Source organism: Phocoena phocoena, chromosome 6 (assembly GCF_963924675.1).
Source record: "Phocoena phocoena chromosome 6, mPhoPho1.1, whole genome shotgun sequence".
NCBI lineage: Eukaryota > Metazoa > Chordata > Mammalia > Artiodactyla > Phocoenidae > Phocoena > Phocoena phocoena.
In genome coordinates, this window is record NC_089224.1 from 93867632 (window position 1) to 94103943 (window position 236312).

The 236312-nt window shown below is 42.0% G+C and overlaps 1 protein-coding gene across 1 annotated transcript; it reads right to left on the minus strand.

The window, feature by feature from the left end:
- Positions 1-106030: 106030 nt before the first annotated feature.
- On the minus strand, positions 106031-220305 carry SUSD1 (sushi domain containing 1). The gene is made up of 16 exons (XM_065879932.1): positions 220200-220305; positions 217394-217549; positions 206337-206489; positions 205523-205702; positions 192492-192671; positions 182650-182747; positions 181845-182031; positions 173726-173835; positions 169608-169800; positions 144309-144400; positions 142952-143138; positions 132395-132491; positions 127721-127979; positions 120607-120646; positions 107931-108024; positions 106031-106136 (listed from the first exon to the last, which is right to left on the minus strand). The coding sequence occupies exons 1-16, from the start codon at positions 220249-220251 to the stop codon at positions 106031-106033; spliced, it is 2184 nt and encodes a 727-aa protein (XP_065736004.1). The 5' UTR covers positions 220252-220305.
- Between the last annotated feature and the right edge of the window lie 16007 nt (positions 220306-236312).

Here is a 236312-nt window from a genome sequence, read left to right on the forward strand (position 1 = left end):
TTTTTCACTGAGCCAATTTCATTTAATTGTCTAATGAGTATATACATGGTTTAAATTGCAGTGTATCTGTAAATGTGTGTATACTGAGTGTACACAGTATATACAAGCTTTCTCTGGGCCAAACTGTTTCATTCAGTTTTTCCGTTTTCTTTTTTTTTTTTTGCCTTATGATGAATTTGTTTGAAGGGCATTTTCTTCTTGAACAAAGGCTTTGATGCATATTCCTTTCTACGTGAAACGGGGGTAGTATTGTTCCCTGAGGAAAGTTGCATAGCGAAAACCAGTCTAGTTGTGACCCACTCTGTTTATTTTTTTAAGTCAGTATCATGCAAGCTGAATTTTGCTGACCGTGTTTGTAATTTGTTGGTTTGTTTAACGAAGTTTGGTTGATGCCGTCCTTTGCACTGCTGAAGTGAAATCTTGCTTATTCCTTAGCTTTTTGCTGATCTCGGTATGGGCAGTGTAACAAAACCCAAATGGCTGGACAGACTTCTTGTGTTTGTAAATATAAAAAATGACTGTTCTGTATATGTGTGTTTTTAATGTGGTAGTGGAGTATTTCCTTCCAGTGAAGCTTCACTTAACCAGACAGAGTGACTCTTTGTTTAGCAAGTTTAGAGCAATGATAAAATGGCAAGAAATAATATAAATGTTATTATAATGATGAAGAAGGCATCACAGCAGAACTGTAGGAGTCCAAATTTAATAGACTGTCTAAAAAAAAAGCACCAAGTGTCTAGAATATACCATGTTTATTATTTAAAATCATTGTCTTAAGTTTTTTGTTCAAAAAATAAAAATTTGAATACAATCAAAACATTAGCAATAATGTATTTTTGTTTCTTGTCTTTTATATTTTTATAAATAATCTAACGTGTTCCACCATTCACAGCAGAATTATTTGAAGAATTCTTTAGTGTTGATTTTGAAATCTTCCCTCTACCCGTGCTACAGGTGAGATGTATTACTTAAAAGTCAGGCTTTTCTGTATCGGTTGCATGTTAGAATCACCAGTAGAACTTAAAAAAAAATACAGATGCCTGGGTCCTGCCTGCAGAGTCTGGTTTAATTATTCTGGGTGGAGCCTGAGCACTGCTCTTTGCTCTGTACAAGCAGATTTGAGAAGCTGTGGCCCATTATAACATTTAGAAAAGACTCAGTAGTCCTTTAGTCCCCTCTCTCCTGCGCTTACAACCTGAACTCAGCCTTTGAGATCTTACCACCCCAATGGCGAGGAAAGGCAGATCCAAGGAAAAGAAAGGAATGGCTTTGCTGCAGGACATCTAACAGAGAAACAGACTACGTGTCATCCCACACACTGTCCAGGGTCAGGCTCCTCCCAAGCTCAGAGGCACCCCCAGGCCTGTTTTACCACCAGCCCGTGAGAGAAGAATGCTCTTGAGAGCCCGTCCCAGGGGAGAAAGACTCTAGAAGGGGTTTGGCTGTGGCCTGCCAGGGGCCCCACTCCTAGCACCTTGACCCAGTAAACAAGCTCACTCCTCCTGGTTTGTAAAGTATGCTTCTAACACTAACGTTTAAGAAACGATCAACGAAAAGTTGGTGTAAGTCTTTTAGAGTTTTATAGCTAGGCAAACTTTGAAAAGCCCTTGCCCTTATTTTAGAGTAAAAAGCTGAGACAGCCACTGTGAAAGCTGTGGTCACAGAAGGTAGGTGGACAGTTGTCGGCTGAGCTGGGAGTAGCCCCTGCGTCTCTCAGGTCCCAGCATCATCAGTCACTCCACTAGATCCTGTTGTTTAAAATTCTGCCTACGACAGCTTTAAAACTCAGTATATAAACCTTAAAATTTTTTTTTAAATCCATAATTTCAATAACCATCTATATTCCAACTCTTACATTGTTTTAGAGAACCAGATTCAAACCTGCCAAACAAGAATAATTATAAAGCTAGTTTAAGGTAAATGCTTTACATATATTATTTAAGATAAGATAGATAAGATAGATAAGATTAGTACATACCACAAGACTTAATGTTCATGAAAATAGTTAAGACATTTCCTTCTCATGTTTAGTAGGATATAGCGTTTGGATTATTTATTCATTTCAAGTTACAGTTTATGACTACACCAACTTCTTTTTGTTGGAAAGGAAACAAACATTGCAAAATGGTGAGCAGTTATCCCTGCAGAGCTGCAAGGAATGCATTTGATTAATTTGCCTTAAAAATACTAATATCTGGGGGCTTCCCTGGTGGCGCAGTGGTTGAGAGTTCGCCTGCCGATGCAGGGGATGCGGGTTCATGCCGCGGTCCGGGAAGATCCCACGTGCCGCGGAGCGGCTGGGCCCGTGAGCCATGGCCGCTGAGCCTGCCCGTCCAGAGCCTGTGCTCCGCAACGGGAGAGGCCATAACAGTGAGGGGCCCGCGTACTGCAAAAAAAACACAAAAAACAAAAAACCTAATATATGCAAGATACCTTACAATCACTATCTCCACATTTTCTAAAAACAAAAATGTATAACTTTAACAGTTTCCTAAGCAGCTACTTGCCTAAGAACCAAAATATGCTAAACACTTTACACGACCCCTGACCTGTCCTGGGAGAGATTGGCAGAGACTGTGGGTAGTGTCATGTGCTTTGCTGTTTAGTCGATTCATCATTAAGACATCTGTGCTAACAGCATGGACTTGTAATTAAACAATTTAAGGATATCATTTCTTTATACCAGGACTGGAAGTATCTGTTCTGCCCCCGCTGCTGCCTCCACACCTCTCATTGCCACCTTGTTTCCACTGTTTTCTTACCCTTGTCATCAGCCCTGGAACCTCTGTCATCTTCCCTCATGGCTGACCAACACCAGGCCAGTGGAAGGAACATAGGCAGGATATTAGAGAATTATGCAGACCATTGACAGGCTGCTCTGGAGCACAGAAAAGAGTAGGCTTGGAAGTGGAGACTTGGGAGTCCTTTCCATAGACGTGATGGTTGAAGACAACGAATGTGATAACCAAAGATAGAGCGTCAATGGACGAGAATCTTGGGGACCTATTTAGACATACAATGGGAGAAAAGCATCCAGGGAAAGAGGCTGCCAATGTGGAGTCAGACAGCCTTCTGGTAGCTATGGGATTTAGGGCAGTTAATCTTTCTGAGCCTATGTTTATTAACCATGTGGAAATGGGGAGCTAATGCATATAAAGTGATGGTTAGCTCCTCTCCCCTTTCAAAGAAGTAGTGAAAGGAGTGCCACGGGTGCCTTAGAGAGGTTTCAAGAAGGAAATGGTCCAGGGGGGTCATGGACGAAAAGGAATGATGGCTGGTGAGTTCAGGAGCAGACATACTTCCTGCAGGGGCACCAATGTTGCTGGATTTCAGGCCATCGTGAATCGTCGCATAATGATAGGTGAAGTGTCAGCATGTGAGAACATAGCTTCTTTATGGTTGGTCTGTCTTGTTTTACATTATACTCTCTTCAGGGAAAGAGAAAAGGGTGGGATGTTCAGATAGAGCCAGAAATCGCTCCTGACCCTGAGAGTAACCATTGTGCCAAAAAAAGCTTTAAGAATGGCTGCTCTGGGAATTCCCTGGCAGTCCGGTGGTTAGGACTCCATGATTTCAGTACTGAGGGCCTGGGTTCAATCCCTGGTTGGGGAACTAAGGTCCTGCAAGCTGTGTGGCATGGCCACAAAAAACCCAAAAACAAAAAACATGGCTGTTCAGTAGAGTGGAAGGAGCAGAAATCAGATTATTGGGATTTAAGGAGCATGTGAGGAAGAAATGAAAGCTATGGGCACAGATATTTGGAAATTACAACAGTGAAGTATTGATACATGCCACAACACAACCTTGGAAACATCATGCTAAGTAAAAGAAGTCAGATACAAAAGGCTACATACTGTATGATTCCATTTGTATGCAATGTCCAGAGCAGGCAAATCCATGGGGACAGGAAGTAGATTAGTCGTTGCCAGAGGCTGGAGGATGGGAGGAAAGAGGACTCCTAACAGATTCAGGGTTTCTTTTTGGAATGATGGAAGTGTTTTGCAATTAGATGGTGGTGATTGTTGCACAACAACAAAACAAACAAAACAGCGCCTCTGAATTGTACATTTTAAAAGGCAAATCTTACGGTAAGGGAATTATATCTCAATTGTTTAAATAAAGAAAAAATAAAAGTCACTGTTAATGTATTCTTTCCTTCCAGTGTGCTGACACGTATTGTCGAAATGTTTCAAGAGAGGTTGTGTGTAAATGCTCGTTACTTGGCATCCTTGCTGGAACTCGGGATTGCCATTTTCTAAATCTTTTTAAACTTGACAGATGAAAATATTGTACCTCATCGTCTAATTTATAGATTTTTAAGTGACTGGTTACGATTGAGTATTCTTTATGTATGATTTTTAGCCACTGAAATTTCTTCCACTTCTTAACCTTATTTACCTGAGAGTCTTAAGGCTTTCCTATCGCTTATTACACACCTCTTTTCTTTTTAACCATATGAAACAATTTACATTGCCAACCAGAACACACGGCTAAAATCTTTGCCTTTTGGATATTTCCCCAAGGCAAGATGGGGTAGGCATGGAAATAATTGATTAACATTTGTGCAACTAGATGGCCCACGCAGGTGTCCAGATCAAAGATCAGTTTTCCCAAATGTTATTTCCCTCCCTCTTTTAGCACAGAACCCTTTTCAGTTCTGAAGTAACATTATTTTCAGAGTCTACATATATTTACATTTCTGAAATAAGGCTTACTTAAAGCTTTTGGATGTGAGCCATGGCCGCCGAGCCTGCGCATCCGGAGCCTGTGCTCCGCAACGGGAGAGGCCACAACAGTGAGAGGCCCGCGTACTGCAAAAAAAATTAAAAAAAAAAAAGCTTTTGGGTACTGTTTTTCCAATACATTTCTGAACTTTATTTGCTAGTATTTTATGAAATATTTTCTAGGCTGTAGAGTAAGTTTACGCTAACTACAAAGTCATTTGGCCTTTTTATTTTTCTTTTTTAATCTATGCTCTAGAAAAAAAATTTATTTATCTAGGAATTATCTGTTCCTTGCAAGCTTGAAAGAATTTATCCTTAAAACTTTAGGGGCCTGGCACTTCAATAACATTTTCCGTTTATTTCATTGATAATAGTCAGTTCATACTTTCTACATTTTTTTAGAAGTCAGTTTTAGTCAATTACACCATAGAGATGTACATAACATTTTCATAATTCTTTACAAACTATTTCTGGCCAAATATGCTGTTGTCCAGGAGGTTTGCGGCCCCTGTGCCAATTGAACTTGGGCCTCTGTGATCTGAGAGCTGAGTGGCAGGCAAGGCCATCATCCCTCCTGTGACAACAGTATCCTTTTAATATGAAGAAAAGCTGACTGACCTAGTTACTCTTCCTCTTAAAAAGCTTGAATGGCTTGGTGTGAGCTTCAGGATAAAGCTCAAGTTTTTCTCACGCAGAGGACATTTAAGTTAGGTCCCTGCCAATCCCTCCAGTCTTGTCCCTTGCCACTTGCCTAGCCCATTCATATAAACTCTCCTGGTAGTAAACTTCCTGTAGCTTCCCTGACATCTGCCCTTTCCTGCTCTGGGCCTTTGTTCTGCTCTGCTTCCTCATCAGGGTCCCGCAGCTCCTCTAACTAACCCCCCACCCTGACCTTGGGACTCAGAAGCCAACTCCTCCATGACTTATCTAACTATGGGTTAGGTACCGCCCCCCCTCCCCCACCCTGCGTCTGTGACTCCATAACCTCACCCCTCACTTAACACTCATTATTTTAATTGACCTTTCAGTTGTTTGTCTTCATCATTCGATTGGGAATGTCACAGCAAGGAGGGTCAGTAATATCCGACTTTGTGTCCCAAGCACCCAGGTTACGATCTGACACCAAAGTCCATTATATTGAAGGAATTAATGAACAAATAAGGATAAGTATGCTTTGATCATGAATCTTATGCCTATAGCTAATCACACAACAGTTAGGAATGCAGACTGTGGAGCCAGACTGCTTGCATCCACTTGTTGGCATCACCACTTGCTCCCTGTACCTCTCTGTGCCTCGGTGGACACCAGAGTTACCTCCTTTTCAGGTTGATCTGAGAATTAAAGGAGATAATACATATGCAGAGGCACATTCGCAATAAAAACTTTGTGTTAGTATCATAAGCATCTCCAGTGTTAGGCTGTGGTCGCCAAGTAAAAACGAAAGTTTCGCTACCCAGTCGACAAAGTAGCTCTTCTTTCCTTCAAGGCTCGAGGAAGAGAATTGTTCACAATCTAATGGAGAGGGTTGCATGAGCTTTTCTAGGACAACTGACCCTCAGCCCTTGATGGTTCAGAGTGAATATTCTAGCATTCAAGGAGAAAATCAATCTGATTAATTTGAATTATTATAAATAGTGCTAGTGTAGCCCATATAATACTGTCCAGAATGTTAGCACCAATGGACTGAGCTGCAAGGCATGGCAGGCAGTTACAAGACTTCAGGACACAGGCCTGCATTCCTCCGAGAATATCCATGAAATCCCAAGGCTGAGAGAACCTGGCGTTTACGGCAGGGCATTGCACATGCTCTGTGGAATGAGTTGCACCCACGACGTGGGCAACACTCAAGGAATTTTACCCAGCTGGAATGTTCCCAGCTATCATTCTTTTAATGGACAACTGGTTTTGTATAATTCAGAGGCAGTTTCCCAGGTGTTTGCTGACTTGGGGCACTCAGAGCAGTGAGTGTGGGGGACTAGAACTGGCCATCTGAAAGGGAATTTTCTTCCACAAGGCTTTATAGCTTCCATGGTTCCCAGACTGTAGTATGAATAAAAATTATTTAAAATGCCAACCACAGGGCCCTACTCCCCTGAGATGAAGTTGAGAACTCTCAGCCTGTATAAGCTCTCCTGAGATTCTGATGCGGGCACCTTCCAGCACACTTTGAGGAATATTTCAGCGGAGGTCTATCACTGGGGGATGCACTTTATGGAAGTCAAGGACAGTGGAGCAGTGGAGGGTGGTGGCCTTGGGCAGAGGAAGGTTGAGACTCTGCTCTTAGGACCTCATTTCGTCGATCTCTAGGTGAAGTGGCTGTGATATGTGGTTTATGATAAGAAACATATATTTGGTCTTCATCCCTACTCCTGGCACAAAGCTCCTAAAAACCCTTAACATTCCCTAAGGGATGAGAGCCACGAAGGTGTCTTTTGTTATGTGAATGAGGTGACTTTTGGACCACATCTAAGATGGGGACTGGTTGCCAGGAGAACCAACCCTGTGATTAGAGGGTTGGCACTTTTAGCTCCACCCCTCCCACCCCGACATCCGGGGTTGGGAGAGGGGCTGGAGGTTGAATCAATTACCAATAGACAATGATGTAATCAATCGTGTCTTTGTATTGAAGCCTCTATAAAAACCCGAAAGGACAGAGTTCGAAGACCTTCCTGGTGGATGAACACATGGAGATCTGGAGAGAATGGCAGGCCTGGAGAGGGCATGGAAGCTCCACACCCCTTCCCCATACCTTGCCCTATGCGTCTCTTCCATCTGCCTGTTCCTGAGTTACATCCTTTTCTAATAAGCTAGTAATCGAGTAAGTAAAATGTTTCTCTGAGTTCTAAGAGCTGTTCTAGCAAATTAACTGAACCCAAGGAGGGGGTCGTGAGAGCCTCCCATCTATAGCCAGTAGGTCAGAGGCACAGGTGACAACCTGGACTTACAATTGGTGTCTGAAGAGGGGGCTGGGCAGTATTATAGGACTGAGTCCTTAACCTGTGGGATCTGATGCTATCTCCAGGTAGATAGTATCAGAATTGAGTTGAATTTTTGGACACCTAGCTGGTGTCCCGAGCATTGCTGGGCAGTGTGGGAAGAAACCTTCCCCTCCACATGTTGGAATTGTGATCCGGAACCAGACTGTGGCCCAGTAGGAGTGTAGTCCGCAGAGGTTGCCAGGAGTCTGCAAGGTGGGCCATTCGAAACAGCAGATGTTGATTGGCAAACAAGGGGTCTGGTAACGAAAGAGATATAAACAAAGGAAAACTAGTTGAAAAGTTAACAAAGTTTTCCATTCAAACATCTTTTCCTGGGCTTTCCTGGTGGCGTAGTGGTTGACAGTCCACCTGCCGTTACAGGGGACGCAGGTTCGTGCCCGGGTCTGGGAAGATCCCACATGCCGCGGAGCGGCTGGGCCTGTGAGCCATGGCCGCTGAGCCTGCACGTCCAGAGCCTGTGCTCTGCAACGGGAAAGGCCACAATAGTGAGAGGCCCGCATACCACAAAAAACATCTTTTCCTTAGAAACTGCAGTATTTTTTTGTCTTTTTAAAAGATTAAAGTATAGTTGATTTACAATGCTGTGTTAATTACTGCTGTATAGCAAACTTACTCAGTTATACATGTATACACATTTTTTCATATTCTTTTCCATTATGATTTAATCAAAGGATATTGAATATAGTTCCCTGTGCTATACAGTAGGACCTCGTTGTTTATCCATTCTATATATACCAGTTTGCATATGCTAATCCCAAACTCCCAATTCATCCATCTCCCACACCCTCCCCCTTGGCAACCACCAGTCTATTCTCTATGTCCCTGATTCTGAGAAACTGCGATTTTGAACTTATCACCAGTGTAACCGGAATTTAAAATTTTTACTTTGTTTTCATGGACCAGCCCAGGGGGAAAAATGTGGTGGAGGAGTACCATTGCTGTATCTAATGAGGTTGAGCCAGAGCTGCCAAGGGAATGTAGGAAGCAGTCTCTGGCCTTCAGAGTCCCACTGATTTGGGCCAGAAGTGCTGCCCTTGCCCATCCTTAGGGAATTCTGGGAAAATGATAACCTGTGCAGTCACTCCTCATCTCAGTCCCTCCCATCTAGGACAAGTCAGGCATCAAATGAAGAGTCCAGACACAGCTAAGAGCTTATTGTTTGACACCTAGGGGTGAGGATCCAGATCTGGCTGCCTTACCTCCTCTTCCTTGCAGTAACCATCTCTGGGGAAAACGGAGGTGATTCCACTGATACCAGGAGCGCTAGAAAGGAGGTTTAGCTTTCTTACATCTGAGAACAATGACCTCTCCCCACAACCTAAATCCTAAACTGGAAAGTCCCAGTACTGCTGGCCCACGTTACAGTGGCAATCAGTCCACTCTGCTTGAGGGATTCCAGCAGCCGAGTTGCCAAATGATCAGGCAAATGGACTACAAACAAAGGGAACATGTCATTTTTAGGGAAGAGCCCAAACTGAATGGCCAGAAGACGTGGGCAATAGAGGCAGAATTCATGGGAGACACAGAAGCGAAATTCAATTAAAACATAATGAGGGAAAAACCATAATGAGAACTTTTAAGAAGACAGAATTAGAGCATAAAAAATGAAATTATGCAACTAAGGAGCACGATTTCTAAATTGAGAAATTCAGTGCAGAAATGAAAGAGAATGATAGTTTCTGAAAACTAAATTAGTATTTGGGGTGGGTGTAGGGGGTTGTCCCAATAACCCAAAGCAAAAGAAAACAAAGCATACTGACTACTAAGAAAAATGCACAAATACAACACATAGAGGACCAATTAGGCAGAGACTTAGTAGTCTAATAATAGGAGTTCCAGGAGAAAGGAGAAGATAGAAGAAAACTAAAGAAAGACTTGATTATTTACATTTAACGGACTCCCCTGGTCCCAGGTGGGTTTAATGAAAAGACACACTCACACAAAGAAGTATCTCGGTGAATGTTCTGAGCTTCAAGGATTAATTTAACCCTCATCAGCCAGAAAGAACAAGTTCTTGACAAAAAAGAGAGGCCATCAGCAATACTGGAGGCTCTTGAGAGACAAAGCTATGATATCTATAGGATATTTGGGGGGAAAATGGATTATGATCTGAAGATCTTATATCCAGTCAAATCATTATACGAGAGCAAAAAGAAGGCATTTTTTAACACACAGTGCCTTGGAAAATCTACACCCCTGTACTCTGAGGAAATTTGTCAAGAAAGTTCTCAAGAAAATAACCGCAAACAAAAACCTCTGCGTGGAAGATGACAAAAAATACAGGAAAATGGTGGTGATTAATGAACCTTGTATTAGTCATAATCTAAATGGGCAGTGCTAGTGTGACATGAAATAATAAGAATTTTTGAATAACATAAGACCTACTCTAGGGGAAATTTCAATAGCCTTAGCTAAAATTCTTTTCTCTCAAAACCTAGGAGTAGGGATGAGAAAGAAGAAAATGGAGAAGTAAAAATAGTTCAAAGTTTTATTTAGGCTTGTGAGTCTTGAAGGAGGGGGTGTAGTGCACAAAAAAACAACTTGAACTTGCCTCTTAGACACGAAAAGTCCTTTGTTCTTTTCTTATTTCTTTATTTTTGGCTGCGTTGGGTCTTTCTTGCTGTGCACGGGCTTTCTCTAGTTACAGCGAGTTGGGGTTACTCTTCCTTGTGGTGTGCAGGCTTCTCATTGCTGTGGCTTCTCTTGTTGCAGAGCATGGGCTCTAAGTGAGTGGGCTTCAGTAGTTGTGGCTCGCAGGCTCTAGAGCGCAGGCTCAGTAGTTGTGGCGCATGGGCTTAGTTGCCCCACAGCATGTGGGATCTTCCCGGACCAGGGCTTGACCCCGTGTCCCCTGCATTGGCAGACGGATTCTTCATTGTTGAGCCACCAGGGAAGTCCAAAAAGTCCTTTGTTCTTTCACCGAGGATTTCTTACTAGCAGTAGTATCTCTCTCTCTCTCTCTCTCTCTCTCTCTCTCTCTCTAACCTAGCTGTCTCCTTTCTTTACCTTCTCAGCGCCTCGTCTTTTTTTTTCTCCCTGCCCATATTCATCTCACTCTTCACACAGGCCAAATTAACTACAGATTTCAGACTTAGCTCCAGGCTCACCTGTGCACATCCAAAATCCATCAAGATGCTCAGCTGAGCAAAAGGAACAATTTCTCCTTTAGTGATGAAAAGGCCTAGCAGAAAATTTGTGATTACGGTTTTTCTGTTGACAGCATCCACCCTCATTAGAAGGCTGTGCATTTTTAAAGAACATTTCTCCCCATCTGCTCCAGAGTCCTGTAAGAAATTCAGTGTCAGCTTTCGGTGAAAAGCTGTAGGGTTGAGAATAGGGGTAAGGATGGAGGTGGGGACAATGAGATGAGGATGGAGAGGTCGGCAAGGATGCAGCCTGTGGAGCCTTGAGAGCCTAGTTAAAGAGTTTGGGCTTTATCCTGAAGGCAGAGTAGAGCCATTAAAGGTTTTGTGTGTTAGAAAGATATCCCTGGGACTTCCCTGGCGGTCCAGTGGTTAAGATTTCTCCTTCTCCTTCTCCTTCTCTACCCCAGGAGGTGTGGGTTTGATCCGTGGCTGGGGAGCTAGGATTCCACATGCCTTGCAGCCAAAAAGCCAAAACGTAGAACAGAAGCAATGTTTTAACAAATTCAATAAAGGCTTTAAAAATGGTCCGCATCAAAAAGAAAGAAAGATATCCCTGGCTGCTGTGTGGAGATGAATGAGCCTGTAGAGAGAATGAACTTGAAGGTAGAGAAGCCAGCAGGAAAGTTGTTGCTCTAATCCCAGTGAGGAATTCTGTTTATTTACAGAAATCCTATCTACCCCTGTGACCTAAGTGTGGGTGGAAACTTTTGTTTTTTTCCTTTTGTACAGGTCAGATGGGAATGTACCACTTGTAAGCTGCCTAGTTTCTACAATGAGAATCCATCTTTGTGTCATACCAACCCTAAGTCTGCCTTTATGAGGGTCTGAACCCCCGCTCCAAAGGTCCCAGGAGGCTGACATCCAAGACAAGTCCATGTCAGGATCACAGCCATTTCATCTGACTTCCCACCTTTACCTGACCTCTCCCGGACATCATTCTCCAATTGGTTCTGCGTATGACTGGCTGTAAGTGCTACTGGCTATATCTCCCCATCCAGTCTCCTACTCACTCTTGAATATGATGACCAACTTGGCATTCCCTGCTGCTTCCTAATATTCAAAGTTTGATTTTACAGCATGTTAAATTCAAACCTCCGTTAAATTCAGAGCTTCATCAGGTCTAGGGCAAAAGTTATGGCAGTGACTAGAAAGAAGTAGGTGCCAAGAATTGACCTGGGGAATTCATGTGACTCAGAGTATCCCAAATCCCCACTGAGCCTCTCTTGGCTGCAGGTCCAGCTCCTCCTTCCCCCAACTATCTGCCCCTTGCTCTCCCTTCCCCCTTCCCTCCCCTCCCCCTCCCCCTCCCCTTTCCCCTCCTCCTCCTCCTCCTCTCCTGTCTGGGAGCCCACAGAGATCTTGCTATAGGGATTTACCTTGCAAAAGGGAGCCAGTTCTCTCCATGCCCCATCCTTTTACCATCTCTGATTGTCTCCAGACTTACAATGAGAATTATAGCCTAGCCTGTGCCCAGGGACCCAGAACCCGGAATAAGGCTAAGATATAAAAAGACTTTAAGTCTTTCCTAATTTATCAGTAAAACCCTGGAGAATGTATGTGAGATTAAGGGCTTGGCCAAGGAAAGAGAGACATAAACAAAGATTAGGTTACATTTTTCGATCTGATATTTTTTCCAGAGATTGTTGGATGAAAATGGTAGCTCCAGCAGCTGGAGTGAGTCTAACTGTTTTTCCTCAGTTGGCAGACTTCAAACTGACTCAAAGATGGACAACACCAAATAAAGCCAAGAAGTCAGAAATTCCTGGATATAATAAAGAGGGATGAATAAAAAGACTTAGGAAGACAGGAATCTGGGAATGGATTTACCATGGGTGATTCAGCCCTCCTCGCAATAAAGATCAAGAATACATAGTCAGGGTTTCCCTGGTGGCGCAATGGTTGAGAGTCCGCCTGCCGATGCAGGGGACGTGCCCCGGTCCGGGAGGATCCCACATGCCGCGGAGCGGCTGGGCCCGTGAGCCGTGGCCGCTGGGCCTGCGCGTCCGGAGCCTGTGCTCTGCAACGGGAGAGGACACAACAGTGAGAGGCCGGCGTACCGCAAAAAAAAAAAAAAAAAAAAAAAAGAATATACAGTCATCCCTCAGTATCCAAGGGGGGATGGCTTCCAAGACGCCCCCACCCCCACCTCCCCAGGCCCTGTGGGTACCAAAATCTGCAGATGCTCAAATCCCTTATATAAAATGGCATAGTACAATCGGCCCTCTATATCCGTGGATGCAGAACCCATATATGGAGCCCCCTGTACTCATATCACCAAACCATTGAAAAATACTTTGGTTCAGAAGACCTAGAAACTTTGAAAAGCACATGTAGGCCAAGGATGCAGATGGGAGGAACTAGCTGTGCTGAAATTGTCTCCTTGATTCCGACAATGGTAATAGGATGAGGGCAGGACACTTAAGCAAGGCCAAACATCAGACTTAACACTCCGAGGCATGGTGTGTGTAATTATCGTAATTGGCAAAGGTGCTACTGTGGTAATCTGATTGGTCTGACTCTTTGACTGTAGCCAATTAACTAAACAGAAGATCCAGAAGTGAAACATAGGCAGCCAACCACAAGGTTTTACTTGATTTAGGAACCACTCCTCCACCTGCCACCCCTCCACCAAAAACAAACCAGTCTGGTGGAAAGAGACCTTACTTGGGCTGCTGCAATAGAGAATCCCACTTCCTCATTCAATTCCCAGGCCTGACTTATTTCAGAAACTCTGAGCCCCTTAAATGAAAGGAAGGTTGCATACCCCTGACAAAGGACTCTGATAACTTAACAGGTTTGTATGTGCCTCTTCCTCCTCCTCTTCTCCAAAAGACAACTATTGATCAGGGTAAATGTACACTTAGGGAAAGAAAATATCCCAACCTTTGGCTTTGAAATAATGGGAAACTAGAATGCCACTATGGATTACCAGTCAGTGGCAGCCTTACGGCGATCAGATTATAAATGCTTTAATTTTAATCTGCCTCACAATGGGCCCTTTGAGACCCCAAACTCATCTTATGGTGACCATATAGCTGGAATAAATAAATTCAGCCATTGGCATAGTTTCCAGATTTGTTTCCTAACCTCTGTCAAGAGGGCTATTACAGTAAGAAAAGCAAATGAAGCCTTCAAGCAGTACTGCCCCATAGAAATATAATGTGAGCCACAAATCTAATTTTAAATTTTCTAGTGGCCATATTTTTCAAAGAGAAGAAGAAACAGGTAAAATTAAGTTTAATAGGACATTTTATTTCACCTGATACATCCAAAATACTATCATTTCAACATATAATCCATATATAACTTATTAATGTACTTATTTTTGTACTAAGTCTTCAAAACAGGGTGCATATTTTGCACTTACGGAACATTTCATTACAGACTCACCACATTTCAAGTGCTCATGTGGTTAGTAGCTATGGTATTGGACAGCACAGCTTTAGAGCTTCCCCTCCCCACCGTGAGAACAAGCCCAAAAAAAGTCTCATTCCTGGAAGATTCTCAGAAATGCATGTACAGTCAAACTAGAAAGGAGCTGAGACTTGCAGGGGTTATGGTTCCTTTCATATCCCTTTTGAACATATCTGTTGTCTATGCAGTTGTCAGATAGATCTCGAAGAAATACAGAGGATTATTTTTTTATTGTGATTTTTAAAAAATTGAAGTATAGTTGATTTACAAAGTTGTGTTAGTTTTAGGTGCACAGCAAAGTGATTCAGTGATACATACATATACATCTGGTTTTTTCGGATTCTTTTCCCTTATAGGTTATTACAAAATATTGAGTATAGTTCCCTTGCTGGTTGCAGAGGATTTTTAAAGGCTTAATTAGGTAGTGACTCAGATTGTATGTGCTGTTTCAGATGTGGTCTCTTTGCTGGAGTAAATCAGCACAGTTCCTAACACCTGGTATGCAACTATGGATGCAGTACCTGTTCTGTTCATTCAAATAAGAAGAAAGCATTAGTTGCAATTTGCTTTCACCTGGCAGGCAGAGCCGTCCACCTCCACTGTTTTGCCTTGGGATTATGTCAACTCTGCATCTGTGCTGTGATTTAGTCCATGCTTGACTTTCTCCCTATTTCACAGGACGTGATGTCGGCTCATTCTGTTGATGACATCAAACTAAATAAGGCTTGGAGGCCAGGATGTAGCAGATGCTTTAGATACTTTAGGTAAGATACATTTGTGCCTAGGCGCTTCTCTGGTGGTCCAGTGGTTAAGAATCCGCCTGCCAATGCAGGGGACACGGGTTTGATCCCTGGTCCAGGAAGATCCCACATGCCTCAGAGAAACTAAGCCTGTGTGCCACAACTACTGAGCCTGCGCTCTAGTGTCCGCGAGCCACAACTACTGAGCCCACGTGCCACAACTACTGAAGCCCGCGCGCCTAGAGCCCATGCTACACAACAGAAGCCACCACAATAAGAAGCCTGCACACCGCAATGAAAAGTAGCCCCCACTCGCCACAACTAGAGAAAGCCCGGGCACAGCAATGAAGACCCAATGCAGCCAAAAATAAAAAAATAAATTATAAAAATAAATTATAAATTTTAAAAAAGGACACATCTGGGCCTAAAGTGAGAGATGTATCCCCTGAAAAGTTAGGGGGCTGCCACCTCATTAAAGTATAAATCCCTCATAAAGTTCAGGAGGTGCTGTATACCACAATTAAGCATGCTGTTGACCCCTTTACTGCTTTCAGGATTGAGCAGGACCCAGAGCAAGGAACATACTCCACAGCTGTTTTTAACACTCAGCACTTAGGATTCCTGCAGATCCAGTGGTGTTTGAGGTGTGTGTGTGTGTAGATATAGGATGCTATATGGCACCTGTAGTAGACCTCAACTGGAGAACCACAACAGAGTCCCCTGGGTTTTGGAGAAAAGCAAATATAGTTACTTGACACTTTGGCAAGTAACTATTTTCCTTTGGAGAAGCAGTCTTGGCTTGTTACTGGTACATGGTGATTGGATGCCTATCAGTGAACACCGAGTTCATACAATATGGACTGTCCACTGTGGACTGGAAGTTCTCTGATCCACCAAGCCGTAAGGCCAAGCATATTTAATAACACCCCATCAAAATGTCCTGAAGGCACAAATTACAAATTCAGATTACTCAAATTCTCAGTGTGCCCCTATTCGTCACACTGCCACCTCTTCCTTGACACAAACCTATGATCTCATGCAGAGTTTTTTATAACTAGTTGGCCTAATGCAGATGACTCTGTGATGTTCTGGCATCAGAAGGAAGTAGAATGCTAAGCCTTTTAGGCCCCCTTAAGGTTAGGCCTGAAAGACCATCCTTAAGTGAGAGAGAGAAATCCTCCAATAGGCAGAACTTTGCCTGTAAAGTAAGGTGGCCTCAGCATGGATCTATAGTGTAGATTCGTAGGGAACGTGCAATGTAGATTCATGGGAAATGGCTAATGGTTTGGTCAGATGTTCAAGAAGTTGGAATGACCAAAACATATTGATGGCAAAATGTTAATGGAAGAAGTTTGTTGAAGAACCTCACAAGATATGTGAGAGTGTGAGGCTGTGTCCCCTGTGAATACTCACCAAAAGCCTCCACTGCAGAGGAGGTCATGGTGGCAAGAATGAAGGTTTTGCACACCTCAAGAATGTGGATCCCCCTCATCAAGGCTGGCCTGGCTACTGCTATTACCGAATGCTCACTTACTAGCAGTAAAACCAAACCAAAGCCCCTGATGTGATGATATAACGCAGGGGGACCAGTAGGCTACCTGGTGGCAGGTTAATTTCATTGGACTCCTTCCATTACAGAGGCTAGTCCTCCCTGGAGAGACATTTTTTCTGGGTTTTAATTTGTCTTCCCTTCTCTCCATGCTTTTTCCAGGTATCACAGACTCTATCGGTTCTGACCAAGAAACTCATTTAATCATTTAAGAAGAAAATGGGCTGGTGTTCATGGGATTCATGTGTCTCACCATGTATCCCAGTCACCCAGAAGCAGCCAGCCTTAAAGACAAGTGAAATTGTTTATTGAAGACTCAGTTATGGCAAGGGCTAAAGACAAGACCTTGAGAATTTGGGCTGAAGTACATGCTCTGAATCTGTGGTGCTATTTCTTCTATAGCCCAAATACATAGGTTCTGTAGCCAAGGGTTAGAAATGGTGGCTGTAGCATCTTTCACTATTACATCTAATAACACACTTAGAAAAAAAATGTGATGCTAATTTTCACAACTAAAAACTCTGCTGGTTTAGAAGTCTTCATAAACAATCAAGAAATCTGTCCACCAGGGACACAAAAAGGATGCCACTGAAGTGAAAGCTGAAGCAGTTACTTGGCCATTTGGGGCTCCTTATATTACTTGAAGAACAAGGGGTTATGGTGTTGATGGGAGTGATGTATCCTGAGAATCAAGGAGAAATAGAGTTGCTGTTATAGAACGGAGGCAGGGAAGAGTACGTCTGAAGTCCAGGATATACCTTATACCTCCCAGTACTTCTCTGTCCAGTAAAATTTAAGTGAAAACTGCAAAAACCAAATACAGGCAAATAAAGATTTAGGTCACCATAGCATGTATAGAAGCAACCAGCCGACATGCTAACTGAGGGCAAAGGAGCATGGGGTAGATGATGGAGGAAAGAAGGCATATAAATACCAACTCTGACCATTTGACCAGTTGTGGTGAGGGGAGGATATAATGTGTACTTGTAATTTTTCCCTGATGTGTCAAAACTAATTATCCTTTTCCTTCTTTTCTACTCCCCTACTAATTTATATGGAGGGTGTGGTGACGGTGGCTATCTTTACAATATAATGCATAGGTTACAGGATATAAAGATAGAACCCAGATGGAACTAGAGTAAGAATATACATCACACAGAGATCCTGGGCTTGAAGCTGGATGCCCTAACTGATGAGAACTTGACTTGACTCCTTTTTTGGACAGAGGATAAGCCGGTTTTCATTTGAGGGATAGTTGCGTTATCTCAGGCAGGAAAGTTGTTATTGGTAAGCTTAAGAATACTAAAATGGTATATGCTTTGTTTGCTGGGCAAACAAAAGATTGACTATACTGTAGATATTTGTCACATTTTCTAGCTGCCCAGTAAATCTTTGAGCAGCCCTGGTATATTTTGGAAATTTACCACCTTCTAAGTCCCACTTAACGTTCCCAAGGTGAAAGCCCAAAAGACTCTCTTTCCCAGCTTTCCTGGCAACTGTGGCATAAAATGTTAAGTAACCCAGACTCCACCAATAAGGCTTATCCACGTAGACATAGATTTCAAAGTGCCCAACGTAAGGAAGCAGTACTGCATGTTTTTTTCTGTCGATAAAGTAACAAGTAACTTGACTCTCAGAGCCCTCAAGACTGAATTCTTGGTAAAGAGATGCCACAGATACTGGCAGCAGTCATGTTTGCAATAAAATCGAATTTCTCACACAGAAGTGGCAGCAGAGAAACCACAGTATTTGGTTAGTGCCCAGGGGAAACAACTTAGGTGATTTTCTCATAAAACCAGTTCTGTGGCATGGTTTCGGGTCCCTGGAAATGTGGAACTGTGGCTGATTCTCTTGGTCTGCAAACTGCCCAATATCCAGAGACAGTTTCTGTTGCTTGCAACTGGTGACTCTGCCTGATCCATATAGGGACCAGTTCCATTGAAAGGGTTGAAAGATACATGAAAAGAAGGAATGGAAGGAAAGTCTAGAAAGTGTGATTGTGGAATTGGTTCAGGTTTCTGACCAGGGAACTGACAATTACATTGGGAGAATTAAACTGGTAGCAGTAGGGAAGCTATATAAAGGAAAGACTTGAGACAAGTTCAGTTAAGGTCACGACAAGGCCAATGAAGAGACCTTCACTCTAGTCTGTGTTGGGACACTGAGGCTTAGACTAGATCAGGGGTCTAGATCCAGGATAGCAGAGATGGCTTGCAGTCTCATTCCTGGTTTGACTGTGGGCAAGGAACTTACATGGCTTTCTAATCACAATTTTTAATCTCTTAAAAGTCACTGCTCATCATTTTTTCTGGTATTTGAATGAAAGAATGATCAAACTCAAATCTGTCTAGATGTCACATGAGAGTATCTTCTCTGTGTGGATTGAAGGTTGTCTTTGACATTCCCTAACTTCCTTTGTTGTGAGGCCCTCAAAAGTTGCACTCATGCAGAACATGTTCCTTCTATAGGAAACATTTCTGAAGAGTAGTGTCTTACTCAGTGTTTGATGGAGAGAAGAGAAGTAACATTTGATGATCTAATCACATGCCAGACCCATGAGCCTATTTATTCCAAGAATCTTATGAGGTTGGCATGATTATATTCATTTTACAGATGATAAGAGTCACAAGTGGATTCCCCACTGTTTTCAGAATTCCCACCCGCCAGGCTAATCTATCCCGTTGGCCTGGCTGAGGTCCCTGTTCTTCTTTTGCTCTATATTAAGGGACTCATGGGAAACTTAGAAATGCTATAGTCATGGAGAGAACTACTGTGTCTTTTTCACCTCCTGCCTGGGACAACGGGGACCTAATAGGAAAAGCAGAGGGAGGAGGGGGGGGTAAGGAGAGTGTGCTCATCCTCGGGATTGATGGCAACCACTCCCATCTGCAGAGTTTACAAACATGGTTCCCGCTTGTTTCCTCTTGAATGAAATCTTCACAAGGACTCTCTGAGGTAGGCATTCCAAAGCCCATTTTAAAGATGGAGAAGCTGAGTCTCAGAAGTAGACTCACCTGCGTGCAGTTATGCAACTAGTAACCAGCCGAGCTGAAGTTTGAGTTCAAATCCTCTGACTCCAAAACCAGTGCATTTTTTCAATACATTAAGCCACAAAGGAAGATGAGGGAAGGAGCATCTTTCTGGATAGAGTCATGCACCTGGGACTCCCTGGTTGGAGGCCAGTATTCCTGCGGGATGTCCTTCTTTCCTCATGTTGCTTTGGGAGCCTTAAGGCAAATCACCATATCCTGTACTCAGAGCTGGTGTGGCATATGCTTTCTCAGCATCGAGGCCTAGGGATGGCAGCGTATTTGGAAAGAGGTAATGCTCATTACCCATACTCCTCCCTCCTAAGCCAGCTCCCAAAGCCACTGAGATTTAATCCTAGGCATTACACAGTCCAAGATCAAAATACTAGCTCTCTGGCTGATAAAGGAGACCATAGCTTCACCTCCGAGACTTCCTACTGTCTATCCCCTGCATTTTAGTCCTCCCTCTATGAGGGGCAGAACCTGAAGGAGCAGAGAACCTGCGTTTGCCGACAGTAGGCTGCTCCAAGAGAGGATTTCCACATTCTCACTCTTCTGGTTAATCCATCTTCCTCCCCGCAGGAAGCACAGAGGAGCTGGACATATCTGCCCGTACTTTCTCCTCTTCTCTGTGACAGTGTAAGGGAGGGGAGCACGCATTCGTCCCTCTCGGCACTGTGCCTCCTACATAGCAACATCCTGAGTCATGGATCTTCAGCTGATGCAATCATATAATCCCTTCTGATGAGGAGAGAGAGACAGTGGTCTTTGTCTTATCTAGAATAGTCAGTAAGTGAGGCAATCATATAGGAGGGAGGACTAGTAGCCTGGACGAGTAGGTGTGTTAGTTGGGGACCGATGGAAACACCAGTCAAGGAAGAACCTTAGAGATGATGTACAATAAATACCTGCATACCTGACAGGCCTGTCTGTCAAGGTCAGAAGGGAAGCAGTTACCGTCATATGGAAGCTGGGATGCAAACCCAGACTTTTAGTCAGGTCGTCCTAAAGAAGTCTAATGACTTCAGCCCCATACTCATGAGCCCCTTCTAAAGCTTTCTCGGTTTTAGGTCCCATGCTCACACTGGTGACTCCTCTAGCCTAGCCATCCCTGAATGGGCATCTGATGCAAGGGCGGCCAGGTTATATGCTACTCTCTAAACTGGGCAGTAGGCACTCCAGTGACCGATTGAATCAATGAGATTCTGTCTTTTGAGGATTTTTGAATATGAGACATTGGACATTGAACAGTTGAACGGAGGGGCAAAAGGCACAGAGAACAGGCAGCAAGAGGCATGCGCTGAAACCACGAGTGAGCAGAGGCTGTGAGGTCAGGTGGAGAATAAAGGGCATTTTTTAGGTAGGGCTGAGGACAGTAGAAGAAAAGATGGAAGAACCGGATTCAAATGATGGTGAAGCTCTAGGGTAGCAATCAGCTTCTCCTGCTGCTGAGGGAGGGGTAGAGATCACCCGGTTGTCAGACCCACGTAAGATCCTATACTACCCTCCAATTACCAAACTGTGTTCTGGGCCCTGAGGTGGCTAGCTATTGTGCTGTTTATAGATTCGCCAGAGATCTGGCTGTATGGTCAAGATACCACCCTTTCTTTTTCTTTTTTTTGTTTTTTTTTTTTTTGCGGTATGCGGGCCTCTCACTGTTGTGGCCTCTCCCGTTGCGGAGCACAGGTCCGGACGCGCAGGCTCAGCGGCCATGGCTCACGGGCCCAGCCGCTCCGTGGCACGTGGGATCTTCCCGGACCGGGGCACGAACCCGTGTCCCCTGCATCGGCAGGCGGACTCTCAACCACTGCGCCACCAGGTAAGCTGCCACCCTTTCTTAAAACGTATACTTCATAAACTACCAACACTCAGGGTAGTCTAGATGAACCCCTTTGTACTTTACAACCCAAAGGCGCTAACCCACTAGCTTTTATACTGGCAAAGGCACCTGTACAAACCATATAAATTAGTATTATAATTTTTGATCCAATAGTTTTATCCCCTCTGAGGTCTTCTGATTAACCCAGAACTCCCTGTGGTCACTTCTTCCATCTCAAATAATCAATGATACAGCTTTAGAAACCTTCAGGTATAGCCTCACCAGCTCCTTTTTTATTTCCTGACACTCTAAGCAGGGATTTCTTGGGCAGTCGTTGCATCCGTGTCTAGTGTCTGTCCTAAGGTCCTAACATGGCATGAGCAGTGAAAATGCTTAAATGCCCAGAGCATAAACTCCCTATTTACAGGAAGTGGAGCTGCTGGGTGGAAATGTTTGTGTTGGATGGAAGGAAGTAAGTTGAGTGGGGAGAGAGCAGGAATGCCCCCATATTAGCTCAGAAATATAACCTCTAGCTTCGCTCTGATTTGCCCCAACTGCTACGCTACTTCCTTACCCTCCTCACCCCTTTTTTGCACTCTGCCACTCTTCTCTCTTCTTCCATCCCCTTGATCCTGGGTGGTATGAGTAAACCCTTAGGAAGCATCTGCAAAATCCAGGTCTCCTTCTCCCAAAGAGTCTCTGGTGATAAAAAGATGAATTTTCACCATTAGGTGAAATTTAATTTTAAAATTTAATTGAAAATTTAATTTTAATTTTTAAAATTTTAATTAATTTTCTCACCTATAAAATTGGCAGTTTAAAAGCCCTTTTTATTTACAAAGGCACAGGAAAACAAGCACTCTCATAGACTGTTGGTGGAAGTATAAATTGGTACAATTTGGGGTATGAAAATTACAGATCACATGCCTTTTGACCTAATAGTTCCACTTCTAGGGATTTAGTCTATAGGTATACTCCTACATGTAGCAAACTTTATGTTGAATCTCTTTCTTTCAGGGAGTATCCATTAAGGATGGCTCTCATGAGGAAGAAGCAGTCTTTGGAATTCTCTGCAGTCATGATATGAGATGACCAGTGTTGTAGCCCACAGCCTGTCTGTATGGAGAATGGATATGGGCAAGGTGACATCTTCCTCCATCAAACCTTCCTCTGATTTCTCCAGTAGAATGACATAGACAGCACCTCACTGACCTCTCTTACAGATGGCAGTTGGAGAACTCAAACTATTCACCAATTCTTCTTTCTTTTTTTTTTTTAATTTTTATTGGAGTATAGTTGATTTACAATGTTGTGTTAGATTCAGGTGTACAGCAAAATGAATCGGTTATACATATACATACATCCACTCTTTTCTTAGATTCTTTTCCCATATGAGTCATTACAGAGTATTGAGTAGAGTTCCTTGTGCTATACAGCAGGTTCTTATTAGTTACAGATTTTATATATAGTAGTGTGTATATGTCGATCCCAATCTCCCAGTTTATCCCTCCCCCCTGTTAACCATAAGTTTATCTTCTACATCTGTGACTCTACTTCTGTTTTTTAACTAAGTTCATCTGTATCCTTTTTTTAGATTCCACATATAAGTGATATCATATGTTTTTCTGTGTCTGACTTACTTCACTCAGTATGACAATCTCTAGGTCCATCCATGTTGCTGCAAATGACGTTATTTCATTCTTTTTTATGGCTGAGTAATAGTCCATTGTATATATGTACAACATCCTCTTTATCCATTCCTCTGTTGATGGACGTTTGTGTTGCTTCCATGTCCTGGCTATTGTAAATAGTGCTGCAGTGGACACTGGGGTGCATGTATCTTTTTGAATTATGGTTTTCTCTGGGTATATGCCTAGGAGTGGGATTGCTGGATCGTGTGGTAGTTCTATTTTTAGTTTTTTAAGGAACTTCCATGCTGTTCTCCATAGTGGCTGCGCCAGTTTACATTCCCACCAACAGTGTAGGAGGGTTCCCTTTTCTCCACACCCTCTCCAGCATTTATTTGCCAGAGGAAGAGAGAACTGTGACCATGCAATAAGAGCTATTGGGCAAAGGGGGATTAGAAAGCAATATCTCAACTTACTATGGCTGTAGAGGCATTTAGTAATGGTGCACAGGAGATGCCAGAGCCTGTGCAAATGGAGAAGTCATTTTCAGTTCTGACATCAAGCAGGAAGGAACTGTTTTGTCCAGAGAGCATTTAAAACCCCTTCCTATCACCACAATCTGTAATGAATACAACAACTAGAAGAGAAGGATCCCAGCAGACTGCATCCTAAGAGTCCCTGGGTTAGAGATTCAGAGTGCCTCACTCAGCTATTGCCAGACTCAGCGTCATAGTACCTTCCAGAGAATTCCCTGGTGGTCCAGTGGTTAGGACTCCGTGCTGCCACTGCAGGGGGCACGGGTTTGATCCCTGGTCGGGGAACTAAGGTCCTACAAGCTGTGTGGCACAACCAAAAATAAAAACAAAAAGTCAAAAAACAAACCAAAACAACACAATACCTTCAGCTTGTGCAGAAAGATGATGTATAGCAAACAGATCCTATAGAAAGAGGCAGACATCCCAGTGCAGGGCACATGGTGTGAGATGGGGAAGCAGGCGCTGCCTACAAAGAATTAGACCCAAACTGCCCCTCTGCTTTAGAGTCATCCCTGGAATTGTCTGAAGAGCTGGGGGTCAGAACCCACCATGGGTTGTTACCCAGTGTATACCATAGTCCCCCTTCAGGCATTCTCACCATTTCATTTAGCCTTTATTCATAAAGTTCTGGGCTTGGTGACTTCCAAGGCAACATTAGAGCCTTCTGAAAAAATAAAGATAGGCACTGCTTTTTACGAATTTCATTCCCATCATTCCTGACACATATTACAACAGTTCTTCATTTAAGGGAACATGGTAATTGGGTGTCAAGAGCATTTCACTAGCTCTTTTATGTAAGACGAACCTTCCTCTGCTTTATTTCCTTATCTGCAGTGACAATTTTTACAATCCTGTGGTGAAATTACTGACTCGGAAAAAATTTGGGTAGGGGTAAGGGCGGGAACAAAATGATGATGGGGTTTAGACTGCCCGGATGGCAGGGAGATAATTCAGATGGAAAAACAGCAAGTCCAAAAACAAACTGTGCCTTTGAGAGCCTAAAAGGAAATGAGAGATGAGTCCCTGACTGTAACTTTAGCTGTGCTCATTGTGAGGATAGGTTTTTACCCTCTGATAATAAGTAGACTTTAATCCTAGATGTGAGTACATGTCAAGTGGGTGGCTCCAGAGAAATTCAAAGGAATTGCACAAAACAGCATCAGCCCACAGCCAAATTCTCGCTCTGAATTACTAGCAGGTAGGAATGGCAGTCTTGATATGGCTCATTAGGTAATAGAAAAGGCATTGATTCTTCCAAGTCAACAAACATTTTCCCAATGCTTCAAGAGCCAGCCAGGCCAGCTAATCCAGCAACGGAAAGGCGTGGCTATGGCATGTGGTGACACATGGTGCACACCCAAGCGCTACCGTGCCGATTACTTGTGTAATGGATGGATGAGTCAAAGATCACACTTCCTGGGCTTCCCTGGTGGTTCAGTGGTTAAGAATCTGCCTGCCAATGCCGGGGACATGGGTTCAAGCCCTGGTCCGGGAAGATCCCACATGCCACGGAGCAACTAAGCCTGTGTGCCACAACTACTGAGCCCGAGCTCTAGAGCCCACAAGCCACAACTACTGAGCCCATGTGCCACAATTACTGAAGCCCACACACCTAGACCCCGTGCTCTACAACAAGAGAAGCCGCCGCAATGAGAAGTCCGCCCACCGCAATGAAGAGTAACCCCCGCCTGCCACCACAACTAGAGAAAGCCCACGCGAGGCAACGAAGACCCAATGCAGCCAAAAATAAATTAAAAAAAAAAATCACACTTCCCAGTTTATCAGTTGCGTGATAGCTCCCAATGACTTGCTCCAGGCTGTCAGTGGCTCCAGGCAGGCAATCCTGGGGCTGACTTATGAGCCTACAGAGTCACCATCAAGACCTGGGTTTCAGTGTCTTAGGTGAAGAGACAGGATAAAGAGACTCCTGACTCACATCATTTAACCCAAAGAGGTAGATTCCATCAGGGACTGTGTTTCTGTGAGCATCTTCATTCTCTTCGGGGCATTATGAATTGATGTTGACAGCACAAGGGAAGGAGCGAAGTAAGACTCTGGCAACGTATAAAATCTTTCCTACAAGACATGGGCACCACTGGCCAGTCAACAGAACCCACAGCTATGGCTCCATGTTCTCTCCTGTGAACTTCCTTCCACAAGTCCCCTGACTGTAATATTGATATTGACACTGGTCACCCGGTTACCCAGTTAGTCCTAGAGAGGGTGAAGTGGTTAGCTTTCCTCCCAACCCCCAGTGGTCCAGGAAGAAACAAGGAGTCATATCATCCCAGATTTAAATACTGGTTAAGCTACATAGTAATTGGATGACTATGGACAAATAATTCATCTGAGTCTCAGTTTCTTCATCCGTAAGTTAAGGATAATAGTATCCACTTTGTAGGGAGGTTTTGAAGATTAAATTAAATCAGGTATACAGAGTATCTAACACAATGCCTAGCACAAAGAGAAGCTCTATAAATGATAGTTCCCACCTTTTGCGTTAGTGGATTTCAGAATTGGAAAAATATTAAAGGTCATCCAATAAAACTCTTCTGCTTTTCTGTTGCCAGAATCACCTATTGTACCTCCAAGACATGTGACCTTCCAGCTTCTGCTTTGAATCCATCCAAGAAGTTTCGAGGTTCTTGTTGAAACTGAGCTGAAATACAATCTCAGGGACCTCTGCTATGTGGAATAGCAACCCCTTGCCCACGTGCAGGAGTAGCGCTCTGGTTGTGTAGACATGCACCGTACAGCTCCGGGTGCTGCCGTTCACGTAGACTACAATGTAAATGGTGCCCCCTGGAGCTGAGCAGTGTGATGGCCCTGTCTCTGTAATAGGCATCCAAATATTTGGTGTCAACATTATATTCCTTTGAGTCTTTTCTTCTCCAATGAAAACCTCCAAATTCCTTCTACCACACCTCACGTAACAAGTTTTATATCTCCCATCACCCTAGTCACGCTTCTCTGAATGCTCAGCTATGTGGTGCCTGGATGTGGACACAGTGCTTTAGTCATCATACGACCAGTTTGGAGAATTGAGACTCACTCTTCACATCTCATGCTGCTAAGCTATATTTTCCCACCGCCACCCCATCATGTACATGCATGATAAGTTTTTTTTTTCTTTCTTTCTTTTTTTTTTTTGTGGTACGCGGGCCTCTCACTGTTGTGGCCTCTCCCGTTGCGGAGCACAGGCTCCGGACGCGTAGGCTCAGCGGCCATGGCTCACGAGCCCAGCCGCTCCACGGCATGCGGGATCTTCCCGGACCGGGGCGTGAACCCGTGTCCCCTGCATCGGCAGGCGGACTCCCAACCACTGCGCCACCAGGGAAGCCCGCATGATTAATTATTTTAGTTTTCACTTATTCCAACAACAGGACTTTATACTTGCCTCTGAAATTTCATCTCACTAGGTTCAGCTCATCCTTCCAGATGGCAAAGACTTCTCTTTTTTAAATTAAGAAATAGACATTTTTTATTGAAGTATAGTTGATTTACAATGTTGTGTGAATTTCTGCTGTACAGCAAAGTGATTCAGCTATACATATATATACATTCCTTTTTATATTCTTTCCCGTCATGGTTTATCACGGCATATTGACTATAGTTCCTTGTGCTATACAGTAGGAGCTTCTTGTTTATCCATGCTATATACAATACTTTGCATCTGCTAACCCCAAACTCCCAATCCGTCCCTCCCCCACACCTCCTCCCGCTAGGCAACCCCAAGTCAGTTCTGTGAGTCTGTTTCTATTTCATAGACAAGTTCATTTGTGGGTGAAGATTTCTTTGTATCGTACAACATATTCATTCTCTCCTGGTGGTACAAAGATTTCTCAAGACTCACAGGACAAAGGACAGAGATTTTTATTCCACTCTTAGAAAATTCTCTCCAACTTGACGTAGATTCTTTTTCCTTCCTTCCTCCCTCCCTCCCTCTCTCTCTCTTTCTCTTCCTTCCTTCCTTCTTTCCTTCCTTCCTTCCTTCCTTCCTTCCTTCCTTTCTTTCTTTCTTTCTTTCTTTTTCTTTCTTTCTCTTCACCTTTTGATACTTGTTGCACCGACAACCAGTTAAGACGTCTCTTTCTTTACCACAATCATACTATGGGACATGGTGCCAAGCTTCTTATTCAGGTTATTTATTGCTTCAGCCAACAGTTATGCAGCGCAAGCTTTGTCTTGGCATTGTGCTAGATACTTGCAGTACAGGCAATGTTGTGCTGGTAAATGTTTAACAACCAACAGCCCAGGGATTGGGCGGGGGGAAACACAGTTTGTAGTACTTGACGATTTCCATGGTGTGACTACTTCCAACATGGCAGATTCCAGACTATAAATGTGATGCCACTGAACATGTTATTGGGAAGAAATGTGCACAAGTAGCTCTTGTGAGCCAGCATGAGCCAACTCCAGCACACCACTGATGACGTACAGGTGAACCATACAAAACTCTGTGATGGAGGAAATAAGATTTGTCTGATACGTTTTGTCCTCAGTGAACCCATGTTGTTTCATAATTGTGATGAACTCTTCTAGATGCTTTGAAACATTCTTTTCCATACTTCTTTCAAAATTATTTCCAGAAGCAATGTTGAACTCATTCACCTACAGTCTAGAGAATCTATCTTCTCCCTTTTAAAAATTGCTACTTGGTTTTGTCCATTTCTAACTCTTTTACTAGCTGCCATAGATCCTCAAAGCTCTCCATGAGCAATTTGGAAATCTCATTCTTAAATTCTCTTAGTATCTTGGGGTGAATTCCATTCTGATCCAGGAGCCCAGAGCTCGTACTGCCTCTTCACTTATCTTGAGCTTTGAGTCCAAACAGTGTTGATTCTTCTCTTTTGAATCCAAAGATCTTTTTACTTGATGAGAATGATAGAGGGAAAATAAGGATAAGGATACTTTCTCCATTTTTCTATGGCAGATAGTCTTTGTTTACTGTGATAGTCAGGAAAAGCTCCCTCTCCGCCCCCCACCAAAGATGTCCACATTCTAATCCCTGGATCAGGGGGGATATGTTATGTTACATGTAAACATGTTATATTGTATGGCAAGGAGAAATTAAGGTTGCATGGGGAATTAAAGTTGTTAAACAGCAGGTCTTAAAATCCAAGACATTATCCTGGGTTATGCAGATGAGCCTAAAGTAATTACCAAGGTCCTTTACGTGTAGAAGAGAGAGGCGGAAAAGATTTAAGCATGCTATATTGATGGCTTTGAAGATGGAGGAAGGGACCACAAGCCAAGAAAGCAGGTGGCCCCGGAAGCTGAAAAAAGGCAAGGAAACAGACTCTCTTCTAGAGACTTCAGTAGGAAAATAGCCCTTCTGACAGATTTTATCCCAGTGAAACCCATTTCTGATTTCTGACCTCCAGAATAGTAAGATAATAACTTTGTATTTTTAAGCCACCAAGTTGGTGGTAATTTGTCACAGCATCCATAGGAAACTCATACAATAACCCATTCTAGACCTCCTTCTCCCTTGCCGTCTTCCCTTAGAGAGGCTAGAAATTCCAATACTTGCTATGTCCACTGTTCTGCGCTGTTCTAATCCATCAGCAAAAACATGATGGGGATTAGACACCACTTTCACCAATGTATGGTGTTCTAGAAACCCAGAGGACCTTGGCCACTGAAGACAGTGCTTTGACTATCAAGACATGCCCTCCAGGGCTTCCCTGGTGGCACAGTGGTTGAGAGTCCGCCTGCCGATGCAGGGGATACGGGTTCGTGCCCCGGTCCGGGAAGATCCCACATGCCGCGGAGCGGCTGGGCCCGTGAGCCATGGCCGCTGGGCCTGCGCGTCCGGAGCCTGTGCTCCGCAACGGGAGAGGCCACAGCAGTGAGAGGCCCGTGTACCACACACACACATGCACACACACACACACACACACACACAATGCCCTCTCACCAGAGCCTGATGGGGGATATAGTGCTACTCCTCTACAGTGTTATGCTCAGCTGTTGTCACATCCAATGTGGGAGCCCTCCAGCTACACAGCTCTATCTTTACATGACACGTGCACACACAGCCCCTTTTCTCAAGGTGTCTTCATATCACTGACTGCTACATCTGACAAGTTTCCAAACTTGGCCATCTCATCTACCTGGAACCACCTTTCCCTACAATGTCAGTGTCCCAGCCCCTGAGAGCAGAAGTCTCACCTCATCCCAGTTATTTCTTTCAGAGGGGGGAAAAAAACACACCCTACCTTATGACAGTAAAAGTGCATTTTTGCTTCCTAATCCCCTGAGGCGATGACCCCATTAGGGCATGGTCTCATGCTTCTCATAAACGTCACTTCACTTTTTGATTAGTATTGCTTGTCCACTCTTGCTTCCCTAACCGCTTCCTCTCCCCTAGCCCCCACCATGAAACCATCAGCAAAGCAAGTAAGGACTTTGCCACACACTCGGGTCTTACACGAATGAGAATTTCAGGAGAGGGTGGAGAGGGAGCCATATCTGGCCCTTTCCTTCCCTGCAGCTGGGTGGGCAGCCCACAGTTCTTTCCCACAACCATAGTACTCACTTCTTTCTCCACTTTTGTCCTTCTCTACATGCCCTCCATTGAGTCTCTAGCCTAAGGTAATCAATTTCCACACCAGCACAAATTACCCCTTGAGTAGCTCTGCTCCACTCCCTTCCATCTCTGTGTCCCATTCTTTGGTTTCATGCCTCAGAGTCTCTGGAACTGTATTCACTCAGTTGATTACTCATGCTGTGTACTCACGTACCCTCCGTTTATTACTCACTGATACATCCTAGGTGCTGTGGACAATCAAAGCTGCTTCATGTGACATGAGTCCTGCCTCATAGTCCACAGTCCAGTTGGGAGATTACCAGATGACTACGCGGTGAGGTAGGAGGTGATAGATGCTTTAAGAAAAGAATCGAGGAACTTGCCTGGTGGTCCAGTGGTTAAGACTCCATGCTTCCACTTCAGGGGGTACAGGTTCAATCCCTGGTCAGGGAACTAAGATCCCACATGCTCCGCAGCCAAAAAGGAAAAGAAAAAAAATCGAGAATTTGCAGTGGGAGCTCAGACATGGGCAGAGAGGTCACTCCCAATTTGAAGAGAGGCCTCAAAGAAGAGGGATTTCAAAGGTAGATCTGGAAAATGGGAGTGATTTAGAGATGTGGCATTTCAGGCAGGGGAGGCTATCACGTGAGCAAAGAGGTGTGATAAAGCTGGGCATATCCATGAAAAAGAATAAAGTTTAGCTTGGACAAAACATTGCGTAGTGGGTGGCAGAGTGGGAGATAAGACTAGAAATGTGGACGTGGCCAGACCTTGGAGAGTTGTAAAGTCAGCAAACAGGACTTGGCCTTTCAGTTGTAATCAATGAGAGTCTTGAAAGTCTGGTGAGTAAGAAGTCAAGTCACGTACTTTGTTTTTTGTTTTTTTTTAATTGGAGGATAGTTGATTAACGATGTTATGTTAGTTTCAGGTGTACAGCAAAGTGATTCAGTTATACATATACATGTATCTATTCTTTTTCAAATTCTTTTCCCATTTAGGTTATTATGGAATGTTGAGCAGAGTTCCCTGTGCTATACAGTAGGTCCTGGTTCGTTACCTATTTTAAATATAGCAGTGTGTACGTGTCAATCCCAAACTCCCAGTCTAGCTCTCCCCCACGCCCCCAGTAAAGCCAGGTACTTCGAAAAAAATCTATAATAACCACTACATTTTTTTAAAAAGAGAGAGAGAATGTTGGTGTTCTGTAATTTGACTAAGTTGTATAGGTTGCCATCTAAGTTCTGATAGCTCTCAATTTTTTTTTTTTTAACACAAGTTCTGAATTAGGGACTTCTCTGGTGATCCAGTGGTTAAGACTCCATGCTTCCACTGCAGGGAGCATGGGTTCAATCCCTGGTCAGGGAACTAAGATCCCATATGTCTTGTGATGTGGCCAAAGGAAAAAAAGAAAAGTTCTGAATTTAAAAGGGCCAAGTGAAGAAAGTGTCGCTTGGATTCTGAAAGTCCCTGCCTGTGCATACCCCAGAGATCAGGGCTGAAAACACAACCTTACCCAGATCCACCAGGCACTGGCCTCCTCTAAGCTGTGCAGTTGGAGAGGAGGAGGTGGCAATTTTCACATGCAACGAGGGCCGCAGTGAAAATGACCTTGAAATGACATTCAGGAATCCAGTTTTGTCACTGATTCACAGATACCTTCCCTTCTCCGAGCCTCAGTTTCCCATTCGAACCCTGAGGGAGTCCATCCAGGTGACCCCTGAGCATGGGAAGTTCAGTGACCTCTGCCCTGCTAGCTTCTACAGCGTCTCAGCCTCTCTGCCACGGTCCCCAGCATGGACTTGAAATAAATGCACTCTGCCCTTCTTCCTCATCCCTGGGACTTCTCTCGTCCTAAAATGCTGCACGCAGATGTCTGGGTTCAGGAAATATCAACTATAACCCCCTCTATTCTATTACCTTCCCAGTTAGTTTTGGGCATACATGGGAGAGAATGCAGATGGGAGTTATGCCGGCATGGGAAAACCTTGAAGCAAACCAACTACAACTCTTTCTCCAAGGAAGGCCTGCCATGGAGTACTGTTGAGAAAGTGGCTTTTAGAGAAAGCACAGCTTGGGAATTCCCTGGTAGTCCAGCGGTTAGGACTCCCGTGCTTTCACTGCCAAGGGCGAGGGTTCGATCCCTGGTCAGGAAACTAAGATCCGGCAAGCGGCCAGAAAACAAACAAATGAAAAGCATGGCTTACTCGCTTGTGTTAAGCTGAGAAGTGTCAGGTAGGCTGGGAATGACAGTCATCTTCTTTATGGAGTCTGGTCTAGGATGGGAAGTCGCATTAGAAAATGGCCCTTTAAGAAGGGCTTTACTCTTCACAGATTCTTTGGTCCCAATACCTCTAGTTGCAGGTGGGTCTGGGACATATCTAACTGGTTTGGAAATGCAGCTGTCAATCTTTAGGCATCAGCTGAGGGGCAGGACAGTGCTGAGAAGCCGGCAGTGGAGAGGGAGTAGAGGCAGAAGTAGGGATGGGGAGGGAAGAGGAGGTAGGCAGGGTCCTAAAACTCCCCAGGATCCTGCAGCCTAGCCTGGCTAGGAGTGGGTCACAGCCCTTGATCTTGCAGAGAAAACACCCCATCTTCCCTGGCAACAATATCTGTACTCTGGAGATAGGTGCCTTCTCAAACCTAAGCCAAATACTGGGCCGAAGGCCAGGGCTCATCTGTTGGTGGTCTTCCATACAGACCATTCACCAAAACGATGGCATGGGGCCGAGCCTGGCATGGCTAAGTTAGGGGGCCCTTGGAGGGTACCTAGGTGAAGCCCCCTCTCTACCAAGGGGGAAAATTAGGTCCAGAGACAGGAAGGGGTTTGTCAAAATCATTCATCTAGCAAGTAGCTGCACTAGAACTTGATGGCAAGCCTTCTTACACAAGGTGCAGTGATTAAGAAAACATCGGCTTTCGAGCCGGCCAACATGGGTTCAAATCCTGCCTCTACCTCAACTAGCTGAGAGATTTGACCAACTCTTAACCTCCTTCAGGCTCAGCTGCCCCATTTATAAAAATGGAGACTCTAACAGAATCTACCTCACAGGGTTGTTGCAATGCTTAAATGAAATAATAAATGAAATGCACTTAACAGAGCAGACTCACATATAGTAAGTACTCAGTCCATGTTAGGAGAAAAGAAACCCAGGTTCTTTCCTCAACCCCCTGCAGGAAACACCTCACACCCTCCATTTTTGCCCCCAGACCAAACTATACTAAGTAGATAATACTGAGTTTTTCCATAGCTGGTCGTAGGCACCACTCCTTTGGTTTTGCTCAAAGCACAGGTCAGGGAGAGAAAGAAGAAGAGGGTCTCACTCCATAAGCCCTACCCCCTTGCATGCTGGGTCTATTTACACTGGGGTTGCAAATGTAAGTATCAGCAGAGAACAGACAAGTATATAAACAAGTGAAGCAGGCCAGGTGAGAGGTATGACTAACTGGAGAGTACAATTTGATCCTGGAGCCATAAAACTGCCTTTGCTTGCACTTCCTGTGATATTGAGGGTTGATAGAAAAACAGCCACATGGGACCAGCCATATTTTGAATCATTAGAATGCTTGCGATGTCACCTTTGTGAGGACAGGTGGAAAATTCTTGACTGATACACCTATCAGTACTAGGTGGGTACCTCTTAACCAGTGATCTGGGCTTTTATCACCTTGACACAGTGAACTGTGTAAGCAACAAGATGTACTTGTGTGAGTTGCATTGTTGACAACTCAGAGGAAAACATGTGGCCATGTACAGAGACATGTTGGTCACTATGTGTTTTAGCTTTTTTCCTTTCTTTTATCCTACCTAATGTTTTAAAAATTCCTTACTTCCATTAAGGAAGAAATTGTATAGTTACAATTCCTTTATAGAACCACTCCTTCAGAAATAGTCTTAACAAAAGTTTGATAGATTCTCTTCCAGTTTTATGTTACTACCCACACGCTGTATTAATTTGCTAGGGCTGCCATAACAAAATACCACAGACTAGGTAACTTAAACAACAGAAATTTATTTTCTCACAATTCTGGAGGCCAGAAGTCTGAGATCAAGGTGTCAACAGGGTTAGTTTCTTCTGAGGCCTCTCTCCTTGGCTTGTAGATGGCCATCTTCTCCCTGTGTCTTCACATGGACTTCCCTGTGTGTGTCTGGGTCCTAAATTCCTCTTCCTATAAAGACACTAGTCAAATGGGATTAGAGTCCCACCATAAAGACTTGATTTAACCGTAATCACCTCTTTAAAGACCTTATCTCCAAATACAGTCACATCCTGAAATACTGGGGATTAGGCTTTAACATATTAATTGGGGGGCAAAGGCTGGGGGTGGGGAGTGGAATCCAACCCATAGTGGTATGTGTGTATGTGTGTGACATAACAATAATTTTTCTGTACAGTTCTGCAATTTGCTTCTCTCACTTAAAGTAGTTTCAACATGTTTTCAAGTCAGAAGCTATATATCTTCCTGAAGAGGCTGAGCTATTGAGTATTTTGCTTTTTCATCCCATATATAGAGCAAGGGAGAAGGGGGTTGAGAACCACCATGGAGCCGACAACCAACAGCTTCTGTCAAAAGGATATTCTGCCTCTTCACTGCCTCTCTTCCTTCTTCTTCTAACTGCTTTTATTTCTTTGTGTTTTTGTCTGAAGTTTACGTGATTTTCTGAAGCTCGTTCTTCACATCACATGTCAAGTCGGCTACTGCATAAATTATGCTGTTTGCTATGTCTGTGATAATGTGTTCGTTCTAACATGCTCTTTTGTCCTTGCTTTCTTTTCTTAGCTCTTCTAGCATCCTTGTTTTATCTCATTCAATTGATTTATTACCACATCTTTTATCTCATTTTTTTTTTTCCACAGAGGTCACATGCTCTTTCTTTTCTGTGAAAAGTACAAGGCAGGCGTTGTCTGAAAGCCCCTGCTGCTTCCTGGGACATTTTCTCCAAGTCTTCTGTTTGATTCTCAATCGTGGGTGTGGTTCCTCCTTTACTCCCCTCCTGTGTCTTTGGATCCCCTGTAGATTCTGGCTCTAGTTCTTAAAAATGGACAGTGATGTCCTATGTTCAGCCTTTCAATGGTGTGTGTGTGCGTGTGTGTGTGAGTGCCCACGTGCACACATACATGCAGGAGTCTTGAGGGGTTGGTGTTCGTGAATTTTGTCTCAACTCCCTTCCTCTGGAATCTGATCTTGTTGGGGCCCACATGGTCCTGTGGGCACGCCTTCAGCTTTCAGATTGTCCCCATCCCTTTGCAGGCTCAGTCAGGCCCCTTGCTCATTGCTTTGATGTAGCAGTCAAAGCTATTTTGGTGTCTTTAATTCCATGATTAGAAAAGATTTTCTTGCCTTCAGATTATATAAATGTTCATCTATATATTCTTCTAGAAAGTCCAAAGGGACTCCAAATTTATATTCTACCCCCCCATGGCTGGTCGACTTTTCCAATGTCATTTTTCTGTTATCCAAATCTTTCCTGTCTACAGAATATGCTGAAGTGTTTATATATATATATATATAGTGTTATAATACACCGAATAATGTATAGACATAGGACTTTTCTAGGCTTTTCTTTCAGTCTCATTAACATAGCTCTTCTAGCTATATCTATTTTCAGAACACTAATATAGATTCACAGTCATATTATATTATATTGCATTGTAGTATGTTATACTTAATTATTGAATAAATATAAAATTTTAGCTTTATGAATACAGGAAATCAAAAATTGGATAAGTTACATAACATTTTCCACTGCCCTTTCCTACCACTTAGACCCCCATGTGCTAGGTCTCATCAAAATGCTGACCTGATTGGAGCACAATGGATTTGCCCCAAACAAGAAAACCCAGAATTTTTTTCTCTTGCCTGTGGGGAAGGCTGCCTAGAGCAGGGCAAAGGAACCCATGCTGTGACTCAAGAGGTATAAATTTGTCCAAAGTTATCAAATTTTTATTTTAATGTAACAGAGGGGGAAAGTCTTATATAGATATTTTATTATTTTTTTATAGATCGTTATTGGAGTATAATTGCTTCACAATACTGTGTTAGTTTCTGTCGTACAGCAAAGTGAGTCAGCCGTATGCATACATATGTCCCCATATCCCCTCCCTCTTGCATCTCCCTCCCACCCTCCCCATCCCACCCCTCTAGGTGGTCGCAAAGCACAGAGCTAGTCTCCCTGTGCTATGCGGCTGCTTCCCACTGCTTACCTATTTTACGGTTGGTAGTGTATGTATTGCAGCACTATCTACAATAGATATTTTAAATCATCTTAACAAGTGGTCCCAAAATTTATCTTAGACATGAGCACTCTTTGTTTTAAAAAATATTTCAGAGTCCATTTAAATAGATAACGTTGCTTCTCAGGCCTGGTCCTGAAGTGTAAAGAGAGAGTTCCAAGGCTTTATAAGAACAAAAGAAATTATTTTAGACTTCTAAGAGGAGAGGACAGAAACAAGACAAGAACAGAGGAAAGTCAGAGGCTAGTGATACAGTAAAATCCCCAGGGGTGGGAGAGCTAAATGGACTTTTAAGAGGATACCTGATATTCAAAGCTGGGTTGTTAGTATTGTTTTGACGTAAGCTCCACCGTTTCTCCAAGTTCTCGGTGTCATCAGCTCCTCAAATGAAGAGCATGTGTGTAGGGGGAGGGGAGGGGAGGAAAGTAGCTGTGTTCATGTCTAGGTCTATGTGTTGTCGTGGGATGGTCTATAATCTAAACGGATTCAGCAGAAACATGGTCTTAGAGCAGAGGTAACCATGAGCAGGTTGGTTCCCCGAACACTTGCAAAAATTTGAAGAAAGTCATTGATTTCTACAAGTTATGAAATTGGGACTTTTTTTTGGCCGTGCCGCATGCAGGATCTTAGTTCCCCCAACCAGAGATTGAACCCGTGCCCCGTGCAGTGGAAGCACGGGGTCCTCACCACTGGACGGCCAGGAAATTCCCTGAAATGAGGATTTTTTTTTTTTTTTCGGTACGCGGGCCTCTCACTGTTGTGGCCTCTCCCGTTGCGGAGCACAGGCTCCGGACGCGCAGGCTCAGCGGCCATGGCTCATGGGCCCAGCCGCTCCGCGGCATGTGGGATCTTCCCGGACCGGGGCACGAACCCATGTCCCCTGCATCGGCAGGCGGACTCTCAACCACTGCGCCACCAGGGAAGCCCTGAAATGGGGATTTTAGATTGCAATAAATCCTGTGAGCGGGGTGACCCCAGCTGTCATCTTGCAGTTATCTAAAACTTCACTGACTTTATCTGTGTTTGTCTTTCAAAAGAACTGGCATCATTGATATCTTTGAAGAAATGAATCTCTATATTTCTCAATTTACCTCCCAGAAACTAGTGGGGAGAGAGAAGGAATAAACAAAATTTCAAAGTCGCTGTCAATTCTTTGAATGGCCCATTTTTAAGCAGAGCAAATTAGATATGATTAGGTTTTCTAATCTATAAAATGTGGCTAATCTTACTAGTTTTTTCACAGGATTGTCATGAAGATTAAACAACCAATCTACATAAAGTGCTTTAGAAGTGCCTGGCACATAGTCAATTCTATTTATATTTACTATTATGGTTATTAATATTACTGTCATTCTTATGCCTAGTAGGATAAGGGGAATTGAGCTGGGAGGGGGATTCTAAGAGAAAAGGACCCAGAACCTTCAGAAGTAGGGAGAGGATTGGGCCTGGGGAGTTGACTACATAACTCCCACCCCCGAATACCTCAAACGCTTGGACAAGTCGACCATATTTTTTAAATTCTTTTATTTTATTTATTTATTTTTAAAAGTGTGGGTAAGATAACAACCATAGGGCTTTATTTTATTATTTTAATTTTTCCTTTTTATTTTATTTTTGTATTTTTTATTTTTGGCTGTGCCATGGGACATGTGGGATCTTCCCTGACCAGGGATCGAACCTGTGCCCCTTTGCACTGGGAGCTCAGAGTCTTAACCACTGGACTGCCAGGGAAGTCCAACTATATATATTTTTAAAAAGCCTGTTGGAAGTCTTTTGCGGGCAGTTGCAGGGCAAAGAGTCATAGAACAGGAGCTGAGTTATGGAATAGAGAAGAGAGAGTGGCTCTAGGAGGTAGGATGCAAGTGCAAACAAGAGAGCTTAGGGAGCTGGAACTTGAACCCAGAGCCAGAAATAACCAGGAGTCAATAAACTTCCCAGGAATCTGTGGGAAAGGACATTAGACCTCCCACTGAATATGGGATTAAAGAACTCATACCAGTTGGAAAAACAACGCCACCACCCAGTAATGATCTCACCTGACCTAAGATCACATTAAAAATAGAATGTACAAGAAAGTTAGTAAGTTAAAAATATACCAGATGAGCACTTCTGATAAAAGGGGTAGCTTAAATGTACATTTACAAGATCCCTTCCAGCCTATACCCATTAAAATGATCAAAAATATCCAAATATAGAGAAGGCCCCAATCTCATACATACTAAGAAAATTAACTAGCTGTTGTCATTATCCTGCTTCTCCCCCATCTGTGACTAGGAAATTACAACCTAGGACATCACCTCTGCAAAAGATCCATGCCTAGATAAAGTGGTTTAAAGATGGTCTAAGAAGTGGGGTTTCTTGGGGTACTGGGGGTGCACACTGACATGGAGGGATTGAGCCTGCCCATACCACTCATCTGGAGAAGACAGTGACCAGGATTTCACTCCTCCCTGCAGACACGAGATCAACCAAGGTGGCCAACAGACACAAAGGAAGATGAAATCACAAGGAAAAAAAGAGAGAGAGAGAGAGACATCTGAGGAGGAAAAACACTATAAAATAAAAATGATAAACTGAAGAGCCAACATCAGAGCAGAATTAAGTGACCTGCAAAATAAATATTCAAATTAAGCATTATAGATGTCCTTGGAAATACAGAGGAGGAATTAGCAATGTGACGGCATAAAAAGATGAATAGATGTTATGAGGAAGAAGCAATGCCACTTGAGGAATAAGATGAGTAAATAACTTTAAGTTTCTTGCTGCCTAAGTAAATAATGACAAAACATATTAAAACCAAAAAGTGTGTCCACGACAACACATAACTAGAACTAGAGAATACCATTGGACTTCCCTGGTGGTGCAGTGGTTAAGACTCCACACTCCCAGTGCAGGGGGCCTGCCATTGACCCCTGGTCAGGGAACTATACCCCACATGCCACAACTAAGGAGCCCGTGAGTCGCAACTAAGGAGCCCGCCTGCTGCAAATAAGACCCAGCGCAACCAAATAATTAAATTATAAATAAATAAATAAAACTAGAGAATACCAGCCTGATGGGAGAGAAGGCTGGACCACAGGGATGTGGAATGTGCTAAGATATGTGACTTATTTGGGGAGAAGACAAGATAGTTTTAAAAGGTATAAAGAGACTGAAAATAAGGTGACAAGGAGAGACACATCAGATAATTAGAAGCAAAAGAAAGCTGGAGTAGCAGTTTAATTTTAGGCAAAATAGATTTTAAACTCTTCATCCACTCCCGCAAAAAATAGACTAAGGGAAAAAGAACAATGACGTCATAATTGTACAAGTACAGTAAACCAAAAAGACATAACAATTATGAAGCTATACACAACTAACTATTTAGCTGTAAAATATATAAAGCCACAACTGATGGAACTAGGGGAGAAACAGATAAAACCATTTTTGGAAGAAGTTTTAGCACTTCCTTCTCAGAAACTGCTAGAGCCACACAGATTTTTAAAATTAAGTACCAGTATGGAAGATTTAATAAGTATAGGATGGGCCTTTTTAAAACTGGGACTTACCAACATATTTTTCTTTCAACACATCTGAAGGAAGAGGCTCATTATGGCAATGATTCTCAAAAGCAGGAAGCATTGTTGTGAAAGAGACAATACAAACTCACAAAACTCAATAACGATGAAGGAAAATTAACTATAGAATCAGAAAAATGAAAACTTGGATAAACATTTTTAAGTCCGCTTGAAATGGGTGAAATTCTAGGACAGTTGACTCAACAAGAGTGAGTCTCTAATATAAACATGGGATAGCTATCTTCTTTTTTCAAGTACTAGACCCTGGCTAACTCAGGATTCATTTCCTTTAATTCTTTTTTTTTTTTTTTAATTTTTGAATTTTACCTTATTTATTTTTTTATACAGCAGGTTCTTATTAGTTATCCGTTTTATACATATTAGTGTATATATGTTAATCCCAATCTCCCAACTCATCACAGCACCACTTTCCCCCCTTGGTGTCCATACGTTTGTTCTCTACAAACGTATCTATCTGTGTCTCAATTTCTCCCCTGCAAACCGGTTCATCTTTACCATTTTTCTAGGTTCCACATATATGCGTTAATATACGATATTTGTTTTTCTCTTTCTGACTTACTTCACTCTGTAAATCATCTCCTTTAATTCTTTTTTTAACTTTTTATTATTTTTAATTTATTTATTATTTATTTTTGGCTGCGTTGGGTCTTAGTTGCTGCGCACAGCCTTTCTCTAGTTGTGGCGAATGGGGGCTACTCTTCGTTGCAGTGTGTGGGCTTCTACATTGCAGTGGCTTCTCTTGTGGAGCATGGGCTCTACGCACGCAGGCTTCAGTAGCTGTGGCACACGGGCTTAGTTGCTCCACAGCATGTGGGATCTTCCTGGACCAGGGATCAAACCCATGTCCCCTGCATTGGTAGGCAGATTCTTAACCACTGTGCCACCAGGAAAGCCCCTCTCCTTTAATTCTTAAAACTAATATTTAGTAAGTACCTACCTTATGCCAAGCACTTGTCCATGTAGAAACCCATTTCATCTTCCTTATGAGCTAGTTACCATTATTATCCCCATTGTACAGAAGAGGAAACAGTGGCCTGGAGAGATTAAGGAGCTTGCTCAAGGTTAATAAGCACTTATAATAAACTAAATATTAGAATATGAGAGGTGATGTTTTCACCATTATTTCTATTTTTTAAAATTAAAGAATTAGACTTAGGGAAGTTTAATGAATCTTCCCAAGGCCACAGAGATAGAGTGGAGCAGGTACTTGAATCTGGTTAGTCTCACTCTAAGAGCCTAAGCACGTGACCATTAATCAGCCTCTCAGAGATCAGGGGTAGCTCTCTATATACTCCTTGTGAAAGTGCCCCAGATACATCATTAGGTGGGGGTGGGCAAGGGGTGGGGGTGGGAGTGAGCTCCAAAAATAGTATATAAAATATTTCCTTTAAAAATATAACATACCTCTATATATACAATGGAATACTACTCAGCCATAAAAAAGAATGAAATAATGCCATTTGCAGCAACATGGATAGACCTAGAGATTATTGTACTAAATGAAGTAAGTCAGAAAGAAAAAGACAGATACCATCTGATATCACTTATGTGTGGAATCTAAAATATGACACAAATGAACTTATCTATGAAACAGAAACAGACTCACAGACATAGAGAACAGACTTGTGGTTGCCAAGGGAGAGGGGGTGTGGGGGAGGGGGAGGGATGGATTGGGAGTTTGGGATTAGCAGATGCAAACTATTATATATAGGATGGACTAACAACAAGGTCCTACTGTATAGCACAAGGAACTATATTTAGTATTCTGTAATAAACCATAATGGAAAAGAATATAAAAGAGAATGTGTATATATGTATAACTGAATCACTTTGCTGTACCGCAGAAATTAACATAGAATTGTAAATCAACTATATGTCAATAAAATAAATTTTCAAAAACTTACTTCCTATATACATATACACACATTATATTATATATAATACATATTATAATATATAATTATATTTATACACATTTCTATTTATGTTTGCATGTATATATTTATTTATATAATAATATTTATAATAGTATTATAAAATTATATAATTACATTATATAGAAGGAGACAGAGAGAGAGAGACTGAGATATATACAGCCTAAGAGCTTTGGAATCACACTGCATGTGCTGGATCCCATCTCTGCCATTTATAAACTGGGTAACCTCAGGTGAGCTATTTAATGGCTCCGTGCCTCAGTGTCCTTTTCTGTAAAATGGGGCTGACAGCAATACATAACTCATAGGGCTGTGGAGATGAAACAACTTGCTACACGGAAGTGTGGTTGACCAAGGGCAACTGCTTACTCAATATGAGTTACTTTAACAGTGCTATTTCTGGAGAATACTTCACTGTTATTATTTTTGTAATCAGGGTAAATTATGAAATATTAGGAATAGTAACCCTAATATAATTAAAACCATGTGAGACTGATGCAGAAATAAGTAGATTAATGAGCTAGAATAGAAGCTTCAGAAAAGTCCCGATTATACTGGAATATTATAGTGGAATATTAATAGATAATAAAAATGTGAAATCAGTGGAGAAAGTATAGGCTATTTCATCTAGTCATTTGGGGAAAATGCTTGGCTACTTTGGAGGGAAAAGTAAAGCTGAAGTCAACAGAGAATCTCTGTTCCTTCTGCAGATGTGCAGGGCTGTGGTTGGCATCACTTTAGACTAACTGAACTATCCTACTATCTGCAGTGGACTAGTGAGCTTGTTTCATTTAGTGCCACCTAAAGTTGCTTTTTCTTTTCTTTTTTCTGGGGTAGGGTATCTACCTGGGGTGGGAATTAGGTGACTAGAGTCCTGTTAGGACAGTGCTCTCAGCCCTGGCTGCAGCTTAAACTCACCTGGGGAACTTTTAAAACTCCATATCTGTGGGTTCCACCTCCCCAGATTCAACAAACCACAGATCAAAAATACGTGGAAAAAATAATTCCACACAATAGACCCCAAATAGACAAAGCAGTCTTGAGGGGAAAAAACAGAGCTGGAGGAATCAGACTCCTTGACTTCAGACTATACTACAAAGCTACAGTAATCAGACAATATGGTACTGGCACAAAAACAGACATATAGATCAATGGAACAGGATAGAAAGCCCAGAGATAAACCCATCCACCTATGGTCAACTAATCTATGACAAAGGAGGCAAGGATATACAATGGAGAAAAGACAGTCTCTTCAATAAGTGGTGCAGGGAAAACTGAACAGATACATGTAAAGGAATGAAATTAGAACACTTCTTAACACCATACACAAAAATAAACTCAAAATGGATTAGAGGGCTTCCCTGGTGGCGCAGTGGTTGAGAGTCCGCCTGCCGATGCAGGGGGCACGGGTTCGTGCCCCAGTCCGGGAAGATCCCACATGCCACAGAGCGGCTGGGCCCATGAGCCATGGCCGCTGAGCCTGCGCATCCGGAGCCTGTGCTCCGCAATGGGAGAGGCCACAGCAGTGAGAGGCCTGTGTACTGAAAAAAAAAAAAAAAAAAGGATTAGATACCTAAATGTAAGACCGGACACTATAAAACTCTTAGAGGAGAACATAGGAAGAACACTCTCTGACATAAATCACAGCAAGATCTTTTTTGACCCACCTCCTAGAGTAATGGAAATAAAAACAAAAATAAACAAATGGGACCTAATTAAACTTAAAAGCTTTTGCAAAGCAAAGGAAACTACAAACAAGACGAAAAGACAACCTTCAGAATGGGAGAAAATATTTGCAAAAGAATCTACGGACAGTGGATTAATCTCCAAAATACATAAACAGCTCATGCAGCTCAATATTAAAAAAACAAACAACCCAATCCAAAACTGGGCAGAAGACCTAAATAGACATTTCTCCAAAGAAGACATACAGATGGCCAAGAAGCACATGAAAAGCTGCTCAACATTACTAATTATTAGAGAAATACAAATCAAAACTACAATGAGGTATCACCTAACACCAGTTAGAAACAACAAATGCTGGAGAGGATGTGGAGTAAAGGGAACCCTCTTGCACTGTTGGTGGGAATGTAAATTGATATAGCCACTATGGAGAACAGTATGAAGGTCCCTTAAAAAACTAAAAATAGAGGGCTTCCCTGGTGGTGCAGTGGTTGAGAGTCCTCTTGCCGATGCAGGAGACACAGGTTCATGCCCCTGTCCGGGAAGATCCCACATGCCACGGAGCGGCTGGGCCCGTGAGCCGTGGCCACTGAGTCTGCGCATCCGGAGCCTGTGCTCCACAACGGGAGAGGCCACAACAGTGAGAGGCCCGCGTACCGCCAAAAATAAATAAATAAATAAATAAAAATAGAATTACCGTATGACCCAGCAATCCCGCTACAGGGCATATACCCAGAGAAAACTATAATTCAGAAAGACACATGCATCCCAATGTTCATTGCAGCACTACTTACAGTAGCCAGGTCATGGAAGCAACCTAAATATCCATCGACAGATGACTGGACAAAGAAGATATGGTACATATATACAATGGAATATTACTCAGCCATAAAAAAGAATGAAATTGGGTCATTTGTAGAGACATGGGTGGATCTAGAGACTGTCATACAGAGTGAAGTAAGTCAGAAAGAGAAAAACAGATATCGTACATTAACGCATATATGTGGAACTTAGAAAAATGGTACAGATGAACTGGTTTGCAGGGCAGGAATAAAGACACAGATGTAGAGAAAAAACGTAGGGACACCAAGGGGGGAAAGCAGTGGGTGGGTGGGGGGGCGGGTGGTGGTGGGATGAACTGGGAGATTGGGATTGACATGTATACACCAATACGTATAAAATAGATAACTAATAGAACCCGCTGTATAAAAAAATAAATAAAATAAAATTCAAAAAAAAGAAAATTCCAGCAGTTTCCAGAAAGCAAAACTTGAATTTGCTGGCAACTATTTACATAGTGTTTACATTGCATTTACAAATCTTTACGTAGAACTTACCTTAGGTATTATAAGCAATCTAGAGATGATTTAAAGTATACAAGAGGGTGTGCATAGGTTATATGCAAACACTATGCCACTTTATCTATGGGACTTGAGCATCCACGGAATTTGTTATTGGAGGAAGGTACTGGATCCAACCCCCTGTGGATACCAAGGGACAACTGTACTGATGCCCTGCCCTATCCCTGAGCATTGAAGTCATCATCTCTGGAATGGGACCCAGATGTCAGTATTTTTCAAATCCCCACCCCTGCCCCAGATGATTCCAATGTGCAGTCAGGATTAATAACTACTGCTTTGCGGGACATTATTTTGCCAAAACAATATATTAAGTGTTGATTTCTTAGGAATAAAACTCTTCACACAAGTTGTTTGTTAAGAGGTTAGATTTTCCCACATTCCTCCCCTTAGGGGACCATAGTTGGCAGGTACACTTTGCATTTAAATTTTCCTTCAGGAATGTTAATTGCTCAAACTGTCATAACAGAATGAATTTTTTATGTTTCCCTGGGACAAGTGAGGGAAGATTCTGTACAGCGTGGCTGAACTCTGACCTCTTTGATGGTCTCTCAAACCCAGCCAAGCAAGTGGCTCTGTTTACTTGCCAGACTTCCGTGCCACTAGGAACACAAGATTGAGTCAGTTCAGAGGAGCGCTGACAAATCACCAGGCCACCCTAGAGAGCCCGAGGTGATGAGGAAATCAAAAGTGACTCCAAAGTCAAAAAGTTCTGCCTGTATTTCCAGATCGCCTTGATTTCCAAGCAGCCAGCCACCAGCTTTCACCTCTGACTAAACATTTTGAGGACAAAGACTATTCTAGCTCAGAAAGGTTCTGGGAAGCTTTAAATAACCTTGCCTCTGGGGAGTACATTTCTTGGCCTTTTTCCCTTGGCAGCCATGTCCATCTTCTGGGTGTGGGAGAAGAAAGCCCTTTATCTTTTCCTAGTCAGTGCCTTTTTCTAGACCTACCTACATGCCCGGCCTCAGGCTGAAAGCCCTGTTAACAGCTGCTATGGGGAGAGGGGAGCTGCTTAAGGTTAGACCATTCAAGACAAGGTTGAGTGGAAGGTCAGCTGCCGAGTCACGCCTTTATGTATCCACGGCCTCTGGGGTGCCATTCTGTAATAAGCCCACAGAAATAGAAGGTATTGAGGCAGAAATGACAAAACATCTCAGGTCTTTCTTGAAACCCAAGAAGGCTATCCTTCAGAGGTTAGAGCAAGTCCCACGTGAGAATGGCCAGATTGAGGAGTTTAAGAAATTATTTGACTCTTTTTAAAAAAAATTAATTAGTTTATTTACTTTTTGGCTGCGTCAGGGTCTTAGTTGCAGCATGCGGGATCGTTCATTGCGGCGCCCAGGCTCTTCATTGCGGTGCGCAGGCTCCTCGCTAGCTTGGTGCTCAGGCTCCTCTGTGCACGTGTGGCGCGTGGCCTCCAGAGTGCGTGGGCTCAGTAGTTGTGGCTCAGCTTAGTTGTCCCGTGGCATGTGGGATCCTAGTTCCCCGACCAGGGATTGAACCTGCGTCCCCTGCATTGGAAGGCAGATTCTTAACCACAAGACCACCAGGGAAGTCCTTATTTGACTTCTTAATATGGACACACTCCTTGCTTTTAGTGCCCGTCACAGACTTCTGATCTCTGCATGAAATGGGAGCAACTTCTAGAAAACCAATACTGTGAAGACTAAGTGTTACACATAAAAGTGGAGTTGGCACAGGAAACATGAAAAGAAAAAGTAAGAAGATGCATTAAGGCCCCAGCCAGGACTAGGATTCTCTCTCCTGCAGACGGACCATCCCAGCGGCAGTGGAGTAAGAGTGAGCCCAGGGCTGCGCCAGCCAGATGTGCAGGAAAGGCAGCCTGCCATCCACTGAATGCTTCCCAGTTAATTCCTCAGCTTTATGTCGCACACCTCAACTTCCTTCCCCTTTAGAGATTTTCTGGGCCCCAAAGTGAGATCTTTATTATTCAGTAAAAGGACTGAAAGAGTATGAGTCTGGAAAAGAGAGAACCAGAGTTCTGGAATCACGTGACTGAGGACACTACTTTTTCCTTCTCTGAACCTCATTCCCATATTTTAAAAGAACAGAGGCTCGAGATTTTTCCATCCCATCTATGAACATTTACGGCACCCCACACCTCCCTCATCATGACAACTATATTGTAATTGCTTCATCAGTCTCTCCGACCAGAGTAAGAGCTCAGTATGGGAGGGGGCCATGTCTGTCTTATTCATCACTGTGTCCCCAGTATGGTGATATGCATATAGGTAGTCAAAAAATATATCTGTTAAGGGAGAGAGAGAGGAAGCAAGGGAGGGAGGGAGGAAGGGGGAGGAGGGTAAGTTATCTCAGTAGGCCACTGGGGGCCTACTTGCATAAAGGCTCCTAGGAGCCCTGAAATTTACTGCAAAGTAAGAGGCAAGAAAGCTGCTTCTCTCCAATCGCTACAAGAGAAAGTAAATGAGGCAAGAGGCAACTGGCAAAAATGAGATGTGGCCTAGATCTCCAACAGAAGGCTCTGTAAACCTGAAAAAGCAAAGCTACCTTGGGGACCACAATTTTATGACCACCCCAGGCTGGTCCTCCTGAGGGGTTGGCAGACTGGGGGAGGGAAGGGTTTTCTTCCAGTGGTATCAGAGAGGCCTGAGGTCTTGCAAGAGCCAGCAAATGAGGGTTTGTTAGAGCTTTGCAGTTTACACTTATTTTCTTATTCTCAGGAGAACTCTATAGAATAGGGAGGTCACCTGGGGCTTGGAGAAGAGTAGTGACAGTAGCATAGGGCTGGGCCCTGGTGGGACTGGCTGGAGGGGCCCCAGAATTTTCTCCCAACCTGGAGGGATCTGGAGGATACTCTGATGCATCCCCTCAACACATGTGCCCTCAGAGGAGTGGGGAAAGGGGAAGCTGGAGGACTGGGAATCTCAGGGCACCTGAGCATAATCTGGCAAACGCTTCTGAATATAATCTGGGCTCTTGAGTTTTCCAAAAACAGGAAAACTGAGAGAGATTTTTTATTAGATTGTTTTGCAATAACCCTAACCTCATGCTCAAATCACAGTGAGGCATTCGTCTTGTGAAAAATGGAAGGGGTGCCAAAAAACCTAGTCATCACAATAAATACTATATTAATGCAAAACTTTAAAAAAATCAAAATCGATGCTGCCCCCCGCCCCCAAATTCATGGTGAACAAAATATCAACATGTAAAATAAAGACGGGCTCTAATCCTGCATTTGCTTGACCCTGAGAGTGATGGCTTCGCTCACCCACCCTAGTCCTGGCTCTGACCAAACTCCATCCTATTTCAGGGCCTTTGCACTTGCTGCTCTCTCTGTCTGGAATATTCCTCCCAGAGCCTTGCATAGATTGCTCCTTCTCTTTATTTAGATTTTTGCTCTGATGTCTCATCTCTGCCTTCGCTATTTAAAATCATCCATCCCCTGCCCGCCCCCCGACAACCCCACTCAGTTACTCTCTATTCCATTATTTTTTCACTTTTTTCAGAGTTCTTATCCCTAAGAAATTATGTTATTTGTTTATGTATCTGCCGATGTCACTTCACTGCCTAACACGTAGCATATGCTCCAAAAAAAAAAAAAAATTAGCTGGTCAAAGTAAATGAATGAAGCACCCATCTATGAGATATCACACTAGGTGCTTGAAGTGTATGATCTCATTTAAGCCTCGAAATAATCCTCTGAGATAGATTTGATTACAGATGAGAAAAATGAGGCTTAGAGAGGTTAAGAGACATTTTCATTTTACAGGACAGAAAGGTCACATACCTAGTAAGTGAGTGAAAGCTAAAATCATCCAGAATCTTATTTCTTTTCAGCACCCCTCCTCCTCTCCCTCCACCCCTCTTTGGCTTCCTATTTCTCTCTTCCAAGGAAAGATTTAACTCTTTTATTCCCAAACTTACCTCTGCCTTCTTCACTGAACTGTTGTGAAAATGGTAAAGTCCCAACCCTTTCCTCTGTTGAAAGCACTGTCAGCCACCTACACAGGGTTGCAAGCCCAGGGAGGGCTCCAGTGCAATGTGTTCATGGACGGGGCTAATTTCCCCAGTCAGTCTGAGGTTGGGTCAGCTTCCTTCCTGCAAGTCCTGCCTGTAATCACGTAGGGTATAACCAAACTCACCATCCTCCTTCCAACGTCTTTACCCCAAACCACTTTTGTGAATTTGAGGTTACGAACTGTCATTCTGATCAATCAGGTTTGATGAGAAAGTAGCACCTCTGGGAAACAGATCATCTCTGTGTCAAGTTAATTTCGTCTTTGGCCTTGTATCAAAGGTGCGATATTTCTGGTTTCTCCATGGCGTGTGTGTGTGTGTGTGTGTGTGTGTGGGTGTGTGCGTAAACAAGTTTAGATACTGTAAAATTCACCAGCAATTTTACCAAGTTGTGTAACCAACAGCACAATCCAGTTTTAAACATTTCTATCACCCCAATAAGATCTCTCACGCCCATTTACAGTTAATCCCTAGGCAACCACTAACCTACTTTCTGTATCTATGGATTGGCCTTTCCTGGACATTTTGTATCGATGGAATCATTCAATAAGTGACTTTTGTGTCTGGTTTCTTTCACTTAACATAATGTCTTTGAGCTTCACGCCCGCTGTATTATGTATATATTTCGTTACTTTAATACTGAACAGTGTTTCAGATGTGTGGATTTGAATGGGACTCAATGAGCAGCTCCTGCCCATGGCTCCCTCCTCCAGGTCTCTTTCCTGGAGAGCAAGTCCAACACTGCTACTCACAGGGCTTCCCCCAGCTCTGAGTAAGCTTCCTCCAATTCTGTCTTCGTGGGAGGGCAAATCTGAGCCATCTCACCTTGCACTTGGACACAAGTTGCTCTAGACATGTCCTCAACCCAATGTTTTCTGGCAGCCCTGGGTCCGCCTTATTAAACTGAACGCTCTCTGCAGGTAGAAATTGGAGCCTCAGTTGCTTCTAGGGTGTCTCAGTCTTCTAAGAACAGTGCAGAGCAGAAAGCAAGTATTATTATTAGTTTCTGAAATTAATTTATTTATTTTGGTCGCTCTGTGTGGCATGCAGGACCTTAGTTCCCTACCAGGGATCCAACCCTCACCCCCTGCAGTGGAAGCACAGAACCACAGGACCAGGGAAGTCCCAGAAAGCAAGGATTTGATAGATGCATGTGAGGGATGCTTGTGGGTGAAGCAAGGATGCAGCGCGGACTGTGGATAATCCCTCTGCCCTTTCCATCCCTTCAGCCCCAGCTCCTGGCACTAGTGTGTGCTTTAACGCCGTAGCATTGAGCGAGGCCAGTGGGGCACACAGAGCAAGAGCTTGGCTGCGTCAGCTACCCTGAGGCCACGGGCCCAGATACCCAACAGTCAGTCCCACAGAATATACTGGAAAGAGCAAGGACTCCTTCCCATAGGCTCTGGCCCTGAGTGACCTTAGGAAATTTTCACTTCAGGAATGTAGGAAGAGTACCTACTGCACAAGCTTAAGGATGAAACAAGATATCCACGGCATAGGCAGGCCCGGAACACAGTAGCGCCCCTTCCACCCGCCCCCAATTCTTTCATCTTCTCCCCTCCTCTTGTGTGTTCTTACCTCTCCCTTTCCCCCCTCCCCGATTCAGCAGGTAATGGAACTGTGAGGCTGCTTTCGAGTTTTGGGAACAGTAGTACTCACACAATGCCTAAAAGTACTACCATTCCTGTGGGAGGATTTAACACGTTTGGGGAAGACGTTCTAAGGACTCTGAATTCAGTTTTGATATCGCCTATAAGTTGCAAGGCAGAGTGGCCGTCGGAGAGCTCTCAGATGTGTTTCATTTGCTTTGTATAATACAAGTCCCAGAGAGGCATTGCTTGTCTGTTTTAATTTTTGTATTTATTGTCAACATTTAACAGCTTAGAGATTTCCTACTTAAATCTGGATCGCTATCTTCTGTTGGAAAAAACACAGAAGATCTGGCCACTGGGTTTCATGCTTTGATGGGAAGCACCCTCCAAACGGCCTCAGCACCCATGCTTTTCCTTTTTCTTTCTCTTTTTCTTGCTCTGAGGACTGGGGTGGGTTTTTCTTCACACACACTCACTTGCGTTACCTGCCTGGCCTGAGGCACTGGAATCTGTGTCCTTTGGCAAGGTGATGCCCAAGGAGGGTCATCCCTGGAATATACAAAGGCTTAGTAAAGAGGTCAGTTGCTCAACGATGCTAGTTTTCCACTTGGGGCGAGGAGACTGTTACTCTGCCTTCATTTCATCTTTACGTCTGATAAAGTGTCATTTTCCTACATAGAGGTAGACGCTAGGAAGAGCTTGAAGGGGGACGGGATGGAGGAAGGATGGCTCACTTGGTCTTAACTTTTGCTGGGGTCTAGGAAGGGGAGGTGTGGTGAATTCCTTTCTACGCTTCAGAGCAGTTGTCCTGGCTGGCCCCACTTAACATGGGACCGCAGATATCAAGCGCTTAGTTTGGTGCCTGGCACAGACACAGGAAGCCCTTCCCACACTTGATGGCCAGTATCACTGTTGTTGTCGTGACCATCAAGAAACAGCCCATTTCCTGCCGCTCCACCAACTCCCAGCACCCCTGCCTTCCTCTAATCCTGACCCACTAGCAGCCCCCTCCCCTGTACTCTCCCTCCCGACCTCTCCCTAATTCCCGGACTCACTTTGCAGCCCTTAGACCTGACCCAGGCCACTACCCCTTTGGCTCAGACCTGTGGCTTCCCTCAGCCACCAGGACTAAACTAGCACAGCCACGGCCTCACTGCTTCTAGCTGCTCCAGCCCAGCAGCTCAGCCTGTCTAGTCCTGCCTCGGGCCTAAATGCAGGCTTTGAGAGCAGTGCCCCCAGTGAGCTTGTTCACAGGACCTGGACATCAGATTCACAACAACCCACCCCCACCCCCAACCCCCAGCTCCCAGGATTGGCTCAGGGGAGCCAGGAACAGCACGAGAGCAGAGGCAGGTCTGTGGCTGACTTGTTCACTGCCGAATCCTCCGTGCCTCGGCCACTCCCTGGTACACAGCAGGTGCTCAATACATACTCATTGAATGGATAAATGAATGAAGGAATCAACGAATGCAGATTGGGGACCAGAGTGGTAAAAAGGATCTGTTTTTTTGCTTTTGTTTTTTGCTCTGTATACCAAATTTTTTTTTATTTTAAAATTTATTTTTTTGAAGTATAGTTGATTTACAATGCTGTGTTCATTTCTGGTGTCCAGCAGAGTGGTCCAGTTATATGTATATATATTATTTTTCATGTTCTTTTCCGTTATGGTTTACTATAGGATACTGAAGAAAGTCCCCTGTGCTGTACAGTAGAACCTTGTTGTTTATCCATTCTATATATGATAGTTTGTATCTGTTAATCCCAAACTCCCACTCTGTTAATCCTATCCACTCCCCTCCTCTTTGGCAACCACAGGTCTGTTCTCTATGTCTGTGAATCTGTATCTGTCTCGTAGATAAGTTCATTTGTGTCATATTTTAGAATCCACATATAAGTGATATCATATGGTATCTGTCTCTCTCTTTCTGACTCACTTCACTTAGTATGATAATCTCTAGTTGCATCCATGTTGCTGCAAATGGCATTATTTTCTTCTTTTTTATGGCTGACTAGTATTCCATTGTATATATATGTACCACATCTTCTATATCCATTCATCTGTCGATGGATGTTTAGGTTGTTTTCATGTCTTGGCTATTGTAAATGGTACTGCTATGAGCATAGGGGTGCATGTATCTTTTTGAATTATAGAAAAGCGATCAGTTTTGTAACTCTCTTAGATGTGTTGGTTTTGTGATCTTACTGCTCTTTCATGTGGAGCAATACAGTCTTTAAAGGGAAGAGGGTCTATGTGCTGGCCTTCTGGAAGAGGAAGCTGGGGAGACTTCCCCCTACACTCAAGCTCTAAGTAAGGCACAGGGGGAGTGGTGGTGAAGTCTGATGGAGTTGGGAAGCAGGGAAGGGAGCACCCACAGCATAGGAAGGACGGGGAGCTTGGGCACCCGGCTAGGAATTGAGAAGCCACCAAGGGTCAAGCAGGAGGGAGGACTGCTGGGGTTTCCTCTTGTGGGCACCACTGGTGGAAGAGCCGCTCCACAGGTCATAACCCTGACTCCGTACTGACAAACATTAATGAAAACTCATTGCGGGGCTTCCCTGGTGGCACAGTGGTTGAGAATCCGCCTGCCGATGCGGGGGACACGGGTTCGTGCCCCAGTCCAGGAGGATCCCACATGCCGCGGAGCGGCTGGGCCTGTAAGCCATGGCCGCTGAGCCTGCGCGTCCGGAGCCTGTGCTCTGCAACGGGAGAGGCCACAACAGTGAGAGGCCCGCGTACTAGAAAGAAAAAAAAAAAAAACTCATTGGGATGGGAGAAACGGCTGTGGAAACCACTAAACATCTAGAGCAATCAGGTGAGAACCAGATAGATTCCTGCAGAGGGCGCAGCGAATGAGGTGGTAAGAAGAGAAGTAGCACTTGTCCAGGACTCTTCAGGCTGCAGAGTGGCTTCCCCCAAAGAGAGACAGTTGATGTGGGCCCACTAAGCAGCAGGCACCCACCGTGGGTCACACACAGGGGGAGCAGGAAGCAGAGGAGGGAGCCCCAATGGCCCTGCGAGCTGGCCTCCTACCCAGGGCTCTGGAGGAAGGCCTTTTATAAATGCTCCTTCCCGAACATTCCTCCTGAACCTGATTGCTCTGTTCTCACCTTCAGACCCCGGCTTCGTATCTCATTTCAATTCTCCACTTGACCCCTTAGATATTTAGGCTCTCCACATGCCCTCATGGGGGATTCAATCATTAGTGCTCTGTTTCCCCACACTGAACACACAGGGCCTTCCTGCTGACCCCCTTTCTCTGCTGGCTCCAGAAATCAGCCTGGGATAAAGGCACAGCACTCTCTCTAAAGCGAAGGTTTAATGGTTATCCTTCTTGGGCCCCGGGGTCCCTATTTTTCCCAAGCTGCAGCTCATGCTTGCCGTGACACCTCTGAATTGTGAGGTCTTTCTGTGGCCAGGCCTCACCCTGTCCTTTTCCTGGGCTCTGGTTGGTTGCATCTCCAACAATAACAAATCCTTCTTACTCAGATGAGGGGTAGAGCAGGGCCTACTTCAGGGCTGGGCTCCCCAGTCCCGGGATTCTGTGCCTACTCTTGAGGGAAAACCACCACACCCCTAAGGCTAACAACGCCTTCTAGTGGCAGTCTTGCACCTGCAGCCGAAGAGGGCACGGAGAGTAATAGCAAACTTTTTTTTTTTGGTGTTTGTAAGCACTATTTTGTGTATTTTACATATATTAGTAATTTAATAATCACATCAATCCATTGAGAGTGGCATTATTATTATCACTATTTCATAGATAAGGAAATAGGTACACAGAGAGATTAAGTAACTTGCCAAGGTCACAAAGCTAGTTAGGAACAGAGCCAGGCTCTGAGCCCAGGAAGTCTGGTTCCAAGGTTGGTGATTTAACCTCTATACTACACAGCTGCTCATAATAAAAGACAATACCCACCCACTCCACTAAAACCCTCAAACACAGAAATTCCCTTCCCCCTCCCTCAGAAATTCCTTTTATAGGCTCCATTACTCCCGAATGCTACGTATCCCTCTAAAGAGAGAAGCAAGGCTAATAGCTCAGCTGCCAGCTCAGACAAAAGCTAGTACCCAGAAACGCCAAGGGACCACCACAGAGCCTGAAGAGATGTCCAATTTCCAGCCAAGGGTCCCTGTATTCATAGGAGGGGCAATTTAAGGCTCTTCATGTTTCTCTCCCAAGACTCGTCCTGCAGGCTCAGCCCCAAGTGGGAGGAATGTGAAGGGCCTATGAGATGTTCAACTGACCCACATGTGGGGAAGCATGTGATCCCTGTCATTTGAGGATGCAACCCATGACAGTCTCGTGGGCGTTGTCCTCACTCTTGGCTTTCCTTTCACTTTTTCTGCCTGTGTTGCCTGGAGTCCTGCAAAGCTTCATTCTGACTAATATCCCCATGACAGGAGTTCTGGGAAAACACAGCCAACATTTATGAATCTCAAATCAAAGGAGGTATGAAGTCATATTCAAAGAAGCAGACTCCACATGCTAAAAGAACTTTTTAAAGGAAGCCCAATCTTTAACTTGCATCTCTATTGTATTAGAAGGGATTTAATTTATAATTCCCATCAAGATTTTGTGGGACTGAGCCTTTAAAAGTAAGACTGCCAAGACATAGAAAACAAACTTATGGTTACCAGAGGGGATAGTGGGTGGGGGGAGAGATAAATTAGGAGTTTGGGATTAACATATACACACTACTATATATAAAATAGGTAAACAACAAGGACCTACTCTATAGCACAGGGAACTATATTCAATATATTGTAATAACCTATAATGGAAAAGAATCTTAAAGAGAATATATATATGTATATATGTGTGTGTGTGCATGTGTGTACATATATATATAACTGAGGCTTCTCTGTCCAGCAGCAATGAATCCCTTATCTATACAAACTCAAGTCCCTTCACAATGGAAGACAGAGCAGAAGCGCTCACCTACACAGCACATGAAAAAGGCCCTGCTCAGAATAATGTCTCCCTGTCCCTTTGCAAACTTTACTACAGCCTTTCCACCTTCTGGAGTGGAGGCCAGAAACCCTCAGAATACTCAGGCAGTTCTGACCCTAAAATTGTTTCTGCCAACTTTTAGGATACTTGAGAGATGTCATTTCTAATCAGGCCTTTCAGCCTCAAGCACAAGAGAGGCAAACTCCAGCTGCCATCACCCATCTCCTATCCGCTTCTCACCCCCATCTTCTTCCTACATTGCCCCCTTAGTCCCTACCTCCTCCCGGTTGGACTTCAGTCTTCCTAAGGCTGTCTAGGAAGTCCTGAGGATCTCATGCTCAGCAAGAAGGATGCCATCCCAGTCTGAGGTTGGCTAGGCTCTCCAGCTCAGGGAGGGGATGACACAAGACCAGGAAGGAAGGCCTATCTGGCTCAAGCCTGCTTCCTCATTGCCACCAACTGTCCCCACATTGACCGTTGCCATTTGTCAGCTGCCAGTGGCACATGACTCTGAGGAAAAGAAATCCCTGGTTCACACCAAAACCACTGCACCTCATTTCCGGGTCACAGCTGAGTCACATTAAACCTGATGGCAAAATCCACCATGTCTCATACCCCTATTTTCATTTCTCCTTTTCCATTGCTGTTGGACAACCTGACCTATAAGATTTTTGCTTTGAAGAATGTATGATTATTTTCTTCCCGGCCAAATAGGAGGTGTTGTTAGTATTCCACGGGCAAAGGATTCCAATGAAAAAAGGCAAATGGAACACATATTTATCTCTCTTCATTAAAACCCTCCTAAAATGACAGTGAAAGGAACGTTCTTCAAAAGGCATAAACCAACAAAAACAAAGAGAATTGTGGAGGAAATAACAGTAGACTTAGAGTCAGTACTACTTTTTAAAAATTGTATAACCTTTTTTAAAAGTAATTAATTAATTTTTTATTGAGGTATAGGTGATTTACAATGTGTTAGTTTCAGATGTATAGCACAGTGATTCAGTATATATATATATATATATATATATACATATATATATTCTTTCTCAGATTACACTTTAGCAGCTGTCTTTGTTTTTCAATTTTTTAGAAATTAAAGTATAATTCATGTACAATGTTGTGTTAGTTTCAATTGTACAGAAAAGTGAGTCAATTATATATATTTTTTTCAGGTGCTTTTCCCTTATAGGTTATTACAAAATATTGAGTATAGTTCCCTATGCTATACAGTACTATTTTTTAAAATGGAAAGCAGACAGAAAAGATCAGAGACAACAGGAAGGTGGGGAGGCTGCAGAGGGAAGCCAAGAAGAAGCAAAATGATTCCTACCCAAGGAAGGCTTAGGGCTGGAGACGTTAGGACCTCTCTCAGCAGTACAAGAAGCCAGAGGACAGTTGAACAATGGCAGACAAAACTGTCACAAGTATTCTTTTTGTTAAAGGAAAAAGGTTTGTCTCCCTCATCTTAAGAAAAAAAAGAAAAGCATCATTCAATCAACCTCTGTCATTTTCAAGACTTATCCCCCTTTTTTTTCCTCTTCTGTAGTCAAATTGGTCTTAAATAGTGTCTGCACTCCCTGTCTCGTGTCCTTACCTCCCTCCCATTCCTGAAGGAACTGCAGTCTACTTTTCTCTCCTATCACTTCCCTAAGCTCCTCTTGCTAATCCATTGGGCACTTTGGGCCCATATAAGACTTAAATTCTCTTCAGCCTGTGACATTATTCACCTTTCTTTCTTTCTTGAGACCCTTTTCTGACCTTGGTTTCTGAATCTCCACTCGTCTGGCATCTGGCTTCTCCTTCTCCTTCATGACCTTCTTACCAAGCTCTTCCTTTTCCTCTCCCTGAAATGTTGGTTTCCTGGAGAGATTCTGTGTTGTTCTAGTCTCACCCTGCACACTGTACCAACTATTTATGTATCTATGGGAACTCTACAACGGTTTCTCGTTGATGAATTGAAATCAGCTGAATTCTTCATCTTCCCAACCATCTTCCATCTCCAAAAAAGGCATCATCACAAAATTCATAAACCTGGAGTTCCTATTATGCTTTTCCCTCTCCCTCACTGTTCTGGTTATCCATTGTTGCATAACAAATGACTCTCAAAGCACAGGGGCTAAAAACAGCAATTTATTTGACCATGATTTTGTGGGTCAGGAATTCATGAAGGGCTTGGCTATGAGCTATGTGGTATCACCTGGGATATCTGGGGTGGGTGATCTACTTTCAAGATGTCTTCTTCACTCACAGTGTGGGACACGTCAGTACTCCTCTAACTCTTTCTCTTCACATGCCACATCACCCTCCAGGGCCTCTCCAAGGCCTTGGGCTTCTCACAGCTTGTTCTCTGGGTAGTCACACTTCTTACCTGGAGGTTCTAAGAGACAGGAAGTGGAAGATACCAGGCTGGTTGAGCACTGGAAATGACACAGTGTTACTTCATGCATGTTCTACTGGTTAGAGGGACTAGTCTCAGGGCTCACCCAGAGTTAAGAGTGGGGAGAAAGCCTCCATCTCTTGATCTGGATGGGAAATATTATTGTAGCCATCTTTGGAAATACACTCTGCCATGTTCACCCACGCAATCAATCTCCAAGTCTTATCCATTCTACCTTCTAAATACCTCTCAAATGTATTTACCTCTCTACTTCTCCAGTGCTGTCACCTTCAGAAGGCTGCCTTTTTTCTCTCCTTGATGCTTGTCTTAGCTTCTTAACTGGCTTCTATGGTACTTCTAGAGCTCCTTCATTCTTTTTCTTTCTTTTTAAAATTTTATTTATTTATTTGACTCTGTTGGGTCTTAGTTGCGACACACAGGATCCTTGCTGCAGCATGTGGGCTCCTCTCTAATTGTGGCTCATGGGCTCTAGAGCACCCAGGCTCAGTTGTTGTGGCCCATGGGCTTAGTTACCCCCTGTGTGTGGGATCTTAGTTCCCCGACCAGGGATCGAACCCACGTCCCCTGCATTGGAAGGCAGATTCTTAACCACTGGACCACGAGGGAAGTCCCAAGCTCCTTCATTCTTGCTGTGACTAATAGAGTGATCCTTCTAAATGGCAAATCTAATTATGCCTTTCCCTGTACTTAAAACTTTTACATAGCTCCCATTGCATTTAAGAAAAATCTAACATAGTTTATTTATAAGTTCTTTCATGACCCTACCCCTACTTATATTTCTACCCTCAACTCAGAGGGTACAGTGCATTAGTCTATAGCTCTGCATATTTGGAAGCATTTTAAAATAGGTTTTTAATCTTACATAAAATTGCTTTTATACTTGTGTTAATGTTTCATCTGTGTCTTTGGGGGTAATTTAATATTTATTATGAATTTCTGGTGCATATAAAATAGTTATCACCCAAAAGGTGCTTAGAGGTGAAGGTAGTATTTCCAAAAGTACATGACTGTGATACATTTCTATCCTCATACTTTCAATCTGTTTTGGTTGTAACTTAAATGATTGTGTTACTCATAGATATTTTAAAATTTCAACACCTCCAAAACTCTTTGACTATGTTCATGGCTTCTGATGTTATAACAATAGCTATTTTTGAATGGCCTATTTTATAAAAATAAAATTTATTTATCAGACATTAAACATAAATAAACAACAGGCCTTTAAAATTAATATGGAAGTCTTTTAATAGGACAATTTCACTCATTTACATTTATTTTTATGACTGATAAATTTGGTTTCTCATCTCAAATTTTGTGTTTTGCATTCTTTCTTATGCTCTTTCTTTTCTTTGTTTTCTATCTTTGGATATTTAGCTTAAAGTTTTATGACAGAATTTTGATAGTGTTTTGGAAAATAAATCAATGTTTATAATTCTATTAGTATTTACATTTATTTCTCTGCATGATGAAAAAGTTTTTAAAGTTTTGACTAGCCCACATGTTTTTTTCCTCACTGTCCAATTTTGGTTACTGAGAACCTAGCATGTATAGGACACAGATGACACAATGATAGAGAAATAAAAATCTCTTCTCTCACAGACCCTACAGTTTAGCATAGAGATTATAATATAAAAACGTAAAATAGGCAAGTATAGGTTCTATACTCAGGTTATTGTCATACATGTTTAACCAAACAATCAATTCCAAGAATAATCTTTGGCTTTTGCAGTCACTGTGGAACTATGTGTCCTTATTGTATATGCTAAGTGATTTTCAGTGCTTGCATCATGTTCCCTTTCTTGAGTCCTTCTTTATTTCTCTCCTTGACTATAATACACCTTCCAAGTAGCTAGATAAAGGCATTCTTTCATGGGCCCTCCAAGAGCCAGCTAGCAAGGCAAAGGGACCTCAGTACTACACCAAATTGACACTTTCATGATTTTTCACTAGCAGGGGACCATGATACATGCAGCAAGACTGTGGATTAGAAAAGATGAAACTTCTTAGCAAAGTTTTAGAAAGTACTGATCAGTTTTGAAAGGGACATGTTTCTAAGACCTTAGGAAACTGAATTGCTTTTAGGAACAATTCTTCTTTTTGCATTGCTTATAGGAACAGTTAACAACTCAAGGTTCACTGCACCCATAAAGAGAGCTTAGAGCTAGCCATGCAAAAGTTGAGGCATACTTGGTAGTAGAAGCATGGAGAAGGCTGTCTCAGGAAACCAGAGAGGAACCGAAATGATGGACTCTGATCTCACAGAACCTAGATTGAGGTGGCAGCTGTTTCCTCTCTTGTACCAGATGTCTGGGGACTGACACAAGACTGTGGATTAAGGGATGAACTAGATACTTGCATACTGAGTGCTTTGTGAACAGCTATTTATTCTAAGCAAATGTAAGCAGGAAACTAACTCCCAAATTGTAGAACCCAGAGACTGGGGAAGGAAAAATCAATCTGAGAGTCAAGAAGTACGTGAAGAGATTCATGTCAGGGAACCAGCCCAAGTTCTATGCCAACGTTGGACACTCTTGCCTGTACGTCAAACACAGCTGTTTACTTTCTGGTTATGCAACGCATATTAGTGGCTTGTCTGACTCTGAGAACATTTGGCCTGCTTGCTCATGTGACTCAGCCTCTGGAAGGTGACGGAAGAAAGAAAAAGCTAGTGTGAGACAGACGGAAAACGAACCAATATTCAGGCCTACTCTCTTGACCCTTGAAAGGTCTGAAGAAGTTATTACCTACCACCAAACTCTTAACTTCTCAAATAAGAGATATTCTTGGAAAAAAAGAGTGGGGGATTTGGGACAGAGGATCATGTCCCAAACTCTTAGGGAAGTTGGGGGAACCACCTGGAAAAGAGGTAAATTTTCTGAAAGGAGACATGTGGACTAATGGTTTTGTGATATAACTTAGGATTTTTTCTGCCAGTATTTCACTCACCTCCCCTTCTGTTCCATTTTCCCCCATCAAACATAAAATACATATTCAGAAGTGATTTCCAGTCAAAAGTATTTCCTTTAGGTCTATATCTTTCTATCTACATATCTATGTAGTTTCATGTATATTTATAGCTTTACATATATGGTTGTAAAGTTATAAATTTCATTTAATGCATTCTATTAATTACTCATATATTTGTCCCATTTCTTAGGAGTTAAAAAACTCATCATTTTTGTATAGTATATAATAAAGAAACAATTTCAATTTTAAAATATTTTATTTTAGATCAATATCAGTATACTGTAAGCTCATTTTAAGGTACTCTGATAATTTTCATACTATATCAATATAAAGGCAAAACTCTACTTTTTCTTATCTAACAAATGGCACAGTCTAATTTTCTTTAAATTAATTATGTGAAAAACACTAATTTTAAACAAAAAATTTAAATGACATGTTATGTTGAGTTTGGTTTGGGGATAAAGCATATACTACAATGAAAAATGTAGGTTTTCACAAGGGTGCATGTGCCATCAAAAATAGAAAAAAAACCATTTTCATAACTGTTTGACATTTAAAAAATTTTTGAACATTAAAAACCCATGGTTGAGGGCTTCCCTGGTGGCGCAGTAGTTGAGAGTCTGCCTGCCAATGCAGGGGACGCGGGTTCGTGCCCCGGTCCGGGAAGATCCCACATGCCGCGGAGCGGCTGGGCCTGTGAGCCATGGCCGCTGAGCCTGCACGTCCGGAGGCTGTGCTCCACAACAGGAGAGGCCACAACAGTGAGAGGCCCGCGTACCACAAAAAAAAAAAAAAAAAAAAAACCCATGGTTGAGACTTACCTGGTGGCGCAGTGGTTAAGAATCTGCCTGCCAATGCAAGGGACACAGGTTTGAGCCCTGGTCTGGGAAGATCCCACATGCCGCAGAGCAACTAAGCCTGTGAGTCACAACTACTGAGCCTACGTGCCACAACTACTAAAGCCCACACAGCTAGAGTGCACCACAACGAAGCCCCCGCACCATAACGAAGAGTAGCCCCCACTTGCCGCAACTAGAGAAAGCCCATGCGCAGCAACAAAGACCCAACACAGCCATAAATAAATAAATAAATAAATAAATAAATAAATAAATAATCCATGGGTTTACTGTTTTAATTTTTGCATTTTATTTCTGGATAACAAGTTGAAAGAAAGTTCCAGGCAGCTAACTGGAAACTTTCTCTGAATATAAAACAATCTAGGTGTAGATACTCTTTATTCCCAATAAATAAAAAAGGTAAATGGGACATGAATGTCACTATTTTTTTTTTTTTATGTCTTAATTTTTCAAGTACAAGGGACTCTTTGTTATGTTATATGAGAATTTGGATTGGGTGAATACTACATGATAGGATGAAGATCAGTTTGAGGCAAATTTGCAGAATTATTATTTTATATGCTTCACTAGTTTGTGGCATATATTTCAATGTCAGGGCCTCTTATGCTTTACCTTTTCTTTTCTTTTGGCTGTATTGGGTCTTCGTTGCTGCGCATCGGCTTTCTCTAGTTGCGGCAAGCGCGGGCTACTCTTCGTTGCGGTGTGCAGTCTTCTCATTGAGGTGGCTTCTTTTCTTGCAGAGCACGGGCTCTAGGCATGCAGGCTTTGGTAGGTATGGCACGTGGGCTCGGTAGTTGTGGTTCACGGGCTCCAGAGTGCAGTCTCAGTTGTTGTGGTGCACGGGCTTAGTTGCTCTGAAGCATGTGGGATCTTCCTGGACCAAGGCTCCAACCTGTGTCCCCTGCATTGGCAGGCGGATTCTTAACTACTGTGCCACCAGGGAAGTCCCCACTTTGCCTTTAATCAGCAATCATTTGTGAGGATAAGTCAAATAATACAGGTGATAAATAATAAAAACAGCTGTTTAACCAAGTAATAAACCCTTTAGACAATCCACTCACCAGAGCATTCATCTGATTTCCACTAAACATTGTGAATGTTCACTCCATGTGCTCCTAAAAGCTCTCAAATGTTCCATATTGCAGGAAAGAATACAGATTTAAAAAATAAAAATCAAGCCAGAGGGGCTTCCCTGGTGGTGCAGTGGTTGAGAGTCCGCCTGCCAATGCAGGGGACACAGGTTCGTGCCCTGGTTTGGGAAGATCCCATATGCCACAGAGCGGCTGGGCCCGTGAGCCATGGCCACTGAGCCTGCGCGTCCGGAGCCTGTGCTCCGCAACGGGAGAGGCCACAACAGTGAGAGGCCCGCATACTGTGAAAATAAATAAATAAATAAAAATAAAGTGGAAATTTTGAAAAAAAAAAATCAAGCCAGATACCATTAGCCACAGAGAAGAATATCGATTAAAGAAATAGAAATTGAACAAGATGCCATTAGCCACCTTTAATGATATGAATCCCTGAAACAGATGACTTGGGAGATGTTAAAGTATTGATGTTCAAGACAGCAAGCCATCAGAACACAATTAAAAATTGCCCAACTTAGAACTTTAAAGCTGATCTTTTTTTCCTCACACATATATAAATGTTTCTGCAAATCATTATGTATGATGATTAGGGGGAAAGTCCCCATAAAATTCCTGGAGAGATGCAAACTTTCAAAATGCATATATAAATTTACCCAAACACATGGGAGTTGATTTGAATTTAAAATACAGTAATTAGAGACAGGGCAAACCTCCTTCTTTCACTGAGAAAGTAGCCTTCTGAATAATTAATTTGAACCCATGTATTGTTATTTGCATTGTGTTATTGAGCCTATTCTCAAACTGCTTTGTCTGCCCAAGCCTACAGAATATGTAAGAAAGGGAAACTGATAGAAGAAGGGCCAGCCCTGGACCATCCTCTGGAAACACACCCTCAATAGCTGATAGGCAATGGCCTAGAGCTGAGAAAGGGATGTGAGTTTTGTCACTGGGAGAAGGGATATTGACACATGTGTTTTTGCATCAGAGATATTTGTTCTTTCAACCTGTAAGGAAACCCATCCAAATTGTCTGTGCTCTAGGGCCCCAAACAGACGACTTAAGAAATAAATTTTGGCATAATATTTTTTTGTTTGTTTTTCTGTTTTCCTGTAACAAACCACAGTTTTAATACCCTTCCTCCCTCTGATGTGTTATATTTGTTCTTCCAGCACCTATCATAACTTACTTTAGCAGCAATGACATTGAGTGAAGTAACTTCCCAAGGTGCCCAAAGAAACCAGCCCCCAAACCAAATCCAACTGCTAACTCAGAATTCTTCTAGCAACAGTGTGCTGCCTCAATTCTCCTGAGGTGTGCGTGGCAGGACTGGTTCCACCACAGCCGTGAAGCAGGGGTGAGCTGCGGTTCTCAGAATTGCAGGTGTTCTGCCTTCAGACTAGTTCTTATAATCAAGTAAGTCACTTTGGCAAACTTAGTTGGAAACACCATTCATTCCTTCCAGGAGGAAAGAAAGAAAAAGGAAAGAAAGAAAGAAAGAAAGAAAGAAAGGAAAGAAAGAAAGAAAGAAAGAAAGAAAGAAAGAAAGAAAGAAAGAAAGGAAGGAAGGAAGGAAGGAAGGAAGAAAGGAAGAAAGAAAGAAAGAAGAAAGAAAGAAAGAGAAAGAAAGAAAGAAAGAAAGAAAAAAGAAAGAAAGAAAAAAAGAAAGAGAAAGAAAGAAAAGAAAGAAAGAATAAGAAAGAAAGACAGAAAGAAGAAAGAAGGAAGAAAGAAAGAAAGAGAAAGAAAGAAAAAGAAAGAGAGAGAGAAAGAAAGGAAGAAAGAAAGAAAAAGAAAGAAAGAGAAAGAAAAGAAAGAAAGAAAAGAAAGAAAGAAAGAAAAAGAAAGAAAGAGAAAGAAAGAAAAGAAAGAAAGAATAAGAAAGAAAGAAAGACAGAAAGAAGAAAGAAGGAAGAAAGAAAGAAAGAGAAAGAAAGAAAAAGAAAGAGAGAGAAAGAAAGGAAGAAAGAAAGAAGAAAAAAAGAAAGAAAGAAAGAAAAAGAAAGAAAGAGAAAGAAAGAAAAGAGAAAGAATAAGAAAGAAAGAAAGACAGAAAGAAGAAAGAAGGAAGAAAGAAAGAAAGAAAAAGAAAGAGAGAGAGAAAGAAGGAAGAAAGAAAGAAAGGAAGGGAGAAAGAAAGGAAGAAAGAAAGAAAGGATGGAAGGAAGGAAGAAAGAAAGAAAGGAAGGAAGGAAGGAAGGAAGAAAGAAAGAAAGAGAGAAAGAAAGAAAAGGAAGGAAGGAAGGAAGAAGGAAAGAATGAAAGAAAGAAAGAAGGAAGAAAGAGAAAGAAAGGAAGAGAGAAGGTGGGAGGATGGAAGGAAGGGAGAGAAAGAAAGGAAGGAAAAGAAAGAAAGAGGAAAAGAGAAAGGGAGGAAGGGAGAGAGGGAGGAAGAGAGAGAGGAAGGAAGGAGGGAAGAAAGGAGAAAAGAAAAAAGAAGAGGAAAAAAATAAGAGAAAGGCACCCTGGAGAGTGTTTGATGTTATTTCACATTGCCTTTTTAAAAGTCCTAAATTAGCCAGTGTCCCATTTCTTTCCCCACTTCAGCCCAGAACGTGGGAAGAAGCATTTCCTGAAGAAATGAGATTGCAGTGTTCCTGAGTCTCCAGAAAGCCCAGAACAAAGTCAGCATCAACTTAGGATGTCTCCTTCCCCCAGCTCGTTGTTCACACTCCCCACCATATGGACACAACTCAGAAGGACAACATCACTTCTGTTTCAGTTTCATAATGATAACAAGAATGGTCATCAATAAAACACTATCCAGGGACTTCCTTGGTGGTCCAGGGGCTAGGCCTCCAGGCCCTCACTGCCAAGGACCTGGGTTTGACCCCTGGTCAGGGAACTAAAATCCCACAAGCCGTGTGGTGTGGCCAGAAGACAAAACAAAACAAAACAAAAAACCCCAAAAAACAACAACACTATCCAAAGAAACTGGAACACTCATAGTCTGCTGATGGGAATGCAAAGTGATATAGGGTGTTTTTTAAAAAAGCCAAATGTATTAGGCTAACTGACAGAAGCCAGACATATAAGGCCACATATTGTATGATACCATATTTATGAAATTTCTGGAATAGGCAAGTCCATACATACAGAAAGTAGACAAGCAGTTCTCAGGGGATGGGCTGAGAGAGGAATTGGGACTGATGGCTAATAGGTAGGGGGCCTTTTTGGGGGGTGATGGAAATATTCTGGAATTAGGTAGTACAATGGTTGCACATTGTAGTAAATATTCTAAAAACCATGGAACTGTACACTTTAAAATGGTGACTTTTATGTTATATGAATTATCTCAATTAAATTAAAACTAAAGCACTGGGTCGCACACTCCAAAGAGTCTAAATTAAAGCAACAACTCTGTACGGATATATTCAACTACATAAAGAATACTTTTCTCGATTTGGAAAAAAAGGGAAAAGGAGAGGAATAGAAAGGCCAGACATAGCTGGGAAAAATTATCTATTGTTCTACCTGTATTTTTACAAACAAAAAATAAAGTCAAACAGAAACTTACCATAAATCTTACCATAGATTTCACTACTGAGAACCTACCCAAGAAAAATGAAAACATGTTCACAGCAATAATTACACGGGAATTACACTCACAGAAGCGTTACTCATAATAGCCTCAAACTGGTCCACCAACTGGTGAGTGGAAGAAAAAATGTGGTATATCCACATCATGGAATACTAGTCAGCAACAAAGGAATGAAATAATGATACACAAAATACTTCAAAAGCATTATGCTAAGTGAAAAAAAAGCCAGACACAAAAGACTGCCTAGTGTACGATTTCACTTGAGTGAATTTCACAGAAAAGGCAAATTTATAGACAGAAAACATATCGTTGGTTGCCTGGGGATGATAAGAAAGTTCTAAAACTGGACTGTGGTCAGGGCTGCACAGCTCTACAAACTTACTAAAAACTATTGAAGTGTATATTTACAGTTAGTGAAAGGTGGGAGGAGAGGGAGAGAGGAGGAAAAAAGGGAGGGAGGGAGGAAGGAAGGATGGAAGGAAGGAAGGAAGGAAGAAGGAAGGAGAAAGGAATGGAAGAGGAGGTAGGAAGAAGGGAAGGGAGAGGGAAGGAGGGAGAGAAGAAAAGAATGAAAACACAAATAAATATTTTTTAAAATCAAAAAAATATAAAATAATGTGACAGACATAGCACAAAGGTTTCAGATTAAGACACAGTTAAGGCAAAATACTTAGGAAATTTTAAAACATAGGCAAAGATACATCAAACAAATGCAAAAAGGTCTGGCAAGTAATGTACCCCATGGGGAAAACAGTCAATATATTGTAATATCTTTGTACAGTGACAGATGGTAACTAGACTTACGGTGGTGATCATTTTGTAATGTATAAAAATATTGAATCACGATGTTGTACACCTAAAACTAATATAATATTGTAAGTCAATTTTACTTCAATTAGAAAAAGAAGAAGAAGGCCCTGCAATACTTATAGAAGAAAGCAGAAAAGCGGAATCCAAGGCTTAAGTCTTCAACAAGACAAAGAGAATCATTTTATATGAATAAGAGGTAAAAGGTGAATGAAGATATATTAAAGTTTGTCATGTAATTTTCTAAATACACAATTGTAGCAGTATGTTTGTGACTTCCTATTGCTCTATCACCAAATGAACAAGAAATAAATTTATTGAAGTGTTGACTAATACGTATAATAAGCTTGGATTAGTAGACATATTGAAATGCATATAAAATCGTTTCTTTTTAAATGTCAAAGAAACAGTTGTACAGAGAAAGAGCCCAGCAAGGAAACCTCATTAATTTCTGAGTCCAGAACTTTTTGGGACCATATTCTCTGATCACAAAGCATTAAGTAGACATGAATAACAAAACGATGACACAAAGATAAGCTCTCTATGTAGGGAGGGAATATTTAGCTGCTTCTCCCCATGCCACATGCTTCTCTGTCCACCTGCTTCCTGCCTCACACTCTTCCCCCAAGTCAGGTGGCTTTACAGCATCTCTGCTCACTTCCTCATTCTCTTCCAGTTCTGTGTGCCTGGGGATCCCTGATGTCTAGGTGGCGATAATCAGGGCATCTCTCAGAGTCCAGCCAGCTCTTGCAGCCGGAGGCCTGAATATTTGGTCCCAAGATTTAGAGCAGGACCTCTGTTAGGCTTGACCCCCTTCTAGCTTCTCCAGAGCTTCTCTGAACATTACATGAACTGTCTCAGCTATTAATAAAAAGGTGCTTTGATTCCCATTTGATTAGTGTGTGTGATTTTGTTGTGGTGGTGGGTTTTTTTGTTTGTCTTTTTTTGGCCACACCTCGCGGCTTGCGGGATCTTAATTCCCCACCCAGGGATTGAACCTGGGGGTGGCAGTGGAGCATGGAGTCCCAACCACTGGATAACCAGCGAATTCCCTAGTATTTCTTATATACAGCTCTGCACAAACCTCTAAGGGGAAGTATAAATTGGCTGGGTGAAAATGATTTATGCATTTCTGCAATTTCAGATGTAGATAATATTGGCAAGTGTCATCAACACTCCATCTGGATTTTTAATATCCACCATTTGGAAACTAGAAAAGACTTCAGCACTCCCCAACATCAACTTACTGTTGCAAGCTATTTATAAAATAGAACTTATAAAAATAAATGGATGCTTCCATTTAATAATGCTTTTATTACTAAACAAAGAATAATGATAAAGGGTGAGCATTTAATGACAGGGATTTAAATAAAATCTGCCCCAAAGAAATCAAGAAGATCAAAAGAATAAAGATAAAGGCAGAAACTAATTAATTAGGAAACAAAATTGGATAGAACAGATAAGTAAATCCAAGAGCTGTTTCTTTGGGAAAACAAAAAACAATGAGACGAATCTCTGACAAATCTAGTTATTAAAAAAACACAACAAGGCAACACAAATAATTACATTTATCTGGAGTCTAAAAGGATTTAATTACTGATATGAAGATTTCGAAATCATTAATGAATACCATAAACTGCTGTGTCCTAATGAATATGAAGATATCACTGAAACAGACAATTCTCTCATCTGCCAAGCTCCTTTTCACCCATTGCACCCCCTGTGCACCCCAGAACTTCACTCCTCACTTCAGCAGCCCTGAAGCAGGAAAATTCCCTTAGAACAGGGCCACTGGTTTACAATTCAGGCTGGACAGCATTGACCCCTTTTTCTATCTAAAAATGCAAGAAGTTCAGTTTACACTGCAAACCTCAGGGCACAATGCCTGTTCCTTTCAAGTAACCTTGACTTTGTCTCTTTTCAAGCTAAACTGCAGCCCCACTTTTAGCCCGATCAGAAAGCCTAACTGAAAAATAAGCTTGGAAAACTTGGAGACCAGAGGGCACAGAGTCCAGGATTTGACCTGGAAAACACTGAACTAAAGAATTTGTTATAGGCTTCCCTGGTGACACAGTAGTTGAGAATCCACCTGTCAATGCAGGGGACACAGGTTCATAGCCCTGGTCCAGGAAGATCCCACATTACACGGAGCAACTAAGCCCGTGCGCCACAGCTACTGAGCCTGTGCTCTAGAGCCCGCGAGCCACCACTGCTGAGCCCATGTGTCACAACTACTGAAGCCCGCGTGCCTAGAGCCTGTGCTCTGCAACGAGAGAAGCCACCGCAATGAAAAACTCTCGCACCGCAACGAAGAGTAGCCCCGGTTCGCCACAGCTAGAGAAATCCCGTGTGCAGCAACGAAGACCCAACGTGGCCAAAAATAACTAAATTTATAAAAAACAATAAAAGACTTTGTTATAGGAGAAGGCAAATGGGGGTGGGGGTGAGGCAAGGATAACACATGTTCCATGGGGGAAAGTTAAACAATTTTGCATCAGACTTACCAGTTAAATTTCTGATCTAGTTTCACCTTTTCTAAGTTATATAACTTCCAACATCATCGTTTCTATAAATTGGAGACGATCACCACTTACAACATTTTTAGGAGGAAATAAGATAGCGTATGTGGAAGTATTTTACAAAGAGCAAAACTTGTTATGATGGTGGTGCAGGGAGATGTCCATTTGGCAATGAGATAGGACAACAGATGCCTGGAATCTGTTCTACAGCAGTCGTGACATTCACCTTTCATAAGCAACAGTCCTTCATCTGCAACAGTCTTCTTTGGTCTCTCCAGACTGGCCTGCAGCTGACAGTGCGCTGCTGTGGACTTGAAGACCTATCATTGTTAGAAGGTCCAGTTGTCCCAGCCAAGGAGGGGAGCATACCTCTAGGGCCCAGTAACCCCACAAGGATGTAAATAAGGGCAACACAACACCCTGATTCCTCCCCTCGAGCACCCACATTTCTTGATCACCAAGGCCCTTGGGCAAGAGGGCCTGCAAAGCTGGAGAACTGACCTTTACCTAGAAAACAAATATCTGAAAACCCTGTCAGGACTCAGACCCTGAGTGGGGAAGCATAGAGCAGCTCAGCCCAAGTGGGACTGGGGGCTTATTTATTTGTTTGTTCGTTGGAACTTGATGGAAACCTACTCCTCTGTCTCTCCTAGAAAATATTTAGTAAAATCAGCATTGATCATTAATGGATTGGATTCTTCTTTAAGGACAAGTGCAAAGAAGACTTGAGTCTGGTGTCATGAGAGCAAAATCAGAGGCTGCACTTGGAGATGGAAATTCCTGAAACAGACCATAGTACGATGTGGCTTAAGTTCATGATAAAGGTGCATTTCATATCACTGAAAGGATGGATTATTCTACAATTGATATGGTTAACCATTTGGGGAAAACTATAAACTGGGCAAATATTTAGGGGGAAATAATTGATCCTTGCTTTACATCAAAATGCATTCAGATAAAATATAGATTTAAATGTAAAAAAAAAATCATAGTAGCTTATACAGGCAAATATTCATATAATCTTGGCATATGCAAAGCCTTTAGAAGCATGGCACAAAAATCAGAAACCACAAAGGAAAAGAGTAATAAAGCTAACAGTTACATAAACATCGCTGTAAAGCAACAACAATAAAAACAATAACAAAGCATAAATAAAAGGCAAACATGAAACTGGGAAAATATTTGCAACACAAATATTTTTTCAAACACCAAATGTGGTTTGAAAAACATATATGTGTGCATATTATATTATATACAAAGATTTCTTACAAATTATAACCAAAAAATGAAAATTCCAACAGAAAAATGGATAAAGTACCTAAATAGATACTTTATAAATGAAGTTATACAAATGGTCATTAATTTGGGAGGAAAAAAATATTCAAGATTAGAGCTATCAAAGAAATGCAAATTAAAACAAGGATTATCATTTTGTTTACTACATTGACAAAGATACCAAATAATTTTAATGCCTAATGCCACTGTTCATATGAGGAAATTGCTCTTATTCATCAAAGATAAAAATATAAATTGACACACATTTTCTGAAGAAACTATACAGTATAAATTAAAAGTCTTTAAAAATCCATTTATTTTGTCCAGAAATGTGATTTTCAGGGATTTATCCTAAGAAAGGAGCAGAATTTTTTATTTTTATTTATTTATTTTTTTTCGGTACACGGGCCTCTCACTGTTGTGGCCTCTCCCATTGCAGAGCACAGGCTCTGGACACACAGGCTCAGTGGCCATGGCTCACGGGCCCAGCCGCTCCGCGGCATGTGGGATCTTCCCGGACCGGGGCACGAACCCGCGTCCCCTGCATCAGCAGGCGGACTCTCAACCACTGTGCCACCAGGGAAGCCCTGTTTATCTATTTTATACATAGTAGTTTGTATCTGCTAATCCCAAATGCCTAATTTATTCCTCTCCCACCCCCTTTCCCCTTTGGTAACCATAAGTTTGTTTTCTATGTCTGTGAGTCTGTTTCTATTTTGTAAATAAGTTCATTTGTATTATATTTTAGATTCCACATACAAGTGATATCATATGGTATTTGTCTTTGTCTGACCTACTTAGTATGATCGTCTCTAGGTCCATCCATGTTGCTGCAAATAACATTATTTCATTCTTTTTTATGGCTGAGTAGTATTAAAAATGGAGATAATTTTAACACCCAGTTTATAGGGCTTGTTGTGAAAATTAAATAAAATACACTGTGCAAAGTGCTCAATAATCATGGACTAATATTGCATTCTTCTTTCAACCACGTTGCATTATGCTTTCAAACTGACTTTCACTACCTTTGCGGCTAGAACTGATTTTTTTCTAATGATAGTGTTTCGTGTTTCAACATTCCTGCCTGTTAATCAGTCTCTTTCTCCAGTAAACAAAACAAGGATATGTGCTCAATCACAGTTATCTCAATGGGGAGAAACTTTGGAGCCCCCATCTTTGCTCGGGTCCATGTCATCACAGAGCCTGTGCTATAATGAGAGTTTGTAGGTTGCACAGGAATGTCACCAGAAATGCTCTTGGCAGGCTGCCAGGCGGTAATAGCCAGAAGATGGGGGCAGCCATATTCAGGGAGGGCAGGTCCAGACCAGCAGAATCCAGGACAGTGTGGGGAAAACAAAACAGTCATGCTCATCACTACTGCTACCTCCCTACACATGGGGACACCCAAAAGCGTTTGACTTCTCTCTCTACATCTTATGGTTGAAACTAATTTTCCCCCCTCTGGGTTTTTAAGTATCAGCTAAGGGATTAGAATACATTCTTTACCTGGAAGAATATGTAAGTTTGAAACAGAAACTTTTTATGTAGTCTTTTTAATTTCTCTGTATATAGAGACTATGGCTTTGGGGCCACCTCCATCCGCTAGATAGGGGATGCTTTGAAGGTGTAAGTGAAACCCAGAGTAAGAAGGAAATGTTGTGGTTAAACTTTACTTTTTGTTAGTAGAATAAATTTTAATATTCTCTATAAAGATCTTAATTTTTATAACATCCTCAGAGATGTTAGGGCAAATTATATTTTCCAAAGATGGCTGCACCAATGTATATCTCAACATACATGCTCTGATTATAGAAACTTGCAAATAACAAGTTTCAGCCAAAAGATACTGATTGCATCCCAGTAACTATTGACCTTTGAGTCATGACCCAAATTTCAGACCTTAACACTAAAAGCCATGTTATATCCTATTCTGCAATAGCATGATGTTAAAAGCCCAAGAGGTAAGAGTTAAATTTCCAGGGTTTGATTCTTGATTTACCACTAATTGTATGACCTTGGATGAGTGACTTAACCTTTCTGTGCCTCCATTTCTTTATTTGTAAAATGGGAATAATAATCGTTCTTAATTCATAGAGTTATTGCTAGTGAGTAAATACATGTAAATAATAAACTTAGAATAGTTCTGAAAACATATCATATGCTTAATATATGATACCTGATATTATTATTCTGGGTGTTCTAGTTTATGTGGCTGACATAGAAAGAAGGAAAGGAGGAGACAGAGAAATATTGTACCAATATGCAAGTACCAAGCTGACATTCTTCATTGCTCTGCTGGGCATTTCTTGGGCAACCATGTTGTAATATGTTATGGCAGGACTGAGGCTGCCCCTGGAGGGACGTGGCCTGACCCACATACCTTCTGGAAGCTGAGGTTTGCGATACATGTGGGTGGAGGGGAAGATGGAGAGGAGAGATAAGGACACTGTGAGGAAAGCTAACTCGAAGGAGAGAAAGGACCAAATTCAGGATATTAGCTGCACCAGAGACAAAGCACATATTTTATCATTTCTCCCAAGCCTGGGCCCCACCACTCCCAGTCGTGGTTCAAGAGGGGCAAGGCCTGCAGAGTAACTTGTGCCAGTGGGGACCCAGGCTGAGCATGCTGGGCCAGGAGTGAGCTTTGGAAGAGAAGAGGGGAAAGGCAGAATGTCCTTCAGAATCTTGCAGCCTCCCTGCTTCCCTCACTGAGGGAGAGGCTGGGGCTGCCTCCCTGCTGTGTCCACCTGAATCCCGCATTCTCAGTGACTTATCCCATCCTGTTCACTCTGAGCACCACAGCATATGGAGACAGTGTCATGGTCAAAGACTTCGTCTGGATTTAATGCTAAAACTGAAACACTTGAGAGGGGGGTTGGGGAAGGGAAAGAAATAGAATTTCTTGAGTGCCTACTAAAAGTCAGGAAAAGAGCTAGGTCCTTTTCCATTATTTCATGCAGCCCTCAAAAAGGATTCTGAAAAGGCATATGTATCCCCATGTTCATAGGAGCACAGGACATGGAAGCAACCTAAATGTCCATCGACAGATGAATGGATAAAGAAGATGTGGTACATGTATACAATGGAATACTACTCAGCCATAAAAAAGAATGAAATGATGCCATTTGCAACAACATGGATGGACCTAGAGATTATCATACTAAGTGAAGTAAGTCAGACAGAGAAAGACAAATACCATATGATATCCCTTACATGTGGAGTTTAAAATATGACAGAAATGAATCTATCTACAAAACAGAAACAGACTCACAGACACAGAGAACAGACTTGTGGTTGCCAAGTGGGAGAGAGGTGGGGGAAGGACTGGGAGTTTGGGATTAGCGGATGCAAACTATTATATATAGAATGGACAAAAAACAAGATCCTACTGTATACCACAGGGAACTATGTTCAATATCCTCTGATAAACCATAATGGAAAAGAATATGAAAAAGAATATATATATAATATGTATAACTGAATCACTTTGCTGTCCAGCAGAAATTAACCCAACATTGTAAATCAACTATACTTCGATAAAAGAAATTTTAAAAATAAATAAATAGAAAGGATTCTGAGTTCAATATTTTTATTTATTTCCAGGTAAAGTGGGAAACTGAGGTTTAGTATTAGAACTGGAATTTGAATCCAACACCAGTCCCAAGGCTCACGATCTTCCAAGTACACCATGTTGATCCCCCCAGTGAAAAATATTAATGTCAATCTCTATAAATCCAATCACTCCCTAACTGCAGGCTAGAAAAAGGAGAGAAAATAGTAGATGCCAAAGCAGGACTTGAGATTCACAATAACAGGATGTGCTGAGCACGGCAGAGTTATCTGGTTAGAATACCCGGCAGTCACCTGCTCTCCTCCTGATTGTTTACAAGTCAGGAAATGAAGAGGGGATGGCAAGTACGAGGGGGAAATTGACAAGCAAGCAAACTCTAGAAGTTTCACTGAGCAGTGACAGTTCTCTCAAATTTTGTTAACAGAGTAGATAAAAGTCAAGGTCACAGCCAAGATGAGTGTGTAGGCCATGTCTCCCGGTCTACACAGCCTGTAGGCACAGTAAGAGATATGCCATGATAGAAGCTGGCTCAGCAACCTTAGGCAGAACCACTGGGGCACCAGCAACTCCCTCCCCCAGCCAATTCCTCATTTTCTGACTCAGGGGACCCAATAGGCTCACAGGCTCAGAAGGATTTAATAGATTCTGGAGGTAGATATACTTGGTTCAAATCTTGGGTCCACTGTGTCCCTTCATAGGGTTGTTGTGAGAAATACAATAAGACAGTATCAGTAAAGGACCACCATGGGACAGTGTTCACTCACTTCACTTGTCAAGGGTATAATTCTAGACTTCTCCAAATGGTTACAGAGTCCTGCCAGCTCTTAAGGCCTTAAATAGTTCAAACCAGCTTCCTTCCCCAACCTCAGATCAGGCTACCAGAATGCTCCACTGAACCATCAGATCTGACTTCAGCATATAGTCACAGAAATATAGACTTGGAAGAAAAAAAGTGTATCTTTCAACTTTAGACCTATATCCTACTGTCATACTACACACCTGTGGTTCACTGTGAATTGATATGGTTAGAAATCCCCTAGCTGTCTTATAGCAGCTATACTAGCACATTCTATACGCTATCTTAGGGCAAGTTGTCGTTTTCAATCGTTTTGGTGGAAGAATCAGTTCCAGTGTACAGTTCCTTACCTACTTGTCACAGCTGCGCTTGAATTCATCCCTGGTCTAGGTGGTTTGGTTCAGCTAAAGTGGTTCTTCTTCTGGGGTCAATCCAAAATATATATTTTTTCTACTGTTAGTGACATTTAGTACATTCGTACTGTCGTGCAACCATCACCATTGTCTAGTGGTAGAACACTTTTATCACCCCAAAAGGAAATCTCATACCCGTTATGCCGTCACTCCCTGTCTCCCCTCCCCCTACACCCTGGCAGCCACCAATTTGCTTTCTGTCTCTACAGAATAGGATTTGCCTATTCTGGATATTTCATAGAAATGGAATCATACAGATAATATATCTTTAAGAGCTAAGGTTAGCCCATCTGGCTGAGAGGCCCCAGGCCAATCAAGGGTTCCCAGGCTCACCGGCCCCATCACAGTCTAGCCCACCTTGACTGCCCCCAGTGAGTGACTTTCTCAGATAAGGAAAGATATTTCACTGCGTTGCTTCTTCAGTGGTTCTATGGATTGAAACCCCAGTTTTTCTCTCTTCTCTGGGCCTCTGCTGACCCAACCTGACCTTCCACATCAAAGTCAACAGCTCAGATACTGCAGTGGGGCTGTTCTGCTGTAAGACGTGAGCTCTCTCGTGGTATTTAAAGCCAAAGAAGTGGATGCAATTTCTTGAGAAATGAGTTTAGGATGAGAAGTGGGTCTAAGACATAACCCTGAGGAACTCCAACCAAAGAAACTGGATGGAGTCGTTGTTGATAAAGGAGACTAAGAAAAAGTGGTCAGAGACGTAAGAGAAAAATCCAGGACTGTGAGATGTCACAGAGGTCAAAGGAAAGCATGTTTCAAGGAGACCGAAGGAGTCAACAGAGATCAAATCAACTGAGGACTGAATAAGCCAGCTTCACAAGAGCAGTGCTAATAGATGCCTCAGCTAGAAACCAGATCGCTGCGGGCTGCAGGTGGAACGGAGGTCAGGAGGTGGAGACAGCAAGGGTAATCAATATTCTCGAGAAGCTTTGCCATCATGGAGAGAAGAGAAAGTGAGTTGCAGCTAAAGGGGGAGCATGGGGTCTAAGGAGGGTTGTTTCAGGGCTTTTCCTTTGTTTGGGGGCATGAAAGAAAAGAGCATGTTTTCATGTTGATGGGAGTCTCCCAGAGAAGAGAAATTTAAGATGCAGTAGACAGGATAACCACATATTATGGCCCCTCAGAAGGCAAAGGACAGAGCCAGGACACAGAGCCTCCAAGAGCGGTTGTGCCCCAGCCGTGAGAGTCTGGAGAGAAGATCCAGACCCACAGTCTGTCAAACAGACCTAGAAGCAGGGAGATCCCTGGCCGTGACTATGGGGGAGCAGAAAACAGCAGGTAGAAGGCTCCTCCCAGGACTGGCCTGTCTTCCCATCAAAAGGACTTCCGAGTGTGGTCTTAGACAAGTAATTGGTGCAGAGCTAGTCTGGTTACTGTCAACCACGCCCTCAGGGACTCTCTCACAGCTGTCCTACAGGCAGACAAAGCCCCTCTGTGAGAGGCTCGAATTGTGTAAAGAGACAGTAAAGAGTGGAAAAGATGGATTAGAGAAGAAGCCAGAAAGCAGGATTCCCGTCTCCCAAACTTGGATTCCCACCCCGTCTGACAGAGGGGACATCCCTCGATGGAGTGCGCTCACAGAAGTGGACCATCTAAGCCTACAAAGGAGGCGATCAAAGGAAGTGTGTTGTCGAATACAAGTTCAGGTGCCCGGCGCACAGTAAGGCCAAACAAACCTAAAGTCAGAGTTTGGATCAGAGAAAAATTTATTGCAGGTGCCAAGCAAGGAAAACCGGTGGCTCGTGCTAAAAAAAAGCCTGAACTCTCCAATAGTTTTGGGGGAAGAGTTTTTATAGGCAGAATCTGGGGGGAGGTCTGCAGGGTGTGTGACCTTCCTCTGATTGGTTGGTGGGGAGGTAAGAGTGGTGTTCCAATAATCTCAGTCACCAGCCTTCTGGTTCCAGCCAGTCTGGTGTCCACGTGCTTGTACTCAGCCTAAAGTTACCATCCTTCACTTGGGTGGGGGCCTTAGTTCTTACAGAAGAACTCAGAGATGTGTATCAGATTGTTAGTATATAGACCCCTTGAGGAGAAACTGGGACCCTGCTTCATGCTGCACTATTGTTTTCTGTTTTGTTTTTTTGTTTGTTTGTTTGTTTTTAGATAACATCTTTATTGGAGTATAATTGCTTTACATGGTGTGTTAGTTTCTGCTGTATAACAAAGTGAATCAGCTATATGTATACATATATCCCCATATCCCCTCCCTCTTGCGTCTCCCTCCCACCCTCCCTATCCCACCCCTCTAGGTGGTCACAAAGCACCGAGCTGATCTCCCTGTGCTATGCGGCTGCTTCCCACTAGCTATCTATTTTACATTTGGTAGTGTACATATGTCAATGCCACTCTCTCACTTCGTCCCAGCTTCCCCTTCCCCTTCCCCACGTCCTCAAGTCCATTCTCTACGTCTGTGTCTTTATTCCTGTCCTGCCCCTAGGTTCATCAGAACTTTTTTTTTTTTGAAGATTCTATATGTATGTGTTAGCATACAGTATTTGTTTTTCTCCTTCTGACTTACTTCACTCTGTATGAAAGACTCGAGTTCCATCCACCTCACTACAAATAACTCAATTTTGTTTCTTTTTATGGCTAATATTCCATTGCCACATCTTCTTTATCCATTCATCTGTTGATGGACACTTAGGTTGCTTCCATGTCCTGGCTATTGTAAATAGTGTCAACAAACACATGAAAGGATGCTCAACACCACTAATTATTAGAGAAATGCAAATCAAAACCACAATGAGGTATCACCTCACACCAGTCAGCATGGCCATCATCAAAAAATCTACAAACAATAATTGCTGAAGAGGGTGTGGAGAAAAGGGAACCCTCTTGCACTGCTGCAAGAGAATGTAAATTGATACAGCCACTATGGAGAACAGTATGGAAGTTCCTTAAAAAACTACAAATAGAGCTACCATATGACCCAGCAATTGCACTATTGTTTCTTGACTGCCTTTCCTTTGTTTCTGCATTCCCTCACTCCTCTAATTAGTAGCTGTTTGAATCTGCCCTTTGGAACTCAGGGACGGTCTAGGAGGCTGAAAGCCTTTTTCCTACAAATAAGAAACGGGGGACACAGAAAGACTTTTGGACCCAGGAGGGCCCTGAGGGGTCCTGCTCTATTTCAATTCCCCCCTTTATTTTTTTGCGGTACGCGGGCCTCTCACTGTTGTGGCCTCTCCCGTTGCGGAGCACAGGCTCCAAACACGCAGGCTCAGCGGCCATGGCTCACGGGCCCAGCCACTCCGCGGCACGTGGGATCCTCCCGGACCGGGGCACGAACCCATGTCCCCTGCATCGGCAGGTGGACTCTCAATCACTGAGCCATCAGGGAAGCCCCCCACCCCTTTTTTTGATACTCCTCAATCTTGAGGGGAACAGGTGTTGCACAAGAAAGGTAATAACTTTTTGGATAGAGAGGTTCTCATAAACTCAGCAGAGGATCTCGGTTTTAGGGGGGCTCAGTTTTAAATGCACAGAGCATGTTTCGCAGGAGGAAGTACATACACTATCTCAGTTATTTAAAATAAATGAATATGGAGGGTTTTGAGTCATGAATTATCTTGTCTCTGAAGGATGTACATCCTGAGATTTCTTTGGCCTCTCCAGGAGAGTTGGCTCCGTTCCTAAGGAGATTACACGAAAGCCAGGGCCAAGCAGGAGCAGAGAGGGAATTTTTACATCTCCTCTGGTAAAGTCACCTTATCAGCTGTGGCCCTGGTGACTGGTTGCCTGAGGCTGGAGCATTCAGAAAGGGCTGAGGGGTGGCTGCACATCCGCCTGTAGCGTTTGTCAGCTCTGCTCATCCTCCTCTGCTGGGAGCCCCTCCAGGCCTCCTTCTTACCCTGGCATTTACAGTCTCACCTGGTCCAGTTCACACTCTCCCCTCCTCTCCTCTTGGGTGGTTCCACCACGGCTATGATCATGTGGTGGTGATGCAACTGTGAGGACCAAGGTGGGGGTCGGAGGGAATGCTGCTGCTTCTCAGGACTGGTCACAGCCCTCAGGAGAAAGAGGAAATGCTGGGGCAAAGTGCTCGTTTCCAAAGCCAGGGTCTCATCTTGCTCCCAGTGTGACTGCCACAAACAGTTTCAGCAATTTTGGGGGCCTCCTGTGCTCTAGGCTCTGGGTTGGACTGCAAAGGGTACTGGGGCAACTGATTCCTAAAAAGCACTTTCAAAGCACTATCTCATTTAGTTCTTACATCTCTAGGCACAGAGAGCATTAATGGAAGTTTTCAGATGATGAAACGGAGGCCCGTAGACGTTAATGATATGTTCGTGGTCACACAGCTAGCTTTGGAACCAGAATTTGAACTTGGTTGAGCCAATTCTTTTCCAGGATGGCTTAGCCGGCTTAGACTCAGTCCCTGAACTCAGGAAACTCACAAGAAATGTACACAAATTACCAGAATGTGATCATGTGTATCAGAGTCCAATGAGGATTTACAGGATGGAGAAATCACAACAAAACTTTAATTTGGGAGAAATGGTCCAGCTGTCTGAGGAAAAGCAATCAGGATATTTGAAAGTATGTTTGTTCTGAAAAATGTTATTAGGTGGACCTGCAAGCTGAATAAACAAAGTTAGACTTCCAGGGATGGAGAGGAAGGTGAACATTTAAGTTACGATCTGATGGTAGGATTTGCATGTGCAGAGATGGAAGAGACCTATGAGTGTTACTTCCAAAACAGGATCTGTGAAACAAAAGCCAGGAAGGCCTATGAGATAAGAATGAATTTGTAACACAAACCTGAACGTGCAAGAAAGATAATACTGTTTATCTACTTTACATAAAATTACTGTAGGGGTGACACTGAGCCCTATTGTATTCAGCTGTCGGGAAATTAAATTTCAGAGATTGAGAAGGTTCTCTTCCCTCCCCATGTCCCAGTTCCGTCCCCACTCCCAGAGCTAATGACCAGGAGTCATGAAGTGAAGCAAAACATTCAGGAGCATCTCTGGGCATAGGTGTGCCTCAGGGGCCAGCAACTTGTTCTGTGAAGGACCAGAGAGTAAATATTTCAGGTTTTGCAGGCCAGACAGGACTGTGTCACAACTACTCAACTTTGCCACTGTTGATGGAAAAGAGCCATAGACAATAGGTAAATGAATAAGCTTTGTTGTGTTCCAATAAGACTTTAATTATGGACACTGAAATTTGAATTTCATATCATTTTTATATGTCACAATATTCTTCTTCTTTTGATAGTTTTCAAATATTTAAAAATATAAAAAATGTTGGCCAACTTTGACCTATGGTGCAACCCCTTCTCTACATGGTTTCCACCAAGTTGCCTGTAGACCAAGCTTACACAGATCATTAAAGTTGGGTGACCCAGTTGCCCCATGGAAATCTTTGCCAGGGCCAAGAGCCTCGGTAGCCAGAGTCCGGAAGATCTTCCTATACTTAACATGGAAATGTCATCTTCCTGGGGTTCTACGGAGGATGGGCCACAGAGCCCATTACTTACAAAAACTGCAGACATCCATTTCTTCCCTTGGGGAAAAATCTTTGCTCTTTCACAGCCAGGAACTGTATCCTTCAAGCCACTCTTCCTAGCATTGTATGCTCAATCCTTCAGGACAAAGGAGAAAGTCAGGAAGGGAGGTGGCCTGCAGACTGCTTCTTCTTTAGGCCCTGCGGCAAGGGAGCACTGAGAGTTGGTCACCTGCTGGAATGCTGAGTAAGGTACAAAGGAAACAAAGATGAATACCTAAATAAATTATTCTGTCTAGGACCAGAGCTTTCTAGCCCAGGAGCAAGTTCAGGCCTCTACATTCCAAGCTTAAAAGATCAGGCTGTCCCTCCAGACCTTAGTGGGTACTGGTCTTAGGTGCCCTCAGAAAACCTCTGAAGGGAGGTCAGGATCCTGGTGACAAAGAGGAGAAGTATGTGATTTGGACTTCCCCAGGACACCAGGCTCCACTGAAGATGACTCAAGGTCTTGGCTTGGAAGCAACTTAGCAATCACTTTGAACCAAACACTGGTCCTACCAGCCGCCCACTTCAGGAAGTCCTAGGATATCTGTGGTACAAAGAACAAACACCATCCAATTTCCACTTTCCCCACAGAAGTTTTTGTTTCTACTTCGGGTGAATTGCTTAAGGTCTGTGGGACTTTAGCCATAATTCCAAGAAGGAGAGGTCACACGCCACTTTAGTTCTGAAATCGTCTCCAATCCCCCAGCCTAAAGTGGCCTCTTCCCTCCTGATTTCAAACACACATGTGTCCATGTCATCATCATCTCCTTGGCCTATCTCAGACCCCTGTGGTAGCAGAACTGGCTTCAAGCACAGTTCCTGCAGCCATCTGCTCCCCAGTAAGACATCCGGACTTACTGGAAAATAATGTTCTCTGCGCAAGGCAATTTGAGATAGGAAGGGTCATCTCAGAGGGTAGGGATCCGGTAGACATCCAAGTCCAGGAAATGCAAGCAGTTTGCTGGGAAATCACTCTTGTAAAGAGCCCACAGGAGGCAGGGGTCTACTGCTCAGACTTGAACGTCCTTGTGTCAAGTGCAAACCATCATCCAGGTTGATTTCTCGCTCCTTATCTGTACACCCATCAACCTTTGGCGATAAGCTCATTTTTTATGCTCACATACATCAAACAGGAAAGACTCAACCAGGCCTTATTAAATGGACGAATTAATGAAACTCACTCTCAGGAGCTGAGCCAATATTTGCCTAATTTCCCCCACAGCTCTAGAGAAAGGACATTTTATAATATAGCCCTGTTATAGAGCTGTATAAATTCCCCTGGCTTTACTTTTTTTTTTAACTTGACAAAATGATTCTTAAGTTCAAGATGGCTGCCACACATCTGCTTTCAAGGCAGGAAGAGGCAGAAAGGAGAGGCAACAGCCCTCCTTTCTGCTGTAAAATAAAAGCTTTCCCAGAAACTCCCCTCGTAGACCTCACTTCAGCCTAATTGGCTAGAACTGTATCCTCTGTCAAACTGGGGCAACAAAGGAGGTTGGGGGTGGAGGCCTTGAGTGTTCACTTCTCCAGCCTCTAACGAAGAGGCGATAGAGGATTTGGATGGGGATAGGAGAAGTCAACATGAAATTCTGCCACAAATCGCTAAACAATTTTGAAAAATTAAAGCACCGAAGGGGAAACTAGCTCTGTTGTCTACTAAAATATATTATAAAACCACAGGAATAAAATCAGAGTGGTACATACAAGATTTAACAGAACTACATAGAAAAGAAGGAATTAGCTCAAATCCTAGTATATGTAACAATTCAATATATGATTGTTTTATTAAAAATTTTTTCACCCCCTGAGCTGGATGATGAAATATGCTTGATGCTGAGCGAACTTTTGAGACTGAATCGGCCATAGCTATCGTTGGAGGGAAAAGTAACCCAGAAGAGGAGAACTCACCATCTACTGCACTGCTAGGCTAGACCCCGTCCTCCCTTTGAAACTGACAAAGCGTGAGCAGAGGATGCTGGCGCTAGCATCCAGGTGATGTTTGAAGATCCCGGAGTCTACGGCTTCAATCTCCCCTGCAATGAGGTTGAGCTTTCCAAGAAAACTGAAGTGGGAACTAAAAACAGTGGGGACTTCAGAGGAAGTGGGAAGAAGAGCTAAAGAGAGTTTAAGGAAAAGAGGGCTCTGAGTGGAACACTTTCTTTCTGAAGGTAGTGAGGACTTGCCCCTTAAGTTATGTTAGAGAAATGAGTGACCTGAGGAAAGTCTCAGTTACTGCTCCATGATAGTAAATTTACTCTTCATTAATAGATCTGTGAGTATCCCATTACAGGCCAGCATGTGTCTGGTCCGTGGGAGAACTCTGAGCAGAAAATTCTAGGCGAAGAGAGAGCAACAATTATTATGCCACTTTGTCAAGCTCTCTCTGGTAGGAATGATCTTTAAAGATCATCAATCCCCTTATCAATCCCCTTTTACATATGATGATGATAAAAATAATAATAGCAGCTAACATTTCATGAGCGTTTAGTATGTGCCAGCATTATGTAATTTAATCCTCAAAACCACCCCATGGAATTCAGAATTCTGCTGTTGTCAGCCTTTTTTTTTTTTTTTCCAGATTAGGAAGCTGAATGTGTTAAGTTAATCACCCAAGACCATCCAACTAGTAAGTGATGAACTCAGGATGCAAACCTTGGTGGAGAGACCCCAGACCTCATGCTCCTAACTCTCATCCTGCTTCCTTTGACAGAACCGCAGTTGGCAGTGAGAGATGAGATTGACAGCAGTAGAGATGGTTCCCCCTGGAATGAGAGATCATGAGGCCAAATATCCTAATTTCCTGCCTCCTTCCATCTCATAGGTTAATACAAAACACCCACTTGTATAAAAACAAGGTCCACTGCTACATTCAGGATCCACCCAGATTTACAGTGTTTCAAGTGCTCTGGCAAGAACAGGGAGCAGCAGATGTTTTCTAAATTCCTCATATTCAATAAGGAAAGCACATTTCCCTCCTTAAACCCCATCGTTGACAAACAGGGAATTGTAGCTTAATGACTGCTTCCGAAAATCTTAGCGGAAACCATAAGTAGAATTTAAAATGTGATCTATGACACCCAAAACCTAAAAGTGACACAGAATAGTAAAGAGATGGATGAAGAAATCGGACGCAAATGCCAACTAAATGCAAGTGGAGACTATAGTTGTTGTTGTTTTTTAATTAATTTGTTTTATTTGTTTATCTTTGGCTGTGTTGGGTCTTTGTTGCTGTGCACAGGCTTTCTCTAGTTGCGGCGAGTGGGGCCTTCTCTTCGTTGTTGTGCATGGGCTTCTCATTGCGGTGGCTTCTCTTGTTGTGGAGCACGGGCTCTAGAGCGCAGGCTTCAGTAGTTGTGGCTTGCAGGCTCTAGAGCGCAGGCTCAGTAGTTGTGGAGCATGGGCTCTGCTCTGCGGCATGTGGGATCTTCCCGGACCAGGGCTCGAACCCGTGTCCCCTGCATTGGCAGGTGGATTCTTAACCACTGCACCACCAGAGAAGCCCCTCACTTAATTTAAAGGCCACCTTTGTCCTATGTTAATTACTCACGAGTACTCAAGGTTATTTCTGGACTCAATTATGCTTCTCGGATCTATGTATAGATTCTTATGTCCAGTACATATTGTTTTTATTACCATTGCTTCAGAGAATTTTAAATGGTGTTAAATAATAGGTTAGGCAAAATGAAGAGTGAGAAGCTACTGGATTTGGACTTTGGTCCCAAAACCACTGATCACCTTTGTGAGTGCAGTTTCCATGGAGATATGGAGATTGAAGTTAGCTATGGTGGTGTCCAGGAAAGAATGGAAAGTATAGATATTACTCTTGAAGAATTTAGCAGTGGGAGGATGGAAGAAGGTGGTACGGTGGGTTGAGTGGAAAGCAGGAAAAAGGAAAATGTTTTAAAGCCCAGGGAAGATTTGCACGTTTGTGGCCCAGAATAAAGGAATCAGTGGAAAGAGCCTAACGGATGACTGAGGATCCACTTCTACCATAGAGTTATAAACATCCCTAAACTTCTTCCCAAAAGAACTAAAATAATGTGATTATCAGGAACTGGTGTTACTTAGTTTTAGGCTCTGTATAATGTATATTGCCATTAAGGTTGGCCGTGGTCTCAATTCAACATTAAGCCCTCCATTAAAAGACTGACTGACTGACTGAATGAATGAATACATAAATACAATAAAATAAAATCAGCTATATCCTCCCTATTGGTGAAAACAATGATAAAGTTAAGTACGAGTCTGAGGACCAACACTGGGGGAGGGAGCTGATGGAAGGAGGCATCACAGGGACTCTGCTTCCTGATAACCAAGGTAGTAGGAGTGGTTTTACCTAACATTCGTCTGTTCCCTTTTATTCTGTTCCAGACAGGATTGTGGCTAACCCTGCACCCTGGAGCTGCGGGCAGTGGTTTCCAAACTCAGCCGCACGGTTTAATTACCTGAGGCCCTTAAAAAATAAAATCTCAATGCCCAGGTGGCACTCCAGACCGATTAAATCAGTCACGTGAGACTTGTGTCAGTATTTCTTTAAAGCTTCCCAGATAACTCCAATGTTCAGTAAAGCTTGTGAACCACTAATCTGGGGCCTTGGAATCAGCTGACAATGTCATGCTGTTTCCTGAAACTGGGACATGTGAGCTTTGGCAAGGTCTAGTGTGAAGAAATATTAGAGACAGATGACCAAGACTGTGTCATGGGACAGAATATAGTCTCTGCAAGCCAGTGTACTTAGAATGTCCTTCAAAGAAAATGCTATTGATACCTTGAATGGGGGTGTTTTCCAAGGGGGGTTTAACATGCGCAGGAATCAGAGTGTTTGCATAATGGGGTGCTTTGGTCACTGTGCAGGGAAAAAAAAAGGTTTAAATATCACAGGAAATGAAAGAGAAGCTACTTCTGATATGGAGTTGAATGTGAGAATTTAATTACCAAGAACAAGAAAGGAGTCATTCATTTTGTAGTTTCCTAGGAAGCAAACTCATTTATTTTTCAACTCAGCAGCTAGAATGTTGTTTAAAACAGCTGCCAAGAGGCATTTAAAAATTAACTGTACAACAAATTGTTTTGAAACACAAGCACCTAGAAAAAACACATATTCACACCCACCTTAAAATCAGAGTTTCCAAAACTAAAATCATATTTACTGGGAAACAAAATGAGTCATATTGAAATTTGAAAAAATAGAACACTAAGGTGTCACCCTGACAGCTGAGAAACAAAAAGAAATGTTTGCTAGTGTTTGAATTTTATTTCCAGGGGTCAGTGTTTTTGTGATCTCTTAACTAGAGAACAGGAAATTGAGTTTCTCACCCAGAGAATCCTCTAATAATGAGAGATTTTTGCTTTTATGTAATTGTGTGCACACAAAGAATTTCCAAGCTTAAGATTTTTTTTTTTTAATTTTTGCCGCACCTGAGGCATGCAGGATCTTAGTCCCCTGACCAGGGATGGAACCCATGCCCCCTGCAGTGGAAGCACCGAGTCTTAACCACTGGACTGCTAGGGAAGTCCCCAAGTTTAAAAATTTGCAGTACAAAGATCTGGGTTAGAATTCCAACTCTGCTAGGTACTGGTAGGTGACCTTGGATAATGATTTAACTGCTTCTAAACCTCAGTTTTATCATCTTTAAAATAGGGATAATGATAATTATGACGATGATAACTTAGATACCCACAGCATATATTGTTCACAAAGTGCGTAACTCCAAGCCTAGCACAAGATAAGCATTTAATAGATGGTGAACATCCCTCTAGCTTTATCCTATTTATAAACTAAGAGACCCAGAGAAATACCCATCACTATCTGTTATGTAAAGCTCATATAGACACAGCTGAAATGTTTTGGCTTTAATAAAAGACACGTGGTGGGGCCACCGGGGTAGACAGGGCAGGAGGCTGAAGTTGCCAGCTGCCTGTCCTTTTTTTTTAAATTCATTTATTTATTGGTTGCATTTGGTCTTGGTTGCTGCATGTGGGCTTTCTCTAGTTACTGCGAGCGGGGACTATCCTTCCTTGCAGTGCACGGGATTTTCATTGCGGTGGCTTCTCTTGTTGTGGAGCATGGGCTCTAGGCACGTGGGCTTCGGTAGTTGTGGCACGTGGGCTCAGTAGTTGTGGCTCACAGGCTCTAGAGTGCAGGCTCAGTAGTTGTGGTGCACAGACTTCAGTAGTTGTGGCTTGCGGGCTTAGTTGCTCTGCAGCATATGGGATCTTCCCAGACCAGGGATCGAACCCATGTTTTCTGCATTGGCAGGCAGATTCTTAAGCACTGCGCCACCAGGGAAGTCCCCTGCCTGTCCTTTTAATGGAAATATTTACTAAACTAATCCCAAGACTCCAGTCCCTTGGGTATTCTGGGATTTGGGGCCAAGCGCAGTCAGGTGCTATCACGTGAGTAGATGAAGCGGCGAACTGGGCTCTGCCTCGGGGCTCATGGTGTGATACGAGAAATAACGCAGGTAAATTAATAAATAGGGTGATTTCAGAAAAAAAAAAAAAAAGCCATGTGGTTTCATTTAGACATGCAGTATTCTGAATCTTCACTCTGATTCCTCAGCTGGGACTACTCTCCTTCTGAAGTCCTGCTCCTGTCTCTTGGTTACCCTAGTGCCCTATATCCAGTGAAAACCTAAAAATACACTGAGTATAAACTATAGGTTTATTTTAAAAATTTCCAGATTCCCTTGGAGACATACCATCTCCCATCAGCATATCAGCTCATGCTTGCTTTCTCCTTAATCTCTACTGCCACCACCATTTCCATAATCCAAACTCCCTTGAACCTCGAATGCCCCATCTTCAGTGCCATCAGGTACTACCCTTTGGGACATTCATTATTTCAGTACTATTTTCACAGTCTTTCCTTCTGTCCCAGATTCCTCCATCAATTCATGGCCTTTCTAATAGTTTTTCACACTCCCAAATACGGGGACCCTCATCTTTACTTCATTTTATTATTTTTTTAAATTAATTTTCATTTTATATTGGAGTATAGTAGACTTACAACTTTATGTTAGTTTCAGGTGTACAGCAAAGTGATTCAGTTATACCTAGGACTTTATAAACACCTAAATCTCAAAATTTTCAAATATTGCTTCTCCTCCATTCTCTTTATTCTTTCTTCTGAAATTCTGATTATATGTATTTCAGACCTTCACATTCCACCTCCGTATCTCAATCCCTCTTTATATTTTACACATCTTTTTCTGTCTGCACTTTAGATTTGCCTTCCTGGTTTGCTAATTTTCTCTTCAGCTGTATTTAATATTCTGTTTAACCCATCTACTAAGAAAGGTTTTTCTAAAAATATTTATGTGATTCATTGCTAAAAATTCTATTTGATTAAAAAAAATTTTTTTTTCAGCTGCTAAAAAAGCCATATAGGGGCTTCCCTGATGGTGCAGTGGTTAAGAATCTGCCTGCCAATGCAAGGGACACAGGTTCGAGCCCTGGCCTGGGAAGATCCCACATGCCGTGGAGCAACGAAGCCCGTGCGCCACAACTACTGAGCCTGCGCGCCTAGAGCCCGTGTGCCACAACTACTGAAGCCCGCGCGCCTAGAGCCCATGCTCCACAACAAGAGAAGCCACCACAATGAGAAGCCCACGCGCAGCAACGAAGAGTAGCCCCCGCTCGCAGCAACCAGAGAAAAGCCCGCGCACAGCAAAGAAGACCCAGTGGAGCCAAACATAAAATAAGTAAATTTATTTTTTTAAAAAAATGATGGCAGAAGTACATGTTAGCCCCAAACCCTACACCAACACAAGCAGGAATGAAAATGAACCAAAAGCAAGGAAAAGTATTAATACTTTAAGTAGGCTGTAGCTGGGAGAGGCCTCAACACTATACACCCTGAAGAACACAGCCTTTATAATGCCGTTTGGAACAAACTGATTTGCATCACCTGACAGCAGTTTCTAGCTCGTGACCACAGTCTGGTGTTACTGACTGTAAGTGGAGTCAGTTCTGAAGGTTCCCACCAGCATGAGTCCTGAGGGCATGGATTAGCTGCTGGAAGAATAAGAAACACTCCCACTGGGGCCCATTGGCCCATTATTGATTACTAAGGGACCCAGTGTTGCAAGAGATACTTGCCTGCCAAGCACATCATTTTTTCTCTGTCATCATTTCCTATCAGATTGGGGCAGTGTCTAGAGGCAAGGACTACTTCACAATCCCAGGGAACATTGAATAATCCTACGCTGACACATTTGGAAAACTAGATGGGAAGAGATGCACAATTACTATCTACCTACATAGCGGAAGTAGCATATTTTAAATGTCCTCGGCCAGAGAAAGAAGGAATTCTTGCTAATTAACAAATACCAATGTACTGCTGCTTTGAATAGGTAACGCAGGAGAGAAAACCAGAGATATCAAAATTGATTTTTTTAAAGTTCTCAAATAAAGTATTGGGTTGACTAAAAGGTTCGTTCAGTTTTTTTCTGTAAAATGGTCTAACAGCAGTTAGCTGTCTTTAACTGCATTCAAAACAGTTTTGTTAGATTGTATCTGACAGCCGTCATATCAGCGTGCATTTAAAAAAAGACTTATCGAAATTGGTGAACTTTTGTGTAGCCATTTTAATACTGAAGATGGAAGAAAACAAGCAACATTCTCGGCATATTATGCTTTATTATTTCAAGAAAGGTAAAAACACAACCAAAACGCAAAAAAAAGATTTGTGCAGTGTATGGAGAAGGTGCTGTGACTGACGGAACACGTCAAAAGTGGTTTGCAAAGTTTTGCGCTGGAGATTTCTCGCTGGATGATGCTCCACAGTCAGGTAGACCAGTTGAAGTTGATAGCAATCAAATTGAGACATTAATTGAGAACGATCAACGTTATACCACGCGGGAGATAGCCGACATCCTCAAAATATCCAAATCAAGCGCTGAAAACCATTTGCTCCAGCTTGGTTTTTTTTCATCGCTTTGATGTTTGGGTGCCACATAAGCTAAGCAAAACAAACCTTCTTGACCTTATTTTCACGTGCGATTCTCTACTGAAATGTAACAAAAACGTTCCGTTTTAAAACAAATTATGATGGGCCAAGAAAAGTGGATACTGTACAATAATGTGGAAGGGAAAGACATTGCAGGGCAAGTGAAATAAACCACCACCAACCACACCAAAGGCCGGTCTTGATGCAAAGAAGGTGATGTTGTGTATATGGTGGGACTGGAAGGGAGTTCTCTATTATGAGCTCCTTCTGGAAAACCAAATGATTAATTCCAACAAGGACTGCTCACAACTGAAAGCAGCTACTCGATGAAAAGCGTCGGAATTAGTCAACAGAAAACACATAATCTTCCATCAGGATAATGCAAGACCCCATGTTTCTTTGATGACCAGGCAAAAACTGTTACAGCTTGGCTGGGAAGTTCTGATTCACCCGCTGTATTTACCAGACATTGCACCTTCGGATTTCCATTTAATTTGGTCTTTACAAAATTCTCTTAATGGAAAAAATCTCAATTCCGTGGAAGACTGTAAAAGACACGTGGAAGAGTTCTTTGCTCAAAAAGATAAAAAGCTTTGGGAAGATGGAATTATGAAGTTGCTTGAAAGATGGCAGAAGGTAGTGGAACTAAATGGTGAATACATTGTTCAATAAAGTTCTTGGTGAAAATGAAAAATGTGTCTTTTATTTTTACTTAAAAACCAAAGGCATTTTTGGGCCAGCCCAATATTAACAAATAGAATCTGGGGGCAGATTTAAATAACAATTTACCATGACTATGACTATGTATTACAAGAATGCAAAGGTGGCTAAATGTTTGAAAATTTATATTAACGTTGACCAAAGGGGGAAAAGCATATAATCCCATGGTAGATTTCAATAAAACATTCATAAAATGTAATGTCCATTCTTGATAAATGTTCTTTGTAAAATGGGATTAGGTGAATAATTTCCTTACTATCAAAACATATCTTATACCAAAAGCCAATATCAAACTTAGCGATTAAGGACTTATAATTTCTATAATATGACATTGCTTTTATGTGATAGACATTGCAATTAGACAAAAGAACAAAATAAGAGGTTTAACTATTGGAATGAAGAAGACAAAATTATCATCATTTGCAGATAATAGAAAGCCTAAGATTCAGCAGAAAATTACTGAAAATTAAAAGAGTAAAAGAGAGTTGAGAAGGTTTTGATGATATATTAATATTCAAAAATCAAAAGTCTTATAATGTATAAGAAATATAACCCAAATTTAATCCATTTTAAAAGTACAAAACATAAAATTATACAAATAAATTTGAATTATGTGAAAAAAAGATAAAATTACCAAGAAATAGAAGATAATATATGACTAAGTGAAAAGGCATCCCCTGTGAGTGCACAGAAATATTCTAATATAAATTCTTCCAAAATAATCTAGAAAATCCCTTTTCTGGTCAAAATCCCAACATGATATTTGCAGAAACAAGCATATTTCAAAGTATTGTATGAAAAATATGTGCTATCTCAAATCAGTGGTGATTGGGAAAAGATAATCACATAAATAATTGTGCTATTTTAACTGTCGTGAATAGTGTGAAAGAAAAATACAGGTTGGTGTGAAATGTTTTAAATAAAATGTAGGTTCTTGTTTCATTCATTACACAAAATAAATTCTAAATACAGCAAATGTTTTAAAGTAAAAACCAAAATAACTTAAGAACTAGGAGAGAGACTAGACGAATATTTTTATAATCGTGGGTGGAAAGTCTATCTGAGCATGTCATGACAGCCGGTGATCACAAACAAAAGATTAATAACCTCAACTATGTAACAGTGAAAACTTTCCAATGGCAAAAACAGACAAGAGCCCTATAAATAAAGTTGAAAGACAAAGGACAAATGTGGGAAAATATGTGCAATACAAATGACAGACAACTTGCTGCTACTCTGGTATGAAAAGAGTTGTGTAGTCATTGAGAAAACATCATTATTCCTCCCAAGGGAAAAAGTATTGGTTCTTCAGCTGATAGAATTTTTCTCCTGTCTCTACTGACCTGTTCCCACAGACTCTGAAGATGTAGGGAGAGGGATGACCAATGGCAGTTCCTGTCACTCACTCCTGTCAGGATCGTCCCAGCGCCCTTCACACACACACACACACACACACACACACACACACACACACACACCATGTGAACATCATACACACATACACCACACAATACAGACATGTGCACATACAACAGACAACACACATGCAGCCATGTACCATACACACACACCACACGAACATAGCATATACACATGCAATACACACGTGTGCACACATGACAACACACATGTGCACACAGGTACCATACACACCCCACTTGAACATACCATACACACATGCATCACACAATAACACATGTGTGCACACACGACAGGCAACATAAATATGCACACGTGTACAATACACACACACTCATGCCCTTTGGGCAATTTATTGAGGAATCACAACTGCCTGTTTGCAGTGTGTACCTTCCAGGAATACTGTTCAGCTGTCTCTAAGCTTTGCATTCTTTCTGGATCCAGAACATTGCCCTGGAATGTGGTTGTGGATGGGACATGTCCTGTCTGCCCCAGAGTGGATTCAGTGCCTAGAGGAACACCGCAGCCTTATTTCCCCATTCCAGTCACCAGAAAGGCTTTCCTCCCTCTGCAAAAGGGCTCCGCTTTTGTGAAACGAAGCCAGAATGGACAGTGAGCTGAAGTCCGGTCCTCCTCAGACTCTGCCATTAGGTGGTCTTAGTGTCCGATGGTTTTAGGAAACCCCCTTCTCTTCCCAGGTTTGGCAAGGTCTTCACGGGGGACTTGGGGAAGGGGGTCTCTGATCATGAGTGACTGCATAGGAAGCCAACATGGACCATAAACTGTCATATGACAACTTGTCCAGCCACGATGACAGAAATTCCCCAGAATGTATCTAATCGTGGGACAAGGTCCCTGTGGCAACAGTCACCTGTGGAGGTCACTTGTGGAGGTCCACATGACTTCAATTCTGTGGAGGCTCAATACTGCTGGAATCCCCCTTTGAAGATTGCCGTCAGAGCCTGAAGCACAATTTTTGGGGGTGTTCTGAGTCCATAAGTGAAATGTTTTTCAGATTGTATTCAATTTTTGGAAATAGGTAAAAGCCACTTGCCACATGTTCTAGTGTTTTTGTTTTTGTTTTTTGGCCATGCCAAGTGGCATGCGGGATCCCTACCAGAGATTGAACCCATGCCCCCTAGGCCTCCAGGGAAGTCCCCCCACATGTTCTAGCTTGTAAAAGAAATGTCCATAGAGAACAGATTTGTGGTTGCCAAGGGGGAGGGAGGGTGGAGGAGGGATGGAGTGGGAAGTTGGGGTTAGCAGATGCAAAATATTTTATATATACAATGGTAAACAACTAGGTCCTACTGTATAGCACAGGGAACTATATTCAATATCCTGTGATGAACCTTAATGGAAAAGAATATTAAAAAAGAATGTATAGGGCTTCCCTGGTGGAGCAGTGGTTAAGAATCTGCCTGCCAATGCAGGGGACACGGGTTCGAGCCCTAGTCCGGGAAGATCCCACATGCCGCAGAGCAACTAAGCCTGTGCGCTACAACTACTGAGCCTGTGCTCTAGAGCCCGCCAGCCACAACTACTGAAGCCCGTGCACCTAGAGCCCGTGCTCCACAACAATAGAAGCCACTGCAATGAGAAGCCCGCGCACCGCAACGAAGAGTCGCCCCCGCTCGCGGCAACTAGAGAAAGCCCCTGCGCAGCAACGGAGACCCAACGCAGCCAAAAATAAATAAAATAAATTAATTTTTTAAAAAAAAGAATGTATATGTAACTGAATCACTTTGCTGTACAGTAGAAATTAACACAACATTGCAAATCAACTATACTACAATAAAAAAATTAAAGAAATGTACAAATGGTTCAGTTTTAATGATACATGTTTTATATGCATATATAATGTTTTCACCGTATGTAGAGAAACAGAGACAGAAAACCGTGAGGTAATAAAACTGCTTGATGTTCTTTGGTAGCTCATAAACAAATTCTGAAGGCAATTCCCAAAGGGGATTTCTAAAGATTTTTCAAACACTAATAGCACCACTGGAATAAGTGTGTATTTAGTTTTTCAAAGTAACTACTTCGAAGAAGTATATTTAAATGAATATCTAGTATGTTTGGGGGAAAGAAGTCTCATTAGAGTCACAAATTGTGTAGCAGATGTTCTTTCTAAATGTTATTTTCAAAGGCTCAATAAGCATATCTTCCCCTTCCTATATGTACCTCCCTGCATCCCTCCAGCACCCAGCCAATCCAATGCACCATCAACTCCTTCATTTTTACTTTGGTAATGTCTCTCTTACGTTGGTCCATCCCTCTCGTGATCTTTGATGTCTCTTCATGAAACTTCCTGCCTTTGTTCATATTCTTATACCCCTCCCCCCTTCCATTACTGGAATTTCCCTTCTAGTCTTCTCTGCCTGATAAAACCCTCCTAATCCTTCAAGGTCCAGCTCAAACTCCACCTGAGTAACCTTTGCTACCCCCTTCCCTCTTCTTCTTCTTTGCACCCCTTCCCTCTTGTCTTTCTGCTTGTCATTCTGCTTGTAGTGTAGAAACTCCATCACTGAAGGCATTCAGTAAAATATTTGCTGGGTGTTGTGAAATGAAGGTTGGACTGATGTCTCAATCAGAGGGGAAATTCAGGGTCAAATGAAAGCAGATGACGTCAGCTTCTTTCAGCTGGGCAAGAGTCCAGTCTGCTCACAATGAATGCTAAACTAACAGGATGGGACTAGATTTCACACTTCCAGTCTCATTTCTTTGAAAGAGTACTGGGAAGTTTCCTGGCTATACTCCAGATAGAGGACACACATCAAATCCTCCTTAGGGTTTAAGAAAAACGCCTCAGACAGATATGATCCATTGGAAGCTATCAATTAGAGAAGAGTAGTATTAGGCAAGAAAAGAAAAAAGTGTTATCTGGGAATAGAAAGGTCGAAGACAGGCTGTGTGAGCTAGGATGGAAATCACACCTAGCCTTTGGACAGTGAACATTTTGATCAGCTGTCTGATGTCCACCTGGCTTCCTACTCCCATGTTATGTTCTTTGTTTCTTGCTTCATTTTTGCTGGTGCAAGAAAAATTCAAATATAGGTGTGACTTCCAGAGAAAAATAACAGTAGAACTTGTGAATTGTCTGATCATTCTTTTCCCCTTGCAAGAGGATCTTACAGTTTTTGTTATTGATGTGTAAGACTATTATACGGTAAGCCTATTAACTCATTTTTAATTATTTTAAACAGCTTTTATTCTTTTTTTAAACTAATTTTTATTGGAGTATGGTTGCTTTACAATGTTGTGTTAGTTTCTACTGTACAGCAAAGTGAATCAACTATACGTGTACATATATCCCCTCTTTGTTGGATTTCCTTCCCATTTAGGTCACCACAGAGCACTGAGTAGAATTCCCTGAGCTATACCATAGGTTCTCATTAGTTATCTATTTTATACATAGCATCAATAGTTTATATATATCAATCCCATTCTCCCAATTCATCCCACCCACCCCTTTCCCCCTTAGTATTCATACGTTTGTCCTCTACGTCTGTGTCTCTATTTCTGCTTTGCAAATAAGATCACCTATACCATTTTTCTAGATTCCACATATATGTGATAATATACGATATTTGTTTTTATCTTTCTGACTTACTTCACTAAATATGACAATCTCTAGGCCCATCCACGTCTCTACAAATAACCTAATTTCGTTCCTTGTTATGGCTGAGGAATATTCCATTGTATATATGTACCACATCTTCTTTATCCATTCCTCTGTTGATAGACATTTAGGTTGCTTTCATGTCCTGGCAATTGTTAATAGTGCTGCAATGAATACTGGGGTGCATGTGTCTTTTTGAATTATGGTTTTCTCAGGGTATATGCCCAGTAGTGGGATTGCTGAGTCATATGGTAGTTCTATTTTTAGTTTTTTAAGGAACTTCCATACTGTTCTCCATAGTGGCTGCATCAATTTACATTCCCACCAACAGTGCAAGAGGCTTCCCTTCGTTGTTCATCATATTTATTGCAAACAATGGTTCCCCAAATGGTTAGACATTGATTCCCACACTTCCCTAATAATCAGTCATTCCCCACTAATTTGAAATCGCTACCAAGCTCTATACTTAGCAGGAAGGACCACCAATAATGCACTTTGCCAAGTGACAGGCTCAAAAGGTGGGCTCTAGGGTGGACCTAGAGCAATTCCAAGCCAAATGGACAGTGACATTCAGCAAATTGGTAGTTAAAAAACCAAAAAGCCTGTGGTGATTCAGCAAGCTTACTCCTGAGAATAATAATAACTTAAAAATCTGCGTACTTTGGTCTTAGAGTACGTGGCATAAGTATTGAGTTCAGAGCATTTCCCAAACACAGTATAACTCAGGGTAACTTAAGCTATGATTTCTTTCACTGGGTGTCATATCTCATCCCCGTGTGCTATGGATTTTTTTTTTAAAGCTTTCTTTTCACTGTAAGTATTCAGTTTAAACTGAATACTTATAAATACTTATAAATCTTATAAACACAGATTTAAATGATTCTAGTGACCTATCACCACCCTCAGAGTGGGGGCTCCCGGGGGATCTCTTCAAAATTAGATAGGAATTCACTAAGATCAGAGAATTTCGGAGCTTCTCAGTTGAAATGCTTAAAAGTTCAGCATAGCTGGGCAGCCTCTCCTTCAGCCTCAAGTCTCAGGCTCTCATTCCACTCAGAAAGCATCGGTTCAAAATAAGTTGTTTTCCCTGTTGCTCAGTTCTAACAATTTCTTTTTCTTTCAGTTTACCAGAAATGCAGCATGGTGGGTGATGAAGCAAACAATTATGCAAAGCAGGAGTCATAGAGCAAAAAAAGGTAAGTCAGTTTGGAAACTTTATCAGAGTTCCAAAAATGCAGGCTAGTACACAGCAGCAGACTAGAAGTAGTCCAAACAATTTATCCTTGGGAAACTGGTGAAGGCCCAGGAGTTAAGGGCAATGACCTGGGTGACGAAGCTGACAACAGCTGGGCAGGCAATAAAGGGCGAGTTGGCAACTCACTTGCAGGCAGAGGCTGAGGATGATGTGTTGGCCAGCCAACCTTGGAAAGCTATGAGTGCAACGCAATCAGTACAGACCACAGTCCCAGGTCGAGTGTAGAATAAACACAAGTATCCCTCCAATGCACATAGGTAGCCCTCCGAGACACACAGGCAACTCCCCAAGTCTGTTCGGCACCGTGTGTCCCTCCAGGAAAGCAGACAGCCTCCTGCCGTCCAGAAGTAGGTCTCTGTTTCTTCTATCTCATCCAGTGACAAGCCTTGGTCTTTCCATGCCTGGCTCACAGTGAAACTCATGTGCCCTCCCAGCTGTATCTCCAGTGTAGGTTCCAGCTGTGTTCTAGCTCCAGCCCCATCCGAGTGATCTCTTTACAGAGGTCTGCAGGGGTCTGCAGCAGCAGCCTGCAGGTTGAGGGAGAGGAAGTCCGAGGAGTGGCTGCAGAGAGGAGGGGAAGTGGAGGAAAGGGGCTGACACCAGGGGTGTGTTACGGCTGGACACTGAGATGCAGTCTCACGAGGTCAGTATCGGGGCTGGTCCTTTTACCCTTGTGGAGTTCCTTCAGCCTCCATCTAATCCAGTGAGCTGTTCCAGATGCACAAGTTCAGACCAGATAACTATGTGTTAATTTTCTACAAGAAATCCAGTAAAAATGCTCATGAATGCTGATCACAGGCAGTCAAGTCAGACTCAGCTGTTTTGTGCCCTTGGCAGCAAGCTGCAGACAGGCTGGAGTCCTTGAGTCTGGCAGCCCCGTGCACCATCTCCCTTACAGGGCCACACGCAGTATGGACATTTATACTCTCTGACCAGGACCAAGACACTGTCCTCCTTGTTCAGTGCAAGAGATGCGCTGCCCATCTGCTGCCCCTTCCTAGGTCTTGTGCTAACAATTCCCCTTTCCTGGGCTCTGCCCCTCTTTGGCCAGAAAGCAGCATGGTGGAGAGCCTCATGGCTGTCCCTGACCATCCCAGCACAGCAAAGCATCAGTGTCTGCATCATCTGGTGTTCATCCCTGTGAGATCTCAATTCACAGTGATCATCCCAAGACAACCCAAGTTCCCTCTGGTTCTTGGAGCTGAGCCCTCTTTCAGGTTCTAAGGTTCACTCTTCACTGGAAGGCCCCTTGGACAGAAGGAATCATAACTTGTGGCAAGAACCGTACGTGCTTTACCCTCAGTCTCAGCCATTCTTGGCTGTACACAGCTACTGCCAAGTCCTTGGTTATGGAGGGTCTTGGGACTGGGAAGGACCTTTGTGCTCTCCAGCGCTGGTCCCTGGAACTCTCACCACCCTCTGGAAGCCTTGAACCTGGTCAATATTGCCTTACCCTGCCCAGCCCAGCCCACCAAGACTCAGGATGGCCCTTTATAGGGACTATAGGACAACTCACCCTACAGGCCATACACTAGGCTCACTAGAGTTCGGCAGAAATAGACTTTTGCAGGCCAAGTTCACAAATCCTGAATCCTGCTAACCCAAAGGCTAGGAGATGGGACACATGCCCATGGACCCAGGGAAATGGTGTTCTTTCCCTTCCCCAAATCTCTGTGCCTCACTCAAGGGAACGCATCCAGTCCAAGGGGAGACGGCAGTCTTCCAGACCCGGTTACCTTCCTGAAACCTCTGGCCATTGGTCACTTCCACCCCTGACAGCCTTGGCACCTCTCCACAGAGAAAATAGAAGTTTTCCTAGGCTTTTGCTATAAAGTTAAGTAGCCCTGTCAGAAGAACCTAGGAAAAATTGTGGTAGAATTTAAAGTCTATAATTGATTTTTTCTTTAGTAACTTACCGTAGGCAAAATTCTATGAGATGACCCTCATAACCTCTGCCACTTGGTGTCCACATCCTGTATAATTTTTTCCCCTTGAGTGTGACTTAGTTCTAACCAACAGAATATGGAAAAAGTGAAGGGCTTTTGCAGATGTAATTAAGGTTCCAAATTAGTTTATTTTTGGTTAGTTAAAGGTAGATTATCCTGGGTGGGCCTGACTTAGTCAGATGAAAGCCCTTTAAAAGAGGAACTGGGGACTTCCCTGGTGGTGCAGTGGTTGAGAGTCTGCCTGCCAATGCAGGGGACACGGGTTTGTGCCCTGGTCCGGGAAGATCCCACATGCCGCGGAGCGGCTGGGCCCGTGAGCCATGGCCACTAAGCCTGCACGTCCGGAGCCTGTGCTTTGCAACGGGAGAGGTCACAGAGGTGAGAGGCCCGCGTACGGCAAAAAAAATTTTTTAAAAGAGGAACTGGGCCCTCCCTGTATTCAGAGATTGTCCTTGCTGACTTGATGAGTTGGGCCATCTGTGTAGGAAGCCCACCTGGCAAACAACCACAAATGGCCCTCTAGGAGCTATGACTGGCATCTAGGACCTGAGGACAGCTTCCAGCTGACAGCCAGCAAAAAGTGGGGACCTTCAGCCATACGACCACAAGGAAATGGATTCTGTCAACAATATGAATAAGCATGGAAGGGGAATCTTCCCCAGTCAAGCTTCTTGATGAAGATGCAACCTAGCCAACACCTTCCTTGCAGACTTGTGATACCCTGGGCAGAGAAACCAACTAAACCAAACCTGGATTCCTGACCCATAAAAACTGGAGAATAATAAATGTGTACTAGTTTAAGCCATTACGTTTGTGGTAAGTTGTTACACAGCAATAAAAAAATAAAAAAGCATATATAGCCTTTGCTATAATTCTCTCTCAAATATTTCATCTTCTAGTTTCTAGTTGTCCCCCAAAATCACATTACCAAAGATTCACAAAAAAATTGTAAGAAATCTGAATCAGTACTGTGAAACAAGGAAGAATACATTCAACATTCAGAAACTTTGGGAAATTTTCAGAAGTTTTTCAAAAATATAAAGTTTAAGTTAACAGCTGGCAACAGAATTTTTAAGGAGGAAACTACTCTTGTTTAAAAAATTACTTTGGTAAATTACTTTGGTTAAGAAAAAGAAAGACATAGATGAGTTGTTCTGCATTTCAGGAATTTAGGGGATTTGATAAAGAATGAAGATGGGAAGGGGTGGGAAAGGAAGGAAACTTTGAAGAACAAAGATAACTAACATCCACTTTTAATTATTTGCGTATCTAAAATATAACACTCTCTCGTTATAGGCAGAAAAATGGCCACCAAAAATGTCCACGTATTAATCCCAGAGCCTGTGGATAAGTTATCTTCCATGGTAAAAGGAACTTTGTAGATGTGATAGTTAAGGATCTTGAGATGGGAGATTATCCTGGATTATCCAGGGAGGCCCACTGTAATCTCCTATAAATGAAGCGGGGGCAGGGGTGGACAGGAGAGTCAGAGTCAGAGAGAGATTCAAAGATGCCACACTGTTGGCTTTGAAGATGGAGGAAAGGCCACAGTCAAGGAATATAGGCAGCCTCTAAAAGCTAGAAACGGCAAACAAATGGATTCTCCCTCGAGCTTCCAGAAGGAACACAGCTCAGCCAACACTTTGACTTTAGCCCAGTGAGACTCACGGCAGACTTCCGACTTCCAGAACTGTAAAATGATAAATTTGTGTGGTTGAAAGCTACCAAGTGTGTGGCAACTTGTTACAGCATCAGTAGGAAACTAATACACTCTCCATTCACGTTATCTAAATGCCCCAAGTCCTTAGTGAAACTTTGGGTGGAAATCATGAAAAGGAGCTGAGTTCCACAGGTGAGTCGATGCAGGCGGGAACAGGGACCCCACGTAGGAGGATGAGATGATCCATCTGCTAAATTAATTCATAGGAAGCAGAAAGTAGGCCCTAGAGTTGATCATGGGAATATAACACATCCCCCTTTACCCCCTCATGGAATTTTCAGAAATCTTAAAAGACAGCACTGGATGCCCCACCAATTTTGTGATGGAAAATTAAACCAAACTTATCCAAATCTAAGTGTCTTGGGTTTAGAAGGAAACTAAGCAGTACCCATAATATTTTTATTTGACACATGTGTAATAGGATATTAAATGGAACACTTTCTTTTCCTTATGAAATTTTATTTTTATGTTTTTGAATAGTAATATAATTACATGTTTAAAAACAAAACAAAATAAGAAGATAAACACTTAAAAGGCTCACTCTCACCCTGTCCACCTCCACCCCATTCTTCCTTGCTCCATTTGTAACCATTTACATCAACTCATTGCTATCATTCCTGTGTTTCTTTATTTAAAATCGAATAAATATTCTCATTCCCTCTCTTTCTTACATAAAAGATAGCATATGATATATACTATTCTCCATCTTGTTTTCCTCATTAAAACAATACAGCTTGAAGATCTCCCCATTTCAATGCATAGAGTCCTTCCTCATTCCTTTTTTACAACTCAGGGTATTCCATTGTGTACATAGAAGTATCATAGTTCATGTAACTACTTTCCTCCTGAGAGGCATTTGGGTTGTTTCTAAGCTTTTGTTATCATAAGCCACGTCATAATGAATAACCCTGTTCATGTGTCATTTGGAACATGTGCAGGTGAATCCATAGGATAGGTCCCAGAGGTGGATTGCTGGGTTAAAGACCAAGGCAATGTAAATATTGCCAGATTTCCTTCCATAAAGGTTGTACCGTTCTGTACTCTCACTAACAACGTTTGAGTTCCTATTTCCCCACAGCCTCAAAAGAGACTGTGTTGTTAAATCTCTGGCTTTCTCATTGACGGGTGAGAAATGATACCTCACTAACTTGCACTTTTCTTAAAAGTAAGGTTGAGCATCTTTTCTTATGTTTGGGAGCCATTTGCATTTCTTTTTCTGTGAACTGTATTTTCCTATCATTTGGCCTCAAATTGGACCTTTTTGTTTCAACTAAAGCTCCAAAAAATTGAAAATAATAGGTTGCAAACACTCCCATATTCTAAAATAAAGATTTCCAAATGGTCTTGTGATCCTTAGCCCAATACCCAAGATATAAAGGGGTTTAAAATTGAAAAGGCCAAAAGAAAGTAGTTCTTTAGGGAAAGCTGTTGGCATTCTCTGCATTTTCTATCCCCCACCATGAGGGTAGGAGGTAAGGGGACCTTCCTTAGTCCAAGTCAGGAAAGAGGAGCTTCAAGGGGACGTCCACTCAGAGACTTTGTGTCCCCTAAATCTTCAGAGGACACAGAGGCCTGGTACCTGACTCCAAGGATAAGAAACCCAGGGGTCAAGAAGCTGAGGCTGTCAGGCCAGCATCAGGACAAAAAAGTGGGAACCACATTGGAATGTAGTAGAAGCTACACTTCCACTGATGGAGGCCAAAGGGTCTAATGGGTAAGAAAACTAAAGTCTGTGGCTGGAGTGATCTGTGATGGTGGGGCAATCCCTCATTTGCATGGCAAGGGTCTGTGAGTTTCCATGAGTCAAGTAGATACCCAGGGAAGTAACTGAGCTGGAGGAGCCATCTTGATGTGACTTTTCCCAAAAAAGGCAGATTGCCAGGGCGAGAGAACTCTAACAATGCCAGCAGTAAGGGCCTGTGGGATGCACTTTCAGGGGCAGGATCAAAGGTAGTGACATAAGAGTTCAGGATAACGAGATGTAAAATATCTAGACACACACAACCAAAAATAAGAATGAATAACCTTGTAAGTTGAAAATTAGAACATGCTAGACAGGAACACACACAAACATTAAATGGAGACACATACTGTGTTCTGGGATAAGAGCACTCTTTATTTAATACAACCCCAAGAAAAATATGAAGATTTTGGGGGGAACTTGACCAAATAATTCTTTAGTTTACGTATAATAAATATGTATACATGAATAAATATATAATAAAACCTGAGAATACTCTGAGAATTAACAGAAAAAGGGTGGTAACTTACTTTTAGTTGGTACTAAAAAAAAAAAACCCTATTTTAAACTTATAGCAGGTGGTACTGGCACAGAAATAAATCAGCAGAACAAAAGAGAAAGTTCAGAAATAGACTCTAGTATATGATTCAGTATACGAGTCAAATCACGAGGGGAAAAAAATAACAGTCAAGGAATATTCATAGAACAACTGGCTAAACCATTTAGCAAGAATAAAAAAGACCCCTCCCGACCTCATTCCTTATACTAAAATGTTTCAGATGGATTAAAGATTTAAATGTTTTTTTAACTGCTGAATTATAGTTATTACCTTGAGATTGGAAAGTCCTTCTAAGCATGGTACCAAAGGCAAAATACATAAGGAAAAAGACTGATACATTTGACTACACAAATTTAAAGTTTTTGCGCGGCAGTGCATGACACAAACAGGTCAAAAGGGAAATAATAAAGTAGAAAATTAGTTTACCACACGTGTGACAGCTAAAAGTAAAAATTACTATAATACAAAGAACTTTTTCAAATCAATATAAGACAAGCCAACTACTGAGAAAAAAGGCATATCACCACAACAGAATTACAAATGACCAGTCAACATGCAAATTAGTCAGAGAAATGCAAACAAAACATTGAAAGGTCATTTTTCACCTACCAGATTAATCAAGATTAAGAATATCAACGATGCCCAGGTATGTTGAGGCTTCCTGCTGGTGAGAGCATAAACTGGTATAAACTTTCTGAGATTCCTCTGACAATATGTAGTAAATCTACAATGTATATCGTTTTCATTCCAACAACTTCAAGTCTAGGAATTTAGCGTAAGTGATAACTGCATGCAATTATACAGACATATATAAGAATAGTAAACATCTGGAAATACTCTAAATGCACAATACTCAACAGTGTATTAGTTAAATAAATTATGGTACCAACTTTTAATGCCATCATGATTGACATGAAAAATGTGTCCAATGCACGTTACAAACCACATGCCTAGTTTGACCCCATTTTGGTAACCTTGAGTTATCCCAAAAAAGTATGGATATGGATACACACACACGTCCAGAATGATTCATTCATTCTCTCTCTTTCTGAAACAATGGACGTACACCTTTTTAAACTGACCTGCCTCACTGCATCACCTGCCCACAAACGGACACAGAAAAATCCACATGCACTTTCCTCTCCAAAATCAGGCACTTGAGTTTAACCAACGATGGCTGTGGGAGGCAAACGGTCCTTAAAACACCATTTGATTGACGTCTACTACCCACTGGTTTTCTCTCTGATGAAGGGAATGGAAAAATTAAAGGGTTAGGAAATCGGAATATGAGATTAGCCAAAAAAGGGAGCCTTGAGAATTCTTTTTTACCTCCTTTAAAATCAATTTAAATACTAACTTTATTCCAATCCACTATGGAATTTCAAGGTAATGACTTTGGCTGTGGTCTTAATCTTAAGGGCCCAGCTGCAATTTTAGGTCTGGGGCCATGGATGGACTATTACCTATTTCCCCTGGTTAACCTCCATCTATTTTGGTTGCTTGTGGCTGGCTCCTTCTAGAAGTGATGGGAGAAGGTATATCACGGTGAAAAGGTAAGTATAAAAAGACACAGGTGCTATAATAGTAAAAGCAATGCATATATATATATATATATATATATATATATATATATATATATAGTTCGGAAATATAAAGGCCTAGCTCTCCCAGGAACCCAAATGTCCTGTCAAGTCCCAGGAATGAGAACTGGACTTGCAGGCAGAATATCTGGCCCCACAATTGAAGTTATGTCTCTGTCTGAACCCATCTCTCCACTCTAAAATGGGAAAATGATAACTCCTAACCTTCCCACCACACAGAACTGCTGTGAGGATGGAATGAAAGAACATGTATAAACAAAAACTATGGTGGAGATAAATAAAAACTATGGGCACCAAAAAAAAAAAAAAATTCAGCCAGGGAACAATCTGCTCCATATCTGGGCAACCCTCTGTTTTGATTCCTAGTCTAGAAGGGAGCTCAAGACTGGATCTTGGCACTCGCCTCTACACACTGTCCCCAAGACAGTTAATAAGGAAAAGATCCTTCTTCCATCACTATCTGAGGATCCAGCTTTATTTAGTGGCACTCATAACCCAACTCTGAATGCTACCTGATCAGTCCTTCAACAGAAGGACTGCATGCTTCTAGGAAGACCCACTATTGGTCTCCTGAGATGCTCTCCCTGCCTTAACCAGGAATCCACTTGGGAAAAAAAGGGACGGTATTGCGGTTAAGCTACCAGGCGAATTCAGAGAACTTAAGGCTGCCTTCATTTGCATGAGAAAATGATCAGAAAAGAACTGCAGGAAAATGGCGCATCCTTCTTGCAAATGCTCAGCACCTACTTCTGTTAAGTATTAACACTGAGCAACTCTGTGCTATCGTTTGGAACATTTAGAGGAAGGGACAAAATCTATGTTTTTGTTATTTCAGTATTCTTTCATGAACTGCTTTTACATTTCTGCACTGTACCCAGAAGTACATTTTACTTCATATTTAGTCAGTTTTCTTAACGAGAAACTTTTGACACCAAGCAAATAGGACTTCTTCCTTTCGATGACAATTATGCTAAGTTCCCATGTGAACAAAGGTAGCTTCCTTAGCAGTTAATTCTAGAACTTGAAATTAGGGGACTACAGAAACATATGGTTTTTACAGAGCTGGTAAAAAATAATAATAAGGGGGAGAAACTCAGATTCTCTCTTTGGTTAGAGGAGGCTTGGAGGAAAATCCTTACTCATCAGAGACCCTACCTAATACTAACCAAATAATTTGTAAAGATTCCAAATTTAATTCAAGAGCTGTGAAAACTGTATGAGTTTGAATTGTTGCACATAAAAAATAAAATTCGGAAGCTATTTGTATTAGTCTATTGAGAGTTCTACTCTACAGTTCACCTGGATGAGAGCAGGAAGTGTTCTACATGTTGATCCTAAGTTGTAGTCTGAGACGACACCTCAGAGGACAAAGGACAATTATTCCTGATACTGCCCAGTACTGGCTGGGGCCAGGGCTGACAGCTGGCCTTGAAAACGCAAGCATCAGGGTGTCACTTCCCTCTCTCTGACTCTTCCCAGTTGAGAGGATATGCTTTGGGTCAGATCCCCCTGGGGAAGCAGCTTCATAGAGAGTTGCCACCTGTTCCTATCATTGCTCATGTCTCCTCATCTGCCTACAAGCCCAGGCTGCTCAGATGTGTCCCTCACTGGTGCCCAGTGAGCCGGTGGAGAACACACCAGCCCACCATGTGGGAAAGACTGCCCCTTTTCCTCAGGACTGTGGTGTCGCCCAATACTAGGACCACGTTCATATATGCTTCACCCCGAGTTGGGCAATATCACTGCCCCCCCACCCCTCCCCATGCTTTCTAGTCTCTAGGCCTGGAGAGGGAGGGAGAAGGCATAGGAGGACACCACCATCACTTAGAGAAGACACAAGCCTCCATCCTTCTTCTCCCTTCGTTCCTTGCTGAGCCTTGGAGTTACATTGTTGGTTAGGGAGGAAAGTTCAAGAACACTGATTCAGGCTTTAAAAGTCAAATCGAATCCACTCCATCTGTAAATTCAGCATATTGACAGTAGTTCCGGGACATGGTTCATGATAAAGTAACACTCATAGCTACTGACGTTGTAGATAAAAGGGACGATCGTGTCACCCGCATTGTTCCCCTCCCCTATAAACACAGGACTCGGGCCGTGGGCTTCATAATGCTGCAACCCATTGTTACCACCCCACCCCCAAGTCTAAAAGGAGGCACGGAGCATTTTTAGGAAATGTTCAGTGAAAAAAAATTTTGCCAAGGCTGTTCTAAACATTCATGTGGAAGAGGACTGTCTAACTTAACAGAATATTTTTACTGGAATGAAGGCTTATGGCTTTTGAATACATATAAGACAAAAGGAACTGTATCAAAGCAACACTGCCTAACAGATTTTGCAGGCAACTTACTGGAGTGGCCAGGCTAGCATACTTTCTAATTAGTGTGTCAACCAATTGTCGGAAAAGGGCTTCTAAAGTGTTTGCCGTACTTGCCTATGTCAATGATCTCTAGCCTTTGCAATGACCTCCTTCATAAAGTCAAATTCTAGCCCACACTTCAGTCTATCTCATTACTTATTGTAAAATAATGGATTCTGAATTAATGACAGAGATGCTATAAAGGAAGAGGTAGACAGTCTCTTGCATTCAGTGCCTAGAGGAGCTGACTCTCAGGCATCACTCAGAGGAGAACACAGGCCTGTAGCCTGTGGTCAATATTACAATGTACGTCAAGGTTCTCAAGTTCAGAGACACAGAACTGGTCGTATAGCAGGGAAGACATCAGCAATTCCCGAGTGTCCTCCTTTTGGGGGATTCCAAAGAGATAGTCACCGTCTTGAATCCAGGACTGGGATTGCAGGCCCACGCACACACAGGGCCTCTGTGCAGACACCTGAGAAGCTGTCGTAACATCTGCCCCAGCAGCAGCACATCCTCTTCACGCAGCATTGTCAATCTAGGCATGGCGGAGGAAAAGAGAGTTCACTGACACTTAGGTTCTCCTGCGGTGCACCCCTGTGTGCGTGGGGAGCGGTACAGGAGATGAGCCACCACTCTGTGAGTGGTCAGGGCGCCATCACTGACCCTGCTCTCTTCCTGGGACTGGAGGGCATGCCCCTTCCTCCTGAGGTGCAGAGTTACCCGTGCCTTTCACTTGCTGAGCCTGGGACAACCTCCCGCACTCCCCCTCTGACCCTCCTCGATCCCAGCTGTTCTTCCTGACTCCAGCCCCACCCTCCCTCCATTCCACTCATTCCTCAAAAGTGACAGTCGCACATACCACACTGCTGAGAAGGAGAGGAATGCGAGGACCATCACAACAGCCAGGGAGCCTAGCCCGACGCCTACCATCTGCTGCAGCGTGAGCGATGAATCTGCGGGACAAAACCACACGCTGAACCCACAGAGCACAGAATCATGGCCCTCCACAGAGGTGCACACCCACCTGACCTCGCTCTCTTTTAACCAGAGGTTGGCCCCATTTAACAAACCATCCCAAGAATGCCCAGAGTTCCTCTGTGCCCCCTCAGTTGGCCCTGAGACCAGGGCATCAGGAAAAACCGTTCCACAACATTTTTGAAAAGGAAGCGTACAACTGGGCCACATTCAAGTTACAAGGGATAAAAGTTGACTTTTTGGGCACACACGTACAGCATCCTGTGTTGTGTGTGTTGGTCTTCTTTCAAGTCAATTACACTTGATCGATTTTTACCGGCAGTTTTCCTTTGCGTCGAGGAAGATGTCACTCTGACGTCATTTGGACTTTCGCTCCAAAAATGGTAGCTCCAGTGATCAAATATAGCAAACAGGGACTTCCCTGGTGCTCCAGTGGTAAAGAATCTGCCACTGGGGGACGCGGGTTTGATCCCTGGTCGGGGAACTAAGACCCCACATGCTGCGGGGCAACTAAGTCCGCGCGCCACAACTACTAAGGTTGCTCGCCTCCACTAGAGCCTGCATGCCGCAAACTACAGAGCCCGTGTGCTCTGGAGCCTGCGCGCCACAACTAGAGAAGAGAAAACCCGCTGCCACAAATAGAGAGAAGCCCGAGCACCACAATGAAGAGCCCGCATGCCACGACGAAAGATCCCTCACGCCTCAACAAAGGTCCCGCGTGCTGCAACTAAGACCCGATGCAGCCAAAAAAATAAAAATAAAAATATTAATAAAATAAATAAATCTTTAAAAGAAAAACAAACATAACAAACAAATCCTCTCTGTTGGGTAGCGTCATCTGTCATTTCCCCTACAGGACTCAAGGGTAGTACCTCCCTGCTCTGTTCAGCAGGTTGCCGTGAAGATAAAATAAGAAAACTGATATAAAAGCTCTTTGAAAGACAGGGAGATCCCTGGCTGTTAACTGAAAAACGCGCACATTTGAGTTGTACATTTGGGCCAAGTGACTAAGTCAGGGCATCGTGTTCTAAACTAAAGATCTCATTTTAACTTGCAAACACTTACTTAGCACTTACTATGTGCCAGATACTGTTCTAAAACCTCTCCTAACCACCCACTGGGTGCCACAATAATAGCACCAGGTATTATTACACTGGGTACTATTATTATTCGCATTGTATAGATGATGAATCCAGACATGGAGTGGTTCAGAAACTTGCCCAAGGTCACCCAGCTAGTAAATGACAGAGCCAGGATGCAAACCCAAGTTGCCTGGCTTCAGAGTCTGCTTTTGACCACAGCACCATGCTTTCCCAGTGCAGATCTGAATCCAGCTCTTTCTGCAGCAGAGTGGGTCATGTTCTCCCCCAGAAGTCAGGGGTGCTGGCCCAGATCTTTCCTCCACAGGCTGACGATTATGGGGCCTCGGGCTGTGGTTGCTCAAATTCCTCTTTGGAAGAACAAAAATCTGTACAGTGGTGCCACCAGACATTGAGAAGATCTTGGGGGGCTGACTTTGCATGTATAGAATTAAAAATAAAAATACCACCGAGTCATGGAATAAGTTTAAGGGAGTGCAATCAATTCCAAATTTTTCCAGATGATTTGTTGCAGCTGTCATCGTTGGAATATCAAATTACAGTCATCCCTCAGTATCCATGGGGGACTGGTTCCGGGGCCCCCCTTGGATACCAAAATCCTCAGATGCTCGAGTCCCTGATATAAAAAGGTGTAGTATTTGCTTATAACCTACTGTATACTTTAAATCATCTCTAGATTATTTATAATACCTAATACAACATAAATGCTATGTATATAGCTGTAAATACAACATATTCAATAACTGCTAGGTAAATAGTTGCCAGTGTACAGCAAATTCAAATTTTGCTTTTTGGAACTTTTTGGAATTATTTTTTCTGAATATTTTCAATCCACGGTTGGTTGAATCCATGAATGTGGAACCCGCGGATATGGAGGGCCAACTGTATTTCATTTGTCTGTACCCTCCTTTTACCAATGCACCAGGCATATGCTTAGTGCTCCCCCTGGGTAATCCAACACTGCCACTGAAGAACTGAAAACAGCAAAAGCAAACATCTGTTACCGTAAGGGCAGAGGGGCTTAAGAGGAAAAATAGCCCCTGGACTTGAGACCCTCAAAATATAGATGACTTATTTCCCTGGCAGTAAATGTAGCACATTTGAGAACAGTTCAAGCTACTTAACTTTTTCATCATCAATTCTGTGCTGTCTAATACAGTAGCCGCTAGCCACAATGTGGCTATCTAAATCTAAATTAATTTAAATTAAATTAGATTTAAAATTCACTTTCTCAGTCATACTATTTTAAGTGCATATTTCAAGTGCCCAGTAGCCACAAGTGGTGAGTGGCTACCATACTGGACAACACAGCTTTAAAATCTTTCCATCACTGCAGAGAGTTCTACTGATCGGCACTGCTCAGATCTCTACAACCAGGCTGAGAGCAATTTGATTCTACTGGAGACTCTACAGGAGAGCTGGCACCAGCAAAAGCAGCCATGGGACGTATCTCTTGCTAAAGAGCCTGGCAAATCATTACCTCAGAAAATGTTGTCAAGAGACTTTCTAGAGGGACTTCCCTGGTGGCTCAGTGGTTAAGAATCCGCCTGCCAATGCGAGGGACATGGGTTCGATCCCTGGTCCGGGAAGATCCCACATGCCACGAAGCAACTAAGCAGGTGTGCCACAACTACTGAGCCTGCCCTCTAGAGCCCGTGAGCCACAACTACTGAGCTTGTGTGCAACAACTACTGAAGCCCGCGCGCCTAGAGCCCATGCTCCGCAACAAGAGAAGCCACCGCAGTGAGAAGCCTGCGTGCTGCAACAAAGAGTAGCCCCCACTCGCCACAACTACAGAAAGCCCGTGTGCAGCAACGAAGACCCAACGCAACCAAAAATAAATAAAATTGATTCTTTAAAAAAAAAAGAGAGAGACTTTCTAGAAAAACATGGCATGTATTGTTTGGCTACTTTTGGTATTCAGAAGAAAAAAGCCTTGACATTTTTAAGAAGGCATATTATAAAACGGGAGGATGAGTTCTGGTTAAATTAGAAATTGATAAAGAAAAAAAATTAAAGGAGTGACTTGAATTACTAGATATTAAAACAGCACAGTATCAGCATAGGAATGAATACATTGGAACAAAATAGAAAGCCCAGAAACAACCCCAAGTATATAAAAGAATTTCAAAGCTTGAATCCTGGAGTCAGGTTGGCCAAGTCTATATTTGTACACCACCGCTCCCCACTTGTGTGACTTTGGGCAAGTTATTCAGCCATTCTGCACCTCACTTTCCCCACAGAGGGATGATTTAATAACATGGGAATCATAACCATAATACCCACCTTATGAGGTTATTGTGATAAATAAATGCTATGACATGTTAGAACTGTGCCTGGTACACAGTAACTGGCAAATCTTAGCTATTATTAATTATTATTGTTGTTTTTTTGTTACTATTTCAAATCATTGGGGAAATGATACATTATTCATAACTAGCATTGAGAAAATAAGCTAACCATTTAGAATAAAGTAATTTTGATCACTAGAGTTTATGCTCTATACCAACACAAAATCTAGATGGATTAAAGACTTAAACTGAAATTTTAAAGAATTGGAACAAAATGTAAGTGAATACTTATCTAACATTAAAGCAGGCAAGAGTTTTCTAAGCATATTTATTAATGCAGGAACCTTAAAATAAGAGAATGAGAGATTTGACCACATTAAAAAGCATACACTTCTGTATACCAAAAACGACTTTAAGTAAGCTTAAAGGGAAAATGGAAAACTGGGTAAAATAATGAGAATAATTAATAAGCAAGGAGTTAATGTATAGAGTGTTACAAATTAATAAGGAAAAAGGCAAGTACCTCAATAGCAAGATAAACAAATTCTATCAAAAGGTAAATCATGTATAAAACATGATTACAGATGATTGATAAACCTTTGATCAACTGTTCTCTCTTACAAGTAAAAATGCAAATTAAAACACTGAAGCCATTTTTGTGTACTAAATTCCCTAGGGTTTTTTTGTTTTTGTTTTTAAGAGAAACTACAGTATTGGAGATGGTGGAAAGAATCTGGTGCTTTCCTCCACTGTTCGTTTCATGCAGTCTACCCAGTATTCCTCCCAATGTTGATCATCTACATCATCTCTATATTTTGTCCTGTACAGTTTCATCCTCTACAGACTTTTTTTTCCTCTATAGATTTTGAGTCATGGATTCATGATGATGGTAAGCTGAAGATGACTGTGGACACTGACCCATGTTCTGTACCTGCCTGGATTTGACATCAACTCATTAATAAGCAACATTTGTGTAGTCATCCTGCCATTTCTAAGCTCACACCCAGCCCTCATTTCCCCACACTGTCCACCGGGCATTGTTAAGTATTGGCTGAAGTCAAAATCCATTGTGCTTGCCACAGTTCCCTGACCATTTAGTGACTCTGTGCCAGAAGAAAGAAGAGCAGTTTCATCCAATCTGCTCATAGCTCCCATACTGACTGCTGGGAACTACGGCTTCTTCTCCCAGGTGGACACAGAGCCATCTCTTAAAGACCGTGCCTGGCCTTGACTTCAAGTTATCATCATGCACACTTTGCAAAATCTACCTCCCTTTCACAAAGTTCCATGCCCTTTGCTCATCCTCTGTCTTCCCACTTTTCACTTCGTCAAGATTCCTCAAAGATCACTTGCAGTGGTTTATCCATCTCATTTGCAAATTGTATGAGCCTGCTAGAATTTAGTGCTTCATCCATGGCAGAAGACTTTAATGTATGGAGAGCAGTTAGCTCTTCTCTAGTTTTCAAATATCAAAGAGGACATCTTTCACCCTTAGCAGGAAGCCCAACTATTCCTTACTCTCGAGGTATGTACTGGGAAATCATCTTTATTCATTCTGTATAACATGACTTGGGTTGTAGCTCCAGGCACAATTCTTGCTGGTAGAACAGTCCCTGGTTATATGTCTTTTTTTCTACATTATATATGTACTCTGTGAACATGAGTCAATCCAATCATGGTATAACCACATGCTTCTTTAGGGACTTCCCACATTAATTCCTTACTGAGAAAATGTATAACTGGCCAATGTGAATTACATTTTTCAGAGTTTTGCCATCCTCTGGTGACCTTCCCTTCCATGGTCACATGCCATGAAACCACACTTATTTTTCTTCTCAATCACTTGTAGAATATCCTTTTAGAAACCCAAGTGAGTGAGCCATGTGTTATATCCCAGATTCTCAGTGATTCATTCTTTTTTTTTTTAACATCTTTATTGGGGTATAATTGCTTTACAATGGTGTGTTAGTTTCTGCTTTATTAGAAAGTGAATCAGTTCTACATATACATATGTTCCCATAGCTCTTCCCTCTTGCGTCTCCCTCCCTCCCACCCTCCCTATCCCACCCCAGTGATTCATTCTTAAAGCGAGTAAATCCATGAGGCTTAAACTCCACCAGTCTCTGTAGGGTGGCTCCCCGAAGAGGTATAGCGCTCAAGAAGAGTGATAGGGATTCCCTGGGCTTATCCTGAACCTTTTCACTAATGGAAATATCACAGGTGTTGAAGAGCCAGTTAGAAAGGCCCTATTCCTACTCTCAGACTTCGTGACAGCTTGAGGACTTCCTATGGCTGTGGACATTTTTTCATGAATTTACACCAGCAGGGTCATTTCCTGAAAGCAACAATTCTGTTCTCCAAAAGGCACAAATAATTAGCACTGTGACTTCTCTTTAGTGTGTTAAATTTCTCTCTGCTTTTCTAGGCTTCCCTTGCTTGAATCCCCTGTGGAGTAGGAGATGGCAAAGGAGATCAAAGTAGAAAACTAATTTAGAGATAAGTAAAGCCTGATGCGTCAACAACATTATTGAATTCATTCTCTATTGCAGCTTAACAAATTACCAAAAACTTAGCAGTGGCAGCCATTTATTAGCTCATAGTTCCATGGGTCAGAAGTTCAGGCACACTGTGACTGGGTCCTCAGCTCAGGGTCTTACAAGGCTGAAATAAAGATGTTGAGAGGGCTGCATTTCCCTCTGGAGGCTGTGGGGAAGAATCTGATTCCAAGCTCATGCAGGTTGTGGGCTAAATTCAGTTCCTTGCAGTTGTAGGACTGAGGTCCTCATATTCTTACTGGCTGTCAGCCAGGGGCCACTCAGCTCCTACAGGCTGCCTGCATCCCTGCCACGTGGTCCCCTCCATCTTCAAAGCCAGCAGGAGAAACCCTTATGTCAAATCCATCTCTCCCTTGGAATCTCCAATTTCCCCTGTCTTTGACTTCTAGACACAGATTTAAAGGGCTAATGTGATTAGGTCAGGTCCATCCAGATAATCTCCCTATTTGGGACTTTAATTACATCTTCAAATCCTTTCACAGCAACAACTAGAATGGCCTTTGAATGAATAACTGAGAGAAAGTCGGTGTACCCCAAGGACCAGGAATTTGTGAGGCCATATTAGAATTCTTCCTACCACTATTATGAAGGTTTAAAATGAGTGTGACTTCCTAACATCATACACAAAAATAAACTCAAAATGGATTAAAGACCTAAATGTAAGGCCAGACACTATAAAATTCTTAGAGGAAAACACAGGAAGAACACTCTTTGACATAAATCACAGCAAGATCCTTTTTGACCCACCTCCTAGAGAAATGGAAATAAAAATAAACAAATGGGACCTAATGAAACTTAAAGGCTTTTGCACAGCAAAGGAAACCATAAACAAGACGAAAAGACAACCCTCTGAATGGCAGAAAATATTTGCAAACGAAGCAACTGACAAAGGATTAATCTCCAAAATATACAAGCAGCTCATGCAGTTCAATATAAAAAAAACAAACAACCCAATCCAAAAATGGGCAGAAGATCTAAATAGACATTTCTCCAAAGAAGATATACAGATTGTCAACAAACACATGAAAGGATGCTCAACATCACTAATCATTAGAGAAATGCAAATCAAAACTACAATGAGGTATCACCTCACACCAGTCAGAATGGCCATCATCAAAAAATCTACAAACAAGGCTTCCCTGGTGGCACAGTGGTTGAGAGTCCGCCTGCTGATGCAGGGGACACGGGTTCGTGCCCCAGTCTGGGAAGATCCCACATGCCGCAGAGCAGCTAGGTCCGTGAGCCATGGCCACTGAGCCTGCGCGTCTAGAGCCTGTGCTCCAAAACGGGAGAGGCCACAACAGTGAGAGGCCTGCATACCGCTAAAAAAAAAAAAAAAAATCTACAAACAATAAATGCTGGAGAGGGTGTGGAGAAAAGGGAACCCTCTTGCACTGTCGGTGGGAATGTAAATTGATACAGCCACTATGGAGAACAGTATGGAGGTTCCTTAAAAAACTAAAAATAGAACAACCATATGACCCAGCAATCCCACTACTGGGCATACACCTTGAAAAAACCATAATTCAAAAAGAGTTATGTACCACAATGTTCATTACAGGTCTGTTTACAATAGCCAGGACATGGAAGCAACCTAAGTGTCCATCGACAGATGAATGGATAAAGAAGATGTGGCACATATATACAATGGAATATTACTCAGCCATAAAAAGAAACGAAATTGAGTTATTTGTAGTGAGGTGGATGGACCTAGAGTCTGTCATACAGAGTGAAGTAAGTCAGAAAGAGAAAAACAAATACCGTATGCTAACACATATATATGGAATCTAAAAAAAAAAAAAAAGGTTCTGAAGAACCTAGGTGCAGGACAGGAATAAAGATGCAGACATAGAGAATGGACTTGAGGACACGGGGAGGGGGAAGGGTAAGCTGGGACGAAGTGAGAGAGTAGCATTGACATATATACACTACCAAGTATAAAACAGATAGCTAGTGGGAAGCAGCCGCATAGCACAGGGAGATCAGCTTGGTGCTTTGTGACCACCTAGAGGGGTGGGATAGGGAGGGTAGGAGGGAGACACAAGAGGGAGGGGATATGGGGATATATGTACACATATAGCTGATTCACTTTGTTATATAGCAGAAACTAACACAACATTGTAAAGCAATTATACTCCAATAAAGATGTTAAAAAAAAATAAAATAAAATGAGTGTGAGTGTATAAATGTGTATACATGCATGCACAAAGCATATTCATAGATAATGTACACACTAAGCTTATACCTTGATGTTAATCTTCTCTGGCTTATTTGATAAGTATTGCACCCACTATGCTTCTTTTCTCACCAGACTGTACTGTTGGTTCCCCAGTAATCATTCAACTCAATTCAATAAATTCTGATTGAGCACCTACTGTGTGCCAGGCACTGCTCCAGCCTTCAAATGCTCTCTCTCAAGCGTATGAAATCTAGTAAGAAAAAACAAGTATACCAGTGACTCAGAAGTGTGGCTGAATGGCTAAAGAGACGGAGGGAGAGAGATCCTGCCCTGTTGAGGAAATTTTAAAAAGTGTCAAGGAGGAGATGGCATTTGATTTTAATCTTGAAGAACAGGAGGGGTTGTAATAAACAGAAATTACAGGAAGGTTATAGGGCAATCCAGGTGGAAGTAAGTACATAATCGTATGAGCAAGACATTAAGGAGAGAAAGCAAGGGCCATATCCAGAGAAGAGCTGACACATTGGTTTGAATGGAGAAGAATGAGAGATGCAATCAGAAGGGTACATTGGTGTCCAACTGAGGCCTTGGAAAGAAGAAAAAGAAATACTGGAGAACTGTGGCGGGAACATGTCAGGGGGTAGTGTAGGCTCGAGTGAAGAGGGAAACCTGAACACTGTGATGGAAGATGAGAAAGAGGCTTGGCCAGCCATCCAAAGGCCTCTGCTCAGGGAGTGAACACAGAAATGACAACCAGAGAGGTCTGCCCAAGTGCAAAATGTGGGCTAAATGGGAAAGAGGAGTAGTCACTAATGACTCAGAGCTTTCATGCCTATGACTAACGGATGTTCCCTGGTTACAGTTTATCATCATCTCACGTATATCAAATGACCTTGCTCAGTGACTCAAGAAAGCACAGAATCATAGTACTTTGTGGCTGGAAGGGATCGCAGAGATCTTGGAGGAAGGCAACAGAGAGCCAGCCAAGTTAAATATAATTTCCAAGACACTCAGCTGATTAGTAGCAGGACTCGGGCAAAGAAGCCCAGGCCTCTGCACTTCCCATCAAACCGACTGCTGGCTCCCTGAGAGTCATCACAAAGCTCTTTTAGGGGCAATGTGCAAAAGGTAAGTAGCATAATTCATCAGAGGGCAAAGGCAAGAATGGGGCTGCTGCTTGGCATGAGTGAAACTGAAACAATTTGAGGACTTATTTGGATTCTAGTTCTCTCCAAATTACTTTCTGAAATGGCAGGCTCCAAAATTTTGGCAAAAGGAGACTGCCAGGTAAGCGCACAACCCATTCTGTATGTAGATGTATACCTGCTCGAGCTGCCTTCAAAATTTCAACATAACTGGGTTTTCTATTATCTCAGCTCTTTCCCGTAGCTTGAATTCAAAGGTTCAGACTCTCTTTCAACATGAGGGGGAAAAAGCACTGCCAAAAGCCACTTAGATATTTCCAAAGCAAAATCCTTCCTGTTAACTTAATCACAGTAGAATGACTGTAGCCAGCTCTTTGGCCATTACTTCTACCCAGTTTGAGTTTGTTAATCACACTGAACAGCTGCTGAAAGCAGTGGATTCTGGAAGCTATTGTATCTGTGCCTGTCCATGATGCTTGCACATCTCCATTCTTCTGGTAAAAGCACCTCTTTTCCTGTAGGAACTCCATCCCGCCCTTAAAGCTTCAGGGAATGGATTGGCAGAAAAATTTCCAGATGTCGGAATGCATGATTGTTTTTTTGTGGCCATTATTCAATTCTAAGAAAGGGGGCTTAGTCTATCTGCACGCAGAAATGTAAGAGCGCACATCTTTGTTAAGAGAGGCCCTCACTCATGGACATATATACACTACCAAATGTAAAACAGATAGCTAGTGGGAAGCAGCCGCATAGCACAGGGAGATCAGCTTGGTGCTTTGTGACCACCTAGAGGGGTGGGATAGGGAGGGTGGGAAGGAGACGCAAGAGGGCGGAGATATGGGGATATGTGTATATGTATAGCTGATTCACTTTGTTATAAAGCAGAAACTAACACACCATTGTAAAGCAATTATACTCCAATAAAGACGTTAAAAATATATAGAGAGAAAATGCAAAAAAAAAAAAAAAAAAGAGGCCCTCACTTATGATGCTAAGTGAAATAAGTCAGACAGAGAAAGACAAATACAGAATGATCTCACTTATACATGGAATCTAAAAAAGCTGAATTCATAGAAATAGAGAATAGAACGGTGGTTGCCAGGGGCTGGGGGTGGGGGAAACGGGGAGATGATGGTCAAAGGGTACAAACTTCCAGGTGTAAGATAATTAAGTTCTGGGACATATTCTAATGTACAGCATGTCGACTGTAGTTAACAGTACTGTACTACACACTTGAAAGATATTAGGAGAGTAGATCTTAAATATTCACACATACATATACACAGATTATACATATAAGTATATGCATATACCTATATACATAAATTACATATATATATGGTGATTATGTGAGGTAATGGAGGTATTAACTAACCTTACTGCGGTAATCATTTTGCAATAAGTACGTGAATCAAATCATCACATTGTACACCTTAAACTCACACGTTATATGTAAATTATTTTCTCAAGAAAATTGAAAAAAGAGAGAGAGGCCCTTGCGGCCTGGCAATCTTCAATCCAAGATGGCTGACAGTCAGGTAATGTGCCTTGCCCAGTTGAAAATCCATGCCCCCTACCCTTGTTGAAGTTGGTGTGAGTAGAGATAAAGACATGGGAAATGAGATTAGGGGATAAGCAGAAAACAAAGGAAGCTTATTTCTCCAGGTTCCTCCCAAACATTTCCTGCTAGGTACCCTCTACAGACAGGGTAACAAATCCCCCAATTGTAAGGCACCATCCACTGGAACCCTCCTGGAAGCACCCCAGCCTATTGTTTTATGATGCTCTGAGGTGAGGGACAGGATGTAAGGAGTTAAACCGATACTCTGGGCTAAGAGCAGAATTCCTCAGGCTGTTGCTAGGATTCATGAACCACAAGGAAAAGTTCCAGACTCAAAAGGTCATAAACTTGACAAGATTTCTGGTATTAGCTACAAACTAATAGAATTCTTATGAATCAAATCCAGTGGCTGGCTGCCTGTTGGTTTAAAGAAATGTACTGCCAGGGAAATCCCAGCCTGGCAAACAGGGACCTGTGATTGCTCAATCCCTAAGGCAACTCCGCCACCCAGATAACTGCCCCCATGAAGCAGACGGTTTAAGTTGTAGGCACTCAGTGGGGCTCCTTCTCTCTGCATCTCTTAGGGAAGGCTCTGGAGGAAAGGGACAAGGCTGCCCTCCCATCAGGCAGAGCCCGAGGCAGCCAAACTAACTGACCAAGTGACCCATTCTGCTGCCAGGGCAGGAGACGCTTGCCTTTCCTGTCCAGCAGGATGTGGTCCTTGTTATGGGCCCCCTGGCCACTGCACGGTTCTTTATCTTTTCTTCCTTTCTAAATGAACGTACTTATTGTGATTATCCACCTTTCCCTTTCATGTTATATACTGTGGTTTGAGAATGGTTAAGTTTGCCATTAATCATAGATTGCTAACAGATCACGAGAAGCGCATCTAGATTAATTAGATCAAGAGAGACGGATCATCCCCAGGAACGCTGGTCTTGGAGCTGGACTCAGTAAGAGACCCACCTTTGAGCTGTCTTCTACTTGGGTTCCATTTTTGGTTGTATGGAGGATAATTTCACTTTCTTAATGGAGGGTGTTTTTCTAAATAGTGTATGTGTGTGTGTGCGCACATGCTAAGTAGCCAAATGGTTGAAAGTAGTGGACTGCTTGTGGCTCTTTGTTTTGGTCGGCCAACATGGTTTTCTGTGCCTCTTCCTGATGGGGATCATGTCCCCCTCTCAGTGCAACCCGGTGAGGTTGCTGATCACACTGATCTGCCCCCAGCCAGCCATACCAGTAAGCCCCAAACCCAAGGTAGGCTAATCATACTACCCTATCTCCTCTTAATAGTGATTCATCCAATGGATAGTCACTTAGCTAGGAGAAGAGACTCCCTGAATTGAAAAACTATCTGTTCCCACTGAAGTGGCTAAGCTGGGGCAGCTGGTCCCCCCGCACCCCACCACCACCACATAGCTTATAGTAGAAGAAAATGAGGCCAACTCACACTTAGAGAGGAGACAGAGACAGATAGAAAGGGACAGTCCTACTTATGGTGTTGAGTCCCAAGTCTCAGTTTCTGGAGGCCTGGTGATGCCACTCTGGTTCTAATTCCATAAGTTCCCACCCCTCATCCTTTTCAGCTATGGTTTTTTGTAGGCTAGTCTGAGATGTGTTTTTGTCACCTGTGACAATTTAAAAAGAAATCTCATTAACATACACTTGATGCTGCAGAGTGGACAGAGGAGAAATAAGGAGAACAGTCTTAGGCAGAAAATGGTTTTACCTTTTACCTGAGCCCAAACTGCACAGGAGCTTCTTCTCACCTATAAAGGAAGACACAGCAACACCTGTCATTGGGTGGCATGTGACGTCAGTTTAAATAACACACTTTAGCCCTCCAAGTTGCAGGGTTTTATCTCTTATTTTGGACCACACGATCTTTAAAATCTCTTCTAGCTCTAACATCTTAAAATTTAGCCTTATGATCACCAAGTGTTCAAAAGGACTGGCGTGGGTAGCAGAGACAGGAGTGACCTTAGGAATGATGACCCTAAAGCTTTCCAATGGATCTCAGGAAGCACATGCTATGAGGAAAGAGCAGGGATGGTGGTAAGTTCCATTCCCCTTGCCAGCTCTCACCAACTGCCACTGACTGCCTGGAGAACTACAGTATGTTGAAAAGGATTCTGGGGTCACATCCAGGTTCACCAAGAAGTAGTAATGCATGTTATGTGCAAGGCAATGAGACGGGCTGGTATATATGAATACTTCACTTCTCTAGATGATATTTATCAGGCAAACTCAGTTACCCAAAACATAGCCAAGAACCAGGAAGAAAGCTAAAGGAACATGTATGAAAGCTCATCCATGGTAGAAGCAATCCACAAACTCATTGGAATGAAATACCTTCTCTTCTTCTCCCCTGCTGATATTATAGGCATATTTGTCTGTTAGGAATGCTAGGATTACCATTGATTTATGATAAAAGTCAGCAAAAAATTCCCCAGAGGACACCAAATAGTAGAGGTTAAAGAAAGATCCCTTCAACTTCATTAAGTAATTCTCTTTCAAGTGACAGCCTTAGTCAGTCTGGGTTTATTTTATTAAAAATTGAAAAACTATATTTACACTGATAAATTCTGGGAAAAGCTTAAAATGGCCACAAGGTTTTGAATGTGACTAAATTTTGCCTTGATGCTTAGTGCATCAAGTGCATTTAATAAAAGATAACATGCAATTCCTAAATACTAATGATGAAAACTCTGAAGGAGAAATTAAGGAAACACTCCCATTTACCACTGCAACAAAAAGAATAAAATACCTAGGAATAAACCTCCCTATGGAGACAAAAGACCTGTATGCAGAAAACTATAAGACACTGATGAAAGAAATTAAAGATGATACAAACAGATGGAGAGATATACCATGTTCTTGGATTGGAAGGATCAACATTGTGAAAATGACTATACTACCCAAAGCAATCTACAGATTCAATACAATCCCTATCAAACTACCAATGGCATTTTTCACAGAACTAGAACAAAAAATTTCACAATTTGTATGGAAACACAAAAAAACCCCGAATAGCAAAGCAATCTTGAGAAAGAAAAACGGAGCTGGAAGAATCAGGCTCCCTGACTTTAGACCATACTACAAAGCTACAGTAATCAACGCAGTATGGTACTGGCACAAAAACAGAAAGACAGATTAATGGAACAGGATAGAAAGCCCAGAGATAAACCCACGCACATATGGTCACCTTATCTTTGATAAAGCAGGCAAGAATATACAGTGGAGAAAAGACAGCCTCTTCAATAAGTGGTGCTGGGAAAACTGTGCAGTTACATGTAAAAGAATGAAATTAAAACACTTCCTAATACCATACACAAAAATAAACTCAAAGTGTATTAAAGACCTAAATGTAACGTCAAACACTATAAGACTCTTAGAGGAAAATATAGGTAGGACACTCTATGACATAAATCATAGCAAGATCCTTTTTGACCCACCTCCTAGGGAAATGAAAATAAAAACAAAAATAAACAAATGGGACCTAATGAAACTTAAAAGCTTTTGCACAGCAAAAGAAAACATAAATAAGACAAAAAGACAACCCTCAGAACGGGAGAAAATATTTGCAAATGAAACAACTGACAAAGGATTAATCTCCAAAATATACAAGCAGCTCATGTAGCTCAATATCAAAAAACAAACAACCCAATCCAAAAATGGGCAGAAGACCTAAATAGACATTTCTCCAAAGAAGACATACAGATTGCCAACAAACACATGAAAGGATGCTTAACATCACTAATCATTAGAGAAATGCAAATTAAAACTACAATAAGGTATCACCTCACACCAGTCAGAATGGCCATCATCAAAAAATCTAGAAACAATAAATGCTGGAGAGGGTGTGGAGAAAAGGGAACCCTCTTGCACTGTTGGTGGGAATGTAAATTGATACAGCCACTATAGAGAACAGTATGGAGGCTCCTTAAAAAACTAAAAATAGAACTACCATATATGACCTAGCAATCCCACTACTGGGCATATACCCTGAAAATACCATAATTCAAAAAGAGTCATGTACCACAATGTTCATTGCAGCTCTATTTACAATAGCCAGGACATGGAAACAACCTAAGTGTCCATTGACAGATGAATGGATAACGAAGATGTGGCACATATATACAATGGAATATTACTCAGCCATAAAAAGCAACGAAATGAGTTATTTGTAGTGAGGTAGATGGAGCTGTCATACAGAGTGAAGTAAGTCAGAAAGAGAAAAACAAATACTGTATGCTAACACATATATATGGAATCTAAAAAAAAAAAGAAGGTTCAGAAGAACCTAGGTGCAGGACATGAAAAAAGACGCAGACATAGAGAATGGACTTGAGGACATGGGGAGGGGGAAGGGTAAACTGGGACAAAGTGAGAGAGTGGCATGGTCATATATACACTACCAAATGTAAAACAGAGCTAGTGGGAAGCAGCCACATAGCACAGGGAGATTAGCTTGGTGCTTTGTGACCACCTAGAGGGGTGGAATAGGGAGGGTGGGAGGGATACACAAGAAGGAGGAGATATGGGGATATATGTATATGTAAAACTGATTCACTTTGTTATAAACCAGAAACTAACACACCATTGTAAAGCAATTATACTCCAATAAAGATGTTAATTAAATAATTAATTAATTAAAATAAAAGATAATATGCAAGAGTAACCAGTGAAGGGTATAGTTCAAGACACTGAGGAAGAAAAAGGACCTCAGACAGCAAGGCAGTTACTAGGGAACTGAGTGTATTAAAAGAGAGAAATTGAAATGGCAAGGTGAAGAAGGGAGTTCATTAAAATGGAGTGCCTTGATCAGATGTGCATTTTATGAAATACATGATGGCAGTAGTATGGAGCAAGGAGATAGGTAGAATAAGAGACAAGAAAATGAGTTAGAAAATTGATGTTCAGACAAGAGATGTCAAAAGCTAAACAGTGTTAATGAAAGAGATGAAAGGATGATCTTAAATGGCATTAATGGGATAGAATTGACACAATTTAATGATGGGCTGCACAAGAAGATAAGAAAAAAGGGAGGAGACAAGAATTATTCCTAGATTTCTGTCTTGACAACCGGGAACATGGTAATGATGTTTATTGGGACAGATATACAGAAGGAAAAACAAAAAGGGGAACTGGAAAACTCACACCTCCTGATTTACAAAGCTACAGTAATCAAAATGGTGTGGTACTAAGAACCTAGTATATAGCACAGGGAACTCTACTCAATACTCTGTAATGACCTATATGGGAAAGGAACCTAAAAAGGAGTGGATATATGTATATGTGTAACTGATTCACTTTGCTGTACAGCAGAAACTAACACAACATTGTAAATCAACTATACTCCAATAAAAAGTAATAATAATAAAAAAAAGTGTGGTACTGGTCTAAAGACAGACATACAAACCAATGGAATAGTATAGAGAGCCCAGAAATAAACTCTTGCATATATATCAAATGACTTTTTTTTTTGGCTGTGCCTCACAGCATGCAGGATCTTAGTTCCCCGACCAGGGATCAAACCCATGCCCCCTGCAGTGGAAGCGTGGAGTCCTAATTACTGGACTTTCAGGGAATTCCCTCAAATGACTTTTGACAAGAGTACCTAGACCATTCAATGGGCAAAGGAAATCTTCAAAAAATGATGCTGGGAAAACTGGATAACCACATGTAAAAGAATGAAGTAGGACCATTACCTAACACCATATACAAAAATTATCCAAAATGGATCAAGCCTAAATATAAGACTTAAAACTCTTAGAAGAAAACACAAAGGAAAAGCTTTGGGAAATTACATTTGACAGTGATTTCTTAGATATGACACTAAAAGCATAGGCGACAGAAGAAAAAATAGGCAAATTGGATTTCATCAAAATTAAGAACTTTTGTGCATCAAAGGACACTATCAACAGAGTAAAAAGGCAACTCACATAGTGGGAAAAAATATTTGTAAATCACATACCCAGAATATATAGCAAGCTCCTAAAACTAAACAACAAAGAAATAAATCACTTCAAAGATGGGCAAAGGACTTGAATAACCATTTCTCCAAAGAAGTTACACAAATTGTCAAAAGTACCTGAAAATAAGCTCAACATCATAAATCATTATGGAAATGCAAACCAAAACCACAATGTGAAGCCACCTCACATCCATTAGGAAGGCCATCATTAAAACAGAAAACAGCAAGTGTTGGGGAGGTTGTGGAGAAAATGGAACGCTTGTGCACTGTCGGTGGGAGTGTAAAATGGTGCAGTGGCTATGGAAAACTGTATGGGGATCTTCAAAAAGAATTAAAAAAATAAAATTACCAAACGATCCAACAATTCCACTTGAAGGTGTATACCCAAAAGAAGTGAAAGCAGAGACTCAAAGAGATATGTGAACACCCATGGTCACAGGAGCATTATTTGCAATTGCCAAAAGATGGAAGCAACCCAAGTGTCCATCTACAGATCATGGATAAACAAAATGTTTATCCATACGTACAATGGAATATTATTCAGCCTTAAAAAGAAAGGAAATTCTGAAACATGCTACAGCATGAGTGACCCTTGAAGACATTATGCTAAATGAAATAAGACAATCACAAAAAGATAAATACTGTATGAGTCTACTTATACAAGGTAACTAGTCAAATTCATAGAGACAGAAAGTAAAAGGGTAGTTGCCAGGAGTTGGGGAAGAAGAGGAGGAATGGGGAGTTGTTTAATGCATACAGAGTTTGTCTTGCAAGATGAAAAGTTCTGAAGATTGGTTTCTTAACAGTGTAAGTGTACTCGACACTACCAAATTGTTAGTTTAAAAATTGTTAAGATGGTAAATTTTATGTGTATTTTACCACAATTAAAAATAAATATTAAAAATTATCACTGCTAAATGTCTGAGTATCAGATGGTGATTGTTGCATTACCACCATCTTGTAAATATATTAAAAACCATTGAATTGTACACTTTAGAATTATATGAATTGCATCTCAGTAAAGCTGTTTTAAAAAGAAAAATAAATAAATAAACCACTACTGATCTTAATATGACTGCAACACTAATATATTTGAAACCCACAGGGGAAGTAATAGCAATTCGAATATGTGAGTCCAAATATAAATTATTTCAAAGAACAAGCACGTGTTCCGCTTAGCTGTATGAAAAAGAGGCATCAATGACATCACAGGAAAGTTCCCTATAAACTAGAATTCTTATCGTAACCTCCCACCTCATTCTCTTTGTGCCCCAAATTGATATTGATCCACATTGAAGCCCTAACCCCCAATGTGATGTTATTTGGAGGTAGGGCCTTTGGAATGTAATTAGGTTTAGATGAGGTCATGAGGGTAGGGCCCACATGATGGGATCAGGGTCCATAAGATGAGGAAGACTGATCAGAGATCACTCAGTCCCCACCACATGAGGACACAGCAAGAAGGCAGCTGTCTGCAAGCCAGGAAGAGGGTCCTCCCCAGGGAACCAAAGTAGCCTGCACCTTAATCTTGGACTTCCCCGTCTCCAGAACTATGAGAAATAAATGTCTGTTGTTTAAGCCACGCAGTCTATGGTATTTTGAAATGGCAGCCCAAGATAACTAATACACCCTCCCAGACCAAAGTCTCAATCTGAGACAGCAGCTCTCTGAGCAATCTCTAAGTTGCACACATATGGTACTGCTCGTGTTGTCTATGGCTAGAAACACCAAGTCAGGATCTCTGGGTAATTTTCCAGCAAGGAGGCCTTGTCTAAGTCATAAACACCTTTGGAACAAATTCAGGGCAATATATTCTGGACTTTAGTCTTCCAACTCTTAATCCCTACATAATTGCCACAAAACACCACCAGAACTTTTTGCTACTTGGACATATTCTTAGTTTTATATCAAGCATGATAATGGCGCATTTAACTTGTGTCCTATACAGAATTTAATTGCGTGTTTCAGTTTTAAATATGTGATGAACCTTACACGCAAGATGGCTCAAATTCATCAGTCAAGAGATGTTTCTATTAATATTATTTTTTCTAGTTTCCATTACCAACCGATATGAATTGATAGCAAACCTTGAGCCCTCCTAGGGCAACCATCACAATGTTTCTTCTAGATCTTCCACCCCTGACTGACCCATCCAGCTCTTGCTATTCTGCTTGTCCAGCTCATTATATTTATTCATTCTTTTTTTTTTTTTTTTTGGCCACACCGCATGGTAGATGGGATCTCAGTTCCCTGACCAGGGATCAAACCCGCACCCCCCTGCATTGGAAGCACGGAGTCTTAACCACTGGACCGCGAGGGAAGTCCCCATCTATTCATTCTGTAATGAATATATCGTTGTATGTCTCAAGAAAGAACAAGCACTGGAAAAACATAGCCTTTCTAAGGATGGAGAGAGGAGAGTGAGGCTTACGCAATAGCCAAGGAAATAACGGAAGCAGAAAACAGAGCCAGAAAATAGTGCTGAACTTAATCTGCCCCTCCCGCTGGCTTCCTGGAGAATGAGGAGAGGCAGCAGTCTGGCAGGAGTATGGGGAAGTGACAGAAAGATCTAGATGTTCGTCTCCAACTCAGGCTTCAGCAGTGCAATAGGATGAGGGCATTCTTGAAGCTTAAGAAGAAGAACCCAAACTAGTTAAGTCCAAACAGGTCCCCCAGCAAGTTCAGAACATCAACCTCCAAAAAGGTTTCACCTGCTCATCCTTTATAAAGTGAAAAGATTCAACACATTCTTATTGTTCTTACAAGCAGTGTTCACCTCAAATATTGGGAAAACAAATGTTCAAATATTTAAATTTCACATGAAGAGGAAAATATAGAATTCACAAGAGTTTTTAAAGAAATATACCTTATTCCATTCACTTGTGATTCGTAATATAATGCAGTAATCATTCCCTATTTTCAAGGGTGCATTATAATATTTCCCATAGTACAGCCTGTCTCCGATAGATATCTCCACGGCATCATCGGGAACATCCTTGGCCAGCAGTTCTGCCGTCACATATCCATCAGCACCAGAAGCATTGCTAAAGAATGAGGTAGCCTCTTCAGAATCACAAACAAATGTGCTTTGGAGGGCCAGCGGAAGCACTAACACCTGATATGAACTGGAAGAGAAAAGAAAATGTCTATCAGATCCTTGCTTGGGGGATTCGTTCATTCATTTATTCGTATTTGTTGAGCACCTGCTATGAGATCAACACTTTTCTAGACACTGGAGATGCAACACTGGATAAAAGTCCTTGCCCGTGTGGGATTTACGGTCTGACAGCTCCCACCGTCATGGAACTCCAGTTGGAACCAACAGTGTTAATGCCAGATGACACTGGGTGAGGGATCTCTCCAAGTTCTGGCTGCAGATGGCTATCCGGTAAATCCTCTTTAGCTGGGAGAAGTTGCTGAACGTATAACTACCTGGAGTATATGTGTCTTAAAGTTGATCTAATCAGTGATTTTCAAATGGGCAAATAAAGCCCAGCTGTGGAAAGGGTTTAGCAGTCACATGGAGGCCAAATGCCTACAAGAGTTAATGCACTAAGTCTGCAAAAAGGCTCCACGCAATCACATGGGGTACCTAAAACGGAACTCACGTGATTTACATTCCCTCCAGTTCGCATACTGATATGAAAGTTCCTATGAAATGAATGAGAAGCATGGAGTACAGATCATCATGAGTTCATCTAGTCTAACAATATCCTGAAAGAGCCGGAAAGGGAAAATCTCATATGTTCCCTAGATGTGGACAAAGAAACAAACTAGCAACCAGGTGTCATGTTTGTCATGTGTTTTAGTATTATTTATCCCACCAAATACAAAATCTGTCAGTGAAAGGAAGTGTAAGAACAAAAACACTCTGAGAGACCTACTAGAGCATGGACTTGAGTATATGGGGAGGGGGAAGGGTAAGCTGTGACAAAGTGAGAGAGTGGCATGGACATATATACACTACCAAATGTAAAATAGCTAGCGGGAAGCAGCCGCATAGCACAGGGAGATCAGCTCAGTGCTTTGTGACCACCTAGAGGGGTGGGATAGGGAGGGCGGGAGGGAGGGAGATGCAAGAGGGAAGAGATATGGGAACATATGTATATGTATAACTGATTCACTTTGTCATAAAGCAGAAACTAACACACCATTGTAAAGCAATTATACTCCAATAAAGATGTTAAAGAAAAACAACACTCTGAGAATGAATCACACCTTTCTTTTTATTCCCATCTATTCGGGACTCATCTCCTGCCTCTAGTATAGTAGGTGTTGGGATGTCTGCTTTTTCTATCAGGCTTGATAGCAGGGATTTGAATGATTTACTCTTTTTTTTTTTTTAAGATCATAGGGGTGCTTTTTTTTAACATCTTTATTGGAGTACAATGGCTTTACAATGGTGTGTTAGTTTCTGCTGTATAACAAAGTGAATCAGCTATACATATACATATATCCCCATATCTCCTCCCTCTTGCGTCTCCCTCCCACCCTCCCTATCCCACCCATCCAGGTGGTCACAAAGCACCGAGCTGATCTCCCTGTGCTATGTGGCTGCTTCCCACTAGCTATCTATTTTACATTTGGTACTGCATATATGTCCATGCCACTCTCTTCGTCCCAGCTTACCCTTCCCCCTCCCTGTGTCCTCAAGTCCATTCTCTATGTCTGCGTCTTTATTGAATGATTTACTCTTGTATCCTTGCAAATCATTGCACAGCTCTTTGGCTGTGACTGATTCCTCACTAATGTTTCTTGAGTTGAAATTTCAGTAAAGAAGAAAAACATGCATCAGCACCAAATACGATTAGGGTAATTTCCAAAACTCATTAGCACACATAATTCTATTTTACCAATAAGTATACGCTTCCTGCTCCGCATTCCTAATGCCCCATCTCCTGCTTCCTAAGAGCTCATGAGTTACTAGGTTAAGAAAAGGGAGTCTTCCCCAACAGCAGGTGTTGGATTTGGAAACTATCCACCAACCAGGCTCCCCAAATTCCTAGGTGTCCTCAGGCCCCTGATTTCCACAAAGTTTCTGGGTTCACTTTCAGCATAGGGCTTTCTACAAAAGGGACAAATTAAAGTCTGCAGGGCAATGAGTTGTCACTGCCATCACCAGTAAACATTTACTAAGCCTCCACTGCCGACAACGGAACACTTATAACAACAAACTTTCCTGGGGACTTGAAGACATCCCTATGAATCATGGCCACAGGTAAGAAAGTAAACAGGCAGCAGACTCCATGCTGTCCATAAGCACATCTTCAAGTCCCTCTCACCTTTCCACGTAGGTGGTGATATTCAAGTGCAAGTTCAAGGATCACCTGAACTCTTTTGGTTCTGAACGTTGCCCAGTAGAGGCACCATTCAGGACGCATAAAGTGGTATCCCCAATTAGCATGATCATAATCACCTGAGTTGCTTGATAATTGTACAAATTCCCAGCCCCCATCTCAGACCTACTGAATCAAAATCTCCAGTAGAGTCTGAGAATTCATACAGCTGATAAAGCACCCCAGGTACACTTGTAATCTGGCAAGTGTGGGAGACACTAGCATTAAGAGAGCCCAGCCACAGGCTGCATCATCCACCCAAGATCACCAAGCTAAGGAAGGGAGTGTGGCCCCACAGCCCCTGCTCCGCCTTGTGCCCAAGCCACTGTCCCCTGACAACGTACAAGGCAGACTCCGGCCTGTCACACACTGGCGGTGCTGCTACCCCCAGCTCAAACCGGGTAGTCGGGCCAAGAAAACCCCCCAATTGCCTGCTGGTAATTAGCCCCGATGATGTTGGGGAAGCAGTTGTGGCTGTTTAGAGCATGACTGCTCTGGAAGGACTTCTCCCCTCTTTTTCACCACCACCCTCCCTTGAATGACTCACAGATCTCCACTTCCTGTTTTGGAGGCACTGGCCGGCACAGAGCCACAAGGGTAGACTGTCATTTGGCTTTTCTTTCTGCCTTACATAATCATCTGTCCTAAATATCACGTACGTCTTGCAAATTCTCTCAGGCAGTGAGATCACAACTTCTGTTCTCCTTATAGCAACAGAATTACAATGCCTTCCAGTAACTTGTCAGGAATCAAGAAACAGAACAACTTAGGCCATATCCATGCCTGGAAAGACTTTTGAGCACTTACTGAACTCAAACTAATAGATAAAAGAGCTCAAGTTTCATTACAAATGGACACATAATATCGATAGACTTTCTTTTTTTTTTTTTTTTTTTTTGTGGTACGCGGGCCTCTCACTGTTGTGGCCTCTCCCGTTGCGGAGCACAGGCTCCGGACACGCAGGCTCAGCGGCCATGGCTCACGGGCCCAGCCGCTCTGCGGCATGTGGGATCCTCCCAGACCGGGGCACGAACCCGTGTCCCCTGCATCGGCAGGTGGACTCTCAACCACTGCGCCACCAGGGAAGCCCCTATAGACTTTCTTTTTTATAGTTTTGTGATACCTCACGAATTTTACCTTGATTGTACAGCAGGGTCATTAGACTGAAGGGTCAGGAGAGACATAGGCAGTATAAGTTAGGTCAAAGAAACAGGTTGTTGCCATCTCCTTGATTTGTTACTGTCACTAAGTTACTCATCTCTCCAGGCAAACCTCAATTTTCCTCTCTAAAAAGGGAATAATTCTGCTTTCCTAATCCTGCCATGACCTTTGTAAATAAAAAGCTTAATTGTACACAAGGTAGTCCAGCAACTGAGGTAAATTCATTCCATCCTAATACCACCTGGAGTCCCAGAAGCAGTTGTTAACAATGCAGTGTCTTGCTCACATCTCAGTACATGAATGAATTAAAAGAATTATCCAAATGACTCTTCCAGAAATCACTACACACATGGGAGTGGGGGAGGGAGAGGGATGGACTGGGAGTTTGGGGTTAGTAGATGCAAACTGTTACTTTAGAATGGATAAATAACAAGGTCCTAATGTACAGCTCAGGGAACTATATTCAATATCCTGTGATAAACCATAATGGAAAAGAATATTTAAAAAAAAGAATGTCTGTACGTGTATAACTGAGTCACTCTGCTGTACTGCAGAGATTGTAACAACATTGTAAATCAACTCTACTTCAATAAAAAAATAAATAAGAAAGCACTACACGCCCCCCCCAAGATCATCCTTAAATAAAGGAAAATATATTCTGTCTTTTTGGTAAATGAAATGATGTTCCTGATCCACCATCACTAAAGGATGGACCTGGAGGCGTGAGTGCAAAGTGATAGCCTGACGGGTACCCAACCAGTGCTCATCTAATGACCAATGGAACGGATTTAATTTCTCGAGCTCAGCTGCCCAAATGCTTGTCTCTGGTCCTTTACAAGTCTCTCTATTCATTAGGGAGGGTGCTAGCTGGAATTAAAGGCCCAGTCTGTACCCAAGGAAACAAAAAACGAGGCACTGACTGCACTGACTCAACTACTCCAGTGAAGCCACCTAAAGAGAAGTCTCTTCCTCACTCAAACCAAAGTTTTCAAAACACTCCATGGAGATCACTGGGCAGCCATGGAAAAGAGGCCTCTACTGACCTGATGGGTCCATTTTTCTCCTTGGCTTTCCTCAGTCTCAGGCGTGGTAAAGGCCCTCCATGCACAGTGAAAAAGTCTACTTCCGGAAGGGGAGGCTCTGAAAACATGTTGAAAAGAAGAAAGGGGGTATGATCAGAACGAGCAGAAGCATGAAAAAAGTGGTCCTCATGGGGCATCAAGAGGAAAGTTTCCATGTAAGAAGAGATGAGCAAATTCAGACACATGCTCCGACATGGATGAATCTTGAACACATTAGGCTAAATGAAATAAGCCAGACACAGAAGGACAACCATCGCGTGATTCCACTTACATGAAATATCTGGAACAGGTAAATCCATAGAGACAGAACTAGATTAGAGGTTGCCAAGGGTTGAGGGGGTGTGTAGGAAATGGGGAGTTATTGCTTAATGGTCAACAGAGTTTCTGCCTGGGGTGATAAAAACATTTTAGGAATAGATAATGGTGATGGTTTACAACATTGTGAATGCACTTAATGCCAATAAATTGTGTCCTGAAAAAATAATCAAAATGGTACATTTTATGTTGTATATATTTTATTACAATTAAAAAAAAAATGATGCCCCAGCACTGACAGATGGTGGATGCTGTAGGCCTTTCAATTAACTTGGTAAATAGGTTCTTATTTGGTGGGGAGACCAGCTTATCAGACTTCTAGATCCTTTAGGAACAGTTTATTTATTATTATTATTATTATATATATATTTTTTGGCCGCGCCATGCAGCTCGTGGGATCTTAGTTCCCCCACCAGGGATTGAACCTGTGCCCTCAGCAGTGAAAGCACAGAGTCCTAACCGCTGGACCACCGGGGAATTCCCTAGACTTCTAGATCCTTTATAATCACACAGCTGTCTGTCCTTATCTTGCTCTCCCCAGCAACCAGATTTCCCAAATAGATATTCCACAGGGAGGAGAATGTTGGTTGATTGGCTGACACCAGCGTTCTAGCATCTAACTGGGAGTTATATTCATGGTATAAATGTACCAGCTGCCACTCTGCCTTGTGAGTAACACAGCTTACATGTGTTGGGCACACAACACATCTATAGATGTGTCCTATATATGCCTCATCTCATTTAATCTTCTCCACAGTGCTATCAAGTGGATGAGATTTATAAAGGGAGGGAGGAAGAAAGAGAAAGAATAAAATATGAACACCCCCTCCCCTGAAATTCCTCTGAATCCTGCCACAGTGAAATTAGTACTAAGAGGCCAAAATAGACACTCAAGACTATTTACCCAATTAGAAAATAGCTTTGGGGTGGAGATTCTCAATTCAAATTATAGTAAATAAAAACTTAGACCTTCCTAGATGATTTTTAAAGCTCTACTGAATATGTTATTCATACACTGCCTTTCAACAAATATTTATTAGCCACCTCTATGCACCTCTATGTGAGGCTGGGAGAAACAGCTATGGAAGACATGATTTCTGCTTTCCAGGAGCTCAGAGTCTAATAGTGGAGAAAGTCTTATAAACAGGCAGTGCTTGGAACTACGATAAAGTTCCACAAGAGGGTGGTGGGAGTGCAGAGGAAGAACACCAAGGGCAGGGGGGTGAGCCCATCAAATACAGAAACAGACATACGCAGGGGCAGGAGGTAAGAGAGAGTGAGGGCAGAGACAGAAGTGCAGGAGTCCAGTATGTCCGAAAGGTTGAGTCCCAGCTGGGTAGAAGTGGGCAATAAAGTGAGACATGTGAGTATAGGCCAGATCTGAGGTCTTAGAAATAATGAGAAGCCATCTAACGATTCTTAGCAGATGTGTATTTTAGAAATACAATTTGGACTGCCTGTTGGAGGATGAATTGGAAAAGAGCAAAAGCACAGGTTCTCCAAAATCTAGGTAAGAATCTGAAGCGAGTGATGGCACTCAGAAGGGAGAAGAGGGGGCAGATGGAGGAGACACGTAGGGCAGAGACGGAACAGAAGGTGGTGGAAGATAAGGAAGGGGAAGGAATCTGGGCTTTGGTTTTGGCTACTGAGTCAGTGGTGACGTCATTCATCAAGGTCTGCAGGGAAGGTTCAGACGCAGCTCACTGCTAGACCTGGTAAGTTTGAAGTGCTTGTGAAATCGTCCAGCAGGCAGTTAGAAATGCGGGTCTAGAGCTTAGGAGCAAACTGTGATGGTGATATGGAGTCAGTCATCAATAGAAGAGGCTACGGCTGCCCATGGGGGAAGGTATAAATGCATCTGAGAAGAGACGAGGGCCTAGGGTGAACACCGGGGAAACCCAGGCATCTAAGACCAGGTGGACGAGTGAGAGTCCCCTATAGCTCTTATTAAACAGTGCTAAGTCTAGAATTTCTTCCAAAGTCACCCAGATACGCCACACAAATTATGTTTTCCATAAATCCGTGTGTTTGTTAGGGAACAATCCCCCACCTACAGTTAAGACCCCACATTGTGGTGTTGAAGGTCTATGCTGTTTCCAAGAGGTGTCCAGTAAGAGATTCCATAACTGACACCCCTGAGGAAGACACGACCAGCTCCCTGCAGCGTTAATGGGGAGAGGGGAAAATGCAGTTAAAAAGCCCCCACCAGGTTTCCCAGGGAAATGTGAGCATTTGAGCACAGTAAGTCCCCTGCATACAAACAAGTTCCGTTCCAAGAGTGAGTCTGTAAGTCCAATTTGTTCGTAAGTCCAACAAAGTTAGCCTAGGTACCCAACTAACACAATCGGCTATATAGTCCTGTACTGTAATAGGTTTATAATACTTTTCACACAAATAATACATCAAAAACAAACAAACCAAAAATAAAGAAAACGTGTTTCATCTTACAGGACAGTATCCTGAAAAGTACAGCAGTCCAGTACAACAGCTGGCATCCAGGGGCTGGCATCGAGTGAACAGGCGAGGAGAGTTACTGACTGGAGGAAGGAGAGGGGGTGGGAGATGGTAGAGCTGAAGGATCGTCAGCAACAGGAGACGGAGGGCAAGCTGCAGTTTCACTCATGCGTGACGCTGATGGCACAGGTTCTGGTTCCTTGCTGGATTCAATTCTATCTACCCTCTTGAAAAAACGATCCAGTGATATCTGGGTAGTAGCTCTTTGTTTTTCATCGTAGATGACATGGTAGCACTGGATTGCATCCTGAACAGCTGTTGCAACCTTTGTGTACCATTCTACATGCAGGTGCTGTGCTTCAAAGACTAACAGTGCCTCCTCACATAAAAGAAATCCCCTTGCCATTTCCTGTGTCATGAATCTCTTCAGTTCTTCAGTTACTTCTTCTTCCTCTTGTCTCTCTTCACCCTTTCTCTGGGCCTCCAATTCCTGGCGCTTCTGAGCAGTACCAGCTATATCACCACGGCTTTTATGCTTGCTTCTGGTCATCCTGGGCTTGAAATAAAGATACCGTACTACTGTACTCTATACAGTTCTGTAAAGTACACAAAAGCACAACCACTTGTAGAGGATGCACGCACGTGACAACGTACGCCAGACACGTGAACTAACTTACGTGATTGCACATGCGAACTCACGCTCTCATCCTTGAAAGCTCACAACTTGAAGGTTCATATGTAGGGGACTTACTGTATCTCTGCACTCAGCCCTTCAGGCTATCAATGAAATGCCCTTTCATTCATGATGTTTTGTTATCACAGTAAAGTAAGTGGCTTTTATCACAAATTTCCTGTTTTCAGCCCAGAAGGAGATTAATTGTTTACTCTTTTCTGTGTGAGAACTCTCCTTAAGCTCAACTTATTCCTCTGTTTGCTCTTCTCTGAGATTAATAATTCTAGGTCCTCTAATCTGTTGGCTAACCTTTTATTTTATTTATTTAATTAATTAATTAATTAATTTTTTTGCGGTATGTGGGCCTCTCACTGTTCTGGCCTCTCCCGTTGCAGAGCACAGGCTCTGGACGCACAGGCTCAGCGGCCATGGCTCACGGGCCCAGCCGCTCCGCGGCATATGGGATCTTCCCGGACCGGGGAACGAACCTATGTCCCCTGCATCAGCAGGTGGACTCCCAACCACTGCGCCACCAGGGAAGCCCTCTTGGCTAATCTTTTAAAACCACCAGGTTTCTCACCCACCCCAGGAACAACAGAACAAAGTGCTCGCCCAGCTTGGAGAAGGCGGGCCCACAGCAGGGGCAGGAAGGCCATCGCCTGCTTGTTCTGTACCACGCTGCCCCTTTTCAGTCCCAGCATCATTCTTGCCATTCTAAATGTGCCACTACCATGCAGTTGATTCCACCAACACGTGACTTCTAGACTGCTTTCTGCTCTGCCTGCTCAAGGCCTTCCCCACCTTAAAAACTGTCTGCCTTTTCTCTCGAATGTGAAAGCCTGGACTTCATCAGGCTGGTTCTTCGCCACATTTTTGAGTTTAAATAACCTTAACTTCCAGCCATATTTTCCAAGGTGCTGTTTCCCATCCCCCAAACTGCTGTCTATGGCAGACCTGCTCTCCTTTCCATCGGCTTCATTACTGATTTAAACCAAATCAGACCCAAGGCAAGAAATGGGTCGTGTCTAGGCTGGAGTTCTTTCACCCTGAGTATGTGAGATGAGAGGACATACTCATTACTACCCCTAGGTGTCAACAGTATCCATTCTCTACTAGAAGCAAGTGACAAAGGAAATTATGGAGGCTACCATCTGAGAAAACTTTGAAGAGTCAGGAAAAAGCAATGAAGCAGGACTTGTCCTACAAAATATTAAATATATTATAAATTTACAATAACTGAAATAGAATAACTGAAAAAGCACAGGATAGGCAAAGCAATGGAAGAAGCTAGACAATCGAGAAAGAGACCCAAATAAATAAATGAGAATATAGTGTGTGGCCTGGACAGTCGTTCCAAAGGTGATGGGGAAACTGGCTTATCATCTGGGGGAAAAAAATTCTCATGTAAATTTAACCTTATACACTCATCTAAACAAATTCCATATGGGTCTAACCTTCAATGTGAAAAGCAAAACCATTAAGAAGCATTTGAAAATAGTAGAGAATAAAAATTATTGATCTGATTTTCAGGGTGGGGAAGGCTTTTCTTGGCATGACCAGAGGCAGAAACTATAAAAGAATCAATAGAATTGATTACATGAAAACTTAAAATGTCTAAATGTCAAAAAGAATATTGACAAAAAAATTAAAGAGTAAATAACCTGGGGGTGTAATATGTATAACAAAAGATTAAAACCATTAATGTAGGCAAACTATTAAAATCAATGAGAGGAAGGAGGTAACAGAAGTGCAAATGTGTTAAAATTCCTCTAAAACCCATTAAAATGAACCAAAAAAAAAAGTAAAAGAAAATTTTATCTGCACCAAATCTAAACAAAGGTCGCAACCTTATGCTATAAACTTCAAGTAAATGCAAGGAACTAATACATATAAATAAATATATAAAAATAAAGACACCCAATGGTTAGTAGCTAGCGTTGCTATAGGAACATAACACATCCAGCCCATTTTCCTCTGTGGTGTACCATCTTGTCTCAGTGGGGCCTCAGCAGGGATGCAGATGCTTTCAGTGAGAAGAGTGGGGAGATATCCATCCCCATATAGCCATTTCCTTGAAAGGCTAGGTTTTGACTTGAAGCTGGAAAGTAGTTGGGAGATTTCTGGAGATGAGAGGAACAGGTGGCCCATGGAGGTATGGAAGGACACGTGTGCCTCCCTCCTGGCCTGACCTAACATTAGGTCCTCAGATGTCAAAGAACTTGTGTCCGTGAAAGACTTCGAGAGAGCCTGGATGAAGAAAAACAGTTGGGATGAAGGCCAGCTCCTCTCCTAACCTCCGGGGCAGTTCCTACCCATTCGGAGCCAGGGGAAACAGCAGGAATAAGTGTGGTACTCTGGAAGCAGCCTGAGAAGACAAGGTCCTCACTGAGGACACAGGAGTGCACAGTCCTTGGATGGTTTGTGGAAGAGAAGCTCACAGCAGAAGAACATCAAGACACCTGACCTGCACGGTCCTTCCTAAGGACACTTAACAGTAAGAGAGGAGGGGTCAGAGGAGGGGGCAGTGGTCCCCAGCCCTGTAGGGGGAATTAGAGCTATCCTGACTGGAGCTCTCTGTTAGAGGGATAGCCTGAGAACGCTTGGGACATACCTGTGCTTTCAGTGGCTTTCCTGAACATCTGAAAAAGTACATTGTTTTTCTTATTACGAATGCAGGCAGAGATGGGGAAATTCCCGTGTACATTGCCAGCCTCGGAATTGAAGGTGGACTTGGGAAGGAATGATTTCCTTTACATATTCGTTTCCCTTTTCTCTTCCAGCATTCTCGGTTCCATAATAAACATTCAACCTCAAATGATCACCACATTGTGTGGAATAAATGGTTTATCTTTACATTCCTGCAGGCACTTGCTTTCTCTCTCTCTCTCTTTCTCTCCCTCCCCCCACTTCCCCCTCTCTGGTTCTCTCCCTCTCTCTATGAGAAGGAAATTTTGCCTACAAGCTTTTTGACTTGGCTAGAAAATAGCATAACCAGTGTGGGGCAGCTCTTCTGGCCCTTTGGGTCTACATCAAGGATGAAAGTTTGTTCTTACATAAGGGAGTATAAATGGTGGCACTGTTCTGATGAATTCCCATCAATGGGCTGCCTGCAGAAACACGTGGGCCATGAGTCAGAAGCACTGTGATAGCCTCTCCATCTCACCACCTTTCTCACCAGCACCCTCTTCCATTGCCACTACAACACTTGCCTCTGTCCTTCAACATTCCAAAAGCTTTCACTCTCCTCTGAGGTCAGCAATATATTTAAAGCGCTCGTTTTCATCCTGTTCCCATCGGTAAGATTTAGTTTCATGTAAGACACTCAGAAGGGAAATTCCATTCACTTTTCTTCTGGGAAATCAGCTTCTGTGTATTCCACGTCCAAACCCCTTGCCTCACCTTTCTGGTAAAATTCAAAAGTTCATAATTTTGCTGAAACAAAGCCACATCTTAGGCAAACAGGCACACCTCTTCACATCAGTATGTGGTTCTCTTATTAAAGACAGGGCTTGGGGTTTGTTCTTATTTTATTTGTTTAGTTACTCTTTCATAAGATCTTAACAACTTGAATTTTCACACTTTTTAAAAATTGCTGACTCTTTAAAGTAGAGTGAAAAGTATGCAGTGGTGGTTTCAATGAACTTAAACAGCTCAACAGTGTCCCCTGGTGGCCAGGAACACAGACACAGGATGCTTGAGCTACGGGGCAATATTTAGCGTACAAAACAAGGTAGAAGTGTGTCTCATCAAGATGAAACTCCCTCTCCCCAACTCAAAAAATAGGAAATGCTAATGTGAATCAGCAATGCAAACCTTCAAAACATGAGAAGGACCAAAGAGTAGGAGACGGAATAGCTGTCCATTTTGATAAGTCACCATGGGAAAAAATGCCCAAATTGAACATCTCTTTCCAGCTCCAAAGTTGGTGAATTCTTTTCGGTCTAAAGCTTTTATTAACTAACCAGGCATTTCTTCAATGCCAATACCACCCGCTGGCCCTTTGGGGGTTAGCCCTCGTATGCATTCATTACCAAAATATTCTTTTGTTGTGTTATCAGTGTCCTTACGTGTGCTCACACTGTCCTTGTGTGTTGGGGATTCAATGTAGAACACACAGACAAAAATCTCTGTCTTCAAAGACTGCTTATTTTAGTAGGGGAAAAGAAAATAAACAAGTAAATTTTTAAAAATACAAGTCCTGAAAATGAGTTCTATGAAGAAATTCAAGCAGAGGAAGAGAATAGAGTGATGGGGTGGCAATAGCAGATGATTTTTGAAAGGATGGGCAGGGAGAGGCTCTCTAGGTAATGGCACTTGAGCAGAAGCCTGAGTGATTATAAAGAAGCCATGTGGAGAGAGTGTCCCACGAAGATTACGCAGCAAATGGAAAGACGTGTATGCAAGAACAAGTTTGACCCGTTTGAGAGATAGCAAGGAAGGATGCTGCTGCTTTTAGTGAGAAAGGGAGAGGGCAGAGGGAGATGAGGTCAATGAGGTAGGCAGGGGCCAGACTCCATGTTCCATGGTAAGGAACGTGGATTCCATTAGAACACTAATGCAAACTCATAGGACCGTTTTGAGCTGGGGATGATATGTATCTTATATGATTTTAAATTAATTTTTATTGGAGTATAGTTGATTTACAATGTTGTGTTAGTTTCAGTTGTACAGCAAAGTGAATCAGTTATTCATATATATACATCCACTCTTTTTTAGATTCTTTTCCCATATAGGTCATTAGAGTATTGAGTAGAGGTCCCTGTGCTATACAGTAGGTCCTTATTAGTTATCTATTTTATATACAGTAGTGTGTATATGTCAATCCCAATCTCCCAATTTATCCCTCCCTTCCTTTCCCCCTGGTAACCATGAGTTTGTTTTTTACATCTGTGACTCTGGTTTGTTAATAAGTGCATTTGTACCATTTTTTTAGATTCCTCATATAAGCAATATCATGATATTTGTCTTTCTCCGTCTGACTTACTTCATTCAATATGACACTTTTTTTTTTTTTTTTTTTGCGGTATGCGGGCCTCTCACTGCTGTGGCCTCTCCCGTTGCGGAGCACAGGCTCCGGATGCGCAAGCTTAGCGGCCATGGCTTACGGGCCCAGCCGCTCCATGGTATGTGGGATCTTCCCGGACAGGGGCACGAACCCATGTCCCCTGCATCGGCAGGCAGACTCTCAACCACTGCGCCACCAGGGAAGCCCAATATGACACTCTGAGTGATGTTTTTAAAGTTATGGTGAAGATTAAGACTTAGGGCAGCAGGTGATAGGCAACTGTGAACACAGGGAGAAGAGTTAGAATGCTACTGCAGGAGTCCAAGCAAGAAGTTGCTGGCTTGGATTAGGTTGCTAGTGGTAAAGGCAAAAGTGCGGAGAAGTGGCTGGATTCAGAACGTTTATTTCAGAAACAAGCCAGCTTGTTGATGGACTAGAAATGGTGGCAGAGATAGAATCAATTATGATTCCTTTTTGGCCTGAGCAGTTGGTGAATAGGAATGCCAATAACTGAGATAGAGACGCCTGGATGGAAATGGATTTGGGGGTGAGGGAAGAGGTGAGAAATCAAAAGTTCTACTGGGTTTGCCTATTAGATGTTCAATAGGATATGTTTCGGAGACAGGTGGATACATATTTGGGAATGCTCAGCACACAGGTAATGTTTATAGCCGTGAGACTGGTAGAGATCGCCTAGGCAGAAAGAGTAAATAATGAAGAAAAAGGAATAGAAGAAGGCGAGGCAAGGGGCATCAATTAAAGTATTCGGTTGGCCAAAACGTTCATCTGGGTTCTTTGGAAGCTCTTATGGAAAAACCCGAACGATACTTTTGGCCAACCCAATAGATGGACCTAGTGAAAAAAAAAAACTGAGAAGGAACAGCCAGCAAGGTAGAAGGATCCAAAAGCCAAGAGAAAAGGTGTTTCAAGGATGGAATGCCAAATGCTGTAGAGAAAATCCTATAAGAAAAAAATTGGGCAGTGGGTTTTGCAAGATGGAGACACTTCCAGTAAAGCATTGAGGACAAATGCCTCTGGACTGGAACCAGTTAAAGAAAGAAGAGGAGGTAAGGATGTGGAGCCTACACAACATTCTTTCAAGGAGTTTTACTGTAAAGAGGGGCTGAGAGAAGGCAGAGTAGCTGGAGGGAATATGGGGTCAAAAGAAGTGTGTTTATCTTTTCTATGTTTTCGTTTAAAAATGAGATATTACAACATGCTTGTGCAGTGTTGGGACTAATTCTTTACTGGAGGGAATTGAGGATGAGGCAAGAAGGGATGACGGGGTTGAGGGAGGATTCACCTTAGGCGTGGGGACAAGAGAGAAGATAAAATATAGGTTCTGCATGAAGGCAACAATGGGAGATTTGGGAGTGGAAAGTCCTCACCTGATTACTTTAAAAAAATTTATTTATTTATATACAAAACGTTGTTATTAGTTATCTATTTTATACGTATTAGTGTATATATGTCAATCTCAGTCTCCCAATTCATCCCACCACCACCCCCTCACCTAATTACTTCTGATTCCTTAGTGAGATAAGAAACAAGAAGCTAATAGTCTGAATATTAGCTCAGAGTGTGTGTGTTGGAGGATGGAGTGAGCATCACAGATTTGAGGAGACATAAGAAAATGAGTGGAAAGTGAATTTTCTAGGGGACTAGAGTGGGACTGCCAGTCATTTTTCCCTGAGAGTAACCTACTCTTAAGGTACTTGTAACAGAATGACAAATATGTTACTGAGAAAGAAAGAGTAATAGGAAAATTTCTTTTTAAATATGAAATATTTTAAATATTTCAAATATCCAGAAGGAATTTAACCAGCACTCATGTACACACTACCCAGATTTCTTCAATGTTCCTATTTTGTTTCAGGTACCTTTTTAAGAAATAAAACATTGCAGTTCAGGCTGCAGTCCCCTTAGTTCCCCTCTCCAATTTCACGTCCTTCTTCCTCTTTCTCTTAAACTTCATTATATAAAGATAGAAAGTAATAGTGTGCCTCTTTATTTGAGCCTATACAGCTCTGCAGTGACTTTGTTCATCCAAATGCTGTTATTCAAGATTTACCTGTTATCTGCGTTGTCAGGGAGATGACCACAGGAAGTTCAGAAGACAAAGCCTGGATGCTGACACTGTAGTTGGTACCTGGCCTCAGGTCCAAACACGTCTCAGGAGCCTGGCTGCTGGCAGTGATATTAAAGACCATTTCCTGGGCAAATTCCTTCTGATACCATCTCTGGCCCCAAATGTGGAACTAAAACATAGAAAAGTTCACCAGGTGAATTGCTAGCTTGAAAGGCTCTGAATGCCTGGATACCTACCCTTTCTCTCACACTCTCTTACTCTTGATTCTAAAGTGCCTTCAGAAAGTGAAATATGGCAGAAAGCAAATATTAGAGTTGTAATACCATAAATACTGTAATTACAGTATTATCAGTATCATAAACATATTTTTAAATCAAAATGCACAAAAACTCGAGGCCCCAACACCAACAACTTTCTCTTTCTTGTTCTTACACATATAACGGCACATGCCCAATGTCAAAGTCTGTTGGCAAAACCACAGGAGCAAAACCAAAGAACAATTTCCTAGAAAGAAAATTAAGACTCTGAACTAAGGCTTCTCCCAGGGCAGAACGTGCATTAGGATAGGGGTCCCCAACCACTGGACTGCAGACCGGTACCAGTCCACGGCCTGTTAGGAACCAGGCCACACAGTATGAGGGGAGTGGTGGACCGAGCGAAGCTTTGTCTGCCGCTCCCCATTGCTCACATTACCGCCTGACCCATCACCCCACTCCCTGGCGGTAGAAAAAATGTCTTCCACGAAACCGATCCCTGGTGCCGAAAAGATTGGGGACTGCTGCATTAGGGTAATCCTAGTCGGTTTGGTAAAACCTGGGAAGAGTTTTTCTCCTCTGCCCGCCCCCTTCTGACATTCCCTACACTTTACTGTAACATCCCAGCACCTGGGCCAATAGATGCACTTTTCTTCCTACTTAATTGCTTTTAGTAGCAGCTCATCCCATGGTCTTTACCTTTCTTACTCACAACCACATCTAGCTTTAGAAGTTCCCCTTGACTCTCCAGGCAACACATTCAGACCCTGATCAGAGGCACTGGTGTGGAGAGACACACACTTGCAAAAGCCACTGGCTTCCTTCCATGACACTGCCTGAACATCAGCTCTGCATCGGGCTATGTTGCACAAAGAACCTCTCATGATTTTCTCATCAATCCCCGAGGTCTCTGTCTTCAAATATGCAGCAGAAGTTCCCACTTTCTTGTTTCTTACTGCAATTGTCACTATAAATCTTCCACTGATAACGGCAGCTATATAAGTAGTTTTTTGGGTTTGTTGATATTTTTTGAACCTCCCACACAAGACAAACACCTATAAACAGAGTAACTTTCAGTAACTTACTAAATACATCTCCTCTATATCAGCTGTCTTCATATTTCTCCATCTCAAGCAGGTTTCATTAAATATTGAAATGTTACTGATGGTCTGTTTTACTGCAAGGGGAAAAGAATGAGAAATCAACTTACACCTTATACCAAAATACTACCTTTTAATTGAACAATATTCCAAGGATAAGCATTTACAGCGGATGACTTCAGCAGTATTTTAATTTAGAAATAAGTGGTAGCAGTCCAAGAAACACCATTTTTATATTTATGTAAACACAGTCCTGATGAAAGATTTAAGATCAAAAGATACCCAGTCTGAGAATCCTTCTTAAAAAATTAGTTAAGTCGATCCACTGCAAATTCCCTTGGTTTACTAAGCTAAAACAGCGACTCATTGTCCTGGTCTTGGACAACCTCATTTAGACAAACAAGCATCAGTTTGAAATTCTGAGCTGAGAGTAACATTTCCGCAGAGAACTGAGAATTACTCCTTGAGGAAATGAAAAAGGCTACCTCAAGCAGTCAGGCTTTTCATGATGAAAAGGGGGGAGTGGTCGCTCTTGGTTCGGGCTTCCTCATCTCTTATGATCAAAGAAGCATTCAGTGGTCTCTGCTCAATTTCATGGTAATGAATCCAAAAGATAGTTCAGTACTGGTACCATATAATACAGAGGCACATCCCCCAAGCTTTTTAAAATAAAGACTAGTTATTCAAACAACACTGTAATTCAACTATACTTCAATAAAAAATAAATTTTTAAAAAGACTGGTTATTCAAAACTCTGGTATCAAAGGTAATTTCCTTCAACGATGATCCCTGTCCTTAAACTGAAAATAATACATCAGACTTGCTAAGAAGTTTCATAGGAACACTGTGATGATTAATAAGTGATAAAGAACTCCCAAAGCATGTGAAAAAAAAAGAAAATCTCATGGGAGCCAAACCTTTATTGTGTAAGCCCCTGGACCAACAGGTTCCTATGAATGAAGCCTAGTTGATAGATGTGACCCCTCTTTATGGATGGGGCAGCTTTGCCCAGAGAAAACCTGTTCCACAGGTCACAAGCTATTCTTCAAATGCTGTAAGACCGAGTAAGGAATAAAGTATGGATAATTCAGGATAAAGCAATCTTTAAGGAAGGTAAGGAAGATGGTTTTAGAGATAAGTAGTAGTGGCCCAAGGAAACTCACCTTTATGAAACTTTCAAAAAGCATATAACTTCAGTAGTATTTAAACAGTTCCAGACCATACAAAAAGGTAGAAAGTTTCCCAATTCACTCAGTATGACTGGATAATCCACAATGCCCAACGTGTACAAGGACGGCACAACCAATTACTAAACACACTATGCCAAATTCACTTATTAATATAAATACAAAAATAAAATATTAACAAATAGAAGTCAGCAGTACGTTCAAAGAACAATACACTATAAACAAGGGAGATTTACTCCAGGAATACAGAGATGATCATTACTAGGAAAGCTATTAATAGATTGAAAGAGAAAAACCATATGGTCACTTTTATAATCATAATGGTTAATACATCTAATGTACATTCCTGCCTAAAAGTCTTAGCAAACTAGGATTTAATTTGTTAAAAACTTCTTGATTTAAAAGAATGTTTATTAGAAACCACCACACCCAGTGGTAAAACAATTTCTAGTAAAGTTAAGAACAATCCAAGGATGCATGGTTTCACAGCTATTATTTAGCATTAGTCAGGAGATTCTAGACAATGCAGAACGACGCAAGGAGAAAAATGAGCTATCAATACCAGAAAGAAAGGGAACAAATTATGCAACTGACAGTAAATAAAAAAAAAAACTGAAAAACAAATATGCAATTGTTTGAAAACGACAGAAAAATAATAGGAGTTTGGCAAAATGCACCCAAAGACAAGAACATAGAAAAACTAATCGTTTTCTACATATCTGTAAGCACAAGTATGGTAGGCTGAATAATGGTCCCTTCAAAGATGTTCACATCCTAGTCCCTGGAATCTGTAACCATGTTACCTTACATGGCATAAAGACTTTGCAAATGTGATTACAATAGGGAGATTATCCTGGATTATCCAGATGGGCCCAATGCAGTGACAAGGGTCTTTAAAAAAGGGAGACAAATATGTATATGTATAGCTGATTCACTTTGTTATAAAGCAGAAACTAACACACCATTGTAAAGCAATTATACCCCAATAAAGATGTTTAAAAAAAAATTAAATTAAATTAAAAAAAAAAAAAAAAAGGGAGACAAGAAGATCAGGGCCAGAGAGAATTGAAGGTTGAACTGATGAGCTTTAAAGATGGAGGACGGGGCCACAAGCCAAGGAATGTAGGCAGGGTCTAGAAACTGGAAAGAGCAAGGAAATAGATCCTCCCTTTGAGACCCCACAATGAACACAGGCCTGCTGACACAAATAAACTAAAACCACAAATAAAATATAATAGAAAAATTAAAAGATTTCTATTCACAAGAGAAGAAACCATGAACAAACTTCAGATACCTAGCAATAAATGTAACTAGAAATGTCCAAGACTTACAAGAAGATTTTTTTTCCCCCAGAAGGACATAAAATAAAACAACAAAGAGAAAATGCCACATCCTTGAATGGAAAGATTGAAAAGTGAAAAGATATCAATTCTCCACCAATTAATCTGTAAGTGGAATGTACTTCCAATGGTGATTCCAATGGACTTTCTTGGAATGTGGTAAGTTTACACATTATTCAGTGAATAGAAAGTTCTCACCATGTGCCAGGCATGCTTTGGGGCTAAGGATAAAGTGGTGAGAAAACAAAGTCCCTGCACCTAATGGAATTCATTCTAGTGAGAAAGGCAGAAAATAAACAAGTGAAAAAATAAATTTTAAAAATATAGGGCTTCCCTGGTGGCACAGTGGTTAAGAATCCGCCTGCAAATGCAGGGGACATGGGTTAGATCCCTGGTCCGGGAAGATCCAACATATGCTGTGGAGCAACTAAGCCCGTGCACCACAACTACTGAGCCTGTGCTCTAGAGCCCACAAGCCACAACTACTGAAGCCCACGTGCCACAACTACTGAAACCCGTGCACCGCAACAAGAGAAGACAGCGCAATGAGAAGCCCGTGCACTGAAACAAAGAGTAGCCCTGCTCGCCGCAACTAGAGAAAGCCCACGCACAGCAATGAAGACACAACACGACCAAAAATAAACAAAAAAAATAAATAAATTTATTTTTTTTAAGTATATATATATATATATATATAATTTTGTGTACTGGTAAAGACTGAAAAGCATCATACAAGAATAGAAAGGATGGTTATGGAAGGTCCTCTGTGGAGGTAATATGTGAGCAGAGACCTGAAGGATGAGTGAGTGAGCATCAAGAGTGGAGGAAGAGGGGTCAGACAGAGGGGGCTCCAATGTCAAAACCCCACATGCAGGAATCAGCTTGGCACGCTCAATGAACAAAAACACAATTACTACTAAATTTTGGGGGGAAGATTAATGAGAATAACAAGAAAAAATTAAAATAAAAATATTGAAACAGGACATAACCAGGTTTCAGTAACTATTATAAAATTATGACAGTATTTCTCAACCTTTTTTCATTATAGCCCTACATGGAGCCTTTTTAAACATTTTTTTCCCTAATCTCTCATACTTTATAAAATTTTAATACCACAGGTATGTATATGTTTCTTATTTACTATATGTTTGTCTATGATTCATATATATATATATATTTAGTGTTAATTTCCTGGGTTTTGTTTGTTTGTTTTGGCTGTGTTGGGTCTTCGTTGCTGTGCCCAGGCTTTCTCTAGTTGTGGCAATGGGGGGCTACTTTTCACTGCGGTGCACGGTCTTCTCATTGTGGTGGTGTCTCTTGTTGCGGAGCACGGGCTCTAGGCATGCAGGCTTCAGTAGTTGTGGCTCGCTGGCTCTAGAGTACAGGCTCAGTAGTTGTGGCGCACGGGCTTAGTTGCTCCACAGCACGTGGGATCTTCCTGGACCAGGGCTCGAACCCATGTCCCCTGCATTGGCAGGCGGATTCTTAACCACTGTGCCACCAGGGAAGCCCTATGATTCATATATTAAAAGAATAATATTGTTCCACCCCTCAAGAAGCAATTTTTGCCCATTTAGCTGATTTTGCCCCCCCCACTCCCTGGGGTGAATTGAGAATGCTAAATTGCTAGTTTGTTGCTAGCAAAGGAATAAACAAAGAGGTCAATGGAGCAGAGCAGAACCCAGAAACCAATCTATCTATGCATCGGAATTTATATAAGATAGGGGTGGACTTTCAAATCAGTGGGAAATAAACTGAGTTGGGAAATAGTTATCCACAGAAATAAACTAATATTAGATCCCCACCTTGACATACAGGCAAAAATGATTGCAACTGTAATAAATTTTTAGTTAAAAAATATACTAGAAAAGAATATAGGAAAACAGTTCTATAATCTTGGTTAGGAAAGAAATAATAAGAAAACTAGGAAAAAATTTTTTTAATTTGACTAAATAAAATCTTAAATTTTCTTTAGGGCAAACGATTCAACAACCTAAGTTTGAAAGACAAGCAACAAAGTGTGAAAAAATAATTGTAACATATTTGGAAAAGTTGATGGCCCTGATATCTAAACAACAATTACCATGAAGAAAAATACCACCAACAACACATGAAAAGGAGCAATAAATAGAAAAAGTGATTCATAGGAAAACTGTAATAGGACAATCAATAAGCAAAGAGGTACAAATTAAACCAAAATAAAATATGTTTTTCACTTATTAGGCTCTCAAACATTAAAAAACTGGAATATCCTGCATTGGTGAAGGTGTTGGAAAACAGGTGTGTGTGTAAATTGATACAGTCTTTGTGGAGAGGAATTTATGAGGCTCTTTATCTTGGTAATTCCACTCTTAAGACTTAATTCTACAGAAATATCCTGCCCAATTATGCAAAGATACAGTACATTTCATCAAACCTAAGATACCATTCTTGTAAGATGCACTATTATTTTGTTTTATTAAGAAAGAAAAAATACTGCCAAGTAAACTCTGTCATGATTATTTTCTTGTCTCAGAATTATTTTATACTGGTTGAAAGAGTTTTTTCAAACCTATAGAAACATTAAAATTTTATAATATATAATAAAAGAAAAATCAAAAAATTGATTGAGACACTACTAAAATTTCTCCATATTCAGTATGTAACAATTCCCAATCACTTTTCAATTAAGAGATATCAGTGTATATTTCCACAACCTATGCTCTATCCTGAGTCTTGGTGAGGCAGTATTTGTTTTAAATGTTCTATTTTCTTTTTCTTGCAAGCCATTCTGATGCTGACACTTGCTTTTATACATTGCTGATCTATTTCCATGTTTTTCTACATACACGATAACTTTTTTTTTTTTTTTGGTGGTACGCGGGCCTCTCACTGTTGTGGCCTCTCCCTTTGCGGAGCACAGGCTCCAGACGCGCAGGCTCAGTAGCCATGGCTCACGGGCCTAACTGCTCTGCGGCATGTGGGATCTTCCCGAACCAGGGCACGAACCCGTGTCCCCTGCATTGGCAGGAGGACTCTCAACCACTGTACCACCAGGGAAGCCCCACAATAACTTTTTGTTTCAATGTCAAATCATTGGAAAAGTTCTGAAAAAGTTTTAGTAAGCAAAATGTTAATATGTCACTAATGTCCAAAACTAAATAAAAGTAGCAACGCTGCAAGTAGCTATGACCAATTTGATACATACGTGAGTAATGACAATTATGTTCATGGCAGCCACTTGACTGTATAACACTTATAAAAATTCATAGGTATTAAAATGTGAAAAAATGTGCATCTGGGTATCAGCAAAACATAATATATGTAAGTATATTAAAAGTAATATTGTCTATAACAACAAAAATTTGAAGGGGAAAAAAAAACCTAAATATCTTTCCATAGTGGACAAGTTAATAAATTTGTGAACCTCCACACAGTGGAATACTGTGCTTCCCTCAGAGAAGGAGATGGCATTATAGGAACTGATACAGAAGTATGTCCACAGAATACTGTAAAGCCAAAAATGTTTTAAATAAAATAAAAAAGCAAGATGAAAAATGGTACATATATGATTCTGTTTTTTTTTAAAGGACACACACATGCATACATACATGAACATGTAATGTTACAATTATGGTGGGTCTGCAATTCCTTCTGCTCACAGAGACATCCCACTGGTTAAGTTCAATTCCATCTTGGTAAGAGAGGGACTCTCACTCTAGGTCCCCTTCTCTCCATCCAAGGGTTCACAGTTTGAACCACAGGCAGGTTGAACCCATGCTGAGCTCACTGGAGAGAAAAGGATCCCCAGTAAGAAGACAGCTCATCCTGAGTCCTTTGCTACCCCACTCTCTGCTCCTTTGCTATGGAAAGTAAGTACATGCCCCTCATTCAAATATTCCTTCTTTGCTCCATTTTCAGTGGTCACTCTGCCTTCTCTCTCTCCTTTCCCCACCCACAGGGCTTCTAAGCTAGAAGCCTGAAGTTGAAAAACCAGACCTGCAAGAATGCCTCAGAGAAGAGAAAATTAGGCTCTTAGTTCATCAGATTTTTTTGAAACTTTGTTTCTGTTTCATTAATATGGGCAAGCAACTCTGGGCAAAATCAGTCATTACTGTACTTCCTCAGGTCTCCCACAGTTCCCTGCAAATACCTCAAACTACATTTTATGCATTGTAATATTACGTATGTATTATTATGCATGTGTGTACCATGAGAGACTATGTCTCATTCATCTTTGTACTCCTAGTGTCCAGGACAGTGGCGGGCACAGCATTCCTGGTTGTTTAAATGTAAACAATCAGGGCCTTCCCTGGTGGCGCAGTGGTTGGGAGTCCGCCTGCCGATGCAGGGGACACGGGTTCATGCCCCGGTCTGGGAAGATCCCACATGCCGCGGAGCGGCTGGGCCCGTGAGCCATGGCCACTGGGCCTGCATGTCCGGAGCCTGTGCTACGTGGTGGGAGAGGCCACAGCAGTGAGAGGCCCGCATACCGCAAAAATAAATAAATAAAAAATAATAATAATAACTAAATGTAAACAATCAGCAATAAGGGGAAAGCTAAGCAAATGATATCATATTAACCAAATAGAATACAGGTACTCTGAATAAGGCATGGTTTCTGCCCTTAATATGTATTTAATCTAGGAGTTACACCCTATATTAATATAACAAAAATATGAGAGTATATAATAAATGTCATAAGGTAAACTTAAGTAACAGTTAACATTTGATAGATGCTTATTGTGTGTATCAGCCACTGTGCTGGTTCTCCATATGCATTAACCCATTTAGTCTCACAACAAATCCATGATGTTAGTCCCATTTTTACAGTTAAGGCAGCTTATACACATAGAGGTTAAACAACTTTCCCAAAGGCACAGAGATGGTAAATAGCAGAACTGAGATTTGAATTTAGATAACCTGACCCCAGAGTAACTGTGCCAAACTCCTACCAATATTTCCTCCTGAAAGAGAGTATGGGAATTTAGAAAGAAGAAAACTTACCTTCAGTTGAGGGGATCATGAAAGAAGGAAATACAGAAACTGAAGAAAAGAAGAGGGGAGAGGGTTCCAGGTAGAAGAAATGGCATGAGCAGAGATATGGAGTGGGAAAGTTAGCACTTAAGAGTTTATTACAGATTAGACTTCCAACTAGTTCAAGGGTAACGGTGGCCCCTTAAATCCAAATCTCTCCACACATTCTCCAAAATATTCTTCAGATCAACTGGAAAAGCAAATAAAACAACATAAAACCAATGCTGTCATCACCACTGGAAGACAGAGAATACTACAAACTTTAAATTACCCTTTAATGGAAAAATAAATACCAAATTCCAGCAAAGCTTTCTCTCAGTCTCCCACAAGTCATTCTAGAGACTGAGAGGGCTCTAGAAGAGCCCTGTGAAAGAGAAGAGGGAACAAAGGGCCCAATGGTGAGTTAGAGTCACTCCCAGAAAGAGAAATTCCACCTTAAGTATGAAAATACTGAAAAAGAGACCTGGTATATCAGAGTACTGACTACAAGCAAAGGATGAAAAGTCTGTGAGACTTCTATGGGACCTCTGGGAGGGAGCTGTGAAGGAGGAAAAGTTTCCACACACTAGGGAGCCCCTTCACTTCCCCTCTGGGGACAGGGGGTAGGGGGAGAGGGAAGCTTTGGGGCCACAAAGGAGAGTGCAGGTAGTAGTATGAGAAAGGCATTGCTTCTGGCAAAGAAGAGGATAAAAAGGAAGGAATAGGTGTTCTTTGGAAACTAAGTGGTGACAGGAAAAACAAGTGCAGGGGAAAGACAAGATCTTACAAGTCAAAAGAGTACCCAAAATAAAAGAATACAGAATTCATTCCCACTCTCACCAAAAAAACAAAAACAAAAATATCCTTTAAAAGAAACTGCCCTTCATTCAGTGACAGAAGAAGGCACTCTTAACCTAGAAATCTTCTTGACCCTCCCAAATGACCAACTCTGTCTGTGGAATTAATAAACAAAGGAGTGTTCATTTAAAAACAGAAACAGAAAATTATACTCAAAACATTTCTGCTTGTGAAAAACTCCACTTTAAAAAAAAAACACAAAATAGGGGGGAAAAAACCTGTAAGACAATAAACAAATAAATATCCTCAAAAAAGCCTTTGGAATATAAAGAAAACACCTTGAGTTAGAAATTCAAAAATAAGAACAGAATGAACAAAAAGCAGGAAGGAAATGAAACACAAGTGACTGAATTCAGGAAAAAAGTAAAAGACAAAATCACATCAGAAATAAAGACTAAATTTCATGGTGCCCAAAGAAGGATAGATTTGAATATAAATGTATTGAACAAATACAAGAAAACCACCAAAAAGAATAAAAATGAGATTAAAAAGGAAGTAAAAAGGATCAAAAATAAAGTGGTTGACATGCAATATAGGCAAAGATCCAACATATGTATAATTAAAGTCTCTAAAGAAGAAAAACATGGAAACAGAATAAATATCTAAAACTATAATCCACGACAGCCTTACAAAAATAAAAAGACCTGAATATAAATACTAGAAGGACTCATCAGATACCTGAGAAAACTCACCCAGAACAATCAGCCCTAAGATTTAGCTAAGTAAAACTATTAGACTTCAAAGATAAAGAAAAACTCCTCAGCATCTCCCCTCAAATAAATAAACAATTAAGATCCAAAGGCAAAAGAATTAGGCTGCACCAGACTTCTCAAAAGCTACATAAAAAAGCAACAAAAGAAGTTATTTTAAGGAAATTCAAACAAAGAAGGTGTAAATCAAGATTTTTATATCCAACTATGCTATCTTTCAAGTATCAAGACCATAGAGAAACAGTTTTAAACATCTAAGAACTCAAGGAATACTGTACTCTTAAGGAATCTACTAGAAAATGAGCTTCATCCAAGAGGTAACTGAAGAAACTTCAGTAAAAAGACTGATGGTGAGCATCTGATATATTAAACTGTAAATCTAAGACTAAAATAAAGGTGGGGCAAGATGGAAGGATAAAATATAAACAGTATATGTTGTGAAAGTAGAAATAAGGCAACTGAAAAATTGAGAGGAGAAGGAATAAAGAAAAAGGGAAATAGAATAGACTAGTTTGAATGTTATATAGGCAATACATGGAAGTTACAGTATGCCATTTAAAAACTTACAAACCAGGAGAAGACCTTCAAGATGGCAGAGGAGTAAGACGTGGAGATCACCTTCCTCCCCATAAATACATCAAAAATACATCTACATGTGGAACAACTCCTTCAGAACACCTACTGAATGCTGGCAGAAGACCTCAGACTTCCCAAAAGGCAAGAAAATTCCCACGTACCTGGGTAGGGCAAAAGAAAAAATACAGACAAGAGAATAGGGATGGGACCCCTACTTTTGGGAAGGAGCTGTGAAGGAGGAAATGTTTCCACACACTAGGGAGCCCCTTCACTGGTGGGGAGGGGGGATGGGGGGAAGGGAAGTTTTGGAGCCATGGAGGAGAGTGCAGCAACAGGGGTGCAGAGGACAAAGTGGAGAGATTCCCACACAGAGGATCAGTGCCAACCAGCACTCATCAGCCCGAGAGGCTTGTCTGCTCACCTGCCAGGGCAGGTGGGGGCTGGGAGCTGAGGCTCAGGCTTCAGAGGTCAGACCCCAGGGAGAGGACTGGGGTTGGCTGCGTGAACGCAGCCTGAAGGGAGCTAGTGCATCACAGATAGCCAGGAGGGGGTCTGGGGAAGAGTCTAGACCTGCCAGAGCGGCAAGAGGCCATTGTTTCGGGGTGCGCAAAGAGAAGGGATTCCTTCCCAGAGTGCCCACAGAAGGCAGAGTACCACCTAAACAAGCTCCAGGGACAGGCATGAGCCACAGACATCAGCTCGGACCCCAGAGATGGGCATGAACTGCTAAGGCTGCTGCTGCTGCCACCAAGAATCCTGAGTGCAAGTGCAGGTCACTACCCAACCCGCCCCCTGGGATCCTGTGCAGCACGCCACTGCCAGGGTCCTGTAACCCAGGGACAATTTCCCCGGGAGAACACACGGCACACCTCAGGCTGTTGCAACATCACGCTGGCCTCTGCCACCTCAGGCTCGCCCCGCATCCCAATTATGACTAAAGTACCCCTCCCTCCCCCTGGCCTGAGTGAGCAAGAGAGACCTAATCAGCTGCTGCTTTAACCCCCTCCTGTCTGGGTGGGTAACAGACTCCTGAGGGTGGCCTACATGCAGAGGCGGGGCCAAAACCAAAGCTGAACCCCAGGAGCTGTACGAACAAAGAAGAGAAAGGGAAATTTCTCTGTGCAGCCTCAGGAGCAGCAGATTAAATCCCCACAATCAACTTGATAAACCCTGCATCTGAAAAATACCTGAATAGACAATGAATGTTCCCAAAATTGAGGTGGTGGACTTTGGGAGCAACTGTAGACTTGGGGTTTGCTTTCTGCATCTAATTTGATTCTGGTTTTATGTTTATCTTAGTTTAGTATTTAGTACTTATTGGTAGATTTGTTTATTGGTTTGGTTGCTCTCTTCCTTTTATATATATATATATATATATATATATAAAATCCTTTTTCTCTTTTTCTGAGTGTGTATGTGTATGCTTCTTTGTGTGATTTTGTCTGTATAGCTTTGCTTTTACCTTTTGTCCTAGAGTTCTGTCTGTTTGTTTTTTTCTTCCTTTTCTTCTGAGCCATGGGGCTGGCAGGGTCTTGGTGTTCCGGCCAGGTATCAGTCCTGAGCCTCCGTGGTGGGAGGGCTGAGTCCAGGATATTGGACCACAAGAAACCTCCCCGCCCCACGTACTATCAATCAGCGAGAGCTCTCCCAGAGATCTTCATCTCAGCACTAGGACCCAGCCCCACCCAAAGGCCAGCAAGCTCCAGTGCTGGATACCCCATGCCAAACAACTAGTAAGACAGGAACACAACCCCACACATTAGCAGATAGGCTGCCTAAAGTCATACTGGGTTCACAGACATTCCAAAACACACCACCAGATGCAGCCCTGCCCACCAGAAGGACAAGATCCAACCCCACCCAAGAGAACACAGGCACCAGCCCCCTCCACCAGGAAGCCTGCACAAGCCACTGAACCACCCTCACCCACTGGGGGCAGACAACAAAAATAACGGGAACTGCGAACCTGCAGCCTGCAAAAAGGAGAACCCAAACACAGTAGGTTAAACAAAATGAGAAAACAGAGAAATATGCAGCCGATGAAGGAGGAAGGTAAAAACCAACCAGACCAAACAAATGAAGAGGAAATAGGCAGTCTACCTGAAAAAGAATTTAGAGTAATGATAGTAAAGATGATCCAAAATCTTGGAAACAGAATGGAGAAAATACAAGAAACGTTTAAAAAGGGCCTAGAAGAACTAAAGAGCAAGCAAACAATGATGAACAACACAATAAATGAAATTAAAAATACTCTAGAAGGAATCAACAGCAGAATAACTGAGGCAGAAGAATGGATAAGTGACCTGGAAGATAAAATGGTGGGAAAAAAACGCTGCAGAGCAGAATAAAGAAAAAAGAATGAAAAGACTTGAGGACAGTCTCAGAGACCTCTGGGACAACATTAAATGGACCAACATTCAAATTATAGGGGTCCAAGAAGAAAAAGAGAAAAAGAAAGGGTCTGAGAAAATATTTGAAGAGACTATAGTTGAAAACTTCCCTAACATGGGAAAGGAAATAGTCAATCAAGTCCAGGAAGTGCAGAAAGTCCCATACAGGATAAATCCAAGGAAAAGTACACCAAGACACAAATATATCAAAGTATCAAAAATTAAATTCAAAGAAAAAATATTAAAAGCAGCAAGGGAAAAGCAACAAATTATATACAAGGAAAACCCCATAATGTTAACAGCTGATCTTTCAGCAGGAACTCTGTAAGGCAGAAGGAAGTGGCAGGACATATTTAAAGTGATGAAAGGGAAAAACCTACAACCAAGATTACTCTACCCAGCAAGGATCTCATTCAGATTTGACAGAGAAATTAAAACCTTTACAGACAAGCAAAAGTTAAGAGAATTCAGCACCACCAAACCATTTACAACAAATGCTAAAGGAACTTCTCTAGGCAGGAAACACAAGAGAAGGAAAAGACCTACAATAACAAACCCAAAACAATTAAGAAAATGTTGGTAGGAACATACATATCAATAATTACCTTAAATGTAAATGGATTAAATGTTGCAACCAAAAGACACAGACTGGCTAAATGGATACTAAAACAAGACCTGTATATATGTTGTCTACAAGAGACCCACTTCAGACCTAGGGACACACACAGACTGAAAGTGAGGGGATGGAAAATGATATTCCATGCAAATGGAAATCAGAAGAAAGCTGGAGTAGCAATACTCATATCAGACACAATGGACTTTCAAATAAAGACTATTACAAGAGACAAAGAAGGACACTACATAATGATTAAGGGATCAATCCAAGAAGACAATATAACAATGGTAAATATTTATGAACCCAACATAGGAGCACCTCGATACATAAGGCAAATGCTAACAGCCATAAAAGGGGAAATCAACAGTAACAAAGTAATAGTAGGGGACTTTATAACACGCCACTTTCACCAATGGACAGAGCACCCAAAATGAAAATAAATAAGGAAACACAAGCTTTAAAAGACACAGTAGACCAGATAGACTTAATTGATATTTTTGGACATTCCATCTAAAAACAACAGAATACACTTTCTTCTCAAGTGCTCATGGAACATTCTCCAGGATAGATCATATCTTGGGTCACAAATCAAGCCTTGTTAAATTTACAAAAATTGAAATTGTATCAAGTATCTTCTCCACCCACAACGCTATGAGACTAGATATCAATTACATGAAAAAAGCTGTAAAAAATACAAACACATGGAGGCTAAACAATACGCTACTCAATAACCAAGAGATCACTGAAGAAATCAAAGAGGAAATAAAAAAATACCTAGAAACAAATGACAATGAAAACACGACGACCCACAATCCTACCTCAAGAAACAAGAGAAATCTCAAATAAACAACCTAAACTTACATCTAAAGCAATTATAGAAAGAAGAAGAAGAACAACAACAAAAAAAAACCCCAAGTTAGCAGAAGGAAAGAAATTATAAAGATCAGATCAGAAATAAATGAAAAAGAAATGAATGAAACAATACCAAAGATCAATAAAATTAAAAGCAAGTTCTTTGAGAAGATAAACAAAATTGATAAACCATTAGCCAGACTCATCACGAGAAAAAGGGAGAAGACTCAAATCAACAGAATTAGAAATGAAAAAGGAGAAGTAACAACTGACACTACAGAAATACAAAGGATCATGAGAGACTACTACAATCAACCCTATGCCAATAAAATGGACAATCTGGAAGAAATTGACAAATTCTTAGAAAAGTACAACCTTCCAAGGCGGAACCAGGAAGAAATAGACAATATAAAGAGACCAATCACAAGCACTGAAATTGAAACTGTGATTAAAAATCTTCCAACAAACAAAAGCCCAGGACCAGATGGCTTCACAGGTGAATTCTATCAAACACTTAGAGAAGAGCTAACACCTATATTTCTCAAACTCTTCTGAAATATAGCAGACGGAGGAACACTCCCAAACACATTCTACGAGGCCACCATCACCCTGATACCAAAACCAAACAAAGATGTCACAAAAAAAGAAAACTACAGACCAATATCGCTGATGAACATAGATGCAAAAATCCTCAACAAAATACTAGCAAACAGAATCCAACAGCACATTAAAAGGATCATACATCATGATCAAGTGGGGTTTATCCCAGGAATGCAAGGATTCTTCAATATATGCAAATCAATCAATGTGATAAACCACATTAACAAACTGAAGGATAAAAACTATATAATAATCTCAATAGATACAGAAAAAGCTTTTGACAAAAATTCAACACCCATTTATGATAAAAACTCTCCAGAAAGTGGGCATAAGGGAACCTACCTCAACATAATAAAGGTCATATATGACAAACCCACAGCCAACATCATTCTCAATGATGAAAAACAAACACTTCCTCTAAGATCAGGAAGAAGACAAGGTTGCCTAATCTCACCGCTATTATTCAACATAGTTTTGAAAGTTTTAGTCACAGCAATCAGAAAAGAAAAAGAAATAAAAGGAATCCAAATCGGAAAAGATGAAGTAAAACTGTCACTGTTTGCAGATGACATAATACTAAACATAGAGAATCCTAAATATGTTACCAGAAAACTACTAGAGCTAATCAATGAATTTGGTAAAGTAACAGGATACAAAATTAATGCACAGAAATCTCTTGCATTCCTATACACTAACAATGAAAAATCTGAAAGAGAAATTAAGGAAACACTCCCATTTACCATTGCAACAAAAAGAATAAAATACCTAGGAATAAACCTACCTAAGGAGACAAAAGACCTGTATGCAGAAAACTATAAGACACTGATGAAAGAAATTAAAGACGATACAAACAGATGGAGAGAGATACCATGTTCTTGGATTGGAAGAATCAACACTGTGAAAATGACTATACTACCCAAAGCAGTCTACAGATTCAACACAATCCCTATCAAGCTACCAATGGCATTTTTCACAGAACCAGAACAAAAAACTTTACAATTTGTATGGAGACACAAAAGATCCCGAAGAGCCCATCTTGAGAAAATAAAAAAGGAGCTAGAGGAATCAGACTCCCTGACTTCAGACTATACTACAAAGCTACAGTAATCAAGACAATATGGTACTGGCACAAAAATAGACATATAGGTCAATGGAACAGGATAGAAAGTCCAGAGATAAACCCATGCACCTATGGTCAACTAATCTATGACAAAGGAGGCAAGGATATACAGTGGAGAAAAGACAGTCTCTTCAATAAGTGGTGCTGGGAAAACTGGACAGCTACATGTAAAAGAATGAAATTAGAACACTCCTTAACACCATACACAAAAATAAACTCAAAATGGGTTAAAGACCTAAATGTAAGATTGGACACTCTAAAACTCTTAGAGGAAAACAGAGGAAGAACACTCTTTGACATAAATCACAGCAAGAACTTTTTTGACCCACCTCCTAGAGTAATGGAAATAAAAACAAAAATAAACAAATGGGACCTAATGAAACTTAAAAGCTTTTGCACGGCGAAGGAAACTATAAACAAGACGAAAAGACAACCCTCAGAATGGGAGAAAATATTTGCAAATGAATCAACGGACAAAGGATTAATCTCCAAAATATCAGCTCATGCAGTTCAATATCAAAAAAACAAACAACCCAATCAAAAACTGGGCAGAAGACCTAAATAGACATTTCTCCAAAGAAGACATACAGATGGCCAAGAGGCACATGAAAAGCTACTCAACATCACTAATTATTAGAGAAATGCAAATCAAAACCACAATGAGGTGTCACCTCACACTGGTTAGAATGGGCATCATCAGAAAATCTACAAACAATAAATTCTGGAGAGGGTGCAGAGAAGAGGGAACCCTCTTGCACTGTTGGTGGGAATGTAAATTGATACAGCCACTATGGAAGAACAGTATGGAGGTTCCTTAAAAAACTAAAAATAGAATTACCATATGACCCAGCAATCCCACTACTGGGCATATATCTGAAGAAAACCATAATTCAAAAAGACACATGCACCCCAATGTTCACTGCAGCACTATTTACAATAGCTAGGTCATGGAAGCAACCTAAATGTCCATTGACAGACAAATGGATAAAGAAGATGTGGTACATGTATACAATGGAATATTACTCAGCCATAAAAAGGAATGAAATTGGGTCATTTTTAGAGACATGGATGGACCTAGAGACTGTCACACAGAGTGAAGTAAGTCAGAAAGAGAAAAACAAATATCGTATATTAACACGTATATGTGGAATCTAGAAAAATGGTACAGATGAACTGGTTTGCAAGGCAGAAGTAGAGACACAGATGTAGAGAACAAACGTATGGACCCAAGGGGGGAAAGCAGGGTGGGGGTGGGGGTGGGGTGAATTGGGAGAGTGGGATTAACATATATACACTAATATGTATAAAATAGATAACTAATAAGAACCTGCTGTATAGCACAGGGAACTCCACTTCGTTGTACAGTAGAAACTAACACAACATTGTACAACAACTATACCCCAATAAAAAATTTTTTAAAAAAAGAAATTATATCAAATTAAAAAGTCACAAGGAAATGAAATAAAAAAGAACATCTTGTAGTTAGCTTTCCTTCGCATTGTATTACTGGATAGAGTAGACTAAGAAGCAAGCGGTCTTTGATTTCAGCCGAGAAGATAGTCTTGGAGCCTCTTTGTCTGTACACATGATTAGAATATCGTGGCCCTGAAAAGAATGAGATGAACCCATTGCTTCTAGAGCCATTTAAAACCCATTTAGTGATGGGCTTCAATTCCAAATAGCTTATTCATCTTTATATACCCCATGGGTATGGTTCTACCTAGCTGGATCTTACAATGTCATTATCTTATAAAGAACAACCATTTACTCTCCCCAGTTTTGGCGTGTTACAGATGATTGGATATTCCATACAAAATATATGCCAATTTCTGGCTTGGCCAACTGCAACTATGAGTTTCTCAGGCTGATGGTTTATAAGAGAAGCAGGCTGCCTTCAGACATAACTTTTCCACTACAGAATACCATTACAATATTTATCATTTTGTGGGAAAATATCAGAAACAATGTTAAAATGTTTAGACTTTATTATCTTTTGTTTGGACTTCGATTCTGTGAACAGGAATCAGTTATGGGGAAAGTTTTATAAAGTCCCTGTAGATCTCAAATTACGCATGCTGTTAGAAAACCTGCCATCATAAGCCACCGCATCAGTTAGGCGTTCTACCAGGGAATAGAGGAAAAAAGTGGTCTGTCCCTTCTTTAGATTTTTTTAAATTTACCAACACTATTTTAGAAGTAACTAAATGCATGCAGTCCTCTGCTAAAGAGAACAGAAAAACCAGTATTCTCTTGATCATAAATGATATGGTTTTAAAACCTCTAATTAGGAGCAGCCTAAATAGACAGCTGGTTTTGCAGGGTAACTATTGTTGGAAAGAATGGCTACAAGTCAACTATTTTGAAAGCAAAGTTACCATTTTTATAACACCTCTATAGCTCTATAAATAGGGGTATCATTTTATTATCCTTTAGTTAGTTGTCCTTGATGTACATTTCAGTTTGTCTTAGAAGGATGTAACACAGTTTAAAGTTGGGAGTTCGACTGTTATTTTGTTGAAATTTTTCTTAAGACAAATTTGGTATCTAGTTACAACTACCATGAGATTTTCAAGCTAAAAGTATGTGGTCACATTATATGGAGAGGAACTGGGATTCAACCACGGAGAAGCAGATTCATACAATTCCTTTAGCTCAGCTCCCTAGGCTCGGCTCCGCCTTCTAACCGAGGTGGCCAGCCTTCTTTTCAGGCACGGATTCTTGTTATTCAACTGGCAACACAGACCAACTGCTCCCTTGGTACAGATGAAAGAGGATTGTCTGAAGCACAATGGCCCCATCATTTATCAAATCTGAGCTGAGAGAAACAATATTTAGGAAACATTGTCTGAAAAACATGGACTCCAGTCATTCCTCCAAATAATCTAAAATAACCTAATCCTACCCCTGAATCAAGCCAGGTCAGCAGAGCACAGGCATTTCTAAGGAGTCTTTCTTTGTCCACCCCACAATGAATTGTGCTTTCCTCAAATATAATGAGCCATGTTGAGGGATGATGTAAGAAACAGCATCATAAAATCCTCATAAAATGCTGCTCATACATGGAACTATTTACGAAACCCCCCAGAATCAGAAATTCCTATCTGATCATGGTGTTGAAAATAATTGTACTTCTCCCAAAAAACACTGCTTTGTTGTAACCTTATGGATAATATAATGGCTCCCTTTCTGACTGGATGGGCTGAAAACTTAAACCTAAACGCGTGACCCACTAATGAACAAGTAAATAGGTTATAAGGATATGAACTATTCTTAGCCTTATCTGACATCTTTTTTTATGTCCCTGACTTTGTTTTCATTCTTCTTTAGGTTACCTATTTAACTTATTTTCTTTTATTTTATATACCTATGCAGGTCACTTAAAGTCCTTCCTAGAAAAAAGATAGGATATAAATTTAAAATTTTGTTTACAAAAATTCTAGGGCTTCCCTGGTGGCGCAGTGCTTGAGAGTCTGCCTGCTGATGCAGGGGACATGGGTTCATGCCCCGGTCCGGGAAGATCCCACGTGCTGCGGAGCGGCTGGGCCCGTGAGCCATGGCCGCTGAGCCTGTGCGTCCGGAGCCTGTGCTCTGCAACGGGAGAGGCCACAACAGTGAGAGGCCCACGTACCGCAAAAAAAAAAAAAAAAAAAAAAAATATTCTATATTTAATATTAATGTAATATCACAAAGGAAAATATTAATAGATTGGGCTGTTTAGAAATCTAAAAACTTTACATGTCAAAAACACCATAAAGAGAATTAAAAGAAATTATAAAACAGGAGAAATATTTGACACAAATAGTAAACTCTTACCATATGAATAATTTGTATACATCAATAAAAACACAAAGTAGAATAGATAAATGAAATAATGATGGTAAATAAATCAGTCAAGAAATTTGGATGTTGAAATAAATGAAGTTGAAGAAACTTAAAATTGCTTTCCTAACATAGACTCCTAGAACTAGAATGGACCTTTCCTGATCAACCCTCTAACATTACAGAGGTCATGTGTGTTCAAGGCTGCTATTTACCTGTCCTCATTTTTATAAAGGAAAGGATAATTTTGGCCTCTCTCCACTCCCTACTCACTAATCCTCAAGGAATGAACAGTAAATATGTAATCTGACAGGTAAGAAGGAGACTACTATTCCTTGGGTCACACTTCCTAGTGGGTGGAGTTCATATATTACAGGTCACTGCCCCAAAAAGATGCGGATTTTTGCTCTCTGGGACCTGCCTGTGCTTCGGCACAAGGGGCATGTGTACCTCCAGTCTCCAGGAGTAAGTAACCTGTCTTTGCCCACTCCCTCTCCTCAGATCTTCAGCCTAAGACTGGGTGGGTAAACCAGGCAAGGTCCCCATGCAGATCCAACTGCCCATACTTCCAGGGGGAGAGGCAGTAGAAAACCCCATTTGGCCATTTCTAAGCCTCATTCTCCAATGTAACTTTTAGTACTAGAAACTGTGTTGGGGGTAGTTCCTGGGAACTTGCTCAGGCAATAAAGTTGATACTTCACTTCTTATTTGTCAGTCTGTAGGAAGGAGGGGTAAGATTCAGTCTCTCCCCCCTGCAACATGTGAATACACTGACTGGGACTCTGAGTTTATATAAAGAGAGGAGCTGCCACAGGGGAGCAAAGCACCATCAGGGAAGATGGAGGCTCTCGGTCTCTATAGCTGGAACTGCAAGAATAGATGAGGCAGATACTCGATTACCAGGAAAACTTCACAAATCAGGCAAAACACATAGGTTTCTTAGGCATGAGCCCTTTGAATTATTTTGGTTATCACTTTTTTTTTTTTTTTTGGTCTTTCTCTTTATCGGGTCTTTTCTTTCAAGTGAAGGCTTTAAATTGCCGAGAAGTAGCTAAGGTCTATGTGGTTAGAGCAGTGCTGCTCAAAATATGGACTGGCAGCGTCAGCAAGGCCTGGCACTTGCTAGAAATGAAAATTTGGCGTCTCCACTCCAGGCCTGCTGAATCTGAACCTCTAGCATGGAGCCCAAGGACCTGCGCTTTAATAAGCTCTCCAGCTGGTTCTTTGTTCGCTAAAGTTTGAGAGGCACAAAGAAAGCATTAGTGGAAGATTTTGATAGATTTCAGAAAGCATTTGGGGGAGCCTGACATTAGCAGACAACAGGAGATTAGCTGCCCAAAATTCTGTCCCTCTTTATCTTGTTCAGAAGAAAGAGATCTGAGAAAAGACTGAATCCATGGTTTGTCTACAGGCTCAGGAGTCACCCAACACCACAGGCTCTCAAATTGCTCTGGATTGTTTTACAGAGCCCCAGACTGGGGATTCTACACCAGGGATTCTTCTTGGGTGGAGAGGATAAAATCCAGTGGGATTTTACCAACTCAAGTGCTGGGAAGGAGTCATAAAAGGTGTATGCCTAGAACCCTCTGTTTCTAAAGATGAGATCTGCCCAACCTCTGAAAAAGGAATGAAATCAGTTTAAAAAACAGGTTTGATCTTGCAAATGGGACAAGATTAGGAGAGAATGGAATAAAGTGAAGGAAAGCACACCAAGGAGGAGAAGAAAATTTGAAATCATATTAGCCCAGTTAGAAATCTATGACAAGGAAAAGGAGCTATATCTAAACATAACTGCTCTGAAGAGATTAGAAAAGCAGAAATATTTACTAGGTCAGGGAAATGGCTGAAAATCATCAAAGAGAAGAATAAAGGGACTATTTTGGAGAACAAACTAAAATGACTCCCCTAAAAGGGTACCCAGAGTCAGGTATTATTCTATCAAAAAGGATCCTCTTACAGTTTTAAATAGGGAACCCAGAGTAGGCATTAATGGAGAACTCTTTAATAACTGGAGTTGTGGTGCTATGTAGTTACAGAAAATGTGGACATATTTAAAAAGAGAAATACTAGAAGGATCAGTGCAGAATTCTTCAGGTATCATTAAATGAATTCCAAGGTGGCATTGTTCTTACAGATGAAAGAGAGGGTATAGCCCAGGCTATAAGGAAGCCTGCCTGGGAAATGCAAGGATTTAGAATTTGAAAAGAAGGAACAGAAAAGCAGAGAAATGTTAAGGAGGATCCAGGGAGCATGACCCTTGATCAGGGCTGAGTCTATAGGCTAAACTGAATAAAAATAAATACCTCCTAACAAAAGGGAAGGTTGGCAGAATTTACCTGAACACTGGGTGAACCGTGGCACCATTCTTGCTCTATAGAGACCTCACTGGCAGAATCGAAAGTAATATGTTAGGAGAACAAAAATGTAAGTATGAAAACAAAAAGCAAATACAGAGAAGGAAAGTACTAAGACCGAGCAAAAGGTATTAGCCAGGCCTGGGGAGGAAGGAGGAACAGAAACAGCTGGCATGGAAGGTTGAAAGCTTACTACTCAGCTGGCCTGCCGGAGCAGTAGGAATACTTAGAAGGACCTGGAACACTGGAGGATTATCTCTCCGGATGCAGAAAAGGAAATGGTGGCAGGAAAGAATGCTTCAGTTCCCATCAAAGAAGCACAGGCAGTTCAAGTCTCAGAAACTCAGTTCTAAGAAAAGGTGGGGCTTGGGTGAAAAACCACTAAAACTAGGGGACTTCCTAGACCTCATTAGACCAGTGAAAACACAGGTTCCAGAAACTCAAGAGCAGCTCAAGGATCAGCTGAGGGTGATACTCCAGGGAAGACAAGGGAAACCTCCTAACCAGGAAGCAGGACTCAGAAGCAAGGCATTCAATAATAGGAAGCCACGCCACTCAGAATTAAAGCAATACTTAGGATCTTTCTGGGGATAGAGAAATTCCGAGAAAACAGCAGGAAAGTGGGAGTGTGAAGGAGGCAGGCATGAAAGACAATGCACTTCTTTTTTTTTTAGTTAAATATGAGCTTATTGAAGTACTTTTCTCCCCATTTGGTATGTTCCCTCCTTTTTTTGTTGTTGTGGTATAATTAATTTACAATGTTGTGTTAGTTTCAAGTGTACGATACAAGTATACAATTTTACATATATATCTATTCTTTTTCAGATTCTTTCCCATTATAGGTGATTACAAGATATTGAGTTCAGTTCCCTGTGCTATACAGTAGGTCCTTGTTGTTTGCCTACCTTATATACAGTAGTGTGTATAGGTCAATCCCAAACTCCTAATTTATCTCTCCCCCTGCCCCCCAGCTATCCTCCCCCCCAGCAACCATAAGTTTGTTTTCCATGTCTGTGAGTCCATTTCTGTTTAAGACAGTGCATTTCACTTGAAGAGCTTCCTACTGTAAATATGGGATGTCCTGCTCACAAAGAAAGGAGGCTCTTTCACTGCACAGATCAAGATCTTCAGCAATGGTGGAGGGTAGGTAGAAAAAGGGCTCAAAGGAGACATGAAAATAAAAGGTTCTAAATACTCGGGATAGACACCAAGAAAGACCTGGAACCACCATTGGCAAAGTTCCAACATTTTCAAAAAGCGTAGATTTCCTTCCCCCACAACAGGTGGGAAGCCTGGTGTCAGACTGAATCCAATAACCTCAAAAGAAGAGATTTCCCAAATTAAGTTGAAATTCACAGGGGGTGGACTTCGGACAGCTGAGTAACCTATAGAGGCTGTCACATCACATGCTAGATTATATGCACTACTGATAATCTGGGGTCCACATTGCAAAGGAGGAGGTAACGACAGTCTCGCTTTCTGAACTTGACACCATGGCCCCCTCGTTATACTCAAGCTAGAGACCTCATCTCCCACCACTTTCTCCAGCTCACTCTGCTCCAGCCATGCTGGCTCCCTTGATGTTCCCAGAACATGCCAAGAACATGCCTGTCATTTTGTGTCCCCCCTCACTTCCTTCAGACCTGTGCTTACATGTCTCTTTATAATAGAGGCCTTCCCTGACCATCAATTGACACTCCCTTGGCCAAGCTTTATTCTTCATCTTACCACTTAGTCCCACCTAACATATATTTCCTTACTTGTTTATCTGTCTCCTCTCCAACCTCCTGACTCCAACCCCATGACAGCTGAGTCTGTTTTATTGCTGCTACCTTGTCAGCTATCAGAACCTGCCTGACACACAGTAGATAAGAAATGAACACTTATTAAACAAATGCATTTACACATCCATGGTATTTGAAGTTTTTGCTCACGGTCCAAGGTTGAAAAAAGCAAGGTGGGTCCAGACTGACTTACGCACTAGGTTCTAGGAACAAAATTTTCCCTTTTTTCTTTTTAAGCACTAAATATTTAGTAAAAAGCAGTAGATGTACTGCTTAAAAATGAGGGCCCTGGAGCCAGAATGCCTGTATTCAAATCCCAGGTGTACATCTCACTCTGTGTGATCTTGGGCAAGTTGCTTAACTTCTCTGTGCCTCACGATCCTTAATCTGTAAAATGGGAATAAAATAATGCCTTCCTCAAAAGGTTGGGTAGGTTTGGATTGACTGAAGGATAGCACTTTGAAAAATGCCTGGACATCCTCAGTGCTCAATAAACAAAGCCAGTATTGTCATCATCATTATTAAGTACTAGGAACCGTTCTAAACATTTTACTTGCAGTACGTCACGTACGAATCACTCAGAAGGTAACTGAGGCCCAGGTGCAAGAAGAACGTATCTAAGCCATTGGCTTTTCTTTTTTAATTGAGATGAAATTCACACAACATAAAATTAACCACTTTGAAGTATACAATTCAGTGATGTTTAGTACATTCACAGTGTTGTATAACTATCACACTACTACAAAAAAAAAGATTTATAGGATGTAACAGTTAGAACACACTCGCTGTCTCAGGGAGGCCACTCTAATGGAGGCTTAGCAGAGAAGGCACTGGGGAGGAAAGAACCTGGGACTTGAGTGCCTTTACACGTTAATTTACAGGGAGAGGTGGGTGTTATTTTTAGACTTTAATTTCTCTGAGGATTTAATAATTGGAGGAAATGCATATTCAAATTGTGAGCATTATTCTGTAGCCAGAAATGTATGTGGGGGCTAGGTTTATGCTGTCAGGAGGTCTTCATCGTGCAACCTCTGCTGATACAAGGTACAATCTGAGATGAAAAATACAATAAAGAGTGAATTTTCAGCCTCCGGTGCTGCATGGCCCTCACTTGTGTCTACTGCATTTCAGAGCCTTCCAAGTACAAAGACCAACGTGCCCACTACTGACCCACAAAGATCAGTCGGTGAACAGGATAAAGGCCTCAGGAAGGTAGGAGCGAGACCTATCTTATTCTACTGTTTTCTTTCAATGGTTTCCCAGAAATTTGTCCATTAAACCCAACTGATGAGGGACTTCCCTGGTGGCACAGTGGTTAAGACGCCATGTTCCCAACGCAGGGGGCCCAGGTTCCATTCCTGGTCAGGGAGCTAGATCCCACATGCATGTAGCAACTAAGAGTTCGCATGCCACAACTAAGGAGCCCGTGAGCCACAACTAAGACCCAGCACAACCAAATAAATAAATAAATATTTTTTTAAAAAAAGCAACCCAACTGATGAAAGAACAAGAGAAATGGTAGAGACTTCTGCATCCCTCCCCACCAGGGAGGGCTGTGGAGTTGACACAGCCGCCTCTATTTGGCTTCCTTGCAAGCAACAGAAGGAGCCTGACCTGCTTTAGGTCACTGTTCTCTGTGTCGGGTTAATGTGCTCGTACGGCGCTGTCAGGTGGCCTCCTTGTCCTACCCATGTCCAACACACTGCAGCTCACATTTCTGATCTCCTGGAAGTTAGTTCTAGTTGCCCATAATGACTACCCTTAGGGTTCAGCTGTCTTAAATTGGAAGTGAGAGATAGGAAGCCTTACAGTATTCTCAATCCATCACTCCTAGGAATTCCTGAGTAAAGCAGTCCACTCCTGGTCTGTACCATCTCTGAGCCTGAACCCAAGTGGGAAAGGGGAGAGGTGGTAAGATTCAGGGACACTGTGCCCCAGAAAACATTGGTAGTTTGTTAGAACTAGAACCCAGGTCTCTTGACTCTGAGACTATCATTCTTTATGCTGCCCCATGTTGTACAGTTCAATACACATATTTAACTTGTTGTCGTAAGATACCAAACAGAAAGACATCTACACCCACCTGCTGGTGCGGTTGTCATTGTTATTTGCACTGAGTGCTGCTCGGGAGATCCCAGGAGGGTGACATTCACTGTGTACTCAGTTGCTGGATACAGATCTAAACACACCACTGCAGTTTGTTCCCTCGTTGTGAAGTTAAACGATGTTGCGTGATAAAAATTATTCAGATACCACCTTTGACCTAGAACTTTAAACTGTCGTGAGATTAAAAGAAAGTGATGCATTAAATTAATTTGGCTTGCAGATGTCTAGACCATAAGCAAAATGGAAAGAAAGCAGGAAGTCTCCTTCTACTTGTCCTCACCCACACAGAATTATTTTTAATACAATAGCAGGCTAAACTGGACAAGAACTGTACAAAGCTACCCTACGTACCCTATTCAACCTCCCTCTCAACCAGCTATAAGACTAAGCTTAAAATGCATAACTACATCTCAGATGGACAAAGTGTCAGGCTATTCTAAAGTAATCCCTTGAGCCTTCCCAGGTGAAGGAGACTGTACTGGAGTTACTGGGCAAAATTCTTTTCATTTTTTTTCATTCATAAGGAATCCACAGACAAGCCTCATGGAACAGACTTTTTACACTGTATGAGGACTACCCCAAATTATGCATGCAAAGCAACTGAGTCATGGTACTTCACTGGAGCCTTCCTATTAGAGTTCTGGAAAACAGTTCTCGGTCCACAGAGTCATCACACACACTGGTAACCCAACAGTGCTCTAACCACTGCCAACTCAAGATGTATGTATAATATAGGGATTTATAAGAGAAAAAAACAAACAAACATGTGAAGGTCCCATAAGTAATATGATCATCCCTTGATCAATCAATGTGTTTTAGCTGGATGTACATGTTTTTAGTGTTTCCTTTGATGCTTGTGTCATTGGCTATTCCACCCTCTACCCTTCCTCATCACTGTCATTCTTCCACAGACATCCAAGACCCTGGCTCATTTGGGAGATTCCTCTCTCCCCCAATTCCTAGCATTCTCTTGGGTAACATAAAGGTCCTTATAGGTAAGCCATCAAAACTTGGCCTCAGAGTTGCTTGGGTTCAGTGCTGTGAAGTTCCTCCACTCTGCTTCAGCTACCCACATCCACCGCCACATCCTTGACTGTCATCCTCTGAGCTGCTCCACCAAGATCTCACAATCTCTTGTTCTTCTGGACCACGCATTCCCACTCAGTCTGATCTCTCTCAGGAAATCCCCCAAGATTTCCCCACTCAAGATTTTCTACCACTATTTTAACACCCCTATCCTCATCTTCCCACCTATCTTGGATACCACTGTCTATCACTTCCACCATTCCCTTTGCCTGATACCCTCAACACCCTTGCCGCTTTGTTCTCAATTTCACCCATTCTTGAAAACTCAAAGCCCTGGGGCAATCCAGATGTTTGACTTCACCACTTCCGCATTCAGACTGCTGCCCTCTGCTGGAGAAAAACCTCACAACTATGGAGGCTGCATTTCTATACAAAGTCAGTCTCATCCTAAACTACATGTAGTTCAGTCTATAAACAAAAAATTACCTTCTAGTTAACAAACTTTGGATCACACTGTCTGTACGATTTTATAATATAGTCCTTTTACTTAACAACATATTAGAAAGTTTTTCTCTATCATTAATTCATTCTATAAATAGACAGACTGCCTATTATTTACCAGCCAGAGTATACAGTGTTGGTTATACAATAGTAAATAAGATACAGGTCCTAACCTCAAGGAACTCACAGGTAAGTATCTAGGCAAATAAAATACCCAGGGATAAGTGTTATAATACATGAAGCTGGAGGAGTACATGAAGCTGGAGGATCAGGGAAGGTTTCCTCATCTTAATTGTGGACCGAAAGAGAAATTAGCATTAACCAGGTGAGTTGGGGATGTGAAAAGTAAGGGTAGGAAAAACAATTCAGAGCAGGGACAGCGTTTGGGGGAGGAGGTCAGTGAAGGCCTCCCACCAGGGAGATGACTGAGCTGAGCACTGAAGGACGAGCAGGAGTTATCCAGGTAAAGGAGGGAAGGGCTTTGCAGGTAGGAGAGTCACCTATGTGAAGACACAGTGCTAAAGGGAGCACAGGAGCCGTTTGGGGGGTACAGGGCCCAGAGCTTAGAGAGCAGATTAGCCCTAAAGAAAGTGATTTAGGAGTCTTCAGCATGGAGATGGTCAAGAGAATGGGTAAGACAACCAAAGACGGGTATAGAATGACAAGAGAACAGGGAAGGCACAACCTTGGGGGTAATCAGATTTAACTTGTGAAAGAGACTGAGAAGGCTCAGACCAACAGGAGAAAAAAGAGACCATTTCAATGGGAATATTGGTCCACAGCAACAGATGTTGTCCAGTGGGAAGCAGAAGGTATTTCATGTCTGCATAGTGTTCTATCCAATAAATGTATGATTATTTATTTAACCAAATCCCTATTGATGGACACTTGTTTCCAATGTCCCCTATTATAAATAAAGCTTCGGAGAACAGTTTAATCTTTCTGTATATGTTTGAATAATTAATTATAGTACACTTGTGGAAGTTTATGGATCCTAACAGATAACTATTCCAGAAAAGTCATGCCAATTTAAGGGCCCAGGGCTGTGTGTAGTAATACTTTCTCCAGGTTTACAGAAAAATCATGGTGCCTCATGATTTAAAAATTCTTTTCATGTGTGTATTCATGTGTGTTTTGGCTGTATCTATATTCTCTTTTGCAAACTGCCTTTGAATGTTCACTTCCTTCCAATGGATTTGTTAAGAGTGTTTCACATGTTACTTAAATTAATCTTTGTCTAACATATTAAAAAATAGCAATTTTTTTTCAATTGAACTCTTTCATCATTTTAGTGTAGGACATGAAGTGAGAATCATTTATCTTCTTAACCAAGTAGTTAACCAATTGTCCCAGAACCATTTATTTCTGTACCCATTCGAAAAATCATCTTTGTTTTATATTAAGTTATTTGGGTACCGGAATATATTTCTAGGTCCAGTGTTCTTTCCAATATTAAAATTTGAATATTTCACTCACCTGCTTAAAATCCTCCAGTGCCTCCATATAGACATAAAAAATAAGATCCAAGCTTAAAAGTACGGGATACAGGGATGATCACTATTCAGATTTTTGCCTCATCTCCTCCTACTCCCCCTTGCTTTCTCTGTTCCCCAAGAAAGTCACATTCTCAATTATCCAATAAGCTACTCGACTTACCCACACTGCCCTTCTTCACCTCATCCAACATCTTTTATCTGGTTAATTCCTACTTACTGTTTATGACTCTGCAATGTTTTTGCTTCTTGTTAAAAAAATTGTACCTGGACATGGGGACTTCCCTGGCGGTCCAGTGGTTAAGACTCCGCGCTCCCAATGCAGGGGGCCCAGGTTTGATCCCTGGTCAGGGAACTAGATCCTGCATGCTGCAACTAAGACTCAGTGCAGCCAAATAAATATATATTTTTAAAAAATTGTACCCGGACATATATACACATACATACAGTCTCCTATTCCATTTATTTACTTTTTATCAAAGCTCTCATTACACCATATTGTAGTTGTCTGTTTACTTGTATGTTTATATTAGTTCGAATAGAACTTCCAGATCCTAATACATGATACTCTTTTGGTAAATGGCTAATGAATTAATTCTAATTTAATACTTACTTAGTCTACTCTCTGTCAGATGATTTGCTAGGCACTAAAAATGATACAAAAATAATAAATTTCAGTTCCTGCCTGAATATACTTATAATTTCACTTGAGATTTGTGATGTTTATAAATTCAAGTTAAGTGAGGACCAAGAGCCCTGCAATAAGTTTCTTAAAAACCCACATCCGAGTGTGAATTTGATGACAAAATAAGCTGCAACTATAAATGAACCAAAATAAAATATAAGACATGTGAAATACCAGACAGAGTAAATGAGAGCAAATCACCCAATAGTGTCTTCCTTCAATTTAGTCCCTCACTTGCAGCCATCTCACATCCATCTCTAGAAACAAAAATCAAACAATCTAGAAGTTCATTCCATTAGTGTTTTTAAATACTCTGGATCCCCACTTGGAGAGCACCCAAAGTTTTAAGTGACACAATTCATTAACAAATAGCATAAGAGATCTTCTTACTTGGTACATTCGTTCTGATCCAACTTTCTTAGAATGCCTGTTCAATTTCAAACAAGCTTCATTAAGTACTGAAATATTGAAAATCCTGTCATCTTCTAAGAGATCATCACCTAAAAGATAAGAGAGAACACAGGGAAAGGTTACATCTTCTTAGCAAAACATACCATGGCCAAGGACAACTGAAACTCTGAGAGCCAACAGAGTGTTTAACAGCAGAAGCATCAAATCTGGCTTCAAGTCCTAGCTCTACAACTTCTTAATTGCATGACCTTAGCTAAGTCACCTAAGCCTTCTGAACCTCAGTTTCCTTATTTGTGGAATCAAGTAATCAGGTTTGCTTTTCTTATACTATAGGCTGTTGAATCAAATGAAATAATGCATATTTTAAAACTGTTGTAGGGCTTCCCTGGTGGCGCAGTGGTTGAGAGTCCGCCTGCCAATGCAGGAGACACAGGTTCGTGCCCCGGTCCGGGAAGATCCCACGTGCTGCGGAGCGGCTGGGCCCGTGAGCCATGGCCGCTGAGCCTGCGCGTCCGGAACCTGTGCTCCACAACGGGAGAGGTCACAGCAGTGAGAGGCCCGCGTACCGCAAAAAAACTGTTGTAAACTAACAAGGCTGTGAGATTTTTAGAGAGTTAATTCAATCACTTGGATGGTCCGTAAGTAAAATGTCATGAAGGTAAGTATATCAATAGCCAGAAAGTCTGAGAATAAGGAAAAAGCTGAATAAAAGTCAAATGTCAGGGATTAGAACTCTCAGAGCAGGTGTTTCCAACCTAGAAGATGACCAGAAAGTAGATGACCAGGCAAGATGTTTATTCTCACAGCAGACAGTATCTCAAGAGCTACTCAGATGAGGCAATGAAATAATCAGAGAGCTGATATATTTGCATTGCTATATAGAAAAAAAGTCATTTCATGCCTCCTGCAGCCTAATTCATTCCTTTGATGTTCTATTTCCTTAATACAGGAAATGAAAAAAAAGAAGAAGAAGAAAAAATTTGTTACTAATGAATTAAAGAACCCACAGAGAGGCTAGTAGTACCATGGCTAATTTTCAAGGAAAAGCAAATTTCCTAACAAACAGGTCTGTGCATTTTCTACAAATGAGAAAAAGTTAAATGTCTACAGAGAGAAGCTTTTTATTACTATAAGATAGTTATATTTCTCCCACGGGAGTCTTTGCTACCTAAGAAGTAATAATGATAACAATAAATTATTCTACTCAAAATTGGAACCATCCACAGCATTTTAAATATCACTGACATAGGCAGCACCAGGCAATTAGCCGTGGGAGAAAATATTCTTGGTTAGCTGTAACTGGAAAATGTAAGATATGGTTATGAGAGAGAATTTGAAGACCTATCACAGTGTGCTCTCCGTTATCTTCACAGCTTTCATTTTCAAGATTTCATAAGGACACCAGAAACAAAAATTTCCCCATGTATGCACATGATTTTGAGGTATACCAAATATATGTATGTGAGAAATACCACATATAGTATATGTCTGTACACAAACAGAGCATAAAGCAGAAGTATTGTCTGCAGAGTTCCCATCTCAATATGATTTTCCCACTTGTAGCCATTATAGTCTGAAAACAAAAGCATCTGGCTCCCACTTCCCACCTCCAACCCCGTCAGAAGTGACTGCAAATTGTGAAAATGGGTCAAAATTTGCATCTGGGTTGGAAAGAAGGATTGACTGCCATCCATAAGGCAGAAACATGAAGATATTTCTGCTTAGTACAGTGTGGAAGAGACTAGGTAAAGAAAGATGCTGAGAGCTCTAAGCAACATGCCTTCCAAGCAAAGGAGCAGGGTTCCAAAATCTCAAAGGAAGGAATAGGGGAGGACTGGTGCCCATAGAGGTAGGGGCTGGAAGCAAGGATAGCCCACAGGACTGCTCCAGCTGGAGCCATTTAGCCTGCGGGTTCCCAATCCTAAATGCACATCAGCCTCACCCAGACATGGCAGATCTAAAGTAAAGCTTGGACATCTGTGGGGTTTTTGTTTTTTATTTTACTTCACCAGGCAATTCTGATAGGCACCCAGGGTTATATACTCTGCTATCGCTATTTCTACTTCTAATAATAATAGCCTTTCCTTAGCACAATGGAGGTCAGTAACAGGGAAGGACTTCTAAGGGGAGGCCTAGGGACCTGGAGGTTCCACCTGAGAGACAACCTGGGTTGGCAAAAGGAGAGACTTGGTTCCTTCCTGCCTCTGTAGGCTATAGCACCATAATGAAGCCAGGCAATGCTGAGCTGGCCCAAGAGCTACAGCTTCACCACTCAAGATAGCAAAGTGCTCAGAAATAAAACTTGGGGCAGTAGGTTTTCTCACAGCTGCTCTCCAAAGGATACTGGATCATCCAACCAGCAGTAAATCCTTCAAGATGAGATCTGAGATAAGCATACCAATATTATCCAATAAAAAGTAAGATCAAAGGGAATGCCATCCATTTTATTATGAGGGAAATATCAAACCTAAATAAAACTTTTATCTTCCAAGGATAAATAATATAGAAAGGGAGGGGGGAAGCCCATGAAATGATTTTACAAAGAAGAAGAGGGAGATCGCGCCTAGAAGGCAAAGAATGAACACTGTTGAAAAAAAATAGTGAGCAAAATAATGGTAAAATTCAGCAACATCTGTTCTGTACTTTCAGTAAAAAAATTTTAAAGATGATTCAAACAGATTAAGGATGAGATGTAAGAGAATGTGATAGCAGAGACAAAGCTGGTTGAGAGAGGCAGAAATAAAAAGGGAACTAGAAGAGACAAAAAGAAATGAAAGTGCAACAACAGAATTTAAAGTGCATCAGAAATGTCAATGCAGGGACTTCTCTGGTGGTGCAGTGGTTAAGAATCCGCCTGCCAATGCAGGGGACACAGGTTCAAGCCCTGGTCCGGGAAGATCCCACACGCCATGGAGCAACTAAGCCCGTGCGCCACAACTACTAAACCTGTGCTCTAAAGACCGCGAGCCCCAACTACTGAAGCCCATGCACCTAGAGCCCATGCTCCGCAACAAGAGAAGCTACCGCAATGAGAAGCCCAGGCACCGCAACAAAGAGTAGCCCCCACTTGCCGCAACTAGAGAAAGCCTGCGTGAAGCAATGAAGACCCAACGCAGACAAAAAATTAATTAACTAATTAATTAATTAATCTTAAAAAAAGAAATGTCAATGCATATATGCATAAATGCATATAGAGATCAAACTTGCTACATACTCACAGAAGGCAAAGGAAAAAGGCACGGATATAAAAAAAGAGAAAATAGAAGACCAATGCAGACAGATAAGGAATTCCACATAGGAGTATTTGAAGAGCAAAAACAAACAAACAAAAACAATAATCAGAGATTTAATGAAAGAAAATATTCCTAATGTGTAGATAGATTGAAATTTGAAGAGCCAAAACCTCACAGGGTACTAGGAAAACTTTGTGAAAAACATTAACATGTATATAACCCATGACTGAAATTTCATGAAAGGACTCCTGTCTCATTCACTATTGAATTCCCAATGCCTAGAACAATGTCAAACACATAGTAAGTGGTCAATAAACATTTACCATGTGCATGAGTAAATGATTAAAGTCTTGAACTTTGCACATAAAGAAAGCTTCTATGATATCCAGGCTGAAAAATCAGATTGTCTACATAGGATTTTTTTTTTAAAATTCCTCTTTCAAAACTTCAAATTCCTCTTTCAAAACTTTAAATTCCCAAAGCCAATGTGAAATGCCACCAGAATTCTGACAACAAAGGTTTTGGCCCAAGAATTTTATCTTCAATCAAGTTCCTATTCACTTGTGAAGACAACAAAAGGATATTCTCAGATAATCCTGGGCTCAGAAAGTATCCCATTCCTCAGTAAGAAGATAGAAATCACTGTGCAGAGAGAGAAATAAAAATACAGAGAAAGACAAAGATACTTTGGTGTGAAAGAACTGGTAGTAAACACTGAAACTATTAAAACATATACCTATTTAAATAATTGTTATGAATATTGCTATAAATTAATATAAAACTGAATCCTTTAAAGATGTAGTACATGTTAAAAATAATTAAAAATAAGAAGCTGGCAATAAAATGCTGTATTAAACCAACAACATAAGGGAAGCAAAAGGGGAAGGAGTAAAAGGAAGTAAAGAATGCTAACTTCCTTATCTTACTGGGGGAGAAGTTAACATTATTTCAGTCAACACAGGCAATAAGAGAAATACACATTCAAATAGGATTTTCCTATTTTTGTTTTTTAATGTGTAATGCAAAATAAAAGCAAAATCTATCCTGTCTGAATCACTGAAAAAAGAAAATCTGGGGCTTCCCTGGTGGTGCACTGGTTGAGAGTCCGCCTGCCGATGCAGGGGACACGGGTTCGTGACCCGGTCCGGGAAGATCCCACATGCCACAGAGTGGCTAGGCCCGTGAGCCATGGCCGCTGAGCCTGCACGTCTGGAGCCTGTGCTCCGCAACGGGAGAGGCCACAACAGTGAGAGGCCTGCATACCGCAAAAAAAAAAAAAGAAAATCCGTGCAGCAAACAGAGAAAACAATGGACATAACAACATAGCATAAAAAAGAGAAAAAATTAAGATGACAGAAGAAAGGAAAACCATACCACAAACAACACTAATGTAAACTGCTTAACTACTATTTTTCTCAAAAAGGTTTGCAACATATGCTGTCTCCTAGAGTACATCTACAGCAATGTTATCCAGATAGCTTTTAAGAAGAACAAAAGGGGGGCAAAGGCATATCATGCAAAGAGAGCACAAAGAAATCAAGAAAATCGGGGCAAAAAAAAAAAAAAATTAAATAGGCTAAAGTGATCCACTTCTTAATAGTGGAAGTTAGAATCTACAGTTAAGATATCAATCACGGGGCTTCCCTGGTGGCGCAGTGGTTGAGAGTCCGCCTGCCGATGCAGGAGACATGGGTTCGTGCCCCGGTCCGGGAAGATCCCACGTGCCACGGAGCGGCTAGCCCCGTGAGCCATGGCCACTGAGCCTGTGCGTCTGGAGCCTGTGCTCCGCAACGGGAGAGGCCACAACAGTGAGAGGCCCGTGTACCGCAAAAAAAAAAAAAAAAGATATCAATCACGAACATAAATATCATAACATCAAAATGTGTGAAACAAAACAATTAGAATTTCTAAGAGGAACTGAGAAGAATGGCAATCCAAGTAAGCAAAGAACAGTAACGACAACAAAAACAGAAGTCCTGAAAAACCTTACTACTAGAGCTGATTTAAGACGAGATCTTACCTTACAAGCAAACACTCTACCTATTATCACAAAACTTTGCCAAATAGTAAGCCCCAAGAAAATGTTGATAAATTCCCCACAAAGAATACTAAAATGTAAAAAGAAAAAAAACTAGAAATCAACAACAAAGTGTAAATGTTAAAAATATTTTAAACCTACCACTTGATAACACACATAATTAATCCTTCAATCAATGAGGAAATCAAACTAGCAAATAGGGACTTCCATGGTGGCGCAGTGGTTAAGAATCTGCCTGCCAATGCAGGGGACACAGGTTCAAGCCCTGGTCCAGGAAGATCCCACATGCTGCAGAGCAACTAAGCCCCTGTGTGCCACAACTACTGAGCCCATGTGCTACAACTACTGAAGCCCATGCGCCTAGAGCCCATGCTCCACAACAAGAGAAGCCACCGCAATGAGAAGCCTGCACACTGCAACGAAGAGTAGCCCCTGCTCACCTCAACTAGAGAAAGTCCACACGCAGCAACAAAGACCCAATGCAGCCAAAAAATAATAAATATATAAATAAAAAATAGCAAGTATATAATAAAGTAAAAATAAAGAGAACATATATTAACACCCTCATAAATAATTCTTTGATCAAGGGAAAATCAGAATAGCAATTGTACCATGTCTTGAAAGTAAAGATAAAGACAACATGTATAAATGCCTAAAGAATTCTGGCAAAGCTCAAATCCGGAAGGGAGAAAGAAGCACTGAAGGCTTTTATTACCAAACAGAAAATAATGGAAATAAGTTGAACTATGCATTCAACTCAAGAATTTAGTAATAGAACAATATAATGAAGTTAAGAGAACTAGGGAGAAGGAAATAATAAAAAAAATAAGGGGAGAAATTAATAAGACAGAGAAAGAAAAACAATTAAAAAACCCAAGAGATTACTCTTTGGGGAAAACAACAGTAATAAAACAGACAACCCAAGCGAAGCAGATCAAGTGTTAAAAAGAGAGAAACACAAAACTACAAATCAAAATAACCTGGGGTTATATAATCTGTAACCCCAGAGGAGTTGTAAACAAATATTCCATGTGACATTCTGCCAATATATTTAAAATCACAGCGAAATGGACGTTTCTTAGGAAAGTACAAATTATAAAAATTGACTCAAGAAAATGTAAGAAACATAAACAGACCCCCCAAAACATAGAAGAAACTGACAAAGTTTTCAAAGAATCATCTCCCAAAGGGGTGAAACTTAAGTAATATTAAGAGCAATGTGTCCAACTTTAAGGGAAGGGGATAATTCTAAAGTGATATAAACTTTTCCAAGGTATAAAAAATATGGAAAACTTCCCAATTCATTTAAAGAGAACTAGCATAACGCTAATAATGAAACCAGATGGCTAAATGTGCAGGATAGAGAGGCGGGAATGACAGAGCTTCACAAGAGTGCATAAGGAGACAGCAAAGACAAAATTTGAGTAGATATGGAGTAAATGTAGAAACATACCTTGTTCCCAGTTGGAATAATTCAATATAAATCCCAATTCTCACTAGGTTAATTTGCAAATTTAATCCAATTCCATTTAACATTTCAGACAGAGGAAGGAGGTCTGGCGACATTAAAAAACTCAGCCATGGTCACCCAACTCTTAAGCAGCAGAGTTAAGATGCAAATCTGGGTATGTCTGACCCAAAAGGCCACGCTTTTCTCAGTGGAAATTAACTTGAAGAGGTTGAAGAGGATATTAGTAAAAACAGCTGACACTGAACAGCAAGCTCTCATTCTGACTGAACAGAGACAGATGAGTTTGGAGTCCTGGGATGCTCTTTTAAAGAAGACATATTCCTAATAAATCCACAGTAGTTTATTTTTAACTTTGGACAACTTTCTCTAGTTACTATATTAATTTGACAATATCTTTCCCTACCTAGTATTTACTTAGAAATAAATCATTTTGTTTTATTTATATACAAGTACCCTAAGACCTATTTTGTATAATTTCATAGTTGGCTTGATATTGTTAAGACTGGCAGACTTCAATTATTTCTGCAACATCCATGTTACTTCCCAGTTCCTAGTGGCAGCAACACCTAAAGGTTGAGTTTTCTTAATTAGGACATCAAATAGCTAGTTGAGAACTACCTCAACTCATCGAAAATAATAAATGACACCAATGGCTTTTCAAGGTTTGCTTATTAGGAGTTTAATTAGTCCTGACACCCCACAACCAGAATTATGAAAAAAAAAAAAAACTTACTGTAATTGTCATGATGATATAAAAATCCATGTGATAACTATGTGCATGGGGGTTTATTAGGACTTCTTGAAGCTCCTTCTTGTCCACGCCTCTTTTCACCCCACATCTACCCTCCTGCATCCTAAGGCTGCCTCCCCCTCTCCACCTGCCCACTCTCAGCTCGGTTCTCCACCCCCAATCAGTCCTAGGGTCAGCTCCCATCCTGGAGCACAGCTCCTGGGTCAGCCTCACTGGCTCCACCTTTACCATAGGCAAGAGTGAATGACTTTTGAGTTTCCTACCAAAGATAAGCCATGTGGCTACCCTCTATTGCCTTGGATAACTGAAATGGACTGCATCATCACCTACTGTTCTCCTCTTTTAAATGCCTTATTACCTTCCACGTCAACCAGAGGACGCAGCTGAGAATCAATACATCAGTGACCATTCAGCCTGGCATCAATAGGAGAGGAATCTCTCCTACGAGACCCGCTCTGGTTCTGAGCCCTAGAGCAATTAATCCCCTGGCTACAAACCTCAGAAAGCAACCGTGAACTCTCCTGACCAGTAGGTTCTGAAGCACATTTTCCCACATCCTGTGCTTAGCATTTTCTAGGAGGAAATGAGACTTCACCTCCACCTACCAGCTGTCTGGAACCCAATGATGGCTGGCACAGAGCGTCTGGGAGAGGCAATAGAAATGTGCATGGTGTAGTTGGTGCCCTGGTACAGATCTAGGCACACTTTCGGGGTCCTGTTGTCTGTGGTCAAATTAACTGTCTCCTCATGAACTGTTTCCATGGAGTCCAACCGTTGTCCTTTTATGTATATCTTTGTGAGGGGAAAAGACAAGAGAACCCACCAGGTCTTCAGTTAAAACAAACAAGAGAGATTTTTGTGGTGCTGGAACCTACTCCCTTACTACTCCCTTTAATACTGCACTGCTCATCCCAGGGGAGATAAATTGGGCAAGCCTCTGCTATCAGGTATCTGATGATGAAATCTGATCGGACCAGTAATCCATAAATGCTGAGAAGTGACATAAAATGAGGAGTATCTCCAGGGAGTGCTATCCTGCACTCAAATGACCAGCGATCAATGGAGGCAACACAACCTGAGACCCGCTCACTGCAAACTGTCACCGAGGCAGCAGATGCTTCTAGGCTTGTTCTGGGGGAGTGAAATACAAGAGCTTGCAAACAAGCGATAATGATGATGCCAAATATAAATACATCCCACACACATATATGGAGGATGACAAACAGACTAAACTCAAAATGTAAAATAAAATAATCCAGATATCTTTAAAATTCTGTTCACTTTTTTAAAGGACTATGGGATTTGAAAGCTATTAGATTGAGAAGCACTTCCGGAAGCAAGTCCCTCCTACTCTTATTCCCATGGTAACCATTTCTGCCCTAGCAGGAAAAAGGAGCTCACTTTACTTACCACATATACAATCTTGGAGTTTATTCTTCCTGGGTTTATTTGCCACCTCACACAAGTGTTATTAAACACTGACACGTCATTAATTTCTATAATTATTTCTAAAATAGAAAAAGAGAGAGTCCACTCACAAAATGCATTGATGGGCTTTGGAAAAACCCTAATGGCCACCACATTAGAGGGCATGACTTAGTTTATCTGCCCAGCTGGTCTCTCTGATGATCACCATTCATGCTCTGATTCAGAAACCGAATCAGCAATTCAAGCTACCCCAGGCCAATCACCCAATTTAACTTCACCATGAGTGAGCTTGGCCCATTACCTGATTTGGAGGAAAAGGAAAGATTCCTGCTTAAGTATGGGTGAGAATTCCAACCTGTGATTGGTCTGACAGGCCACTGGATGCCACTGGTGTTCCACTCCTGTGGTATAGAAAGCGGCCCAGAGTTGAGCCCTGAATCCTCCCTGCAGTTGCACAGGTAAGATCAGCTTCCGGCTTCCTCATCCCACCCAGCTGATGGAGCGTTATTTCCAGGTCACTGCTGTTCCCAAGAGGGAAATGACACGCATCACCACATGGGACCATTCCTCGGGAGTAACCTGCTGGGGTAAACTAAGTAAATTCTCCACAAGGTCCCTGGATACTTCCAGGGCTCCTTTAACTGAAGCTATTTAATCCTGACTTATTCGGAAGCCACTAATTTCTTCAAGTTGTTCTGCTTTTTTTTATATATTCTGTGTGTATTTCATGTAATATATTTGACAATGTGGGAAACAGTATTAGGGCCTCGGTTCCTGAGGTAACACAGTTTCCAATGAACCTAGTAAACCACCTAGGAAGTTGTCCAGATGGGAAGGGGGCAAGGATCTAGCTTTTTATCCATTTAATAAATTCCCTGCAGATAAATAAAAACATTTTTACTTGCAGTTGACATACTCTTGTCTATAAAGAATCCCAAGGAATTCACACACACACACACACACACACACACACACAAACACACACACACACAAGGCTAAGAAAGGACTTCAGCCAGGTTGCAGGATACAAGGTCAATGTACAAAAATCAATTGCATTTCTGTCCACTAGCAAGGAACAATCCAAAAAGGAAATTAAAAAAAAAAAATTTCCCTTACACCAACATCAAAAGGAATAAAATTCCCTGCGGGTAGAAGTTACCAAACCATCACCTCTGGAGAAGGGAATCATCACCTCACCACACAGGAATGTCCCTCAGCCCAAATTCAAGCTTCCCCATTGAATCAGACATCCCTTGTGGATGTTCTAGAACCTCTCAGCTTCTCCTGTTCCTTGTTCCAGCCCTGCATGGGCTTTGATACCATGACCGTGTCTTGTCTCCCATGCTGGGGCTTCCCTGCTGCACACCCCAGCACATGCAACCTGGAAGTGGGGGGGAATTAACACCTCCTGGGGGACAGGAGGTACTAGATAAGTCTGCCCCTTATCTTTCTTCCCCTTGAAGGGCAGACCTACAAAGACCTCTCAGGGCGCTGTCGCACTGATGGAGCAATACTTGCAGTCAGTGAAGACCGCTGCAACAAGGCATCCTTACACTGGCTCTGCTTCCTTCCCGGCTCTACTCACCTTAGCCCTCACTCCTGCTTCCTGGGATAGCACTCCCTATTGTGAAAAAAATATAAGCCCTCTGCCTCAGGCCCTGCTTTCTGGGAAACCCAAGGTAAGACTCCCATCAAGAAGGGTGAGAAAGATAAGTCTCCACCCCCAGAAGATGTCTCTCTTCATCTCAGCTCCCATCCTTCCCTTCTAGTAAATCTCTTCTCAGCCTCCAAGTGGGAAAGGGAGCCTGCACCTCAGGCACCTGTAGGGTTGACTAATTTCCCCTCTACTCAGAACCAATACTATCTTTAGACAGACCCTAGTCTACTGCTCTCTTTGCCTATGGAAGAGTTTATATCTTTACTAAATCATCCCTTCAGCAGCATTGCTGAGATTCTATGTCACACATTACCTGGTCTTGGGTAAGCCCAGGTCAGCTGACTATAAGTGGGAATAAATGGAGGCAGAGAGAGGAAAACAGGCAAACTTCTGGAGAGACACCAGAGGATCACCTACGGCTGTCTAAAGCACCCCTGGGTCTCTACATCAATGTTTCTCCCTGGAGCACAGATAATTTGAAATCAAAGAAATACTCCAGGTGTGGACATGGGTATCCTGATAGATGCAAAGACCTATCTATTCACCTCCTTGGGTAGCATAATGATGATGTTGGCACCAGTCTTTTATCAGCTTGAACAAGCCCCAAATATTCCTGGCCCTTTCCCTCTCCACTGACCTTCAAAGCCGTAGAGTTCTAGACTCCTCTGCTCATTCCCACATCCCTCTGATACTCACCCCCTGGTCCAGAAGGAAAAGGAAACATGCCACCCCTCACCTTCTCTCTGAGTTGCCAGTAAAGCACATTTCCTTCCCACTCGGGACCTCTTTGCCACCCAAGCAGAGGTTAGAAAGGAAACATGAAAGTCTCCTTTCTTGTTCTTCCTTTTGCTCATTCACTATGACAACTGCAAATAACATCTCAAAAATGCTATCTGCCTCCAGGCTGTGCCATGCTCTCTGCACAGAGGGACCCGGATCTGATTATAGAGATGTCAGATATTTCATCCCAAGGAGTAGCATAACAAAATCCGGTTGCTTTTCCCTCCAGGTGTCTACGAATCAGCTGGAAAGACTTCGTTATAAATGTATCAGCTATTAAACATCCATAACCATGCTGCCCCTTTAAAAGAGATGACTTGGGAGGCTACGCCCTAATTCTAATAGTACCGAAAACTGAAAACATTTCTGGAAGTTCTCTTTGGAACTGACTCCAGGGCACTTTATTCACCACTGACCCTTAACTGAACGATTATCGCATGCCAAGCATCCTCCCATGCCAGGCACTGGGCTGTGACGATGATCAGAACAGAAGCCCTTCCCTCAGGAACACGGCTTCTAATGGAGGGAGCAAACATATAAGCAGAAAAATTACAACTTGATAAATATCAGGACAAAGTTGCACACAAGTACCACAGGGTATAGAGAAAGAAGCCACCAACTCTCACTGGAAAACCTGGAAAAGCCGGCTTCGTGGGGGGCATGACCTTCAGGGCTGAATGGCTGAAGAGTGAGGAAGACAGAAGACAGAACAGCGGGTCCAATGCCTGCAAGTGTAAAGGGTTTGGCAGATTCAGACAGAGACGTGTAACGTGCTGGGGAGGAGGAAAGAGGGGAAGCGAGGTTGCAGAGAGCGGAAGGGATCAGACTTGGCAAGACCTGCTCGCTAGACTAAGCGCAGGCTTACTCCAACGAGCCTTGGAGAGCTAAAAGCAGGAAGATGATGGGGACTTCCTTTTTTTTTAACATCTTTATTGGGGCATAATTGCTTTACAATGGTGTGGGGGACTTCTCTTTTTAGAACGATAACTCTGGTGCATTTTGAAGGAGACACTGGAGGTCACAAGGAAAAAATGTGATACCCTTTACTCAGTGATTACAATACATCAAACACTGATACGTAGGTCTTTATAGATTTGATCACATTTTCCCAGCAGTCATAGGAGGCAATCATGAAATCAATAACGAGTGAACATTTATTGAGTTGTTACTATGGACCAGATAGCATGTACGGTACTTTAAATGTATCATTCATCTAATCTTCAAAATAACACCATGAATTTGACATTATAGTGTCCATTTTACAGGCCTAAGGCTTAGAGAAGTTAAGTAACCTGCCAAAGGTCACACAGCTAGTAAGCAGTGAAGTCAGGATTCAAAACTAGATCTGCCAGACTCCATAGCCCAGAGCCTTTGCAGTGAAGTAGCTATTCAGCAAAAAGGTGAAAAGATGAAATCAGGGCACTGGATTTAAAACCGTGAGCAATTCTGAAGGAAAGCAATAGGAGGCAAGAGATAAGGAGTCTAGGCTGACTGCCAGTCTCTGAGCCTGAGAGTCTGAATAGATCGCCTTCTACTGTACTCATAAGAAATACAGGAGGAAGCAGACTGGGTTTGTGAGAAAGAGACGAACGAATTGTGTTTAGAACATGCTGAGTCTGAGTTCATCTACCTGGGTGAAAAAAACCGTCTTGAAGGTCATCAATGGGTAGATGGTAGTTGAATCCCTGGGTGCAGGTGACATGCCCAGGTAGGACATGGAGAGCAGGTGGCATGATAGCAGGGCACTGGGACACATGGAAACCAAAGGGGAAACTAGAGGAGAAAGAGGAATGCAGAAGGAGGTCAGAGGTTGGCTGGGAGAGTGTGATGCCTCGAGAGTCAAGGAAAGAGAAGATCTGAAGGAGTGTCTGCTTCCTCGAACGTTATCTCCCTTCCTTCCTACCAATCCTCCCGACCTCCTCGCTCCCACCCAAGAAGAGCCTGGAGCAGAACATAAGCACTGGGGGCTCGACCTCTTGCTCTTCCCTCACATGGCTCTTTCTTCCCCAGTGGAGGGCACGTGGTGCCATGATCAGATCTGAGGTCTGACTTTGGACAGAGGCACGCAGAGCAGGTCTCTGCCTTGTCCAGTTGTAGGACGTTTAGGCTCCTCTGGCCTAAACAAAGTAGGCCCCCACAGCATCCAACTGAACTCTGCGTTGGACTTTGGGGACCAAAGCCTCCGTGGGTTATAAAGTACCTTTGCTTTGCTTTAGATTCTGCATGTGGTGCATGGGTGCGTGCGTGTGTGTGTGTGTATAAATGTACATATATAAAGTTATGTATTTTAGTATTCTATTAGCATCCAGTATTTCTCTGTGGTACTCATCATGTTTGTAACTAAATAATTTTGTAATTAGTTATTTAATGTCTATCTCTCCTGAATGTAAGCTCTATGACAGCGAAGACAAGATCTATCTACCTCTCCAACCCCAGAAACTAATACAGTTGGTTGGACATAGATATTTTTAAAATATTTATCATTTGGTTGACTGGTTGAATAGATTGAAAAATGTATGGATAGATAATCAACAATGCTAAATGTTGTGGAAAGGTTAAGAGGAAGGAGGACTGACACTAGACCATGGTCATTAGTGACCTTGAGAGAGAGCAACAGTGAAGTGGGCTGTTGGACGCCTGATTCTCCTTCAGGAAGCTCAGAAGAGAACAGGGTGGGAGGGGACAGAGACAGTGAGCACAGACTACTCTCTCAGAAGTCCCATTGTGGTCAGGGCCTAGTCTAGTGCACTCTCTTGGTTTCCAATTTTATATCTATTTTCTCTACTTTTGAAAACAGTAAAAGGTCCTACAGAATAAATTCAAGAGACCTTAACAGAATGTCAAGCTCAATGTCATTTCTAGTATCTGCTTTCAAAAGTGATATGACCAGTCTTCTAATATGACTCATAAACTACCTCCAAAGGCAATTCCCAAATAGATTACGAAACCAACACATTTTGATAATAGCAGCATCACTGAAATGAGGGTATGGCTTCCCAAGGTGACAACTTTGAATAAATGCATGTTTGGCTATAAGAGTTTTGCTATGCTTCCTTTCTTCTTTTTAAGTCATTAGAGTCACATAAAATAGGTAGAAGCAGCATGGCTTCAAGTAGTGCTTTCCTAAAATGCGTTATACACTTTAGGATGATTTTTTTGGTGGCACATGAATATATTTTTATATGTTTGCTTTGTATTGATTTTTGTGTATATTTGAAAAAGCCCAGGTGTTCATCAAACTCATGATATCACATATATTACTGTGTCCTTGATCAATAAATTTAAATTTAAAATTTAAGTTTTAAACATAAGTTGTTTTAAGAAACTTATTAAATTAAAAAATACTTTAGTTCTGGCAAACATTGTCAGGGTGGTCTACAAATAATTCAAGCTTAGGAAAGTGGCAGGAGACAGCTCGTGGGCTTTCCAGGTCTACAGGCCTGAGTTCAAATCCTGTCTCTGCCATTTACTAGTCATTGAAAGACCCTGTGAAAGCTGCATAACTTTTATGAGTCTCAGATTACTCATCTATGAAATGAAAACATCAATACTTCATAGGGTTTTTCTGAGGACAAAATGGCATCAAGGCTCCTAGCAGAGCCGTGGGTGTTTAAGTTGGTGCACGATCAATGGTAGCTATAATGCTTGACGGTCTAAGCATTATGGACATAATCAAACAAATCCCAGCCATGTGGCTATTTGCATAAATGTGCCCATTTATTCCGGCTGACCTTTCTCTTCTATCTGAAATATGTCCAGCTGCAAGTGAGCACTCACTGGGCTGAAGAGGAGGATCGACCACAAAACAGAAGGGCAGGAGCTAACAGGAGGCCTGGAGGCATTTGGACTCGGTCCCTGAGTCGGGTGAGGGGCCCAGAAAGGATCCCAGCAGCCAGTCTGTGTTTCCATAGAGATGTTGCTCTTTAGAGAGCCTGGAGTGAGTGAGCGTCAACCTCATCATTATTAACTCGGATTCTAAACGTAAAAAGCCAAACGACCTGTGCAGAATGAAAGCCAGGGACAGTCTTATCAAGAATGGATCAGTCCCTTTGATCTTGAGGTAAACCGACTCACTGAACATCAAGCTTCCACCTGGGGTTTTTCCAGACACTAAAGTAATTGCCTAATTCTCAGCTCTCTGGAGTGTCCAGTCTAAACTGGCCTTAAAAAAAAAAAAAAAGTCCCACCACCTTGCCGGAGTTCACACTCCATTAAAAAGATCTAACTGAATCACTTTGCTGTACAGCAGAAATTAACACAACATTGTAAATCAACTATACTTCAATAAAATTAAATATATATGTGTGTGTGCATGTGTGTGTATATATATATATATATATATATATATATATACACATACACACAGATCTGTCCTATTAATCCAAAGAAATAGGAACTCCAAAAATATTTTTAACTAACAACAACTCATGTAAAGTGAAGATAAATTATTCTACCCAATTTAGAATGAAACACTCATGTATAAAAAGATGGGTAAACAGTAATGAAAACAAAGGACAGGGGTAGAAGGCATTCACAGGTTAGGCAGAAACATAAAAGAAGATGGGGAAAAAACCCAGAAGTGAACATTGAAGGAGGTAAATACAAAATACACAGAGAGATTTGGGACAGAAGGGGAGGTGTGAAGAAATAGGTGAAAAACAGGAAAAAGAAGGAAGGGAGGGCAGCTGAGCGTGAGCCATGGTAATCAGCATCTCTCACTACAGTTCCAGAAGCCTCTCGTACCTACCTACCCAGCGATCATGTGCACTGTGCCATGAATTAATCAGCATGTAAATCGCCCCCTTTATCTGCGGAAATTGAATTTAGCTGCCAATCTTGATTGAGGGCATAGAGGCCTCCTCACAGAAAGATCACAGCCCTCAGGGAGAAAGCCTTTTCTCTCCTTAAATCAAAGCTTGCACAAACCCATGGAAACAGCTGCAGCTGGAGCCACAGACTTTGTGAACGGTGGCAGGCTGAGGTTGGTAATTATAATTAGCAGTTACATAACATGTTTGTTCTTCAAAGTGCTCTACAAGCATCAGCTAATTAATAGCTTACTATGCCCCATGCCGATCCACTGGTTTTTCACGGAGTGACTAATCCTGGTACCCCCACTGAATTCTGAATGGTGGAGGCACAGCAGCTTGAACAATGAAGCAAATGGCTGAGGGTCCAGAAGCTAGGCCCAGCTCTCTGACCAGGGGACTCCATAGGCAGCTCTGGGCCAAGACCACCTCCCCAGATGTGGAATTCAGCAACCCACGAGGCAGCTGCCTCACTTCCTCCAAATAACTCTTAGAGGTGCTGCTGGAGGTGCAATAATAGTTTGGAATGACCATCAGTCTGGTTCAAAATGGCATTAGCTCTTCTCAATGTCCCCAAGTATGAAGACTGGGACTCTGGAGTCCTTGGCGTTAGTTACAGGTTTGCCCTTGCTTCTCTGTGCAAGTTCGGCAAGTCAATGGGACCTAAGAGAAGGCCGAACTCGATCTCTGGGTTCTCATCCGTGTCTGCCCTTCCTTGTTACTATGATTGCAATCTCTAGCCTACAGCCTGCTGCAGTTGTGGTGGAGATAACTGAATGTGGGAAATGCATGGCACTGGCAGGGCCTCAGCAGCAGAGCTAAGTTCTTCATCTGCTCCAGGGATGCTTCACCCAAGGCCTTCAGAGGTCCATGATTTTGTAAAATATTATATCCGTATGTGCATTTCTTTGGAGAAAAGTCTATTTACCCTATTGCCCTGTAAATTCCAAGAAGGTAGTATCCAGCAAAGCACCTCACACAGAGTGTATGCTAAATAAACATCTACTGAACAAATGGATAGATTTCATCAAATTCCTAACCCCAAAATGGTCATGAACCATTCCTCTATGGACAAATAATCACCAGCAGTCTGCATGTTGTATTTGCTCTGGTTAGACTTTCCTATGGAAAACTTCGATTGGCAACACCCAAGACATTCTTCCATAATTCTGCTACAAAAATCAAGCCAGAGACCTAGACCAAAGCGACCTAGAGATTTCACTCTTCAGAGCCAAGCAAGTTAACAGCTTGAAATAAATTCCCAGAGGCATTCAAGACCAGGTGACAACCATTTCTCACACCCATGGCCAACCACCACAAACCTAAGAATCATTGCCTTTTCCCATCTTATTTCTTGGAGGCCGAGGTGTGAAATAAAGCATGTGGAAGTCTACACTTCTGACTCATGAGAAGATCCTCTTCAAGCAAGGTTAATAATTTCAGTAAAAGACCTAACATGTGCACAGTGGTTTAAACTTCAAAATGCTCCCCATAGATTATCTCATTTGATTCCCTCTCAACAGTTATTTGAGGTAGGAAAAGCAGGTTTTAATTTCTCCCTTTTATAGATGAGGAAACTGAGGCTCCGAGAGAATAATGCCTTACCTAATGACACACAGCTAACACATGGCACTGCTAGAATGTGAACTGAAGTCTCAAAACTCCTTTTCACCAGTAATTTCATTTGGGGGTATATATCCAAAAGAATTGAAAGCAAGGTCTCAAAGAGATATTTGTATACCCATGCCCACAGCAGCATTATTCACAATAACCAAAAGGCGGAAGCAACACAACTGTCCATCAATGGACGAATTGATAAGCATAATGTTTATATATATATACTACAAAATATTATTCAGCCAGAAAAAAGAAGGAAATCCCACCACTGGCAGCAACATGAATGAACCTGTAGTACATTATGTTAAGTGAAATAAACCAGTCACAGAAGGATAAATACTACCTGATTCTGCTTACATGAGGTCAATTAGTCAAACCCATAGAAACAGAAAGCAGAATGGTGGTACCAGAAGCTGTGGGAAGGGGGAAGTAGGGAGTTACTGTTTAACCCATATAGAGTTTCAGTTTTTCAACATGAAAAAGTTCTGGAGATTGGTTGCGCAACGTGAATCTACTTAACACTGAAAAGATGGTTAAGGTGGTAGATTTTACGTTGTTCGTATTTTACCACGATTAAAAATAAACATTAAAAACCTAGATATACATTACACCACCTTCTCTCTGAAAAGCTGTCAAATGTGCTTAATTAGGACTTTTAAGTATTCCCCCCCTGAGAAAATGGCTCATGGCGAAAAGTCTCTCAGGCAACCAAGCAGAAGAGAGAGGAATCACTGTGATTTAAGGTGGGTTTCAAAAGATTAGATGCATAAAATGTCCTATCCAACTTATTTTCCCAATCCACCCTCTAAATCTTCAGGGTTTAGCTGACAAACCGAAAGCCAGGTACCTGCCCAGGTAAATGGCGCAGCCAGGGCAGTACACAGGGTAAGCAAGCAATCGAAGGTTTTAGGTTCTGCTGTTTGCTTCCACGAGACAGGAGACCCACAGAATGGAGTCTATACCTGTGCATGACAAAGTACTTGTTCTCCAGATCCCTTTCTCTGTGCAAACAGAAGTGATCTTTCCTCCAGGGCTCTCAAAGCCCTCTTGACAGACATAGTGAGCCATACCGCCCAGTCTGGAGCTGTGATTCCCCACCAGGACCGCATGCTGCACTTCCGGAGGGTGGCCACAGTTGATCTCTGCAATGGGAAGTAGCACAGCACTTGTTATGACCCATGACTTCTACCCCATAATTCACCTTTTAGAAATAAATATTTAGTAATGATAGAGTCCAGTCATATGGGAGAAGAGAAAACACTAACCCCATCAAATAATCCAGTTGCATGTATTTAAAGTAAGATTGCTCAGAAGTAAGGAAAATAGAGATCTCTGAGTTTAATAAAATTTATAAACATGCATGTATAGAAAATATTCCAATTATGAGATTATTTATACCATAGAGAATTCCTTGGTCAATGAAATAATCCATCTCAGGGTTATTTTACACATTAAGATTTTCTGGTACATTTTAGTATGTATCTTCAGATCATTAACTCCTGAGTAGATAGTAATGCAAATGTAGTTTTTTTTCTTTCTTTTTTTTGCTAACTGAAATATATACAAAATCTCTGAACTTTTTAAAGCAAATTAATGGGGAAAGTCAATATATATGTACCTTTCAAAGAAAAATAAATCAGTTGCATAGAGGGAGACAAACCTGGAATTATAAAATTGAAATGAAATTTCTTCTCTGCAACTCTGACTACCAGAAGACACTGGAATATTTACAGAAAACAATCTGAAGGACAAGGATTATGACATTACCATTTTAGACCCAGCCAAACTCTACTTCATATAAGAATAAAAGAGTCATTTTCAGATATTTACAATTTTTTAAAAATCTGTACATGTATCTTTTCTGGAAAAAAATTTAAAAATAACCTCAGACCAACAACAGAAAAAAAGAATCAGAATAAATGCCCTAAGAAAGGAGAAGGACAGGGCTTTAGAAGAAACACTAGTGAGCAATGAAACCAGCAGGATGTACAGGTAAGTCTCCATAATCATTTAAGTGTGACTGTAGAGCTGGATAGAACTAGCAGTAAAGAATTCTAGAACTAAAGGCTGAACAATGTGAAAAAATTAATAATTTGAAAATTAAATTCCAAACTATTTCAATAAAATCTGAGCAGCGAAGTGAAGAGAAGAAATAAAACATGCTAAATTTCCCATACAGCAGTGGGGAGCTCATAGACACAATTTTATTCAAGAAAACGTAATAAATATAAAATATAAAGTAACATAGTCATAATAATTGCAAATGTAATCCAGTTATACCTAAATCCAGAAAGAAAAATACATAACTTTTGGCCTTCATTCTGATTTTTAGTTTTCTCCCCCATCTGCAGAAAGCCAAGAATATTAAGCACTCTTGATATCCAGACTTTTAAAACATGAGTCCATTTATGGAGATAAAGCATACAAAAACAGAGAAAATGTTATGATCTCTTCCCAACTCCCCATTAACCATTCATGGCATTAGAAATATGTGGCTCCTCTTAAATGAGCTTCTGATACAGAATTGGTGGATTTACTGTAATTGTACTCTTCTCCAACCCTTTATGGATGTCTGGTCTGTTCTAGAACCCCAGAGTTACTTCCCTGAGGGAGGCCTCTTAGAGCAGGGTTTCATCTGTTGTCACTGGAGTTATCAAAAGACTCTCAATATAACAGCTCAACCCACCTGACCAGTCACTTGGCTCTGAGATTTTTCAAAAAAGAGTTAGGCTCTGGTCAGTGCAGATGCAAATCCTGAGCAGTTATGGGACCAGAATGAGGTGGTCATTAAATAAATCCTCCAACCCTATGTATCTCTCAAGTCCCATGTTTGATCATAGGAATTTGTTCCCTTCTCATACATGTTGACCAGACACAAGACAAGACCCCTTGGCCCTCAGAATGTTTTCCCAACATCAAACCTTTAGACATGTTTACTGGCCCAAAACATTCCAAGACATGAGTATATTTGTGTGTACATGAACAGGTGGTTAATGTTTCCTAAGACTGCCCAGTGATTGTTGACATCAAAAACATCTAGTTTAAGCCAGGGTTCAGTTACAGCAGGAAATTAGAGGGATCATCAGTGAATAGATTGAGGGTATAGGTTTATGCAGGTCTATTGACCTTGAAGCTGGAATTCTAAACAGCATATTGGAGAGATATGGGAGGGAACCTGGTGACAGATAGTCGGATTAGGGGAGAAGCATAGATACTAAAGGAATAAGAGTACAGAAGATAACTAAATTGGCTCCTATATTGGACATCACCAAGAATAATGGAAGGCATGGTGGCTTTAGCTGGGACGACAAGATTTTTTTTTGGCTGTGTTGGGTCTTCGTTGCTGCACGCAGGCTTTCTCTAGTTGCGGTGAGCAGGCTCTAGAGCGCAGGCTCAGTAGTTGCGGCGCACGGGCTTAGCTGGTCCCCGGCATGTGGGATCTTCAGGGACCAGGGATCGAACCCGTGTCCCCTGCATTGGCAGGTGGATTCTTAACCACTGCACCACCAGGGAAGTCCCAAGATTTTTTTAAATTAATATTAACTTGGGGGTAGATAAGAAATCAATAGCCTGTCCTCTAGGGACTCAGGTAGATGTCCAGTGGTAGGCAATCTGGACCCAACTCTGTGAGTTCCCATCACAGAGCTATTCGAGTTGGACAGTCCCTTGGCAGGAGATATTTAGAGAGGATTCTGGCGTGGCTTGGATTAAACGCATGGTTCTAAACAATAGCTATACAATCTGAATCACCTGGGGAGCTTTTGAACAAATCACCCATGCTGGAGTCTCACACACACATCCCCACCCTCACCCAGAGATAACTCTTCTGAATGAGTAGTACTGAGTTGGGTTCTTGGCATCCACATTTCTACAAAGTTGCAAATTTGATTTGTATGCACACCCACAGCTGAGAATCTAAATTAAACATTGGTATGAATAGCTACCATTTAGCGTCACATGCATCCCAATAGGGCCCCAAGTATATATCATTACTTCTTACAGTAACCCTCCATGGTAGAGATTATTTCCCCCATTTTACAGGTAAAATGGCTCAACATGGTTAAATAAAACATCCAAAGTCACATAGGTAGTCATGTGATGGCTAGGAGCAGAATCCACATCCTTCAGATTCCTTCTCCTATACCCACTGCCTCTCAAGAGCAGCTCCATCTCTGAAAACCTACAGTATATGCCCCCTTTCTACCCCCTTCCACCTTGCTCATCCTCTCTCTCTCCTCGAGGTACACTCTATCTCCCTGAGACCTAGCAAAATCCTTCCCAGTGATGAATCTGCTCCATGACTAATAGAAGGATCCCTTTTTCCTCTGAACTTTCATAGCCTATGTTCATTTGTTCATTTATTCATATATTTACTGAGCACCTAGTACATGCCAGACACTATACTAGTCACTATAGCAGAGAACAAAATGGAAAATATCACTGCCCTCGCAGGGGGAGAATAATTAGACAAAAAAATAAATCAACAAGCTAATTGCAGGTTGTAGTAAATGTTATGTAGGAGGAAAGATAACATGATAGGATAGGAAAGACTTTTTAAATAGAGTAGTCAGGAACGGTTCGAGCTCTCTGAGGAGGTAACATCAGAGTTAGGACCTGAAGGATGAGAATGAACCAGTCATGTCCAGGACCAGAGGAAGAACATTTCAATCAATTGAAATAGCCAATGCAAAGACCCTGAGGTGAGACAGCTCTTGATATGCTCCAGAAAGGGAAATGCAACCTGTTGGCTGCAGCACAGTTAGCAAAATGGAGAGTGGCATGAGATGAAGGTGCAGAGAAGAGCAGAGCCAGGTCACAGAGGGCCTTGTAAGCCTTAGGAAAGAGCCTGGGTTTTATTTAAAAGCAGTGGAATGCCATTGGAGGATTTTAAGTGAGGGAATGAAATAATCTGACTTAGATTTTTAAAAGACCATTTTGACTGTTGGGTAGATAAGGGATGGGAGAACAGGAGTAAAAGGAGAGGTTGGTTAGTGTCAACAGCAGTAGCCCAACAGAAAGAAAGATGAGGTCTTGGATGCACTTGAGAGGTGATGGCGGAGACGGAAAGAAGAGGATGGATTCGAGATGCATCCTGGAAGCAGAACAAAGTTCTTGGTGATAGACTGGATGTGAGAGTGAGAGAAGAAGTAGAATCAAAATACTTATCTATCCTCTTCATTTGACCTTTATTTCCTCCTTGAGGATTTTGTGGGTTTGTTTTAATGACTATGTCTCCCCAAATATATGAACAGTTCCTAAAGGGCAGAATCTTTATCTTATAATCCCTTGCTTCCCCACAATGCCTACTTACGATAGTAGTTTTTACATAGTAAATAATAAACAGTTGTTCACTGGTAGCTTGCTACTACTTTATCATGGTTCAAGATGCAATATATGTCACTTCGATATGATCACAACCCATGAGGAAAGAAACACACATCAGTAAATTGTAAGTATATATAACAAGACAGACACACATTACCTCTATATTTTGTATCCAAGAGAGGTAACATAGCTACCAGACACCAAGTAGATGAAAGCTGAGAAAGTAGAAAAACGAATATGTATCAGTCTTGTACCAGTGAATTCTGGGAAAGCTGTTTAAACTGCAATAATTTTAATCATAATAGCATGCATCAAAATCCTACTAAACACAAGGTAGTCTATTAGATATACACTATCTTATTTATTTCTCACAGAAAACCCTACTGCAAGGTAGATGGGTTTTTCTCATGTAGTTTATAGATACAAAAATGGAGGTCCTAAGACTCTGTCACATTCAAAAATTACACCACTACTAAAAGACAGAGCCACAGAACTTCCCTGGTGGCACAGTGGTTAGGAATCCTCCTGGTAATGCAGGGGACACAGGTTTGAGCCCTGGTGCAGGAAGATGCCACATGCCACAGAGCAAATAAGCCCGTCTGCCACAACTACTGAGCCTGCGCTCTAGAGCCTGCAAGCCACAACTACTGAGTCCACATGCCACAACAACTGAAACCCGCACACCTAGAGCCCGTGCTCTGCAACAGACAAGCCATCACAGTGAGAAGCCTGCGCACCGCAATGAAGAGTAGCCCCTGCTCGCCACAACTAGAGAAAGCCTGTGCGCAGCAACGAAGACCCAATGCAGGCAAAAAAAGAAAAAAAAAAAAAAAAAAAAAGGCAGAGCCAGTATTCAAACCATGGTTTTTGTGACCCCAAAGTCCAGGTCCATTATATCTGGGCAGCTTCACACTGAAGGGGGTCCACTCTAGGCTCTGACTGGGACTGACCCTATAGTTTAGCTAAAACCTCAGAAGAAAAGGTTGCATGAAAAAGCATTTAAATCAGTCTGGAAGGGTTCTATGACAACTCCCTCTGCCCCAATCTTGTCTCCAAGAACTTTCCCAGAGAAGAGAGCTGCTGGAAATGGAATTCCTCTGCCACTGTACCTGCCCTGAAGCCTTCTTTTTTTTTTTTTTTTTTTTTCCTGAAGCCTACTTGGTAATGATGTTTAACCCTATGACATGGGGGTCTGGCCCAGGTCTTGCCTGGAACATAAGCCCATCACAAATATTCCCACCATGCTTAAGAGAGATGGCAGCCACTGCCACTTCTACTCAGACCAAATGGTACCCAAGAAAGCAGGTGATCCCTAGTAAGACATACTCAAAAATCAATCCAACAGATACTGCAATAGGTAATAAAAATATCACTATCACAAGGAAAGAAGCCATTTAAAAACAGTTAACATCCAAAGGAAAGAAAAAAAAATAAGCATCACAAATTTTGTATTGCATATGCATAGGGGTGTTCATTAAAGCACACGTCTCTCTGGCTAATTACATTATGAACAACGTTTGGATCTGTATCAGGAATACAGTCAACTAATTATGAACATGGCCGGGAATTTTTCCTTAGTATCCTATTATCTGTGATTTTATTCAAATAATCAACTTCAAAATAGGTCTGTCTCCCTGGGGGGAAATGTGTTGTGCCAGTTTCAAGGACAACATTGATATTGTAACTCTGTTTCATATCTTGAAGGTAAAAATGTTTATCCTCACGGCTAGCTTTAAAATTCTACCCAAGAAAATATTCCAGAAGGAAATCTGTTTGATGAAAGGTATAGGCAATTTATGGCATCTAATCGACAACTGGACTGTACCACCAATGACTGCTATTTATGACACATATCAGCACAATCATGTGATTGACGACAGAAGTAACAGAGTAAAATTAGGCTTCATCTAAGACTGTTTTAGAAACCAAAAAATACCACGCTGAGAAAGAAAAAAGAATGACCAATAATGTCTATAAATTGAGGCAGACATTTTGCCAAATGCTGGGGGAATAAATGATTGACCTATTCCACTTATTGATATTGACCAAAGGGGGGAAAAAAAAGATCTTCCCAGAAAAATAAACTACTAGATGAAAAACTCCAGTAAAAGGGCAGAAACAAGTACGAAAATGGAAGAAAATCACATTAAAGCCGGTGTTCATCTTTACCCAACAATAATAGGAAGAAGTCTCTATTGTGCCTTAGGATCAGATCAGAAGGTTGATGTAACACCTGGAATTCAGTGCAACACGGTAGGTGGTAAGGGCCCAAACCGTCTAGGCAGATGAAAGCAGAGTCTACACTACATTCATGTTCTAGATTGGATAATTCAGCATTTATACCTATACTTTCTTCATTTATAAAAATGTTCTCTTCCCCTCTTAACAGTAAGCTCTTTGTGGGCTGTGTCTATATTCTATATCCTTAGAATATCCCCTGCAGTCATGTGAGTTATTAATATCATTAGGAACATTAATTTTGGTGAAGTTTATATGTAAGAAATATGGCCTAAGGAATAAGGCTGAAAGCGTAACCTTATGACAGTTTCATGCACTTTATGGCATGTTCTGAGTTTGGCCAAATTTAGTTAGACCCTCAATCCAGGATCACTTGGGCATTAAATTACGTACATCACTGATGTTGGGTGTTGGAATCTAACATCACAATATGTGGCTACTTGAATTTAGACAATGTTATCAGTCATCAAAAGGAAATGGGAGGGTTATAGCATTCCCTGAAGCACATTCCCAAAAGTGTCGATAATGGCTGTAACTAAGCCCTTTAGTAACAAAAGGTGTACTTGCCCTTAAGACAGTAGAAAGAAAGAAATTACTTTTTGATGGATTTTTTTATTCTAAAGTTTCCCATGAACTTTAACCTCAACTAATAATACATTTCCTTCAGATCGTATTCATAGATCATTTGGAGGAAAAAGAAAATTTTCCATTTCACATTAAAACACTTACTGTCAATAAATAGTGTCTAATATGGAAACAGCTAGAATCTGAACACTTCAGAAACTGCAGAGGAGGTGATAGGGTAGGTAAAAGTGTGAGTGCTGGAAGAAAAAAAACACGGGTCTATCAGCATGTCTCTTAAAAAGATCTTCCATTCATAGAGGTGAAATGGTTTTTGATGCTTTGAGCTGCATAGGAATCTTTCTTTTTTAAAAAAAATAACATTAAAACTCTTCATTTTAATGTTCTAGCTGTAAATAGAACATTTGAATCAAAAACCAATAAACAGGACTTTCCTGGTGGCACAGTGGTTAAGAATCTGCCTGCCGATGCAGGAGACGCGGGTTCGATCCCTGGTCTGGGAAGATCCCACATGCCGTGGAGCAACTAAGCCCGTGCGCCACAACTACTGAGCCTGCGCTCTAAAGCCCACGAGCCACAACTACTGAAGCCCATGTGCCAGGGTTTCAGCAAGGCTCAGCCACAGGACAAGCTGGGATGCAGTCTGGAAGCCAATTCCACTATGCCTGCCATCATCTGGGCCAACTTTTGGGGGTGATTCACGGTGCTTCTACAGGCCTTAGGTATGCCAGGCACTGTGCCAGGTGCTAAAGAGATGATACTGAAGAAGACTACATGGTCACTGAGCGCCCAGATTTACAGCCCAGTAGGGCAGACTGATAAAAACTATGAAAATAATGATAAATAATATACGTACGTGTTGGGTACTAAGCAAGAGAATGTCAGAGAGGACATTTCAGCTGAAACTTGAAAGATGAGAAGGAGCTTCCTGTGCAGAAAGCAGGTAGCCTCCCTCAACAGATGAATGAATAAACAAAACGTGGTATACACATACAGTAGAAAATTATTCAGCCTGAAAAAGGAATGACATTCTTCAAAAGGTACAAACTCCCACTCATAAGATAAATGAGTACTAGGGATGAAATGTACAACATGACATATGAATATTGTTGAGAGTAATTCCTAAGAGTTCTCATCACAAGGAAAAAAATATCACATTTTTATTTCTTTAATGTTGTATCTACATGAGAATGAATGCTCACTAAACTCACTGTGATAATCACTTCACGATGTATGTGAGTCAAAACATCATGTCGCACACCTTAAACTTATACAGTGCTGTGTGTCAATTATATCTCAGTGCAACTGAAAGGAAAAAAAGGAATGAAGTTCTGATACATGCTATAACATGGATGAACCTTGAAAATATTATGCTCAGTCAAATAAGCCAGATATAAAAAAGACAAGTATTGTATGAGTCCACATATATGAGGTACCTACAATACAAATTCACAGAGACAGAAAGTAGAACAGAGGTTACCAGGGGCTAGAGGGAGGAGGGAATGGGGAGTTCTTGTTTAATGGGTACAGAGTTTCTGTTCTGAGGTGATGAAAACGTCTGGAAATGGACAGCAGTGTTAACTGCACAACACTGTGAACGCACTTAATACCGTGGAATTGTACACTTAAACATGGTTAAAATGGTAAACTTTATATTATGTGTATTTTACCACAATAACAATTTTTAAAACAGGTTGGCAATTATTTCAAGTAGAGAGAAAAGGCCCTGAAGCTGATAAGAGATTGACATAGTGGTTGGGAGAGAATGATGGGAGATGTAACCTGTATAAAAGCCAGAAAGGACAAACCCCTGTTGGCTTCAAAATCCATGGTTAGGAGTTTGGATTTTATTCTAAGTGCAGTGGTCATTTCACTGTTTTTAGAAAGGTTTTAAGAAGAAGTAGTAAGCTTGGAAGCGGATTCTTAAAGGGACTATTCAGTACCAGACACATTGCTGGTGAGAATTCCCAGCCCGAAAGGAAGATAAGGCCCCAAAAAGGATGGGAAGAAAATCTGGAAGACAGATAGTCCCGGAACCCTCAACTGGTCTGCTTACACTGCAAACCACTCATCACTGGACCCTTCCATGAGAGCAAGCTACCAAAGGGAAGAACACAAATGCCACCCCTTCCATGAACCACCCAATCTCCCCACCTGAACTCTCTTAGTCTTTACCCATTCTTCTCACATGATACTTAGGAGTTCACCCTTACAGAATAGTTCGTGGTGTACCTGTCTTTACTCTGCTCCCAGACTCCAGACTTACCTAGTCACAGGATCTATCAAGTATGCTGGACTCTGGATTTGTTGCTAATGATAACACAGTTAAAGTGATTCTCTCACCTTGCTCCTGGCTTGGTTGAATTATAAAAACTCAAATTCTTTAAGCTGTCACTTACAACTGGCACCTTCTCTGAAAATCAAAAAAAATAATAATAATAAGGGACTTCCCTGGTGGCGCAGTAGTTAAGAATCCTGCCAATGCAGGGGACACAGGTTCAATCCCTGGTCCCGGAAGATCCCGCGGAGCAGCTAAGCCCATGTGCCACAACTACTGAGGCTGCGCTGTAGAGCCCACGAGCCACAACTACTGAGCCCGTGTGCCGCAACTACCGAAGCCCGCGCACCTAGAGACTGCGCTCCGCAACAAGAGAAAGCCCGCGCACAGCAACGAGGACCCAACACAGCCAAAAATAAATAAATTAGAAAAATAAAGTGTTCAGCAGAAAAATGTTTAAGAAAGTAATAATAATATCAAAATAATAGGAAATGCAAGCTAGAGATTGTGTCCTTTCCAGAGAGTGGATGGAAATGTGTGATGGATGTTTCCACAAATTCCTACCCATTTTGGAAGATTTCATCCTCACTTCCAACATCCACTTCTGAGGCCTGCTCAGGTGCGGAACTTGTGTCACAATGCCCCACCCCCCCCACCCCCAAGGCAGCAGCAGAGACTCCAGGGACACGGTAATTGGGAAAAGGCAAACAACAGGAGCTGCCAGCTGTGTCTTCTCTGATGGCGAAGTCCGTTATCCGACACACACGCTGCCGTCTGGAATGCACGGCTGCTCCTTTCAAAAGTACCTGCTTCTCAGCATCCAAGTTCACAGTTTGCTAGTGTTTTTAGTGGAATTCCCAATTCCTGTGGCTTCATGACGCTGAGCTAAAAATACAGTGCCGGCTGGCACATAGCCCAGATTCTGGAGCCCCAAAGAAGAACGAGGGATAAATAAGAGGGGTATGTTTAGAGAGAAGCAGGCACAGCCAGGAGAAGCCGGTGGCCATATGGTGAAACGGGGGAGGAAGAGGGGGGAGGGTGTCAGCAGGCAAAGGGAACAGTTATTACAGGAGGGAAAAAAGAAGTGAAGACCTGCTAAATGACAGTTCTTTGGGAAATGGAACAAACCCTCTCCTCTAACTTTCTACATTCTCAGTACAATAATCCGGATGACTACTGATTTTCAAAGTAATACAAATTGTCTTATATGGAGTTTCTTATATAAATCTCTAGGGGGTTCTTTGATATGCATTATGGCACATTTTAATCTAAGTTCTGTATTTTAATTGATCCATGGAAAGATAATGTACGTTTAGAATTTCTTAACCCGCAGGATGATAATTATCAGAATGTGTTTAGAGCCTGAATTGCAAATCAATATCAAAAGGATTAACTTAGCCAAGTGCATCACTGAGGTTGCTTAGCTACGCAATAAATTCACTGAAAACTTTTATTTTTTCTTTTTTCCAAAATGGAAACAACTTTGTTACTTTTTCTAATACATTAAAAAAAAATTCCTTCAATACAGAAAGTATATAAAATATAAAAATCATCCAGGACTTCCCTGGTGGCACAGTGGTTAAGAATCCGCCTGCCAATGCAGGGGACACGGGTTCGAGCCCTGGTCCGGGAAGATTCCCACATGCCGCAGAGCAACTGGGCCCGTGTGCCACAACTACTGACTCTGCACTCTAGAGCCCTCGAGCTACAACGGTTGAGCCCGCGTGCCACAACTACTGAAGCCTGAGCGCCTAGAGCCCGTGCTCCGCAACAAGAGAAGCCACCGCACGCCGCAACTAGAGAAAGCCCAGGCACAGCAACGAAGTCCCAATGCAGCCAAAAGTAAAAAACAAATAAATAAACTTATATATTAAAAAAAATCATCCAGGATCCCTCCCAGTGGAAACTACCATGGTTAATGTTTTGATATATAGCTTTCTAAACTTTTTCATAAACATACATGTACATATGAAACATTTTCATGTACATTTACATGTACATTTTTCAAAGTTAAGGCCATGTTATTCATACAGTTTGTAACTTAGTAGTATACTGTTAATACTTACCTATGTCAATAAAGATTCTTCCCAACATAATTTTTATTGGCTACAAAATATCCACTTTATGTACATGCTATGATTTATCTAACCAATTTCCTTATCAACAGACATTTGAAATTGTTTCCAATATTTCACTATTATAAAATAACTACAGAAAATCAAAAACGTGAGTGCCTTACACTTCTCTCTACAAATAAATTTGAAAATAAACTTGAAATAGATGATTTTTCTTAGAATATGTAAATTACCAAAATGGATATCAACAAGAATAGGAAACTTAAACAGGACCAGTAAGTATTAATTTTTTTAACTATCCCAAGGACTGCCTCTCCCTAAGTGCCACATCCAGATGGTTTTCTAGGTGAAATCTTTAAAAATCCTATTTATAGTATTCCAGAGAATAGAGAAAGAAGGAAATGTTTTCACATTCTTTCCTCAAAATTTAGAATAACATTAATACCCAAACCAACAAAGATGGCATAGAAAAGGAAAATAGACCAATCTCACTTATGAATATCAATGCAAGACTTCTAAGTAAAATTTAGCCAATATAATCCTGATTAAAAGAAAAAAAACACCAAAGACCCAGAAGAATCCATTCCAGCAACTAGTATTGATCAGGAAATATAAGCCAGCATATAACTGGTTAAAAGGACAAAAAATATATATGATCACCTTAATACATGCCTAAAAGACATGATAAAACAACTCATTTCTGATTTTTTTTAAATCCCAATAAAATGGGAATAGATGAAGTCTTCCTCAATATTATGTACATATAGTCAAAAACTGGTGAACTGATGAAGAGAGAGAAAGCCAAAAGTAGAAACAAACCAAAAGCCAACATCATCACAAAAATGGAAACAGTATACGAGAGTGATTAAGCATACAATCTCAGAAACTAGAATTCTAAGTTCAAATTTCAGCTCTATTACTAGTTGGATAACCTCAAACAAATTACTTAACTTCTCCGTGCCTCAGTTTTCCCATCTGTAAAATGTGATAATAATAGCACACACTCATAGGGATATTGTAATTGAATGAGTCTATATATATATATATATAAATATATATGCTTAGAACAGCACTTGGCTCACAGCACTCTCTCAGTGTACATAAGAATATAAATAGATGTATGTAACATCAAAAAGCCAAGATCATGAATGAATAATGAAACACTCCCATGAAAGTCAGGAATAAGAAAAGAATATTCAAAGTCAATACTACTACTTAAATTTTTGTTCTGAAAACACAAGGTAAGTGGTCAGTCAAGAGAAAAATATAACTTTTATAAACATAGAAAAACAAAACATGGAATTATCATTATTTGCAGATGATAAAATATTATTCCTATAAATATCAAGAGAATCAACTGAAAACCTATTAGAAACAATAGGAATTTATTGGATTTATTTAATTCATTCAGTACCCCAAAGAGAGATTTAGAGAGAAATATGAAAACAATCTCAAGATGGTATAAGCTGGGAAGCTGGACCTTTGGAAAACTCACCTTGGCAATTTAATTTTGGGGATTCCCACGTGCCCAAGGCTGTGCAGCTTGAAACTGTATCTTCTGGGCCACCGAAGAATCCTTCTTTGCAAGCATAATGAATCTGGCTGCCAAGCCTAGAGGTATAATTTCCTATGATATAGCCATCTGGGACCTCAGGAGGGGTGCCACAGTCTATTTCTGAAAACAAATTAACGTCAAACTCATTGCTATATGAATGTGAATTTTCAAAATTCATAATCTCTCTCCACCTCTACCTCATGCCCTCTCCCCTCACCTATACACACCCGAGCCGTATTTTAAATAGGCTGGTTCATTTCCACATGACTTCTGGGCATGTTTCCAGTGAGTGTCTCTTCAATCTTCTGGCCTTCCACAGGTAATAGCATTTATACATGCACAAAACTGAAAGGATGTGGCAATCAACCCTCACTAATTGATACTAACTAAAGAGGAGAAGCCTAGCCCAGCAAAGTAAAGCATCTGAATTGCACAATACCTTAAGATATAGAGGCTTTTATAACTTCCCTGCTCACTTTTGAGATGGTGGCTCTTACCAGATCAGCTCTGTTTACTAACATAACGGTTAATATCTGAATATCTATTAACTACTCAAAATCCCCGAAGCACACTAATTTTAGCTTTTTTAATATAGCCCCTTCTATCTTGACTGTTATTTTATTTCATAGGTTACAAAGGAACAGATCCAACACACATCCCCAACACAGACCCACAGACTTAGGCTCAGAGCAGGAGAAAGTCACCACCAACAGACTCTCACCTTCGGATGCTGCATTCTTTGGCAGAAACCCACCTGTGCACGACGTGGCATCTCTGCTTGGATGGAAAGGCTCAGGCCCACCCTTTGGCAAGTATCCATCCATACAGTAGCATTCAAAGCTCCCACGAGTGTTCACGCACCGTCCTCCATGCCTGCACCGGCCGGAAACCTCACACTCATCTATGTCTTGAGACCCATCCCAAATATAAGAAGGGACAGAAAAACAGAAAAAAGAAAAAAAGTGGGGGGACATTGTGACAGCCACTTCTCACATTACCAATCTACACTTATAAGTGAATGCATTCGCTTGTAATTGTATCATGAATTTTATTTTACTCCTTAAGAGTTCTCCTGTATCCTTCACATCATAGGCACAAAGAGGTGCTCAATAAATATGTCAGTGTGTTCTGAAAATTTATAAAAACCAACAAGTATCAACAAAACAAATAACCCAAGAAAATGAACCCAAAAAAGTATGCTAAAAAAACTCAATTACTATAAAATAAGGATAGCCTCAATCTCGTACTAAAATATCTGAAGCAGAACTCCTGATACAAAACAATTTAGACCAGAGTGAAAAATGCTTTCCAGCTCAGGAGCATAGGACGATGCAGCAAGAAGTAAAGAAGATAACTCAGAAGGGTCTCGCTAATTTTACCAAGATTAGAAGGGCTTAAAATAGCCTTCAAGAAGGACAAGACATGCTCCTTAGCCGACTTTTCCCCTTGACTGAAGATTGCCGGCGGTAGCAGGTCCAGGAGTAAAAACCACACAATAATTCAGAGGCTGAAAAAGAAATCTCTCTGCCAGTTAGCAGTCTTTTCCCCCCAGAGCTGGCTTAGTGAACAAAATTTAAAACTTTGGAAACTCCATCAGAGCCACACACACACCAATTTCATTTAGAGAAAGAAAAGTACTAAGTAAAAGGGGACTTTTTCCAGGACATTTGCAAGAACCATCGGTGGGCAGAGGACAGGGGGGCATCGTGACTGAAGAAAGCCTGGTTGTTCCCAGACTCTGGGATTTCAGAGAGCAGTCATTTTGGAAGGACTGATGATATAAGGTGGCCAATATTCTATTTTGCCAGTAAAGACTTTTTTTTTCTTAAACTAGCACTATGATTTCATTTAAAAAAAGGATATTTTAACAACCCCCCCCCCAAAGGAAGAATATAATCTCAGAATCCTTTTAAATTGTTTAGTGTGCTTTTATTAAAATTCACTACATTCTTTATATTGGTTTGTTTGTTTTTTGGTTTTGGACCAAGGAACACCTCATCGCTTCCTGATTGTTGTCTGGGAACCAGTAATTCATTCAGTTGCTGGAGGAGACCCAAGTTACCAATTCTGATCAACCTACATCTTTAGTGCAGCAAACTTTGGGAACTCTGTGGGAGATCAGCTCCAGAGATAGCTGTCAACAATTCCTCTCCTTCCTTTCTTGCATGCTTCTCCTCCCATCAGGAATGCAAACCATTTCCCCTCCCCTTGAGCTGGTCTTGAGACTTGCTTTAGCCAATAGAACTCGGCAGAAGTGATACAGTGCCTGCTCTGGACCCAGCCTGAGAAGATGGCTGGTAGCTTCCTCTTTCCCTCATTTATTTAATTATTTATTTAAGATTTTTTTTTTTTTTTTTTTAAATGTGGACCACTTTTAAAATCTTTATTGAATTTGTTGCAATATCGCTTCTGTTTTATGTTTTGGTTTTTTGGCCGTTGAGGCATGTGGGATCTTAGCTTCCCGACCAGGGATTGAACCTGCACCCCCTGCATTGGAAGGCAAAATCTTAACCACTGGACCATCAGGGAAGTCCCCCTCTTTCCCTCTTTTAGAATCCAGTGTCCATGCTGAAGAAAATCCGTGCTTGGGAGAGAGGCCCTAAAGATGAGATGCCATGTGAAGACAGAGGCCACATGGAGGAGAACTAAAGTGGCCTGGTGAACAGCCAGCATCAAGGCCCGAGCCATGTGTGAGAGAGGCCTTCTTTTTTTGGCTGTACCGGGTGGCATGCTGGATCTTAATTACCCGACCAGGGATCGAACCCTTGCCCCCTGCAGAGTCTTAACCACTGGGCTGCCAGGGAAGACCTGAGAGAGGCCTTCTTTATCTGCCAGCACAGCCCAGCCTCATCCAGCCACCAGCTGACTATGTCTACACATTACAAAACCACGCAGCCGTGGGATTGTGACAAATGATAAATTGTTGTTTTAAACCACTAAATTTGGGGTAGTGGTGTGGTGGGAGGAGTGGGGTTATGCAGAAAGAAATAACCAAGACACTCTTACCATAGGAAGAGACTGTGAAGTCCAAACAAGGTTAAGAGGATACTGTATTAGTGAAAAAGAGGGGAGGTTCTGAGGAAACAATGAAGTCTTGGAAATTAAAAACAAAATATGAATGCCAAAAATAAAAACTCAATGGAGGTATTGAATAATAGGTTGGTCACTGCTAGAAAATAAATTCACAAATTTCAACCTGAGGAATTCTCCAAAGCACATAGAAATATTAATTATATAAGACAGAAACTATGGGACAAAAAAAATGATATGAGGACAGACCCAAAATATTCAATATCTATTTAAAAGGAATTACAGAAGAGAATGGAGTAAATGTATAAGAATTAATATCAAGAGAAAAATCTCTTGGCTTATGTATTCAAATCCAAATAGCCTTTTAAGGTGACAGGCATGAATGTTGAAAAATGAGTCATTCTGAATTTCATGGAATAAGAGAAAAATCTATAAACCTCCTGAGAGAAAGGAATGGTAATTTATGAGGAAAAGAGAACCAATCTGACCCAGGACTTCTTGTCTGAAACACTAAATGCTAGATAGCACTGGAATAATATTTATAGAGTTCTAAGGAAAAGAGAGCAAAACATCGTGCTATATTTAAGCAAAGGAATGACATTTTAGAACATGAGTGATCTCAAGAACTACACTACTGACATTTCCTTTCTGAAAAAGATTTTGAGAAAATACTCGAGCCAGTGAAAAACATCAGAATAAATAATGTCAAGAAAGGGGAAGACATCATAAAACAACAAAGAGTGGTAAGAAATGAAACCAGTAAAACAAACAACTGTTGATAACAGAATCATGGAGGTTTGGGTAACTGTTAAGAAAGGATTCTTAAAAGTAATATAAAATAAAATCAATCTCAATCTAGTACAAACTTTAGAAATGATTTCAACACTGCAGGATCTAACATGTGTTCCTAGATTGGATCCATCATTTTAGCTTATCAAGATTTTTTTATTCCACTGAGGAATTTGTAAAATGTGTTTATGTATATACCTTTAACACAGAAGCCACATTCCAGCCTGTCCCTCTGCCTCAGACTCCTCAAAGATAGTGAGTGGGAAAAATGAATTTTTCAGTAGACTGCTAAAAATAAGGGCTCCAAGTATGATAAGGCAAAGGTGCAGTGGTATGGAAAAGACCTGGAGTTTCTAGATACTGATTAGCTCTGTATGAGTCACCATAGGCCTCAATCAGTTTGCTTTGTGTACAGTCATTCAACAGCCTAATAACAATGAGTATTATAATGATTGTTAGGAACAATAACTCCTGCATGTCATCCTGTACATGCCAAGCACTGTTCTAAGCACTTCATTATTTATTACTGATTATTTTCCATCTTATTTAATCCTCACAATAACTCTGGGTGATTGATGCTATTATTATCCCCATTTTATAGATGAAGTAACTGAAGGATAGAACGGTTAACTGGACTGAAGTCACACAGGCTAAGCAGTGCAAAAGCCAGGATCAGAAGCCAGACATCTGGCTTCTCAGACCTTATTCTTAATCACTATGCCACACCCTTTCTCCCTTTACAGTCTAATTGTACCATCATCCAATCAAGAATTCTCTATCTTGCCCACAGAGATTGTCAAAGATATCAATTGCCTTAAGGATGTCTAGATGTATCTACCCTGTATCACTGAGATGAGTATGACACGATTTTGACTTTTAATCCCCTGCTACCTCCTAATGCTCACAAACCAGCCCTTTTCTAAACTTCTAGGGGGACTTCTCTGGCGGTCCAGTGGTGAAGAATCCACCTTCCAATGCAGAGGACGTGGGTTCGATCCCTGGTCGGGGAACTAGGATCCCACATTCCGCGGGGCAACTAAGCCCACGCGCCACAACTACTGAGCTCATATGCCTCAACGAGAGAGCCTGTGTGCTGCAAACTACAGAGTCCACGTGCTATGGAACCTGTGGGCCACAACTAGAGAAGAGAAAACCCTCACACTGCAACTAGAGAGAAGCCTGCGCACTGCAACGAAAGATCCCAAATGCCTCAACAAAGATCCTGCCTGCCGCAACTAAGACCTGACATAGCCAAAAATAAATAAATAAATTTTAAAAATAAGTAAATAAACTTCTAGAATCTTGGCTGGATAAACACGTTAAATTCATCAGAACAGCTTCTCCACGTAGTGGTAGATTCCATGGGGTGTCCTAGGTTACAACATGTTTGCTTGTGAAGAAAAAATGTTCTGAGCAACCTTATTAACATACTTAACTAATCAAGGGAGAAAATTCCCTATGCCCCATTCTATATTTAGGATTATTTAATTTTACCCACAGCCAGAATAACTCCTTGGTAGAAAGTAGCAAAACCGAGCAGGACACTCTGACCTCGTGCCAGGGCCCTAGTGTTCTATATTTAAAGTCTTTTCATGGATTTGAACATCAAACAGACCCAGGTTTGAGAACTGATTCTGCTACTTACTATTTGTACTAATACCTGTTCCTTGACCTTTCCAAATCACTTCTGTAAAATGAAGTTAATTATAGTAGGTCTTTTTGCAGAGATTAAATGGAAAGTGGAAAGCACTTAGCACAGTGCCTGGCTGACCTTTGGTCCTCAATACGTGTTAGCTAATAAGTGAGTGGACCTCGCCTCTCTACTGACTCAGTTCTTCCTGGAGCACAAGCCACTCCTTCATAACCCTGACCCTGACCATGAGCAATGAGTGTGCACATGCATACACTCACTGTCACAGGATTGTTGGCTGGAATCAGGGGAGTGGCCACATGGCTTGTTGCCCTGGATCTAAATGCTCTAAGATAGAGGCCACCTTCCCTCCTCAAATGCCAAGTTCAGCTCAGAAACCTACATCTTAAGAAACCACGTTAGAGGAACACAAACACCCATTTAAAATCAGAACTGTTAACTTCATATCATTTATTGATATTATCCAGTGTTGGCAAGGATGTGAAGAAATGAAGACCTTCATGAAATGATTAGTGAGACAGAATATTGGTATGAACTTTCTGGAATACAGTTTGGCACTATGTATCAAAATGTAAAATGTGTAGGTATCCCTTTGACATAGAAATTATTTTCCAGAATTTATAACAAGGAGATAATTACTTGTAAGAATGTAAGTACAAAAATGTTCATTAGAGCATTACTTATAATGGCAAAAAACAGAAAAACAATCACAATAGGGAAAAAATGAGTTAAGTAACATGGTACAGCCATGTAATAAATTCCATTCAGGGACTTCCCTGGTGGCTCAGTGCTTAAGAATCCGCCTGCCAATGCAGGGGACACAGGTTCAATCCCTGGTCCAGGAAGATCCCACATGCCATGGAACAACAAAGCCCGTGCACAACTACTGAGCCTGTGCTCTAGAGCCCGCGAGCCACAACTACTGAGCTCACGTGCTGCAACTACTGAAGCCAACGCGCCTAAAGCCCGTGCTCTGCAACAAGAGAAGCCACCACAATGAGAAGCCCGCGCACTGAAACAAAGAGTAGCCCCCGCTCGCCACAACTAGAGAAAGCCTGCGCACAGCAATGAAGATGCAACACAGCCAAAAAAAAAAAAAAAAAAAAAGAGTTGTTGACTCTGGGTTAATATTAGGTAATTTTTTTTCTTTCTCCTTTATATGTGTCCATAATTGCTTGACTTTTCTACATAAGTATTTTTTAAAATAAATGGACAAAATAAAGCTATATTTCTTCTCTGGGGGAAATACTGACTTATTCTTCTGTCTCCTTTTGGCAAGAACAATTTTGGATCATTATAATCAGAAGTAAACTATGGAAAGTGGGGAGGAGGGATAAATTAGGAGTTTGGGATTATCATATATACACTACTGCATATAAAATAGATAACCAGCAAGGACTTACTGTATAGCACAGGGAACTATACTCAATATTTTGTAATTACCTATAAGGGAAAATAATATATATATAAAGTTATATATATAACTGAATCACTTTGCTGTACACTTGAAACTAACACAACATTGTAAATCAACTATACTTCAATTTAAAAAAAAAGAAGTGAATGACCCATTCACCCAGACTCTATTCCAGAGCTTCAGCCTAGGGTAACGGCTCCATCCTTTCTTGACACATAACTTTTGCAAAAGCAGTAGCTGAATAAGTGGAAAACCATTTTCAAACCATATTCATGGGGACTTCCCTGGTGGTCCAGTGGGTAAGACAGCAGGCTCCCAACGCAGGCGTCCCAGGTTCGATCCCTGGTTGGGGAACTAGATCCCACATGCCCAGCTAAAGACCCCACGTGCCGTGCAACTAAGACCTGGTGCTGCCAAAATAAATAAATAAATATTAAAAAAACAAAAACAACATATCCATGCTCAGAGATGCGCTGGCCATGAACAAAGAGCCTGAACTTAAAGGGCTAAGCACCTCCTTCACAATCTTGCTAATACTGATAGTTTGCTTAGGAAAGCCTACTTTACAGACAGTTCAAAAATAAACTTAAGCCCAGCTCCTGTCCCTATTACTCCTCCCAAAACTTTAAATTAATAGAGTAAAAAAGAACCCTGTGTATATATTTTACTATACTCAACAGGGCCTTTGGAAAGAACCTGGGTTATCTATACCCTGAGGCTTGAGCGAGTAAGAGGCAAGAGTAAAGGGTGGGAGATGTTAACCTGTAGGGGGAGCTCAGGCATGGCCCCATCACTCCCCAAGAGTGACAATGGTGCCTTAGTCAAGGCCTGTGGCATTTGGGGGGGATGGACCTTTGTTTTAACCATCTTTTGATTGAGAATCTTTGGCCTCTTCTTCCAAGGCACTGGGGCAGTAGCAGGGGTCTGAGGCCGTCACCCACCACAGTTGGAGACCTAAGCAGGAGGCAGGGGATCCCACAGGGAGTAAGGCAAGGAGCTAATGGCTATGAGCACTGCTCTGGGCAGTAGCGAGCAACACGTCCCCAGTGTGATTTTTCCCTTGGGTTTATCCTGCCTTGCTTCTTCTTTCTTCCAGAGTGGTAAAGCATGACTCTAGGAATAAATCCAGCTAAAACAAAGGATTGGGATTTGGGCAGCAAAGTTCTGTTGGAGACAGCACTGGGAGAAATCTCAGGATGGCTGCAAGGCTAGTGAGCACAGCCCACGTCTAGCAAGCAGCATCTCGATGGGGCTGAGCATTTGTGTCTGAGACCACAGCAGGCTGCTCCGGGACCCGAAACAACAGGGCAGCTGAGAAGCTTGTGGGCAGAGGCTCACATGGAAAACAAGGCTCCTGACCTGCGAGAGACGCCAACAGACTACACTGGTCTCAGCTGTGGTAGTGATTTACGTGTAGGAATGAAGGTGTTTACTTCACCATGGGCAGACCTATGGGATACAGGTTTGGGGCAGCAGGTTCCAGGAGATGACAAATGGCAAAGCAAAGCATTCACTCCCTCCAGGTTCTTCCCCCCCCACACACCCAACCCCCATTTTTCTCATTTCTCAGCCAAAGCTGAAGTGCTGTTACATTTCTCTAGAAGAAATGGCATTAGGCCCTTATACTGCAGGAAACGAGCTTATGAAAAAGAACGTTGCTGTTGTCAATAGAGCCAAGATGGATTCCCAAGAGCTGGGGAATTCAAAGGCACAGAAAGAGTATTTTGCAGTTTTCAGCAGACCCTGAACGCTGGGATCAATGCCTATTTGGCACACACACCAGGGCCATGCCTATCTGGAGTCATGCTGGTAGAGAGATGACAGCCCTGAGCCTTATTTTCACATCAGTCTCATCTCTCTCCACTTACTCTTTTATTTATTTATTTGGGCTGCACCGGGTCTTAGTTGTGGCATGCAGGATCTTTAGTTGTGGTATGCGGGCTTCTCAGTTGCGGCAGGCACGTGGGATCTAGTTCCCTGACCAGGGACCGAACCAGGGCCCCCTGCATTGGGAGCACGGATTCCTACCCACTGGACCACCAGGGAAGTCTGTCTCCACTTACTCTTGACCCACTCAAGTCAAAAGGCAGGGAAGAGGCAAGAGTAAAGTGTGGGAGATGATAAACCGCAGGAGGAACTCAGGCATGGCCCCATCACTACCCAAGAGGGACAATGGCATGTTTGCCAAGGCCTCTGGCATTTTGGAATGCCCTCACACCACAAGTACCACAGAGCTTCTTCCTCTGGGTTATGGCTCATAGCAAAGTTCCCATGATCGCCAGGAGTCATTCCGGAGGCAGCCTGGGGGCCAGAACATCTGCAGGTTCTCCAGCACTAGAACCCCTGCAACTCATTCCTCATCTATAAGCAGTGACATCCAGAGGCCTACCTGCAACAAGCTCCTGAACTTGACTTGAGCCCTGCAGAGTACAATAAACACCAGGTCCCAGGATTTCTCAGAATTCAACAACTAGGATTCACAATCTTCTGGTTCCAGGCAAGCATTGGATAACTGCTGATACCCCAAAACTTGCTAAGCTTCTGCCCCACCTAAAGACACTGACGTTTCTGTGGCAACTGTGATTATGGAAGAAACTCAGTGTCATCAGGAAAAGTCATCCATCGGCTTTTACAGAGTGGTAAATGGGGACCTCAAAAAAAAAAAAGGTCATGGGAATAACTGCCAATGGATATGGGACTTCTTTTTGGTGTTAATGAGATGTTCTAAAACTAGATAGTGGAGATTATTGCACAGCTTTGTGAATTATACTGAAAACAACTGAATTGTACCCTTCAAAAGGGTAGATTTTATGGTTTGTGAACTATGTCTCAATTTTCTTTTTTTTTTAAGAAGGGGAAGGTCACTAAATAGTTACAAGGAGTAGAATAAACAGAAGCAGAGCCTAGATCAGGATTTTATTCCAGGAAGATTGGTTCTTCCTAGGCTGACATCTCTTTGGATCTTGCATAAAATATTTCTTTCTTCTTCTTCTTCTTCCTACCTTTTTAAAAACAGAAAGCATTCTGGGAAACTATACTGATATATACAGTTACAAAAGTTTTTCCTGTCAAACTCCCACAGCCTTGAAAACACAATTTCAGGTATCACGTCCTCCAGTCTCTCACCCACTTCCAAGGTAAGTGCCCCCACAGATTCTGGATTCTGGAAAGTGCCCTTTGCTTACCTATGACTAACACTTGATATGAAATTAGCTGTCTGCCGTCACCTCCCACTAGCATAGCCTTGGCACATAGAAAGCGCATGAAAAATGTAAATATATTGAATGAACTGAACACCAGATCATCATCTTGTAAGGGTTGTTTTTTGTTTGTTTGTTTTTGTTTTTTGTGGTACGCGGGCCTCTCACTGTTGTGGCCTCTCCTGTTGCGGAGCACAGGCTCTGGACGCGCAGGCTCAGCGGCCATGGCTCACGGGCCCAGCCGCTCCGCGGCATGTGGGATCTTCCCGGACCGGGGCACGAACCCGTGTCCCCTGCATCGGCAGGCGGACTCTCAACCACTGCGCCACCAGAGAAGCCCAAGGTGTTGTTTTTTTAATATTTATTTATTTATTTGGCCGCGCCAGGTCTTAGTTGCAGCACACAGGATCTTCGTTGCCCTGAGCAGGATCTTCCTTGCGGCATGTGGGCTCTTAGTTGCAGCATGTGGGATCTAGTTCCCTGACCGGGAATCGAACCGGGCCCCCTGCGTTGGGAGCACAGAGTGTTAACCGCTGGATCACCAGGGTAGTCCCAAGGTTGTTTTTTTTTTAATTAGTAACTTTTTTTTTTTAAGGCACCTAATTTATCTGCAACACTGCACTTCTGCAATCATGTAGCAAGTAATTTGCTACTAAAACAACAAGATATTGTAAAATGTTTTCTTTGAGGGAATGTGTTCATTCGTCATGCCAAGAATAAATCAAATGTTCCCTCTGAGGGATTTTTACCTTGGTACAGGTCAAGAGGGAGAATGAATCTGAGCATCAAAACCTGTGGTTCCTGGTGGGTACAAAGATAAAAAATGCTCTCCTCTCTCTTTTTTTCTCCCCCAAACCTTTAAATATCACAAAGCTTTTAAGGAGAGTCATTAAGACTATGCAAAGCCATCTTAGAACCAGGAGTCTTTTCCTGCCTTTCCTCTTCATTACTGTTCAAAGATTCTCTTAGAAAAACTAAGAGCTATATTATCATGACAGGCTGTAAATAGAGTTCAGATAATACAGGAGCTACTGAAAATTAGGAGGGTTTTGCCCACCCCTTGTATTTGACCAACATATGCCCAAAATCTGACCTTCAAAGCTACTGAGGTCCTAAAAGCTCGACTTATTCACTCCTCACTCAACTTATTCCTCCAGGAGACAAGCCCACATCTCTAACAGGTGCGGCATGCTGCTGCATCACAGGGCCCACCCTGTGGGCAATGTGCACAGAGCTGGCGGGTACCAGAGTCACTCCAAGGAAGCTGCAGATGGCACACCATCTCGGGGAGCCCCCCCGTTGCTTGTTATAAAACTTTTCAAACACACAGAACAAGAAAAAGAATATTACAGTCTCCCCTAGTGCCACCCCTACCCCCAAGATTCAACAATCGTTCACATTTTGCCATTTAAAGTACCTTACAGATAAAATAACACTAGATACTTCATAATAACACCCCTAGGTACTTCAGCATGCAGCTCCCAAAATAAGAATGTTATCCTAAATACCTCAGTACAGTTATTCCCTCTAACAAAGTGAACAATAATTCCCTAATATGAACTAATACCCAGTCCAAGTGCAAATTTCCCTCATAGACAAAGGAGAGTCCCTCCCTTAAATCACACTATGTCCTGTCTCCACGCTCGCCCTCCTCCACATCCCAGGTACCAGGCACCGTCCTGCCATCACCATGTTGCCATCACTGCAGCCCCCTTCCCGAGTACCTGTGCAAAAGGTGCCGTCATTGGGGATGAACTCCTTGTTGTTGTTTGTGGCTCGATATCCTTCTAGGCAAATGCAATAAAATCCTCCGAGTGTATTGTGACAAGATGTGTGGTTCCCACAGACCACGGTGGTTCCGAACTGGCACTCATTTTTATCTGTTGATACATTGAGACAACGCACAGAAAGGGCTGTCAATCCAAACCACGATCAACCACCCAGACTGTTCTCCTGTGTTATGGACTTGAGAATCAATATTCTGTGACAACAGCAGAAAGATCTATTTCCCCAGCCTCTTCTCCTCTCACTATGCTTCTCAGACTACAGGACACGGGCCCCTCGTAGTCTTGCACCTGGTGTATTACAAAACCACAAGAGAAATCCAACATCTCAATCTGATAGTCCATCTTATTTGAAGATTGGGAGAAGGGAATGCTTTTTGAACTTCTCCACACTTAAAAAGATCTTGTCATAGGCCTGGGAAAACAAATCCAACAGAATCCCACTTTTCCAGCCCAACCATTCTCTAGCTTTTTTTTTTTAACAAAAACCAGAGTAGGATGATTTTACATCCAATGATTAACTGGAAAATTTGTTACTTCTGGGTTACCGGGAGACACAATGGAATTAGTGCTCAAGCCTCACCCAGGGGCAGGGCTAATATTGAGACAGAAGCAGCTCCTGCTAATCGTCAGTGATCCATATAAATAATGTTAATCACCCAGTGAGGAGGGGCTGGAACATGGGATGCTTGATGAGACCACAGAACCTGCCCGGAGTATTTCTAATTCAACAATTTGACATCAATGTAAAATGAAAGTAAACCTCCCTCCCATCTCTGTCCTCCAGCCCAGGGGTCAGCAAACATTTTCTGTCAAAGGCCAGTCATAGGTCTCCAATTGCAACTACTCATGCATACCTTGGAGCACAAAAGCAGTCCCAGACAATCAGTAAACAAATTAGTAATGAAAAACAGGCAGCAGTGAAGTTCGGCCCCCAAGCTCCAGTTTGCTGACTCTGCCCTAGCCTCTACCATCAGAGGAAACTCCTGTGACCAATTTCTTTTGCATCCTTTGAGAGCTGATCTAACCAGCTAGTTTTTTGGCGGGGGGATATCATCAACTTATGAACTGGAGTTTTCTTGTCTGTTATTTAGTGTTTTACTCCACTACTGGTTCCCTCAAAGCAGTTCAGTCGCCTCCCACAATTGCACTCCATTCCTGCTAACTCAAGAGCCAACCCCCCCTGCCCCCCACCAGCCCCACTCAAAATCTGGTGGGGTTTTATTTTTTTCATTTTTCTTATATTACCTTTTTTTAAATTTAATTAAACCTGGAACGCTATTCCAGGTAAGATCTGCATAAGAGCTCAGACTAGCAGAACAGACCCTCAAGGCATTGCCAGGCCAAGTGTCCAGTCAGTCCAGCTTACTGAGCAGGGCACAGGGGTTTCAGATACAAGTCCACCTGTGCATAAGATGGAATATTCCTGTCCTTTGCCATTGTTTCTGAGGCGTATCTCCCCTGCAGACTTCATCAGAAGGGACATCTGTGTATGTATGAGATTCTAGAATTCTTAGGTTCCTTGACGTAATACCATGTTATAGCACCTCTGGCACACCTATGATCTTACCTGTAACCTACGGCATGGTCTCATCAGGCCAAGTACTGGGATATGCAGTGTGTAGTGTTTGGGAGCAAGTACCACATAAATTAATAAAGCCCCCTCCACCCACTCAGAGACGTTTCTATTGCTCAGAAGTCAAAGAACAATCAAGATTGCAGTGAGCTTTCACGAAAGGAGGACTTCAGTAGGGGAGGGAGTAGAAAAGCTTTGTCCGTGCTCCCCAATCCCGACTTCATTTCCAAGCACCTGCTCGTAAGCAGTGGGGGAAGAATCTTATGGGCAGAATTCTAAAGAGAGAAGGCCCAACTCCAGCCTGCAGGAACGGGCAATGGTGTGTGATTGTGAAAACGTGTACCTGTGAAGTAGAATATGGCTTTTTAAACTCAGGACTTAATTGCCGTTTTTCTTTAGGGAGGAAAAACAAAACAAAACAAAAACAAAGATACCACAACAAGGCCGTATATACTGTCAATCCACAGCTACAAGGCAAAACTATCCATATTTTTACTGCAGGTAACATGGTTGCTGGGAGGAAACTGTGATTATCTTAACATTCACTACTACAAAGTTACTATGAAACTCTCCCTGTCTCTGAATGGGGTTTGAACCTGGATATTGTCTGACTCTCATGGCATGGTGAATGCTATGAGACAAAAAATTATCCCAGATGTTTCTAGCCTAAAGGTTTCTGTATTCCTTTAAGTCATCCAAGACCCTAAAGGGTCACAACTACAAAAAATTTGGAGGATGGATCCTGGTAGACATGAGACTCAAAGCAACAGTATTTCACTAATCAGCCAAAAAGTTGGCAACTGTGTTTTGTTTTTCCCCATGGTACTAAATAGTTTCCTATCAAAACAACTAGAGAAATTTAAAAATGCAATAGTCACTCGAGTTGTTAAGTTAAACTCAAGAGTTAAAACAGATTTCAAATCTGTGTTAGGTCAGAGAGTTTCCAGAGATTCAAGTTCAATGACCTCTAACATGAGGGATAATTCCTTGGAAACGCTAGAGAAAGGATCCCAACACTAAAACAAAGACTTATTATAATTGACAAAACTTCTTGTAATAAAAACACATGAACAAAATAATGTTTTCCCCGCAAGGACATCAACTCTTTAACTCTAGAGAGTCTTGTTTCTTGACTCAACTTTTCAACTTAACCCAGGATTCAGAACTTACCAATACATTGAGTCCTCCCATTGCCCACAAATCCATATTTGCAAATACACATCTTCTTCCCTCCTCTTTGCAAGCAGGTAGCATGTTCATGGCAAGTGGCACAGACATCTAAAGCTGAATCATAAATTATATATATCAGGAAAAGAACATTTCAATCACCTACTCTAGGTGAGTCACATTTTGGGTAATAAACAGTTAAAATGCAGAACCAAAATTTGAATACCAAAATTATGAAGGGTAGACCTTATCCCATTCTTAGCTACCCATTGCCCATGGAGTAAAGTGCAAATCCCTCTACCTGGCAATCAATGCTCTTTTCCGTCTAACCCCAGACTAACTCCTGCAGCCTCACTGCTCCCAAACCCAAATACACACAGTGTTCTCCAGGCAAGAGGCCAGCTACTCTTTCCCATACATACATGCTATCCTCTGTCTTATGTCATGCCATAGTCACGATGCTCCCTTCGTCTAGAATGCCTATCTTTCCTTCTCTGTCCAACTAGCATCTATTGCTATTTCAAGACCCAGTTTAATCATCACACTCTCCCTAAGGTCTTCCACATTCCTCCATTCTTGAGGAAAATTAAATCTTCCTCTGTGCGCCCCTAACACTTGTACATTTCCATATCAACCATATTAATTTGTCAGTATATTCTATTCCACCTCTGTTTTCCCAGCTTGCTATTATGAACGAGCGTCTCAAGGACAGGGATTATGTCATTTGCCCATACATCATTATGGCATGGTATAAACATTCAGTGTATTTTTATTGACCAACTGGATAAAGGAAACTGCAGTCCTACTGCCTACAACTTAAAAAGCAAATGGAAGGAAGAAGAACTCGTCTATTGCCCTATCCATTTTCCTTATAAGGAAACAGTGGTGAATGTGTTTAAAATGTCAGTGAGATAACAGCCAGGTCCCAGCAGGATGCCCAGATCCCAATTATTTAGATAAGCAGCAAAAATGTTTGGGGCTAAAATTCCTGAAACATTCAAATCTACCAGATGGTGATACATGGCCCAAGATCAAACACAAATTTCTACCCGAGGCTATGTGGGGTACTGTGTTGCACTCCCAGTGTCTGTAATATCAGGCGTGGCCTAGTAAGGAGAACATATCAGCATGGAATTTCATCTTAGTCTTGGCCCCATTACCACCCAGGTAATAAAGACTTAAGTCTCAGGCTGCTCTAGGCATGAAACCAACTGAGAAAGGGATATATATAAATTCTCTTAACCACGCTTGGTTTTGTTATTTTGTTGTTGTTGTTTTGCTGTATGCGGGCCTCTCACTGTTGTGGCCTCTCCCGTTGCGGAGCACAGGCTCCGGACGCACAGGCTTAGTGGCCATGGCTCACGGGTCCAGCCGCTCCGTGGCATGTGGGATCTTCCTGGACCGGGGCACGAACCCGTGTCCCCTGCATCGGCAGGCGGACTCTCAACCACTGCGCCACCAGGGAAGCCCACTTTATTTTTTTTTAAAACAAAATATAACACAAAAATGAGACAAGCCATGCTTATCACTAATACTAAATTAACCATAGGATATTTACAAAATTTATTATATCCCAGACCATAAAGAAAAATGCAACAAGTTTCAAAAAAGTAGAAATTATAGAGGTCATACTGACTACCATGTAATAATGTAATAAAACTACAAAATAAAACATAAGACTTGCATTCCCAAAAGAAAACCTACTTGGAAACTACAGAACACTCTCCTAAATAATTCTTGGGGCAAAGAGGATATCAACATTGAAATGTTTAATACCAGACATAAAAGCTTATCTACACCAGAAAATTTGAGTTTGACATGTTTTTTATATTTTAAAAGAGAGAAAGAAAAGCAGGCAGCTGGGGGAATGGGGGAAACTAAAATTTTAATACAAGAAGCTTGATAAAAAGGAAAAAAACAAAATAGGGGTTTAAGAGGGGGGTGGTTAGGACTCAATAAAGATTAAAAAGAAAATATATTCAAATTCATTGGAAAAACAAAAAACTTTTGCCAAAGTCAGTGCATCATAAAGACCAGTAGTCAAAACTCAAGACCAGTGAAGGAAAACAAGGGTATATACAAACATACAACATTAGGAATAAGAAAGAGCTTGTAACAAAAAATACATAACAATTTCTTTTAAAGTACAAATGAAAGACTTCCAGTTAAACACAGCAGATTTAATACACCTGCAACCCTCACCAAAAATTTAAAAATGAAATCAAGGACCAGAAAGGTATAAACTCTGGGAGAGAAGATGACAGCAGACAAGGATGTTGACAATATTTCAGAAGATGAAAGAGATGGACATATGGGAACTGCCTGAGAGGAAGAAGTAAAAGCCAAGGAAGGAAGGAAGCAAAGAAAGGAAGAAAGGAAGGAAGGAAGGAAAGAAGGGAGGGAGGGAGGGGACATTAATTAAAATAAAATTTAAAACGTAAATAAAAGCCAACTTGAAAGGCTCAGGCATGGAGTCACTTAGCACCCCAGAAGGCAAGCATAAAGAGTAGGGGCTGAGAGTTAAGGAACAAGTTGAAAATATGGAGGAGTAGTTAGATGCTCAGATCCCCTAACTCACCCTGGCGTAAGATGGAGTTTTACAACCTGGAGAAAACAGACCAGGAAGGCTCCTGATTATAGGGGCAACAGACAGAGCTGAAGGGAGAATGAGTCCCCGTACTAAATGTCCACCAAGATGGGGTAAATTTATTTAACCATTTTAACATTTTAATACACAACATTTTAAAACAGTACCATAACGACACTGTCAATCCATAATCACATGCAACCAAAATCCTGGAAATACCTTCTAAATAATGGGTCCTGGGTCACCTCCACAAACCCAGCTGTGGTCAACCATATAATGATGACCACTCACCCCAGCGTGTGTGGGTAGTACAATAATAGATATATACACTAAACTTTTTTTTCTGAAGTATAGTTGATTTACAGTATTATGTTAGTTTCAGGTGTACAGCAAAGTGATTCGGTTATACATATATATGTATGTATCTGTATTCTTTTTTTCTATTGACACAAACACTATACTATACTAATGAAATAATAAAATGATAAGATGTTTGATTTTTTTCCTATATGGAATACTTATCTTTATAAAGATGGCAGCATTTTTATATCCATCCAGTTCCAGAAACTTACATTAGATAGAAAATGATTACTTCATGTAACTGTTGAAAGAATCTAATAAACACGAAATATTAAGAAGCAAAGTAGTACCACCCACAGGCTCTGATCTTGTTAAACCACAGGCTCTGATTCAGTTGGTCTGGGGTGAGACCCTATATTTTGCATTTCTAACAAGCTGCCATGTGGACTACATTTTGAGTAGCAGGGATTCAAGGGCCCCTGAAGTCCTTTCCCTCTAATGTTCTGACACTTCATTCTTAGGGTACATGTTTTAATGATCCATTAGGAATAATTTAGCATAAATGTAGCCCCAAGGACAGTACCTGTCATGTTTGGCTCAATAAATGTTTTTTTGTTTTGTTTTGTTTTTGTTTTTTGTGGTACGCGGGCCTCTCACCGCCGCAGCCTCCCCCGTTGCGGAGCACAGACTCCGGACGCACAGGCTCAGCGGCCACGGCCCACAGGCCCAGCCACTCCGCGGCACGCGGAATCCTCCCGGACCGGGGCACGAACCTGCGTCCCCCGCATCGGCAGGCGGACTCTCAACCACTGCGCCACCAGCGAAGCCCTCAATAAATGTTTGCTTCCCATACTGGCGAAAAAGACAAGATGTGTGCCAGTCTACCAAAGGCTTCCCAGACCACCCGCAGAAGAGAAAGTGGTTTGCAGAGGTAGAGGGACCTCAGCTGAAGCTTCTTGTTCAGCCATGATTAGCCCAGTCTGCAGGGCCTAGTAGGGAGGCCCTCTGAGTTCTAACTGCTTGAGGGACAAAGTTGTCTTCTGGGGGAAAAAAAAAGGGGGTAGGAAGCACAACCTCAATACAAGGAAAGGCAGGGGCCGGGGTGGGGTTGGGGGCTGCTTCTGACCACACAATAGTGTCCATTGGTCAAAAACTCAGTTAAGAATCACTGGAGAAGAGCATAAATGTATACAACTAGTCTACAAAGCAATTTTGCAACAATTGTAAATTTTGCATACATTAATTACATATTTATTCCTTTCTAGTTTATAGTTTTTTACTGCTACATAATGAATTACTCCAAAACTTAGCAACTTAAAACAATAAACATCTGTTGTCTCTCTCACACACACACACACACACACAGAATCACTGGAGACAGAGTAACCAATTCAACCCAGTTTTAATACTAAAAGTCCCCTGCCCAGGAAACCCTTCAGTTCGGTGCAAACCAAGACAGTTGATCACCCTACTTGGAGAGCTTGTTAAAACAGAATCCCCAGAGAGTTTGATTCAGTAGGTGTGAGCGGGGCCTGGGAATCTGCATTTCTAAGAAGATCCCAGATGCACCACACTACCAGCAACACTGAAAGTCTCCCTCAATCTCAAGGACTTACGTCAGGATCCTGGGGAAAGCAAAGGTAATACCGAAGACATCTTTCACCAAGTCTAGTCTGAGGAACAGCACAGCTATGGGACCAACGTGACAGAGAGAATAACCCAATGGAGAAGAATTCTCCAGGCCTGGGTCAAGACCACTGTGCCTTCCTTATAACCTGGGGGTGGAACTGTGTCAGGCAGCAGCTTCACATCCAAGTCAAGGACGACTTGACTTCTGTCTTCAGCAGATTCTGCTCAGGAGAGCAGAGAGGTGGCTGCCACACAGTAACTGAGGGGACTACTACAGGGGCGAGGGATCCCCCTCTTCCCCTTGCCCTAGGGATGCCTAGAATTACTGGCAGAGAAACAGGAGAGTGCGGACTCCAAAAATCTAGGAGGAAAAGCCTGACAAGTACTCTTTGTTACTCTTATTGTGTCCCCCAGCTGAGGGTTGCTGAGGGTTGCTCCTAGATTCACTTCCCTTCTCTACCCTGTAGTGACTAAGCCAGCTAAATCCACATCCAACAATGAGAGGACCAGGCAGGTTTTGGTGTCTCGACCTCGGTTGGAGTCTTCTCTCTTGTTCCCTATGTGATCGAAGGCAAATGAAACTGTCAGAGCTCTGGTTTTAATCTGTAAGACGGAGATCGTGTTGCGAAGATTAAATGAGAAATATAAATGCTGTATGAGCTCAAAGCACTAGACAAAGAGCTAATTTACATGAATATCTATGTCTCTTTCCATAGATATTGTTATTGTTGTTAGAAACAAGTCATGCATGATGCAGTGCCTGGTAGGAGACATACTGGTTCAGAGCAGGGTTGAGAGAGAGAGAGAGATCACTTGGGCTACAATCCTAGCTTGGCCACTTGCTAGCTGGGTAATCCTTGATAATCTCTGTGCCTCCGTTTCCTGTAAATCTGTAATATGAGGATGATAATAAACCTACCTCATATGGTTGTTTTGAGGATTAAAGAGTAAATGAGTTAATACACATAAAGCAATTAGAATGTGAGACATTATTAATACAACCACTCAACAGCTCTTTGTTAATGAGTAAATGAAGGTACTGACAGCTAGCCAACTCCCAGTTATACTAATGAAGAGAGTGATGGAGAGCTGCATTGATGCAAAAACCCAAAGCAACATCACTGTGTGGACAGATGCCCAACTATTCATGGGGCTGATATTCTGGGAACCATAATACCTTCATTTCCATGATCACTCCTTGCTTCCTCCACATCCTCCCAGCCTTCTGGGTAATACCTGACTCAGAAGTTGGAAATTCAGCTTCCTCACCCTTTCAGCCCTGCTCACCCCTCCCTCCCCTCCCCCGCACACCACGTAAACCTTGACATCAGGATGGAGTGGAGGCTGCCAGCCTGGGACTGCTCCTCTCGCTCTGTATTTCAATACTCAAGCAACAACTTACATGCACTCTTGAAATAACAGCAGCTGGACTGTGACAAAACAGTGAAGAGATTTTGTCCACTTTCAAGGGAAGAAGGAAGTGTTAAAAGCACAAATAGAGTGCTTGAATTCAAATCTTAATCTCATCCCCAGCCATTCACGGTCAGACCAAACAAGCCCACTGCACAGCCTTCCTGAGACCCTGTCTCTCAAACTCGTGGAGACATGTGGAAACAGATCCAATGACCTGAGGAAATAAGCAAAGGGGCGCAAAGCTCAGGAAGAGAAAGCATTCCCAAGTCTTCTGCAACACTATGGAAAATTGCATTGCTTGTAAGAGACGGCATCAAATTCCAGAAACAGAAGGAACCTGAGAGACCTCCTCTCCAACATCCCTCACAGAAAAAAACAAAAACATAGCCTGCGCTTTAAAAATCCGCCAAAGGACTTCCGTGGTGGTCCAGTGGTAAAGAATCCGCCTTCCAATGCAGGGGACGTGGGTTCCACCCCTGGTTAGGGAACTAAGATCCCACATGCTGTGGGGCAACCAAGCCTGTGCCACAACTACTGAGCCTGCCCACCACAACTAGAGAGAAGCCCACACACTGCAAGGAGGAGCCTGCGCACCACAACGAAAGGTCCCGCATGCCGCAACTGACACGATGCATCCAAAATGAAAATAAATAAATAAAATATTTTTAAAATAATAATAAAAAATAAAACAAAAATCTGCCAAGACAGAGAGCACTCTACTCTTTCAAGCAGTATAATCCTTGTGGGGCAATGGGAACCATCATCCAGTCCCCTTCTCCTCCCCAACCCAGGGCTGCCATTCCCCATCAGGAACCCAGAACCTTTCCTTGTGTAAAACGGTTATCAGCCCACAGCTGCTTTTGCTCTTTTGCCCTCTTCTGACCATTTTCCTGTTTGAACAAGACCAACTTGCAGAGGGGGTCCCACACCTGGCCTCCAGACTAGGAACCAACCCATGCCGAGCACCCCAATGTCAATGCTTTAGAGCTCTGAGCAAAGCAGCCACACCCTAGGTTTATGTCCTGAATGTCACACATGAACAGGCTGCCCCACATTCTCGAGCAAGCTAAATACCTTTTTTTTTTTTTTAAGATCCATGCAATTCAACACCCCTGTCTCCTCTGCAGAGCTAAGGCCAATAGGCCTCTTGCCACCTTTGGCTGCAGAGACCTAGGAGCCCATTTTAGGATTTGACCAGAAGCTGAGGATGTGCTCAGGGCCAAGTCCTTGGATGGGGAACACAGGCCGTGGCAGGGATCATCTTCATTGGCTCTAATCCTGCTACATTACTTTGAGCAACTGTAAGTCACTCCCAAAACCACGCACCCGCTCCATTTCCCTTCTTTCCTCCTCTTCCTCACTCTGAACAGGGAATACGCTGCTGTGATTCATGAGGACGGAGTGAAGACCAAGCCTATGGAATGCACGATTCAGGAAGTCAGGTGTACTTTACACAGTAACAACTTCCCCAACCCTCTCTACCACCGCTCCCCAAGCCTCTCGAGGCCTCTGCCCGCCCTCTGCACACCCTCTGGCCTTCCCAAACCCCAGCCGCTCCCAGACTCAGAGCAATGCCAGGAAAAGGTTAAGAAACAGGACTGACTGGTTCCAGCCCTCCTGGCCCATTCCTAACCTCTCTGTTCCCCTAGGGCTTGGCACCGTGCCCACCACCAACACCCTCCTGCTCTACTAACTACCACTTCACACTTCCCTCACACTCAGGCCACCTGACTTTGGCTCCCCCACTCTCTCCTCCCTGAAACGTGTTGGATAACAATTAAATGTAATTCAGCAATGTTACCGTGAGAGACTGAATATACAAATGGACAACCCCAGACCACACATAAAAATAGAACTCTGACCCATAATCTGCGGCCATCGGTCTAGGAAGTCAAACCACAACCTCTGTAGCAATAAGTCCCAAGTGGTCAGGATTTAATCAATATTGGACAGCTTCCATAATTTTTGCCCACGCTTCAAACTTAGGACCAATCAGAGAAAGCCAAATACACTCCCCTAACCAATCACACGAGATGCCTACTGTCAGAGAGACGCTATCTCCAGCTTCCCAATGGCAACATCCTCCAACCAACCCGGGCATACCTGAAACCTTCCTTTCTGTTCCACTGTAAAGTTTTTACACTCCCCGGCCTGCCTGTGAGTCTCTGACAAATGTAAATGACGATCGCTGACTCTTTTGCTAGAGCAAGCTCTGAATAAACAGCCTTTTCTCATGTGAGTGGTCTTCGTTTATTTCCATACCAGATTCCTAATACAAGCCACAGTCCCTACGCACAAGGAGCTCTTAGTCTAGTAAACAATTACATTGCAATATGGTGTAAGTGTATAGAGCAAGGGTACCTTATAAATATGTATGTATATAAGTAAGTGTGTAGTGGCCCATGTAATACAGTACAGAGGGGCCTCCAGGAGGGAGGACAATTGGGCTGCTTTTGAAAAATGAACAGCACTAAGTAGCTAGCTGTGGGGGAAGGGAAGAGCTGTTCTCCATTCTTCTCCTTCCCTCCCCTCTCCCTATCGAGCTTTCCCACTTGTAGACCAACTTTGCTTTTTGACCTGCTCCAATAAATATCTCCTTTATTTTTCCATTTTCAGTTTCTCCCTCTACCCAATAATTCCCCTCATTCGTGCCGGAGTCTGCTTTACCACTTCCCCCAGCAAAAAAATTTCTTGCACTGACCTGGCCAGCCCAACTGAACGCTAACTTCTCTTTCCTTCTATCTTCTATCTTCTTTAAAGAATATCTACTCTGCAGCCAAAGTCCTGCACTCACTTGAGCCCTCTGCATCTGACTCTCACCCTCAGTGCTCTGCTAGCTCTGGCTTCCACTGACAGAGTCACCAAATCCAAAGCCTTGTTCTCAGTCTCCACTCACTTGGCTCCCCTTCCCCTGGTTTCCTTGATGCTCTACTAGCCCAGGCTTCCTCCAATCTATGTGGCCACAGCTCTTTCTCCTCCATGTGCATCTACCATCTGAACTTAGTCTCTCCAAAATCTGTCCTTGGTCCTCAAGGTCCTCAAGCTCTTATCAACCTCAAGACTTCAAGTGACCATCGAGTCTCCATCATTTGCACACACTTACTGTCCACAGTCTCAACTCCCTGTTGGTTTCATCTCTCCGAAAGTCCTAGCATTACCTCGAATTCAGGATCTCCAAAACAACTAGGCATCTTTCTTCCAAAATCTTTTTTTCTCCTCCCATAGACCCATATACCCAAGTCACCCAGTCCTAAACCCTTAGTGTTCCAACTTCTTTTCTGTTCCTTTGCACCTTAACATCTGTCATTAAGTCCTTCCAGTTCCCTTTCTACCTTATCACCTACATGCAGTCCTCATCTCCCGCTGTCATGACTGTGGGGCCAGTCTTCCGGCCTCAGAACTTCTAGAACAGATATTACAACTTCCTCAATGGCCCTAAGCATCCAGTCAGTTCCCACATTGATCACTGCAAGGAAACCTGCCCTTAATCAAACCAGGTTCTACACAGTTGTAAATGATGGGGAAATGCCTGCATAAGGAGAGGGGGCTCATCCAGGTAACCCTGGCTTCCATTTCCCAAAATTCACCCCACAGCCGTTAAGCTGTTGCAGATGGATGGCCTTAGGTAGTTACTTTGTTCAACCATCTCAGGCCAGCAAGCCAATGGGACCCCAGTGGACAGTTTCCTAGTCTACAGTCTTAACACAGATTCTGAAATAGGCTCCAAGTATCTGCAAACTTTTACGCACACTGCCGTGGGAGACCAAGTTAGGGAAGGAAGTTAGAAAGCCCACCAGAGCATCTGATGTATAAAAATGGCCACTCCAGGAGGTTTGGCTGTCAAGAAAAACACCGTCCAGTGATGGTAAAAGTCCCAAGGTAAAGAGAATTGAGGGGAACAGGAGTCTGAGCCACAAAGTCCCCTCATATCTCCTTACACAGAATTTGCTATCCACTACGGGAGGAGTGTTTCATTTTATGAAGGAAGCTGGAAGCTTTTCTTATACCAGCTTTTACATCACTCCCTGTACTAAAAGCTGCAGTGATTTCCAATGGCTACTCACTGCCCAGGAACAACTAAGACTAAATGCCTTGGTCTGCCAATCACAACACCCTGCCTTCTGGTTAAATCCAATCTGCTTTTCTGCCCCCCATTTCCCACGCACCTCCTACAAACCAGTCAAACTGAAACACAGCCCCCATGCTTTCATGCCTTCGTGTGGTTCCTCACTTTGTCCCCTCCACCTGGAATTCATTCATTCTACACGTATTTGTGGAGAGCTGCTGTGCCCTCTGCTATGAGTTGGGGTGCCTTTTCCTCCTCTTCCCATAACCAAATATTACCAATCGTTGTTGGCCCAGTTCAAAGGTCACCTCATCCATGAGGCCACCAGATTCCCTTGGTCAGAAGTAGTCTTTCCCTCCTCTGACCACCCACCTCTTCAGAGCACTGATGGCGTTCTGCCTTTATTACAGTTATTTGAGTAAATGCCACCTCCCCTCCGTGTCTGAATCCTCCGCGTAACTCGTACCACGTTCAACACTGCGTTCTGCAGGGGGAATAAAAACTACTCCAACTGCCTAGAAATGGCTTATTTGCTTGTCTGTCTTCTGCAGAATATGAGCTCAGTAAGGACCAGCACGAGGCCCTCGCACCCTTCACAGGGAAACTATTCAAGGACCATTCATCTGTTGAATGAATGGCTTAATAACTGCTTTATTCCCGTAAACTTCCTTACACTTTTTCCTCACCGTATTAGCATCTGGTTCTTCATCAAAGGGAAAAAATTAAAAGGTAGAAAGACAACTGCTCCGGGTCAAGAATTTGTCGCGGAAAAGCCACAGCCGGGCCGGAAGCGTGACAGTGCAGGCGGAACGCCCTTCCACGCCCTCGCGCGCCGGACGCGGCTCTCCTGAGGGGGAGAGAGCCTCTCCCCTAGCTCGCGCCCGGCCCCCACTCGCGCCAGGTACCCCGGGGGCGCGGGCCGGGCCGCTGCGCATTTGTTTCCCGCAGCCCGGGACCGGGCCTGAGGCGGAGAAGCCCGCCCGGGAGGCCCTCCCGTTTCTCGGACCCCGCCCTCCGATCCCCCACCTGCGCCCAGCTACCAGGCTCCTCGCCAGCCCGGCCCAGGGGCGGGGGAGCGTCCGGGGCGCGCCCGGCATAGTCCGGGCCGCCGCCCCCCCACCCCGCGCCGCGCCTGCTCCCCGCCTGCACTCACCGTCCGCGCCCGGCGCTCGGGGCACGCCGAGGGCCAGGCTGAGCAGCGGCAGGAGCGGCAGCAGGCGCCCAGGCGGGAAGCCGGCGCCCCGGGGCCCCCGGGCCATGCCGCCGCCGCCGCCTCCTCCCGGCGCGCCCGCGACTCCTCCTGCAGCCCCAAGGCGCCGAGATAAGGCGTCGGGCGCCCCGGGGAGGGGGCCGGGCGGGCCGCTTCCGGCGCCAAGCTAGGGAGCTGAGGGCTCTGCGGGGTCCTGGGGAGCGGCGGCGGCGGCGGTGCGCGGGCCTTTCCTCCCCGCCAGGCCCGCGCGCCGGGGTGACGCTCGTTCAGCCACTCGCGGCTTCACCTGGCCGTGCCCCCTGCTGCGCGCCGGGTACGCGGGGGGCCCGGGGACACGCTGCGGGTCCGGTTTAGTGACACAGCTGAACGTAGAGTCCCGGATTGTGCCAGAAGGAAACTGTCTCCCGTGCTCTAAGCGTGTGGAACGATCGCGGGATCCAAGGCCGTCGGGAGCTCAGGGAGGCACCCCCGGGGTGGCAAAGGAAGAGGGGTGAGGGGCAGAAGGAGCGGGAATCTTCCAGAAGTTGAAAGCGAGCCGGGCGACGTGGCTGGAGCTCCAAGGGCGAGAAGCCGCCAGTCCAGGCCACCCAGGGGCGACAGGCTTGACCAGGCGACAAGACCGTCTGGGGCGAGAGAGCTGGTAGGACTTTCTGCTGCTCCGAGGACACTCAGCTTGGGGCGTCAGGGAGGCTTCAGGAAGAAGTAAGCGAAGACCTGAGAGTGAGAAGGGCGCGGGAGAGGAGTCTAAGCGGTGAGAGGCGTGGGCAAAGAGACAGACTAGAGAGTGTATTCTAGCAATGGCGAGCAGGACCGCCTCAGATTGGAACTGACGGCTGGAGAGCGGCAGTGAGCTGCGGAAATAAAGAAGACTTCATAAAGCAAGTCAAGGAGGTCGCTCAGAAGCTGTCACGGGGTTTTCAGCAGCGCGACCTCATCAGGAAAGGCTCCCAGGGTCGGCTCTGTGGGATTGGGATTGGGTCTGAGGAGGCAGGGAGACGGCCTGGAGCTGCTTCAGGGCTCCAGACAAGAGAGGACACGCCCAGGAGCAGGGCACTGACAATGAGTGTGGAGAGAAGTGGCAAATGAGAGTGGTATTGGGTGGAATCCACTGGATTTTATGGCCAGTGGACTGTGGTGGACAAGGAAAGAGAAATTACAGAAGTCACCGAAACTTTTGGTTTGGGCAACTGGGTTGATGGTGGCAGGAGTCACTGAGACAGAAACACAAAGGGAATTGTGGCAAGTTAGGGTAGAGAGGCTGCAGGGGGAGAAAAAATAAGTTCCAGGTTGAAGGCTTTCAGCTCGAGATGTCTGTAGGGCTCCCCAAGAGCAGAGCCTTCCACTCCTTCACCCACATCCTCACTTGTTTTCTCTCTGTGCCTTGAGCCCACTCTAACCCTAACCACCCATGAACACGCCCATATAAGGGTTCAACTTGTGCAGCCTTAAAAAGAAGTCGTTAAAAATACACTTCCGAGGCCCTTTTGCAGCAGGCTTTCTTGCTAATTATTTTTTGCTCAGCAAAAATAAGAGCCTGCTTTGGGGAGTAGGAGATGGACAGTGCAGGTAGTGCAAACTCTCTCTTATTATTTAGACAGTTTCTTTGTTAAGCTCCACTCTCCATGAACTTTGAAATCATGTCACTGTTTCAACAAAAAATACATTCAAGACATTTTTAAGCCAACCTATACTTCTCCTTCTCTGCCATGCTCCCCTGAAAAAGAAATAAATTTAAATACATTTGTGTATATATGTGTATAAGTATATATATATATATACTTTTTTTTTTTTTTTTTTTAATTGGTGATGTCAGGGAAAAGTATCCAAAACTTGGAAATGGGCAAAAGAGATTACTGGGTGTCTTTTCAGTGGGGTGCTGGGTGTTGTGTAGTAGCCCTTCTGGAGATTGATTCTAGAGGGTTGTGCACCTTTAATGGACTTTCTATTGACTAGGCTATTTATAACTCTATAGGGGTAAAGTTAACTTGCAGAAAGTTGATGATAATGCAAAAGATTCTTGTCCATAACAATGCAAGTTAATTTTTCCAGTAGAGATATGGGTGATTTCTGCCAGATAAAAAATAAGATAAACCTAATTAGATTTTGTCTTATATGATATAAATCAGTTACCCAGTTTGGCATCTATTAGCAAATTCATTTCATCATTCCTAACTGAAATATATGTAATATATATACATATATGTTCTTCACATTTTCCTTTAAACCTTATTATCTTAGTAGTTCTCCTTTGAAGTCAACATCTTGCTGAGTCCCTCATGAATTGGTTAAATAAAATCTTAGATAAGTTTTCATTGTATGTTTGCATGAACCATGTTTTTTAAATTTTGAAAATTTTACGTTAGTACAATACATTATACTCATATTCTACGTTAGATTGTGTGACTTTCATCAGTTCTTTCTATTGGCTCATTTTTTGCTTTCAAACAAATATTTTTTTGCAAAAAAAAAAAAAAACTACATCCTACCCAATGCTGAGTTCATGGAACCACAGAATAAAAAATTATCTCCTCATCAGTATTTGTCACTAGAATTAAAAGAGAATATTGAACCAGCGTTAAATTTGGAGCAATGAGATCATTGCCGAGAAAATATTTAGCTTAAGAAAAGTGTTCTTCTTTTAAGAGAGCACGACCAATACACAAATATCTTCTAAAAGAGAATTTAGAGAGAGCTCTTTTTTCCCATGGTTATCAAGATTTTAATGACTTAATCTAAGAAAAAATTGACTTTTGGTTTCAAGATGGCATCATAAACCCTGAAAGATCTCTCTCCCCTGCTTCCCAAATCCCAGTAAATACACACATACACACACCCAATTAAGTATGCAGAAGTGCTTTCAAACAGGAGAGAATGCCATCAGTGGAGCAGATAGCTTTGAGAACTGCACTGGATTAGATTTGCCACGTGGCCTCCACAAAAATGTCCACTAAAAGAGATGGGAGGTGGGGTTAAAAAAAGAAACTACAATACATGTAATTTAAAATTGTTTTAAATTATATGCACACTTCAAGTTACTATTTGTACATATTAACACAATGTTCATATTTTTAGGGTTTTTTTGTTTTGTTTTGTTTTGTTTTCTTGGCCGCGCTTCGTGGCATGTGGGATCTTGTTTCCCCCACCAGGGGTTGAAACCGCACACCCTGCAGTGGAAGCGCAGACTCTTAACCACTGGACTGCCAGGGAAGGCCCTGTGCAGGTTTTATAATATTTTCAGATTTACTCCAGAGCCCCTATGTAGAAATTGTTGGGAAAAAAATGCATAGTACACTTTTTACCAGTTCAAAGTATTTTATTTTCCTCATCTGTGTACATATTGTTCACTACAATCTGCTTCTTCAGGCTTTGGGCCACCAAATGCCAGTTTCCTGGCTCTCCAGAAAAACTATCATTTTCCACACTTAAAAAAATAACTTCTAGGGCTTCCCTGGTGGCGCAGTGGTTGAGAGTCCACCTGCCGATGCAGGGGACACGGGTTCGTGCCCCGGTCTGGGAAGATCCCACATGCCGCGGAGCGTCTGGGCCAGTGAGCCATGGCCGCTGAGCCTGCGCATCCGGGGAGCCTGTGCTCCGCAACAGGAGAGGCCACAACAGTGAGAGGCCCGCGTACCGCAAAAAAATAAAATAAAATAAAAAATAACTTCTAACTTTTTAAAAAGTTTTTTTTATAGTAATTTACTCATCAGTGAGCCTTCATGTGATTAGATAAAATATTTAAATCCTACCTAAAATATTGAGATTACTGACTGATCCGTGGAAGTGATCTTAAAGTACATCAAGCCGGTATATATAATCCAGAGAGCTTCCCGATTTGTTTGTTTCCCATCATCGAAGGTTAAGAAATATTGAAGTCTATCTTAATGCATCTTGCTACACAATCAAAACATTCAATGACAACAAAGAACACCCATACTCACAGCAGCATTATTCACAAGAGCCAGAGGGTGGAAACAACCCAAATGTCCATCAAAGGATGAATGGGTAAACAAAATGTAGTAGAGCCATACAATAGAATATTATTCAGCCTTAAAAAGGAAGTAAATTCTGACACATGCTATATTGTGGATGAACCTTGAGGGCATTATGCTAAGTGAAATAGGCCAGTTAAAAAAGGACAAGTACTGGAAATTCCCTGGCGGTCCAGGGTTTAGGACTCCACCCTCTCACTGCCTAGGGTCCTGGGTTCTATCCCTGGTCAGGGAACCAAAATCCCACAAGCCTCATGGCCAATAAAATAAAATAAAATAAAATAGGATAAGTACTGTAAGTTTCCACTTATGTGAGTTACTTAGAGTAGTCAAATTCATAGAGACAGAGAGTAGAAGGGTGGTTGCCAGGGGCTTGGGGGAGAGGGGAGTGGGAAGTTGATGTTTAATGAGTAGAGAGTTTCAATTTTGCAAGATGAAAAAGTTCTGTGGGTGGGTCATGCTGATGGTTGCAAATCAAGGTGAACGTATGCCGCTGAATTGTACATTTAAACATGATTAAAATGATTTTAAAAATCAATGAGAAAAAAAACGTAGGGACCAATTTTTATTTTACCAGGCAGGCACTAACATGTAGGACTCCCCATATCAATTTTGGATCCTGGGAAATCAGAATTATAGAAAAGGTCCCTTGGAAAGCCCCATCCCCCAACCCCTGAGACGTAAATGGATAGGATTCCTAGAGATCCCTGAACGGGCTACGAGGCAGCCACGGGTGTGGGCAGGAGGAGGGCAGGAAAATACAAAATGAACACCGGCCTAGTATCTCTAGTGTTTTCCCCCAGGCAGCTCTTCAGTGTGTCTGCTTGCAATGTAAAGTTCGGGGTTTGCCTGGTGGGTTATCATCTGGATAAAATATAAAGCCAGAAGGAGAAGAGGGACAGGGAGGCTGGATACCATATAT

What these genes read in the sequence shown, in the direction of transcription:
- SUSD1 (XM_065879932.1), bottom strand. Translation starts at nt 220,251, where the DNA reads ATGTGTATTTGCAAATATGGATTTGTGGGCAATGGGAGGACTCAATGT. An exon ending in TGGGAGGACTCAATGTATTG is followed by an intron (nt 217,550 to 220,199) that starts GTAAGTTCTGAA and finishes ATGTATCAACAG; the next exon opens with ATAAAAATGAGTGCCAGTTC. An exon ending in AGTTTGGGCTCAGGTAAAAG is followed by an intron (nt 108,025 to 120,606) that starts GTAAAACCATTT and finishes TTTGTCCCGCAG; the next exon opens with ATTCATCGCTCACGCTGCAG.